This window comes from Lacerta agilis, chromosome 2 (genome assembly GCF_009819535.1).
Source record: "Lacerta agilis isolate rLacAgi1 chromosome 2, rLacAgi1.pri, whole genome shotgun sequence".
Classification (NCBI taxonomy): Eukaryota; Metazoa; Chordata; class Lepidosauria; order Squamata; family Lacertidae; genus Lacerta; species Lacerta agilis.
The window spans coordinates 76,754,294-77,016,552 of NC_046313.1; the positions used below are offsets into that span (position 1 = coordinate 76,754,294).

Sequence of the window (262,259 nt, forward strand, 5' to 3'; positions counted from 1 at the left end):
TGAGGATTTGCCAAACGTGCCTTCCTTTTTAGCTCATTTCTCCCTTTTGTCCCGAGTTTGTGCTTCTTCAAAATCCATGATGCCTTTGGCAGAGGCTATTCTCCAACTGGAGCGCTCGCAGGCCAGTGTTTCCCAATTATCTGTGCATTTTTTAAAGATTTGCTTTCACAGCGTCTTTAAACCTCTTTGGTTGTCCACCAGGATAGTGTTCATGCTAAGAGTGTCATACTAGGAGCTGGGAGACCAGGGTTAAAATCCCCACTCACCCATAAAGTTCATTGGGTGGCCTTGGGGCCAGCCACTGCCTCTCAGCCTAACCTACCTCACAGGTACAGGTGTTGGTCTGCCATAGTCAAAACAAAATAAAAAATATTTTTTTATTTTGTTTTGACTACCTCACAGGGTTCTTGTAGGAATTGAACGGTGTGCGGAGAACCGTGCTTACCACCTTGAGCTGTTGGGAGAAAAATGTGGTATATGAATGTGTCATGGACTGACCGGATGCAGAGGAGTAGTGGGAGGCACCAGCAGGAGAATCAACCAAGGAAATCCCCATCAGAAGAATGCACAGAGCCAGGTGATTGGTGGTACAGTGCATGGTCATAGAGAGAAGAGGGAGCAGACTAAGAGGGGGAGGTGGCAGAAGCTGAAGAGACAACAGGTTTAGTGAGAAGGAAGAGGTGGTGGCAGAGAGCAGTCCAGAATCAGAGGCAGGAGAGAAAGGGGGCCAGGAGACAGAGAGGAGGCAGGCTGAAGGTGGGGACCTTCAGTCCTCGCAACTGCCTCATTAGGTAGACCTACTGGGAAGAGTTGCTGTGATCTCTAGGCCTGAGCTGTTTGGTTTCTTTGAATAAAGAGTTAACTTCACTGACACTCGGGCTCCTGACAATATGTGATAGATGATGATGATGATGATAGATAGATAGATAGATAGATAGATAGATAGATAGATAGATACTAGGATACTAAAGGGTATTCATATCCAAATGTTGTATATGTTAATGGTATTAAGATTTTTGTTTAAAAGGCTTGGAAGGATAACTACAGTGGTACCTTGGGTTACAAACAGGAGGTTATTGGGAGCAGATGGCAATTGTCAACTGGACAATAATGTTAAAGAAGTACAGAAATCGCAGACAGATTAAACATTTGGAAAATGGATGAGTAATATCTAAAAAGAGAACACGGGATAGCTAGAAGCACAGTAGATTACATGTAAGTAAATGTAAGAAAGGATAAAATGAATTTATTACATATTTTTAACCTCTTTATTACCTATGTAGATTTGGCCATTCATTTCAGTGGGACCTTATTAGGAGGTAGTCTAGAATCAGCAGCTTTATAGGCCTAAGTGGAACCCTATTGGTCCCTTTAGTCACCTGACCCCTGCTGAATGTGTAGCTAGCTACAGCATCGCTCTCTGACCATCTGTCTTGCTGGCACAGAAGAAAAGCAGAGAGCAGGTTAGCAGCTCCCTCCTCTGGCTAGCTACCATTGTAGCACAGAAAGTAAAGCACCTGAGTCCCAGTGCTGGATTTCCTATGGGGCCTTGGACTCTTTGGACAGTTGTATAGTTTTACATGTACATTTCAAAGTGTAGCTGCTATGCACAGCTGCTAGGATCCAGTGCATCAGTGCTATAGCTGCTCCCCCCCCCCCCCATTTCTGCTATCAATTTAGATGAGCCATCAGATTTGAGCTGGTTGGGTGTGGTGATCTTTAGATGCTAACAAAAAAGCACGTGCAGGTTATTGAGTTTTGCAGAATCTAGCAGAATAGAAATATGGCTAATTTTCATATGTATGTAAAAAGAGATCAAAGCTTCCTGCAAACGCACGTAACTCAGCCACTTTCGAGTGATACTGGCTTAGTCACAATATTGTAGGATTTAAAACCCATGAAAGGAATATAGACTCTTGCAACGACTTAAATATCCGAGATCTTTGTTTAGGGCTGCATACGCATCATACATTCAAAGCACATTTAAAGGATATTTAAAGCACACGACTTCCCCAAAGAATCTTGAGAACTGTAGATAACTCCTCACAGAACTATAATTCCAACACACTTAGCGAACATTTCCAAAGAGTCTTTAGGGAAAGCCTGTGCTTTAAATGTTTGGTGTGCATGCAGCCCAAGTCATTGGTTGTTTTTGTTTGTTGCTTGTTTTGTAGTAAGCAAGATTTAGCAATAGGGTGAAAATGTCTCTTGCATTTTTTTCCTGGCTATCCTTTATCAATTTATGAGAAAAGATACTGCATTGGAAAATTAGCAAAAGAGGAAATGAAATTAAGTGAAATTCTCATGAGCAAGATGCAAGGTTTTAGAGGAACTTACCTTACTTTCAAAGAGGCCAAAGAGTGCTTGTGAGTGTCCTTTCTTTCTTTCTTTCTTTCTTTCTTTCTTTCTTTCTTTCTTTCCACCAATCATTTTTCCATTTAAAGAAATCAGTGTAGAATTTTTTTTAAGGTAAAAGGAAGAACTTCTCTTGAAAACAAAATCAGTGACTGCACTGATTTCAGGTGCTTGGTAGCCAGCATCTCTGGACCTGGTAGCCAGCATCTCTGGGTTTCCATGCTTGAATTAAAAGATCATGAGGTAATTTCTCCTAAGGCACTGTTTTGTGATCAGGAAACACAAGTGACTGGGGAGACTGTGCAGCATTAGGAAAATATTTAATGGAAGGAAGTACACCCACACAACTCACAACAATAAGGTAAGCTCCAGTCCACACCCACTGAAATTCTGAAGTGCCCTCGAAAGGTTGATCCTAGCCAGTTAGGAATGTGATGCCTATCCAGGGCACTACTTCCAGCTTAAGTAAATGTGCATTTCAGGCCTTCCCAGAAAGTCTACCAAAAGGAGAGGATGCCTTTTTATTCTGATTAAAATCCTTTTGCCTTTTGCCTCAGCTCGACTGGATACTCTTCCTATTGCCATTATAGATCATGCACTGCAGAGGAGACTCTTAAGTACATGAGACTACCATAATCTTATTTCAAACACTGGTATATTTATCTTTCTTATACATGAGGAGATCATTGTTTGGACTAGGATTAGAAATACAGTACAGTTGACATTCCCCACACTGTCTTCAAAGTAAGTGAAGGTTTGCTAATCTTAGGTGAGAGGCAGAATCCAGCCGGCTGTCTATGAAGAAGCAAGAAAGGGTTTGCCCCTCCATGTGAGTTCAAGATGAGGGCACAGTGTTGGTTTACGGGTTACGGTCTTCAACAATTCTCACAAAAAGAAGCATAAATCATCCGTTTATCAGTGAAAGGACAGGAAAGAAAGATGAATAAACGAGTCCTCAAATGCATGTTTGGATTAAAAGTGGGTCCTGGGTCTAACGATTGAATACTACTGCTCTAACAGTACTGTGTGAGAAATTGTTGCTCCAGAAATAAACACTCTCTTATGGCATCCATAGGGTGCTGGAGAGTTGGTACTAGGAATGTGAGTGGATGTAAAGATTCTTTGAAGTTGGTGATTTATGGAAGTGTAGGGAGGAAGTGGGGAACTTATTCCAGCTTGATAGCCATTCCCCATCCCCCTACTGAAGGAGATGGTATGTTATTCATGGGATTTGCATGACTGAAGCGAAGTGTTTGTGAAGGAACACCTGGTTAAGATTTTGGCAGCTATTATGATTTCATTCCAGCCCCAGATGGAATGGCCATCTGCCAGAAGAACCTCTGTTCCAATGTTCTCAACTTGCTCTTGCGTCAGGCATCACCAAAGATTAGGGCTGCTGGCTTTTTGGGAGGAGGAAAACACAGCCAGTTAATATAAATAGTGGTTGTAATGGATGAATTGTAACTGCCTTGCACTGAGTACAACCACCATTCAAAGAAACAGTGAACATCAATGGCCCACCCACACCCCTGTAGTGATAACTGCCTAGTGCCTTTGCCAAACTACTTTGAAAACCTAATAGCTGGTGAGTTACATTAGACCAGGCATCCCCAACCTTCATCCCTCCAGATGTTTTGGACTACAATTCCCATCATCCCTGACCACTGGTCCCGTTAGCTAGGGATCATGGGAGTTGTAGGCCAAAACATCTGGTTGGGGGTGCCTGCATTAGACCCTTAGTGCTACACAATCTTAACTGGAAGTGAAATTGAAATCCTGTGCAGCCTTCCCTGGCAATAAGTCACATAAGACCCACCGTGCAATCTGTGTTTGACTAAGCATACATTGGATGCCTCCAGAGATGATACTGCAGAGCTGGAAAAGGGCTAATAGCATGCTCAGTACGAAGGAAAGTTACAAAATTTGGGGCTTTTTTTTAAAGGCAAGTAAAGGGGAATAAACACAACTGAGCTTAATAAAACAATGCATTGAATGAGAAAAAGGAAGCACAGTATTTCCTGCAATACCCAGTTAAATAATGGAAATCATGGCCATCAGCTTAAATGGTTCCCACATCTAATCTCTCAATATATCTATATACACTTCTCTCCCCCCCCCCCATGCCTTTTTATTTCTTATCATCTAGTCTGGTGATGAGTTCTGGAGTAGTTAAAAATGTACACACAATTCTGCAACATTTTGCTTGGCCAAATAAAGGTATTGTGCAACTACGTGGATTTTTGAATTGCTCCTTTGAGTTAGCATGACTCTCTTTGCTCTTCAGTCAGTTCTGGATGGCTGATGTTGCTCAGAATTAGCCGAAGTCATTTGTTCGATGAGTACCGTAGGTGAGTTATCTGTATGCAGTGCTAAGCTCACTTCTTGTATGCTTTAGTTTACTCATTCACTGTTAATTTCTGGAATGTAGTAATGGTTATGATATTGTGGTTTTATTGTCTGACAGCATATAGTATTTGGAATGTTACTGTCAATTGTTTACCACCCCGGGCAACTTTTACTGAAGGGTGGCATACAAATGCTGTCATCACCATCTGTTAGGTGCTGTGCAAAAGGACAGTCCTTGCAAAGAGACTTCATAAGACTAAGATATTATGTGGCATCCCCGCCTCGCTCCAAACACAGCGGTTATATTAAGGCCCAGCTAAAGTTTCTCAAGGACAATTGTGTTTTTCCTCTGTTGTTGTGTACACTTGTGCCTAAAAAACATTTTCTTTGAAATAAGTCCTCAAGTCATTACTAAAATAAAAATTCAATGGACTGGGATATATTTCTAAGCAAGCATGTTTTGGATTGCGGCCTTAGATGTTAAGAGAGTTTAAAATATTAATATCCACATGCATAAATACATGGCTAGTTTCCTTCATCGGTAATTCTCTAGCTAACTGCTCTTCTTCCACTTAAAAAAATGAAAACACCAGAAGCCTGGTGAGGTATACATACCTAGTGTGTAAAGGAAATAATACACTGGATAGATGGACAGTGTTTTTTCCTTGATTGTTTATGCACTGTGAGAGGTGAGGTTACAGGGAACCAGACAGAGGGCCTTTTTGGTAGTGGCGCCCACCCTGTGGAACACCCTTCCATCAGATGTCAAGGAAATAAGCAGCTATCCTATTTTTAAGAGACACCTGAAGGCAGCCCTGTTTAGGGACATTTTTAATATTTAATGCTGTATTGTTTTAACATTCGTTTGGGAGCCACCCAGAGTGGCTGGGGAAGCTCAGCCAGATGGGCAGGGTACATAAAATAAATTGTTGTTGTTGTTGTTGTTGTTAGGATCATTTATCTCCATATATTTTTCTCTTTGCCTTTGAGAGTTGTTAAAGAGAAACAATAGGTACATTTTTAAAACACGAAGATGATCCAATACAGAGAGATCAGAAAAAAGAGAATAAATTTGTTGGCACACATCAATCATTATGTCCTTCAGGTACCAATCTAGCACCTGAACACTTCTGATTCAGACAGCACACACAGAGAGAGAATTGGGTGCCATTCACATATTGGTGACACTTCATGCCAAATCTCCTGATGACCTCTCTCAACAGCTTCATATAAATGCTAAATAGAAAGAGGGGGAGGGCTATATACTTGCAGCAATGGGAGTTGTCCTGTTGTGTCCTGCAAGGATCCAACTTGTCCGTCCCCCTTCATGCTGTTCTTTGAAAGCAGCTCTGGAAATGGAGCTGAACCACAGAAAAATAGTTCCCTGTGATTAACAGGAGCAAAAGCTACAGAGAGGTCAAATTGAATGAGTGGATTATACCACCACTAACTTGATCCCACCAAAGCCACAAACCAAGGCGGTTTTGTTACCATGACCAGGCCTGAAGTCTGACTGAAATAGATCTAGATCAATGTTTCCCAACTGGGGGCCCAAGAAGGCATCAATCACCCCCTGGCCCAGCCAGCTGTCCCCTTCCCATTAGTTTTTTATCTGCCAAGAAGGGCAAGGGCCCAGAGTGCAAGTGGTTGCCCGACAGACCCAAGCACCTTGTCCACATCCTCGAGCCTTACCTACTGAAACTCATCCAACACAACAGGACTAGACAGTGCTGTAGACACTCCTTGAGATTCATCAGCTGTAACAGTGGAGCAGGAGTGCCAGCTTGGCCCCGTGACTGTGGGTGCCATGCAGCATGCATGGCCCTGGCGCTGAAACTTGTGGGTTTCTTCATGGGGAATTTTGTGGGTGCTTGTGCACCCAGCGCCCCAGGGAGCTGGCACCTATGTAGAGGAGGCAGGCAAGATCCTGACGGATGCAAGCAATTTTGTTGTCAAATGCTGTGCAAACAACCCACAGTGAGCTACCATCAGTTCTGCCATCTTTTTTGGGCCAGCCTTTAAGAGGCCCCACACTACCCAGAAAAGCTCTGCTGGACGGTACAGTGAGGATGCAACGGTGGCAGTAAAGTATGGCTTTTTTGCTGCCTTCAGTGCCACTAGGTAGGCATGATGATGAGGCCTCACCAATGTTCGATATTTGATAAGGCCCCCCCCCCCCACCATCCCAGTGCCAGGCTGGTCCTGGAAATATAATATGTGGAGACATTATATCAATTTGACATTTGAAGATATTTAGGTGAATCTCTCTACAGTATTCCCCTTGTTTTTTTCAGAGGACGACAAAGTAACAATGTAGCTGTTACTGGAGTTTGGACTCTAATAAGCTATTAAGAATCAAAATGTTCTAGGTAATTTACCTTTGAACTACTTGGTAACAGGGCCTAATTAGAAGGGAAGCTGCAAGAAGAGCCAGTTACTATATATTTATGCGGGATTGAATCATGCCGTTAGAGCAAAATTGTAGGGGTTATATTTATGCAGAAGAATCAGGGTCCAGAATATACAAAGCACTTTGTTTTCCACTGCCTAAAATTGCTAGATACAGCAATGCTGCTTAGCAAAGCACTGCCTTCTGCTGTGTGTAGATATGAGCTACAGGTACCAAAACACATGTTATCCAAGACAATGACATTCTCCAAGAAACTCCTCTGATCCTGTGCTCATTTAGACAAAGCTATTTGTATCTTTGGGTGGCAATCCCAATGTGATATAAGTAGCAGTGGATACGGGTTACCCTCCCCACATTCAACAGGCCCTTCTTTCTGCTGTTTTTGGCATTTTTTGTGCCACTTTTCAGCTGAAAAAAACAAAGTTTGGTTATGAGAATAATGAGTCCTTGCCTTCAGGATCACAATCTAAGATAAGACAACACAAAAGGAAAGGGGGGACTGATTCTTGCAGTGAACAGCAGAAATGGGGGAAAAAATGAAGGCAAGTGAAAAGTTCCTGGTCTTTCAGCAGAGTCAATGAAAATGCCCTGCACTCCAATACTCCCCCCTCCCTCCCTCCCTCCCTCCCTCTCTCCTCTTGCAGCCTGGCAAAATGGTTGCTCTAGATGACGGACACCGCTAATTTGCTACCCACTTTCCCAACATCTGCCTTGTTGCATGGAACATTTTATATGAAGAGTTCCCTGGAGGTAGCTGTGTGATCAAATTTCACAAAGGCCAACTGCATATTCAGTGTGCAGCCGCTCCCCCTCTGAGCCCGGATATATCTATGATAAGAGTATTCATGATTGCTTTTCAAAAGGCAGTTCTCAAATGCTTAAAAGAAATGCAAAAGCATACGCCATGTATTTTGACAATGCTTTGAATATGCAAAAGGGCAGGGGGGGGGGAATCAAACAGTGGTCCCTTCACCTTTTATTATCTCATGTACCTGTATATTTGTGAAATGTAGGCACTGAATTGAGGGGTGTGCATAGTTGCATTCATGCCGTGAATCATGAAATATGGGTCTTGAGGAGGTCCCAAAGAACTGAAAACCAGGAAGTCTGAATGAGAATTGCATAGGTTCCTCTCCAGTATTCACTTCCAGACACTATTTTGCATTCCATAGCTGAGTTCTTGATCAATTAAAGTAATAAATATATATTATGGATAACCTTATTGCACAGGGACTGATTATGGTTAAGACTTTCCTTTTCCAAATTCAACACTGTTTCCAGTTCTCTATAAACTGGATTCTTTGTATTAATATAAGAGTGTAATAATATACAATTTGCATTAATTTAAAATTAATGTACAGGGCAACAGTGGAAGATTTTGCTCTGTAGCAGAGAACCACACAAGTTGATATTTGGATTATAACTATTTCTTTTAAAGATGTTTTTATTTTTCTTACTCAAGGATATACAAGACATTATTCTGTGTGAGATGAATATTTTTGTATGGAGGATCATCCAGTCATTTGAGTCCCCTATACAGCTTGAATTGGTGCAGTGCAGACAGAGAGAGGGATGGAGAAGAAATTGCATTCAGTTCACATTTAAAGGCAACATACCTAATCCACACTTTCTGAAGCAGTACAGGAACTGAACCACAGCCATCCTTTTGACACTTGCACTTCCTCCAAATTTTGCAATGCAGGTGTCCAAGAGAAACCGAATCAACAGATTCACCCATCCGATCTACCACCTCATCTCATGTTTAACAGAACTAGACAGTAATGCCTTGATATGAATAGTAATAGCTAGTTCCATTACTTAATATGATCCATTTGTCCAGTGAAATAAATACCTTTGCATTATTCCATTAATCTGCTGCAAAGGGTGGTGTCTCAGATAAATGTATGGAACCCTCTCCACAAGCGTTCTTCCACAATTTTCCAAAGGGAAGACAGCTTGCATATTTGCAAGTCTGCATATCCAAGAGCTCTGTATGTGCATCAGAGCACATGTTTGACCCAAGAATAGGACAAATTGGGCTGGATTCAACTAAGTAGTTCTCAAGGGCTCCCACCATCAGGACTTTCCCCTACTTCTCCCCTTGCACACCCCTCCCAAATCAGTTGGGAGAAATCCTAGAATGGAAGAGAAGGGAAATTGTTCTGTTGGGCAAGCAGAAATACTCGTGTCGACAGAAGATTTGTTTTAACACAACACTGAATTCATCCTATTACTCTCCCCACTGTAGAATGGCTGTACCTGGTTTTAAACATCCAATAAAATAGGACTTTATCCAAGTAGAGAGGTATTATTCAGCATTTTATACAATACTAATGGTTCTTAGAGTATGGATGCTACTGGGAAAGGAAATACGGTAGTTGGCTCTGATGCATTTGTCATTCACCAAATATAAAATTTTAACACCAGCAGAGATTGGAATAGGCCAACGGTACATTTGTTCATCTAATAGGGATGGAAAGGTGGGCAGCTTTCCTAGATAAAAGCTATTACTGGAGCTATTACTGTTCAATGTCTTAATAATTTTCTTGTCTAGAGGGACCTGATTTATGGAGAAAGGAGGAGGAATGTTTTACGGGGAAGACTTATAATAGAACATGATAGGACATGTCATTTGTTGTATTAATTCACACTTTACACATTGGCTGAGTGCTACCACACTGCCACTGTTAGAAATTAATACGGTTCTCAGAGTCTTGTTGTGAGTGATTTTGAATACATATTACATAAATTGCTCAGAATAATTTCAATCCTAATTGTATTTTGTTGCCCTGTCTTTACAGTCAAAATTGTTACAGAGCCAGTCAGTGTGACCTTAGTTCATGTCCAATCCAAGTTTCTTGTCTAGAGTGTCATTTGCAAATATATACACAAAAAGCCACTGGAACCAATATAAAAAACTATTAAACAATGTGACAGAAAAGGGCTTAAAATCATCACACATCACTCAAACAGCAAAAGCAGCCTTAAAGAACCAGGGAATAACCCCACACTAAACCCTACAAAAATACGAGAATTTAAAGCAGGAAATTTAAAAGATTATTTTTAAAGGCTTGAGAGAACAAAATGGATTTTGCCTGGTGACAAAAAACAAAAACAGTGGTGCCAGGTGGGACTCTCTGAGGAGGACATTCCACAGTCATGGTACCCCCACTGAGAAAACTTTGTTGTTGCCACCTACCATAACTCAGCTGGCAGGGGCCCTCAAATAAGGGGAGCCATTGATAACTTTGGCACATAGACAGGAACTGTCAGGAGCTGGAGTCACGAGTAGGTCAGCAATAAAACACCCAGCGTCAAGTGAAGTTAACTCTTCATTCAAAGAAACCAAACACCCATGCCTAGTGATCACAGCAACAATCTTGCCCCAAAGAGGCAGTTGTGAGGACTGAAGGTCCTCACCTTCCCACTGCTACCTAAGACTCCTCTCCTGGGTCCTTCCCCAGCAACTTGAGGCTCCTCTATCTTGTCTCTCTTTGCTCCACCCTCTTCATTCCTCTTCATGTTCTGGGAGACCGGGGCGAGCCTGCCTGATCTCTGCCTCTCAGAGCCTCTCCAGCCTCTGATTCTGGACTGCTCTCTGCCACTGCTTCTTCCTGCTCACCAAACCCTGTTGCCCCTTCAGCTTCTGCCACCTACTCCTCCCAGTCTGCTCCCTCTCATGACCCATCGTCATCCCATCACCAGTCCCCTGGCTCTGTGCCTTCTTCCCCGAGGGATTCCCTTGGGGGGTTCCTCAGCTGGTGCCTCCCACCATTCTTCTGCATGCAGCCAGTCCATGGCAGGTACATACTGGTAAGAGGCTGTGGCTTCAGATCCTGTGGCCCCAAGCCATTTTTGAAGGGCTTTCAAGGTCAAAATCAGCCCTTTGAACTGGCCCTAGAAATGGAACGGAAGCCAATGAAGATTATATAGTTCAAGCATTACTTCAGGGCAGCAAGTAACGAATTGCCAAAAGAACAAGATCCACACTGCAGGGGACATCAAAAAGAGAACAGGGGACATCAATCAGTATAAAATTTGCATATGGTAATTTATATGCATGGATGCAAATTTAGAAAGAATTTCCTGTAATGGAAATAGAAGTGCATCTCACTATAGTGTGGAAGATGCCAGGTGATGTGTGTGCCTGCCTCAGCCTGCTATTCAGGAGCTGCCAACGCTTGCTGGGCAGCCTCAAGGCTCCTGTTCTCCCTTTTTATGGTTCCTGTCTTTAAACCAGACTTAGACTGGACAGCCATCAAAAAGAGGACACCTTCAAATAGAGAGCTGCCCCCTGACAGCCCTTCAAAATAGAAAACTGTCCTCTGTAAAGTAGAATGTGGAGATGCCAGGGTTTGAACCAAGGCTGCTGTACATGCTATGCCATTGAGCTGTGGGGATGATTAGGGAGGCAGGAGAGGATATATTATTTAATGATATCCTTCCTAACTTGCGTTAGCAAGTTCCATATTCTAGCCGAGTTCCAAACATCCCCCTTTTAAAATTACGCAGCGATCAGCTTGTTGCTGACTCATCTGAGTCTTACTATTAAAGATTCCTTCCTGGTAAAAATCCCTTCTAATCCCTCTTAAAAAGAATAAACACAAGAATCTGATTAACGTTAATATAAAAGTAGTTTACTCACAGATTCATTCAGGTTCACAGACATATCCCTGAAGGCAGGCTTAGGTTACATAACAACTAGAACTATTCCATAGAGAAGTTAGTCCCAAGTGACTGCAACTAAGCAGTCACTTCTCCAAACACACAGAAAACATACAAAATGGAGAACACACACCGATCAGAACATGGAGGCCATGTGCTCCTCCATGCTAGTACAACAGACCACACCCTCTTCAAGTCACATGTAGTGGAAGTCTGTCCCAGCTCAGGAGGAAACAGGAAGTTTTCTCCTGAGTGGTACAAAACATCCCCCAACATGTCCACTGTAGGAATGTTGTAAGCCTACTTGACTGCAGTTTTACATCCCACATGAGCTTCAGTCCTTATCTTAGTGAAAACTGTATTTTTCCTGGCGTGAATATTGCTGAGTGAGAGCTTGCAATATTACTGAGAATGATTATTGACCAGTTATGATGGTGGCCTTTTGCTCTTCCCATTTTACTCAACGTAAATCCATGAATGGGCTCAAAACAGAAGAACGCAGTTTGTGTAGAGCCATGGGAATGCAGGTAGGAAAGAGACATACCACGTGACACAAACCCAATCAATTCTAGTATATATAGAGCAAAAATCGTGAAGCCTCTCAGTCTTGGACAAACTGATCTCAAATAATCTACAGATTGAAAAACTGTCAAATATTTCCAAACAAATCTGTTCAAGGAAACCAATCTGTTTAGTGACATATACTGGATGGAGAAAAATCACATCGTGAATTTTAATATTAAGCAGTGACATTTTTCAGTAGGCTACTCTTGTTTGTTTTTTTTTAAGCCATGTTGTGTGGTGGTAAAGAACAATTAATATGCTTTGCTGTGGTAATATTTTCCGTATTCAGTATCAAATACCAAAATTTGAAGATCTTGGCTTTTTCTAACTCCCCACCCGTGTGTGTGTGTGTGTGTTGTGTGTGTGTGTGTGTGAGAGAGAGAGAGGAACCTGCCTTACACCAAGTCAGACCTTTGCTACAACTCACTCAGTACAGTATTGTCTACACCAGGGGTCAGCAACCTTTTTCAGCTGTGGGCCGGTCCACCATCCCTCAGACCATGTAGTGGGCCAGACTATATTTTGAAAAAAATAATGAATGAATTCCTATGCCCCACAAATAACCCAGAGATGCATTTTAAATAAAAGGACACATTCTACTCATGTAAAAACGCACTGATTCCTGGACTGTCCGCAGGCCGGATCGAGAAGGCGATTGGGCCGCATCCAGCCCATGGTCCTTAGGTTTTCTACCCCTGGTCTACATTGACTGGCAGTAGCTCTCTAGGGGTCCACACAGGGCCTTCACCTGTATGAAGTTACTTCATATTTGTTTTGAGAAATCTTCCTTCATCTGCTTGTTGGACCTCCCTGACTTCTTTGGGTTTCCAGGTCCAGACGTTCAGAGGACCTCTGTCCTTGTAAGAGCTGCATAGATGCCAGGGATTTATCAGCGAAGTGACATTTCTCTTCAGAGTCTTACAATGACACAAAAAGCTGCAGCTGGAGCACATTCCCTTTTATGCATTTCTTAATGGTGTGGGAGCACCCTCATTGGTGTAGGCTGAAGGCATGGAGACAGGAACAGAAAAAGGATGGTGACCCTCCTTATCTGTATACAACTCCCAGTCCCTCCTGTTCCTGAGACATTTTTCTGATTATATTGCTTCAATGACATATCTGGCATAAATTTTCCTCCTATGCTGGAGGCATGGCAAATCAGAGGTTTAAAATCCTCAGTTTCTTTTATAGTTGTTTGCAAAACCCCTCCTGCCATAAGCCACTGTGAAATTGTTTCCTTCCTTTTCTCCACCTTTCTTCACCAAACCTTTATTAGACATTACAAGTATAGGCCATCATAAAACATCCATATATAAATTTTTAAAATATATATAAATAAACAGACATGTAAAATATGTAATAAAGAGGATTTCCATTTGAATTTATTCCCGCTAAATAGTGCCATTCACCACTCTAAGAGATACTGTTGACAAAAACTCAGCCATAAAATTGTTTCCTCTAACCTTTCACTTCAACTCACAGAAATGGAATGTCAATAACATTCTAACTCTTTTGGCTTCACAAGCTGATTCCCCCCGCCCCATGAAAATTCCATGATATCACAAAGGCACTGTCACCAAAAAGTCCCTTTGCAGAACATTGTATAGATTCATTGTGTGATGGCCTGGGATTCAGACTCGGATGCTGAACCTGAGAGATCCCAGCCTGCACAGAATTCCCTGCCTCCAGAACCAGCAGAGCCAGGCTAGGGCTTGAGTCTGAAGGGTCCTCACCTGTGCTAGATCCTCAGGTGCAGGCATCTGCCAAGTCTGCTATGGCTCCTGATGGGATCGAGGACCCATTGCCTGCAGGTGCTCCACTCCCAGCCTTGTCAGAGGAAGCTGAGGCTGCCCCTGGGTCCGGTAACCCACCAGCCTCTCTTGAGCTGTAAAGGCTCAGGGCAGAGAGGCGAAGGGAACTAAGTTCCTGCAGGAGGAGTGCTTGCTCCAGGCCAGAAGGAGAGGCTAGTCACCAGAGGATCGTGGCCGCCCTATGCCTTGGGGCAGATAAAAGCCAGCCAGCCCCAGCCCCAAGTTGCACGAGCAACACAGTTACTACTGTGTGCCTGCCTGTGTTCTCGTACCTGATCCCGACATGTACTTTGCCCTGCTTCCTGCCTTGCTTTTTGCTGGACTAACCCCCTGTTGGACTGCTGGCCACGCCCCGTTCTGCCCCGGGTGAGTTTCTGGTTATCCCACCCGGTCATCCTCAGGGCTGGGCACCCCTGGGGCCAGCACACATTGTCCCAGAACCTTTGAAACTTCCTAATTTGTCCACACAGATTTCTTTGCAGACTTCCCTTGGGAGCCAGACATATGGCTATATAATCCCTACTCAATTACTTTTAAATGGAGTAACAAGCCTGGTTCAGTGCTATTGCTATTATATATTGCCTGTTTTATTATTGTTACTGTGGACTTCCTCCTGCCTCCAGCAATACTAGATTAACAGCAATAATGAACAAACAATGATGAAATAGTAGATTGAAGATTGCCTTATCTGGCAGGCTTGTGTTGCTGTTTCCGATTCCTTCATATTTCTAGTTCATTTCTTCTCTGATAATATGAATGCCAGGTGATATTTTTGGAAGGAACTGAAAATGCATTTCCTTCCTTCCTTCCTTCCTTCCTTCCTTCCTTCCTTCCTTCCTTCCTAGTGCTGCAATACAGTTGCATAGGAGGGCTGGTCCTCTGCTGGCTCCCACAAGCCCTTCTGTTCATGGCAGGCTGGCAGCCCACACACTGGGCTTCATTTGTGCTCAACCCTGGAACATGTGAGGTAAGTGTTATGTATTCATCAAATGACTGTAAATGCAAGCGTGCACTTCCTCATGTACAGTGGAACCTCGGTTCTCAAACGTCTCCGTTGACGAACATTTCGGAACCCGAACACTGAAAACCTGGAAGTAAATGCTTCTGTTTTCAAGTGCGCCTCGGAAGTTGAACGGCTTCCGCTGCGTGTTTTTCAATTTTCTCAAATGAATTTGCTGGCAGCCCTTTGTGCTTCGGTTTTCGAACGTTTCGGAAGTTGAACAGTCTCCTGGAACGGATTACATTTGAAAACCGAGGTTCCACTGTATAAGAAATTAAGGAGACATCAGGGCTTGTGGTGGTATTTTGGGGTCAGACTTATGAGAGCCAATGTCACTTTATTAGGGTAACCATCTGTCTACTTCACAGAGGCCCACCCTCTATTTCAAGGAACCTTCTGTATGAAGGGCTGCATGGTCCAAATCTGGTTTAAAGATAAAGAACGCTAAGAAAAGAGAGCACGTGCCTTGAAGTGGCTCCTCAGCATAGGCCTCAGTCTCTCCCACTGCATTGTTTTTCTGTTTACACTTTAGGGGTGTAGCCAATGAAGTTATTCCACTTGACCTTCTCTCACCTCTCCCCATCCACTCCAGCACTTCACCTAAACCTCCTTTACAGATTTGAGGACACAGAGGAGGAAAAGGAAGGGAAGTTCTGTTGCACGATTGGAAGTCATTCTTCAACCACCTTATTGCGACTGGGTGCAACCCATAGTAACGATTTCTAAATTTGCACGAACACATGCAAATTAGCATATGTAAATCATATGCAAATCAGTGTCCTCTTTTGCCCTCTTTTTATTATACATTACCCCCTTTTTTGGCAGCGCATCAGCAGCCATTGTACTCTTTATCTAGAAATGAACTGCTGCCCATGCCCCACAGCTGGATCAGCCAGGAACAGCTCCAGCCCTATGCTAGCACAATCTGCTCTTTCATTTTCAAATGAAGTGAAAGTGGTATATTCTCCTCCATGCTTCCTGCCTCATGCTAAGGAACAACAGAAGAAGAAGAAGAGAAAACACACACAAGAGTGGCTGTCTAAGTGTGCCCTCAGGTATCTATTTCTGCTGGGCTGGCAATAAAATCAGAAGTTGAAATTATTCATTTCCAGGCTGCTGGTCCAGCCCACCTACATCTGCTGCGACTAAAGAGCCAGAGAGCAGTCACTTTCAGTCTTGCATTATATACTGCATTTGTAGGGGAGATCAGCCAAGAAACCCAGGAATGCTTCCTTCACTGGAAGCGAACTGAGGATCACAGGGAAGGGAAGAAATGTAGGCCTGCAGCTCTCTTCCACCTACAGTTTTCTTAGTGTCAAGGCCACCTGAAGGAAAGAATGACTTTGGTTTTATTTTCCAGCCAGCAGGCCAGCCACCACAATAAGTTTAAACAGGCATGGGGTACTTCCAAAAACCTTACAACACTCAATGGTGCTGTAAATGTGATCCAGCACTGGCAGTGGGTTCCACTGTACAAAGAGCAGCCAGAAGGGTATATTTAAAGCATTCCAGTACTGTTCAGATTGATCTTTTTAAAGCGAAAGGTGCAGTCTGTCTAAGAGGATGATGGGCAGGAAAAGAAGGAGAAGATGCAGAAGATGCAGAGAATGGCTGTCTGAGTGTGCCCTCAGGTGGGAAGAGCAATACAGCGCTATGTTTAACTGAGGGCTCTGTGGTTTTTTAAAAAGGTGCAGCAAGAGGCTGTGGAATCATAGCTAAACAGTTGAGCATAATGCTGCTTTAATGTAATCCCACACACTTCTGTGTGTTGAATGGAAGCTATTTCCTTTTGCCAGATGTATTCTGTGCCTGCAATCCCCATTCAAGCTAATGGGAACTCCATATAGCTGGCCCATTAAATATCAGGCTACCTTCTCATTCATTTGTAATTCAGATGGCGACTGTTGTCATACAACTCATTTACTCAGCTGCCTCAGAGAGCAGGAAGGCTCCTAGCAAGGCTGCCACAAAAATAGGTTAGGAAATTGATTTGTGGTCAAGTTTAAATAATGGGAGCCATTTCCCAGAGAAATAAAATGTGCTTTCTCTGTCTCATTAGGCTGCCAATAGCTGGATATTAAACGGCTTCACCCGAGTTTTCATAAACACCCCAAGGAAGGAAAATGTTGTCTTATGTACTTGTGTTTTAATGATCACTTTGTATTCCCAGACATTTCATGAGGACAAATGAGTTGTGTTAGCAGGAGACAGTCTCTCGTTGTCATTATTGCTATGTATAGGCTTTCACTGTGGTGTCTGTGAGGGGCATTGACAGTGCAAGTCCTTACTCAGTGTATGTAGGAGCATAAAACAACAATACCACCACTATCAGCGCAGCTTATTGCTGAGAGTGGCTGAGATGCTTTAGTATGCACAATCTTGCTCATGCATACTTTCAGTTCCATTGGCATGTGTGTATCGTACAATGCGTACATTTATAGAGAAATACGAAGACATTTCATAGGGATGGTGGCTGGTGCTTTAGCATAGTAAATATGAAATCTTTGGTCCAACACACACAATCTCTTTTCCTTCAGCCTAGAGTGATCCTTTTTAAAACCGTAATTTGGAGGGGGGAAATGTTTGTTAGCTAGGATATCATATAGCTGTAGCGGGTGGCACTGTTGTCTAATCTAAATGACTGAGCCTCTTGGGCTTGCCAGTTGGAAGGTTGGCAGTTCAGATCTGCCTGATGGGGTGAGCTCCCGTTGCTTTGTCTGAGCTCCTACAAACCTAGCAGTTCGAAAGCATACCAGCATGTGTAGATAAATAGGTACTGCTTCGGTGGGAAGGTAAACGACGTTTCCGTGCACGCTGGTTTCCATCATGGTGTTCCATTGTGCCAGAAACGGTTTAGTCATGCTGACCACATGACTCAGAAAGCTGTCTGTGGACAAACGCCGGCTGACTCGGCCTGAAAGTGAGATGAGCGCTGCACCCCATAGTCGCCTTTGACTGGACTTAACCATCCAGGGGTCCTTTCCCTTACCTTACCCTTATGGCTGCTTGTGTTGCCCCACTGCTGGTTCCTATATATGTACCCAGCTCAGACCACACTAACATTTCTTCACCCTAGTTTCAAGCCTGTAGATGGCCAACAATGGACTTGGGGTAGTCCCATGTAGGAGAAAAGGACTGCAATCTCATGCTACACTTGCTTCTTCATCAGACCCATCCCCTTTGAGTGTCAGCAAGGGCCATTTGCCCCTTTTATGAAGGTGGTCTTATTTATTTGTTGTTGTTTAGTCGTTTAGTCGTGTCCGACTTTCCGTGACCCCATGGACCAGAGCACGCCAGGCACTCCTGTCTTCCACTGCCTCCCACAGTTTGGTCAGACTCATGTTGGTAGCTTCGAGAACACTGTCCAACCATCTCGTCCTCTGCCGTCCCCTTCTCCTTTTGCCCTCACCTCTCATACTGGTCTAGAGGCTCTCTCAACTCTTTGGAACAGATCGTGGGTGGGCACAAGAGTTTGTAGGGGGATTCAATTAAAGTTACTTACATTTTCTGCTGGTTGGAGCATTGCGTGAATGACACTCCACTCAGGGGACTCTCCTGCTAATGGAAGCCAAGTCAGGATCCAAGCCAAAGTCTATTCTAGTTTCTGTACAGTAACAAGACCAAGGTTAGATCAAGTCGTGAAGGTTAGTTGAGTAACGGCACTGTTCCCCTTCTGAATAGGTGATAGTCAGTGTCAGCTCCCATCATCCATTAGCCACATTGGCTGGGGCTGATAGAAATTGGAATTCAAAAACATCTGGAGGGGACCACATAGACTACCCCTAGATCTCAAGTTGTTCAGGGCTTTGCAATGCAATTTATGTGCAAATATTATTTATGTAAGGGTCATAGCTGTCGACCTTCCCCTTTTTTGCGGGAAATTCCCCTATCAGTACTATAGTCTGTAGTATAGTACTGATAGGGGAATTTCCCACAAAAAAGGGAAGGTTGACAGCCCAGGTAAGAGTACTGAATAAGTTTCAAAGACCATGGTGCTAATTATACAGATGAAACAAAAAAAAGAAATTCCTTCCAGTAGTTGGTCTCTAAGGTGCTACTGGAAGGATTTTATTATTATTATTATTATTTTTGTTTTGACTATGGCAGACCAACACGGCTACCTACCTGTATACAGATGAAGTTCAGGTAGAGTGACTCAGCTTAAAAACTGGTATAAAACAGCATGAAATATTGCAGAATGTATAATATTTGGCATTCACAACAGGTTACGAAATACCAGAACCTCCACATAGTCCTTTGCACGAAATATGGAACAGCATCAACAAATAAGTATTCACCCACCATCAAGCACAGTATCTTGCTGCTGTGTAGACAGGCCACGAGTTGACTATTTAGAGGAGACTGAATGGTAGTCTTGACGTTAAAAATGTAACAGCGGGCTGGAAAGGCTCTGCCAGAAGCATGATATGTGGAGTTCCCCTCATCATGCTGCTTCACTCCTATGCTTAGAAAGGCAGTATTAAAATAGAACAAGTTGCCTTTGGAAAAATGAATTTAAGTCAAGCCTGGACCTACTGGGTTGCCTTTGAATTCATCATACTATTTTTCAACTTGCATCAGCTGGGAGGTACTACAGATATATCCAGATACAACATTAATGGTAGAACTACATGTTAGATCAGGGGTGCGGGAATCTGTGGACATCCAGGTGTTGACAGAATTATAGAGTTAGAAGGGATTCTGAGGGTCATCTAGTCCAACCCCCTGCAATGCAGGAATCTCAGCTAAAGCATGCATGCTTGGGCTCCAACTACCGTCACTCCCAGCCGGCATGGCCCATGGCCAAGGATGATGGGAGCTGTAGTCCAACAACATCTGGAGGGCCACACACACCTGTCCATCTATTTCAAAAAGTCAAGGGATTTTCAGGAGTGACTTACGATAGAGAAGAAATTGAGGGTACATAGACAGAAATGTTTTCACATGGTCATGGGTATAATTAGATCTCAGCCACCAATAATGGGCTGCATCAAACACAGGACTGCAGCTTCCCATGTTGGGCAACATTCCTCACATCCGGATTACATGATGAATTTATCCAGCCAGGTTCCACACTATAAGGTGCTGCAGCATTGGAGATTGGGGAAAATGTGGAGGAGCAGAGTTTTCAGTTTCTAAGGTGCAGTTCTACCCTCCATGCATTTTTGAAAAGGAATTTTTTCTGTTAAGGAGGAAGCTGATGATGGCATGTACAATGCTCACAATGGATAGAGTTGCTATTCGTGTGATCCCTGAGCAATGTCACAGAAGCATTAGCCAGTCTACAAGGGAAACGCTACTCATAAATTGGCAAAAAGCTATTCAGTATGTATACTGGGGGTAGGGGGACCACCCACAAATTTAATGCCAGATATCTTTTCTTTGAGGGCTCTAAGGAGAAATCTAGAAAAGGTTCTGATTTGCAGAAATTCTCCGATGTTCAGTATTGGTTGCAGACAATCTGAACGGCACTATTTACAGGGGATTTCTGAATGGGGTGGAATATTAAAAAGGAGGCCAATGTACCATTACTGGGCATCCTGTTGCTGAAGCGTGTGATGTCAGCATTGATTAGTACTCGGCAGCACCCAGGCATTCACGCACAGCCACATCGTGCATTCAGATCACCACCCTCAGAACAACAAAAGCTTTTCATGTCCGATTCCCAATGTGGCAGTTCCCAGTTTCCATGTGCAGTCTGGGATGCTGCAGAAGCCAGGTGCAGGAGGGAGAGAACATGGCTCATATTTATATTTGGAGTGTTTGCATGAATCTTAAGTTTTTTGGGTGGAACTAACAACCCCATTTTCATTCTACATCTGCTGAGGAATCTGCCAAGCACATTTACCTTAGCTTGTTAGGGAGAAAATTAAAGAGGCAGGAAATGGTTTTCTTTCTTTCTTTTTTAATTCACAGGCTGCAAGCAGCAGGGATCCTTAGGGAGACACAGTGAGCTTTCAGCATTGCCTCTGAGGGCAGCTCATCCAATTCAAAATAAGTTAGTGAGATCTAGACGCTGTCACTTCCTTCCACCTCAAAAAAAAAAAAAAAAAAAAAATGCTAGGCCAATGCCAATCAGCAGATTCTCCCATCAGCTTCCAAACACAACGTTGACTCGAGATACTTAGGACAAGGACTTCTGAAGAACGTGTCCCTGTTTCAGCACTAAAACAAATGTTGATTTTTCAGAGATCTGAAGATAGAAAATCAAAACGAAGCATCTTCATCCTTTCATAAGGTTTTGCTCTAACAGATTTCTTAAACAAAATTTACGTACTGCTTGATTGTAGTAAAAATTCTTAATGCTTTACAGATCTATGGGATGGCCTTAGAACTGATTCTTGTTGGACATGCAACAACAAGTCATATATACAACTTGTTAATCACTGATATAGAGGATGGAGCTGGAATCCTGAAAGGATGGAAGATCACAGCGTTGCCTGCAAGGCAGTTGCATGGATCATTCATTTGGGCAAAAGGTGCTCATACCACAGTACAAGCCCAGGGATGGCCTTGTTGGCCCAGGGATGCTCATTGTTGTTTTGACTACAGAATAACATAGATCTTCTTCTGATGTGTTTTTGAATCAAGGCATCAAGGCAGACAAATATTTTCTTGTTTGTAACATGATCATAAGCACTTTGCCTGAATGCCAGTTCAACAACAGCTGTGTACACACCAGGGGCACAAAGATCCCCTTTCTCCATGTGTGCTTTTGTGCACATTTGTCCACACAGCAGCACTTTCAATTGAACTCTGTCTCAGTGTTCCCCATCCACATTAGTGGATGGGATGTATTTGCACTGTGCCTTATTGCCCCCTCCACTCAATTATGCATTCCCCATCTTCACTTAGTTCTGGAAACCTGAGGACCATTGTGGACAGATAGATAGATAGATAGATGATAGATAGATTTGTGATTTCCCATTCTTGAACAAAACTGCAGGTTAACACATTCTCTCCCCACAAAAAAGTGTGCCACACTTGTTCCCACCGGTAGCCCATCTTCCTTGAGTTCCAGAATCCTAAGGTCTATTGTGGACAGACACAGGTGTTTGTTTACCTATGTGTGCAGCCTGCTGTTGTTTTGTGTGTGTGTTATTTTGAAGATAACAAGTTTCCTCACATACTAGACCAGCACAAACCAAAATCAGTGCTATTTTTCTAGAAAAAGGTACCAGAACTCACAACGAACCCTTGTTCTCTTATAATGGCAATGCTGCGAGGTGCCAGAAACAAGTTCTGGTGAGTTTCAGCTGAAAAAAAGCCCTGGTTAATATATTTTTAGTGCATACGTGTTGCACCTGGTCCCACCACAGCTTGCCAAGGAGTGCCTTACCAGCAGAAATACAGGGTAGGGTGATAGAATGGACCCCACAAACATTACCACACACATTAAAACACCAACTATGCTCAAACAGTGTACTTCAGTATGTCTGCAGTCAGGTAATATGCGGTTTTATGTTGGATTTTTTTCCCTTGCTGCATTAGCTGTGGTTTGGGTATATCTGAAAAAAGGAGAGGTGGAATGTAAGCTGTCACTTGGATGAGGACAAAGTTGTGGATGATGCAAAAACCACTCACCCATGGCCCGTATCAAATCCACTTTCATGTACCATGCGTAAACAGGCAGCATTACAACTATGGAAACCATGGCATTTGCACTGAATGTTCTTTCAGGGCAACCATCTGTAATTAAAAATCCAAATCTTAACGTGTGGTTATTTAGGACCAATTCAGATAAAATGTGCTCATCTTTAGTTGACAACAGCATGAAATGATGACTTGCATGTATGAATCAGCTGTCACTACAGATAGCACTTCATGCTGCCTGGGGCCAGTCCAAATACAATACTTTCAATGGACATACATTCACATGATAGTTATCAAGTGATAAGTTATCTAGTGATTAATACCGTATACATGTATCATCCTCTGACCTCGGTATCATAACTCTGACCTCTTTGACCACAGAAGTGCCAGAGTTTCAGTGGTGTTCTTTCATGAATTGACAATGAACCTCAAAATAGCAACAAGTTCTAACTGCAGGCTGCTTAACCATGAGAAAAGTTATCAGGATGGGGGGGGGTAGGGAAATGAGTCTGTGCTCAGACTAACCTGTGTCCTGGTTAACACTACAATCCATTTATTAAGGGTGGGTAACACACAGTGGTCCCTTTTGGATGTGACATTCCAGGCTTGCTAGGCAACTGTAGTACAATGTTGGTTTACTAAACAGGATCTTGGAAGATTCTGGCTGGTAAACTGACATAAAACCACAGTGCACTATTTAGGATGTGACTGGTTTAAACTAACTGGGACAAGCACGTGGATAAATGAACGTAGTAACGGGATGAATGACCTTACAGGCTTCATGCTTACTTTCCACTTCGCGCTCATGTTCAAACCAGGCCTATATGATCGCAGAATCATAGAATTTGAAACCCCCTGCAATGCAGGAATCTCAACTAAAGCACCCCTGGCAGATGGCCATCCAACCTCTGTTAAAAACCTCCAAGGAAGGAGAGTGAACCACCTTCCCAGGGACTCTGCTCCATTGTCAAATAGCTCTTACAGAATTATAGAGTTGGAAGGGACCACAATGGTAATCCTTTGCCCAATGTGAGGCTTGAAACCATGACCCTGGGATTAAGAGTCTTATGCTGTACTGTCAGAAAGTTCTTTCTGATGTTTAGTTGGCATCTCCTTTCTTGCAACTTGAAGCCACTGGTCCAGATCCTACCCTCCGGAGCAGGAGAAAACAACCTTGCTCCATCTTCCATGTGACAGCCCTTTAGATATTTGAAGATGGCCATCATATCTCCACTCAGTCTCCTTAGTCTTCTCTGTGAAGAGGGATTGATTATTAAAGCACTCTGGGAATTGTAGTTGTCTAAGGAGGACAAGAGTCTCCTAACAATTCCCAGCATACCCTTAAAGGTAAAGGTACCCCTGACCATTAGGTCCAGTCACGGATGACTCTGGGGTTGCACGCTCATCTCACTCTATAGGCCAAGGGAGCCAGCGTTTGTCCGCAGACAGCTCATGTCCACAGACAGGTCATGTGGCCAGCATGACTAAGCCGCTTCTGGCGAACCAGAGCAGCGCATGGAAACACCGTTTACCTTCCCGCCGGAGCAGTACCTATTTAGCTACTTGCACTTTTTGGCGTGCTTTCGAACTGCTAGGTTGGCAGGAGCAGGGACCGAGCAATGGGAGCTCACCCCGTCGCGGGGATATGAACTGCCGACCTTCTGATCAGCAAGCCCTAGGCTCTGTGGTTTAGACCACAGCGCCACCCGCATCCCCCAGCATACCCTTAAAAGACCACAGTTCTCCAGATTCTTGGGTTGGAAACCATAAATTAGCTAGCTTCAAATGCATAGTGCAGATGGGGCCTCTTTTATCAACGTTCTGACTATTAATATCTGTACGCTTTGTTTTGAAAGGTCATAAAATTTGCTCTTTGCTCTGGAATAGTTTCAGGAAAAATTTATTTAAAATGACCTCCAGTGCTGATCCAATGTGGAGCCTTGTTCTGTCCATTTAGTCTCATGTTTCTTATGGGGTGGTTTCTCTCCTAGGCTAACAAAATGGCATGTTAAGAATAACTCACCCAGCATATTTTGTGGGCAAAATTTTCCAAAGCAAAGTATGAACTCAGAAACCAAACATTTTGATTGGGTGTCTGCCACGGAACAATGATAAGGAATGCAACTTGTTTGAAAAGTATAGCCTTTCTTTCCAGCTCTTCAAAAGAGGGTTTTTCATTCTGTTTTTGTTAAGGTTTTTTTTAAAAGACAGTCTTTGGCATTCCAGGAGTAGTATATTTTGAGGGGCAATGAAATGCTTGGGAACTCTAGCCACAGTTACTACCACCTAGGATTATCAAGAGGAAGAAGAAAACACTTGCAGGGTTTTGTCATGTTTTCCTTGAAGGCTCATAAAAAGTAGAAGAGTGAATCTGAAACTAGGTACTGGAATAACAAGGGCCTGGAAATAGATCATGGCTGCTTTCAGTCTTATACACTCAAACTATGAATAAGAAAGCTTTGCAAACTTGCTGGCTCCAGAAAGAACTCCGCCGCCATGACAACAGGAAAGCATTACTGAATCACCATGACAAAGAGCTTTAGACAACTGCTGCGGCAATGAAAAAGCCAGATTTAGGAAATCAAAGTTTGGCACAAATAGAAAAACACAACCAGCAAAAAATAAAAAAAAACCTTCGCACTTTATTTATTATACTACTGGCTGTTGGTATGTTGATCACGATCAGCTAAAACAGCATGAAAATAACAGGATATTCTTATGACTGGATTACATCTCTTTAGAGTGGAAGGAGGAAGCTGAATCTGTATTTTCCTGGGGTCTTGTAAAGAACAATAATTTCCAGTAAGCTACAAGCCGGTATATAAAACAACGGCAGTTTTATTATATGGGCATCTACTACTTTACAACTGTGCATCACTGCACTAGTCATGCTCAACTTATTTGCCATTTTTCTGCATGTTTTTTTTGTATGGAAGGGGGCATTTACTTCTATAGGAGGGTAGTTTTATTGCTGGAAATGCTGTGCTGCTGTTCTCCTTCCCCATGGGTATGGGACTGGTTTGGGAATTGTGGTGTCTTTAGGATATACAGGGTGTATATGATAATATACAGTCAAGTTTCTTGACACGTATCCTGGGGCTCCCAAGTTCAATCAACTATGAGGTGATGTGTGCAGAACTAGGTATACACATGATGGACTTTTGGGTGTGGGCTAGCACTATAAAATACTGGTTGCATTGCCGTTTGCATTGCCAGCCTTCAAGTCTGCTCTGAGTTACTTAAGGACTGCTATAAATCCAGAGGGTTCCAACTCTTACATAGCAAAATCAGGTCTATTTGCATTGACTTGGAACTCTTGTATAATTCAAGTTAGCAATTGGTGTAGTGGAAACTCGCGGAAGATCTTTGTAATCACGAGGAGTCAGGTTACATGTCCTATTCCCTTTTCCTCCTCTAATTAGCAAAGTAAGGTTGCTTGTGAGGAGGATGCAATTAGTCGAGAACACCTTCAGCTGCCAATGACCTTGGCCAAGCCACACTCAGGTGCCTGATTCCCTGACCATTCGGGAATGGTGCATGATGGCCAGGTGAAAACAATCAAACTTAAGTCGGCTATATAAGCAAGGGAATGGAGGGGACAGATTGGGGGCTTCGCCACAGACTAGGTCTTGGGTGCTGTGGGGTTTCTGGTGTGAGGGATCTCTCCCGCTGCTCTCTTGAAGCCCCGGGCGGCAGAAGAGGAGGAGATTTGTGTTTGGGCGTTGGTCAGGTACGCTACGTTTGTCTGATTGTATCTAGAAAATTAAAGCATACTTTTTTTTGTGTTCTTCTTCCATCTGTGTGTTTTATTGGATCCAGATTCAAAAAAAGGAGAACCCTGCCCCTTGGCAGAACATTTGGCGCTGTGAGCAGGATCTGGAGACAATGCCCTGGTGGAAGAAGAAAAGCCCTAGGCAGGAGGATGGCCAGAGCCATATCCCTGGTTGGCCCAGCACTAGTGCTTGGGCACCAGTGGCTCAAATTTTGAACCAGTTGACCCCACCAGTGTCATGGGATGCTGAGATGGCTGGGTTTGGAGGTGCTACCCCTATGGCTGTGTCTAAGTGTTTGCAGCTAATGGGGATAGAGAAAGGTGCGGGGCAGAAGACAGTGGGGGGGCTTGGATGGGTCCTACTCACTGCGCTCCGGAGTGTTTGGGAGCAATTAGAAGCCTCTCAGAGGAAGGTACAGCAGCAATTAGAGGACATCGCTGCTTTAAAGGACCAGCAGGCAATTCTTAAGGAGGTGCTAGAAAGCGCTCGGGGGAGGGAAGAACTGGCTAAGGAGCGGGCTGCCACTATGGCTATTCGCTTCGCTAAAATGAAACACCCAAAGCGGGTAAGAAAGAAGTGTATCCCTAACCCTCGGAAGGTTAGAGCCCTCATTGCTTCCCGGGAATGGGACCCCAAGACATGGAGTGGGGACATTTGGGATTCTAGTGATGAGGAGTCAGAATGGACAGAGGGAGAAGATGAGGGGAATGAAGAGGAATGGGTTGCTGAGGCACGTCCTCTAGTGACCAACAAGAGTAAGGGACCGCCAGGTAACCCACAAGCGGCCCAGGCCACCCGGATAGTACGGGATTACACTCAGCAGGAGTTGGCGGAAATGGCAAAGACAAACAGGCAAAAACCCGGGGAGGGGTTGAGCCAATGGCTGGTTAGGTTGTGGGACCAGGGAACTACCAGTCTTTACTTGACGGGGGAGGAGTTGGTAAAATTGGGGACCCTATCTCGTGATACATTGGTTAATCAGTTTTTGCGCATGCCTAATTTGGGTGCAACAGGTTCCCTATTTCAGTGGTGTGTAGAGGCTGTATACGCCAGATACCCCGCCCCAATGGATTGGGAAGAACAGCCAGGCCCCTGGCAAACCATTGAGGAAGCCATAGAACAGCTGCGTGGCATGGCTTTGCAGGCTGGGATCTATCAGCAAGGGTTCCAGGGACCAGAGAGTCAGCGTCTCACTGCCGGCATGAGGGCGCGGCTGTTAAAGGGCGCACCTTCACATATGCGTGGCCCATTGTTAGCGCTGCTGGGCCCCGCCCAAGGGAGACCTGTTGGTGAAGTTGCTCTCTTGATAGGACAATTAGGGGAGGCAGAGAGAGAAAATGTCGCTAAACCCCGCGCCCGAATAGCACAGGAGAAGGGAAAGTCAGGGACTGATAAGAAGTCCTTCACCAGGACAGATAAAACATCCTCCACCCCTAAGGTGACGAGGAAGCAGATGTTTTTGGAATTATTGGAAGCAGGGGTTCGCAAGGAAGATATAGATGGCATTCCCACTGCAGAAATGTACAACTTGTGGAAGCAAAAATGTGCAGGGAAAATTAAAAAGGAGGGGACTGGCCCCCGGGTCAGGGGCACGGTTACGCCGACTGCCCCACCCCCAGAGTCACTGTACCCCTCTTTGTCAGAACATAGGTGGGAAATACCCCAACCTACTGAATAGGGGTGTGGCAGGGCTCCAGCGGTGAGGCCAATAAAGACGGCTATCCCTGGGGACCCGCGCCCACACATTCCCTTAACCATTCATTGGTCCAAAGCAAATGTGCAGCGAGTGTTAGCTCTCATGGATACTGGAGCTGAGGTCACTCTGATACATGGTAATCCGGCAAAACATAAGGGAGAGATTGTATATATTAACGCGTATGGGGATGGGGAAGAACTCACCACCCGAGTAAGACTGCGTGTGGCTTTGGGGGATTCGCTCCCCTTTTGGGCAAGAGTCTACATATCCCATGTACCAGAGTACATCATTGGGATAGACCTGTTGCAAGGTCGGGAGTTTTATACCCCGCTAGGAAGATACGTTTTTGGGGTCAGAGCAATCACAGTAGGTAGGGCCAAGTGGACCCCACTCAAGATACCACCACCTGCCAAGCCTGTAAATGTTAAACAATATCGGCTTCCAGGTGGCCATGAAGAAATATCTCGTACAATCCAAGGGCTCCTTGAGGTGGGGATATTAAGGCCGGCTGCATCTCCCTTTAACGCCCCCGTGTGGCCAGTGAAAAAGCCTGACGGTACATGGAGGATGACGGTAGATTATCGTCAACTGAACAAACATGCCCCGCCCCTGGCCGTAGCTGTACCTGATATGGTAACTTTGTTAGAACATATTGAGAAGAACGCCGGGGTGTGGCATGCGGTAATTGACTTAGCAAATGCCTTCTTCTCTATCCCAATTGATGCAGAATCGCAAGATCAGTTTGCTTTTACATGGGAGGGAAGACAGTATACTTTCCAAGTCTTACCGCAAGGGTATCTGCATAGTCCCACCTTATGTCATGGGCTAGTGGCTAGGGACCTGCAGCAGATTACACTGAGCCTAGCCCTGTTTTTAGCCCACTACATTGATGATGTCTTTATGTCGGGACCCACGGAAGAAGATGTGCAGCAAGGGTTAATAACAGTGATTGACCATATGCGGTCCCGAGGGTGGGAGATCAACCCCAAGAAAATTCAGGGCCCTGCTCAGCAGGTACAATTCCTAGGGGTGGTGTGGGCTGGACCAGTGAGGCATATCCCTGAAAAAGTTCTGAATGTAATCGCTACCCTCCAGGCTCCTACGTCCAAAACCGAAGCCCAGCGGCTGGTAGGACTGATGGGGTACTGGAGACAGCATATACCACATCTAGCCCAGATACTAAGACCCGTGTATAACGTGACACGAAAGAAGGCTCAGTTTGAATGGGGGGAGCTGCAGGAGAAAGCTCTGTCTGATGCCAAAGCGGCCGTGGCAGCTGCTATGCCTTTAGGTCCTTACCTTAAAGGGCAACCATTTGAGTTACAAGTCTCTGCAAATAAGGAAGTTGCAGTCTGGAGCTTGTGGCAGAAAAGCCTGCAGGGGAAGCGCGTCCCCCTAGGATTTTGGTCTCGTAAATTGCCCACGGTTCAGTACACCCCTTTTGAAAAGCAGCTTTTAGCATGCTATTGGGCCTTGGTTGAAACTGCTAGGCTAACTGGATCCGACCCTGTTGTATTACGACCAGCCATTCCTATCATGGCTTGGGTGAATGATAATTCTACCAGTCCCAGGGTAGGGAGAGCTCAACAATCTTCCCTTATAAAGTGGAAGTGGTATATTGCAGAAAGAGCTAGACCTGGTTCTCATGGGGTGAGCGCACTGCAGGAGCAAGTGTTGGCTGTGACTCCTACAGGGGAAGAAATCCAAGAAATTCCTAGCTTAGAACTTAAAGATCCCCCAGCACAGGAAGCTCCCCCGTATGAGCAGGTTACTCATGACGAAGTCTGGTTCACCGATGGCTCCGCCCGTTACCAGGGAAATGAGCGAGTCTGGCGTGCCGCCGCTTTAAATCCTCGAAAACAAATTACTCTGACCAGAGGAGGAAAAGGGAAGTCCAGCCAATATGCTGAGTTAATGGCTGTATTAATGGTCATGGAACATGCAATTGAGCAAGGAGGGGATGTTGTATATATCTATACTGATTCTTGGGCTGTGTTTAAAGGGCTGACTGTATGGTTTCCAAAGTGGAAACAGGATGGCTTTTGCATCCACAACCGACCATTGTGGGGGCAGGACCTCTGGATAAAACTGGATCAAATGCTCTCAAAAGTACAAATGCACATTGGACATGTAGATGGACATACAACAGGGACACCTGTTGCCCTGTACAATCAGGCTGCTGATCGGTTAGCAAGAGTACGGACAGCTACTCCAGAAGACGAAGACGAAGAGTTATTGGTATTAGCACGCTGGGCGCATGTCAAGGCAGGGCATCTGGGGGCCAAAGCCACCAAAGAATGGGCCATCAAGAGAGGCATTCCATGTTCAGTGAGTGCCGCTGCCACAGTGGTTGCTAATTGTCAAGTGTGCTCCCAGGTGAGACAGATGCCTCTGTCTAAGACACCCATGGGAAAATTACATCGGGGAAGTGGTCCTGGGCAAATATGGCAGATTGATTATATGGGACCCTTACCCAAATGTGAACGTTGGCAGTATGCATTAACCATGGTAGACACCTTTTCAGGGTATCTTTTGACTTACCCCTGCGCACGAGCGAACCAGCAGAACACCATAAAGGGGTTGGAGATGTTAATACGGAGGTATGGAGCGCCCCTTCAGGTACAGAGTGACAATGGGAGTCATTTTGCAGGGGGAGAGGTAAAAGATTGGGCAAATGAATGGAATATCCAGTGGATATATCATATTCCTCACCACCCACAGGCTTCTGGGTTGGTAGAACGGCTAAATGGGTTACTAAAGCAAAAGCTTAAACAGTTGACCCCCACCCATACCCTGAAGGGGTGGGGTAAAGTTCTAGATCAGGCGGAATTTGAACTAAATAGCCGTCCAATATGCGCTGGCCAAACGCCATTGCAACGAATGATAAGTTTGCCAGCGCCAGCACCAGTGGAGTACCTAAAGGTTTGGAAACTCCAACCTTATGGCCAGCCACCCCTCCGAGCGACGCCCGATAGTGCTGGGGCTGACCTCATAACCCCTAAGGATGTGGTGGTACCAGCCGGAGGGCAGGTACTAGTACCCTTGGGGATTGGGGTCACCGTTCCCCATGGAACCTATGGGCGCATCGCACCTCGATCCAGCCTAGCCTTAAAAGGCTTGCAGGTTTTAGGAGGGGTGGTGGACGCCGACTACCAAGGAGAAGTAAAGGTGCTCCTCCATAATGTCAGCACTCAAGATGCATCTCTGCTAACAGGACAACGAATAGCGCAACTCATTTGCGAGCGTATCAGTGTACCCGATATTCAGGAAGCACCAGGTCCACCTCCATCTACTGTCAGGAGGAGAGGAGAGTTTGGATCTACAGATACCACTCTCACCTCTGGACAGAAGGTATGGGTGGTATACCCCGATCAGCCAAACAGACCTGGAGAGATTGTTAGTAAGGGACCTGGGGCCACCTACTGGGTGCTTTTGGCAAATGCTACTGCACCCATATGTTTAGATGCAGCCAAGCTGAAGCGGCGAGAATAATGACTCTTCTATTTCTTTGTAATACGCCATAATAATTTTCTTATTATATGCTTCTAGGACACCATGAATTGGTGGTGGTGGGTAATAGTCTGCCTCTGTGCGCACATCTATGATCAATCGAATCCTCCTGAGTTGAACACGACTACGCTGCTGCTGTGTGAACAACCAGCTCTGTCTCAAAGGCGATGGCTCCCCGGCATCCATGGCAGATGTATGAATGTGACTGGACAGGGGACATGGATGATGTCTGGCAAACGACTGTACTTCTCCATCCCATGGACATATGATAATTTTATGCTGTCATGGTCCATTACATGGAATACAACGGATAACGCAGGGGAGTTGGCGGGATAAAGATTCCGGAGGACAGATTGAGGGGGGATCATATAGATAGCCATGAGTATAGTTTTTTCTTTGTAAATTTGATTAAAGGAATGATGTTAAAAATTAAACATGAGGGAGCAGAGTTAGTGCGGGTGATGCGAGATGTTGGGGATCTCACTGTGCATCATTGGTGGGACATATTCTCCGGATGGAGTCCCACCATGACCAATATTTTGAACCTGGCCTTGCATCCGGTTATCATTGTTTTGGTGATTATATGTATTTCCATGATCTTCACTTGTTTTTTGTTTGTTAAAATTAAGCAGCTGTATGCAAAGGTGCAACCTATGTGGGCTATACTCAATCAAATGACACCGAGGATGAAAAGGAAATAGGATATGTTAAGGGGTGGAGTGTAGTGGAAACTCGCGGAAGATCTTTGTAATCACGAGGAGTCAGGTTACATGTCCTATTCCCTTTTCCTCCTCTAATTAGCAAAGTAAGGTTGCTTGTGAGGAGGATGCAATTAGTCGAGAACACCTTCAGCTGCCAATGACCTTGGCCAAGCCACACTCAGGTGCCTGATTCCCTGACCATTCGGGAATGGTGCATGATGGCCAGGTGAAAACAATCAAACTTAAGTCGGCTATATAAGCAAGGGAATGGAGGGGACAGATTGGGGGCTTCGCCACAGACTAGGTCTTGGGTGCTGTGGGGTTTCTGGTGTGAGGGATCTCTCCCGCTGCTCTCTTGAAGCCCCGGGCGGCAGAAGAGGAGGAGATTTGTGTTTGGGCGTTGGTCAGGTACGCTACGTTTGTCTGATTGTATCTAGAAAATTAAAGCATACTTTTTTTTGTGTTCTTCTTCCATCTGTGTGTTTTATTGGATCCAGATTCAAAAAAAGGAGAACCCTGCCCCTTGGCAGAACAATTGGCCAAACTGCAGGAGGCAGTGGAGGATAGGGGTGCCTGGCGTGCTCTGGTTCATGGGGTCACGAAGAGTCGGACATGACTGAACGACTGAACAACAACAACAAATATTAAAACCAGATCAAAAAACAAAACATTGAGTCAGCTGTAAATAAAATTTGCTCCCCCAAGTTCCATGGTTTAAATACAATAGATAACAGGGGCACTCACATTTCAAAATTAATAATTCTTTTACGTTAGCCCAATTGAACGTTTTTTCCTCAGCTTTTGTCATCGCACACAGAGCTCCTTTCCTTTGTTCCCCATAATGGCCCATCACCCAGGCAATTGCCTCACCAGGAAGCAAGCCTGGCTTATATTTTAACACTTGCTAAATCCAGGGCTGAGGAGAATCCAGGAGTTAGAATGGTCTTGGCATACAGCCCACTCCCCACCCCAACTCATAATTTACACTTTAATGTTCCTCATTTTGCCCCTAAAGTATCCTTTTGGTATCCCTCACTTTGCTTCCGTTGTCCACAGTGATACAATTGTTCACCTAGTCTGCACTGGGTGATATTTATCTCAAATACAAACAGACTTACAAAAAGCTTCCCCCCACTCAACCTGAACAAGCAAATAGTTATTAAAAAATATAGTTGTCATGGGTTACAAATGTCTACAGTGATCTTTCGTTCCTCAGAATTGAATTAAAAAGAAAGATAAAAACCATAAATCTGAGCTGGATTTCTTTCTATAGGTTACATGTGAATAAAACTTGTGATGGTATCTGTTATTCATAGCCATGTAAATGACTCAATGGAATGGGTGAAAACCTCCTACATAATCTACACTGATGTCTAAAGTTCACTAAATGCGTCTGACTATCTTTGGGGTTAAAGTTAGGCCTGAGTTAGCAGCCCCAAAACTGCTCAAAGAGACAAAAACGTCAGTTTTTTCTACTCCCTCCCAAATATTTCACAAAGATGTTATTTCACAATACAGAAAAGCTTGATTCTGGTAGCATTCTCTGTCAGTCACAGACAAGATTTCTGATTTATGGAAAGAGAATAGTGCTCTTATACAGTGTACCAACTGACTAAACAACAGATTGTGAATCAGGTAATTTTATGCATCTACTGATTTTTCATTTTAGCTAGGCAATTACCTACCATTTGTCTTAGTCATTCAAGTTGAAAATAATAGGCTAAAGCAGATTCTTTTTGAAAAATAGGTGTCATGAACAATTTTCTTACATGAAAACAAAATTTATGGATCTATCATAAATTGTACAACTGTAAAAGAAACCCATTATGCTAGATTCTAGGATGCAGCAATCAATCTTCTCTTGTTATGGATAGACTACTTACAGTACATTTCTATATATATTTGCTCAGAGGAAGGTCTAATTTTCAATGGAGTTTCATCTCATAGGATTGTAGCCTTAACTTCTTTACATATTGCAATTAACTATCTAGAATTGATGTTTTTGAATTATGGTGCTGGAGGAGACTCTTGAGAGTCCCATGGACTGCAAAAAGATCAAACTTATCCATCCTTAAGTGAAGGATAGGCGTGCCTGGCGTGCTCTGGTCCATGGGGTCACGAAGAGTCGGACACGACTGAATGACTGAACAACAACAATCCATCCTTAAAGAAATCAGCCCTGAGTGCTCACTGGAAGGGCAGATCCTGAAGCTGAGGCTCCAGTACTTTGGCCACCTCATGAGAAGAGAAGACTCCCTGGAAAAGACCCTGATGTTGGGAAAGATGGAGGGCACAAGGAGAAGGGGATGAGATGGTTGGACAGTGTTCTCGAAGCGACTGGCATGAATTTGGCCAAACTGTGGGAGGCAGTGGAGGATAGGGGTGCCTGGCGTGCTCTGGGCCATGGGGTCACGAAGAGTCAGACATGACTGAACAACAACAATCTAGATTTCTCATGCACTGTGTGCAGGAGGGAGGAACCACTTTCTCTTGGAGATCTAGTTATGGTAATTGGTTCATGGGAACAATTTAGTTTGATGAAGTAATTTGATTAGCTACCACATGGAGAGCTGTTACCTTTGCTTGATCTAAGCCCTTATGTGCAGGGAAAGTGACATAAGGTGTCTATGTGAAAAGTCTTGAGGTAAGCAAACTAGTGTGTCTGGAGTTCATTGGATATTTTATTTTTGCTGGGAACTCTCTCAATGCCGTCCTTGCTTGCTGCTTCGTACTAACACATTTTAAAAAGGAATTTGCTTCCCTTCCTGCGGTTTTGTGGGGAACAATTATAATGTGTTTTTTTTAAAGCATACATTATATTTGCTCTATGTAACCTCCAATATTTCAGAAAGGTAGTTGAAGGGGTTAGAGAATTATGCTGAATGAAAGTATATATATAGCTTCAGGCCTGTTTTCTCCTCAGTTGGTACCCAAATCACAGAAACAAAGTGCAAAGCTGATTTGATAGGAGGAGAACTGTGGGCATGTGGTGGAGGCAGAAGAATCTGAATGTCCAGCATTTTCCAAGCAAGCACTAGAACTAACAAAGAGCATGGAACAGACAAGAACAAGGTGATATATACTGCAGCACCCCTCCCCTAAAGTATTTTGACTACAGAGCCAACAAATCTCAGGTAAAATCCTTCTCTTAGCTTAGAACCTACACCTGTCACTCAAAAAGAAAGAAAGAAAAAAAAGAGCTCAACCTCTTCCTTCTCATCACCTTGGCATTTTCTTCAAATGTTTCATTTTTTGCAGACGCACTGAAGTTGTTTTTTTTTAATTTCCAGATCACACTGAATAGCTAGTGAGCTTGATTCAATTTGGGGTGATTTGGAGCAATTTGCTTTGGCTAAAAATTGATGCACCTCCTTGCCTCCCATGCTCCATTCTACAACAATTTTGTGGCACCCCTGCAGCTGCACCAGTTGCGCGACCCTAAAACAGACGCCCTAAAAGCGTTACTGTGATTGACAGATGGGAAGCTCCACCCACGAGTCAAACACGGTCTGTGGATGGTTGCCCACTTTTTTACCTAGCCTGTCAGGTGCAGGTGGCTCCCCAGGTGTAAGCTTAGTGTCCAAAAGGACCCTTCCCTAAATATTCAGGCACTCATTTAGACCTCCAATTTAGCCAGAGGCAGTTTTGAAGAATAATTCCCGTTGCTGCATCTTTCATGTAACTGTCAGCACTAGTTCACTTGCAGAGAGGTAAATTCACAGCATGAAGATTAGTCATGACCACATCAACATATGCAAATATAACCTTCAGGTTATATCCTTATTTCCTGTTTTTCCTTGTTTAAATAGAAGACCCATCACAACACAGAATTTTGGCATCTTTGCCACATCACCACAATCTCAAAATGGCTATATGAGCCTGACTTTTAAATATATTTTAACCAAATGTGACGGATCAAGGAATGGTTTGCAACTCAGTTTACTGAGAATAGATCCATTGTAATTAATGGACCTTTCTTAGTCATGTTCATTAATTTCAGTGGGTCTACTCTTGAGTGAAATTTTGTTGAATACCACCCAAGTGGAGTATCATTTGTATCCTAAAAGGAACAAGAGAGTTTGTCAGCCAAAGTAGAATTTGAATGTGGCTGATTTGGCAAAGTAAAATAATTGCATGGGTTTTCATATGAATTAAATCTTATACCATAAGAAAAAAAAAGATAATTTCCCACTCAAAAATGGATCAAGCCTTTTCCTCAAAATAATTATAGTTTATTTATTTTTGCATAATGTTTGAATTTCCAACTATAAATAAAAAAGGTTTAGAAAGAAGTTACAAAATTGAATTTAATGGACAAGAATAGTTTCTCACATGTGACATCAATTCCCAGCTTTTCTTCCCCTCCCTTAGTTGAAGTAAGATCTTGACGTTGACCCTATATCCAAGCTTGGACATGCGTCACTTGTGGGTGTCCTCTTCCTCAGAATCTAAAATAAAAATAAAAATATCAAAATCATGTATGATTAGAATTAGAGGCACAAACACATTAAACATCGTATTATATACATAACCTTGGATATTTCAAGTGCCTTGCAGAAACAGCAAGCCAAACTCATGACAATTGCAGACACTAATGCCATGCTTAAAGCTCAATGGTTTACCTTTTATTTTATTTTTCTTCTAATCCAACAAAACCCTTGCCAAGCCATTCAGTTTGGGCACAACGGTCATTATGCAACCTGAGCTGCATTTTCTATCCATATGGAACCCAAAAGATGGATAGATGGAAAGCAGCTACAATTAATGTATTTGATGGGATGTACAAAGAGAAAAACAGATTATTATTTTTAAAAACGAAAACAATAATAAAATAAAATAAAGAGAAGCCATGCACGAGCTACTCCATGGGCCAGGGAATCCTACATATAAAGCCATAGAATTCTTAAGAAGCACCACAATGTCTGAATAGCTCCATCGTCCTTAATAAGGCACATAGAAGCAGTGGGCTTAGCAGTGCTGATGTTTCCACCACGCCAGTTCCTCCCTGGACAAAGCCCATCCTTTTATGGGAAGTGTTAAGCAAGACCACCAACATAAATGGTGAGATTGGGGGGTGGGAAGGATCTCATTTCATTGGCCCCTGTTGTACAAGGAAATAATTAAGAAATCAAGGATCAGGAAAGCCATTATTAATAGGTGGTGGTGGAGATGGGGAACTCTGCTCCTCCACATGCTGCTGGATTCCAGCCCCCATCTGCCCCCCAGTCAGTATGGTCAATGGTCAGGGATGATGGGAGTTATTGTACAACAAATCTGGAGGGCTGTGGCTCCTTCTATGCCTGCCTTTCTATGAGGTAAGTAATATCCTTAGCACTATACTTGAATTAACCCCAGCCCAACACCAATAACACAATATTATATTCTTATTTATGTGTGTTTGTGTGTAGGGGGAGAAGACATAGCAGAGGTACATAGGGCTCCTGTTTGAGGTAGTCATATGTGATCTTGTCAAGCGCACTCAGCTGCTGCTCAGCCTCCAAACAATTTTAAATGCAATAATGATCTCTTAAATCCTTATGTTGTTTCTGTTTGTTTAGTTTCTTATTATTTGATTATTACTGTGTATATTGTGGGGTTTTTTTTAATTGTAACCCACTTCAAACATACAATAGCCTAGAAATAAGGTGACAGAAATCACACAAATGACCATAATCACAAAGTGTTGGCATGGGAAGGGATGGTGTGTGCCTTGATACAAATGATGTCTCAGGAGAATCCTGTAACTCTTCACCCAACCACTCACAGTAGCAATGGCTTTTCTATTGAGAGGTGGAGATGTGGAAATTACATTTTCCCAGTAAATAAATATTGCGTTTTGGAGTGCTGGAGAAATGCAATATCTCCAGCATGCCAAAAGGAGTAACAATTGCAAATTGATGGTGTGTTTTGTGTGTGTGTGTGTGTGTGTGTGTGTGTGTAAACTAACAATATTGTCTGGAAACACCCAATGTGTGAAGGCTCAAGCGTGATGTTTAATCAACATGAATAATAATTTAGGTGATCTAAAACTTTTTCATGTGATTGTATCAACCAACCTTTCTCATGACTGAACACAGCAGGGAATATAGGGCCCAGAGCCCATTGGACATTAATTGCTGTTGTCAAAATCCACTGACATCATGCAGTCCCAGTCAAAGAATGGATTAGTACATAAGAAAACTACACCGTTTTCCCACTGTCAGATCATGCTTGAATAAGTTACAGGCACAGATTAGAAATTATTAGGGTGCAATGGTATGCACACTTAATTGGGAAGTAAGCCCTGTTGACTGCAGTGCAACTGATGTTTGAGTAGACGTGCATAGGATTGTGCTGTTAGTTAACTAAAGCAAAGAGAGATACATTTTCTCAGCTTACATTGTTGAGGCATGCATTTTCTATAATCAAATTGGGAAGCATGTACACACTAGTCACTACGTATTTTAGCAGACAGGGAATTGCCTTCTGCACTGGAGGGATTTCAAGGCTTATCTTCCAAAGGGGAACTGAAACTATTGGTGCCATGTACTTACATGACCACCATGTTTCCTAAAATGTGACTGCTGCTCCTAAGCATGACGTTTGTGACAACTGCATTCTTTCTTGTGGTCATGGCAAATGTTCATCTTGGGGGTGGGAAAAACAAACTGGAAACCACCCATACAAAAGGGGCTGCCAGAAGTAGAATAGCAGTGTAGGGCTGAGCAATACATTAATATATCATCCAAAACCAGTTTGAAGTCCATATCAGTGGTTTTTGACCTGGCAATATATCATGAATCATGATGTGTGTGCTATGCTAAAATCACAATGTGCGGAAAACCATGAAGCCATCCAATGACTTTACATAGCTCCATCCTTATTTCAGACATTGTGATATATCAGTGTACTGCGATGTTGAGCTGGTGATATATCATGAAGTTGAAACCCATATATCACCCAGCCCTTCTGGGTTGCAACCTTCTAAATTGAACACTCCAGTCCTCAAACCTGCTTTCTCAACATCTCTAGATGGTGCTGAGTATCACATGGCTTTTCAAGCAGCAAGCCTCACCATAGACTCTTCTGAATTCTAGCCAGTCTCCTCTTTCTGACATAACATTCACAGGCCGCACTCACACCTGTTCCGTGTTGTGAGATGGATTGTCACCAACTACAGGTATAGCTCACACATCTCATCAGGTGTAGAGAGAGGAAGATACAAGGTTCCCTATTCAGACATTAACAGCTAATAATCAAGTCCCTTTCACTTTCGTGGTTTCCCACACCTTCAATTCTACTTGGAAACATTATTATCTCTTAACTATAAAGTGGAGCATTGTTAAGACATTCTAGGCACATGCAGGGCAGAAAATATCCCTGCATAGAGTTACTTGCAGTACAGATATAGAACAAATAGTTGTAAGTTAAAAATGAGCATGCCCAGCATTTTAAAAAAGCAAAATTTAAAAACATCACTTTTTTTTTGGCGTAGACAACACATGACATACAGGCCAGTTAAAATTTCCAAAGTATTTTTGTGTCATGTAGGTTATTTTCATAATTGACAGAATCACAGCTTTCCTTCTGAATACATTTTTTTTTACCCCTAATTGATGCAATGACAAACGTAGTGGCACAAAATGTTCCAAGAAATAAAAAAAATTCTTTGTTCAGTTGTGCATTCTAAGCCAATGCATTATAAATTTTCCAGCCATCAGCTCATGTGTTTACCATATTCAATTTCAGCATATCCACCAAGCCATTTTTGTATCCATCAGGCTGGTGTAATAGCAGGGGGCAAATTGCTAAATTCTACGCAGCAGTGCTAACTTTATTGCATATAATTCAAAAGCTTGCACCTGTGCACCCACAAACACAGAAGAGAGAGAGAGAGAGATTCGGTGCTTCCATTGTTGTCACTACAAGATGAAGGGCAGGCAATCAGTATTTAAAATAAATTAAATAAATGAGGGTTGAATAAAACGCCTCCAAATACCAGGTGCTGAAAGCATAACTGGAAATACTGTTGTCTTCATTCCCTGCTTGTGAACTTTCTGGAGTCGTCATTGGAAATAAGATGTTAAACTAGATGAGCCTTTGGACTCATTCAGTAGGGCTCTTCCTGTTTTCTTATGCATGGTTCATATCCTGCAAATCCTTAGTATTCAAGTGGCCTCAGCATAATGTATGACTTTTCCTATATGCATGCAGCCCCATTTTGAAAGGTCCACGAAATGTGCTGTGAAGTTTGTGTACTTTCAGTAGAAACCTGAATGCTTAAGTGTTATTGTTCCAGGTTTGTTTTGAAAGTTAAGATTTAACAGTGGCCATTTCAAATTTCACAATCTAGTGCTGCATCAAGAAGCCTGTGCTCTTTCTATACAGTCAGTTCTTCTGCAACTTCATGATCTCTAACGATCCAGGAACAAAATACCAGCTGCACCCAGTAGCTAAACTGAGATGTGTCACAAAACTTCCACACTGCGTTGTATCTTGAGTCACAAGTGACTCAAGTTTACCTAATGGAAAACATTCCTTTATCTATTAGTTTTTGCCATTAAAGACCTACCCATATTTTTTGCTCCATAAGACACACTTTTTTTCTCCTAAAACATAAGGGGAAATGTCTGTGCGTCTTATGGAGCAAATGCATGGCCCCTGGAGCCGAATTGCCTAGGGACCAAAAGCAGATCGTGCTCTTTTTTTTACAAAGAGAGAAGGGTGTGTGGAAAGGAAGCCGCTGAACAGCTGTTCAGCAAGTGATCGAGAGAGATAAGGCTCCATTTCCAGCCCCACCCCCTTGCCCAGGCCTCCATTGTTGAATGCAGAGGGAGGCTGTTTGTTTCCCCAGCGACATGTGACTGGCTAATTAGATTATCTGTCTGGAAACTGTAGAAATGGCTGTAGGACTAGAAGCTGCAGAACTGTGAGTTGAACCCCATAAAAATGGGGCTTTTCCTCTTTGAAAAAGAAGCTGCACCACTTTGAGATGATCCTCAAAAAAGCAGGGCTTGTCCCTTTGCCAAAAAAGCTGCACCACTTTGAGCTGATCCTCAAAAAAACAGGGCTTTCCCCCTTTCCTCCTCTAAAAACTAGGTGCGTCTTATGGAGAGAAAAATACGGTAATTCCTGATGGTTCCTCAAGAAGAAGTGCAAGTTGGAAAGCTGATAAGATGTTATTTGTTTCGTTCTCATTCGTTTCTGCTTCTTCTTCCGCCCCTCCACCTGTATATTTAGAACCTCCTATTTGCTTCCTATAAGTTCTCCAAAATTTGTCTGCATCGTCCCATGATGTAAACCTTCGTCTCTTTCCTTTGAAGAAAAAGGAAATGCCCTCTGGAAATTCCCACTTATGTGTTATTGATTTCGCCCTTAACGCCTCCACCAATGGTTTATAAATGTCTCTTTTTCTAAGAAACGAATGAGGAGTCTGAGGGAACCTAGGAACGGAATTGTGTTAAAGCACTGATCTTTTCCTCATCTGAATACCTTTCCAGTGCTCTTTTATTTAATTTCCCCCCCTTTTTCTAATTGGGGCAATTTTTATCTGGAATACCAACTTCTTAAATTTGAAACAGATTACTGAATTGAAAATTAATAAAGGTCAAAATGAATCTAAAAATATTAACCTGGAATGTGAATGGGCTTAACGATAATGCTAAGAGAAACAGAACGGAACATATCTTACTAAGGCAAAAACTAGACTTGATCTGCTTGCAGGAAACACATGTTACGCAAAAGCATACAAGGGTCCTTGTTAACAGAAAGTTAGGATCGGAATTTATATCCTCTGATAAAGTTAAAAAAAGAGGCGTAGTAATTTATGCGAGACCCCAATTAGAACCAAAATTAAGGTATAAAGATTCTGATGGAAGAATAGTGATAATAGAAATAAACGTACAGGGTGAAAAGATAATTGTGGCAGGCATTTATGCTCCAAATACGAAAAAGAAAGAATTCTATCAATCTCTACTTATGAGATTGGTAGATTATGTGGGAGAGAAAATAATTTTGATGGGGGATTTGAACGGTGTGACTACACCGGAAATCGATAGAACAAAAAAATCCTTAGGAAATAAACAAGCGAAATTACCAACGCCCTTTTTTGAACTAATTGAGATGTTGAATCTCAATGATGCCTGGAGAGTGCGGCACCCCAATGAGAGAGAATATACTTACTTTTCGGATCCTAATAGTTCTGCGGGAAGAATAGATGCAATATGGTTATCTAAAGAATTAACGCTAAAAATATCAAAAGCTGAGATCCACTCTAAAACTATATCGGACCATAACGCAGTGTATGTTTGGCTTCAAGGGAAGGATAAAAGACAGGTAAGGTGGAGACTAAATGAAACTCTTTTAAACGATGAAAAAATAACTGAAAGAGCTAAAAAGACATTGAAAGAATTTTTTGAATTCAATTTAGACAAAGGAACGGATATCAGGACAGTATGGGATGCAAGTAAGGCAGTCCTTAGAGGCTTTTTCATAAAAGAAAATATAATTCAGAAAAGACAAAAGGAAAAGAAGAAACAGGAAATTCTAAACGAAATCAGTTTGAAGGAAAGAGAACTTTATAATAAGCCAGAGGACAGGGATATCAAAAGAAATATTAAATTGCTCCAATCCCAGTATACTATGATTATAAATGAAGAGATTGAATGGAAAATAAAATTAATGAAGCAGAAAAATTTTGAATTTGCTAATAAACCGGGTAGACTTCTAGCATGGAAACTAAAAAAACAACAGAGTGAAAGGATAATCAATAAGATAAAAATAGACGATAAGATAATAACTAATCCTAAAGAAATTGAAGATAGCTTTGTAGCATTTTTTGCGAAACTCTATAAAGAGGGAGGGGAAACTCTAGATGAGATTAATAATTATTTGAACTCATGCAACCTCCCCAAAATTACTAGTGAACAAAATAAAGGGTTAAATGACCCGATCTCAGCTTTTGAAGTTCAAACGGCAATTAAGAGATCCAAGCTGGGGAAAACGCCTGGACCAGACGGGCTTCCGGCAATTTATTATAAGAAATTGGAAGATATTCTGTCTGATCCTTTGAAAATATTGATGAATAGTATTTTGGAAGAGGGTAATATGCCGGAATCCTGGAAGGAAAGCTTCATAACTCTGATCCCTAAGCAAGGCGCAGACCAGTTGATGATAACCAACTATAGACCCATCTCGTTGTTAAACAATGACTATAAACTATATGCACATATTCTAGCGGAGAGAATGAAAAGAGTCCTTCAAGCTATAATTCATGAAGATCAAACAGGTTTTCTCCCAGGCCGCCTTATGCAGAGTAATATCAGAAGAGTAATTAATATCTTGGAATACTTAGAAGGGCATATTGATAAGCCATCGATAATAATGGCGGTGGACGCCGAAAAGGCGTTTGACAACGTGTCATGGGGATTTATGAAGGAGCTGTTGAAAAGAATGGAATTTGGCGAAGCAATCTGTAAAGGAATCCAAGCAATTTATAGCAAGCAGAGGGCTAAAATTATAATTAATGGGAACATTTCGGAGACTTGCGAGATTAATAAAGGGACAAGACAGGGGTGTCCGCTCTCCCCACTGATTTTCATTTTAGTTATGGAGGTTCTAAATAAGAAAATTAGAGAAGAAAAAGAGATTAAGGGTATAACTCTGGGAAAGAATATCTATAAAATACGAGCGTTTGCGGACGACCTCATAATAACATCTCAAAACCCTAAAGAAAGTCTACTCAAAATACTGGAAATAATGGATAAATTTGGAAAGGCTGCGGGCTATAAACTGAATATAAATAAAACCAAACTTATGGTTAAAAACATCTTACCTGAAGAAAAAGAAGAAATTGAGAAAACAACAAAGCTTAAAATATGCCAGAAGTTTAAGTACCTGGGAATATGGATAACCACCAAAAATATAAACCTATACGAGGATAATTATACTAAAACATGGGCGGAGATGAAAAAGAAATTGGCGATATGGAGCAAACTGAAAATATCCTTTTGGGGGCGTATTTCGGTGATTAAGCTTAATATCTTACCCAAACTACTGTTTCTGTTCCAATCAATCCCAATCATAGGGAAAACAGACTGTATTGAAGCCTGGCAGAAAGAGATCTCAAAATTTATTTGGTTAGGAAATAGACCAAGAATTAAACATGTATTGCATATAGATCTCAAAGAAAGAGGTGGATTTGGTCTACCAGACCTGAAACTATACTACGAAGCAGCCTGCCTTTCCTGGGTCAAAGACTGGTGCCAACTTAAAAACACGGACCTGTTGGACTTGGAAGGGCATGACAACCGCTTTGGTTGGCATGCATACCTTCACTACGGGAAAGCAAGAATCCATAAAGGCTTTACGAATCATATTATCAGGAATGCCTTATTCAGAGTCTGGGAAAGGTATAAAGGGCTGCTAGCGCCAAAAACACCTAAGTGGATCTCCCCAGAAGAGGCCAAGGCACTTAAAAAGAGGAATATGAAAGGGAGCTGGTTAACATATAATTCTTTACTGTTAGAAGAGGATAACCAATTGACACTTAGGAAGTATGAAGAGGTTAAAGAGCAATTAACAAGCTGGTTGGACTATCACCAATTGCACGAAACTTTCAAGCAGGATAGGAAAAATGGATTTACAAGGGAACCGTCCAAATTTGAAACAGAGATACTAAATAATAATACCAAGATAATATCAAAATTGTACCAAATCCGCCTTGAATGGAAAGTCAAGGAGGAGGAGGTCAAGGAAGTTATGATCAGATGGGCGCAGGATATCGGCCACCCTATTATGTTAGACCAATGGGAAAAACTTTGGAAGGTTACAATGAGGTTCACAGCATGTTATAACATCAAAGAAAATATGCTCAAAATGCAGTACCGATGGTACCTAACTCCATCAAGGCTCTCCAAAATGTACAAAAACCTAGCTAATAATTGTTGGAGATGTGGAGAAAGCAATGGTAATATGTTTCATATGTGGTGGACCTGTAAAAAAATCAAAGTTTTCTGGAATCTAGTATATGAAGAACTTAAAAAAATTTTGGGCTTGACATTTTGTATAAAACCAGAGGCCTTCCTACTTAGCATCATAGGTAACGAAATCCCAGAGAAATTAAAAGATATTTTTTTATACGCGTCTGCGGCTGCGCGAAGTTTGATAGCGCAGAACTGGAAGGGAGAGAACGCGCCGGACATAAAAGAGTGGCAAATCAAATTACAGGAATACGCGGAGATGGCCCATCTGACCAACTCCTTAAGAGGACACAACAGACAAGCCTTTGTGTTAAAATGGGAGAAATATAGAAGGTATCTTCAAAGCATCAACAACGGTATTAAGTCTATGGCGGCCTTTGAGTGACTCTGGAGTTGTAATGGGAGTGTAATATATGATATGGCTAAAAGTAGAAATTGAAATGTTCTGAAATGGAGGTAAAAGATAATATAGCAATGTTGAGCACATTCATAATGAGGAAAAGACTGTTCATAGGGAAAGGATGGGAAGTTTAACTAAAGAGATTAATTTTTGTATGTTGCTGGTTTTTTTCTTTTTCTTTTTCTTTTTCTTTTCTTTTCTTTTCTTCTTCTTTTCCTTCTCTCCTCTCCCCCCCTTTTTTTTCTCCTTTTCCTTTTTCTTCTCTTTTTTCTTTTTTTTAGCTTTATGTTATTTTACGTTGTTGTTTTTCCTCCTTCTTTCTTTCTTTTTCTCTTCTTTCTTTCTTTCCTTCTTTCTTCCTTTTTCTTTCTTTCTTTTTCTTTTTTTCTTTTTTCATTTAGCATGTTTTTGTTTAAGGATAAAAAAAAAGAAGATAATATGTGTAGTCATATATTTCCATGGTATCTACTATTGGTAGTATTTCCTTTCTATTATGGGGTGTAAGACGAAGTAAGGAGAAAGAGATAACCAAAAAGGGAATACTTTTGATTCTTGTATTTTATTAATTTATATAGTGGAATTTAACCTGTAAATATGTACAAATGGAAAGTACAAATGGAAAATATGTACAGAATGTTCGAGATATTGGTGGATGTAAGAATTGAAATTCAATAAAGTATTTAATTTTCAAAAAAAAAAAAAAAGGAAAGCTGATAAGATGTTATATATTTATATTTGTCTCATAAACAAGTAAGGCATAATTTGGATCTGCTTATTCTGCTTGTGTGATCTAACGGCACAGTTACCCAAATTCTTGTGAACTGTTTTTGGACTAACTTAAGAGTATTGGGCCCTCCATCAACCTATCACGTGTAATCATTTGGTTGGCAAAATAGACATACTCAGCACCATTTTTAGAACATGAAACTAGATGAACTGAAATCTTTTAGGCCCTGAAGCTAAAACACCATCCACAAAACACATACAGGGCAGATATCCTTCCATTCCTATCATCATCACCCTTTACCCAAAAGGCTGTTGAAGATGGCCCTCATCACCTGTGGACAGAGGAACTCGTTATTTTGCAGCTTCCTCTAGATATGGCTGGTTGTGTTTTGTGTGTGGGGTTTTTTAATACCTCTGCCAGTCTGGCTTTTTCTGGACCTACAGTTCTGCACTTTTGCTTGCCAATTGTATCTACCATTTTTAGCTAATAGATTGATACTACTACTACTACTACTATTATTATTATTATATGACCCATTATAGTTTTTTTTTGAGATAGTTGAGACAAGTACTGATAGGAGCATCTTTGGGTGTTTTGGTTCAGTGCATCAACATTTCAGAAAGCAACTTTTTGAAATCTCCCCAGAGCATTCCCCATGAGATCCCAGCCAGTTACTTCTCCATTTCAATTTGCATAGAGGCAGTGGGACAACATCACGAGAAAGATGAGAGTGAAATATTATGCTGGCTGCAGGGCCTTATCTGTCCAACTGACTGCTTATTTGGTATTTGGTGATGGAGGGAGAATGGATACCAGTAACTTGATTGCAGTAGAATTCAGCATGAGACAAAAAACTAAAGAAGTAATAGCTGACAAATCTTCTGCTCTGGGAGGGCAGAGGGACATTCATCACTGATGCTCTGGAATTGTGTCAGCGCTGTAGTGATCTTCTTCAAGTAATAAAGCAGCGATCCCTTATTTTAGATTCAGACATGAAGTTCATTACCACCATCAGTTCAAGACTGGAATTACTAATATATGCTATCTGAAGCTATCATTTATGAGTGTTCAGATACAGGTTCTTTTGCTTGGAACACACCAATGCACTTCTACTGACTCCCTTTAGGATTGAATTCAAACTCTTGATTTTGACTTAAATACACAACTGAAATGTACTGTATAAGAATGCTGTGGCCCATATACCCTGTCCATGATCTCTTGCTGAGCTCCATGCCATATTCATTTATCCATATATGTGAAAGGGCAAATCATAACATACTTTTTAAAAAAATTGCAGGGTGGGGAAGCAAATACATTTAGAATTCTAAAATACAATTCAAGAGCCGCCTTCCAGATCTCTGGTGGTTCAGGCTACACATCCAGTAGGCCACCTCTCCCATCAGCAAAATGTAACAGGATTCAGGTTACATTAATATGGGCAGATGTCTTTTTCGCTTAAAATGGGAATGAGCTCATTTTCTTAACATCAAGCAAGACTCACTGGGCTCAAAAGTACCAGCTGCAGAAGGCAGGATCAGGACTTTGAGCATGAATGGCATCCTCATTCATAGTAACTGAGTCTATTTTACTCAGTGATCATGAGCCCAGTCAAGGCTGCTCCTTTGCTATTAAATAAGATACAAGAAGCAACACTACTGAGAAATTTAGATAAGATGCTGAATTGTAGTCAGTGTCTGAACCTACAGTGTTTTCTCCAGTCCAATATACTTTTATTGTGTTGGAATTTTTGTGTCATGAATCTTGCCACCACTGTTACCGTTTAACCATTCCTGTCCCAAGTTGAGTTTATTCCACCCCAAACATATACACAAAGTTCTGTGCCTAGAATTATCAAGCAAGCCCATTGCTGTCCTTAACATTTATTTATTTAGATTTCCTTCCCATCCTTTACCATAAGATTCAAAGGTGTGAAATGGATCAACAGAATGGTGCACTAAATTTTTAGACTAAAAATAATAATAGTAAAGTCCAATTCATTGAGGACAATGTGGCAAAAAACATGAGATCTGCCAAGGGTACCCACTGAAGGATTTTCTTATTGGACTTGGTGGAGACAGCAAGGGGACACAGAGAAATAGTTTTAGTGCTCCCAGTTAAGGATACCTGGTCACAGATGATTCCTTAAGTCAGTGTATGAAGCTGTAGGGAATGGAATTAAAGAGCGGTGCTATCTTGTGACATTCTTAGAATTTTAGCAACACACTGGGTTTTCCACAAATTTTTCAAGCACAAAAATGTTTTATTTTGTCTTCTCTTGAATATATACAATCTCTTGGGAGTGAGGAGTTAGTGCCACTGACTTGTCAGCTTACAAGGGGCATGGCTATACAACAGGCAATACCAACAAACCGAAGGCTTCAGTGCAAGCCAATGGGGTAGGAATAGTGAGAACAAGATTTTCCATATTTTGCTCATAAAGCATACAGACATGAATCTAAAATAAAGTCTCAAACAAATGAAATATACATGTTACAGAGAGCAGAAATCTCTTACTACAGCATGTATTTTGCCCAGGCAGATGACTCTGCACCATGTTCTACAAAATTCAATTCTAACTGAATTGATGGAGTAATATAAACTAAATGGATCCAACGAAACGTTTCAGATAGTTTTTAATGCTCAAAGTACAATAGAACTATACAATTCACGGATCGGCAGCGCAAAACAGCTCCGACTCTTCAGCAGGTAGTTCAAAAATGTCATTGCCATAAAGAGAGAATGTGAGTGCAGTGTGCCTTCAACTTTTCTGTTGCAATGCTTTTTATTTTAAAATGTGTGCCATTATGCTTGTCCTAGTTTAGTTTTGTTTTAATTTCAAGTAAATAGAGACTTACCAATCTGCAAATCAATCTTAGTAGTTACCTTGTGCCTTTACATTGAGAGGTGAAGGTGCAAAGTCTATGTACAGTTAAGTGAACCCAATGAAAAAAAAGCACAAGTCAAAAGAGGAAAGAGGTGCCCATTCTATCTACAGTGCAAACTGAGTGAAAAATGACGAAATAAATTCAAATGTGGTCAAACAACAACACTACTAAATAAGTAGGGTGGATAATAATCAAGAAAGCTTCACATTTAGTTCCACTTCAGTGAGAATACTGTAAGCGCTTCAAATATGGTTCTGAACTACGACTGCTGTTGGAATAAAGGCAATGGCATGCAAGTAAAGTTCTGTACTTACATACGGGTTTTTAAATAGTAACTTTGGGGTGGGCTCTCCTATAACCAATATTTTGATTAGTTTATTTCACAAATGAAACATGCACGGATTGAATTTAAATTACATAATTTGTTCAGAATAGTTTTTGTTTATTGTTTTTTGCGGCTAAATGAGAAAGAGAGGGAGGGAAGGAGAGAAAAGGGGGAGGGAGAGAAAAGCATCTTAAACTGATTGCCAAATTTGCTATTTCATATTAAAGCAGAAGTTTTTGCTTGCAACAGCTTTTCCAGAAAGATTGCATAACAAAGTGAATGGCACTGCCCAAAGCTATTATCTGCACACATATATACAACTTAATTTCAAGCTCTTGTAAATGCTCCTATTGCAAAAGAAAGCTACTCATGTTATTAGTCTTCATTAAAATGAAAAGCCTTCCATCAGTAACTCTCTCTGTAAACATTTAAGCCACCCTTTTTCTTTTTTAAACTCACCCTTTAACCACCAGTTAAAATAAAAGCATTTACAGGAGAAAAATGGAACAAAACTGGGCAAGAGTTTCAAATGTAAACCTTCAACATTTTCCCCCAATATATTTATATTTATATATATATTTTCACAAATTAAAAAAAAATTAACCTCACACAAGCAGATTGTAAATAAAATACACTTTTCAATTATTCTTATTATTTACATCTTTCCAGCGAGAACTGAAAAGCTTGAATTCAAGGCACTAATACTCCTGCAGGATTAATACAGTTGTCTTAACCATCAATTCAAGTACATTAACGCTGAAGTTTGCGGTTTCAAACACCAGAGCACAAAATAAAGTGATCTTCGGCAAGGAAGGAGAAGCAAATATTGCCATAACCACAAACGAATCGGTGTGAAAACATTTCACAGTGATTGCTTGATTCGGTGTATGGATGGTGTGCACGCTAGCAGGCCTGAACCGAATGCCGGCAGGTCAACATACCCCGTACATAGGCTCAAACAGGCCGCCCTGGCGATGTGGGAAAGCACCTTCAGCTATCGAAAGGCGGCAGAGCTAGGTTATTCTCATGTTAGAGCCTGGTGGGCTGACCACAGTTTGCTGCAGCGGCACTGGAAACAGCTGCAAGCCATTTTTGCCCAGAGTTGGGAATGGCGCAACGCTCTGGCCTCCTGCAATCCCAGGCTGTGTGGCTGGGCCCAACCACTGCACTCCAAAAACGGATGTAGGGAAAACTCCTCCATATTGACAAAGAGGCATCACATAAGGTTTTACTGTGCCAGAAAGGGTAGTACCTGGCATAGGCACTGGCAGGGATGGTGAAACTCCAGGAGTTAATGCAGCTGGCACTGGGCAAGAGACTGGAACAATTGTCTTTTCCCCCACTCCTGTTCTTACTGAATTAACCTACAAAAACAAACATAAAAAGCAACAGCTATTACGCTTGTACCCTTCTAGCTGAGCAGTGAGACATCATCGCTTTATGGCAGTTTATCATTTCAAACTCAACAGTTGCATCACACTCGGCTACTCTGTTCTGAGGGGACATCCTGGTTCAGCCCCCTCCAGTGGAGGAAGTTGTAGATTGTGAATGAGGCAATAAATGCAGAAACTCGGCCAGTTGCTTTAATACACACACACACACCCTCTAGGTTTTCATAGACATAATGACTTCAGGGGGAATCCTCTGAACTGTCTACATTCCACATGAAATTTAGGCAATGTGGCGGTCTGCAAAATACCTGCATTATTTCTCCGTCAGTATATAAGAGCTGATAATCAATCATTGCTTTCCTTAAAACAATAACAACCCATCCACCCACCAAAGTCCCACACCTATCTCCTTTCAACACAACCTGGAGAGCAGTGTCGTAGTATTGGCTGTAAGCAGCATATAGCCAAATCTGGGGGGACGGGGACTGTTGTCCACAATATATTCATGTGTAGGTAGAAAAAAATATGTACCAGTTAGCTCCCTTCCCTGCTTTCAGCCACCCCATAACATCTTTTCACTGGCTCTCCAGAGAATTCTTTGAACACATACACACAGAGCTCTTGGGACTATATAGCTCAGCTCCACAGTTCTGAAAATATCTAGACAATGCAGAACTGGATGAGAGAAAGGGCTTTCTTTTCTAAACACTGAGAACAGCTGACTTCCTGAGAATTATGAGCTTAAATATAGTCCAAATGCCACAAAAGCAATTATTGTACAAGAGATCTGTCTGGTTCCCCCATGGATTTGATTAGCAGGTTTTAATTTCACATATAATTTACAACTTCTGGCAGTGATTTCATTAAGTCAGCACCTACTCCTGAATGATGGTTCTTTCAGGCAATCCCTTTGTCTATAATATCAGGGTCAAATTGATAATTATACCCAGGAGATGGAGTGAGAATTTTAAGGCAGAAAATGAGCATGAACTGAAGTGAAAACTTGTTAATAGAGAGAAAGCATTTTGGGGGAGTTTTGGTTGCAATATCTAGATTGAAACGTCAACAATGTGCTCAGACCTTCAACTTTTTTTGAAAGTCATAAAATCCAAATGGCACTGTGTACAGTATACTCATGAGCTTTCTACTAAGGCCAGTCCCTGGGTGGATACAGCTTATTTAGGATTCTCTTCCCTCAATATGTTTTGCTCATCTGTCACTTTGCTGTTCAGTCAACCAGCTTGAAGACATCCTTTTGTAGATCTTTGGATGAGCCAAACTACACATTACGTTGGTTGCATGTTTGCCTTTTGCATGGATATTTTATTTGCAAATAGCCAGCCCAGTATGCACTTCAACCCTCCTGGCACATATACACACAACTCCCTCACTAATAGAAGCAGTGGAAACTATTTTACTACCACGCAACGCAAGGCCCTTTCAAACCGATTTTCATTATGTGCTCACAAATTTAACCCACAGCATCCATGCTAATTTATATAAGAGACCCATACCCCCATAGTTGGGCATTTGTGGATTCTTCTGATATTTGGCATATGATCAAGTCCACCAGGCTGGCTATTGAATGAAAAATCTTGCACACAAATGACAAAACATGTGATTAATGTGATGTGCTAATTGGTCCATAGGCTGAATGGGATTTTTAGTGTTAGTTGTTATAATTTTTAACAATTTGCTCTTCAAATTTCAGTTTTACATTTGCTTTGTCAGTTTTACTATTTTGCTTTCTTCATTTGCTTCCCCTCCAACATCCAATAATGTTGACCTCCTTTTGTGCTTCTCCCCCTGCCTTTTGTAATTAAAGGTAAGCATTTTATTTGAGCTCTTTTAATTTCTTTTAATAAACTCCAACATTCCCAAAGGAAAACGATGCTTGTAATTGAACATTTTAGCTTTCTATCAACATCTCACCATATTCTCGTATTGAAACAGCATGTAAGTTCATTTTGGGCCTTTGTCATACATACTCCATGGCAACCACAGCCATGATTCTGCTTTCCAGAGAGAATAAGAAAATTGTTTCTCCCTATTAAGGTCCCTGTTTTTTAAATGTTAATATGAATCACACTCAAGTCCTTTCTTGTTTGAACATTCATCTTTTCTTTCTTCATGTTTCTTTCAAAAACCACTTTCCCCTTCTTACAAGTTAGTAGAGTTCTGTATAAGTCAAGGCTGCAATCCTATGAACACTCACTTGTAAATTTCCATTAATAGCACAGCGACTTACTTCTGGAATTGTGCTGCAAGTCTGCTCAAATCTTGTTGAAATCAGTGGAGCATAAGCATACTGATCTTCCTGTGGATTATGTCCAATATCGCCTTAGATTAAATTACCATTGTCCAAATCTAGCAAGAAAACTCTGCCTATGCTAACCATTCCTTTTAGCTTGAATTCCCAGTTTTTCTCCATTTCAATCATGGTTCTACCACTAAGGCAACTTCCTAGCATGTTTGTAATGTGGATTTAGATGTGCACCTGCATGCACACTTCTGTCCACAATACCCGTGGGCCCTATAGAATTGACTGCATGTGTCTTTCATTACAAATGAAGGTGTACAGCCACACCAGGGACCACCAGTTGTGATATGTGAACAGGGATCAAGCCTAGTTTTAACAGAACTAAACCTCAGCAGCTCTACACAATCTCTTTATCTGGATTCCTTCTAGTATTTTTGATAGGTTACTATATTCTCTTTCCTATATTAGGGAAGATAATGGTGAATTGCAAATGCTACTCAAACTTATCCGCAAGGCAATAGATACAAAAACACTGAGGACTTTACCCCCTCCTAGTTTTAATTCTCCATTCTTCACCCACACAAGAATTCTTGCTTCCTTGCCAGCTAGCATCAAGCTCAAACAGATGTAAAATCCTGCTGTTTCCAGTTTGTTTAACATATCACCTACCAGCCACTGAAACAAGAACTGCACTCTTTAGGTTCCTTCAGCATTTCTTCCCGTCTCACAGCTTCCCCACCCCCACCCCATCTTCATCCCTTCGGAGTCCTGGTCTGACACATTTATTATCATGCAAAAGAAAACACATATTGTTTTGTACAACCTCCTGTTAAGATAATTTCTTCCAGTTCAAGGAATTCTATATGCAGTACAGCTCAAGATGCTATTTTTAGCCCGTAGCTCTCACAACCAATGAAGTTGTTGAACATGGGTTACAGTAGCATTAATGAAAAGCTCGTGGATGATGGGCTGCCACCAATACATACTACTTATCTCTCTTACTGTTTGAAAATTATATTCCATGCACATTTCATGATGTTTAAAAAAACTAACAGCCGGCATGGCCACCCTTGCATATCAGTGGCTTTGAAAACAAATGAACAAATTTGTGCTGGCCATTCATGCTTCATTGCCAAATTTATTTGATGTACTTTATTGTAGGAGTTCTTACTGCAACAGAAGCAAAGAGAAGTGAGTTTCTTTTTATCCAAGAAAGAAAATGTAAAGATGTGGGTTACACCGTCTATCGTGCTTTTGATAAGCAAATAAAACAGGACAAGCAAATTCTTATAAGCTTTTATGCAACCGATCCAAGAAGAACCAACCCCCCCAAAAAAAATATACAAAGTTTTGTCTTAGAGAAAAGATGATGCTCAAAGCAATAGTACCATTCGTTGAATAAAAAAATATCACAGGGCGAGTACTCTGTATAGCAGGGCAATGAGATAGATAAATAGGAAATCTGTATTTAAAACAGCATGCATGCAACTCTCATTATCTGTAGAGACTTGCCCATAGAACCATCATGTACGAATGTAAGAATGTACAAAATATGGTAGAAGAAGTTACGTATTCTTCTTCCAATGCAGTGCTTCTCAGCCCTTTTCTTCTCTTAGGACTGGATACAAAAGTATGAACACATTATTTGCAGAAGCTTAGCACCAGCTTTATCAAAGCCCTGACTGCAGCAGCTGAGCAAACCTGGTATGTTTGCTCCACTGCAACTGCTGTTCCCAACTGGACAGACCATTAGGGAAGCGCAAGCCTACTTTCTGCATTTATTTGTATCACTGGAAGGGGGAGAGAGAAAAATATATAGAGGTTGCTGGGCAAGGAGGCTTCGCTGCTTCAAGACCGCTTTATATTTTCATCGTGCTTCTTGCCTCGATTAACCCTGTAGCATGTCTTGGTGCTCTAGTGCTGCAACACAAGCATAATTGCATCACATGCTACTTCCTCAAGTAATGGAAGCTGTGCAAGTGTCTGAGAAAATATTTCAGTGAGCGCTGACAGGCAATCAAACGGATCTCAGTTACCGAAGGTATATAGGAAGCGTGTTGTTGTAGACACCACAGCTTGTAACCATTTGCAGCTAACAAGGCCAAAAGCCCTCTTAAGAAACAAGACCTGAGATTGTGAGAACTTTCCACCTTGCTAAGACAGCCTCTTTATACCAAGTTCCTTTATTTTTTGCTATTCTCCCTTAACAATGTGATCTGTTGGGAAGCTGCTACCGCTAAAATGAAGTATTTAATTAAAAAAAAAAAACTCTACTAGAGAAAGCCAGCTCAAACATTAATGTTGTTGTTGTTTTTTAAAAAGATGGTTTTTCCCCATCAGTATTGGATAACTGATAAGAGCACATAGCTCTTCCTCTTACTCATTCCCTTCTCACTTCTAGGTTTTCTCCTGTTACCTTTCTGGTCGGGTTCACGTATCACGCTAAGCCAAACCATGCATGGATGCACTGTCTTACCACAGAGTAGCTCACAGCTGCTTTGCTCCTGCTGCTGTGCTGCACTGCTTGAAGTCAAAGCTTGGCTTCGCATGTCATTCAAAATCAAATTCATGTTCGAGCTCTCTTCCTGAAAAAGCTAGGCGCTGTATCCACTTAAGCCGTTGGGTGCACAGCCATTGGGTGCATAGCAAAACTCCCCCTCCCTCTCCTTTAATGTGTGTGCCACCAGTAATCCTCCAACCCCAAATCTGCTCTAAGGGTTCCACCAACCCTCTGCTTGTACAGCTTCACCTTTTGCCTTGGCCTGTATGACATGCTAAACTGAACTTGGCTCAGCTTAGTGTGGCAGCAAAAGGGATCAGGGAGGAGAAAATGTGGCCTCCTCTCTGGGAACATGATGTGTGAGCCAGGCTTCTGAGTTTTGACTCTGGCATAAATCTGACACTGACACTGACACACACACACACACACACACACACACACACACACACAGGCTCCCTCAAGTTCTTTGATTTCCATCTGCTGGATTTAGGTATGTATTTGTGTTTCCCATCACTATGTTTTATGGTTACAGATTTCCAGCTCTAAACAGCAGCAATTTGTCAGGGAAGTCCAAGAAATGTATGTAACCTAAGCAGTTTTGTAAATTGCATTTGCCAGATACTGCCTCTGTCCCATAAGTGTTGTATACCTTTGTGAATAGAAGAACTCCTTCCATCAATTCATTCTCTGTGTCACCCCTCCTTTCCCAGTCTGCAGCCCCCTGGTATCTTCCATGTCATTCTGTCAGTCCCCGCAACCCTCTGGAATAATTTTTGGTGGGTGCAGGGAGCCACAGAGGGGATAAATGTACAGTGGTACCTCGGGTTACATACACTTCAGGTTACATACTCCGCTAACCCAGAAATAACGCTTCAGGTTAAGAACTTTGCTTCAGGATAAGAACAGAAATCGTGCTCTGGCAGCACAGCAGCAGCAGCGAGAGGTCCCATTAGCTAAAGTGGTGCTTCAGGTTAAGAACAGTTTCAGGTTAAGAACAGACCTCCAGAACGAATTAAGTTCTTAACCCAAGGTACCACTGTATGGGCAAAAAATAATCTCCCTTTCTCTTCTATCAGTGGAAGCATCTGCTTGATCAAAAGCCCTTTTACAAATAGAAGGGCACAACTGGATTCAATACACAGCATATTAAGTTCCTGGTCTGCATGCATCTCCTCTAATGACATGTGCCCTAGTTCAGTGGTTCCAATGTGTTTTTTGGGACTTGGAGTGTGCACAAACAGTCACACACACACACACACACACACACACACACACACACACGTCTGTGAAGAGGACCTGCCGCAGTCTCTTCAAATAGAGTGGATTCACCAAATTTACCTTAAAAAAGGGAATGGGGACATTCCTTGATTGCAGTATCTGTGTGTGTACACTATAGGGGAGTGGAGCACTGGTGTTATGATTTAGTACTAGCCTTTTTAACAACAACAACATGCAGTTAGAAACATGTGGCAGTTGGGAATAATCAGTTGTAGCATTGGAATGGGTGGCAGTGATGAAAGTGGCGTGGTGAGGAGATGACAGTGTGTCCATCTTTCACTTTAAACCACATTCACATAATTAAATACTTCTACAAAGTATTATCAATGAAATGTAAAAAAAGAACACTAAAGCTGCAATCCTATACCAAATTACCTGGGAGTAAGTCCCATTGAAATCAACGGGTTTCATGTCTGAGCAGACATGCCTAGGATTTTGCTGTGACTGCTCTCAATGGGACTTAACTTCTGAAAAGACCTCCATAGGATCGCAGTACCAGTTGCCATCCTCCCCTTTAAAAGGCGAAAGTACTGGCACAGTCTCTTGCAGAAGAACAGCCTACAAACTGCTACCAGCAAGCTATTCCAGCAAACCAACAACTGGAAGATTAATGACACAGTTGGAAAAGGAAATAAAAAAAAACAAAAAAACTTCAGCAACCATTGTTTAAATTTGTTTTAAGACAAGCAACATTTGATTACCAGTAAATGTATTGCTGTGTATCAACTATTCTCCATTCGTATTCTTCATTTTGTCACAATTCTCCATTTGTAAAAAGTTATATACTGAACCAAACAGTGTCAAGATGAAGTCCAAGTAGATAAAAATTCTTAAGCTATTTTTAATAGTTAATGAAGTGAAATGGATATTTATATGGAATATGCTCCTTAAGCTTATGTCCTCCAAACACCAGCTCTGCAATCTCTTTCAGACACAAAGTAAAAGGTAACGCTCTTCAAGGAGCGCCACTTACTCCACACGTCTCATTCAGTGTCTGCATGGGGTTAGCCTTTGGCTCCATGTCTTGCCGCTTTTGGTTCTGCTTAAGTTGATTTAAGGATGGTTTCGCCTGCACAGCTCCCACGGTTTTGCTTGTCCATTGATCCACCAGTTTGTGGAGATCGTCTGTGAAAGTTCCTTTCTTGTTGTTGCTGTTGTTGGCTTGTACTTGCACCTGTAGCGTTGTTTGTGGTAGAGGGTCCGGATATGCTGCAAGGCTGTTTGTCGAGGATCCTAAGATGCCACAGAAAGATAAGAATCAGCTGCACGCATCAACAAAGCCGTACTACTTTCCACTTTTGCTTTTGTTTACTTCATCGCACAACATTTCTACAACCACACAACTATCTGGTTTTCACCCAGCTGCTTCTCCTGAAGAACTTTTTTTGCTTCAAAAATGGTTTAAGAAATGATATGCATTTCACCAGTTAGGTGCAGCTTTCGAAATGGCACTGTAAATAATTTTTTCATCCAAAAAAATTAAATATTGGTGATTATGTCTTTATGCAAATCCACTGGAATTGATAGAGGGGAGGAGAACAGAAAAGGAAATAAGGATAACCTAAAGATGACACAGATATCAGGGATATATTACTCATGCTCTGCACAATCATAATTGGCTCCACTTTAATAACCAACACCATGATTGGTTTTGGATTTACAGATTTCCTATCCAGGACCCCAATTACCCTCCTAAAAAAGCTGATAAGAAGGATTCGTTTTCTTTATTTCCAGTCTGGGCCAGTGAAATCCCATCCTTCATGTACATAATTCTGATTCTGCAGAAACCCTAAATGACTCAAGGAAAGAGTATATCTGCCATCCAAGAGCCATCCAAACCTTCTTGCTTCCACAAAACTCCCATGTTTCTCTTTCCATTTCTCTTTCCAAGTTTACAAAGCAGTTTAAATATTTTACATGACAAACTTTTAAAGATAAATGTGCTGTACCTATAGGCATCACCAGTGGTAATAAATTACACATAGTAACAGTCAGATGTCATGTTACCGATTCATCAAACCAATACCCAATATATAGTAATGTAATGTAGCTTGGCTGTGGAAAATTTTATCCCACTTACATCCTTAAACTCGGATACCTAATGATGAACTAATTTATACACAGCAAGATGATAAAACCAATATCTAACATAAAGTGAAACGGTCTCTACTATTGTTTGGTAGGTGAATCTAAAATGAATGCCTTTTTTAATTTTTTGAAAAATATTTGAATTCTAATTCCTAAAAATACCAATTTGAAGCAAAAAAGTTCAAAGCTGTATTGAAATGACATTATTTATGATAAGCCAATGTGCTATAATCTTATTTCTGCTGCCATGAAGACTGTGATGTGTGCTATAAGTAAATCTATTAGTGATTTGTTCGAATGAACACTCGCACCTTCCTTTAAAAATAATTGTGCTCCAAACTTTTGTGAATTCTTAGGATCTTTTGAAAAAAACGAACCCGTGAAAAGGTAAGTTCTTTTTTCAAGGATTGAATCTCAGCAACTATTCAGTACTTCAAGCATCTCAATAGGTGTGAGGAAGTGTTAGGTTGCATTAGCCAACCAGCAGCAAAACAGCATTGTAAAGAAGCAGTGTTAATTGATATATTAGATGAGCACACTACCCAGCTTTGTCTCATATACACACATGTACATACTGAGATTAAGATCATCTTGCAACATGCAGGCATCCCAAAGCATCACCAGCATGCAAAGCTACCAAAAGGATACCTGCACTTAATTCAGATGCAGCCTAACTTAATACGATCATGAATGCAATGCCTGTTGTTTAAATAAACCACTAGATTACATTTATATAAAGCAGCTCATGCTCAGAAAGAAATAACAAAAACCCAAAAAACAAAAGAGAGAGGGATAGTTACTACTACTGTGATCTTTGCCTAGACATAGTCGTTTCAGGGTGGACCCTACAAGGTAAAATGATACAAGACATACAGAGTTAGGCAAGACTAAAAAAGGGGGGAAAGAAAAAAGTCTGATGGAAAATCTTCTGCATTTTTAAACAACGAAAAAGTAACCATTATGCAAGAAGGAACAGACAGAAAGTCAGCAGTTCAGGTGTGAAAAGAAGAAATAACTGGGCAGCTCAAAACCTACAGAAATTTGATGCTATCCAAACATATGCTATGCAGTTTTTATTTGGACGTGCATAAATCTGAAGGTGAATTTTAAAAATCACATTAAAAAAAATATGTTGATGCCTGTTTTAATTGTGCTTCAAAACTATATTCACCTGATTAATCAATGAATAATAAATATTAAGAAAAAGGCAAAACTAGGCTGGTCATATATTGTTTTTACAAGACCACAAAGTTCTGCAGAGCTGAGGACCATCCAATTCAAATTATGTTTCCAAATACAAAATACTGAGCCCTCTAATCTCTATAATATGTTCAAAATGCATCTGGATTCTAACAGATCTATTGGGGGTATTCCAATTCATCAGTTTCAAAAGCTTGGTGAGATGCTATGATACATTCAGTGATGTACTGCTCATTTTCCAAATGTATAGTTACTTCTAAGGAAGAACCCTGACAAGAGCATCATTTGCTGTTTATTTAATTACTAGATTCCTTAAATTATTTTTTAAAACTCAATATTAAGCCAACCTTTAGCTTAGTGCCAATGCAGGGGCTCCCAGATAGATTGTTGTTGTTGTTCGAGTCGTTCTGCTGCTGTACTGCATTGAACTAAGCCATGGTCTGGTTGGTGGGTTGTTCCAACCAGGGCTCAAGGTTTCACTTCCCCAGACAAATCACGAGCTACAACTCTAGGACAAAGCTTGGTTACAGTTCATGGTTTGCCTGGAGAGAACTAAACCACCAGCCCAGGTTTGGATGACATGCTAAACAAAAGCATGCCTTGCCAAACAGTCCTGCCTGCTTTACCTACAGCATTATGCTACTGTAAACTAGGGAGAGGCCCTTACTGCACATTTCTCTTAGCCATATGAAAAATGTAATTAGCATTTTGCTAAATGTCATTAAGTATTCCAAGCAGACTCCACATGCTACTGTACACAAGTAAGAAATTGTGTTTTGTGCCTGAAAAATAAAACCAGGCTAGATTACTCCACATCTGTTCATCTGTTGATACTGCATGTAAAATGGGACAAGGAATGCACTGGGTAAGAAAGCCAACAATAGTATTTTTACTTCAGGAATGATGACCAATATTGAATTTAAGTGTAATAAGAAAAGAATAGAACTTCCACACCAGATGTATCCCTCACACCTCCACAACCCATCCCTGTAAAGAAGAGGGACTTTCAGTTATGATGTGAGAGAGATATTTTGTCCAAATAAACATGGTAGAGCTGGACCAGCTATTACTTTCTTGAGTTGGGGGATTCTTTTCTCTTTAGGAAGTAACATTAGCTGCTTGATTCGGCTAAAACTCTTTCAAACAGCACCAACAGGATGATATCTTTAATCAAACAAACTGAAAGTATTTTTTTCATTCATATTAACTGTTAAGACATCCCTTTCTTTGGGAATGTTCCCATTTTCCCTCAGTGACTGTATGCAAAGTTATGTTATGTTATTTCCAGGACAAGAGGAATCAAAATTCACATCAACTGCATGATAAGAATTCTTCTTGCCATGCATCAACTTAACTGAATAACAATGTAAATAGAAAGGTACATTAGATACACATTTTAAAAATATCTGTCATCTTTTAAAAGAAATAAATAAAATTCTACTGCTACACAAACTACCATCAAAATTAGGTATTTTTCTAGACATGATTTCAATGTACCACTTTAGTCCCACTAAAAGGCAGTATATGGAGTTTCTGTCATGCCCTTCAGATGTGTATATAATCAAGGAGGAGGGTACAAGTCAACCTTTTTGACGGTTGCTGAATTATCAACCAATATATCATCCCAGCAAAATGCAAGGAAAGAGTTTGCACTACAGAAAAGCAACACTTCATCCCACATCAGGGAGGGGAATCTGGAAAGTACTCAGTACTTCCGAGGACTTTCTTCTTATGGAGATTAAAATTCAGATAGTGGCCATACTAGTCTTGCTCAAGGGAAGGGAGCACGAGGAGAATGGATAAGTTGTCACTGGAGAAGGGGCTTAAATGCTATGAAAGTTCAGAAGACTTAGCCCACCATGCCCAAGTATTTCTCCACAATGGGAGGGACAAGACAGTTACTTTTTATTTTAATAGAAGTTGACGTTCATTATCTGATATGATGCTTGCTCAACGATGTTTATGCATGTGTAGACGGAGGTGAGGACCAGCTAAAATGAGAAGCATTTGGGTCTAGACTATGAAGTCAACTGCTTTAATGCATTGGCGTTTTAATGTTTTTGTTTTGTTTTGGTTTTAACTTTTGTTAACTGCTCTGGGAACTGATGAGGTATAAAGCTCTAAAATAAAAAATAAAATAGAAATCAGGCAACCAATTCATTGTGTTGGACAACTAAAAGGTGTCAGATATTGTGGTGGTCACATTATCCTCTTGTGTGTCCTGGGCATCAAAATCAAGGTTGTTTTTTGCTACACTAGCCAGATAACTTGAAACGGATGATGTCAAATTATATGTGAGATACAGTCTAACAACATCTAACTATGGGCAAAAGATTTATTAAAAATGGCAAAGTTCACCCAACAGATCACATCCACTCTCTGCTTTCAAACCAGATAACATCTGATTGCATATTCAATTAATTGATCCCCCCCTTTAGAATGCTTTGCTAAAGAATTGCATCACCAATAAATCACCTAATAAATACATGCTAAAAAATTGAGGGCTCATATGAGTAGTTAAAATGACTAGTTTAAGAATGTAAGTTGTGTGTTATCTTTGTCATTACTGTCATGGAACTAAATGCTAAGAACATTTAATGTTTAAAATTAGAATGGATTGTGTACAGCAAAAGTGTAGAAGACAAATGGAACTATTCTGACTACCTGTGACTATATAAAAAATTACAACCACATCCAGATTGTTAACAAGAATAATTATATACAGAAAATTTCAGTAACACTGAGCAATATCCAGTATTGATCATACTTGTAAATGACCCATTGAAATCAACTATTATGTGTATAACTTAGTTGGATATTATCCATTAGTTCTAGATCTTGAAAGCACTGTTAAAGTTTAAGGTGACTCGCTTCATACGCTAATCTCTATATGTATCAGTTCTCACCAGCCCTTTATAATTAAATATTAATGAAGTTTCAAAATAAAAAAATATAATTATTTGGGAATCAAGGAGGATGCATTTTGAGTAGTCTTGTGCCTTTGATCTGCATCACCTCAATAATGATAAAAAATGCATAGTTCCAATGGTAAAAGTTTGATACAAATGGAAATGAACACTAAATTAATTGGATGTTTAGTTACCAAAACGCTGTCCCTGTTTTTTGGCACGACATGTACATAACAAAGGTCTAGATCACCTTATCAGTGCAATGTATCTTGACTGCACAATAAAAAAGTGTATTTGCCTTATAATTAATACCTGCTTTAAAAAAAATTAAATATATGTGAGAGTTGATTGAACTGCCAATTAGTATACTCGTACAATTAAGGAAACGTCTACTTGCTTTTAGTTGTACAGCTATTTGAAATCAACCCAGACATTGTATCAGCAAGAGATTCTAGAGTGCCATTAGAACTTTAATTTTTCTTTAAAAAAATATTCTGTGCTTTGATGAACTGCTTATTGACTTCATCTCTGAGGTCACGTAAGGTCATAGTAAAAATCAACCGAGTAAAGTGCTCCAGCTAGGTGAGTTAACAATAAAAGCCATACTGCACTTTGTAGCAGAATAACTCGACAGTTGCATTTAACAAAATTCACTTAAAGAAACCCAAAGTATACATTGTGTGTGGGGGGAGGAAATACTGCTCGTAAAAGATGATGTTAAAAAACAACAACTAGCAGGAGCATTTCTCAGCATTTCCACATGCAAGGGATAGAACAAATAAAATAATAATAATAATAATAATAATAATAATAATAATAATAATAATAACAGTAATAAAAGGGTGGATATAAACAGTACTGTGTATTGTTTGAATACAGCCCTTGTGCAGAAGTTATACCCTTCAGTGACCTTCTAGTATTGTGTCAGCTTGCTACATGCATGTCTTCATAGTCCAAACATGTGTGAAAGAGACCATTCGTCTACAGAACGTTGGGTTTCTTTTTGGTATCGCTGGAACTGGGACAGCAGACATTTATAACTGCCACATTGGAAATTAAAAGTTACTTAAACGTAAAATCACATAAAGATATGTCCAGGGTAAGATATTGCCATAAGGCTATATAATAAATTATGAGATCTTCCACACATGCTTTTGGTACCCAGGCATGAGCCAAAAGCAGTGCACAAAAGCTTTCCACATGAAATAAATAAATAAATATTAAATAAATAAATATAAATTAAAAATAGTGTCAATGATGATTAACTTTTAAAGAAGGAAACCAAAGAGAGTGTCTGCGGGGGTGGGGGTGAAATGGACACCCCATCAAACGTTTTAGATATATATATATATGAAAATGAGTTTTGGAAAAAGGGGGGACAAAAGAAAGATGGGCTATGATAAAATACAAAAGAACAAATACAAACAGATGGACAAAGACACAGGTCCACTGAGGAATCTGGTACGAGGTTTGCTACTAGATTTATAGGTCACTCTCTCAGACGTTTGGTGGAAAACCGTCCAGCCTGCAAATGAATATAAAGGGAAGAAAACAAAGACACTTATAAAGTACAAATAGCTGAGATCAGTTGTCACCATCAGTCATATCAGCTTTGTTAGTTTATCATCCACATCTCCATTTTAGCCTTGCCAAAGAGGAGTAAGTTCATTGGCTATATGCAAAAGGATGCAAAAAATAACAGCAGAAGAAAATAGATACTTTGTAGGATTAGTTTGGCAGGACATGCAGAACTGAGTAAAGTATTGTGTTTTTTTTAATCATCATTACACTTTGCAACAAATATTGCTACACATATCATGACTAATCTATGGAACTGTGCACTGCAAGATACAAATACTACAATTATATGAAGCTGTGTCTCAAATGAAATAGAGATCTTCTAGTGAAGCCAGAAACCCATGAGATAAGCGAAACTAACTTGCAAGGTGGTAAAAGCTTAATTGCTCCCATGCTATATTTGCATAGACCAATATGAAAGAATGTCTTAGGAACAAAATTCTGCACCAGATTTGGATCTAAGAATATGGACCAAAAAAAAAGTAAGCCAGCCTTTCCCTCCTACCAAATTGTTTAAATGTACAAAGGACCATTTCCTTATTTTTTTAAAAGAAGATGTACAATTCCTTGAAAACTGGCAATTCTTCTATAATGTGAATCTAAGACATGTGATACCTTCATTTTTCACCCACTACTAACCTTTCAAACATTACTCATAATCAAAAGATGCATTAATGACTTGGACATCTACAATTTCACGATAATTGAAGACCCATTATAATAATGTTATCATCATTATAGGACCCTTTCTGTTCTTATCACATTTATCCTATTAACCGCTCTATAAAGTAGATTAGACTGCGAGACGGTAACTTGCCCAAGTCAGTGCGCTGAGCAGCTATTTGAACCTGCAACTCCCAACGTCATACAAATTCACTTTTAATGTTGAAATAATTGCTAATTTCAGTATAGAAGGAATGATGACCCCAAGTATATAGAATCACCTTGGGCAGAATTTTCATGGGCATCGCCTCCCTCGGTAGCTAATCCAGAGCAGATGTCAGTGGACAAGGAAGCCTTGACAGAGCAGGGTTGCTGTGTCTGAACTGACTTTCCAAGTATGGCTGATGTGGACGAAGTTAGCGCTGCTGCTTCAGTAGAACCAGTCTGAGCTTTAGCATTTTCTTTAGCCAGAGTGTCTTTGCAGTCTGATACACTACCTAAAAAAGGATACATGCAAAAATCACCAAACGCCAAGAAATAAGATTTGCTGCAGCTAGCAGGTCATAACTGAAGAACGCTTCAAATATTTTGAAGCAGTGCAAGAAATCTACAGCTGCATGAAGCTGCACAGTTGAAACACTTCCAACTGCAGGCAACCAACCTGCTGTTCAGTTTGCAAGTGTTGATGCCAATATAATATGAAACCTAACACTGACAGCAGCTTTACAATAGAAGTAGCTTTAAAACAGTAGCTTTACAATAGGTGCATAGCTAAGCTAAGCTATGGGCCTTTAGCTAAGCTATGGGCCTACAGATATCCTTGGACTACAATTCCTATTATCCCTGACCAGTAGTGGGTGGCATAGTGGTGTGGTGGTACTCACCTGATCTCCCAACAGCTGAATCACTTCTCCTTACTAAGAAGGAGAAGGTGAGGAGGTGGGAAGTTTGGCGCAATGCAAACACACCAGCAAAACCAATCTAGTGTTTGCACTGTGCTGACCTTCCTACCACCTCACCCTGGCACCTTCTAGTAAACAGCAATGATTAAGCTGTCAATGGGTAGGGCAAGTGCAGCTGCTCCACCATGCTGTCTACCAATGTCTCTGACCTGTGGTCATGCTGGCTGGAAACAATAGAAGTTGGTCCAACAAAATCTGCAGAGCCACCCCATTTTACATTTTTTGGACATAAGCTATGTTTGTATGCTGACTAACCCCACTGAATGCAGTGAGATTTTATATCTGAATAGACCTACATAAGATTATTGATGGATGCAATGACTGAGAGAGATACATTAGGTGATGGCAAAGGTTTTACAGGACTTTTCCATTGCCATATCCAAACTATTTTCAAAAAAGTGTATTTTAGAAATCTGGTGTATGTATGTGTTTGTGAAAGACTACTGTTTGGGAAAGACAAGATGAAAACCCCAATGGGCACACAAAATGGGGACACAAAACAGTTTTGTTATTGTCTGGATTCTTTAAGAGACATGAAAGAGTTACTCACAGCCTCATCCTACACATGATTACTCAGAAATACCTAAAAGTTAATGCAATGGGATTCACTCATACATAAAGGATTAAAGTCTTAGTCCATCCACAGTCTGGGTGGAATGCACTCCACCCCCCAGCCACCCAAACTTAAAACCCATTTTCACAGAAACTCATCTAAAGGTAAGGGTAAAGGGACCCCTGACCATTAGGTCCAGTTGTGTCTGACTGGGGGGTTGAGGCGCTCATCTCGCGTTACTGGCTGAGGGAGCCGTCGTACAGCTTCCGGGTCATATGGCCAACATGACTAAGCCGCTTCGGGCGAACCAGAGCACCACACGGAAACGCCGTTTACCTTCCCGCCAGAGCGGTACCTATTTATCTACTTGTACTTTTGACGTGCTTTCGAATTGCTAGGTGGGCAGGAGCTGAGACCGAGCAACGGGAGCTCACCCCATCGCGAGGATATGAACCGCCAACCTTCTGATCGGCAAGCCCTAGGCTTATCTGGCCTTCCCTTAAAATGATCTCCAGGGAAAGGAGAGGCCATCACTTCCCTGAAGAAGCTTGCTTCATTTCCCAACATCCTAGGAATGAATAACCAAAGAAGAAGAAGAAGAAGAAGAAGAAGAAACTGGATAAAGGGCAGAGGTGAAACTGCACTCCTGCATTGTGAGAAAAAAGCAATACTGCTCAACTGCTGAACCGTGTGAGGTGTGGAGGACTGCATTCCATCAGCAATCTCCTTAGCTCTACATTGAGTTCCAAGTCCACTCACCCTTTCAGTGTGGCAGCGTTGTGGGACGGCAGAGGCTCCACTGGGCTCCCCGATGAGAGAATCCTAACACCAGTGCCCCTTCCTGATAGGCGGAGTGGGCATAAGCCCACACCACCTATCAGGAGCCAGATCCTGGCCTGCATCCCGGTTTGGTGAATGGGGATGCAGGTCAGGACATGGGCTTGGCGAGGGGGTGGAGCCGGCGGAGCAGGAAGACACGCACCTGGGGCCCTACCTGCTTTTCCCTCATTGGGTTCCCCACCCTTGGTTCAAGTTGATAGTCAAGGACTTTGCTGTGGTTGCCATTTTATGGGGCTGGGTAGGAATTTGTCCACTGGGTGAATTGGCTCCACCCTGGTGGTTCTGCCTACCTCACAGCAATCATCGCAACTGAGTTGGGCATTGGGGCAATCCTTTGTCTTGGATGGAAAGGAGGTTGTAGTTTCCGCCTGCTGCTCCAAACACTGGGGTATCCCATTAAAGTGATTTGGGGGGTCACCCTATTTGATTTAAGTCTTAGCAACCCCCGCCTGGATTGACCTATGTGTCACTTCCAGTGGGCAGGCTGGAAGTATTTTGATTGTCTCATGCCCAAGCCAAACCTCTTTCATCTGTATTCAATAAAGTTGTGGCCTGTTTAGATCCAAACCCAGTCTAAGTGGTCTTTTATTTATCTGAGGTTGGGAACCGGGGAGCACAATGCCTGGACCCACAACTACTGAAATTGATGCACATAATGTGGTCACGTTCAATCATATCTGTGGGTCTATTCTGTGTAAAAATTCGTTGAATACAACACAACAGAAACAAAAAGCAACAAAATCATAAAACAGTCTGTGGGGTTTTTAAGTGCATTATGAGAATTAGGGTGGTCCCCCCATACAAACTTTACAAAAAAAATGTGTTTTGCTATTACTGATGTTAATATAAATATATATTATATAGGTACAGCCACATGTGGAGGAACTTGAATGTCATGCTTCTTCCTGCCTCAGTAAATGATGGGGTATTACCAGGAACAAGAGGCGTCCATGCCACCCTCCCCATGCCTACTAATGGCTTGGTGTGCCAAGGGGAAGAAAGACATAAGCAGAACTCTATTGGGCCTGGTGCTTCCCCAATACTGAGTTGGATCATGCTCAGACCATGAAGATTAAGCTGCAACCAGGCAGAAGAATACCATTTTCTAATCAAGACACAGTCTTATACCTAGAAATAAGGTTTTACAAATGTTTCCGTATGCTGTTGCTGCGGTGGTGTTTAATGTTGCTTCAGTGCTGGATTTATGTGTTAATTTACTCAACAGGAAAATGTGCTAAAGGTCAATCTAAGTAAATCCACTTTAACAGGCCTTCGTTTGTTCCGGGGTCAAACAGTGCAAGCGTTAAAAAAAAAAACTGCCTTAGAAAACAGTCCTCCATTTGAAATCTTGAGTCTGTCTGCGAGAACAATGCAAATGTAAAACTGACACAGATGCTTTTCACTACACATCATGTGCACTTCATAAACACGTGGCAGCAAAAGGGTAGCACTAGTAAAGTTACTCATAGGAGAAAGTTATCTGATGTACGTACTTGTACTGGATGTTGTTGTTTTGAGCTGTTGAAGAACAGGATTTATTAATTTCCCGGTTTTTAATTTGCTCTTGCTGGTTCTTCGTCGGCGGCCAGTTGGCGGGGCAGAATGAAGGAACCCGATATTTGGTGGTAAAGGCTTCCCCAGCCGGATGTACAGGGCTTCTATTTCTTTCTTCTGCTGAGTCTGCAGCTCAGTAATTTCTTTCATGTGTCTGAAGAATAGAAACAGGTTGTTACATCAAATTCAAAGTGCTGCTTAAATGTGTGTGTGTGTGTGTGTTGGAAAAGGTTCAGAATAGGGCAATGAAAATAATCAAGGGGATGGAACAACTCCCCTATGAAGAAAGGTTGCAGTGCTTGGGAACTTTTTAGTTTAGAGAAAAGGTGAGTAAGAGGCGACCTGATAGACGTTTATAAAATTATGCAGAAAGCACATAGAGAAAAGTTTTCCTCCCTCTCTCATAACACTAGACCTCATGGACCACTGATGAAGCTGAATGTTGGAAGATTCAGGACAGAGAAAATAAATGACTTCTTCACAAAGCGCACAGCTGAACTATGGAACTCACTCCAACAGGAGGCAGTGATGGTCACCAACCTGGATGGTTTTGAAAGAGGATTAGACAGATTTAAGTAGGAGAAGGCTATGGGATGCTACTAGCCATGATGGCTATGCTCTGCCTCCACAGATGGAGGCAGCAATGCTTTTGAATACTTGTTGCTGGAAGCCACAGGAGGGGTGAGTGCTTGGATCCTGCCTGCAGGTTTCCCACAGTTGGGCAGCTGTAATAACAGGATTCTGCACTAGATGGGTCATTTGCCTGATCCAGAAGGCTGTGTGTGTGTGTGTGTACGTGTGTAAAAGACACACACACACACAGAGAGAGAGAGAGCGCATATGTCTAATATATAATTTGTACATAGTATCCACATTAGGATCACAGGCAGTCTTTTTTCACGCACGCTGCATGAGATATATCCCAAACCCCGAGTTAAGCAAATATTTCAATAGAAATATGATACCACCTGGGACACACACAAAAAAATACTGTGTAGGAAAAGGAAAGGAGGCATGGCCATGAAGGCTATTAAAAGTTAAGGATGAAAAGCTTGTGCAGGATGCAGGAGTGGACAGGAAGCCAGTGCAGAGCTTTAAAAAAGGAATGACACATGAGAAGAGCAATGAAAAGGGTGAATTATTTTGAAAGAGTGTGGAATAGAGGCGAGGGGACCAAGTTAAGAAAACCAAACAGGAGAAGGTTGCAGTAGTCATGGTAAGAAATGGCAATGGATTGGCTGGAGGTGCACTGGTCCAGGATGCCAGGATTTAACAACTAATTGAATCATTCTGGTTGCTCCTCTTTTTCTGGGGCTGTAGGCGACCAAAACAGGGTGGTAGTGGTAGCAACTACAGAATAGTAAAACCCAGCTGGCAGCACTTCAGGGCTGTTGGGCAGCTGTTGGACAAGAAATAGGTGTGCAAGGCTTTCCTGAGCACCCTCCCTTTCTCCACAAGGAAATTACTGGTGATTTGGGTGAAAGTAGCATTAGTGAAATGCTGAAGGTGGCCACCGTTGGGAGAAAGGGTGGTGTAGAAATTAAGTAATTAAATAAATGTAATATGATGTGATGTTATCAACAGCAGAGTTGGAGGAAACAAAGTAAGAAGGCAGCTGAAATATGCAAAATGTACCAGGAGGAGTTAAAGGGCAGGAGAGAAATTGGAGAGGGGGACTGGGCTAAGAAATAGGGTGAATAGTGGCATATATGAATACAGAAGGGGAGGAGTTAGATGAAAGGCGTAGGTTGATACTGTGATGGAAAGGAGGATAAATGACAGGAAGATGGCTATGTGGTTTTAGAAGAGGACAGGACCACAGCTTCACATGAAGTTAGATGATGACAACAGAATAGTGAGAGAAAGAGGAACAGTTTTAGGGACATGTAGAAGGAGGGAGAGCTGGAAGACACGTCCTGTTAATGGACAGAAAAACTGTTAAGCTGTCATCCACAAGTGTCATGGGTCATGGTGACCTTGTTGCTTCTCAGATGTTCTGACATAGGCCTAGTTCTTACTGTGTCGGGACTCTACCACTTCAGACTAAGTGTGAGGTTCATGTAACAATTCTATCTTCAACAATGGAAAACATCTATAAAATAAAGAGAAGGGGAATAAGCTGCTCCAACTGAAGAACATATACCAGAGCCTGCTAGACCAGCCACTGGGTCCACTCTCCATTTCTCACAGTCGCCAACCAGATGCCCATGGGAAGTCTGCAAGCAGGACCTGAGCACAACAGCACTCACCCCTCCTGAATTCTAGCAACTGGTATGCAGAGGCATGCTGCCTCTTAACAATGGAGGTGGAACATAGGCATCAGTGTTAGCAGCCACTGACAGCCTCCATGTGTTTGTCTAATCCTCCTTTGAAGCCATCCTTCAGCCTCAGTTCTTCACCTTTAACCTTACGTGATGCCGTCCAGATACTTGACTGCCAGCTCAGGAGAACTAGGCCAAAGGAAGGAAGTTGATTTACTTGGAATATCAAGCTACTCCAACTTGTAATAAACGCACAGGAAAGAAATAGAAACGGATTAAATGCTGTAAAAATATCACAAACGCACAAAATGACACCAGACATTCTGATGGAAATGAAACATACTTTTCCCTCAGGTGCTGCAATTCTTTCTTCATGTCTGCATCTTCAAACTCTGAGTCATTGTCACTGCTCACATATGATGATTGTGAATGGAAAGAAGTTATGTTGATGGTTGGGATTTTTGATCCGTGACCATTAGGAGAATCAAGGCCTTGTGAACTGGATTTTCCAGACTTTTGCAGAAAAGATGAGGTCTTTTTCACGTAGTCATTTCCTGCACTACTGCTCTGTGGTGATGGTGGAGCTGCAGCTGGTTTCCTTTGAAGAGATTCATCGCCAGAATCACTAGAATCCTGACCACAAAGTACATCGATAGAGGATGCTGTCTGCACACGCCGCAAAGAAGTCTTCATATCAGGGCTAGAAGGTTGATCATCTAGATAAACATCTGGTGGCGCAGAGTATCTCAAGGAATGCACAGGTGGTAAAGTTAATTCATCCTGTGTACTGATCACTGAAAATCTGCCAATAGTTTTTGCTGGTGTGCTGTCGTGTGTTTCAGCTTGTTTCTCACTACAGCTTGAGTCCACAGAGTCATCCTTTTCAGATTTACTTTTCTCTTCAAGTAACGGCGCAGTATTTTCCTTTTCACTCCTCTTAGAAGCATCTTTCTGAGCAACCTGAAGTAACATACAAGAACATGGTCTAATTGGAGAACATGGGTTGTATCTAATGCTGCTGTTACACTTGTGTAACGGACTTTCACTTATGCAACGGAACTTCACTTTCCTCTTCCCCCGCCAGCCTACCACACACCCTTAAAATCTGCTCAATGATTGGGGACCCTCTGAGTCAGATCTGTGGGTGCAGAGAAAGGGTAAGTGGCAGAGAAAGGGTGAGTGGCTTGTGCAGCACTGGACATAACCCTATGTCACCAGCCCTAGTTTTGATTACTACACCAGAACATGGAAAGCTGCCTTGTGTTGTGCCAGATCATTTGTCAATTTCTGTATACTGACTGGCAGCAACTCAGGGTATCTAGCAAGAGTCTTTTCCAACCCTATCTTGATATGGGAGAGATTGAATTTGGGACTTCCTGTACGTAAAGCAGGTGCTCTAACACCAAGTGCTGTAAGAATGAGATGACAATGTAGAAAGGAAAACAGTACACCAGTAAATTGTAAGTTCAGGATACCTGAGGGAGTCCTGATGGTGTGCCAACAGAAGCGGATCCAATGTTTGCAGCTTGTCCTGTTTAATAAATTGGAAACAAAAATGGACACACACATGAGCAGACAGATTTTAAAACAAAGCACACACAACACATACATATCTTAATGGTATCGTGCATAGATGCTGCACAAGGCTGAAATCCCAGTGTCAATGGGTCATAGCAATGTGCAAGATTACAGCTCATGTCTATAGAACACAATGTAAATTATGATGGCAGATGCAAGTTTTGAAACCATCCCAACGTTCATGATGTAAGACTCTAGGAAGAGCCTGCTGGCCCATCTGATCTAGCATTCTGTTCTCACAAGTGACCAACCAGATGCCCATTGGAAATCTGCAAGCAAGACCCAAGCACAGGAGCTCTCCCTGCCACCTTTGAATATTCTGACACAAATTCAGTGTAATGAACTGGGCATTTCCACATTTCTCTGTAGAATTGAATGAAAAAGATTAAGAAGGCTTTAATGGAAAGAATTGGATGTTTATCTGCACACAATGGATATGCTTAACAGCTCTGATAAGCCTTTCCCTTATAAAATCTTTTTACACCCTATATTTTGGCCCTTAAAAGGGCTCCCTGGGCAGCTCAATTGAATATATGTGATAAAGGAATGAGATCACAGCTGCTTGCCCCACCCACAGTGAGCACATCCTCAGTGTCTGATCTGTGGGTGTTTGATTTGCACTAGAGCTTACACGCAAAAACATCCAACATGTGTAAGCTTGAATTGTAGGCTTGATTCCAATATTATATGTGCGATAATTGTCCTTGATTTTTTTCATGCATTAGACCTTTGGAAGCAAGGTCTAAAGGAAGGAGATGTGCCCATGGTGGGTGAGGTTAATACGTGTAGCTCCTCAGCAGATCAGGCTGTGTCTACACATTTCACCTCCTCCCAGTCCATGACAAATTAGTTTCAGTATTCTAGATTTTAAAAAACAAGGGTGGGCTGACTTTGAACACAACAGGTTCAAACCTCCACCTTTTGCACCTACGCTATAGCATCCAGTTCATACTGGGAAAGTTATGCAGCTCACAGATGATCATGCAGTCTGCACATGCCACATTAAGACTCCTTAGAACACAGGTCAGGTAATTTGGCAACCGGAAATCTCAATCATATTCTGTATAAAGATGTCTATGATTTTTTTTCTTAAATCTTTTCTTTGGTATTGTGACAGGTTGATACCGGCTGTTGTTGTTGTTGATGATGATTTTTTTGCCCTGGATTAATAACACTTGTATAATGCTTCCCTCTTTTTAAAACATAATTATATTTGAAAGAATAACGGTGCAATCTTAATCCTCAATCCATGATACTTGAAGGGATTAGGAGCTAGTGGATGTTTCATCAGAAGGCAGAGGGTAGGATCTCTGCCTCTGCAGAGGCCTGAGCTACAGCTGCAGAATGCATGGAAGAGTCAACACTACCACTGATGGTGTTTCCACCAGCAATAGCTGATACAGGGGACCAAACAGCAGAGAGTTGGGGGCAGAGTTGGTATGGCCAAGAATCTGCTGGATCCTAGGGGCTCCAGCTGCCAGAGAGCTGGCACAGCAAAAAAAAGGGGGGGGGTGAAGTTCCCCTCTATCTTCTGCCTTGACCTGTGCAAGTGGCAAGGTTTCTAATGTGCCAGTAGTTCTGTTGTTCTGTTCACCCTGTTGCTCCCAGAAAGGAGTTATGATGCTCAAGAATGCATTTCAGTTAATAGCAAGAAAAACATTTCTCCATTTGCTTGAGATTCTGCATGGCGAAATATCAGTCAATATCTTTCAGATTCTAAGTGGTACTAAAACAAAACCCTTTTAAAGGCACTCAGTATCCTACAAAAACACCCTATGTGAATTTTTATTAAAAGCCATGACTTCCTTCTAAATAAATAAATGGGGGTGGGGATGTGTCCACTCCTTAGTATATTTGGAAATACTTTCCCCTGCCTTCTGTCTATGTGTAGAACAAGACTTGTACAGCAGCTAGATCTATGCCAAATTTGAATAGGGTGTATATACATATAAAATATGTTTATTGGCCCAGGCCATGTTGTCAAATTAATGCGATCTCATTCACCCATTACATGTAGGGGCAAGTATTATCCAAACTGGGTTTAAATGTACCATATTTTCTATCAAATGTTAAAAATTTAGATACACCTGTATTATAACATATCCTTATGCATAACTAGTAAGTAGTTACATATGAATTAAGGCAAATATTTAAGTTTCTGATGTAGTTGCTGAAGCTATATTTGAAGGAACATTCCCAACTGCACATAATTTTATTCCTTGAATTATTGCCAGTCATTGACATTAGTTGGTCTGAAAGGTATCTATCAGGAAGAATAGACACTGAATTCATTGAGGCTACCTGCTCTGCTTGTTGATCCATGGGTTATTTCTGAGGGCTGGATGCTGGTAGAAGTAACTTCTCCTTCTCTCACCTTTAATAAAAGGACCAAAATACAAATTAACCTTTCAAAAGAAAGCAGAATGTTTGATTTATATAGAAATATGTATGCATCATCTCTCAAGCTTATTTCATATTTATCCTAAAACAGGTATGTCACACACCAGTAACCTGCTTTCTTCCATTTTCTAGGCTCCATGTTAGTCTTTCTTAGATAGCTGAAGTTGACAAACACCAATTCATTAAATTCTAGTGTTCGAGTCATAAGCATGACATAATACGTGTGGAGTGTTTAGGTGTATATTGCAATTTACAGTAAATTCTGGGGGAATCTAGTTACGATTATGAAATCATCCATACGCCAAGGATAATCAATTGAATTTGTTATTCACCTTTGACGCACCCTGATTAACACCTTATAAAGAAGGTAGGCATTTCATGTGATTATGGCACCCAGGAGGTGGCAGACTGCACTAATAGGGCACTATCAGCCAAAGTTGGTAGTGCGCCAAATCCTGGTTAAAGAATTGTGACTAGAGTGTAGGGACTAGCAAATGGCCAAAGCACACTTCTCTCATGCTTTCCAGTCCCTGGAACTAGGGCCTTTACCCTTAGCTGAATGAACCCATACAATGGAGAAAAGTTTCATAGGGTGGGGTTCAACTAAGTATGCAGTAGTGTGGATGTAATAATGAATTCACAGAGCTAATATTCAACATGTGTTCATGGTGCTGTCCAAAATAATGTCACAACAACTGATATTAGGGTGGGCCCTATTAGGCTTTTCGCAGTTCAGGATCCCAACATGTACTGGATTCTTCTGAGAACTCAGCTCCATGTAGCTTTCATTTTTTTTAAAAAAAAAATCTGTTCACTTGTTACTTTGCCCCAAATTCTTCCCAGGGCGAGATTAGGAGCAGATGTCAGATTTGTGCATGCCTCTCCTCACTTCTATCACTACAGGAAGAAGTCAATAAATGTACTGATACATGTTTTTATCAGAACATGAAATCTTCCTTGGGAAATAGAACACACTAGAAAGGGGCAAAAGATATTGCAGAGTCAATATCTACATACAGACTTCTTCATTAGACTTGGGAGGGAGGGAGAGCACAGAATTCCTACCTTGATCTCACCTTTGGCAAAATCCTATACATCAAATAATGAGCAGCCAGCCAAATGAGAGAAATAAGGCTATGAATGCAGTATACCTTATTTTCATTCTCATGTTCCAATAAACAATCTCTTAGTTGAAAAAAAATGTTAAGTTTAAAATAATGCTTAGTATCACCAATGTTCAGAAAGTAAGGGCAAATGGGAACAACACATTAGAATTTATTTTGACCATGGGCACCAGATTTTTCTCTCTGTGCATAGAACCTCTGAGTGGAGGAGGAAGCAAAATTTACTTTAAAAAAATATTAAGAGGACTTTGTACTATCTTGGTAGTTAGACCTCAAATAGCCTGAAACACAATGCACCCATCTTAAATGACAAGTTTGGTTTTTGTCTCTTAAGGATAACGACTATGAGTTATTGTTATCTTCTTGTTTACAATGTTTGATGAAGGCATATATTGTATGCCACAAAGAAAGACTATTTTTAAATTTGCACCAATAACTGGGAACCATGTATTTGCTTTGTGAAGCAGACCACACAGCATAACAAGTGTAATAGTTTGAAAAAGGCTACCATCGGCTCTTCGTTTCTGAATTCTGGTTTACAAAGCCCATAAACTGCAGCACTCTTAGCAGAGGTTTGCATGATTTCTGTGCCAGTGGTACCACAGGAACCACAGATACAGGTTGACTTGCCGGAACGGGAGCTGTGTTGAGTGCAGGTTGATCCTCAGCTGACTTAACATCCATGCCAGCTGCAGGAACTTTCAGGTCCAACACAAGCGCAGGCAAAGGTGCCAAGTTAAATTCACCATCTCCTTGGTCTATAGGTACAAAGCTGTCTGGTGTTGCTGCAGATGCAGAAGATGTTGGGACATATTCCTGGTAGAGCAAGTTGCGCAGCTTCTCATCCAGACTCTTTATTGTGTTGTCAGCAAAATCAACTCTCGGTGGTCCTTCACCATCTGATTCTACAGCACAAGGCGGCTGAGGCGCGCTAACTGCAAGGCCAGTGGATGATGTGGGCTGGGACTGGGATGACATTGTTTGTAACTGGGATGTAGCTGCTGATGAGTGAGGGGGACTTGAAAGCTGAGGTGCTGCTAGAATCAGAGGATCAGGGACGGCAGACACAGGAAGTGCCTGGCTTGCAAAAGAATGAGGCATCTGACTAGGCTGACTGTTGTCTGGCAAGTTGAGGATTTGTGTTGGAGGCTGTTGTTCCAAAATAGTCTCATCAGAGACAGCAGGGAGCGGGCAGGCTTCTGCTGCCCGTGCAGGAACAGTCTGGATCGGATCTGGCAGCCCAGCAGTGCCCTGTTCAGCCTCTGTCTCAGGGACACAAGGGTTTTCATCTATTCGTTGGAGTGCCTGCAACGGGGGATTTAGAGGAAGCTGAGCCTCAGGACGTTCTTCAAGTGAAGTTGCACTGGGGGCAGCAGGTGTACCAGGCTGACTGGATGCAACAGGCTGTTGTTGCGGAGGGTACTCTGGTTGGCCTGTGTGGTCAGCAACCTGTTCTGGAGCACATGGAGCCGTCACTGGGGGTGTTGCAGTGGATGTTTCTGGCTGGACCTGTGGAAGGGAGGTTGGTGCTGCAGTGGAGACTTGTGTCAGAGGAGCAGGAGGAGGAGTTGCCCTGGGGCTGTCCATGGCGCTCCTTTGACCTGAAAGCTGCTGATGGGCTGTGTTTGTGAGTTTGTCTGTTGCTGTAGAGCTCTGCTGCTGATCGTCCGACTGTTCCACATCTGCAAATAACAGAAAAGGAAACCCTGAGTTCGGAGAATGGCACTTCCATTTGTAGCCTCAAATATATGACCAGAAATATAAGAGCAGAATGATAAAACGCTTTAAACAGCTGAAGTGCTCTCCTTGTCTTAAAGCAGTTTTTAAATAGATTGTTTTCTGTACGTAAACAAGAATATTGTGTACATTTTGTTTTACATCTACAGCTAAAACGTGATAATAAAGACAGGCTACTCTCGCTTACTATAACAGCTATATATAGCAATTTTTCTAATGCAAGATGTATTGCCCTTTATTGGCTATTAGTAGTAATGATGCACTGCCCTATTTCAACCAACTGGAAAATTGAGATTAATAACAAGGTGGTGCATGCATTACAGAGTCTTTAAAATTCATTTATGTGACAGGAACTTCAATTACATCTACGCATGTAAAACAAAAAGGATCAAGTTCAATGTTCATAAATGCGTACTCTTTTGTAGCAAGGTTTTGACACTAATTTGCCTCTAACTTGTTCCGCTTGCCCTTGGCTATTCCAATTCTCTCAAGTAATGAATGATTGAAATAAATGCCTTTTCCAGGGAAAGCTAATTGCTACTTTAAAGCTATGGGACCCACACATTTGTGGATGGCTTCTCCATGCAACTGCTTCTGCATTATTGATTGTGGTCCATCAAGCCCCAGTGACAAAAGAAATGAAAATCCTGAAGATGGGATCTTGAATAAATCCAAATATATTTTTTATTGGCCACGTAGTTAGTTTTAAATGCTTTCCTGCTATATCTTTTCATTTTCCCCATGTGTTTCCTTTTTGAAAAATATTAAATGAGTTTTTAAAAGGTAGCGAGTTTTCTATCTTATGCTATGATTTTTGTGTAAGTGCCTGGAAGGACAGGAACATATAGGAATTCTATGATTTGTTCTTAAATCTTTAAAGTTCTCAAGTACCTGGAGCGTCGGCCTGTTTTGCACTTTGAGGAGCAGGTGAAGTGAATTCTGGTGCTTCAGCAGCTGGATTTTCCACAACAGGACAAATGATAAACCACCGCTTTCCTGTATGCAGAACTAATCACAAAAGGAGGGTTGGAATGGTCACTATTTTTATATCAGACATGGGCAAGAGGCTGATATTGCTCAAATGAAATCAGCACACAATGCAAAAGATATACTGTCTTTAATTTCAAGAAGAAATTCAAAAAAACAATAATGCAGGACTACCACATTTATCGATGATGCTTCCACAAGGTTGATGGAAATAATGAAGTCTAAAGCAATGGCTACTGTCATGCTTGCAGCCTAATTCTAGACATGTTTCTTCAAGAACAGGGATGAGCAAACATGCCAATATCAGTTTCTCCCAATTTCTTAAATCCAGTTCTCCACATTTCCATAGGAGTTTGATTTTTTTTTCTTTTAAAAAAACTCATCATGAAAATTCATTAGTAAGTTTATCCTAATATACACCTTTTTGTGCACAGTTCTGTGGAATATACACATTCCTGCAAAGCAATTTCCCCTGATATATTGCATTTTTATGCACATTTCATTGTAGTATGTGCATTATTGTAAACATTATCGGGCTGGAGAACTGCATTGCAAAATTTGGAAAAGTCTGAATTTTGATGGATGGCAGTGTTTCGGTTCATATATTTTTTTTAAGAAAGTCTGAGCAAGATAGGTCCACTTTTAAATGCAAACAGAATTGAATTTCCCTGCCATCCCTACTCAGAAATAAATCTCACCGTGTGCAGGTAATTGTGCACAGAAACACAGTGTTGCATTCAGAACATGACAAAATTGGGTTCATTAATTTCAACAGGCCTACTCTGAATAAAATTTAGAATAGAACCCATAGTAAGTGAATTGAAAGCTAGAAGCAATCTTTGCAGGATTTTGAGGCTTAGGATATGTGTACATATCTAAGTTATGTTTTAGATTTCATCTTCCGCCAAAACCTGTAGACTACCAGAAAGCTACAATTAATATTGTCTTTTATATCTGCAGTACTGCATATATGCACATACAGAGACAAACCTCTTTTGAGGTGGAAAGGTATCCTAAAAAGGATGAAAGTGTCACCAGCACAGCGCTACTATGATATTCATAACTGATTTGCCAACGTAAGTAAGAGTCAGGGAGAGCAATCAGTCAGTGCTCATTTCCCTTTAATGTGATGGTGCCATTTAGGAAGACTAATAGCAGTTGGAAGACTGTTCCCCCGTGACACTCATCAAACTTAAGCTTGGGGCTTGCTCTGTAGAATGTTTAGTGGCTGGGCTGATGAACTCTAAAAATAGATAATTGTCAGTGATATCCAATATAGATTAATTGCTTTACAGGGTTTTTTTTTGGGGGGGGGGGGTTGACACTTATATAATCATGGAAACACTTTTACCATTCTGTTGGTACACTGGCATTCTTGCCTGGGATTGCCGATTCACCTATTTAAAATGAAAAAAGACCATTAGTAGTCTGCAGGCATTTATCTGTGGTTGAAAGTTCTGCTTAATGAAATAAGCAAAAAAATTATACTATTACATATTTCTTTTAGTGGAAGCTGTTGAAGACAATTAGAGTGGACTTGCATCTACTTTTGGTAGGTTTCATTCATTCATTCATTCATTTTAGCAATACCTCATTGTTTTCCAGCCTGCAAGTGTCTTGCTGAGGGCTTGCTCCCTGATCAGAACTTCGTTCCCCTTCTGTATCTTCACTAAGCATATCTTCAGCTTTGTCAATGATTTCTTTCAGTTGCTCTATAAATATCTCTTTCTCAGTAGGCAATATAAATTCGTTTTCCACCTATAGGGATACACAGATATATATATTTATTTTTTAAAACTGCATTTTCTCTAGTGCTTGCTCTGTAGTAGCTTCATAACAGCAAGTAACTGTATGGCCAATTTAAATCTTTTAAAAATAGCATGCAGTGGAAAGAAGTTCCACATACTGTATATGGAACTTGGGTGTGTATGACCCGTAGTTTATGCTTTATATTTGAAATGAACAAATATTTTCCCTGGCCAACAGAGTTGAGCAAAGCTACAGAAATTATTCATTGCTCTTATGTAACTGACCTATCTTAATTAAGCAGTAAATGAATGCATTACCGCATGAGAGGCATTTCAAAATATGCACAAGCTTCAAGGACTAGTGGATGGGTCACTGGGAACTTTCAACTTGCTCTGCTTATGCCACAGCAATTAAGGATAGCATATTGAATATCTCTGAGCCAGATTAGCAGCAGTATTCATGAGCACCTGTTGCACATATGCAACACCAATAAATTGTGACTAGCATGTATGAAGGCCAGAGTAGTACCTCTCATCACACATGGCACACTGACTTCCCAAGCAGAAAAGAGAAGAGTGCAAAAGTGGGGTCACTCATAGGGAGATAAGATAACATCCCCTCTTACTATTAGTCTCTGTGTATAGACTAAGTCTAGCTTCCCCTCCCTGCTAACCAGGCATCAACACAGATACCCCTTTTTCTTTTATTCTTCTTCTGGGAGGATGAGCACACTGCAGAGCAAAGCATCAGCTTTCAGCCATCGGCCATCTTCACTTTCTAGGAATTCCTCTGGGTCCATATGGGTCCCAGGGTCAATTTGAAGAGGCCAGCCCTTTGCTTTCACGTAATCTCAGCCAACTCAGAAGGTTTAAAAAAGAAGAAGTTAAAAATAATTAAAAATAGGAGGGGTAGGGATCCTTGGCATGTGGTTTCCATGGTTGCCAGGGTGTCCACCAGCACCATACTGGGCACCAAACACAAATCCAGAAATGGGATGCTAAACAGAAATCAATAGCTCCCTTCTGAATGATCAGAAATACTTTTCTGTGGCCGTACTAAGAAGGCTGTGGCATCAATTCAGCTAATGAATCTAAAGCAAGATCTTACCATGTAAGTAGCAATTTCTTCTGGTGCATCACCGTCTAAATCAAACTTAAATGTAACCATTTTGTGATTGTGTGTTTCTAGCTGGCATTCCACCATCTTATCCCCTGTGTTGCATACCTATAAAAAGAATCAATAATTATATCTAACACTCCCAAAGGAGCCCAGGGTGGCAAAAACATCTCATTCATAAATATTGCGTCATCAAAGTAATTCTCCCCACCAGAAATTTCAGGGTTGCCAGAATAGTATCTTTTACACCCATCAAATGCGTGGGTAGAACAGGAATATAAATATGTAAGTAAGTCTTAAGCAAATGTAGCTGACTTACATTTAAAATTGTCAGTTTGGGCCTGTTGGATTTTTCCTGGCGTGAACGAGTACGTGTTGATTTCTTATGCTTTTTGGAAGATTTTCCTTCTTGTTTACTACTTCCACTTGTTCCTTCAAAACTGTCACTCATCTCTTTACCAGAAGCCACATCAGGACTCATGTAACTTTGCAATAGGGAGTAAAATGAAGACAGAAGACAAATAGTATGAACATGCAGCATTCTTTTAAAAGCTCCCCCTCAAAATCAGCACAAACTCTTTAGAACATGCCTTTTTGCAAGAGATCAAAGGTCCACCTCATTAGGTATTCCGTCTCTAATGCTGCCAGCAAGATTTTTACTATGAATTTTAACTGCCATGTTCACTGACAGATCTATCCATCAATGTGTCTAAATTTAGTATTTCTTTTTATTTGTCCAGAACCTACTGAGAAGCAGTACTCACTTGGTGACCTACTGGCAAACTACCGGTACATTTAGCTTGGAGGGTCCCAAGCTATGAATTGGTAGAAGAGGATATTTATAAAATAAATAAATAAATAAATAAGATTCTGTGCTTCCTTTTTCATCCAGGCTTTGATTGCACATAATTTGCTCAAATCAAACAGTCCCTCATATCAAATTAGGAAACAGACATCAGATAGACAACTATTTCCTTCAGCTGTTTAAATGCATTAACATTTTTAATTAAAAATATCCTCATGCTCTTCTCACAGTGTACCTTGGGAAACATAATGACTAACAACAACAACAACAAAACTGAAGATTTTGGGGGGTCTGGAACAGTGTTTTTAAAATGATGTTCTGATGAGATGATCAATAGCGGAAGACAAGTTGTCCAAAATACAATTTCTCCATTATTAGTAAATGTTTCTGTGGTACACATCAGCACAGTCTTGGGAACTGCAGCAGCAGGGGTGTTGCTAGCCCCATGCTTGGTGTTTTGCAGTGGTTCTTTGGCTTCCTGTGCCTGTTTCCCTGCTGTAACAAGAATACACAAACCAAGCATGTAAACTGCAGGCTTCTTTCTCCCCCAGCCCCAGAGAGAGGGGAGAAATAAGTGCTTTCCCAGCCCTAGGCTCCTTGCTAGCCCCTGTCGTTTGGGAACAGCTAAGCATAGGGCCAGCAAAATGCTTCTTTCTCTAACCGGAGTGGGGGGGTGGGGGGGGAGAAAGAAGCCTGCATTTTAAATATTCGCTTCGGCTGCACGTGCCTGTTCCCAGCAGGATTTAACCCCAGCTGTTGAGTAGAGGTTAATTCCTGCTTAGTTTGGCTGTGTGCACCTTCTGGAAACAGGCACCCACACCCAATGCAGAACTGAACCCTCATCCTCCCACCTATCAGTTGACATCACAAGCGATGTAGGATGATTGACAGGCTTGGGGAAATTGCCTTGTGGGCCAAACTGGACTCCTGAGTGGACAAAGATTGGCCCGCAAGCCGGAGGTTCTCCACCCCTGCCCTAGAAAACATTTCAAATCCTCTTCACCTCTGCAGAAATTTGTGTAGACATGATAATAGTAAACTATTGGTATGCCACTGTACTAGACAAATGGTGGGGATACCTTTCACAGCTCTGTGATAGTGACTGCTGCTTTTCCATCATTCCATGCTCCTAAAATGGAAAGAAAAAAACAGTTATTTCACCAGAGGCATGATGCAAAATTAATATTTGTGTGCAAATCAAGCCACAGCCTAGTACTTGTAATTCCCATTGATTTCAATGGCCAAATTTGTGCCAGCGTAGCAAACAATCTTTGAGGACACCCTCTCTTTGAGGAAATTACTAGTCATCATGCCTTTGAAGCTGTTCCCCCTATGGAGCAGCATCATGTGCTAGCACTGATATCAGATGAATCAGCTGGTAATATCCGCAGTGGCAAGTTTCAGCCAAAGACTAACAAAAGACCAATCTTTAAAATGCAGGTCACTTTATATTATTATCACTATCCTATTGTGGTGGGAAACTGAATAAAGAAGCATTAGTTTATGGAAAGGAAGGTACTCAGAAAGCTGTGGAATGAATATAAATATGAAGAACTAAGATTTTGAATTATTTCAAAGAACTTATAAATGTCATTGAGAGGAGGATCATAAAAAATTCACAGGAGGTGAATTGGTTTTAGGAGACTCTACCCAGGCAATTGAGAAAACAGCTCATTCAACTAGACCAATGAATTTTCTGATAGCTAACAGCACTAAGGATTCATTAGCAAAAAAAAAAAAGCAAAAAAAGCAAAACCAAAAAACCAAAAACCACAATTACTACCTCTTGAGAAGATTCTGTAGCCAGTGGCATAACAGGGCATGAAGTTTGGACCTGCTGGCCCAGAGGCTGGTGATTATCTGGCTGAGGTGGCAGATAACCAGTAGACTGGAGAGGCAGCCCATGATCTATAGGCATTGCTGCATTTGATGGAGCAATGGTGCTTTGTGGAAGACCTTCTGGACCAATGCAGGGATGCAATGCTTCAGGCTGCAATTGCAATGGTGGTGACATAACTGCAGAAGGCTGCACTGGCAACGCAGGCATCTGGGTCCCAATATCCACAGTATACTGAGGGTGTCCAATAATCTGTTGCAACATAGCACACACCTGTTAGTAACATCAATTCCATTTAGGATATAAATAATTCACATAGCTAAACTCATAATTTTTTTAAAATAAAAAACCTTTTTAATACAAATCATTGCACTGTAGCGTGATGAAACCATACTTAAGTGCTTTTTGTTTTGAAAAACAAAGGAAGGAAGGAAGGAAGGAAGGAAGGAAGGAAGGAAGGAAGGCCCATTCAGACAAACAATGACTTTTCATATGCAGCAACTCACCACTCAGATCCGAACATTTTCAGCACATCATTGCAGATAACTAAAGCAAGTTGTGAGTTAAATCACCAGATCTGCGTGGCAAGTTGCTGCACATGAATGCTTTGTTTTATGAAGCAGCTTCTAAGAGCCCATACACATGTGTATTTCACCACATAGCTAAACCTCAGATCCATTATCACCTTCCTTACAATTTGTCAGGATGATAAAGATTACCAACTTATCCCACGGTGAGAGAGCTCACATCAGGGAAGTTTAGTTGTATGTACAAGATGAGAGTGGTTGCATTTCAGACAATCACAACATCGTTATTTTTGTGAAATGGGTCTCAGTTCAAGAATTAGGAACTGGATCAAATCATAATGTCTAAATGCTGGATGTAGATTTTTTAAATATAAAACTAGGGTTCCCCCCCTCCCCGCAATCAACAAAATAAGCATAATGTCACATCTTTACACATTGCTCACACTATACCTTTGTTTGCAAGTAACACTAAGCCAAATCACGCCTCAGAATGAGTGAGCAAACTGCAGGCTTCCAGAGAGAAGTTATTTAGCAAAGCGCAGCAATAAAATTGCTAGAGAGGAGAGAATTGGGACACAATCTCTGCTCCAGGAGCCCACACATTTCCTCATTTGCACTAAACCATGGTTTAGCACAGGGTGGTGGGAAAACCAGACTTTTCTTTCCTTGCACATATTAATTTGGTTACTGCATTTGAAAACCACTTCAAATGTTTGGGGCAGAAAACAGAAACATAATGCCACTTATTCCACAAATCCCCCGTGTGGAATATATGATGGTCTTTAGAGCAGCTTCAGGTAAAATGGATTTTTCCAAGTTCTAAATCTAAAGGATGAGTTCTGCTAATGCTTGTGCTATGCAACAGGTCTTCTGCGCCAATTCCAGTCATTTTGTCATGAAAATCATGTGTTCAGGCCTTATATTACTGAATCCCACATAGTTAAAGAAGCAAACGACTCAAAGTGTTCGTGCTAAGGAGACTCACTGAAATGAGTGTTTAAGATTGGGCCGCAAGCCCTTTCTTTGTGTACAAATGACCTATGATTTACAGAATCATAGAATTGTAGGGTTGGAAGGGACCCCCAGGGTCATCTAGTCCAACCCCTTGCAATGCAGTAACAAAAGGGAAGTTCTCCATAACAGCACTGAGTATGGGTACATCATTATGCATATATTTCTCCTTGGTACAAGAAGCTAGAACTGTGCAAGTTTCAAATGACTGAATCAAGCTTTACCTGAGCAGGAAGCTGAAGCAGGGATGGGATACAGAAGACAGACAGATAGAAGAGGCAGCAGCAGCAAAGGAAAGCACAGAAGACAGAGAAAGTCACTTTTAGTACTATTAATGTGCCTTATAATTGATGTTCGTGTGCGTTGTATATGTAGTGTGTGTTGTGACGCCAAGACAGAAAAAAATATATATAGCCTGCATTCCTAGCATTCACTGCACATAGTTTTAAAGTAGTTTACATTTAATATAAAGGGATGTTGTCAAGTTTACATAATTGTTTCATTTTGGGTGAAAATGAACAATGGTTCCTTGAAAGGAACATGTGGACACAACAGTCCAGTGCAGCAGTTCTTTCACAATTTCCATGCACTGGGGAAAGATGAGGAAAGCCTATTTTGTTCTTTAAATTAATAAATCTAAACGTCTTAAAAAAGAAAAGAAAAGACCGGGTTCTAGGCAATGCTAGCCCTGCTTGGAGTAGGCCTGCTGAAATCAATGGACTTGTCTTGTCTGTGGCTCTACTCTGAGTAGGACGAGTTATTGGCTACAACTCATTACAGTTAAATTACAGCCAAGGGAGTTCCAAGATTTCTAAATCTGAAGACAGTAACTAACTTAGTGATCAGTGCAAGTGAAATAGAGGCAATCTGGGGTGCCATTTTTTTCCACATTCCCATGGCAAGACATAAAATGCCAATGTATGTTTTTAAACATCTTCTGGTCAAGGCTCCTCATGTACCACAAGTCTCCTTTGAGAACAAATAATGAATCATGAATCTAAGTCAAAACTGATAGACGTTTATCAGTATGTGACAGGCAATGCTTAGAGAGCTACAAGGCCTGGTGCAACTATTATGGAATCCAATGGGAGTAATGCCATTGGTTCAGTGGAGGGTAGGTGGGAATCACAAGAACTTAAGTTCTTCACAAACAATCTATGTGTACCAAATATATGGCTGAAGACAGAAACTTAGATACAGTAAAGCTGAAGATACAGAACAATAGGTTGAGATGAAATGTTATGAATTTTAAGAAGGTGGACGATAATGATAAAATGCAATGGCTTCTTATAAAATTCCCATTTTTATCATTCTTAAGCAGTCTTCATTCTCATTATAATCTCATTTCTGCTCAAATTGTGGTTAATATTCTTTAATTCTATATTCTGCTATAAACTTCTTTTATTAAGAGACTCCTATTTTCGTCTCCTGTAAATGCTAGTATTGATTGCTAATGCCATAGGTTGCACTTCAGTGACCATAAAAATCTGCAGTTGCAACAATGCAGAATAATATTTGTTACTATTATATATAAATATCCTCAAAATAATATTTCTGAAATGAGTCCCCAGTAAAAAAAAAACCCTTTGTTGAAGAACAGTCTGCTTTTAAAGCAATTCTGGTGGTATATAAGCAAAATTATAAATGAATTAAATACCAGTAAATATTCTGATATGACATTGTGTAGATCACCTACTTATTTATTTCTTAATTGCAAAAGCAAAATTTTCTCCACTGTTGATAAGATATTACACCATCTCCTGCGACAGGAGATAGAAGATGGGACACTTGATGCATGCCCATCAACTATCATTTGCCAGCCACTTGCTATATTCTACTTTTCATTGTCCTAAGACTTTTATTAAACAAATTCCTTTTCCAAAGTGACTGGTTTTCTGGTTCTACCTCCACAGGGCAAATTCCCCTATTGGCTTTTATAGTGAAACAGGCTACAGAACTGTTACTTAAGAGTGATACTCCTATGTTCTAGTACCGAGAAAGTCCAATGTCAAACAGATTACCTGATTACCAGCCCCAGATGCAGACATAGTCTGTTCTGAAGGATGAATTATGCTTGGTTGAAGTGACTGAGGAAGTGGAGGCAGCTGCTGCTGCTGCTGCTGTTGTGAAACTGCTTGCATGTTCTGGGTGTGATGGGGAGAGGGAAGAACTTCATTCTGAATTATCTGCTGGAGGGTAGCCTGGTACATCTGCTGCTGAGAGAGCTGGGCTACTGCATGATGTGCTGGCAAAGCTGACACTCCTGGTGGAGCTACAGCGAGTAATGGTACTGGAGCAGCCGACATATTTGGCACAATTGTTTGGCAGGGCAAGACCAAGGAAGCCACAGAAGTATGAGGAAGGTTGACCGCTTGCATGGGCAGGGCAGGGGAATTTGATGTCAGTGGCAGAGCAGGGTTCATGGGGAAGCTTGGTAAAATCACAGCTGGAGGAAAATACTGAGAAGGAGCAGGTATAGGGGGCGCATTTGCAGCAGGTATATCAGACAAGTTTGGAGGGTGGCTATCAAGTCCTGCCAGAGGAGTAACTGCGGGAATGACGGGAAACTGAGGAATCTGAAAAAAAATATAATATTACGTGAATTGCAAAGAGCGTTCCAGGCTGGCACATTTGCCTTACTAATATGATAAGTACGATGAATAGTGATTTCCGCCCGTTTCCTTGGGTCTACGCAGAGAGCAAGCGAGATTGGTTTTAGAACAAATAGAGGAGAAGACTTGAAAGCAACTGTGTGTTAATCTGAGCAGTTCAAAGCGACTGCAAAAGGAAACTTACTAATCATGCAGCAATCTATTAATAATCTCTTGTTCTATGTACCTGCACTAGAAACATCTTTGGGCAGGTGTTTTGCACATCTCCCACACACAGGCTCTAAATACCACTGCCCTGATTCAGAGTTTTTCTATATGCATGTATAAAGTATATATACACTACACATTTAGTATATATGCATAATATATACATACTATAGTGTATATGTAAATATGTATACTATACATACAGTATACATGGAGCTCCTATTTTGAACAGGCTTTCTTGTTCAGTTCAGCAGAGTGCCATGCTATGCAGAGAGACTCTTGTAACTTGAAGTGAAGGGAGAATTTCCTGACTCGAGCCAGCAGGGTGAGGCCTCACCACCTCCACCAGCAGTGAAGCACCATAACCACCAGCACTAATTTCAGGCAAGATCACATCCATTTGGGGCAATATCTCACCCAAAATAGGTGATCGTGCCTGAAATCAGGGTTGATGGCAGTGATGCTTTTCTGCCAGCAGGGAGACACTTCCAGTTTTGCCTCAAGCAGTGAAAAAGGACACACCACCCCTGATTCTGCCCATATTGAAGTTGCTGCAAGTCACTGCAAAGTTACAGCTAAGTCAGGGCAAACTTATTTTCTTCTGCATGCAGCTTAATGTTTTCCACAAACTGAAATATTGCAGTGTTTCTCAAACTAGAAGTCTGGGCAAGGGTTTGCATGCTGTATTGGTAGAAGACCTGCAAGTGTTAAAATTCAGCATTTTCCAAAGTGAGGATTGGAAATCCACTAGAATCCTTGATAAGGAAGTTGGGGGTGTTGAAAGGTCCCAACTGCTGTAGGTTCTTTTATTCCAACTGGAGATGATGTGGGTGTGGGGAAAGCAGGAATGCAAAGGATGGGGAGATAGAATATTGCAGTTTGTGTGGGTGGAAGCAATGCAGGAGATATAAGAGCTGGGAAAGCATCCTTAAGGAAGTTCAGGATGGGCAAAGCATGTTAGACTGAACACAATTAGAAGCTGGGACGCAATTACATATAGTTTGAGAAACACTTAACTTGCATAATAAGCCTCCAGTGCATGCCATTCAAGGTACTACATTTTATACATTTATTATACATTTTTAAAAACTGGGTGGTAACTATATACATATGATTAATCCTAATCATTACTAGCAGATATGCACAAAAGTGTTCAGCACTGAACAATTAAAAAATGAACCTCATTTAATGCATCTATATATATGTACCACAGGATAGCATCTACTGAAGATATTAATCCTCGGCGTTACAGGGATGCAAAGTGACATGCATTTGAATTTTCAGCACTAAACCATTTTTGGAAGCTCCTGCTTCCCTCATTTAATGCACATTTAAGTATTATTGCACACTAGCTTGTGTTCTAAAGATACCGAGGTACAATTTTTTTAATAAAAAAAATAATGCACGTATGTTTTAAAATAGTTTGCATTGTTGAATAAAGGCATGATCCCTTGGTTGTGTAAATTTTTGGAAATGTTAAAATTGATTATACAAGGATACAAATTGCACTTCTTTCATCACTTATGGTGACTAACTGTTGTATCTAGGTATAGAATTCATTTCTACTCCCATATTTGCTTCCATCTTGAATGCTCTAGGATTCAGCACTTGACAGAGATGAAGCTATTTACTGCCCACTCTTATCTCCCTTTGATAATCTTTCTCTCCTCTATCTCTGAATAGCCAATCGCTGCAGGTAAACACCAGAACTCTGAAAGCAATTAGTGTTGGCCAGCACAAACTCTCTCATAGTATATGTACTATCTGAGGAGGCCTCGATTGATAGAAGGAGAATTTAATTTGGCTATGGGATACAGACCGAGCTACAAGAAACTCAGCCTCTGAAAAAGAGCAGGACAAGTCTCTCCTCAAGTGGAGAAAAGGCAGGAGGGAATCTGAGAAGAAATCCAGAAGATAAGTGAGCCATTTTCCTTTGAGTAAGGAACAAAACCACTCTCTTCTTCTCTCTCTACCCCTCAATTATATGTCCATTCTTATATATTAAGCTAAGCATTTAGGGGGGAAACAACCAATTTCCTGGAATCCTAATTTTAATTTGATGTGGGCTTTAAGAGCAGCTGAAATTTCCCACTTTGTGGGGAAAAACAGAGGGAATCAGAGTGTGAAGGGACTTCTGAAAATATTGTCTGGGCAATGTGTTCTGCCATTTTTTTCTTTTCTCGTTCTTTAGTTTTAAAAATATGGTGAGTGGCTTGATATTGCCAGTCCTACTATTACTGACCTAAAAAATTTATTTGCCACCTCTTTATCCACACTCACCAGTACAGACAATCACATTCTTTCTGGTGGACTGAGATCACAAAGACATGTGTGTGTGTGTGTGTGTGTGTGTGTGTTTGCGCACGCGAGCATGCATGTGCAGTATGCACAGTGCCCAAAGTGCTTCTTTGTGGACATGGATTTGTCGATATTTTCCTTCTTGTGCACACTTTGTGTGTCATGGCTTTTGAGGAAAGGAAGGGGATAGTGACGGGAAGCTGAAAAGCTAGTATTTGTGTGCAATATATTGTACACAACCATTGTTCTGAAGCAGAAAGTTTCCTTCACAAATACTGGTGGAGCAATTAAACTAAATGCTCAAAACTTAAAAAGTTTGTTGCACCAACAAAATAAATGGACATAACAACTGGTGTACCTGTTCAGAAATATTTTGCAGAGATATTGGAAAAATAATAATAGAGAGATTCACCCACACAATTTTTTAGACTCAAGAAAAAAATATGAAAATGTAAATGCTTTCAAAATATGTGAGGCACCTTCTCTCTCTCTCTCATGTAAGAGGCAAATGCATTTGAACCCAACATAAGGCGGTGTCAGCTATTACTTAACAGAAAAATCTAATCAGGCTAGGGACCTTGCCTTCAATAGGTATCTTCTGTTCTGAAACAAAGCATTGTGGGTTCCCTCTCCCCCATTTTGATACAGTCAGAAAAAGAGTAAAGGTACTTGTTCACCTTCAACTTATTGTTCAGAAAATCTATTATAACCCACTGAAAAGGATCTATATTTCTGCTACTGCTAAAGGAAATAACAACCTGAGCACTACAATTAAGAAACAAAGGTAGGGGAGATGATGAAGGTAAGTGAGAGCTATGGGGGGGGTGGAGTCATATTTTGTCCCTCATGCAGAATTTTCAGTATCTATGGCCTGTCTACCCTACTACTAATTACATTTTCAACAAAACAATTCAGAAAAATTAAGACCAAATGGAGGACAAGGAATGTAAATAACCCAATTTATTCAAAGAAGCACAAACATTATCTTTATTGCTATCTATTTTGGTTCATTGGTTCATTGGTCTTTGTTTTTGCTGTTCTTTGGTAATCCCTTTGTATCAGCTGTTTTGTTGTTTTCACTGTCCTGCTTTGCTTTTCCTATGGCTGGAAGTCTCTTTCCACTGTTCCCTTCCTCAGTTGTTTTTGCATACATTCAGAAAATGCAAAGCAATAACAACAAATGGAGTCTGAGGAACATTAAAATACTAACTGGCTTATTATGGCACAGAACTTTTTGTGGGCTGGAGCCCACGCCATCAGATCATAGAATCGTAGAGTTGGAAAGGAGCTTCAGGATCATCTAGTCCAACCCCCCTGCAAGGCAGGAATATGCAGCTGTCCCATATGGGGATCAAAACTGCAACCTTGGCATTATCAGCACCTTCTTCTTATTCGGCGATCACTCGTGGTCGAGTAAGATTGTCTTCCGTAAACACGGATTTAATAATGAGTCTGTAAGTGACTGTGGAGGCCAATTCTGGACCCACACATCCTTCTACAGTGGGGACATTGGTTCCCGGGCAGGGGTTGATCACGGTGTGGATTTGCCAAGCGTGCCTTCCTCTTAGCACGTTTCTCCCTTGCGTTCTGAGTACGAGTGTCTTCAAAGTCTATGACACCTTTAGTAAAGGCTGCTCTCCAGCTGGAGCACTCACAGGCCAGTGTTTCCCAGTTGTCGGTGTTTATACATATTTTTAGATTTGCCTTGAGACAGTCTTTAAACCTCTTTTGTTGACCACCAGCATTACGCTTTCCATTTTTAAGTTCGGAATAGAGTAGTTGCTTTGGAAGACGATAATCAGGCATCCCACACTCTAACCAACTGAGCTATCCAGGCTGATGCACAAAGTGTTGTTCTTTGCACATAACACAAAGCCAGTAAACCATGCCTTACTTCAACAGAACAGACAGTGTAAAGTGTGCCTCTGGAATTTTTCAGTAACAGTGGCCATGTCTGGGCTGGTTTCAACAACTGGAAGACCAGCTCCAGATACTGGTACTTAAGAGGCTACTCCTCAGCCCCACAGCATTTTTGGTATCGCATCCTAGACGTTTCCATTTTATCTCCCATGCTTTTAAACATCTATATGAATTGACTGCACTAGGTTATCCAGGGGTTTGGAACAACGCCTCATTTGTATGCAGATGACGCCCAGCTCAATTTCTCCTTTATATCTGAGGCAACGGAAGTGCTAAATCAGTGACTGAGACCAATGATGGATGAGGTTCAATAAGCCAGTGTTCCCCAACCTTGGGCCTCTAGCTGTTTTTGGCCTACAACATCCCTGACCACTGGCCTTGCTAGCTAGGGATTATGGGAGCTGTAGTCCAAAAACAGCTGGAGGCCCAAGGTTGGGGAACACTGCAATAAGCTGAAGTACAATCCTGACAAGCCACAGTTTTGGTTCAAATACATTCTCTTTCTTCCCTTATAGTTATATCCTAGCATTTTTGTTTGCTTTTCCTACTTTTATATTTTTCTTGAGAGAGAAACAATTTGCTGTGCTTTATAAATGATACCGTTTGTGTATTATAACCACCCCTTCTCTCTTGTGTCAATATTTAGATTGAAAGTCTTCAGGTAATGATGTATCTCCTTTAACTTTTTTGGATGTGCTCGATTGATTTTATGCACCATACAATTAAGTAATAAAAATAAATTTCCTAAACAAGATGCAAATGCACAGAAGCCACACACTAATTGCGAAGCCGGCCATACCAACTATAAGCTGTGATGTTCTACCAAAAATTAATTACTTGTAACAAAATGAATGCTTATTGAATTTGAAGGTCAGCTTACCTGGCCAGGTGGGACTGTTGGAAGTTGCTGCACAGGGGGAATCTGCAGAGGTGTGAGAGAAGCATTGCTAGCTGCCACCTGAGAACTGGGAGTTTGATACTGGGGCAATAGGTGAGGTGCAGGTTGCTGCACTGGGCAAATGGGCTGGTTGGCTAGAACATGCTGTAGAGGAGCTGGAGGTGGGATGGACTGGTGGTAGAGAGAAAAAGGGAGTACACAGTAAGTTCCCAAAGTGCTCTGGCCATGGGGGATAACTTATCTGTCATAGGCACTATCTGATACCTCAACATAGGTGCCAACAACAACAACAACAACCATTCCATCCTCCTCTCTGTACCAGCTAAAAAGTGCTAAGAAAATAATAAATTAACACTTTTAAGAGAAAAGTTGAGGGGGGAAATCCATGTAGTCTAGGAAAAGAGATCTCCTACCACCTGCAGACTGGCTGAATCATGCCATAGTGATGTAGCATCATTCCATTGTGCATTCTGTCCCAGGACTGCACCGGAGGAGGAGCATTTTCAGATTCCACATCCCCCACAGAAAATCACAAACTACCTCCCCATTTTTTTGCGCGAAATGAAGGGACCTGGGAAACTGCAGAGGCGCTATCTGGGTCAGTACTAGGTAGGTCACCCAAAGTTATGATGAACGACAAGGTTATTTTCCATCTCCAAAAGAATGAAATGTATCCTCTCCTCCTGGTCATGGAAGAAAATTGAGGAGATGAACTGCGGAAAGGACCGCAGGTAGGGATGGAGGCTTAAAGATTCAGCTGTCTTTCTTTCATATTAAATGGATGCAGCATAATTATAATAACTCATTTTAAAATTTGAGCACTGCATTTGAAGATTACACCGCACTTGTAACAATGCACAAGCAGGCTTGAGATAAAGGGCAATAAAACACTCCTATGTTTATTCAGTGTCTTCACTTAAAAGCAAAACAACAACTAACTACTTACCTGCTGGCTGGCTAACACAGGCTGTGATTGTCTCATCTGGACAGGAGCAACGGAGGTGGGATGGACGAGAGGGAACGGGATTGCTGGTTCTTGATAATGTTGTGGTCGCTGAGAGACAACAGCAGGTGGAGCCTGAACCACTGGAAGTCCAGGCTGAAGGGAAGAAAGGGGGGGGGAAACTACTTTAGAAAACTACAACCTACAAAAATTATTGGCTGTCAGGACAGCCAAGCTGTGTTGTGAACCACTCCTTAAAGGCAATCTTCAAGAGGCGAGGCCCATAAAACTGAAGTGGACCTTTTCCTATGGTAAGCAGTGACGACAAAACTCAACACCCAAGTTTTGTAATCCATACTTGGTAGAAAATACAGAAAAAAAGACACAGGAGTTGAAAGGATGAAAGGATGGAACGAAGCTGCTGGAACCTCAATTCCAGTGCTGTGATCCTATGAATACCTTGAATATACTCAAAATGTGTCCACAAGAAACAATAACAAAGTATGCATACATGCCAAGAACATAGCCTGCAGGTGCAGTAAATGTTTACTGGAGATCTCCCTGCTTCCCTTGTAAGTGGGCAAAGAGATTTCTTTCTTTTTCTTTTTCTAAAAAAAATCTTTAATAAGTATGAGCATTGGAGCAGAAAGTCACAGATGGCTTTCTGTTTTTTACATCCTTCATTTACACTGTTCTCTGCCTTTACAATGCCCAATCTGGCTGGTGTCATGGTGTCCACTGTTTCCGCCAAGGCATGCAAACTTGCTACTTGAGCAATTAGCACTAAACAGAGGCAATTATCTTATGCCTGTGAGACAAGGCAACAATGGGATGGGGCCTTATTTATTTATTTTACAACTGATGCAATCTGCCTTTTAGCCCATTATGGCTCACTAGAGAAGTATATTAAAATATGAATGTCCAAACAAACAAATATTCACACTAAGGCAACTAGCAATAAAAGCAAGGTTGTAAAACCCGAGCATATTGCGTGATGCCTATACTTCCCTTTTCCCTATGGCTCAGAAGACAGGTGTGGGAAAATCCTGGAAACGTGATTATGGTACTGATAAACGGTAGGAGGACTGAAGGGTAGGGTGATGGAGAGTGGAGAGGAAGCTGAGGCATGCTGACCTGCACTGAATCTCCAAGTCGCCACCAACAGCTCCTAGCAGTTCCACAGTGAAGGCAAGTAATGTATTTACAGTGCAGTAGTGACCATTTATTTCTTGGGATTGTCAGAATGGGTCAACCCAGATGTGGGACAGGAGATTTGCCATTAGGTCTCCTGACCTTTTGACTGTGTACATTACTGGCTTAAAACACAGAAAGGCTCATACTTGTTTTCAATTCAGACTGAAGCTGGTTTTGGGGTTGAAATGCATCAGAACACAGTGTTTCAGAATAAATGACAGGACAGATATGGATTGTGGCTAACTGCTTTCTCAAACCAGAAGTGGATGCAATATAAATGGGAGTGTGTACACAGCCTTAAACCAACAAAAACAAGCAAGGTGTGTGGGTATGTGCGCGCACGCACCAATTTGAGCAGGACCAGTTACAGGGGTAAGGGAGATTAACTTCACCTATGCCAAAATTTCCCTCCCTGCAGAAGCTAATGTTTTCCCCCTACATGAGGTTTAAACATACAGCCTACTTTTAAACTATCTTCCTTCCGTGGGTGGTGTTTTTTTGTTTTTTTAAGGAAATGCTGGAACATCCCATTATGGCTCTCTTGCATCCCGTCTAGTTGGACTCTAAGATGTTATGGGAGGGCGGGGAAGAAGATGATAAAGCAGAGAGCAGGCACACTAGGGTGTTCATGTACCAGTCAGATAACAGCAAAATATTTAGTTTTTAAAAGGAGAGGTGTCAAAGGCTCAACCCTTTCTGAGAACAGTTTCACTATTTCCAGAATGTGTGGCAGAGTGTGGACTGGTTGTGGTGAGGGGAAATCATTCCATTCAGCCTCTCCAGGTAATCAAATGAATAGCCCCATGAGCTGATGCCTGCCCACAGCATATTTCCTACCCCCGACTGTAACTTCAGCAGTTGGGCACTGATGCCTTAGAGAAGTCTTGTTTATTCACTAGACTCCACTACCTGAACAGCTTATGCAAACATGAAAAATGCATAAACAAAAATGATTTTAAAAAAAGAAAAGAATTGAAACACATAAAGTACACTTTAAATTTTCGTGGAAGGCAGGCAAGTGATTAAAAACAGCTGATAAACTTTGGGGAAGGAGGGGGTTTGCAACTAAAAGCATGCTGTAACACATTAGGAAAGGGAGAAGTTACTACATATGTGAGTTGCTTTATATTTTTATGAATGAATAAAAAACAGCCATGCTAGCACTAAGTAGTCTACGAGTCGATAAAGAGCAGCGTTTTTTTTTTCAGAAATAAAAATGGCTAGCCAAAAACAAATAATGGCTTGTTAAAAAACCAAAAAATAGCATTTTATTTTTTTTTACAGAAAGGCAGGGACGCTATACAAAATGTCAGAAAGTATGTGGCTGGATGCTGAATGAAAACTTGACGAGTTAAAAGCCATATTACAAAGGATGACTTCTGGCACTTTTCTTTGTAAGTGATGAATAGGAATATGTTATACGTCAAAAAGATCTCATTAAGACATAATGTCATCTACTTGAAGTCTTACTCTGATGTTGAAGGGGGAAAAATGAAACAAAACTGATCAAACATAAATAATTGTTGTGATGGCTAAAATTAAGCAAGGTGCATCTTTATGAAAAAGTATTTTACTTTTTAAGAGTTTTAATTTAGATAAAAAGGCAATAACCAATGTTTCTCACAAATGTCAAGTTAAAATATTTTACTTTTTAAAACTATCAGGAGTGTCACATCCATACTTCACAACTGAAAATCAAATGATGGATGGGAATTGGGGCACCCAGCTACATTGTTGAATTTTGCAATTGCACAAAGTTGCAGGCCTTTTGCTTTATATAATAAAGCAGCAAGGTAAGATTTCAACTTACAAGGTAGGCAGTACATTTATCTGAGGAACCGTTGCAACAACAAAGGAAGGCTGGTACAGTCACCAAAGCTATTCCCCTCCCCCGGGTTAAGAAAGTGATGCTGTCATGGAATTCATGGGATCGTACAAACTAAGTACACCTTAGGTTATATTACAGGAATTTTGGAGAGAGAAAAGGGAAAAGTAGGGCAAGCATGACTTTTCTAATTGATTGATAAAGTCATTCCGGGTCAAACAGGATGCATTCAGTATCATTCTTGGAATTGTTCAGTCTTCTAAGTCAAGCGAGGAAGCAATGAGGCATTCCACCTACCACAGCTCTGGCATCTTTTTTACAAGTTAGGCTGCTCCCAATGTTTGGTAGGCCTTGAGTCAGGTAGTCATTCTGCATCACTGACATCTGATCTGGACCAAGGTTGTGACAACACTGGGTACATTCTGCCTTGCTGGCTTGTTCAGAAATAAATTCCGAACGTGGGGTTTTCGTAGGGGTGCTTGCTGTTTTTACTGAGGCAGAGCTGTTTTGTGGGTTAATTAGATGCTGCACAGATTCATTTAATAAAGACAGGTCTAAACCTTTGCCATAAAGCTTACTAGTTTCATGATGTGGGCGAGATGCAGAGCTGGTTTTTAGACTATTGCAGAGGACGGAAGGAATATGCGTAGCACATTTAAGAGGCATTAATAATTCAGTTTTGTTCAGATCCGCTCCAGAATGCAGCAGACGAGCCAAGCACTCGTGGCAGGTTGGTTTAATGAGCATAAACTCGGCAGAATTTGAAGACTTCCACAATCCCGGTAGCTGTGATTCACTGGTTTCATTTTCCTTCTCCTGCAATGGTTTTAGGCTTGATCCCAGCAGTTCTGCTGTGAGAGGCATTGCATTTGGTGTCAAAGCCACCACTGAATCACTATGGCGACGGCAGCTGGAGGAACTGCTGTGCAACGCAGGTAGCAAATACTGTTGAGTACAGAAGCACTGTGTCCCAGTGGTCTCTGAGGAGGAGCACACAAGGCATGTGCCAGCTTTGTCATTGAATAAGACTGAAGGTTCGTGTTCGGCTTTTCGCTGCTCTTCTTGCAGTAACAGTTCCATTAATTTTTGCTGGTTGTTGAAACAGGAGCATGAGAGCAAGTGTGAATGACTTCCTGGGTACTGGTTGTTAGATTTAGGAGCTTCTACAACAGAAGTGCTTCTTCGCCTCTCTGAAATATTCAGTCCAACGAAAGAGCTACACAGGTACTGAACAGATGCCTGGCCTTTAGAACAGCTGGAAGAAATAACTGACCCGAAAGATTCTTGAGAAAATGAAGGAACAATAATATGTGGCTATAGAGACAGCGAGAAAACACAACAAATGAGAGAATGCTTAAAACAATAATGTTTAGGGGTTCTAATTTGGTTACAGTTAAACTAATAAACACATTTGGGTTGAATTAAATGTATTGCACCTGCTTAGTTTCAGTTACACGTAGGTAGAGTACACTAGCTAAAGCAAACATACATACTGAGTAGATAAGCATATGTGTTTTTAAGGCACCAAATCATATAAATGGGGGAGCTTCATATATTTATGTGAGGAAACTGGACAGTCTAGAATCTGAAAAAGAATTTGTTCTTAAAGGTTATATGTGGGGATCCATAAATACAACGTATTTTAAGGAAAACATTACGCTTACCACTGAAGGCTGCTGGTAGGGTCCCAGCTGCTGAAGACCATGGGGTAAAGTCTGGCTTTCGCTGAGAGGTGGGCTATAGACCCGCTGAATTGCAGGAGGTATTGCATCAGGCATAGATGAGTAGATGACACTTTGCTGGCTGCTCTGGGAGTCTGAATACACGGTTGATCCCTGCCCACTGTCGAATGTGCTATCAGCTGAAGGATGATTGGGGGGGGGGAAATAAGGGTGTATTAAAAATCAAAGGAACTTAGTTCTGATCCCCAACTCACTGATGTCCCAGCTAAATCGCTGTTGGGTTACTTTCTCTGCCAATTTTCTCATTGCCATCTTTTATCTGGATAGAGCCATACTGAAAAATTCATGTCAAGGCTAGCATGTCTTGCTCGTTTATGTCTACTAGACACTATTACAGACCCATACATAACACAGTGGATTTGATTATGATTTCAACTTGACATGAGTTAGCTGAACACCTTGCTGGAATATTTTTTTTCTCCTGGATTTTTAATTCTTTTTCATTCAATGATGATATTACAAATTCCAAGGGGCCAAATATACAGGACTGAAGAAGTCAAGTGTGCTAGAATTTTGTTATTGCAAATTTCCTCTAAAGTAGGTGTGGAATTAGGGGGAAATATTAAATGAAGGAGTGGGACGGGCAGACGGATGAAAGGAAGGAACTGGTCAGCAGCCTGCTTGCATACTCCCCTGCTTTGAACCTTAAAACAGCCTTTACGCTTTGACTTTACAGGAAATCATCATGGCCATAGCATGTCATTCAAGTTAATGATAATGTGGAGCATTCAATAGATATTTATTGGAGCAGTCCAAAGCCCTGGTCATGCTGACACTACAATCTCTTTTCTATACAGCTCAGCGCTTTGAATGAGAATGGATGTTGGTGATTCTGTGTTATATTTCCTCTGCTCATAGAAGGGAGCAAAGAAGCATAGAATATGGGCTGCATGCAAAAGAAGTGTGAGCAGACTTTGGCTTACTAATGCCCATCAGCAAAATAATTTATATTTTATATACTTTTAGTAAAGCTGAAGGACATGTAGTAGGGGAAAAACGCAAGTAATTTGGGTGCATTACTTTCTGAGTGATAGAAATACAAAGATTGCTTTGTTCTATTATTATTTATTGCTGGAAGAAAAAAAAGAATTAAAGTTCAAGTGCTACTTGCTCTGCAATGATACATGGTAAAGAACAGAGAATTTTCTAGTGAAAGAGTGAGTTCAGTTAACTTTATATCAGGGTGGAGAACCTCCAACCCAGGGGTCAGATCTGGTAAGGTTCCAATTTGGCCCACACCACCTCCCCCCCCCAAAACTATGCACACCTGCCCCACACCTGACACCATATGTGATAATATGTGTGGGGCTGTACAGACACGGCTGGATTGGCTGCCCTACCAAGTTCCCTGCAAGGAGCAAAACCACATAGCAAATCCTTCCAGAAAGCAGTTTTGCTAGCCCTGTGTTTGATGCTTTTTCCAAGTATAGGGCTGGCAAAGCCCCAAGTACTACGGTCCCCAAGCACCCAACAGCCAGCTGGCTGTCAAGCACTTGGGAAGCACCGTGGAAGAGATTTTGACAAGTGGGCAAGAGAATCTGCCTGTTAATGTCATAAGAACATCAGGTGACTGACAGGTCACTTGCCCAAGCTGGCCTGCAGAGTTGGGGGAGATTTTGGGCAAAGAAGTTCCCCTACCCTGCCCTAGTTTCTGCATTTACAACAAGAACACTAGCTTACTTAACCATAACCCTAAAGCAATTTTATCCCAGCCAACCAAGCAATTTTTTTTCTGCCCCAATGGCTCTTGGCAGTGGCAGGAAAAAGAGGGGGTGGGGAATCGAAGCAGACACAGCACTGGGGAGGGCAGAGCCCAGGAACCCGGCTATCAGATTGATCAGTTGATGAGCAGAGAATGGGCAACAGCCCCCCTTCTCAGCTGATGTGCTTTAAATATGTCTTTGGAGTGTTTAAACACTATGCTGTATTATTGCATAGCTGATATCAACAATCCAGCATCTCCAAATTCGATAGGGTACTATACTATTAAAATAGTTTCTCTTTACAAAGCAGAAAAAGGAACATATGCCACGCAATTCCTAACTGGAGCCAAAAATCAAGATAAAGCACAGGCTTAACAAAAGTATTTGGGAAGTTACATTTCTTCTGATTTTAGGGGATTCAGTTCTAGCTCTCATAGGTTTGGGCCAAATCGAACCATTAGCTATAAAAATTCATCATGGTCTAATAAATCTTCCTTCAACATTTAGTTGGGGTGGGGGAAGCCACTTCAAGTTTTGCTCATGTATTTGTTTATAAGCAAGACTCCATGTATTTTATAATGTTGAGATGTTTACAGCATAGATATTTTAATCTATTACAAACCACAAATGGGGAGGGGGGAGTATAGCTATACAGAGCTGAAGTAGCAGTAGGAAGCCAAGTCTGGATTTTTATGGCTCATCATGTTGTACAGAGACGATAAATTATTTATCTTCATTTCTGCCTTCTTTGAGTATCACAGGCAGCGTAAAGGAAATTATTTATAGGGCTTTTAGACACAAAAGCACTATGCTACCATCCAAATAGCATATGATACTGGTGCTTTAAAGTACAGCCAAAAAAAGAAAAGAAAAAAGGAAGTGGTGGGATTAAACGGCATCTTATTTTGAAACATATTTATGTTTTGTAAGCAGGTCTCATTGAATAATTATTTTACAGCTAGGTGTTTTAAATAATTTAGTTTAAATGTATGTTGTTATTTGAGGTGTAGTTCTCATATTAGGAAATTCAACCTGTTTTACTGAAACAGAAAATTATAGTTGCCCATTATGATATTATTTCAGTTATTTCTGTAGTCAAAAATATTTTGTCTCATCTTTGAATATAGTGGCCTACAAGCTTCAGCACTGAAGAATAATTCTATTGTGCTGGTAAGCAGATCCAATCCTGACCCAATCCATTGTGCTTGGACAGAACAGTTTCAGAATTGTAATTCTCTAGATAAGCTTTTGTAGGGGTCCCACATGACTCCTGCTCCTCCCCATTCTATTAATGTTTAATTGCTTTTTAATGGTTTCTCCCCTGTGTTTTAGCTGTTCTTATTTTATCTGTAAGCCACGTTGAGACCCTACCAGGGAAAAGGTTGGGGAATAATAATAATAATAATAATAATAATAATAATAATAATAATAATAGAACTATCTATAGTGGCTGCTTGCCATATATTAGTCCTTCACTCTAGCAGGCAACACCACCTGGGATGAAAATAATAGGTGTGGAATATATAATCTCAACAGTAAGTAAGTCCCAAGAACAAGAGTTAGTTGAAGCTCTAAGCAAGGATATGCAGAGAGTGCTACCAAGCTCCAGGGGTCATGTCTGACTAACATCCCCAGGAACAAGAAGGATGTCAGCTTTCTTTGAACTGTTTAATGAAATCTTTAGCCCTCACCCCATTTACATGTTCACTGTGTTCCAGATTCAAAGGGAACCTCTGGCCCCTGGCGGAACACTACTTCCTTCCATTTCTCTTCTCAACTGGTTGTCATTTTTTTTCGTCTTTCAAGTCAAATATTCCATGCCATTGTGAGATTATGGGGCTGGTTGTTTCCCCCCCCCACCCTACTTTAGGATATTTTTTTCCTGAAGATATTCTGAGCATCTGCAAGCCTCAGAGATACTTTAAGCCTGCCAGCGCCTCCCTCTTGTACATGGGTAGTGCTGTTTTGGCTACAGCTCTATGAACATAGGAAGATTTGAACAAGAAATACAGGTCATGATGGCTAACTGCTGACCCTTGAGAAAACGTTTCTTTATGGATGGCTTATTTATTTTAATCACAAATACGTGGAGCTTTTGGAACCATGCATCCCAGTCGTTTTTCTTCCCCTGCCATCTTTCCAGCATAATTTACCTGTTGCACACTCTACAAATTTGCTGGCATGGTAACTGTGCCTATATGATTCTGTATTAGACTTTAATTAGTTTACATGCAGTGCTTTTTTCTTTAAAAAAGAAGTTTAGTGGTACTTTCATTTTGACTCAAGAAAATCACCATTTTATTGTTCAATCAGGAAAAATAAATACAGTGGTTATGTACTTAATTCGTTCCAGAGGTCCGTTCTTAACCTGAATCTGTTCTTAACCTGAGATACCACTTTAGCTAATGGGACCTCCCACTGCTGCCGTACCGCTGGTGCGCAATTTCTGTTCTCATCCTGAGGTAAAGTTCTTAACCCGAGGTACTACTTCCGGGTTAGCGGAGTCTGTAACCCGAAGTGTTTGTAACCCGAGGTACCACTGTACAGTAAATGGACAAAAGTACAGAGATTCACAAAATGTTTAGAAGTATGCGTTACCCCTACGTCCCCCCAGAAAAAAGCACTGTTTACATGTATTATTCACCACCAGTGACTTGTTATATACAGTGGTACCTCGGGTTACATACACTTCAGGTTACAAACTCCACTAACCCAGAAATAATGCTTCAGGTTAAGAACTTTGCTTCAGGATAAGAACAGAAATCATGCTGTGGTGGCGCAGCGGCAGCGGGAGGCCCCATTAGCTAAAGTGGTGCTTCAGGTTAAGAACAGTTTCAGGTTAAGAACGGAACTCCTGAACGAATTAAGTTCTTAACTAGAGGTACCACTGTATATAACTTGGGTTTTCTAGGAGTACTGAAACCAAGCAACTTACATGCAAGTGAAGTGACGCTTGTGGGAAGATTCTGCTGAGAAAGATTCTGGTCAGCTTCAGGCTCTTCTGGTTCTGACAGGATGTGATGACCAGTGTGAGAAAGGTACATAACCTGAACTGGTTGTGCTTGTGGAATCTTCATTTTTTCTAAACTCTCCGGATCCCGTTGTTCTTCTGATTGCAGGAGAGGCCAAATCCTCTCTCTTCTCCACTGTATTAATGCTACTCTGTCACGTATTGACTTTGCAACAATTTTGACATCGCTCTCATGAAAAAATCCAGCATCTACCTGAAATAAAGCCATGATTGTTCAGCTGTGAATCAACTTACATGTAGGTGTTCATCCAGCAGAGTATTTTCGAAGAAGTGTGATATAATGCATGCCATAATTTTTCATAAAATAGTGACGTAGCTGCAAAACCAGCACCAGATCAAGCAACTATTATTCTATTTAAACATATGTCTGTCAATCATTCTAATTTGAAGATCACTGGAGCTCCGTATAAAATCAGTTGTTGGCGAGTGTTACTTTTTCAGTCAAAGCATAACAGATGGCTGACAGGAAGGGGGCATTTATAGGAATAATTAAACCCAGTACACACTGCCATCATATTTGGCATAATCTCAGATGTCTGCTTCATGAATAACCTACAATTTTTCCAAACTGCATTGCAGCTTAAGACTACAGCTTTTCAGGAACAAAATCTTACAGACGCTACCTCTGTTTCAAGTTTTTCAGTAAGACAGCTTTGCATCAATGATATTTTCAAAATGGAACTAGGCACCTAGGCCAGATATTCATGTTACAATTTTTAAGACAATCACTCATTTTATGCTGTCTTGCATATGAAATCTACCGGTACTTTACAATTTCATCTACATGTATTAATCTCTGTATTTGAAACAGAATGCATATCATAATGGAGAAAACATAGAACACATAACTAGAGCCAGTGTGGTGTAGTGGTTAGCGTGTTGGGCTAGGACCTGGGAGACCAGGGTTCAAATCTTCACTTGGACATGAAGCTCACTGGGTGACCTTTCACCAGTCACTGCCTCTCAGCCTAACCTACCTCAGAGGGTTGCTGTGGGGATTAACTGAGGAGGGGAGGGAGAACCATGAGCTCATTGGAGAAAAATGTGGGATAAATAAATGCCTTTCCTATTGTGAATATGTCATTTGTGCAGCAGCTCCTGCAAACGTAGGCTCACCAAGCCATGTACCAATCTTTAGGTACTATGTAAAAAAGTCATCTCGTGTCACATTAACTACAATATAAGCATATTCAGCTGATACCATTTCAAAAGCCCACTTGGCACTGATACTTTTAATTTTACCTCTTGGGTTAAGTCCTTTCTTTCACCCAATCAGAAATGTATACCTATATTTCCATATTTATGTTAGGGTCTAAGATGTGGTATGAAACAAACAAATTCACCCCATGAATTTTAAAATGAAACATCTAAAATATTTGAACCAAAAGGACTCAGGTGTAAGTGATTTGTGTAGTCTAATTAAGCATTTTAAAATATGTGCATGATGATTTAAAAACTGGCATATCAGCAGTAGCTTGCTGCATGGAAAAGAAATGGAGTTTACTGCAAAAATCTCATTTATTACTCAAGCAAACAAATAGATTTGGGCCCAGCTGATACTGCCTAGCTTATTGGAGCCAACCTGCTTTTCATTAAAGGCATCTTGATGGAAGAGACAGAATAGTACAGAACACTTTTGGCTAAGCAAGGCTGCAGAGCTTCCTTGTCCCTTCAGGAGTACTTCCCATGAAGAACTGAATTCTTGCATAACTTCCACTGGCAACTTCACCAATGTATTTGCTAACACAGCAACTTTGTGCTTCACACAAGAGCTCTTGGTATACCAAGCAAATTTATTCTATGTTGGTGAATCACAGTATGATGGACCCTATGGCAAACAATCTGGAAATTACTATACTGGAACCTGTGAGAAAAGTTTTTTGGGGGGAAAGCTTTCTTGTGAACAAACTATAATTATTATTCACAGATGCATCTGAATGAAGCCGAAGTAACTAGAACTGTTCTGTTGGGAAACTGAGGGCCAACAGTATTGTCCTGAGAAGACCCCAGAGGCTTTCTAGCAGCATTTGGCCAAAGGCTCAAACACACTTTCTCTGATCAGCCCCTCATATTACATATCATCTGAATGTCCACAAAAGTACACCATGCTCTTCCATATGTATGTGGGAAGAATGTAAATGTAAAGAACCAACTTGCTTTTGCTGTAACCATCAGAAGCTACACATAATTGTACTGAACAATGTGCATATAGGATTGCAACCCAAGAAATGCAGGACTAATGGTTATTTAATCATGGTTTCTTCATTTCTGACTCCCCATCTTCTACTTGGGTAGCCATTTTTATGCATTGGCTACTCAGTCCTTACACCTAAAGCAGAAAACAGATCCACAGTGCCTTCCTGATATTACAAAGAAATCTGTTCTCCTGGCACTGTGATTAATCTATATATTAAAAAGGAGCATTTGTATTGCCATTAGACTTTCCTTTGTTTTATGTCCCTTCTTAATCAGCCATTGAAGTGCCACATCTGTTTTGTTGCTGTTGTTGAATCATAGATGGAGGGGGAGGGAAGTGGGGGGAGCAATATATATTCACCCAACGACAATAGGTATCTATCTATTCAGTATATAAAACAACTCAGCAGCAAACTTGACAAAGTTTATCCTAAAGGTATCAGTATTAAACCTTGAATAGCCCTTGATCTTTGTTTCTGCAGTTTTTACCAAGAAATTAATTTGGACACATCTTATCTTACTGGAGAAAAAGTTAGAAATGGTGCAGACTCTATTCAGTACTCCCATTCAGGAACTTTTATTCTCCTAATTTCTTACCCAAGCCTTCTAAATCTCTCTGAGCTGAATCTTTGGAATGGAATTTACTTTACCAGATTTGCTCCTGGTGTCCTTTGAGATTAATGTACTACTTATATATATATTTTTGTCAGGAGAAGTTTATTTTACCATTTCTTGTGCAACATCATCAGGAGTTTCCTTCTCCAGATCAAAAGTAAACTCAATGGCTCCATTATCTTTGGGTTTTCCTTTCAGTTTCTTAGGATCTTCTACCCAGAGTCTTAAGGCAATAGAGGATTTCCTACCATCATCTTCTTCTGCAAGTTCCACTCTTACCCCAGTATCTTCAGCAAAAAAGGCATGGCTTAGTAAATCTTTAATTTCATATCTGGAACAAGGACAAATTGCAAAAAACATATTCAGGCACTACAGATTTTAATACATTTAAAAACCAAACACATAAAAACCAGCAGAGGGGCCTTCAGTAATTAAAACAAAAACTGAAGGAGCTTAACCAATAACAAAGGAAACAATGGATATATTTTAGGAAAGAAGCCTGGAGCAAAAGTCTGTCTAATGTTTTCAGGCTCTAACAAAGTTTGTAGATGTACATTAAACATTTGGGACAACATTTTTAGAATGTAAGAACAGTGATGCTAGATCAGTACAAGGAATGCAACTTCTTTTCAGCAGTGACCATCCAACAAGTTCACAAGCATAATGTGAAATCCTCTGGCCTTTTCCTCAGTAACAGATATTCAAAGGTAATGTGAAATCCTCTGGCCTTTTCCTCAGTAACAGATATTCAAAGGTATACTTTATCTGAACGTGGAGGCTCCATTTTGCTACCATGGCTGATAGAACAGAATTGTGCTCCATTAAATTTGTCTACTTTTAACACAATCTGATTATTTAATTATTTTATTCATTTCTTTAAGTGGATTTTATTCATTTCTATTTTATAGAGGCATCATGTCAAATAGGCACTAATTGCTTTGCCTGGATTACTCTTTTGTTTCTTTGACCACATCCAGTCCTTCCATGATCACAAGCAATGGTTTAGAACCTCCACCTCCCTCTTGAGCCTGATGGGAAAGAAAGGTGGAGCTGTGTATCATCAGCATAGTGATGGCAAAAAACTCCAAATCCCCTGGTGATCTCGCCAGTGGTTTCATGTAGATGTTGAACAGTATAGGGGGTAGGATAAAACCCTGTGAAATACTGTATGCCAATGGCTACTGTGCCAAGCAAATATCCCCCAAAACTATTCCCCAGGAAGAATCCAAACTACTGCAATCTGGTGCCCCTCAAATTAATCTTGTATAGGCAATCCAGTAGGATTGGTCTAGCAAAACCACCAGGAAAACACTCGCCCTGTCTAGCTACCAAGGGAACAAAACTGGGCCAGAACCAAACAGAAAAGAATCCAGATCACATGTTTTATCTAAGAAAACTTGTAGGAAAACCCTAAGCCTTAGAGTTGCAGCAGCTGGAACTTTATATTCTCCTGTTGTCCTCTCTCTGCCACAAACACAAAAGTCAGTTTAATATCTACTCAGTGGTGAAAAAAATTGAAACGCACCTCTCTTCTTTATTTTTGCAAATGCATTCTCCAATTATCTCCTTAATTTCAGGGTCGGTAACTTTATCAAAACTTGCTGGTTTGACACCCTGCAAGGAAAAACAAGTCAGCCTTAGGTCTACTCAGAATAGATTCGGTTCAATAGTATTGAATTACTAGCAAACTTACTTAGGGTAACTATTTGGTCTAATGCAAAACAATAGTATAGTATCTTCCGTAATCATGGTAAAGCAAAGATCAAACTAATCTGAAACTTAAATGGTAGAATTCTTTTCTATGGCATCTTCTGAAATCAACATATGTGCATACAGAACAGCTTGGATCCATAGCAGAGGATTTGCATTCAAAGTGTCCTTTCGCTCACAGAAGGTATCTTCCACAAGCAGAAGGGCAGCCTGGGATCCAAGCTAATATTAAGAAAACACATCAAATTGAGGAAATTAATGAAGATACTGAGAAGGACAACAGTTCTATTTTCCATTTTAGAATGTTACCAGTCCTCTAGTTATGAGGCTCAACACAGATGTACAACGTAACCAGATTTCAAGTATCAGAATCAGATTTGTAGGATCATACACAACCTCCACTCACACAACCCAGTTTGAACATTGTGAATCTATAGTCCCAAAACATCACTATGTTGTGATTTCTAAGATTGTTGTGAATCAATTGTACATTACACAGTATTATTTGAGATTAAATTCCATTGAGGTAGGGAAACAGAAAGTTCTAGTGCATTTCTTACCTCATCAAGCTGAGGAGATTAACACGAACCAATTATTTATTCATGTAACAAAGGCACTGTTGCCTTTTCTTTTCTGTTAATGAAAATTAGCTTTGGGCTCTATGGTTCTGATTACAGGGTAGGTGGAAATGGGAATGGGTGGGTGTGAAAATAGAACCTATTAAACCACTGTCTTAACAGTTATTATCCCCACCCCCCAAATTTTCCGCATCCTTTACTTGTCCTCCCTGTAGGGTTCCAGATGTGTATTGATCCTAATAAACACTCATATTTATTTTGAACACAAAACAGCTAGTAGGGATAGATTAAGTGCCTATCCTAATGAAATAGTCATTATGGAGAGGCCACTTGACATAAACAGAGGGGGCTGCTCCACATAGCGAGATACTAATTTTAGCAAATCCTCATATGGGTTTGTTGCCACCTCTGTGTGAGAACTGCTCCACAACAAACTGTATCAATAGAAATGGTTGGCTCAGGCCCAGAAACCAACAGCGTGGCTGTTGCACATGAGAGAGGCTCCTCAACTGAAACAGTCACCACTTTGTGCGACGACCATCTTATGTTAATCTTTCCTTATGCTATTAAAAGGAAAGCAGTTCTTCATTATACTTTTGAACATTCTCCCCACCTCCCCACCCCGCTAATGCTTTATTCATCCCCCACCCCATTGAAGCCTTATTCATCTTTAAAAGAACTGGATCAAAAATATATGAGGGATATGGAATCCTCCTTAATCCTAGAACAGAAGACTAAATGTTTCATGTATCATATAAGACACAATTTCAATATGGTGACATGAATGGGGGAGTATTGGCGAGAGGGGTTAAAATTCTAGAAAAAAACTGGCAGACTAATGGACAGTTCTGCTCAACCTGCTATAAAACACAACTCTAGAGAGCAATCAATTTGTTTCAAAAATAGCAGCATGGCAGGCCTACAGAGATGTTTTATGGCCTACAGAAAAACTCCTGAAGAGTGGGTGTTGTTGATTTTAGGAAACAGCAACTTGTTTCTACCATCTTAGCATTCTAAACCATTTGTCTGTTGATCAGTTTAGTTATCAAATATCACAAGATCACCCCCTTTCTGCCTAATGTATCAACAACCAAAATTGATCTGTAAAAATGTTACATGGAAAAATGCGCGAGACATTGTACACTTGTAAACCAAGAAAATCTCTAATAAAAAAAAAAATCACAAGATCACTTACGACTGGAGGGGAGAGGATTCTGTCAGAACTTGAAAATAAAAGTTGCCCAGTAAGCAGCAAAACAAAGCAAAAGCTATACCCTTAACACAATGCCCACCCAAGCCTATATATACCAGATGGATATACAAGCTGCTTCATTAAGCCACTCCTGATTCCTGTCTAAGAAATGCCAATTTTGTATTATTTTTAAATGTTGTAAGTGCTTCATCCAGTGTTCATCCAGTGCTTCATGAATTTCAGCAGCTCATGATCTTTTGAGGTATTGGAATTTCAAATAGGGATGATTTTACCAATCCATTTAACTGGTAGTATGTTCAACTAGACCTTTAGTGGAGATGAGGGGAAGAAATTTTAATTAGCAATGATAAAAGATAAGGTCATGCTTTTTGGAAGTTGTTTTGATCCCTATGTTTTACTTAAAGAGGTTTTGAAGAATAAAAATGAGGTTGTATCCATTGCTAGTCAGTAGTCCATAGCTGTCAACCCTCCCTGCTGTTTCCCAATGCTATAATAAGGGAATTTCCCACAAAAAAGGGAAAGGTTGACAGCTATGCAGTAGTCCCATTAAAATTAATAAATTAAGTTAGGCATGCCTAACTTATGTATGGCTAACATATGGCTAACCAATGTATGGCTAACATTGATGCCAACCGTTAGTTTCCTGCTAACAATGAGCAAGAGTAAGTTTAATGAGTGAATTTAATAATTTCTCCACTATAAAGCACCTATCCTGAGCTTTATGCGACATGCTAATTTATTTAAATTTAATCGTTCAATCAGTTAAAAGGCAGGAAATTAAGCAGCTAAGCTAAGATTTTTAACTGGCCACCAGCCTAATTCGCATACATATATTAGCTTGCCCATTAAATTTCATAACCATTCTCTATCTTTGTTTATAGCATTTGGGTTCAGATAAATGTTGTATCCACATTTTAAGTTTGTGCATTTTAGGGGCCTAATACGGTACATGTCTATTAAACAGTAGTGCCTTGTGAAAATGGCAACTGTGCATCTACAACATGCTTAGTGGGAAGAATAAGCTGTTGCCTTGTGCATTCTGCCTATAGTCCAGGGGTCAGCAACCTTTTTCAGCCATGGGCCAGTCCACCATCCCTCATACCATGTGGTGGGCCGGACTTTATTTTTTGAGGGGGAAATGAACGAATTCCTATGCCCCACAAATAACCCAGAGATGCATTTTAAATAAAAGCACACATTCTACTCATGTAAAAACACTAGGCAGGTCCCACAAATAACCCAGGGATGCATTTTAAATAAAAGGACACATTCTACTCATGTAAAAACAGGCTGATTCCCAGATTGTCCGTGGGCCGGATTGAGAAGGCGAATGGGCCGCATCCGGCCCACGGACCTTAGGTTGCCTACCCCTGCTATAGTCCTATATGCAAGCAAGGCATGTATCGACACAAAGAGCGATACATATCATGTCACATGTCTTTTTTCTAGGCAGGATATCTTTTTCAAACATCTACATTTCTTCATCCAAAGAACATTCAATTCTACATTCAGAGTTTGGAGCATTGCATTTCCCACTGTGGACAGACTTAGGACAGTTATTTCAAGCTTTGAAAGCATACTTTGTATCATGGAGATTTAATCATTTTATGAAAGAGATCCATTCTAGGCTATTTACAAAGGGCATTAACAAGAATCTGGCATAATGGTAACTAAATTATGTTGACAAAATGTACCCAACTAGGCAAAGATTTTGTCACATGAAAGAGAAGCACTAATAATTATGACTGGAATGTACATTGTTCTGTTTTCCTAAGACCTAAAATCACATTACTTTGACTCAATAATCATCACAACAGCTCTGTAAGGTAGGCAACTATTATTAGCACCATGTTACAGACAGAAGCTCAGACTAAATATCAAAGGAAGGAAGGAAGGAAGGAAGGAAGGAAGGAAGGAAGGAAGGAAAAGCAGTTGCCAAGGGCTATAGATTTGATCAGCAGAGTTATGGAGAATTAAGGACTACTTGATCTGTTTCCCAAGGGCCTTTTCTGAACAAGGTGCTGTTCCACTAAGGGGAAATTATATACATATTTATGCCACTTCCCCCCCCCCCCCAAAAAAAACCATGGCAGTGAACTGCAGACAATCAACCATAAAATTACCTTCATAAAACAGGTACAAAATGCATTGCAATGCATTTTATTACATTGTATTGTAACTTCCAGCAGCCCCTGTATACTTGCATTTCTCTAGTGCCAAACCAATAAATAATGTTTGTTTGTTTTTACTTTGATTGCTTCTTCACCAAGATAAAACTAAAAGATAGCCTATTTCCCTGGCTCTACATGTCAATAAATATGGAAACATGAAGAAGACGCTGAAAATTTCAGCAGTAACAGGACATTATGATCACTTTTATTTGAGCCGTATGTCTTCTTAATTATGCAAAAATGTGACTCAACAATAAAAAATACACCACAAGTTAAGAGAGGAAATGCCCATAGTATGAAGTCACTTACACAGGTTACTTTCCTGTAAATTTGAGCAGCATTCTGGCATTCTGAATATGGGTATTCTGAGGTAGCCATTTCCAACATACACATTCCAAAAGCATATACATCCACGGATTCATCATAGTGTTCTTCATACATCTCTGGAGCCATAAATTCTGGAGTACCTGAACATAAAGAAAAAGCATTTGACTTAGAACACTTGTCTCTTTGTGCATTTAGAAATAAGTGAATTGATCAAACCCAGAGCTATTGAGAGTTTGCTGTTTGGGATGTCAAGGTGTTTGAATGACTTTAATGTTCAGTTTTATCGTGATAGTGTTGTGTATATCGCTTTGGTATTCGTTGTGTAGTTATTGTATGCCAGTCTGGTATCACTGCTGATAAAGGGCAGCCAGTAAATCCAACCAATTGATCAATGAATACACTAACTAATGCATTACATTGGCTGTGTGATAGCAACCATGCTACGCTATTTAACACTTTACTTTATAAAATAGTTCTGCCACTATGATCTGACACTATGAAGAAGCACTTCCTACATCCATCTAATGTGAACCCAAGGATTACTACAGAAACTATATTTTACTGACAGAATTCTGAGCCCATGTGAAAGCCTGAATAAATAGCTTAATTACTGTTTCAAAACTTGGAGATGACTTTTATAAATAGGTGATTTACAAGCCTTGCATAATTTTCATTTAGGTAATAATAATAATAATAATAGAACAGAAACCACATCAGTATAGAACAAAATCCACTCAGAGAGTTAACAGGGGCTTGGTAATTAAGATATGTTATATTAGAACAGTCTTGTCAAACAGGTAACAAACAGAACAATCTCTTCTTCCTTGGAGGCATGCAGCTCACCAACAATAGTGGGATACCCATAAGGAAATGTCCAGAACATTGTAACACAAAGCAATTAGGCATATTGTAAAACATGATGTATAGTATAACTAGAACATAAAAAGATCTGGGTGAGTAGAACATTTGGTTAATGATGCAGTAAACGAAAGCGGCTGTGCAGAACAACAGAAGAACATGTGTGCATGCCTATAAAATGTGTTTTCCAATATGTTTATGCATCAATTCTTTTTCTGTAATTCACTAGGAAAAAGGAGAGAAATGCTATGAATTCAGTAATGTGAAAGTGGTTTAAATAAAGAAGACTTTATCCAAGGAATGCTAGGGAGAATAAAACAGGTAGTATTATTCCATAAATTAACAGTGGAACACAGTGTTTGTCTACTCAAATATTGAGCTCAATTGGACTAACTTCCAGATAAGTGTGTATAGCAGAATATCCTTAGGAAACCTCTCCAGGTCCTGACACTGTTCATTGCTTGCTGCCAAAACTGGGCTCCACAGATTAAAGCTCCTCAGCACCTTCTCCTTACATACTGGACTGCTTGTTCAGAGTTTCGGCGGAGAGGCCAGAGCATTTCTCTGCCAATTTGCCTGATGCTGGCAGAGTGCTCTCAATACCTTACTTGCCCTATGACAAGGGGAGAAAGCTGCGACAAGATCCAGCATTATCAGCTGCCTCATTGTTCTTGTTGCCAAGATGCTCATGACTGGCACTGGCACCTATAATCACAGAGCCAGGAAGTACTGTAAAACTGCAGATTTCCTTCTGTGCTCTGACATAGACCCGACCCAGCCCACAGAGATAGAGAAGGGGTGGCTTTGAAGAGAGGCTGTCCAGAGAGAGAGAGAGAGAGAGAGAGAGAGAGAGAGAGAGAGAGAGAGAAACTCTATGTGAATCCCTACGGACCCTGCTTGCATATTCTGGGGAGATGTGTCATTCCAAGGATAAATAGTGCCCTCAGGAGAACAATCTGCTACCACACACAAACAGAACTCCACTGCAATGTCCTATCAGATTTCAGCCCTGCACAGACCTGGAACCTGGGGTTTCCTTTGACTCCTCAGAGGAGTAGTCGTGGAGCAGAACAATCCCACAGATCTCCATGCTCTTAGAAACCCTGTGAAGCTGTCAGATCCATGCATCCTCATACTAAGATCAAAGCTGTAAGAACTCATACCTAATAGGAAAAGTTATGGGCCACAACAGGGGCCCTCCTCAAGCAGCAGCAGGAACCAGGATGCTCACCACTGTTTTTTGATGGGGTTGATATCATACCAGCTGTGGACTGGCATCTACAATGTTGCATGCCCTGTGGCTGGCAGCTATGCACCTGGTGAAGGTATTCTTAGCATGAAGCTGGAGCCTAAGGGACACTATACCTGTTACCCTGCTGCCTGCCCTGATGCATAACAGCCCTGACTGACAACTGCATGTATGTGTCTTCCTCTTTCAGGATCAGCTCAATCCCAGATGCTGATCAGTGAAGTTTATGACTTTGTTATATATGTTGTTGTGGACTGTACACAGTTTCTTGGGCAAGTTGCTCGTTTCCAGATCTCACCACTTTGCCTTCTATTAAATGGGTTTTGGGAACAGCAGCAAATACCATTAGTTTTACCTATTGCTAAGCTTGGCTCTGCCTACCATTATTGGCCATGCCCTTCACTGCACCAGGCCCAATGGGCACAAGCTACATTGTTTAAAAAAAACAGGCTCATCACAAATCTGGGCATTTTTGAACCTAATGGACTCAACTTGACCAGTTCCAGAAACATCACAAAATGAAATGCAAAGTAAAAAAAACCATAAAAACCTAGCTGCCAGTATGCTAGGGCTAAGATCAAGGTGCTGGGTTTGGTATGCACAACCTTATACAGTTTGGGACCAGGAAATCTAAAAGATTCCCTCACCCTGCTGCATAGCCAACATATCCATGCTTTCCGCAGAAGAGAGCCTCCTGCAGATGCCATCTTATCAGGAGGTTCGTTACACATGATGTCAGAATCAGGCCTTCAGTGTGGTGTTATTTGTCCTTTGCAATTCCTTCCCAATGCATATCGGACAGATGTGTTCTCAATTGTCAATTCAGCACCTGTGAAAGGCATTCCTCTTTCAACAAACCTCCTAAAATCTTTGTCCCAATTGGTATCTGTCATGGAATTGTTTATGTATGTGCTAGTGCCTTAAACCATGTTTGTTTTTCTGATAATAAAAAACTATTTGAAATTTGTACACACACACACACACACACACAAATTTCAAATCGATAATAATTGAAGATTGCATATGTGTGTGTGTGTGTGTGTGTGTGTGTGTGTGTGTAATCTTCAAATATTATCTATTTGAAATTTGTATATATGCAATTCTTCTATCCTTTTTTAATGTACCAACTGTTTTATCTATGTCATTATATAATAAGTTGCTTTGGGATACCTCATGGAAAGAGATTCATAAATGAAATAAATAAACAAGCAAACAAAGCAGATAAAACATCAATATAACAGTTAAAATAAAACAGCCAGCTAAAATACGGTAGATTACAATAAATTACAGATTATCTTGAGCGCTGAAGTCCCAATTTATATTTTTATTTTAAAAATTATTTTTAATCCTGCCAATATACAGTCATCGGAGATGAAGCTAGCCAGGCCTCCCTTGGCACTGAGTTCCTGAGTCAGTTGAATCAGCCCCCCCCCCATGTAATTATTACTGGTATGCTGGCTCCAGTAAAAAAAGACAAAGTAATATGATGATACCATATACTGAATCAAACTATTAGGGGGACATTAGTTAGCTCTTTGAAGAGCTCAAAGAACCAAAATCTTACTACAAATGCTAGGCTGAGAAAAGCCACAATCGTCCCATCATTGCAGCTAAATTGCACAGAAGATGCACTTTGATTTGATTACAATTACATTAAGACTAAAATCCTTTACTCACTTGGCTGTTAGTAAGTCTCACTCTGTGCAGCTGACGACTGAGCAGGCATGTCTAGGTTTGCAGCATAAAGCAATTATGGTAATTTAAAAAACACCATAATTTTAACAAGATGATGGCTAAGTGAAGCCTACACAAAGTCCGAGCTTCTTTTATAACAAAGGAAATTATTTGTTTGGTTTTTTTAAGGAAATCCAACAGGATGAAAAATTATGAGTTAGGAAAACCTACCGCTCCAGAAACTGCCATAGGAAGAAAATTTTATAGCGGCTGTAAGGCACTTCAACGTAGTTTCCACAAAAATTATACAAAGGGATTTTTTTTTTTTTGAGGGTCTGTTATCACTTATCCATGTTATAATAATTTACAGATTTGTAGATGGAAATACCTTGCTTATAAGACTGGAGGAGACAATTGCTAAGGAAAAATGTCTTACCTATTACACTTTTGGCAAATGAAGCTCTTTTGAGAGTTGCCAGACCTAAATCTCCTATCTTCACAGATCCAGTTGGTCCAGTTATAAAAATATTGTCACATTTTAAGTCTCTGTGAATGATTGGTGGAGTTCTAGTGTGCAGAAAATGGAGACCCTTCAGGATTTGCCGGCACCAGCTACGAAGGACTTTTGGTTTCATCACTTTAAATCTCTTCAAATAACTGGAATAAAAACATATCAGACAGAGAGAAAAAATCAATGCTACAATGAGAATTTAAGACCGCACAACAGTGACATTGCATTAATATGTATTTTAGATAACTGCATTTGGTAAAAGTTAATATCTGTGTCTACTTTTAGATACTAGATGGAGGTCTTACCATGGATGATCAATATTAACTAAGTCCACTCAGAGCCTAAAACATTAAAGACCATACATTCAAATGATATGAGGGATCATGTATAATTTGAAACTGCTGTATGAATACCTGCATTCTGCTCTGCTCAGGGGAGGGGGGGTCACTTTGCTGGAAAGTGCTTGCAAAACTACATATTTGGTGCTAATATGTGGCCGAAGTCTCTGCTATAAATTTACTGACATCTATCAACTCAAATCTAAGTAAAAGTAGTGCTGTGGCCTTGAAATATTGAGTGATGTGTTCATATGTTCATATACCGGGGGTAGGGGAAGAATATACAGCGTATTCTCATGAGCAGCGGAACATTTATTCTTCTGATGCCATCATCGAGCTGAACATGATCATCAGCACCATAAACCATTAATTAGCATGATTCAGATTAACAAAACAAAATTAACAGTTTGGTTTCAATGAGCCAAGTGCTTCTTTTCCACCTCTCTCATCAGCAGAGGATTGGTTTATTGTGGCTTAATAATAAATTGTGTTGACGCTCTGAGTCTCCACATTCATCTTTCATGTATAAAACAGAGGGGAAGAGGAAATAACAGGGCAGAACAGCTAGTGGTTACATAACAAAACAGACTAGGACAGAAAGGCAGTGAAACTCTGCCTTCAGCTCAGTTAAGATCAAAGACAGATAAGCTACTAGAAGGAAAGATGCCTTCGATTCATGATAATGGAATATTTTCAAATGAAACGAGTGATTTGCCCAAATACCTCATTTGGTAAACTATGTACTGCTCGATTTGTCCAATGCTTACGTTTTCAGGGTTCCAGATGTCATCAGTTCTGTAACCAGCACAATACACCTCTTTCCTTTTAAACACGATTCCCAAAAGTCATAAAACCTAACAATGTTCGGATGCTGAAGGCCTTTCAACATTTCTGCTTCCTCTTTAAATCTCTGCCGTTCCACTTTCGTCAGCTTTCGGTCCTGTGTTTCAGAAGAAATTGCTTATTAGTAGCCGGCTTAAGAAGACTAGCTTGGATCTAAGGATCCCGTTGGGCTAGCAAAAAAACACACATTTTTGCTCACAGGATTTTACCCATGCCTCTAGAAAAGCTGCTCTGGAGCACCTGTTTGACCCTCTGGAGTTGGATTTTAGATTGCTTTCAAAAAGACACAGGTGGGAAGAAAAATCAACAGCAGCACATGTGAAGATGAGGTGCCTACACAGTAAGATCTTTGAACCTAAGCCATTATCTTCACTATCAGTTAAATAGGAGTTACTGCAAATATATCTATAAAGGTCAACTATGACTACAAATCTTTCTGGTTTAACATAAGAGCAGAGACTTAAATAATATGAATCAAAAGGTTTATCAAAAGGATTTTTATCCTAATTTTGCCGTAACTAGAATAGCATGCCTTCATTTAATTAAATTCAAAGGCAAAGATGTATAATGAAGCAAGCATCTGATTATCTTAACATATTACAGTTTCTAACCAACATAATAATGTATGATTAGCAGAAGTGATACTCGCTTTATGATTCTAGCTTCAAAGAACTCTCATTACAGGCCATTTTTCTCTATGACCTTGTGCAGTCATTCACAGCTGTGATTTCCCCTGATATTGCAGCATATGACCATCAACCCCATGGGTAGGCAAACTAAGGCCCAGGGGTCGAATCCGGCTCAATTGCCTTCTAAATCCGCCCCACGGACCGTCCGGAAATCAGCATGTTCTTACATGAGTAGAATGTGTGCTTTTATTTAAAATGCATCTCTGGGTTATTTGTGGGGCATAAGAATTCGTTCTCCCCCCCAAAAAAAAATATAGTCCGCCCCCCCCCACAAGGTCTGAGGGACAGTGCACAGGCCCCCTGCTGAAAAGGTTTGCTGACCCCTGATCAACCCTAAGGGGGAAACAGCAGCCCAAAAAGTAGTAGTGAATTGGTGAAGGCAGAATTTAAGGTAATTTGTGCCAACCTATCAATTATTTGGCTACAGTCTTCTAGTGTTTACTAATGCTTCTTTTATCCATTATATATAAAGGTAAAGGGTAAAGGGGCACCTGACCATTAGGTCCAGACACGGACGACTCTGAGGTTGCGGCGCTCATCTCTCTTAACTGGCCGAGGGAGCCAGCGTACAGCTTCCGGGTCATGTGGCCAGCATGACTAAGCTACTTCTGGCAAACCAGAGCAGCACACGGAAGTGCTGTTTACCTTCTTGCTGGAGCGGTACCTATTTATCTACTTGCATTTTGATGTGCTTTCGAACTGCTAGGTTGGCGGGAGCTGGGACCAAGCAACAGGAGCTCACCCTATCGCGAGGATTCGAACCGCCAACCGTCCAATCGGCAAGCCCTAGGCTCAGTGGTTTAGACCACAGCACCACCCACATCCTATCCATTATATACAGGCTCTGTTAAATAGGTTTCAGTCAAGTTTGAATCAAGTGTGAAGGCTGTTTGACCCAGAATCTCAATTCTCATTACAGAAATGATCTTATACCAAAATCCTGGATTAAAGAGGAGCTTTATCTAAAAAACAAAACAAAAAAAAACTAGAAAGATACCTTAAAATAGCCCTTTATCCAATTAATAAGTACTGGGCAGAATAAAGATGGACTTTTGTTTGAAAAGTATTTGGCAGTACCTACATGGGTGGGCCATTTGACTCAACAAAGTATAGCTCGCTATATTACAAGCACAATTACCACCTACCCACATAATTTATTCAGTGCAGCAATACCTCAATATGCCACCTTCAATTTAAAAAAAAAATCCTGTTAAGAGATATGGTTGTTCAAAATATATTTAAAGTAATTTGACAGATGAATAAGAAACACTAAAAAGCTAGCCCTTATTATCTTAGCAACAATATATTTTACTTTCTTTAGAATGCCAAGATACAAAAATATCTACATGGTGAATTTTTATTGCCTTGTATTTCAGACTGGGATGCCGATTTCAGAGCACCTTCTATCACCTGTAAGTGCAAAGTATTTATAAACTAACACAGGGGTAGAAAATCTGTGACCCTCCAGGTGTTACTGGACTCCAACTCCTATCAGCCCTAGCCAGCCTGTTCAGGGATAATGTGAGCTGTAGTCCAATAACACCTGGAGCTCCACATTCCTCTATCCTTGACCTAAAGATTCTTCACATTGATCAAAGTGTTCTATCAATATGTAATCTGAAATATACTCAGAGTCAAGTGTGAATTTCATGCTCTTTATTCAGCTCATAGTAGTGAGGAATCCAGTTCCCCCAAAACGTCTGCTTTATATACACTATTTACACAATGGGCCCCATGTGATTGGCTAATTCTGGGATACTCCTGTATGCCAATCGGGTTGCAGATTCACTTCCACCTGGAGCTGGATTGGGTGGCTCCTGCGGACCAATCAGACTGCTGCATTCTGAATCCTATTGTTCTAGGACCAATCAGACTGCTGCATTTTGGATCCTATTCAACTCAGTACATAACATAATCCAAAGGTTTCTTTGAAACACTCAGTTGAAATTTAGTACATGCTATAATTTTAGGAGTGTATGCCTGTGCATTTCTCAAAGGCAACACAGTATCACAGTGCTTCCATTCTCCCTAAGTGATGGTCCAAAATGTGGCACTGCTGTTGCTGTGCACTGCTTGGTTTTCTGTAGCTTTCATCAAGCAGAGTTAGAAGAGTGATTTGATCCAGGGTTGCCTGGAGCAACAGTAGCAATCTATTCAATCAGGGCAGCTGTTTGCATCTTGGGGGGCATATCTGTTGTAATGAGTCAAAGCTAGATTGATGCAGTTGGCGCTGGCAGCATCATTACTCCTGACAGGATGTCATCAACCACAGTGATCCACCATCAGTAACAAGGCACCCTCATAGCTTCTTTTCTACATAACAAAAGATTCTGACAATGGAATGAAATCCCATGCAAGCCAGAAAGGATGGCAGAACCCTTCTGCCCTTCTCTCTTCCCAATTTAAGCCAAGTTGATTACCGTAAGTCACTTCCCCGCTTTAAAAAAGAAGCTGCAGCAATTCCACGCGTGAAAAGGAAAGATACGGTGGAGGTAAGCAACACTCTGATGATGAACAATAAGAAAGGCATTCTATATACTTGAAACCATACCTTTTACCACTGATTTATCTTAAAAGTCAGTGCGTGACAGGCAAAAAATCATGGCAGGATATACTGAAATGCCCAGTGAGTTATAATACTATTCCAAAGTTATAATCATAAAATAATTAATAATACTTCAAGGCCAGTAGAGCAGAATGCACCTTGATCTTGTGTGTGTGATTGTATAATACAGCTAGGGTCTTTGCCTGTGAATTTACAAATGATAAACACAATGTCAGCTCATAAAGGATAGGAACATTCTGAGAACCACAAAAGCCCATTTGAGAAGCGCAGGGGAAGGAGTAAATAAAATGCTGTTTCAGACTATGATGTCCCAGTCATACAAAGAGTATTTATAGATCACTTCTGGCCTAATGCCCTTGCCGAAGTTCATATTCAGATTGTATAAACACCACAAGGGTGAACATGACACTGAAAGCAAGCCAAAGCTCTCTGTAAGAGGCTTAAAAGTTCAGCTTCTATGTGACACAAAGGAACTCCACCTAGTTGTGGTTTTCAGCTGAGTGCTTCACCCGGAGCAAGCCAAAACAACCACAAAGTATAAGCCAACATCACCACAAATGATAACCTTTATGTTTTCACAAACCATGCACGCCACATAAAGCAAATACTTATGAGATGATATTAAGAGGTTTTAATTTTAAATGCATAGCCCAGTAAATTTTGTGCTGGGGGTGGGTGGATGGGGACAGACCCCAAGCTACAGCAAACCTCCTTAAGGATATTCAGTGACTCACCTACTGAGGGAAGGAGCAGGAAACTGACAACTCTGCACAAAAGCTGTGTGTGGTAAAACATTGGGAATATTTCCAGGGAAATGCTCAATAGGATGCTAAGCAAAAATATGGTTTGGGAACAAGGGAATGGCCTGGGGACATTGAGGTGCAGAGAGAAATGGAAAATGTGGGATTGAGAGGCAGCTGTAGTTTAAGAGGGTGGGGTATGTATGCAACTGTAACAAAATAGACTATACAGAACTGGGTCCTTACTGAAGGTGACCTGAACATAGACACGGCTACACACCCACCCAATATATTGATTTATTCCCCTTTAGTTCAGGCTAAACAGATTCACATTTCCAATCCATTTGTGACAGAAATAAGTTGTGGTTAAAAATAGCCTGCTCAAGTCAATTTAACTGAAGTTTCTTGCAGTTCTGTCATCCATTTGAATACACAGTATTTCATCTAGAATATTATTAGATAAATAATTTGCCCATTAATTACTCTAACCAGCTGATTAAGATAGAACAGATGGACAAAGATAAAGATAAATCCATTTATAAATCCTTCAGGCAGCTGCAGCCGTGGGTGCTGCCAGATTTCAGGGAGGAAGATACGCTCTGGAGCCATCACCACCCAATGTGCTCCCACCATTCTGGTAAGAAGTGGGGGGGAAGGGGGTCCTTTTTTGCTTTCCCCCCTCAGAAACTTGAGTCTAAGGTGGTGCATTAATACTGCACTCACAGTAAAAACAAATGGATATGCCCTCAATGGAAGAGGAAAGGCAGGTCAACTGGGAGAAACTTTTTACTCAAGTGGGAATATGTGTATTTTCAGATCCCACAGAACATGCTCTTCAGCTTGCTCTATTCCCTGCCACACATATTATATTCCCACTGCCTGTTCCAACAATAACTGTGGTTTGTATACCGCCTAGAAGAAATTCCTTGGTTTCTTGTTTTCATGTCAAAGTGTACTAACGCAAGGAGGTTCCCCACCTAGGATAAACAAATGGATATATACCCTTCAAGAGTGAGGGTAGGACAACTGGGAGGGATGTTTTACTTATTTAACTCAAGCAGGTATATGTCTATTTCAGATGCCACAGAACCTGCCCTTCACCTTGTGCCATACACAGTCATGCATAATATAGTCCCACTACCTGTTCCAAGTGTTGACTGTAGTTTGTGTACTGCCTAGAAGAAATTCACTGATTGATGGTATACCAGGAAACAGCGCTTCTTGTTCTCTTGTCAAAGTGTATGAATAAAAGGAGGTTCTTCATATCAGATAAACTGACAACAATAAATAAACAAACTACCTTAGCTTCCTTGTGTTAGAGCTGGCCTTGACCAGAGGTCATTTCATCAATATTATATAATCCAAACTACCAAACAAATTTATAGTGTTACATACACTAGGAATTACATTTGGAAATTGCTTCAGAGCGGGGGGATACCTTATTCAGAACAAATATACTTCTACTAAGGTAGTTTCTTTGATCATCAATTGTATTCATTCATAATTCTACATCAGGCTGTTCTTTTGACCTGGGAAGCAGTGCTGGGGAAGAGTTTATTAAACTTTTCCTCCTGTGCTATTACCCTGATTGAAATGGTTCCTTCCTAGAAGCTGCTATCGTACCTGTGTGCTTTTTCCTCCCAACATTGCTAACGGGCTCTGGGCAAACTTAAGGAGCTGAAAGCATTAGACTAGTCGTGCTTTCCCAATTTAGCATTTCTGTTTGGCAAAGTCCCACATGAAATCCTGATCGTGGATTTCTCACATCACAGGGTGCAGTCTTATACACAATTTTCTGGGGAATAGGCCCATTGAAATCAATGCGGCTTATTTTAAAGAAGGCATGTAAAGGACTGCACTGCTACTTGAGCCCTGAGTTAGTGGCTCACGCTGGCAAAACCAAGTACTGGACCCCTAATTATAATCCAAGATGAGGTGCATAGTGCATCAGCTGTTTGAAAGCATGTTCCAGGACACATCCCAAAACAAGCAGCTGAAGCAGGCATACTGTTTATTAAACATGCTATGGAGGTTTATATAATGTACTTTCCACCAGTTTTGCACGCGTTTTACAAGATGTGGAAATGAATCCTGCACAAGTGACTGGTGATTCTCTAAAAGCCAGAATGAGCACTGTACCTACCAGCACTTGAAACAGAGACATGAAACCTAAACTTCAACGTTTTAGTGCCACATAATGTTCCCCACCTATCTTGTGTGATTGTTGGTAGTTAGTAAGCCAAATAGCAGCACACCCTTATTTGGCTTAACTCTCCCATCTGCCTTCATGGATAAAGAGACAATTAAAGCTGACGCTGACAGCAAATTATCCTCCAGAGAAATATAGTGTGGGAATGATTTATGCATTTGCTAAAGACAACCACACTCATTCTCCGATTACACAAGAGGCACAGAAGCCCATTTTTGGTTAAAGAAACGCCGTCAAGGTTCGGTGGTCTAAGTTTGTCCTATCTTGACAGGCAAGCATACTGCAGTGTTTCATTTTGAACTGGCATCTTACCAAGCATATGTTTTTGAAATCAAAAGCATTTAGAAGAAAAATCAGGAAGGACATATAAGGCTGAAATCTGTACACAAAGTGTGCAACGTGCTCTTCCCCCACCCACCCCCACCCCACCCCCCACCGATACTTGATTCACTGTTTTTCATATTTTGAATACATTACACATTTCTGAAACCATGTGGTCATTTTAGACTGTGGTTTCATGTGTGAATGTGCACGTGTATCGTTACATGCATCATCAACAAAGCTATCAACCTCACAAAACGATATATCAACTTCCCACAGGCAATGGGTTTTTGTTGCTGTTGTTGCTGCTTTAGCTGGGAGCAGTTCCTACAGTTCCGTTCCGAACTGGTACAGTCCCCAGGGGAAGCTGCCATATATTCTTTCCTGAGCATTTAGATCAGCTCAGAAAAGCGTACACACCGAGAAGAGATGGCAACGCCGCTGGTTTTGATGGAGCTGAGCCAGAGGAAGATAGGGTGTAAAGTGCAGGCACTGTTAACCATACTCATTAACAGGGCAAGCGAAGGACCCATTCTACAATTCCTTTGATATATGTTACGGTTGATTCTTGGTTTATACCATGAATGGCATCCTGCATGTCAACGGGCACAGAAACCAAGGCTGTGCGAACCCCAAGCTGCTAGACGTACAGCAGCAAACATGTTGATGCCCTCCCTCCCACACCTCTTAGCTCTAGGGATTTAGCTTTTTTCGCCACTAGGTCCTCCAGACAGGGGCAGGGCAGGGCAGGGCACCAGCATACAAAGAAGCCCAAGTCTACCCTAAGTTTTGTAGTGAAGTACACATGAAGTCTCTAAATCCAAAATCCAGAAAATAGCACGATCTGTTATGCTAATCTTTGATTGAAACAAATAATCAATATGCTGTTTAACCAGCATTCCTGCTTTATTAAAATAAAGAAGAGGAATATGGCACACCCAGGTAGCTCAACTATTTGATCCATAACTGACCCTAAAAGAAACTGCAGCTTATTCTGAGGGTTCCCATGGACCAATCTCTGTAATTAGAGGTTCGGATAACCTCCCTGGATTAGGACAGATGCAGCTGGGATAGTCTGGCCACTATCATCCATGCACTGTTGACTTCCAGACTGCAATGCTGAAATGTGCTCCTTGTGGGCCCACCCCTAAGGTTAGCCCAGAAGTTGCAGCTACTACAAAAAGCAACGCTCACCAAGGCAGAATACTGCTATTATACTGCAAGGCTTGACTGGCTGCCAACTGGCTACCAGGCAAAGTTCAAGGTGCTGATACTCGTGTACAAATGGCTTGGGACCAAGATACCTAAGATTGTCTCACATCTCATATACCCACTTAATCACTGCTCTCTGCAAGAGAGGGCTTCCGTTCCTACAGATATCACATCTTATCACATTTCAGAAAGAAAAGCAAGCAGGATCAGATGTTACTATTCTAAGAAGAACCATAGACTAGCAAGGAAGAAATCCGAAGAAGAATCGGAGCTATGCAAAACCAGACCCAGGATGCAAGTTATACAGGCACACGTTGTGGTTAAACACAACAGTTCAGGATCAAATCCATGAGGAAATGGGTAGTCAGGCACAGAAATCATATAAAATACAAGGTGAAAAAGTGTTAGTAAGACCAAAAAACAAGAGAGTTGGGCAAATGTTTGCCAGAGGACATAAGGTCTGAGACATAAGTATGAAGGTCATGAAACATTCAGAATTAAATAATAGCTCAACTATCAAATCTTAGTTAATGGTAGGGTAGCTGGCACTTATGGATGCTTACTGGGAAGTCTTGTATATTCTGGACAACTATGGAAATCCAGAGAAGTGCCCGTGAATCAAGGCTAAATGTTAGTGTATGGCTAGATTTTTTCAAACTATTTCCCTTTTTCGCAGATTATACCTTTTAAATAATAGATGTACGGTAGTAGATTTAAGTCACAGAAACACAGAAACTCCTATGTTTGATTTCTAAAAAAGAAGAAAAGGTTCTGAAGCTCAGAACTGCCTAGAAGCCATGTTGAAAAAATATGTAACCGGTTCTAGGTGTTTGTGTTTGCCTGTTGGTGGAGGGCCAACAGCTTATGTGAAGCAGAGTTCTTTATTTATTATTACATGATATAAACAAGGGCTCAGCTATGAAAAGCCTTGCAAGAGATGGAGATCTCATTTTGAAAGTGGTTTAGTGTAAGGTTACTAGATTTTTTTCAATGAATGCAGGGACACTTTTCAACTTCAGTAGGAATGATAGGATTTTGTCAGGGGACTGATTTGTAAATCCGGGGACTATCCCCGAGAAATGGGGATGTCTAGTAACCTTAGCTTAAGGTGCACCTTGAATTATGGTTCAGGACTAAAGTCATCAAGGCAATCTACTTAGGAGTTTCAGATGCCTTAAGGTTTGAACAGTCTACAAGAATTTGTCCCTGCATGAAGGTGAAACCTTGACTCAGCCAAAGCATTTGGCAGAAATGAAAGACAATTGGAAGGCAACATATGGAAACAGGTTTTGTTTTTCAGTCACTTGGCTGCTAAAGACAATATTTTGCTGTTGCTCTGCAAGGTTACCAGTAGGGATTAGGAAAACACTGCATTAAGAAGTGACAGGTTTTAATCCTTTATTTGACAGGTTCAGTATTGTGATTGTTGCTTGCACACTGTGATTTCATATCTTGCTATCCTCCTACAAAAGCTGTATTTTCTTTTAATACAAGTCCTTAACCTTGACTTATGGAGTCAGTGTTTTAATTTAGAAGATTTTATATTAGATTTTACAGGATACTAATATTTGGCGTTGATCATTACTTTTATGCATTGGCCACAGAAGCAAAAAAAAAAAGATAAAAGGATTAACCATTATCTCCATTTGGTCAGGATCCAAAATTAAAAGCTTCACAATAACCTTATGTTCCCTGTAGAGTTTTTAAAGTCCTATTAACTATATTAAGATGATGGTTTGGTTGCCTGCACTGTATCAGGAGGGGAAAATAATTTATTAGGCATTATTATATATTTTAAAATTTAGACAATAATAATAATAATGTGGACATCAATATTTAACATTAGCAAAATCAGCTTTGGCAATACAGTAGAAGCTAAGTACTTAGGAGGCTCATATAGCTAAGTGGTGATGAGTTTTTAAGAGATATTCATTGAATAAAAGCCTACTGGACATCAGAGTATTGCAAGTTGTGACATACACAGATGTATGTAAAGTCTCATGAAACTTACTGCATGATACCAGTAATTTATATAGTCCCACATCGGGAATTTGGCAGCTCCACCCCATCATGAGAAATGTGAGCAGTTTAAAACGTGCTCAGAATAAAAGGTAAATTGTGTATGCTCCTTTCACAGCATATGTTTTCTGTGCTACACCACAAATCAAACTTTCAACGCGGTGTTTATTTACTATACATTCCACTTATTAGCTAACCCAGTGCAGATTATATGTTTGCTTTATCTTACTGTAAACTTCAAAGTTGTAAGGTTCGCATGAAGGTGCTTCGCGAGTAACGGAGCAGGAGCCCAAACAGTCTTTTGCAGTTTTATTGTGCAAACTATTTACAGTGCAGAGCTACAAAAAAGCATGTCTGTCTCAGTCGCTGGCAGAATCTGGGAGTGGCCCCTTCTGGCTTCTCCCCCAGCATAATAACTTCGGCACCCCAAGTCTCCTCCTACCCTCCTTGCATTTCACCCCTCTGTGCAACTGGGGTGCCAGAAATGGCGTGTCTCCCTCCTGACCAGCCGGGTGAGGTGAGCGCAGGGTCTCTGCAACATCCCCAAGCCCTCTCCCCACCAGGCTCCCTGTTTGTGGCTCATGGCTAGAAGAGGCTCTGGGGCTCTCAGTGGCATCCCTAAGCCCTATCCCCGCCAGGCAGATTCCTTCCCTCTCCTCCCCACTGGAGGTGTGGTGGCTTTCCCCGCTGGAAGAGGGGCTGCTGCTGAATTGGCGTTGGGGCTCTCTGTATGCTAACGAACCCTCCATTCCCTTCAGCGGGCCAGGTGGCAGTTCCCTGCCAAAAGTATTTGGTGATGGAATTTAAGAGCACTTAACAGAGGTTGCATTGACATTGGTAGTTTCTATTGTAATAGTATGGAGTGGAAGAATTGTGCTGGCATTTGGACTCAGACGGATTGGTGTTTGGCCACTGCCAAAGCTGAAGGGCAAAATTGTGGTTTGGCTGATCATCTGGTGCTAGCCAAATAATTGAGTGTGTGACAGACATCTAGTCTTGCCCAAATGAAGAGGGTGGGTTTTAGGACTCTTGTGGGCTTTTAATAGGGAAACAATTAAACTAAAGGGGAACCACCTCGGCCAAGGAAGAAGGCTGGTGACCTCATCCTACAAAAAACATAATAAAAACATTATTTAAACTAGGGTATCCAGATTTTTAAAAGAAGCCTGCACCTCTAATACTTGCGAAGAAAAGGAATAGTCAGCAGGCGTACCTTGCATGACAAGCTAATGTCACGGTGAGCCTAAGTTATACTAATGTTGGTTTTTGTGAATTGCAAAATACATATTTATATTTCACAAAACAAGAAGAAGTAAAGTAACAATACACTATCAGCTGAAACTTATCTATGCACAAAAAATAGAATTTTTAACACGCACAGAATTTTCCAGAACATCTTCTGTAAGTATGAGGACACAAACACAAGGACACAGCATTTCAGCTTTATTCTCTTGCAAGTCTAGCATAGCTTCGGCTTCAGATCTTACAATGCAGCTGTTAAATGGAGTAGACAATAATAAGCTAGATGGTCTGATGGTTTGACTGGGTCATACCATTGTTTTATAATCCAAAAGGGAGAACTGTCCTTCAGCAAAGAACATGAAGTAGAATGAACTGTTCTGAGCCAGAACTTAAAAGCAAAGTTCAAGAGCAGTTCTGTTCAGACTACATCCTTTCCTCCAACAACCTTGGGTATACAGAAACATTACAGCAGTAATGACAAACTTTTATTCCTCTCCTTTTAGCTTGCTGCACACATGTGTGTCACCATGCCCAGGCTAAGGCAAACTGTGGTGACGTGTTTCCACCTGTTTGAGGAAACTATGATTCTGCAATGAGGAAACTAACAAAACAAGTGTAGATAAGGCTTGAGGGTATATGAGTAGGACGCTGGACCTTTGTATACATGAGTGTGTCAATAAGAGAATCAGGTAAATAATGTCTTTCAGTACAAAGGCGACAAGCTCAAAACTCATTCATTTCAGTGTCCAGTAAAGAATTTCAGAAAGATATAGTCACAAAGGATTTAGGTTTCTCATATTAGCTCAGGAAAAAAAATGTGCCAATTGTAGCTTCAAGGATCCATTAAGCAGTTGCTTCATTCTGGGCAGCTATCCTCCACTCCAAAACACAGTTTTCTGTTGCCCAGGCAAAAAAAAAGAAAAAGAAAGCTGTTTCTGTGTATTCTCTGTATTTTGCAAAGTATAGGCACAGATTCAAGCATGGGTCACTGGAGGATTGCAATGCCAGGTTGTAAGTAGAGCTATTTGCTATTTGCTACTCCATGGCAGGCCATAAAGGCTTCAAGTGTGTCCTGAGACCAAAAACGGTTTCAATCAGTGTTTTAGTTGCTGGCCCCAATGACACTGAAACACACTGCCTTTGTGTAATTGTAATCAAAGATGTGGCATGCATGAAAAGGCCTCTCCAGGGTTTGGAGGCCCTACACTGGTATGTAACCAGCTAACTGTGAAATAATTATAGCAAAGGCACCGTGGATTAACCGAAAAGGAGACTTTCCTTTGTTACTTGGGCTCCTCCTACATACATTGACTGTACCTGTGTAAGACTTTTTATTGTTCTTATTATTAATTGATTTATACACTGTTTACTTACCGAAATGTCTTCCAACTGGCAAAATTAACTCCTGAAGCAGTATAACAGAATGGCAGAGTGAGGACGCAACTGGACACAAACAGGTAGGTGTCAGAAATTCCTGGCCCCTCACACTACCATTAACACCCCTGCACAAAGTAGGTGCATATGCATGGACTGTGGAAGACGATGGGGAGATCTTCTGGCCTAAGGATCCAATGTGGCTGGGGAGATGCAGATTAGTATCTTCACCATATACCGGTAGTTTTCTCTGCTGTCTTCCTGAACCTGACACAGGTTCCTCAGAGTTTATGTTGTATTCACTATCTCGGAACCATCCCTTCCAACTCAGAAACCCAGGAAACCTCATTGAAGCTGCATGTCATTTCTAGACTTCAGGATCTGATCTTTCTCTTTCTCTTTCACTCCTACAAACACCCCTTGTTACTTTCAGGCTGGGATGGAACTACAGTGGTACCTCGGGTTATGGACCCGATCCGTTCTGGGGTGCCGTTCGCACCCTGAAAAGTCTGTAACCCAGGCGGTGATATCTCGCATGCGTGAAAGCGCGATATTGCGCTTCTGCCCATCCGCGATATTGTGCTTCTGCGCATCCGCGATATCGCGCTTCTGCGCACCCATGAACTGCAGAGAACACTTCTGCACATGCGCAAACCACGTAGAACGCTTCTGCACATGCGGCGAAACCCAGAAGTATACACTTCCGGGTTTGCCGTGTTTGCAACCCGAAAAAACGCAACCCGAAGTGAATGCAGCCCGAGGTATCCTCAATGCCCTTCTGCCACTTTCACTGCTGCTCTTGGGTCCCATATCCTCTCTACCACTATCCTGGCAGTTGCAAAGGAGAAGAGTAGAAGTACAGTGGTACCTCTGGATGTGAATGGGATCCGTTCTGGAGCCCCGTTCTCATCATGAGCAGAATGCACCATGAAGTGTCGCATCTGCGCATGTGCGCGACACGATTTGGTGCTTCTGCGCATGCCGTCCTTTCACGCGTCTGCGCATGCGCGAACCGCCGAACCCGAAAGTAACCCGCAGCGGCTGTAACACAAGGTATGTCTGTACAAATGCACTCACTCCCTTCACAACCTTGTAGCAATATAGATGGACTCTTCCTTCTACTAAACCCTAGTCTGCAGTGCATAAGCTCTGTGTTGGGATAGGACACAATGAAACTAGTGTGAACATTAAACTTTAGACTTCTTTTTGCATGTAAATAGCACCCAACATTGTAAATCAGAAAAAGAAGCACAAAGAACCTCATTCTATTTTTGACATTTCACCCTCCCACATATACTACCATTTTATTTAGAAATTTAAATCTTTATCCCACAATTGCCTAAAGCGCCATTCACAAGGCATTTTAGTAACAGCTGTTGAATTATTATCCAGCTCTAACTTCATGGCAATAACAAAACTAACAAGGGACATGTTTAATCCTAAACAGTTTCACAATATTCTGTAATTCCTTTCTGAAAGAATTCTTATAAGAGTTCTGATAAACACAGATAAGCGTAGTCCAGTCAATACTTCATTACAGATAGGAGTAAATGTATATTTTATTTTAGTACTGTAGCCACTAGATCTAAAATTGATGGCTAGCACTGGGATGGGAGTATTGATTTTCATCTTCTGAACTAAGAGGAGCGTTTATAAAAATAAACAAGACATATACTACTTAATGTGTACACATCTTCTGAGTATATTTTCAGCTTGCATTAACTCTGTTGATCTGTTGAAAAACTGGCTTAAAATAGTCAGAGAAGACAATTTTAAAAGAAAACTAATATTGTAAAAAAAAATCCAGTTTTCACCTGCTTAACAAAAAGAGTAGCAGTGCATTTCGAATATGGTGAGTAGATCAGCCTTTTCTGGAATGAGAAATAAATATCACTCCCAAAGATGTGAAGTTACTTTTCTATACTTGCAACTATATCCATTCCTAAATAATTCCACTATTTCAGAATCTCATGCATGTATATACATACACTCAAATATCCCAGATTTCTACTTGCTGAAGCCAACCTTTAGAGCCAGTTTCCATGTGCATATTACATAGACTTTGGCTATTAAACCTACAAGTCAACCAGAAGGTAAATCTTACCAGAGTGATTTAACTTTGCCATTTCTTGTAAGGGAAGCTTTTTCTTTTGTCCAAGAATATAAAGGGCCTGGAGACTGAGCATGTGATACTGAAAATCAAGTCAGTTTCTTCCATCATTGTACACAAATAGCTCCATATACTACATTTAGCATGCAAGCCTTATTATTGCTATAAGACCCAATCCGGTGTTCCATCGAAATGGCAAATTAATGTTTAGGGTCAGCTGCAGCAACTACTTTGCCAGTTAGAGCCAGGTTGTGTGCTCTTAATGTTGGCAGTACAATTCATGGCATGGGTCAGAAGGAATAACAGGGATAAACTGGCTTATCCACTGAAAATTTGCAGGAGGTAGCAATAATTCCATATTGTGCATATAAACTGCCTAAGCATTTCATGAGAATGTGTTTCTCTATTAATGTGTCAATGGCGAGAAAGAAAATAAAACGTTCTAAACAGACTGAAAGCCCTTTATTAAGTATTTACTGACTTGCAGTGAACACCAAAATGAAAGGAAATACTCAGCTTGCTACTCCTAAGCTCTTGTACAATTGCCAATTTGTACGCTATGTTTGTCCAAATAACATAAATTAATGCTTGTTGTATAAATATGTGCTCTAATTCTGTCATTACCTAACCTTAGTTAAATGTGTATCAGGCAGTTGAATCATGATAGTTATTAAGCAGACTTTTAAATACCACTTGTGATTATATTTATAACAAGTCCACACGGCACCAGCAACCTTCAGCTTGAGCTACATCACTGGGTTCTTTCATTTATACTTTTTCTTCATGCCAATGCTCTCTCGTAATTTGCAGAAATAACATACAATCATGATCAGAGCTCTACACAAGAAAATATATTAATTGCATTACAACCGATCAATACTTAGAGGCACCATGCCATGAGTGACATGTCAATGCCTTTCCTCTTATTACAATATTCAGTATACGGTTAGGTAATTTTCCCCAATTTACATCCTGTTTTATAATCCCCATTGACCATCAAGTTTTTAAAATACAACACCATATCAAAGTCTGCCCTAACCTATGTAAAGTGATGTTGGGTTTAAATGATACATCGAAGCACAAATTTTATTACTGTTTGTCTCAATACTGATAAGCATGAAGACAATAAAAACTATTTGCTGCAGTTTAAGAGTTTCGAAAACTAGCATATTTCCAACTCTAATTTTTATAAAAGTTAAATTAATACTTTATTCATAATGACAACAAACTGTAGTATTTTATAGGCTGTTGACTATATTCCAGCCATATTGTTGTAGTAAAAAAAGTTTAGATTTTATACTTAAACTAACAAATGTTGCATATTTCAATTTTGCCCCAAACTTTAAAAGTGTCCACCTTCCTCCTAATGTAAGATGAAGTAAAAATTTCTCCAGGATGCCTCTCTCTATAAAAATGTTAATATCTAGTTAAACTAATGTTTAATTCTATATATTGAAATCAGTAGGACTTTAAATTACATTATTCTGACTAGTAATGCTTATATCAAAGCAGAAAGGCCCATGCTTCATCTCATGCTGATCAAAAGATCTAGTCTCACTGCTCAGAGTTTGAAAGCCTAACAGAGAGAATTATGCAGCAACTAACCCTGAGGATGAGGATTGGTCTGCCTGCCCTATTCCCAAATGTTTTAATGCTATACAGATTTTATTCTTCACATTACTCACCTGGCATCTGCTACTTGCCATTAAGTTTATTAACCCCCTACATTTCACTAAAAACAACATACCCACACTTGGTTACATTGCTGAAACTGTGTTGCATATATTTACAAGTCAAAGTTGCGACAACAGAACATGTGTTTAGTGATGACGTTCTAAACATTTTAGAAGTAATGAATGTATCGCTAACTTAAGTCCTACCATCAAGAAATGGTCTTCGGGATTTGGGTGACTGATCATCCAATTGATTGACCTCCCAACTGCATGAAAAACCAACCTTATAGAGATGTTGTAACAAAAGGAGTTGGGCAGGATGGCCATGTGCCCTACTTTACAGAAGACAGTCTTCTCTAGTCCAAGTCCAGTTTGAAGGCAATGAATCATAAAAGGGGAGAGCATGGGCCTTGAAGCCACACATCAACAGCAGACCAAGCAGGCACACAGGTGAGTAGTTTGCCCATATGGTGAGTAGTACAGTATTCCAGTAATTAAAATGTGTTAATTGGCATATGCATCTTTTTTGATGATGCATTTCCTCCTCTCTTTTTCAAGAGCAGCCAGTGCCATAGTGATGGCACACCACTATCCTCCTGCTAATACTTACTAGGACGGTGAGGGGGGAAGTGCTGTAGCTATGGGGGGTGGGCTAGCTGGGGTTTTTTGCTCCAGGGGAAGCCTCCAGAGGGGCACCATTGAGGCTCCCAGCCTGCGTGTTTGTTTGTGTGTGTGTGTATATACACAAATGTGCATGAGTGGTGCCAAACTATGTCTTTGACCCGAGTAAAATAAAGCCTAGTTTCACCCCTGGGGGGGGCAGTGCTGGACAAGGTCAGGGTTGCAGCGGAGCACCAGCTGGAGTGCTGAATTGTTTTTGCTCATGCATCATTGCAACCCTACAACACCCGTCCTGGAACAACAGGAACGCTGCTATTGAGAGGGCGGGCAGTGCAGTACTGACTCCTGGCCCCTCCTGCAGTAGCCTAATTCCTGTTTTTTGACAATGGGCAATTGGGACACTCCAAAGATAAAGAGCATGAGAAGCCAACAACAGAGGAATGATGCAAATTAGAAATAACAGATAAGTTTTTGGATTTGACAAGAACTGAAGTGCAATTTGAAGATGGGCAGAAGGGTAAGTATCATAAAGACGTTTATATAACTTTGGATAAAACGTACCGTAACAAACAAGTTCAAAAGAACAAATAAAATCAGCCTGGAAAATGCAGACAGAAACAAATCAGACCGGCAGGATGAGAGAGCATGAAAAACATTATAGCCAGACACTGGAGAGACCTGTCAGAAGTAAGCATGGGCCATTGGTATCAAATAGTATGGGAAACAGCCTTATTAGAAAAACTACCGGTAACCAATAAAATGAAACTGACACGGGGACAAATAAAGGAAGCCTTCACCCCGGTACGGCTCCCCTTTATCACATACACAGCTCAACAAGACAACGACAAGAATCCACCAAAAGCATCCGAATCAATATGGCTAACCTGATACAAAAACACCCACCCACCCCACTCACACATGAAAACAAAGTTCACCATAGCCAACCACAAACAAACAACCACCTACACTCTGAGTCTAGGCTAACCCCAACCTCTCTCACCACCAAAGAAACACAAGCGAATATTAAAGAGATCCAGCACAAGCAATGCTGACACAAAACTGCACACATACATTAAGTAGAATAGAAGCATCGCCACCCGGCCCCACCCCAACTCCCCATGCCCCCCCTCCACCTCTTTCCCCCTTTTTCCCTAATGTAACACTAATGTCTCAACAAATGAAACTAATCTGTAGAAAATGTAACTTGAAAAAAGAGACATTACACATACTTTTGTAAACCAATGCATCTTTAATTAAAAATATGTTAAAAACCAAAACAACAACAACAACTAAGAGTCTGCCCATCTCAATAAGATTCCCTGAAGCTATAAACCTGTTACAAGTTCTGTTGTGCTTCAGTTTTAAGATCAAGTGTGGTTGGACTCCCTGCAATTAAGGCATCTATTAAGTCAGTGCAAGAGTTATTTAACATTACATCTCAGAAAATCCTATTAGGAAAAAGTTGACATTTTGACCTTCCTCCATCTTGTTTCCAATACCTGCTCACCATTAGCTTAAACCTCTTATAGAATTAGTTTACTTCGATAAAAGAGTTGTTTCATTATTTCGAGACCCTATTAACTAAACTAATCAAAGCATGTATGAGTTTCCATTAAAAAAAAACAGATGCAGAAAATAATCACTCTAGGTAGACCAAAACTAGAGAGCGCTATATTAGATTCTGTCCTTAACAGCTGCACAGAATCCTTGAAAAGTGTTTTATGTCCTATTATAGCAAAAACCACTGACCAGCAAATGGGACTAAAGATCATATTACTCTCTGGCTGTTTACCTTCCCAACAATGGCTTTTCATTACTCATCCAGGATTATGACATTTTATTTAAGCACAGCTCATGCAGCTGACACATTGCTACAGTATATCGGTTCATAACAGTTCTGGACCAAGACATTTTGCTGCCTGAAGCAGAAACCAAATGGCACACCGATACCCTCTATGCTACACATTTTAAAACATCTTGCAGCACCATTCAGACATCAGTTGCTGCCTTCATCTGCTACCACCCACAACCAGCTCTAAACAAGGTGAGGTGACTACCGCAGGTGGCAGCCGCTGAGAGGGAATGCTTCCAGACATTCCTGTCCATTAGAGTACAGAGCTGTGTATGTCTCCATCGCTTCATTGGTACAGAAGTAAGATTCAGTTGCCAGTCCAGTCAACTTTTGTATTAGGACTGGGAAAGAAACCCCATCTTGTTCTTTGCCTCAGGCAGCAAACTTTCTTGGGCCAACTCTGCCAAAACCTGAAGAAATCAGTTTCAGCTTACTGCACAGTAGGGCCTCCTGGTTCACATCATAACTACCCTACTTTTTAAGCATATACTCATCACTTTCCAAAACATGGTTGTAGCATTCAACATACTTCTTTACAACTAATTATACAGTTTCTACATCCTCGTACTTCCTAAAAAGATGCATTGGAATTATATACATCTGAGCAATTGCACAGCTTTACATTTTAAGCTTTAGATTCCTCCTAACGGTTATGTTATGGGGATGCATGCTGTGCTTAGGAAACAGCATGATCATGGCTGTATGTACAGTACTTGTAATTCTGATAGGAAAAACACTCCTGACTAGGCATTTTCTGTGTACTATATTATTTTAGGTACAGTATTTACTGTGCTTCTACCTCCACTCCCCCAACAAAAAAACAAATATCTGGCAAATAAAGTAGTCATAAAGCTTTAGGAATGGGTCAAGAAAGGTACCCTAGATGCACCTATCCCTGGCATCTATCATGAAATCAATAGCTGAAATTCTAGTGCAGGTCCTTGATAAAAAGTTTTTTCTGCAACCAAGCACTCTCCTTTCATTACAAAAATTTTAAAGGGCCTCGTTCCTGTAGTTCATTCCCATCCCCACATCCTCAAAGCTCCATGCTCACATAAACACCAGAATTTCTTATCTATCTCATTAGTAATGGAAGGTTTGGCTATTTAAGCATTTTGCAAACATTGTAGCATCTCCAAAATGGACCACTGAATGGTCATATGCTAGAATGTAGGGTAGCAGTCATTGACCTGCCCCCCCCCCCGACATAAAGAAACTTTGATTAAATTTGTACCAACTTATAGAGATCATCTTCCGGTGTTATTACAAACAAACAAACAATCTGATGACGATACGAAGGACTAACCCCAAATCAATCTACCTTAAGTATCACTCAGCGCCGTGCCATGACAGTTTAAAAGTTTAAAATAATATAGTACACAGTTGGCATTCCTATCTGAGCTAAAGCTCTTGATTGAAGGGGATTAGTGCTCTTTGCTTCTACAGCTAACTGGTTTTAGGTAGGGATGGTGGAACACCTACTCCTATTCCTCTGTGAGGTCACTGAAGGTGTGACAAGTGAAGGAGGGAAGCAGAGAATGTTGAGGAAGAGGAAGAGGGGGAGAAAGAGGGGGTAAATATCAATCATGGATTTGCTCAAACCAAAGATGGAGCTCCCATGAACATGTTTAAGGAGAAGCAAATAGGAGCACTATGCCAGCCAATGGATTTTGAACTGAGCTGCACACAGTTAGCCTCTACTGTGTAACCCACAGGACCATGGATGCAGAACTAAAAGCCACAAGTGCATGCCCAAATAGTTTGATGGGGATCAACCACCTGCATTTGTTGAAGCTATCATGTAAGTTGATTAAAATATTTAAATTCAATGCTGTGCAGATTATTACATGTGGATGAAGAAAATGATGACCCTGACCCAGATGCATAGGAAGGTCAGGTGGTACCCAGTGCGGAAAATTTCTTGTCAAAACCCCCCATTGATCTCCCCCCCCCCCCGCAAAAATGGTTTTACGTTATTTCATATTTTATTACAAAGGAATAATAACAAGTAATAATAATAATAATAATAATAATAATAATAATAATAATAATAAACTTTTATTTATATCCTGCCCTCCCCGGCCAAAGTCGGGCTCAGGGTGGCTAACATCAGATACATAACACTGGTATAAAATCAAACAATAATTAAATTACCTCCTTTTTTTTTTTTTTTTTTTTTTATTTTTTTTTTTCCCTTTTTTTTTTTTTTTTCTTTTCCAAAAATATTTTATTTATAGGCTGTTCAACAAAGATATACAACAAGCAATCCAACTTCAAATCATAATAAAAATGTTTCCAAAAAAGAAGAAACATTGTCACTTATTGTTGTCAGTTTGTTAAGTTACTGTTCCTTTCGTTTCTAGTTACAAAAAACAAAATTGCACTAATTTAAATGATGTTAGCCATACATATCCTTTCATCAATCCATATATACATAACACCCAAAGGGAGAAAGAACACAAAAACCAAAGAAAAAATAAAGAGAGAAACAAATCAAACACCCTCATCCCCCTCCCTCCCCCAAATACAACCTAAAAAAATAAAACAACAAGCATATTAGACCTGAAAAAAAAACCATGTCAACCACAAAACTCAACCCTCTCGACTTCCTGTCAATCCCAAACGTAAAATTCTCTCTTACTCATGAGTGTGTACCAACATATCTCCTTATCTTTCTAAAACACTTTACTTCACTACCATCTCGACCAGTGCCCCCATTTCCCTTCAATCTCTTATTTTCTTTCACCAAGGCTATTGAAAAGCTGGCATAGCCATCCTTCCCTTAGTGTACTTTTCAACATATATTTTATATCTCATCCAATTATCTAAAAATTTTTGCTTTGATCCCCCTCTTAAACTGTTAGTTATCTGGGCCATCTCGGCGAACTCTTGCAGTTTGTTATGCCACTCTATTAATGTAGGTGGCTCTTGTTCTTTCCACCTCTTTGCGATTATAATTCGGGCAGCCGCTGTAGCATACAGGAAGACCTCCCTTAATTTGACTGGGATTTCCTTATCTAAAATGCTCAATAGGAGAGAATCAGGCTTCTTAGGGAATGTGATCCCTAACATTTTCTTAATTTCCTCATAAATCTGATTCCAGAATGTTTTTATCTTCTGGCAAGCCCACCACATATGGAACAGATCTCCGTTAGTCCCCCCACATCTCCAGCACACATTAGTTGTTCCTTTATAAATTTTTGACAATTTTGAGGGTGTGAGGTACCACCTGTGTTGGATTTTCATCATGTTCTCTTTTATATTTGAAGAAGTCGTAAAGTTCATACTGACCCTCCAGAGGTGCTCCCACTCCCTCATCATTATCGGTCTTCCAATGTCTTGCGCCCATTTCACCATAGAGGACTTCACAGTTTCTTCCATTACTTCCCATTCCAATAATAGTTGGTACATTTTTGCAATTACTTTATGATTATTCTTTATTAAATCTGTTTCCAACCTTGTTGTCTCTTTAACAAACCCTGTTTTTTTATCTTTCTGGAACACTCCATGTAATTGATGGTAATCCAACCATCCTCCCAACTGATCTTTTATCTCATCGTACTTTCTCAATTTAAGTTCTCCTTCATCCTCTATTAATAACATATTGTACGTAGGCCAATTAGTTCTCATATTTCTTCTTTTGAGTGCCTTTGCTTCTACAGGGGATAACCATTTTGGTGTTTTTGGTTCCAATAATCTTTTAAATTTTTCCCAGGTTTTAAATAGGGCGTTTCTGATTATGTGGCTTGTGAAGTCTTTATGAACGGCGTATTTTCCATAGTGTAGATATGCGTGCCATCCGTATCGAAGATCGAATCCTTCTAGATCTAACAATTCATTATCTCGGAGTAGAAACCAATCTTTCAACCACGCAAAGCATGCGGCTTCGTAATAAATTTTGAGATCGGGGAGTCCAAATCCACCCCTTTCTTTTTTATCTATAAGCACTTTATGTTTTATTCTTGACCTCTTACCTGCCCATACAAATTTTGTTATCTCCTTATTCCACTCCTCTATTGGTGTTGTTTTCCCTATTATTGGGATGGTCTGATACAAAAAGAGCAATTTAGGTAATACATTTAATTTAATTGCTGCTATCCGTCCCAGAAAAGAGAATTTTAGTTTGTTCCAAAATATGAGGTCTCTTTTGATTCCTTCCCAGCATCTTTTGTAATTATCCTCAAAGAGGTTTATGTTTTTATTTGATAGCCAAATGCCCAGATATTTAATTTTAGCGTATATTTTAAGTCGCGTTATCTTTTCAATTTTGTTTTTGTCCTCCACCGAGACATTTTTAACTAATAGTTTAGTCTTATTGTAGTTCAGTTTAAATCCGGAGACTCTGCCGAAGTCTTGCATAATTTCTAAAACTTTTACCAGGCTCCCTATTGGTTCTTCTGTAGTCACAATTAAATCATCCGCAAAGGCCTTTAACTTGTAGATGTTCTCCCCCAATCGGATACCTTTGATACCTTCTTCTTTTCTAAGTTGGTTGTTTAGTATTTCCATAGTCAGAATAAAGATCAATGGGGACATCGGACATCCTTGTCTCGTCCCCTTGTTAATCTCACACTCTTGTGATATATCTCCGTTTATAATAATTTTAGCTTTCTGTCTCTTGTAGATTGCATTAATACTATTGCAGAATTTATCCCCCATTGCCAATTGTTGTATCGTTGATGTCATAAATTTCCATGATAAGTTATCGAAAGCTTTCTCTGCATCCACTGCCATGAATGCAGCTGGTTTGTCAATTCTGGCATCTAAATATTCTAACAAATTTATTATTATTCTCATATTGTTTTGAATTTGTCTCCCGGGGAGAAACCCTGCTTGGTCCCTATGAATAATGCTCTGTAGTACTTTTTTTGTTCTTTCTGCTAAAATGGAAGCAAATAGCTTATAATCGTTGTTGAGGAGTGATATCGGTCTAAAGTTTGATATATTCAAATGATCCATTCCTTGCTTTGGGATTAGGGTGATATAACTTTCCCTCCAGGTTTCCGGAATATTTCCTCCATTCATGATGTTATTCATAATATCTTTAAGCGGTATCGCCACTATAGCTTCAAATTACCTCCTAAAAACATATCAAAATCAAATTAAAGTCTAATTAGATGGCTTTCCACAGGGTTAGGGTTGGGAACAGTAAGTGCTCCACTGAACTGAAATTTCAGCCTTCACAACATAGGAAAACAGCCAAGTAAACACCTATTTTGGTGGAGGAGGGTCAAGATATTAACCGATATGCATGAAATTTCATATATAGCTATATAATCCCTAGTATAGTAAGCTAAGACCTTTGGAGCAGGCATTTTCACAAAAAAAGTTTTTTTTATGAACCACCCTAGTAGGGCAGTAATTGTTCCTTGAATTGTTCCTGAAGAAATGTGTGTGCACACGAAAGCTCATATGAAGAGCAAACTTAGTTGGTCTCTAAGGTGCTACTGGAAGGATTTTTTTTTTTTACTATGGCAGACCAACACGGCTACCTATCTGTAACTGTAACTTGATAATTTGTCGCCCCCTCCATTATGGAACATGGGTCAGAACGCCCCCTACGCCCCCCCTTGCTACGCCCCTGCCCTGACCCTATAATGATAGCTGATTCTATTTTCTTCATCCACAAGGAGGTTTTCTTCTGCAGTATTATATGGCATGCAACTAAAATCTCTTCATTAGTATAAAATGTAAAGGTAAAGGGACCCCTGACGGTTAGGTCTAGTCGTGGATGACTCTGGGGTTGCGGCACTGATCTCGCTTTACTGGCCGAGGGAGCCAGCGTACAGCTTCCGCATCATGTGGCCAGCATGACTAAGCCGCTTCTGGCGAACCAGATTAGCGCAAGGAAGCGCCATTTACCTTCCCACCGGAGCGGTACCTATTTATCTACTTGCACTTTGACGTGCTTTCGAACAGCTAGGTTGGCAGGAGCAGGGACTAAGCAATGGGAGCTCACCCCATCGCAGGGATTCGAACTGCCAACCTTCTGATCAGCAAGCCCTAGGGTCTGTGGTTTAACCCACAGCGATGGCTAATAGCACTTCATCTCTATCAAACCATGCAGGCATGCGTGTGTTGTTTTTATGACTCTGCATGTTGCACAACAGAGGATCACTTTCTGTAGCTCAGTTCCAAATCCCACAACCAATATTTGTCCATGGGTATCTTCTTCTGGATATTCAGTGTCACCAGCCTCCCGTTACTCTTTTGCTCATGTTTAGAAGAGAACCATGTTATGCCAGTCCTTCACTAAACCACCACCTACCAGGCCTTTCTCCCTTAGCGTTCCTGGCTTCTTTGCCTCAGTACATAAATTATTCCTTGGACCACAACTCTTAACTTCCCTTGCCTCACTCTGAATCAGATACTGCATAGATCCCACAGATCTAACCCTGTTGCCCTAAATCACAACGGAGTAGATCCCTGCCAGCTAGCCTAGTTCCTGAAAGCTTGCAATGTGCTGAACAACTCTTATCATTCACCCCCAGTTTAACAGAATTAGAAATATTTGCTAATTCTTTCATTGTATCCCATCCTGCCTCCAAGGAGGAGGTGCAGAAATATTAAGAGCAGCAACATAAAACAGATTTCTGTAATAATGTTTTTTATTCTTAAATAAATTAAATAGGTTTATTTGTATAACCGAATGCAAGACAGCAAGAGTATCCCCCCACACACTATCTTTCATTTTTTTATTACTGAGAACATGGAGTGTTCCTCCACCAGAAAAAGCTACAGCAGTTTGCAAGATATACATAGAAACATTCCAACTATTCTAAATAAAGACGATAGAAATGCCAGCCAAAGAAAGAGTACAGCTCTGTCCTTTTACAATCATGGTTTTGAACATGCCCTTAAAAGATTACATAACCCAACTATACACAAAACCCCATCTAAATGGAGGTTCTTGGCTATTTGCTTCTTTCAAACAAATAGCTGGAGATATATTCTGACATGGTGAGTTCAAGCCAAGATACACAGTCATCACATGCCTTCTTTTGTTTCAACCGTTTCATTTGTCAACAGAAATCTGAACGCTGTTTCACACATTACATTTCTTCAGCTACATGAAAAAAATATTTCACACAATTCTGTAACATTGCAATATGTTCATGCAAATGTATTATTTCCAGCCATGTGCATTACACAGAGAGATACAGACAGACAGGACTGTGAACTTCAGGTTTTATTAAGATACCATGGGGAATAATAATAATATTAATTTATTATTTATACCCTGCCCATCCAGCTGGGTTTTCCCAGCCACTCTGGGCGGCTCCTAACAGATTAAAAACAGAATAAAACATCAAATATTAAAATCATCCCTAAACAGGCTGCCTTCAGACTTCTAAATGTCAGATAGCTGTTTATTTCTTTGACATCTAATGGGAGGGTGTTCCACAGGGCGGGCGCCACTACTGAGAAGGCCCTCTGCCTGTTTCCCTGTAACCTCACATCTTGCAGTGAGGGAACCGGCAGAAGGCCCTCGGAGCTGGGCCGAGGCCGTTTAGGGCTTTAAAGGTCAGCACCAACACTTTGAATTGTGCTCGGAAACGTACTTTAGACACTGTATTTTGCTGGACCTAACATGACAGCCACTCACCAAAGATCAGAATCAGGAGGTAGCTCAGTTCTCATGCAAAATGCCACTACCTGGTAGGTCAGCATGTCGGGGGGGGGGGGAGAGTCACTGAGTAAAATGAATGGCAGCAGTGCCACTAGGAGTGTGTGAGAGAAAGACTGTGGTGGGGATAGCAGAAGTGCCTAGCAGGGGTCTCGTGGCACCATGCTGAGGGCCTGTTAAAGCCTGGTGCTGGCCCCAGACAGAGGGATAGACATTTGATACATGCTGATGATCTATCACTGACTTTGCTAAGGGTCTTTCCATCCTCCTACATGAGTTCAGTAATATTATTCAACTTTCTAGTATGTAGAGGGATTGTTCAGCTTACTGAATTATAACCACTTAACTTGTTTTTCAAAAAATTGTAAAAGTACTCTGACTGGTAAACACAGAAATAAAATCCTTTTAAAGAGTTTTGGTTGTAGCCAACTAAGATATACTCTCAGTAGAAACCCCCTGAAATTAACAGAACTAAGTTAGCAATCACCATTAATTTCAAAGGGTCTGCTCAATGTAGGGCTAACATTGGATACAATCCTGTAACTGTCACTCCTCTGCATTATTGGAACTTCACTTATCAGGCTCTAAGACTTGCATTCGGACACAACACTAAACCACTGTTTAGCACTACTACAGGAATGAGCACAGGAGCTCAAGTGCTGTATTCTCAACTTCCAGAGCTGCCAACTTCAAACCATGATTTACAAAATCATTGGCATTGCCAGGTAGGTCTGGGCTGAACCCAAGAGTAACCTAGGCTCATTCCTATCACACCAAACTATGGTTTAGCATGATATTATTTATTGTTATTACCATTATTACTGTTGTTTAAATTTATACACCACTCTTCATCTGAAGATCTCAGACGCATCCACAAGATTAAAGACACAGGACAGAAGCACAAAATAAACAGCTAAAACAAAACAACAACAGCTCTTGCACAAACACATAAAATACCAAAGAACAGGGTTCTTGGATCTCCGGCTGTTTTTGGACTGCAGTTCCCATCATCCCTGACCACTGGTCCTGGTAGCCAGGAATGATGGAAATGATAGGGATGTGGTGCTACAACAGCTGGAGACCCAAGTTTGGGGAACCCTGCCACAGAATATTAACCAGCCAAAGGCCTGGTTGAAGAGGAATGTTTTCACCTGGCACCTAAAGATGTATAATGAATGTGCCAGGTGAACCTCCCTGGTGAGAGTATTCCACAGATGGGGAGCTGCTGCAGAAAAGGCCTATTCTCATGTTGCCACGATCTGGACCTTTTGTGGATGAGGCACACCAAGAAGGGCCCCAGATGCTGGCTGCAGAATCCTGGTCGGTTTATATTTATATCTGACATCCAATCAAAGTGAAGAAACTCTTAGTACATTCACAATTCAATACACAACACAGGATAGATAGCATTTCCCAACACTGAGTGATTTCTCTCTGTTTCATACATCCATCCTAAAATATATACCTTTTTTAAATTAAAAAAGAGGATGCTTTGAACAATAGTTGTAAGGCAATCCCAGTGGGTACTTGGCAGTCTGAGGGCAGTTGGTAATTGCAACTTGTTGGGGTTTATATATACGGTATCTTTATAAAAATACATATATACTGCTAGATCATTTTTATAAAAAAAAAAAACCAAAGCAGTTTACAACAAAAACTATATACAATTTAAAAAGTTGTGTTGTTTTTTTACAATGTAATTTTTTTAAACAAAATATCATTAAACAACCATTGCAGAAATGTGTTTTCGTAATTGCTTACATAAGCTTGGCAGCATAGAGAAGTGTTCAGCAGGCATTTAAAGTTTAAAACAGAAGGTGCCAGCTGAATCTCTAGTGGCATGCCACAGGACTGCACCGATGACACTAAAGACTCAGTTTCTTGTTTTCAGATGAGCTTCGCCAACTCATCTTTTCAAAATGCGGACAACACACCTTACTAGAGCAGTATAAGAAAGGGTTCATCTGCTGCAAAAGGAACTCCTGGTGACTGGGATCAGGGATATACTAAGCAGGGGCAGGGAAGGTAGAGTGCCTGGGGGGTGGATTTAACCCCTAAAGATGTCATTTGCCTAACAGAAAGAAGGTACAGAAAGGGCGACCAAAATGATTAGGGGTATTGATCCATCCTATTTACATAGGAAATCTTAAGATAGGGCTTTTTAATACAGGAGGGGGGAATTACTTGTGATAACATAGAAGTTATGAATAATGTGATTAGAAAGTGAACAAACAAAGAGATGGGTTTTCCTCTCTCTTTTTTTAACACTGCAACTTTGTTGCACTCTATTAAACTGGATGGCCATAGGTTTTAATATTTGCACATGCATAAGCTGCTATTATGGAATATTTTTAAACAGATGATTTTATAAAACTACCAAAGTCATGACTGACTCCAGACAAGCTACATTATAGCACTCGTATTTGTAACTGGAACGATTAAATGCTAAACTGGATTGGATAATGCTTCCTCCCTCTCTTATAAACCTAAAATGGATACAGGATGCTGCCTTAAGACTTTGGTGATTAAAGCAGAACCAACAATACATGGGTTGGTAACCAATGCTAGTCCTACTCAGAGTAGATCAGTTGCAGTTAATTGGCAAGACTTAGGTTCAGTCATTCCAGTGGGTCTAGAACTCAGTTGGATACAACCCTATGAATATAGTGTACATAGCTTTCTTTCAACAATGGCATCTACTTCTGTTACTAATTTATGTGCTTGCTCTCCTACTAGTCTCCAGTTGCACAAAAGCTTCAACATTATTGCAATTTGTTCTATTATAAGTAGCTCAACCAAGTCTAATGTTGCAGGACATAACACTTTAGATTCAGTTCACAATCTGACCCCTGCAAACAGCAGGATAATTCAGGACCAAGGGTCTTTAAAAGGGGGGGGTCTCATTCTGATACTCATACACAAGCTTGTCAGCATCAATTTTGTAATTCAACATTACAGGTCTGCTGCATGAAAGATCACAGAATACAGAATATCGTAAGTGACTAGAAAGAGGTAACAACCAGTCATCACCCTATCATAGTTTATTGAAAAGTATGCATTCCTTGTTGGTTGCAACTTTGCAAAAGCTATTTGAAGCAGCTATTTTGTCCTATTAATCAACCATTGTTCCAAGACCCCACGAAGACTACTTCTGCAAAACAGCTTCACAAACAAAACAAAAATGTGAATTATGACCAATTCCCACAGCCTCATCATAAATATAATATGCAACAAAAATAGAGAAGGGAAAAGAGAAGTGGGTCACAGAAGCTTTTTCTCACTTGAGCATGTGTGGTAGAGAAGGTCTTCTATTATGAATAAAGACATAAAGCAAAAAGGGGAAAGTCTATTCTGTTTTAGAAAGGGAAGTGAGGTTCAAAAAGTCGTTTAAGTATCCTGCCATATAATTGACGTAACCTTTGACAAATAAATGTTAGCCACAGTTATGATTCCCTTTTTAAGTTAAACAAGAAAGCCTTCTTTAGAAGGAGAGAGCAGATGACACTACTGTGTTTACAGAAAAATAACAAATCAGTTCCTTCAGTTAGATAAATGCTCATATTGAGCCAAAGTAACATTAATATTTCCATTTTCCAATTCATTCAGGACATTTAAAAGATCTTCATAATAAACAGTACAATCCTATGGTGATCAGGGATTACTCCCACCATAAGTAATCACCTATGCAAACTTCCTTCAGAGTAAAACCTGTTGGACCCAATGGAATTTGCTTCTTATTTAAACTCCATAGAATAACCCTGCCTGTGGTATTTTCTACAACTCAAATAAGACAAAGGCTGCCACTGTAAAACAAAAAAAAATAGTCCTGTGGTGCCTTTAACACTCACACAAGCATTGTAACACAACTGCTTCAAGCAGTTACATTCTTCCAAGATAAATTTAAAGTGTTTTGCTGAGATTAACTGCTACATTTTGTGGAATATTTAGTTCAGACCCATTCTTGAGTAGCCTACAATGCAGCTGGTCCAGGCACATTTTAACCCCTTGGAGGCCCTTCTTGACATTTGCATAGCAGCTTTTTTTTTTAATTCTAGTTTACACTAGAGGCAGGCACCTTGCCCTTGGCAAATCACAGGGCTGAGAGAGTTAAACCTGGGAGGAGTGTGTGTGCCTATGATGTGGGGGAAGGGCCGGAACCAATGAAAACACGGGAGCTATAGTTAGCCCAGGAACAAGATAAGCTGTAGAGACGATTCCAACAAAGCTTTTTTAGATGACACTCTTCTGCACCTTGTCCTCAGCTTACAGGGCATTTAAGCACACACCTCCCCCCAAAAGTCATTCAGATAGTTCCTGCCACTTACCTGGAGTTCGCACCAAGCCACTTCCACCCAGGTCTCCGTGTCCAGCCCCTTGTAGACTGTTTTGAAAGACCCTCTTCCGAGCTCGATATCAAACTTTAGAAACCTGCCATCGGGGGAGGTGGCCACCGCCTTCATGTCGTCCTCTTCCTCCTCATCCTCCGCCTCCTCTTTCTTGGACTTGCTCTGCTCCTTGAGAGATTCCGGCGCCTCTTTCTTCTCCGCATCCTCCTTGCAGCTCCTCTCCTTCGGCTCCTCGGCTGCTGCTGCTGCCGGTACTACTGCTGCTGCTGAACTAAGAAGACCCTCCGGGGCGGCCGCCGCTTTCGCCGGCTCGGCGGGCTGTTCCCCGGGCTGCGCCTCTTCCACCACCGGCCTCTGCCCTGCTTTCACCCTCTCGGCGATTATCCTCCTGGTTTTGGAGAAGAGGATGATTTTCTTCTGCTGCGGCTGCTGCGGCTCGGGCGGCTCGAAGGTGGGCTCCTCCTGGTCGGAGTCCACCACGCTCCTCCGCAGGAAGCGCTGGTGGGCTGCTTTGGGATCCTTGGCGTAAGGCACTCGCAGGAAAGGGGCGGGGGCCGCGGGTCGGCCTCCTCTCGGCACTGCAGCAGGGTCCATGCCTGACGCGCTGCTGCTGCTGTCGCCGCCGCCGCCGCCTGCTCCATCAATATTCATACCCTTTCCACCCGCAGGAGCGAAAGCAGCAGCCGCGGCAGCCGCTGGGAAGCCGGCGCGTTCTGCAGCCACAGCAGCTCCAACCTCGCCGCCGCCGCCGCCGCCGCCGCCTGGTCCTGCGCCTGCCCGCCGCGGAGGTGCTGTCCTGGCATCGCCCCCAGTTTCCATTACAGCTGAGCTCTCGGCAGCTGCCGCTAGAGGAGAAGGAGGTGGCGGGGCCGCCGCGGCCGTCGACGGTACTCGTGCCGCCGCTCGGTGGGAGTCATCACGGTGCATCTTTCCAGGGAAGCTCAGCCCAGCCACCTGCCAGGCGAAAGAGAGAAAGAGCGCGGTGAGGAGGCTGCTGCGGGCCCCACCTGGCGAGGGAAGAGGAGGAGGAGGCGGCGGACACCTGCAAGAGGGGATTCGCCGCCGCCGCCCCCCCCCCCCCCCAGCGAGACACGCAGAGCGCAACTCCGGAGGGGATCTCCTGCTAGCCTCTCTCCACGCTCGAGGGCGTGAGCAGCGCTGGAAGGAGCATCAAATGCAAAAGCTCCCGAGAGGCAGAATGATGGAGAGACAGGGACTCTCCGAGGAATTTTGCTAGTGGTTGTCTCCAACTGCAGGTCCCTCCCAGGCAACTCGAATCAATGGCTCTCCCCTTTCCTTAGCCAGGATCCCGGTTCCAACCTCGCTTCCCCCGCCCCCAAATCCTAGCCAGTGCCTTCCAGCCACAAGCCGCTTCTGCAACTCCACGTTATCCGTCCATTTAAAGAGCAGAGCGCAGTCTCCGTCGCCCAGCTCCCCCCCCCCAACATCCCCGCCCCCCTCTGCTAAAAGTCTCCAGCCGGGCTTCCCCTCTCGCCTCTCCCTCTCCCGCGACGCGCCCACGCAGAGCCTTCGAGACCCCCCCTGGGCCACTCACGCGCTCTCACCTCACCCCACTTCCAGCCGCCCCGGGCTTCCGCCTCCCCCGCCCCCTTTTGCCCACTTCAGTCATACTGCAGCTCCTCGGTGGAAAGCCATATTGAGGCTGGAAATGGGAGAGGAGGGTGGGATGCGAGAAGCCAAGGCGAAGCTGACCGGCGGGAAGCCCCGACCGGACCTGTGCTGCTCCCCGACACCCCCCTCGCTGCAAGTTTCGAGCGTTAAAAAGACAGGCAGCGTCGCCGTCGTTAAATGAGCACGAGGACGGGGCTGGTCTTTTGCCCTGCCCAGCTTTGCGAGAGAAGCAGAAGCTTAGATAAAAGCGCGCAGCAGCAGCGCGGGCAGGGCGCACAATCAAGGCAGCCGCAGCGAGCCGGGTGGGCTGAGGGGGAGGCGAGAGGCTGCGGCGGCGGCGGCGTCCCTCGTAAAGCAGGCGGCGGCCGACGTCAAGTACCACCACCGGGGCGCCCGCAAACCACGCCAAAGAAGAGGGTGGCGGCGGCGGGCGGCTGGAGGAAGCAGGTGCCTCCGCTGCACAATGGAGCCGCTCACCTGCGCACCCCGGGAAGTCGGCAAGCAGGCAGGCAGGGAGGGAGGGAGATCTAATAATACAGGTTCCTCGCGCGGACGGGGTGACTTACGAGGAGGAGAGGGGGGGCCCATCTTCACTGCCGCCCACGGAGGTTGGGGGCGGGAGGCTGGCAGAGGGACGGCTCGATTCTTCCGTTCCCAGTCATGGAGCCCCCGCAAGACGCGCGCCCGCCGCCGCCCTCACAGGCCGGGCTCTGCAGCCCCCGCCTCTCCTCCGTCGGGCAGCCTCGTCCTCTCGCAGCCCCCTCCGCCGGGGATCCTCTTGGCTTCGCGGCGACGTCCAAACGTCGTCTCAGGGGAGAGCTCCGCCCGGCGAGCCACCGGCCAGGCGCTGAGAAGAAATAAGAATAATCCAGCTCAGGCGAAAGAGCGCGCCTGCTCTCTCCCTTGCTGCTGCTGCTGCCGCCGCTGCTGCCTCCGCCTCCCCGAAGCCAGCGTGCAGGAAGCCTGCCTCGGCCCGCGCTTGCCCATGCGCCCCTCGAGCGCGTCCTCTTTTCCTCTTTCCACCCAGCGCGCTTCCCCCCCCCCCTCGGCGCTTTTGTCAATGGAAACTGCTCTCTAATGAGCGTCCCATTTAACGGACGGGCCGGGAGCCACGGGCATCGCCGAGCAGCCAATGAGAAGGACTGGGAGGAGGTGGTCCCCTGCTAGACCCGCCTCGTGTCAGCGGGGAATGAGGAGAGCGCCGGCTCGGCTCCCCCTCCTCAGTGGCGGAGAGCACGTCCCGACGGCACACACACACACACCCCGCCTCCCTCTCCCCACAGAGCTGTTGCCTGTTTCACTCCTTCTCCTTCTTATAAAATAGCCTTCTTGTTGCTTTGCTTCCAGTTCGCTGGTGGCAACTGTTTGCGCATGCCTTCTGCCCGAGCCGCAGCCCGTGCTGACCCTTGCCCTCCCGTGGGGCTGTAAAAGGATGGGGGCGATGTGGGGGTGAGGGCGTGCGTGCGTGTGTGCGCGCGCGCACGCGTCTGGGCTGAAGCGGCCACTGCGCGGAGCTGAGGGAGGCCTGGAGAGGGCGGGCCGTGACGAGCAGGCGATGCCAAGGCGCCGGTTTAGCCCTGCGAGTGGAATGGCAACAGGGGGTGGGGGGAATGGGGACAGACTGAAAAAAATGGCGGGGTGAGGTCGGGAGGAGGAGGAGGAGGCGGCGGGATGTTTCCATAGAATTGTTGTGCTCTTCGCGGCGTGGTTTCCACTGCCTGATGCAAGCTCTCTCCTCTGGGGACTTGGTTAGGCACAGCCCTATTTGCGATTTCCTCGGTGGGAGCTTTTTCCTTCCTAATAAATTTTTAGAAAACCACCTGCAGCTTCTCCGGGCCAGTTATTTATTTGTTTGTTTGTTTCACGTCGCGCTTCATTCCGTGCACATGACGCGAGAAATGAATAAGCAAGAGAGAGAAACGAGTCGCGTATCCCAAGCTATAGGAACAAGCCATGACTTCTGCTGGATTGCGCTGCTCTGCCGCCTGCAGGGAGGGAAGGAGGGAGAAGCTGCTCGGATACGGCTGTGGTTTTCACACCCCGAGGGAGACCTCCTCTTTCCCTTCAGTCAGTTATTTAACATAAACGCTGCGAATCAAAAGGGAGTGGTGTCCGCACCCCCGTGGGCCGCCGCTTGCTGCGCTTCAGCCAGAATGAGGGCACTGCCTCTGGCTGCTAATTTGGCGTGTCATGAAAGGACAGTAAATTGAGATTTATTATTGCATTCTTATTGCTTGTGGGATTAATTTATGGGATTTGGGGCATCAGGTGCTGAAATATCTTGGCCAGCCTTGGTTGCTATGCACCTTGACTGGGGGATGGGGAGCACCGTTTGCTCTTTTGCCTCAGTGTCTTGGGCTGGTCCCTACCCCGACCTGCCATTTGTTCGATCCCCCTTCTACCTTCACTGCCAAATACAATATCCCTCAGAATATCAGGTGCTGCTCATCATAGGTGGGCGGAGTTGTTGTTGCACTCAGGTCCTGCTTGTGGGCTTGCCACATCAGCACCTGGATAGCTCAGTTGGTTAGAGCATGGTCCTGATAATGCCAAGGTAACAGGAACATATTCCTGCATTGTGGGGGGTTGGATTAGATGATCCTCAGGGTACCTTCCAATTTATCCTGAAAACAGGATTCTGGACTAGATGGGCTTTTGAACTGATCCAGCAGGGCCCTTCTTGTCCATATTACCTATTTACCTATCTGTCTATTAGTAGTGGAAAAGATCTTGGGTGACCTGGCAGCTGAATCACTTACTGGGCAGAAGAGAGGGAATGAAGCAGCATGATAGTTGGCACAGTACAAACACACCAATGGGACCAATCCAGCTGCCCTGCTGGTGTGTTTGCACCACTACAAATTTCCCATTGCTTCACCCCACCTGCTAAAGAGCAGCAACTCAGCTGTCAGGAGGGTAGGTGATTGCCACTGCCCCACCTCGCCATCCATTGCTTAGATGTAGATGGGCAGGTGCACGTGCTTCTAAGGAACCTGGACATTTACGCAATGATACTGATTGATTCCCCCCACTCACCCTTAACCATAGTACCTAACTATAGCTTGATTGTGACTTGGGTTGGAAAAGAGAAGTGCCCCCTTCCCATATGCCATGATCTCGAGTAACAATTCAACCCCCTGTACCTGTAATTAATTCAGGAAAGAAAATATAGTAGTAGTAGCTGCTCACTACACATAAGAGTAACATGCAGTTTAGCCTCAGGGCAAAATTTGCAACCCAATTCTCCTTATGTGTTTTCTCTAGAGAGAGAAGCTGAAGGGCACAATGCACAATACACACATTCCAGAGTGGGACTCCCTTCTAACTGGTAGCTGGAAAGCCTCATTACGGTAGTCCATAGCATCTCAGACTGGCTGCAATGAAATTATATCTCCCACTCTCAGTTCCTCATCTGCAAAATGCCTTCCTTGCAAACAAAAGTTAGGAATCAGGAAAAGACGTAACATAATGCCCAGAGATTTTTAAACACTATATATATCTAAATAAAACAATTGGCCAACTAAGCATTCTTTGAACATGATCATTAGTTTTAATATCTGAACTGTTGTTATTGCTGCTGATTGTACACTGCTACACGTGTCACCTGTTTGTCAAGGGGTATGGTGTAAAAGGTTTGAAATAAATAAAGGTAAATGAATAATGGTAGCGAACAATATCTGGGCCAATCTGTTTGAAATGAGGACTGAGACTGGGAGTGACAACAAGGATATTCATTCTCCGTGTAAAAGAAAAAAGAAAAAGAAATGTAACAATCCACGGAACATATTTTCTGATTATTATTTTTAAAAAACCATTACCTAGGCAACCACAGCTTTATTTTTCAAAATATACAACTAATTCTTCTTTTTAAATGAAAAACTTGAAGTTTAATCTGACAGATGGCTATTTTAAACTTTGTGAAAATTCTTGTGATTTCTTTGTTAAGAAATATAATTGATGCATTTGATAATGCGGTGTTAATTGGTGCACTGAAACTTGTTAAGGACCTAATGATTTATCATTATTATTTATAATCTAATATGAACCTTTTTAAAAATTGTTTAGGCTGCTCCAGAATCCTATAGATTTTTGATAGCTAAAGTTCACTAAATGAGAAAATTAAATGCTTGGAAGTCATAGGCTGCCTTTCTCAATCCACTTATATGTGGGTGCTTTCATCCAACTTATATAGTGTGCACTGTAGCAAAAAGAGTCATAAATAACCTGCAAACATTCCCTTTCCCTTGGGACTATTTCCATCAGATTAGATATGCACAGGATTGCACTGTCAATCTTTATTTTTCAATGATATATGCTATCCTTGTCTAAAATGGCAGCTCCCAACTTCAGCCTCACTGGGCATAGGGTCACACACATGCCTAAGCATCTACTGGTATTTTCCAAGCAACTATTTTCCAGGAAACAAATAAATTTGTCAATTATTGAATAACATGCCTGTTCCTAGTGGGCAAACATTCTGGTGGGCATTTCTGTATCGTATCCTGCAAAATTTAGCCAACTTTCTGTAATTTTGCTGAATGGCAATATAGCATTTTATTTTTGCATTGGCTGGAATATTTTCTGGCCTTGGTTTTCACAAGGAAATAAAATGTACATTTATTCACCTGCATTATCAGTGCCTTTTCTTTGTCTGCCTGAAAACCCACATGGATGTTTTCATACTTACCTAGGGTTTCGTGTGTGGTTGGCTGCAATTTTGTGTCCATTCTCAGCACTGCTGCTCTCAGAAAGTGATGACTGTTTCTGATTCTAGTTCTGAGCCTCTAATTCCAAAGTTCATTGTGTCTATTTCTGTTTTATACAGAAACTCGAAAAACTTTTGCATAAGATGCTAAAAATAGCAAAAAGCTTATAATATTCATTGCTAAAATTAATTTCAGTCTGATGTATGAATCATAGGACTTTACATACATAACTCATTCAACCAATATGTTGGATGGGCTGTTATAACTAATCGGAACCCAAAGGGCTCCTCAAGAGATGCCAAGCGAGTGGATTACATATTGAGGTCATATACGTATATTCATTATCCAGCCTAAAAAACTGCCTTCATGTGCTTTCTTATGTTGCTCTCCTTTGAGAGACATTTTAAATGTTATAGCTTACATGTGGAAGCAACCAAACATATAGCACTTCCATATGGTGGTGTCAACATCTGAAAACCCATCACATACGTGGTCACTGCCATTGCAAATGGTATCTCCATGCCAGTGATGCACAGGCAACAAGTGCCTTCATGGGGTCCACCGTCCACTGCATGTGTCTGGGGAGCAAAATGATACATTACAAATGAAACACGGGGGTTTCTAACCACCATGTTTCCTCTGTAATGCTCGTGTGGGTGTAGGTGGCATTTGCAATGGCTACTTTCCGGTTCATGCTTTCCAATGAAACACCGTTTTTTTTTAAAATAAAATGAATCCAGTGAGGATCTGGGAAATCACAGGCTGGTTAACCTAACACCTGCCCCAGGAAAACCTGTGAAAAGTATGGTTAAGGAGAAATAACCAAGGCATACGGAAGGGCCTTGCAAAAGCAGAGCTAGCCTGTCTCATGCTGAGAGTGTCAACAAGCCTATAGATAGTGATGATCCAGTTGACATGGTGAATTCAGACTTTCAAAAAGCTTTTGACAACGTACGTCATGGCAGACCCCTGAGTAAGCTTAGCGGTCATGGAATAAGAGGAGAAGTCCTCTTGTGGATCAGGAATAGGCTAAGGAGCAGGAAGCAGAAACTAGGAATAAATGGACAATTCTCTGAATGGAGAGATGTATGAAGTGCGGTCCCCCAAGGACTGGTTTGGGACCTGGGACATCCAATGAGACTGAATGTGGAAGATTCAGGACAATTAAAAGAAAGTACGTATTTACATAGTGCATAGTTAAACTATGGCATGTGCTCCCACAAAAGACAGTGATGGTCATCAGTCTTGAAAGTAAACTCAGCTAGGGTAGAAAATGGCCTTGAGGATATTTGTTAAGGATAATTTTTTCAATTTATTGCAATTGTATAATGCCCTTCTTCCAAGCGGTTCAGGGAGGCATACATAGTCTCCTACCTCAGCACTCCCATTTTATCCTTGCATCAGCACTGTAGGGTAATACAAACTGAATGACTGACCCGGTTCTCTTGAGCTTTGTGGCTGAGTGTAGATTTGAACCAGGGTCTCCCTCAGTCCTAGTCCAATAGTCTAACCACAGCAGCATACTGGCTCTCTATTGCTGAGTACTTACAGGGTTAAGTAGCCCTCTCTCTCACCTGCTGATCCTCTCCTGCATTATATCAGGAAATGTGCATTTGCGAAGGGATATTTACCAAGATACAGTATAGTTCTGTCCTGTGGCGTGCATCTATTAGGTACTATCAGAAACACTGACCATCCCGAGATGCTGTCATTTTCAGTATCTATCACAGGAGAGGCTACAACATTCGCCCCTAGAAGATCACCTCAATTGGAGATGGAAATGTGTTTGAAATATTTTCCCCTCCCCAGGATTATTATGTATTGTTAGCCTTGCTGGGAATTTATTTGAAGGGCAGGGTATAAATTTATCTAATTAATGAATCAAGATCATTCATTGATCACTTAAATGCAAGCTTTATTTGTGTTTTCAATCTGGAGGCCAATTTTGTTTTGACTTCTAACCTTTAAAGTGGTCTTATCAGTCATCACATATCAGATGTTCGGCATGCTCTTAGGCAATTTTGTGAGGGTGGGGCATATGTCTCTTGTGTATCAGAGTTAACCGAAGTATATCCCTGGTGTGCATCCCAGTGAAGTTTAAATCCCATATGCTTATTAAACACAAATAATAGATCATTTAATAGATGAGTGACAAAAACTGCAATTCATATGCCACTTAGCTGGGAATAGACTCAGAGAGATGTATCCATAAGACAGTTGTGACTTGGAACCAATTTATTAGGCAGAAGCAATATTTCTTATCATGTATTGATTGGATGCAGAGTTCTGGCTGTTACGTTTCCTAAATAAAATAGCATAGCAGGTTTAAATATTTGATGTCTTCTACACTAGGTGGATTTCAAAGTAAAAATATTTCATCCCATATTCAAAGACATTTCCAGAGACTCCTGCTGTTCGGTAGGTGGCATTTGAAGCAGTGGTTCATTTGGGATAAATTTTATTCATTAATTCATTTAAAATAATTTTTTTTAACCTGCCCTTCACCATAAGGTCCTCTGGGCAGGTTTCAAATGGAATAGAACCAAAGCCAAACAGGTGGGTCGCCTAAGGAAAATACTTTAATTGTTAAATGCCTTTATGGTGAATAACTATGAAAACACCTAGTGATTCTGGCTTACTCAGTGACCTCTAGTGGTCAGGGCCTTGAGCAGGACTCCAAAGACGTCATATGCAGCAGAGCGAGCCACATTGCTCATCCCTCCAGCCCAGTTCCGCTTGCTCTGAATGGTAACAGTTCTCAGTGGTTAGAGACAAGAGATGTTTTGAGTCCTGGTGCCCAACATCCATTGTAACTGAAACTAATCACTAATCTAGGGACTTTGTGTAAACAAAGTATCTAGCGCTAAGTTATATGGTCCTTCCAGTTCTGTCTGCTTCAATGGATTTTACAGAAAAAACTATTCTTTTGAGCAGGGTAAGGATAAAGTTATTTCATGTAGCTGTGCATTATCCACAGGTGAACAGCCACATTGCCTTCACATGAAACGGGTAGTTCTTCATGCTCAGAGGGATATGTACCCTCCATTGAAATGAACAGAAAGCTCTGGTGGGCTTTGTGTGCTTAGGGAAGAGCACTAGAGTATTATCCTTAAACTACCGTATGTGCTAGGTTGAATAAAACTGACTATATTGTGTAATGCACCCTTCAACTGGTCTCCCATATTTTAAAAGATTATACAAATGGAAATTGTATAGCACATGCTATTTATGAAGCTACAAACAAGGACAAAGCTCTACACCACTTTTTTTTACTTCCCTTGGTCCCTTAGGAAATAAAAACTAGCTTTGAAAAAGAGGTGACCCAGGGATCATCAGGCACCTGGTTCCTTCTCCATGGCAGGGCACATGCTGCGCCATATGCCTAGATAATGCCCCAGGTATATCATAGTAGAAGGAAATCAGGAAGCTGGGCTTGGAAAGACCTTTAGCTGAGAGCTTTTGGGAGCTGAAATAGACCATTAAGATCAATTTTGGGCTGTTTTCCATTGCATTGCAATTACATAATTTCATACAAACACACACACACACACACACACACACACACCTCCTACTCTGGGCGACTCCCAACAGAATATTATTAATAATGATGATGTTTGATAAAACATCAAACATTAAAACTTCCCTAAACAGGGCTTCCTTCAGTTCAGATGTCTTCTAAAAGTCAGATTGTTGTTTATTTCCTTGACATCTGATGGGAGGGCATTCCACAGGGCAGGCGCCACTACCAAGAAGGCCCTCTGCCTGGTTCCCCGTAACCTCACTTCTCACAAGGAGGGAATCGCCAGAAGGCCCTTGGTGCTGGATCTCAGTGTCCAGGCAGAATGATGGGGGTGGAGACGCTCCTTCAGGTATACTGGGCTGAGGCCATTTAGGGATTTAAAGGTCAGCACCAACACTTTGAATTGTGCTTGGAAACGTAGTGGGAGCCAATGTAGGTCTTTCAGAACTGGTGTTATATGGTCTCGGCGGCAACTCCCAATCACCAGTCTAGTTGCTGCATTCTGGATTACTATTCATGCTGCCAATATCATACTTAAAACCAATAGTTTTGACAATATCTTTACATTGGTATCATCAAAAATATTCAGTAGCATTAATTTTGGACCACAAACACTAGTTTCTTTACTAATATTTATCTATCAAAATTAATTCCACAAACCTTGCATCAACTGACATTTCTACCATCAATGATGCACCAAGTTTATTGCAAGATACAGCAACCTTGAGTGAGTTTGCAGGTGGTTTCATTTTGTTCTCTTCCCAGTGCCCTGCTGAGTTCATGAATGGCTGTGCATCCTTGAGGGTCTGCGAGAGATTCACAGGTGTGAGTCACTATGACAACCAGGTACAGAAGACAGTGGTGGCCTTGTCCCATCATGCGCACCTGATTGGGCTCCTCTTCAGACAACTTGCCATCGTCTGAAGGTAATCAGGCCAGAGGAGCCTAAGCATGTTTGTAAACAGGACTTGCTCTCAAAGAAATGTGCCTGATATTCCAGCCATGCAGCGTGTTCCTGTTCACTGTGGGGAAACTATCCTGGGTCTAATGGGATGTACTCCCCAAATAAGTGTGAGAAATAGATATTTCTTGGAAAATATTTCTTGGGAAATAGATAGGTTATTCTGCATTTCATAAGACAGCTTTCTTACTGAAGCACTAAGGAACTATATTAAGGGAATAGCTTATTCTCACAATAAGGGAATAGTTTCTCACAAAACCTCATTTGAAATATTGGGGTTGAACTGAAGCCAGTGACACACATGCACACAGGTTCCATCATGACAGAACTAGTATCATTGAACACTAGGATTTTGGTATGTTACTGTAAACATAACAGGATGATCCTGTGAAATATCAGACTTGCTATTTACAGGCAAACCCAGAGGCTCAAATATTCTTTTAGTTACACTAAGAAAGCCATCTGGAAGTTACAGATTTTTTCTCATGACACAGAGTCGCTGAGCAACCAAAGTGTTATTTTTTCTCATTCATCTGTGGACTGACCAGACAAAATTACTATGAAGCAAAGTTAAACCCATAACAAAAGGCAACGTGTTATGCTCAGCTTTTAATCGCTGTAGAGGACAATGCAGGGCTGTTTTTCCACCCTCTCCACACACACACACACCCATGGATATGTCACTGTGGATAATGACAAAAACATCACCACCTCAGGAAACTAAAGCTGTTTTCATGTTCTGAAGAATAAAAATTGTGGGGAGAAATGCTTTTCAATATAAAATTCCCATGGCAACGCATGCTCTCCACTTCCATTTTACGCCAGCTTTTTCCGCAATGGTGTCAGTATTGCGTCAACATACCTCAGTGGCAGAGTGCATGCTTTCCATGCAGGAGAAGTCCCAGGCTCCATCCCTAGCAGTTCCAGTCAAAAATATCAGGTGAAGTGAAAGACCCAAGGCTAGCAGAGTGGACAATATTGGCTTGGACTAACAGTATGGACCTTGCATAAGGCAGCTGCCTGCAAACAATTTTAAGGGACAGCCAGTATGATTTACTTCTTTTGCAGACTGATCTTCTCTTGCAGACACCTCTTTCCATATGAACCTACCCGGTCCCTGAGATCATCTTCTGAGGCCCTTCTTCGTGCGCCTCCTCCTCCAGAGGTCCGGAGGGTGGCAACACGAGAACAGGCCTTCTCTGCAGTGGCTCCCCGTCTGTGGAATGCTCTCCCCTGGGAACTTTGCCTGGCGCCTTCATTATACACCTTTAGGAGCTAGGCAAAAACATTCCATTTTAACCAGGCCTTTGGTTGATCCGATCTACATCCTATGCTCTTTCAAAATGTTTTTTTTTGGGGGGGGGGCTATTGGGTTGTTTTTATTTTTATTAAGCATTTTGTGGTTTTATATCTTGATTTTATTCTGTGAACCACCCTGAGACCCCCAGGTATAGGGCGGAATATAAATTCAATTAATAATTATAATATCCATGTTTACTAAGAAGTAAATGCCACTGTTTTCATTGGGTTGGCTTTCATGTGGTTAGTTAGGATCACAGCCTTCTTCTTCAGTGGTCCTTCACACACTTTTAAAACTTGTGTCATTCTAGTCTGATTCTAGGAAATCAAACACTAGCCACACTTTTCTTAGCAAGTATATGTATATGCTTGCAGACAGTTTTTGCTTGCTTAATCCATAATACCTGGTTTTGGGGGGGGGGGGTTGGCCCACCAGATGTTGCTGGACTTCAGCTCCCATTATCCCAAACCAGCATGGCCAATGGTCAGGGCTGATGGAAGTTGTAACCTGTCAACTTCTGGAAAGCCACAGTCCCTACTCCTGCCATAATATTTCTCTGAAAAGAAGGCATTTTTTTTTTGCTCAGGGTGCTACAAAGCCAGTGTGCTTGGTAGTTTAGTTCCATTACGCTTGCTTAGCCCAAATATTTGCAGATAAATAAGTAGTTGCCAAAATATCCTGAGTCTCCCATGCTCTGTGTCCCAAAGGAACCTCACTCATTGTAAGCTGATCTGCTCACTCTTAGGGGAAGGGGAAACATGACAGAATATTGAAATGTTATGAGTTCAATGATGCACTCCTATTTTTAGTAATGCATAAAATGTGAAAAGTGCATAAAGGAGCAATAGAAAATAGAAGAGATAGGAAATATGGTGCTTTACAGAATGACCCTTTATACACTTCTTCCTAAATCTGAAACGTGTCAGAATCGGATATAAGTGTGAGATAGTTAGGATCAAATTAATTGTGAAGAGAACTGATCTTGCACTCAGAAAACAGTGAGGGGTCCCTTTGCAAAATGTATGTTTCCTGCAGAGGGAAGTTTGCAATTCTCGTAACCTAGCTGGTGTGAGGAGCAGTTCTGATCTTTGCACTTTAGAACAGGCACCCCCAAACTCGGCCCTCCAGATGTTTTGGGACTGCAGTTCCCATTATCCCTGACCACTGGTCCTGTTAGAGGTAGTAGAAGAAGAGTTTGGATTTGATATCCGCTTTATCACTACCCGAAGGAGTCTCAAAGCGGCTAACATTCTCCTTTCCCTTCCTCCCCCACAACAAACACTCTGTGAGGTGAGTGGGGCTGAGAGACTTCAAAGAAGTGTGACTAGCCCAAGGTCAACCAGCAGCTGCATGTGGAGGAGCGGGGAAGCGAACCCGGTTCACCAGATTATGAGTCTACCACTCTTAACCACTACACCACACTAGCTAGGGATGATGGAAGTTGTAGTTCCAAAACATCTGGAGGGCAGAGTTTGAGGTGCCTGCTTTAGAAGATTTCAAGCATAGAGCAGTATGGAGTAACCAGGACTGAGTATCAACTATGTATGTGAATGCTGGGAGACTAGAATGATGTTTAACTCCTGGCAAATAGAAGAAATGGAGGCAGTGAGAGATTTTACTTTCTTGGGTTCCATGATCACTGCAGATAGTGACAGCAGTCCTGAAATTAAAAGACGCCTGCTTCTTGGGAGAAAAGCAAGGACAAACCTAGACAGCATCTTAAAAAGCAGAGACATCACCTTGCCGACAAAGGTCTGTATAGTCAAAGCTATGGTTTTCCCAGTAGTGATGTATGGAAGTGAGAGCTGGACCATAAAGAAAGCTGATCACCGAAGAATTGATGCTTTTGAATTATGGTGCTGGAGGAGACTCTTGAGAGTCCCATGGACTGCAAGATCAAACCTATCCATTCTTAAGGAAATCAGCCCTGAGTGCTCACTGGAAGGACAGATCCTGAAGCTGAGGCTCCAATACTCTGGCCACCTCATGAGAAGAGAAGACTCCCTGGAAAAGACCCTGATGTTGGGAAAGATTGAGGGCACAAGGAGAAGGGGATGACAGAGCACGAGATGGTTGGACAGTGTTCTCGAAGCTACTAACATGAGTCTGACCAAACTGCGGGAGGCAGTGGTAGACAGGAGTGCCTGGCGTGCTCTGGTCCATGGGGTCACGAAGAGTCAGACACAACTAAACAACAACAAGATGACCTCAAGAAAGGCAAATTGTATGCATGCATGTGCTAGTCATGATGTCTATGCTCTCCTACCTCTGCCACCACTTGCTGGGCAACCAGAGCAGGAGAGTGCTATTGTCCTCATGTCCCACTTCTGGGGATTAACATAGACATTTGGTTGGCCACTCTGGGACTAGAAAGGTTTCTGGTCAGATCCAGCAAGATTCTTGTCAGCTTCTTGCATTCTTATGTTCACATATCTGCAGCAATGTGAGCATTGTTTATAATAATATCATTACAGAATCAGTCCTGTCCAATAGGCCTTGTAATGAACAATGGGAGCATTTATGGGGTTTGTTATGGAAAATGAATAAGCCTGGGCATTCCATGAAACAAAAGCGACAGAAACCTTTTCAAGCTGGTTTCCTCCTGGCTTAGGGATAGGACTAAAGAAGATACAGAAAGGACCGATGGAATTTCTTGAAATTGTTGGTGTCACATGCCAATTAAGTATGAAAGGCCCTGCTTGCATTATCAAGGAAGTCCCAGGGGGAAAACACAAATAGGAATGAAAGGAACATTATGAGTTTTTCCTCTGGTAGCCTCTTTTATGAGAATGTACAACAGCAGATCCACAAAGTCTCCTTCTTAGCTCTATGGAAAGGGGCTTGGCCTGGTAAATGTTACTTGAGGGATTCTCAAACTATTTTTAAGCAATGACAATTCCTATAAACAGAACACATGTTTGCCTATGTTTTCCTGACAATGTCCATTATTCTCTGTCTCTTATACACTGCCTCTTCTGTGATGTCCCTCCTATAGGGCTCTTGCCTCAGATTTAGCCTTTTTCAATAATAAAATAATCCTCATGATGCATTTCTTTGCATAAAAAGCTATGGTTTGTATAGAAAACATCTATTTGCATGGAAAACTACATGGAATATAGGTTAAAGTATTTTTTTATTGCTGAAAACAAAGCAAATGTAACTGCCTCCCAGCACATCTCAGCATGCAGCACCTTTTCCAATGGTCACAGTTGATAGTCGGTGTGGCTGCCAGAGAGGAGGAACATTCAAGGGCTTGGGACTGAAGATGCACCTGCTTCATGCAGAGCTCAGGACAAATCATCTTCCATCCCACTTAATTTCGCAGCATCTCCACAATGACAGAAAAGCCACCAATAAACTTACTTTTCCTGGGATGGTATACAAATACCTGATAGGTCAGAACACAACTCATTTAGGTGCATTTGGCTGAAGGGGTGTTCATGTGTGGTTCATGATGATGGGTTACGCCAAAATGCCAAAGATGACCGTGAAGATCAGACACCAAGATGATTAAAAATTTAGTCAAGAGTGGAAAAAAATTATAGAATACCTTAAAGACCACTGTAGATATTTTTTTAAAAAATAAATATTAGCAGGATTGTTTTAACACTTATAATGTAATATGACTTCAGGTTTTAAAAAAAGGAGACAAAATGGATTAGAAAAATGTAATTAGATGTAATAGAAGGATTTTTTTTTTTTAAGGAAACCAGGGGGGGGGGGAGTCCCGGGATCTAAGTAATCCCAGATGTGTAGAAACTGAAAATGATTTGAATGTAAAAGAATATTGTAGAAAAAAAATGAAAATATTATATATAGGGTGTTCATGTGTGGTCTAAGGGGAAAGTTTCCTGTGGACCACCAAGTGTCAAACCAATATAGGACATACTTAAAGGTAAAGGTAAAGGGACTCCTGACCATTAGGTCCTGTTGCAGGAGAAAACAAGCTTGCTCCATCTTCCATGTGACAGCCCTTTAGGTGTTTGAAGGTGGCCATCATATCTCCACTCCTTAGTCTTCTCTGTGAAGAGGGATTGATTATTAAAGCACACTCTGGGAATTGTAGCTGACTAAGGATGGCAAGAGTCTCCTAACAGCATACCCTTAAAGGTAAAGGTAAAGGGACCCCTGACTGTTAGGTCCAGTCACAGACGACTCTGGGGTTGTGGCGCTCATCTCGCTTTACTGGCTGAGGGAGCTGGCGTACAGCTTCCAGGTCATGTGGCCAGCATGACTAAGCCACTTCTGGCAGTGGCGGAGTAAGGCTCCGCGGTACCCGGGGCGGCAAACGAAACGCCCCGGGGGCGGGGCGTCGTGACATCACATTGTGACGTCATGACGCTCCGCCCCCAGGGCGTTTCCGGGGGTGCCGGCGCCGCTTCTGCAGCCCTCTTTTAAGCCGAAGAGCTCGCTTTTAAGCTCTCCGGCTCAAAAGGAGGCTGTGGAAGCGGTGATCCGATGACAGAGTGCGCCTGCGCGCGCAGGCGCACTCCGTCGTCGGGCCGTGCGCTGCCGCTCCCAGGGTGACGGAGGGAGCGGCAGCGCGTGGGAATGGTGGGAGGGGCTGCCTCCTGCCACCCCCACGTGCCACCGTTCGCTCCGTTGCCCCAGGAGCAGCAGCACCGCACACACCGTGCGCTGCTGCTCCCGGGGGGGACGGAGCCAGCGGCAGCGCGTGGGGCTGACAAGCGCCGGCCCCTCCTGCCACTCCCCACGCTGCCGGTCACCCCGGGAGCAGCAGCGCTGCACGGACGGGGTGCTCCCTCGGCCGTGCGCTGTTGCTCCTGGGGTGACGGAGGGAGCGGCAGCGCTTGGGAATGGCGGGAGGGGCTGCCGCTTGTCACCCCCATGCGCCGCCGCTCGCTCCGGTCGCCCCAGGAGCAACAGCGCACGGCCGAGGGAGCACCCCATCCGTGCAGCGCTGCTGCTCCCGGGGTGACCGGCGTTGCCTGGGGAGTGGCGGGAGGGGCGCCGCTTGTCGCCCCCACCCGCCGCTTGTCGCCCCCACCCGCCGCTTGTGGCCCCTGTCGCCCGGGGGCGTACCGCCCCCAGCGCCCCCCCCTAGCGACGCCCCTGACTTCTGGCGAACCAGAGCAGTGCATGGAAATGCCATTTACCTTCCTGCCGGAGTGGTACCTATTTATCTACTTGCACTTTTGAACTGCTAGGTTGGCAGGAGCAGCAACGGGAGCTCACCCCGTCGCGGGAATTCGAACCGCCAACCTTCTGATCAACAAGCCCTAAGCTCTGTGGTTTAACCCACAGTGCCACCCACGTCCCTAGGACAAACTTACTACACGCCAAATATTTAGGGAAGATCAACATATTGACTATGCAGTGTAGTGCAGTGTAGTTACCGGTATTTACATTTAAGTTGCATACACTGATAAAACACTTCAAGGTCATGTTGCTGCAATGAATTCTAACAGAGGTGCTTTAAAAAAATAATGCAGGTCAGAGTGCACACGATGTAGCTGAATGGATGCAGCTGTGAAAGCAAAGCTTTTAAGTCTCCCGACTCTTCAATATAATAGCTTAGTTGCTATGCAGAAACATTATATTTTCCCGCCTTGACTGTCCTTGATAAATAGATTGGATTAAAAGAAAGTGCATTTGATTGTGCCATTCAATGGCAATCACATATTTAGCTATAGGACTGCTTGCATGTGGATTATTCAGTGACAGAGCTCCAACCAGTGTCATTCTATTCTGCTCCAAATTTCATTAAGCTCAGTGGAACGTGCAAACATTTGCATCAGGGATATGGAATCTGTGCCTCCTCCCCTGCCAAGATGTTGTTGAACTCCAGCTCCCATAATCCGCTGGCTATGGTGGCTGGGGCTGATGAGAGTTGGTTTCCAACAACATCTGAAAGGCCAAAAGTTCCCCACCTCTTTTCTAAATCATTAAGAGCTGAGCAGTGCTGATACTAACACACACCACCGAAACAGCCTGATGTCATTGCAGAAGATACTTCAAGGCAGGGAAGGGTAAGACATGCCAGTACGTAGTTAAAAGCAAAAACAACAGTGGATGACATGCAACTATAAAAGGAAGAGACTGTGTTGCCATTGTTGCAGGGTTTTAGATGTTGTCGTATTCCCAAGCACAATTAATAACTGCAGCCCAGTTAGACGGTGTACTTTGAAAGATGTCACTGTGAATGAGGCGGTTGTCTGCAGGGAAAACAATCAGGAGGTATAAACCCACTCAACAATTTTTGAGAACATGTAATTCCTGACAAGAGGCAATTTGTTCACTACACTCCTTAATTGTGCTACATTGTCTTCCCTTCTGGTAGAAGATAGTGGCTTTTCATTAGGTTTCCTTTCTCTTCTTAGTATTATGAAGCAAAGATAGGAAAACTACCTATTCCCTCTCCTTCAAGTGCAAAGTAAAAAAAATGAAATTTGTTGGATAGATCTGCACAATTATCTAGAAAATTAACTAGTTTTCATTAGTGCCTCCCGTCCTCCTTCTCCCTTGAAGTTTGGGAAATGTTGGGTAGTTGTGGGAAGATGCATGTCAAGTGCCTCTAATTCATGAGTTCTACCTATGGTTAGCCCCAAAAGTGTCCAAAAAAGGCCAGGAAACCCAGATTTGCTCAAAGACAGCATTCGTTAGGGCAGTGTTTTTCAACCACTGTTCCGCGGCACACTAGTGTGCCGCGAGATGTTGCCTGGTGTGCCGTGGGAAAAATTGAAAAATTACTTTATATATAGTCAATATAGGCACAGAGTTAATTTTTTTAACATTTTCTAATGGTGGTGTGCCTCGTGATTTTTTTCATGAAACAAGTGTGCCTTTGCCCAAAAAAGGTTGAAAAACACTGCGTTAGGGTACTGTTGCAGCACACAAGCTCCAAAGTTCCCAAGGGATTGCTATCTTGAGCAGAACAGGATTGGAATGAAAAGAAATTGAGATAAATCAAGCATCCATTGTAGTTAGGTCATGTAGTGGTATTGGATCTGCTTCTCCTTCAGTTCTAACCGCTCTTCTTCCCACAGAGTCAGAAGCATTTCCAAGTGAGGGATGAACAATGGTGGCCTCACTGGATCAAGCTAAGAATGTCTCAAGGCTTGGGACGTTGCGGGCTGGCTCCCACTAGTGGACAACATGGTGTCTGAATGCCTTTCTGTTTGGAGTCCATCCAGTCCCGTCCCCTGGGACTGTGTAAGAATTGACCCTTCTAGCTGGGGGTCCAGCTTGAGATTGCATTGGAAAGTGTTAAGACTTGGATAAGGTAAAGCCTTTCCTCAGCTCTGCTAGGGAAGACCCTAGCTGGATGGTCTTTCTGGGAGGAAACCCCTGTTTCCAATCCTGGTCCCTGTCCCCCCCAGGCTGCAGTCTCCAACCAAAGCCTTCCCCCACCTTAGCCAACACTGGAGTATTTTACCCCACTTCCTAGTTCTTGCAGTTGTCTTCACTCATTGGCACCAGCTGGACTTCTTCCTACCCACTGGGCTGTCATGCACAGGACAGCCTTGCCCCTCTTGTTGTTTTGTCATGGGCAGGGCCTCTGTGGTGAGACTGCATTGGCTACCTAAAGGGCCAATCATAGTCTTTTAAAAGATGCATTTCACATGTGCAGAAGGGGCCAAACCTGGCTGTCCTCCACAGACAGCCACTCAGAAAATGGGAATCATTGACACAAATCCTCCCACTTTGGAAAATGGTTGCCAGCATCCAAATTGTTGTTGTTCAGTCATTCAGTTTTGTCTGACTCTTCGTGACCCCATGGGCCAGAGCACGCCAGGCACGCCCGCAGTTTGGCCAGACTCATGCTAGTCACTTCGAGAATACTGTCCAACCATCTCATCCTGTGTCGTCCCCTTCTCCTTGTGCCCTCCATCTTTCCCAACATCAGGGTTTTTTCTAGGGAGTCTTCTCTTCCCATGAGGTGGCCAAAGTACTGGAGCATCCAAATGCTTTCTCATTATTTTTACATAAAAATGAGTGATAATGGATGCGCCTCTAAGTGCAAGGCGTGCTTCTGGATTTTTTGTTTTCAATTCCACCAAGAGAAAGGGGTTGATACAAGTGCTGTGGAAATTTCTCATTCCCTTAGTTAACTTGAAATCTGTAACTTGTCTGGTAGCATCATTTGTACATCATTAGAAAAACAGCTCATTATTTTCTCATTATGTATGGAAGGAAATTGCTGCAAATGACACTAAGGAACCTCTTGTAGTGAAAAACCCAGCATTCATTTGGAGTGAGAAACAATCTGGCCACATCCTTGCATGCTTCATACCTTCTATTTTTCTTATTTTTGAAAGACTGCCAAAAAAAAAAAAGGCTTGCACAATGACTTGACTTCATTACAAGTATGCCAGCCTTAAACCTGGCAAACAATAGATGACTCTTTTAGTCTCCTTTTTTTACTTGTGTGTGTGGACTACTTTAGCTAGTTATGATGCGATGTATATCCTTCGCATCCACATTTGGTGGCTTGAACAAATCAGGAGAATTTAAAAAATGCTTGCAATGATCTTGTGCTTCAGTTTCTACACGTTTGTAGCATTAGTGGCAATATAGCAATATCCCCAGTTACGGTAGAGGTGGAGGAATGGGGGGTGGGGGGAAGAGTGCAGCAAGCAAGAAAGGCATGGAAGCATTAGTAAGAGTGTTTAGTTGAATTGCTTAGTTTGTGAACGAGTCATTAGAATATTGCAAACAGGATGTTTGTTTTTTACTTATTGGATTTCCCACGGAAAAGGGTAAATCTGGATTAAAGGAGGTGATACGGCCTGGCATTGCATGGGCACAGCGCAAACAGCAGTAACCCCGGTCAAAAAATGAGCCTGAAAGTTGCTGCCTCAGCCAGACATTCTTTCACCTCAGAGCTTTTAGCATTTGGGATAGAGTTCATGGCCTCTTTTTCAGAATTAAATTGGCCACATTTTGTTTTTTTTCTTTCTTTCTTTGGTCGCATAGTTTTTATTCCTTTTCATCCCTCCAGCTGCAATTCTATGATTCTGTGATCTTTAAACTGTTTGACATGGTTGCATGGAGATGTAGTTTTGTTTACATCAGAGCATATGGCATGCAACAATTTCATAAAATTAAAATCAAAATAACAATAAACACTCAGATAAACCATTCCGAATATGTTATCAAAGTTGTGCCAAAGTGTATATACCAAAATTATTGCATTTGTTGCGGATATGAAATGACATATAGTAAAGTGTATTGCTCAGACTGGTCACTATAAGCAGTGATTTTTTTTTCTGGGGGTATGCAGGGGTAAGCATACCCCTAAACATTTTGTGAATCTTTGTACTTTCGTCCATGTACTGTATTTATTTTTCCCAATTTGAACTATAAAATTATGATATTCTTGAGTCAAAATGAGAGTACCCCTAAACATTTTTTAAAAGAAAAAAAGCACTAACCATAAGTAAAAAGTAATTTGTATCAATAACAATTAGAATTTGTAGGAAGCAGGGAGGGAGGGTAGAAGGAGAACAAAAATACAAGTACTTCATGCACGCCACACTGTGCTGCAAACTATGGGTACTATTCTACCCCTATGCCTCATTATTTGCAGAATGAGCATTCCCCACATCAAATGGGGTGCGCATGTTGCGAGGTTGCGGGGAGACCCGTTGAATCACGGTGGCAGCTCCTGGAAGTTGGTTTGGCTTTGCCTTCCCAGGTTGGGATACCTGTGGACTCCACCTACTCTAGCAGCCGCCCAATCCCGGCTGGGGAGGTGTTGCCAGGGGCATTGGCCAGGTAGAAGGAGGGATTATACAGTACACACAATAGAACTTGAGTCATACCTGGGAAGCGCCCGTTGGATTCAGAGCTTCCCCACCCTCCACTCCCTCAATTGACGCTTACTTTGCAGGTTTAACCACCTTTTTCCACAGCCACACAGCCACGCAGGCGCTGCTATGACAAGGTTGCTGTTGAAGGGCTGGAAAGGAATTTCCCTGCATTGGCAGGTTTCGCCTTTCCCGTAGCAATTCGTCACAACTTTGGCGGTTGCAGGCCTTGGGTGGAATCCTTTAGTCATTTACAGGATTGGGGGGGCGTGGGGCAGTGACCCCCGCCCCCATTGCGGTGGCGATAACAGGGTTCCCGTTAAAGGGGTCTCAGGGGGAGGCATTGACCAAACGCCCAGGGTCATCACTGCCCTCCCCTTCCAGCGGCAGCGAACATAGAGGGGTGGGCTATCTGCTTGAACATATGTTCTCCAGACTAGCCCACTTCCCAATCATGCTGGATAACCCTGAAGTTACCCAGAACCCCAGCTGGGAACGATAAACGCCCAATGCCTGAGCCAAGGTCTTCCTACATCTGAAATATTAATAAAGTTGTGGCCAATTTAATCCCATAGAACATTGTCATGAGTCATTATTTCCCTCAGGGGCTGCCCCGGGGTACGGGGGAACTTCGCCTGGCCGCGCAATCAACAAACTCACACTAGACTACATAAAAATTGTCGTGCTTCATTTGGCATCTTGCTACTTTTAATTTTTGTGTGTTTTTCCAACAGTGCTGTTTGCCAAATGGCATTATCCCATTGGTCCATACCTAATAATCATAATGGTTTTGGCACATTTTGTTTCTATTTAAAACAACAGTCAAGATCTGTAGGGAGGAAACTCCCTAAACTTGACATGAGTCAACAGTGTGATGCAGCAGCTAAAAAAGCCAATGCAATTCTGGGCTGCATCAATAGGAGTATAGATCAAGGGAAGTAATAGTACCACTGTATTCCACTCTGGTCAGACCTCACCTGGAATACTGTGTCCAGTTCTGGGCACCACAGTTCAAGAAGGATACTGACAAGCTGGAACGTGTCCAGAGGAGGGCAACCAAAATGATCAAAGGCCTGGAAACAATGCCTTATGAGGAACGGCTTAGGGAGCTGGGTATGTTTAGCCTGGAGAAGAGAAGGTTAAGGGGTGATATGATAGCCATGTTCAAATATATAAAAGGATGTCATATATAAAAAGATGTCATATAGAGGAGGGAGAAAGGTTGTTTTCTGCTGCTCCAGAGCAGCGGACACGGAGCAATGGATTCAGACTACAAGAAAGAAGATTCCACCTAAACATTAGGAAGAACTTCCTGACAGTAACAGCTGTTCAACAGTGGAATTTGCTGCCAAGGTGTGTGGTGGAGTCTCCTTCTTTGGAGGTCTTTAAGTGGAGGCTTGAATGCTTTGATGGTGTTTCCTGCTTGGACTGGATGGCCCTTGTGGTCTCTTCCAACTCTATGATTCTATGATTCTATGAAACGAAATTGTAATTGATGCTACTATAATCCTATTGACTCCAATGGTATGGCATGAAGGTCAGCACGCCAGCAGCTTGCTGGTGCTCTGCACATGGGCTTGTGCAGTATATACAGCTGGTGCTATAGCTGTTCAAACAATAAAAACCTGCAGCCATAAGGCTATTCCTAACACTTTCCAAATCCCTTTTCAAACAACACTTGGTTATTTCTAAACACTTTTCAGATAACACCTGGTTATTTCAAAACATTTCTCAAATAACACTTGGTTCTTTGCAACACTTTTCAAAGCCTATGAGAAACTCACCCCAGGCATTCCACAACCTCTCACATCATTTGGGAAGAATGCTCCCCAATGGTCCCAGACTTTAAAAGAACAGATATTTAAGTTCCCTGCATATTAAGGCTGCATTTCTTATCACCCGGCCTGCATAGAGTATTTGATATTTCCCATTCTAGTTATATGCATATAAGCAATTCATGCAAAACACCCAGTCACTTTAGACTCAAACGCTCTTTTCTGTTGAGAGACTAAAATAATGGTCACATCGCAAGGAGATTATTTCCATTTGCAATTTTCACCCAGCATGAAGCATTTAGATTTTAAATTGGAGTCGAGAGTAATAGGAAATCCTAATCAAAAATCCTAATTAAAATACCTGGAGTATTTTATTGATCCAACCTGGGTATAATTTCTTATATACAAAACCCTCTGCTTTCATTTCACTCCTAAATGAAGCCGTTTCTGCAACACTATAGGCAGTGCAGTTTATATACGTTTTTGAAAGCTAGGTCAAAAGTAGCACGGTTTTCTCTCTTGGCTAATTTTTACATTTCACTTCGTACTCTGGCACTGACAATTAAGTACAAAATCCACACATCTCTCCCCAAGTCTGAAAGGTGTGGGCGAGTTGGAGGGGGGGTAGCTGGGGGGAATAGCTGGTACCTTTTCAATGATTAGAAGTGGTGAATAGGGAAAAATAGGACCTGACCCCTTTTTACTTTATCTTGAGCCATATCTTTGATATACTCTCATTTTCTAGCTGTAAGATTCTTACCACGAAGTTGAGTTCATGCCTTTCCTTCAACCCTCATTTTCCTGAGGATCTCTTGCCCTCAAAGGCTTTCTGCAGCTTCAGCACATATTGAATGTTTGGCACCGATGCCTGATCTACCTGGCATAGCCAAGTAGTCCATCCACACAGAAGCAGCATATTGGAAAAGCCCGTATATTTTGCATAACAATGGTTTACAGCACTAAACAGCACCTCCCAAATGATCCAAAGACTCTCCCCAACCACATGGAACTATGCCCTACAAATCTGGTCAAAAATTAGGAAGCAATTTTTGGAATGCAGAGCTGCACATGTGCACAAACGTGTGCTCTTGCATACGCAAACACGGAAGATACAGACAAGATGCACAAGTCCTGGTGAATGTGAGGCTTCATTATTCTGGACCCTAAACGTGGAAGGGGAGAGCTTGGACATGGGCTGAAACAACTATCGTGCTTTATACTGTTGCCTTTGTTTATTAACCAATGTGTGTGGACTAGTTCATTATTGCTAACCAATGTGTGTGGACTAGTTCATTATTGCTAACCAATGTGTGTGGACTAGTTCATTATTGCTAAGATGGATACCTATGAACTTTCTTCTATTACAGCAGACAGTCATACCTTGGTTCTCCAAATTTAATCCATTCCAGGAGTCCGTTCGACTCCCAAAACGGATCGGAAGCCGTGGAAGCCACATCGGACGTTTGGCTTCCAAAAAACGTTTGCAAACCGGAACATCCACTTCCAGGTTTGTGACATTTGGGAGCCGATTTGTTCGACAACTAAGGCGTTCGACTACCAAGGTACGACTGTACTGAGGATTCTCTGGCAGCCTCTTCTCTAGGCACTGACCAGATGCAGACTTGTTTAGCAAGCAATATTTTTTACACCATTGGTCCTCAACAGGTGGGCTGAGAAGCATTATTGGGTCACAGCACTACCACTATACAAATCTATGATAAAAAAACAACAACAGAAGAAGTTGTTCCCAATACATGTTTGGTCTAAAGAAGGGGTCAGCAAACTTTTTCAGCAGGGGGCCAGTCCACTGTCCCTCAGACCTTGTGGGGGGCCGGACTATATTTTGGAAAAAAAAATGAATGAATTCCTATGCCCCACAAATAACCCAGAGATGCATTTTAAATAAAAGCACACATTCTACTCATGTAAAAACACCAGGCAGGCCCCACAAATAACCCAGAGATGCATTTTAAATAAAAGGATACATTCTACTCATGTAAAAACACACTGATTCCCAGACCATCCGTGGGCCGCATTTAGAAGGCGATTGGACTGCATCCGGCCCCTGGGCCTTAGTTTGGGGACCCCTGGTCTAAAGAAACAAGAGAGGTCTTGAGAAGACAGAAGTCTACTGCTTTAGGCCTTGTCCTGTTATGGCTATTTTGGCCTATATGGAGCTATTATGGTTCCTTTCATAATGGGATCATAGTTTCATCTTTTGTATTAATTCAAATAAATATATATTTTCAGCTAATCAAGCACTGCATAGTTATCTGAGTAAGAACTTCAGAGTTTGGACTCATATTTTGCTTCCTAGACAGGGCATTATGACCTTTGGGCGAGTGCCCTATAGTGGGTAACACTGAGAAAGAGAACAGAATTCATTTCTTCAGTTTCATATTCTTATCATGGGTATTTCCACAACAGTCCTGCAATATTTCGCTTCACAAAGTCTCGCTTTGTTTGTCTTTGCTCACTGTCAGTGGCCAGAAAGATGGCACAGTATCCTTTCACTTTATTTTGAGAAGGGCTGAATGATACACTACCTAACATGCACAAACTTTCCATTATTCAGTATGGCATTTGATACACAGATAAGGAGGCCCGTAAAAAAAAAAGGTGGGTGCTCTTCATTCTTTTTTTGAAGGGAAGGATGAATGCATCCTTTCTGGAGCTGCAGAATATCTGAGTTTTAGGTGGCAGGCTTTCAGTAATAGGCTGAAGCATGTCTGCTTGATTAGAAGAGCAACGCAACAGCTGCATCACAAGCAATGTTCTCTCCAGCACCCCTTATTCCTTGTCACTCTGTAAAAGCAAAAAGTTTAATCCTAGTTCATCCCAGTGTTGTAAATCTGTTGCAGCAAAGGCAGAACCCCTTGTGCTGCTGTTGATTCTCTCCCACAGTGCATTGGTTTACTTTTGCTGACATTTATACAAAAGAAGGAAGAAAATGGCCGCATACACTACCACTCTAAACACAAAAGCCATCTGTTGATTTTATGTCTCTCCCTTACTGAGCCTTTATATACAGCATTTTAGGCTGTTGAAACCAATTTGTGTATACCACTAATGGGAAGGTTCAGTCCCAGAGGCCAAATGCCTGCTGGACGGACTCAAAGGCTCTTCCCCAGGTCACAACCTAGGCCACACACCCCACCAACCCTGCACTATGCACTTCTTGAATGCTTTTGCCTGGCTGGAATGTGTTGTTGAGCTGTGATAATGTTTCTTGCTTGCCTGAATGGAAGATGGAGATTATATGCGTGTGTTTGTGCAGAAACCTCCAACTGGCTGGCATGGAGCCTATTGCACAAAAGTTTTGCCTCTGGCCCCACCCACCACAGGCTTGGAAGGTTGCCCATGAGGAGACACATCCCCTGGGCTGCTAAAAGGGCTCCACATCCCTTTGAACACCCCTGTAAGGTGTTATCATACTATATTAATCATCACCATCTCATTTTATTACAATGAAATTTGAGTTAGGAACTTCCCAGCTCACACTCATAGTCACTTTGATGCAACAGCACCAAAGGAGGCCACTAATATGTCGAGGTAGCCATGTAAAAGTATGCTGACAGAGTATGCGGTCTTCTAAACTGGGGGTTGGGTATCTGTGGTTCTGCAGATGTTATTAAAAGCCAAATCCTATCAGCCCCAGCCAGCATAGCCAATGGCCACTGTTGATGAAAGCAGCAGTCCAGTAACTTCTGGAGGGGCAAAGGTTCTGTTATAGACCATCAGTGCTAAAATTCATAAACACTGCAACAAGCAGAACTGGGTGTGGTCATTTCAGAGTTGGTTGGATTTTATTGACCCTGGAGTACCGGTAGGTGATTTTAAAGGAGGCAGGGAGTGACATTCCTACGATGCCATCATAGAATTTCTGCAAGCAAGAGCAACCTTAGTCTTCCAAGCCACACCTTGACTACACCACCTGGAAATTCCTCTATTCCTTTTTATAGGCTTATCACAGAATGATAGACCAGATTGTAATTATCAGAACTACAGATTTAGAGGGAATGTTCTCAGAGGAAAATGTGAAATGTTCCCAAAGGAAAATATGCTGTATCGGTATGGTTGACTTAAATTAATTCACAATCTTTAAAACAAACAGAATCCCCCCCCCCTTCCCAGAAAAAGCAGTGTGCAAAGTTCAGTCTGGATTTGGTAAGCAACAGGTGGCTTTTACATCTACAATTTGACCTTTTGTAGTTATTTTCTTTTTTTCTTTTATTTTAAAGAACGCGGTTCCCAGATTGATCTATATTCTGAGAGGAATTCCAGTTCATATTCCCAGAAAATATTTCCAAAAAGAGAACTTCTTATTAAGGAAATGCCTATGGGCTTCTTCAACTCCAAGATATATGTATATATGTATATATGTATATATACATTTATCCTAGGGCTGCCATATCGAGCAAGTCAATTGAGCTTTAAAAAGCTCAACAGTTTTGGTGTATCCTTTATTTAAATGGATAGCATTGGGAGCAAAATCCATTAAAACCCAGGGTTCACCTGAAACAGTTTCATCAGTTAGAAAGATATGGAACATTATGTCTTATAAAATTGTATTTGACCATATTTCCCATGCTAAACTGGGGGAATCCTACTTTAAAAGTTGGCAGCAGATGTAATATGGAAGAATTGGATGGATATACTAACTTTAGACCAATTGATAGAAGAGAATGATTAATTCTATACTATAGTAAAAGAAAAACACCAGTTATCACATTTGACCCAGTGGCAATATTTACGGCTGCAACGTATGTTAACACCTTTATTTGGACCAGCAGCTTTTAGCAGTGATATTAGAACAATTGGCTAAATCCACTGAGACTAAAAAGCCAGTGATTGTTTATTATAGATATCTGGTTTCAATTAATCAATTTGATGTACAAAACCTAAGAAATGAATGGAATAGAGAAACTGGAGATTCCTATTTTACCCATTCAGTGGGACAATGTTTTAACTTTGGTAGGTAATGTGTCGTTAGATTGTAAACTACGTATTATACAACAAAAATAATATTTATAATACACTGGACTCTACTACGCTTGTACAAAAAGAGACTATCTAAGACAACATGCTGCTGGTGATGTAATAAGGAAAATGCTTTTTTGAAACATGCTTATGCAATGTCTGATGCTTACAATTTTTTGGAGAAAAGTATTAAGATGTATAAATAATACTCTGGGGGAAATTAAAATTGTCAGATATAATGGACTCTCCACACCCATAATTCTGCTAAAGGACCATTGATGCATTGGAAAGATAATACCACCACAGCCTCCTTTGAGCGATGGATAGAAGATACAACTACTCTTGCAACTATGAACAGATTGCTTTTAGACATAGATTGTGTGTGGACAAATATAATGATATTTGGAATGCACTTATAATTCTAATATATGGTCCCTTAAACAAAATAAGTTAATTAATATTTAAGCCATGAATTTTTTTGGGGGGGGATGACAGAAAATTGTGTTAGCATTTAAACCATTGTGTTTAAATTGTTGTGTTATTTAGCTTGTCTATTATATCATGTGGAATTGTTTCTTGGTGGTGGTGTTTTGTAAAATAAGCTGCATCAAGCAGTTCCTGAGTCAATTCTTGATGGGGGCTGCCAATGCAATGCCCTCCAGGATGTTGCTGGACTCCAGCTCCCATCAGCCCCTGTCGTTGTGGTCAATGTTCAGGGATGATGGGAGCAGCATTTTCCTGATTATACAATTCCACTGATAGGAATTGGACTTCCTATACTATTTTTTCTCCCCTAATGCACATGCTGATGCAAAGCCAAGACCCTGGAAATTTGTCAAATTATATCTACCTATTTTCCAGTTTGAAAAAAAAGCTCAGGATTAAGTCTCCTAGTTTATGTGAAATCAAGCTATCAATATTAATCATGGATATGACCCTAGGGCTGAAGAAGGAAAGGGAAACTTTTTTATTGCATATTGAATGAGAGATCAATCGTTTGCGAATACATCCTCCTCCTCAGACAAGCTGGGCTGCAGCCATTGATTATGTCAAATGATGGACACAGAATTTATTATTCACTGAGTGTGTAGGTGACCCTCTTCCAAGAGAGACAGAGAAAACATTCACCACCCTTCGTTGCTGGTCGAAGGGCAGGGGTAAGCAACCTTTCAAAATTGTCATGGAGATAGCTTGAGAGAAAACCTGCCCAGGCTTCTCTTCTGCAAACACAACACAGGCTTAACTCTATGTCAATGAGGTTGTCCACAGCCTGAAGTTGAAAATGTCTGTGTTGGCAGATTCAGAACCCAAGAGAACAAATCATATAGGTGTCATTATTATTAAACAATCATGGCAAAATGTATTCCTGGACTGGGCTAGGGTAGATGGCTTATTTCTAGATGAATCTTACACACAACTCTGTGTGTTTGTTAATGAACTGGGTCCCAAGGACAGACCATACACGAATTGTTACACAATGATATAACAAGTGACTTCCTAGCTTTTATTAGGATAACATTTGCAAAAAAAACCCACCATCTATGTCTCACTGAAAATTCATGAGAAGCTGGTGGGATTTAATGTATACATGTACAGTACTTGTGTTTTAAATGACATAGCCCAAACCTGCATGTGAATCGTCAGGAAGAATTGACATATTGCATAGTTGCTAAAATGTGCTGGCATTGTGAAATTAACCGGGCAGTCAACAGTTAACAAGTGTCACAATGCTTCAGCTGCATTTTAAGCACCGGAAAGAAAGTGGTTTAATTAGTCATTATTGAGATAAGTGGCCTTGAACTCGAGATTAAAGGGATCATTCTGTTTTTAAATGAAGGGTGGTAGTACTGGTTAAAGAAAAGCACCTCAAGCTACAAAATAGGACTGGATGTATTCACAGAACTAAAAATTTGCTTCCTACCGCAAAGTGAGTTCTTGTGTTTACCTTGACTGCATAGTTGCAAGTACCAGGTTCTTGTGAATGGTTCAACATGTGTTGCTGGAGTGGGATAGACTTGGGTATTTGTATCCAGAGTCTCAAGTTGTCAGGGTTCGAGGAACAGAAATGTTGGCACTGTGCTCAAGTTTCCTCTAGTGCGTATGGTTGGGGAAGAACTGGAGCTCTGTGATACAGCATCTGTCTTGCATGCAGAAGGTCCCAGATTCAAGCCCTAGCACAGGCTTCCTCAACCTCAGCCCTCCAGATGTGTTGAGACTACAATTCCCATCATCCCTGACCACTGGTCCTGCTAGCTAGGGATCATGGGAGTTGTAGGCCAAAAACATCTGGAGGGCCGAGGTTTAGGAAGCCTGCCCTAGCATCTCCAGATATGCCTGCAACACTGAAGAGCCACTGCAAGTCAATGTAGGCAATACTGAGCCAAGTGGACCAATGGCCTGACTCAGCATAAGGCAGCTTCTTATGTTCCTATGTGTTCTGAAGGAGAGCTGGCCCAAGGCATTTTGTTGTCTGAGGTGAGGCAGCAAATGCCTCCCTGCACACACACACACACGTACGCATCATGGTGCATGGTACCTAACGCTGGTCAAGTTATTTTGACACCTGACACAAAATTTCACAACTCCTGGGAATAAAAATGCAACAGTAATGAAAAGCGAACAAGTTCATGGCACCCAAAATCTGCTGCCTGAGGCAGCTTCCTCACTCTGCCTAATGGTGGTCCTGTTCTGAAGACAGGCTTATTTTCAAAGGTTGCTCCCTTTTTGTGCACTGAGCAGCCTGTCCCCATAGTTCATAGCTCAGCACAGTTCTCTATTGGGAACACTAGGGCACGTGAAATGAAGTCAGAGTGATATACCACTGCGTGGTGCATGCTCTATCGTTAAGCGGTGGTCTCTCTGTGTGGGGTTTTATACACTGGCAGTAGTGTGCTGTGATTGGCTGCTGGGCTAAACTGTATACTTCTACTGTGGTGATATCGAAGAGTAGCTTGTTGACTTGTTGGCAGCTATTTTAAAATTTCCCTCCCACTATTGAAGTTAATGAGGACTGAAATTCTTTGTTCCCATATCTAGAGCTGGTGTAGAGTTACATGACGCTGGTGGCATTTCACTGGCATAGTCGGGCTTCCACCAAATCCAATAGACCCTCAGCTTGTGAATCTGGAATGTGAGATTGGACCCCAAGTTACTGATAGCTAAAGCCTTTATCCCAGCCAAACATGCTTACATTATCAATATTGTAATGAACAGCAACAAATGTATTATACTGAAATTGACACAGTGCAGTAGAAGGAAACTTGATTTCCCATTCACTCTGACCCCAGGTTCATTTTCCTCATACAACAGATGGGCATTTATTTACATATTTACATTTTTAGATACATGCATGCATGCATGCATACATACATACATACATACATACATACATCAAGTCTTGCAGTTTAACCAGAGAAAGAAAAATTATTAGCAATCATGTGCGGTTCTTAAGCGCTCCAAATGAACTGATTTTGTACTTTCTGAATACCTCCCTTTGTTTTCTTCAGCTGGAACTTTCTGTAAAGGACTGCCCTAAATAAAGGCACATTGCAAATGTATCAAATCCCTCATTATACACTGAAAAGTAGTTAAGTCCACCAGGGCCATAAATCAGTGCATAGCAGAAAGAACTGACCTTTTATTCCCCCCCCCCTCCCTTTTGGCAGACTATGATAACAAGGCAGGGACCATTCATGGCTGCATTTCCAAACAGGGCTTCCATGCAACCAAAAACACTTTAAAACATATTTTTAATCGTGGGGTTTTACATGTGAAAAAATGTCAGGATAACAAACACTGAGAAGCTGTACAGATTTTCAACTGCAAAAAAAGAAATCTGTTGCCAGTTGCAAAATAATAAATAGCTGAGAGCACAATTCTTTCATTTTTATCAGAGACAGCAAGGCTTTTCAGGATCATATGCATTTCCATTATGACGCTCAGATAATTCTGTAAACTGTGGTTTGAAGGAGTATGTTGATCTGCAGGCCTGTGCACTACCGCCTCCCTTCTCTTCCATGGCTTTCTTCTCGATCACGTGTTTAGTGCTAACCACAGTTTGTCAGCCATTACAGAGCTGACCAATTGTGGTTCAGAAGCCCTTGCTCTCTTAACTAGAAGCTGAACCCCACTTCCAAACCATGGTTTCTACTTCTGACTGGTGCAGGGCCAGCACAGGCTCTATCTAGCTAACCACTTTTGGCAAATTCAGAGAAAAGCCAGGCACCAAAGGGGTGGAAGGAGAAAGCAGGGATCTCCATTTTTGATCTCCAGAACTGAATCTTATTGCAGACTTAAAAAACAAATACCCCTAAAATAATAATGAAAACTAAAATTTTCTAAGAATTGCTCTAATAGCAACTGTAAACCCAGTTAACCAATTTTATCTATCTATTTACTGAGCTATAAACACTATAATTATCTAATAGATACATGATATAGAAATATTCCTGGTTGTTCTGTCTGAAAATATCTCCAGGAAAGGGTGTGCAATTTTTTTATGGCTGGTTTGCTGGCTTAGATAACATGTTTACATAGAAGTAGGTTGGGTCTGTATTGCTTTTCCAGCTTGACAATATATTTCTAGGATAGCTCTTTATTATAACACACACACTCCCAAACTCCAGCTGTAAAGACAAAGCCTTTGCTGCAGTAGAAACCATCTGTATGACAAACCACAATTGCTCTCCTACTGTGGACACTCAAATTCATAATAAAGCCTTTCTTTGTGTCTCTTTCTTTATGTTTTATTGAAGAGAATGAGGATACCTCAGGGGACATCCATTCCAGAGATGCCACTTGGGACAGAAAGTGTGCATGGAAACTTGCTCACTTATGTAAGAAGAGTCCAGATATCAATTAAGAATTCAACGTTCTCTTCAGCAGAGAGTCAACGGGGCCAGACTCAGAGAGGATTTAGGGAAAGAAAGGAGAACTTGGGTCTATTTTTATCCATTCACATGCGTAAATGCAATTATTAATTAATTAATTGGATTTTATATACCACCCTTCATCAAAAGATCTCAGGGTGGCTCACAAGATAAAATCACAAATAAATAGTTAAAAGAGGGAAAAAATCCAAAACAATAACCCCTTCTCCCACAAGCACATTAAAAAAGTTAGAGAATGTTAATCAGCCAAATGCACCTATGACAGGGGTAGGCAACCTAAGGCCCGTGGGCCAGATGCGGCCCAATCGCCTTCTCAATCCGGCCCACAGACGGTCCAGGAATCAGCATGTTTTTACATGAGTAGAATGTGTCCTCTTATTCAAAATGCATCTCTGGGTTATTTGTGGGCCCTCCCTGGTGTTTTTACATGAGCAGAATGTGTGCTTTTATTTAAAATGCATCTCTGGGTTATTTGTGGGGCATAGGAATTCATTCATTTCCCCCCCACCCAAAAAAATATAGTCCGGCCCACCACGTGGTCTGAGGGACAGTGGACCAGCCCACGGCTGAAAAAGGTTGCTGACCCCTTACCTATAACCTAGCAAAACAACAGAGCTTGATTTCTAAAGCATAGCATGGAAGTACTTAAAAAATTGTCTCACCTATTATATACCCAACCAATCACTGTAGGCTACTTTTGCAGATGCCATGCCACCAGGACGTCCATTCAGTGCAATGCCAGAACGGGGCCTTTAAAATGGTGGCACCAATCCTTTAGCACTCCTTCCTGTTACATTTCAAGACAAGGACAACATCTGTTCTTGTTTTTCAATGCCTATTGAAGACCTTCCTTTTTTCAACAAACCTTTTAAAGTGGAGGATCTTATCTGTAGCTGTGCAGGATTGGAAATTGTTTTCATATAAGTTTTTATTGTTAATATTTATACGGCTGGGTTTTTTATTGTTGGTCACTGAAGAATGCTTCAAGGGAAGCAATTCTGGCGGCTATTTGGAAGCAGTAGGGGCAGCTTTCCTCTGTTGCTGGAGCAAATGTTCCTTCTTCCCAATGGGTGATCCAGCCCCCCTGGCTCCGAAGCTGGTTGGCTAGGCAGCTTGTCTAGGAATTCTACCTTTTGTTACGGTGCCAACCAGGCTTCTTTGCCTTTCTGCACATGAAAGGGAATTGAACTGAATTGGGTGGGGTGGAGGGGAGGGGAGAATGTTCCTACCGCTGCTGCTGACACAGTCAAACATCAAAGGGAGAAGAGCACAGTGTTTTGTTTGTGTGTCCAGAATAAAGAGAAATTGGCACTGAGAAGCTGGGGTAAACATAGACACCTACAAGGGCTTCTTCTTTTTTTTGTTCCAAGACTGAAATCTGTTGTTGTTCTTAGCAGAAGAATGCTGGACAACAGGTAGTAAGTTTGCAATGGGAGCAATAGCTTCAGGACTCATTAACTTATTGTGTGCATGGCTGACTAATGTTATACGCAGTATTTTAAGCATTGCGATATGGAGATACAAGTGTTATGAAGGATTAACACAACTGAGTCAGGGTTAATCCTAAACGTGAAGTTATACCCCATAGGAATGGAACTGAAAAGTACGCATAGGATTGTGGTCTTCTGAAAAGTTTGCATGCATTTCGCTTCTCTGATGGATCTATAGTGTACAAAATCCTCCAGTTAAAAAAATATACACTGTGGTAAATCTCATTGGAATTAGTGGAACTTACTTATAACTAAACATAACATAGGATGTTACAAATTACGTTCACCATTAAATGGATTTATATTTTTTTATCTCAATTCTGACTATAGTAGTCTCTGTTCACTTTTTTTCTACAGTGCTTTGGTATTATATGTCATCACAAAGAGTCTAGAGAAGTTTCCATCTGGTCAGTTTTTTAAATGTAGGGATAGAAATATGATTATATATCACTTCTACGGCAGGCTTTTCCTCCCACAAAAGCTAAGGAACCCTTGGAGATTCATTTCATGGTAACTGATGTGGAATACAAGTAGGCGTCTCAGACATTAATGAGCTCCATAAATTAATTATACATTTTGCAAGAGTTTCTCCTTTCAGTGGTTTTAAATATGATACTCTGCAGTTTCACTGTCTATGGGTCTTCATACCATGAGCAAATAATTTAAGGTGTGCCTGTTCTGCCATATTCATCACAATTTCCATGTTAAAGTAATCTCACTTTTATGCTAAAAGTCTTAAAGCCTGAATCTATACATATTTTCTCAGACATAATTCCAACTGAATTTAATGAGCTTACTCCTAAGTAACAGTACAGTTATGGTTGCCATATTCTGAAGAGCAAAAAAGAGGACGCTATGACAACTCTCAGTTTGAATACCCCTACTGTATGTAGGCTATAGAAGCTGTGATATATTGCTGAGGGGAGCAGGAGAAGAGAAGAGAGCAAGTCTTCAGCCACCAGTTATGTCTATGTCTGATCCAGAAAGTATAGCCAGAGACATTCTGGCAAATTTAAAAGATCTACCTGGACAGAAATTTTACCCCTGAAAAAGAGAACATGTACATTATGACCTTTATAATTTCATTTTTTTATGTCATACCTTCTACAGAGTTGGTGTTTTCTGAATTGTTTTTACATGTATTTTCTGATGCACCTCATGGCTCTTTGGAGAAAATACAACTTACACAGAATATCAAATAACTAATTCCAAAGTTTAGCAACTGTTTTCTTAAATAAGATGATTTTCAAGTACTGCTCAGTTTCAAAAGTGGCAGCATGTGGCATGGAGAACAAAAGGTCAAAGCACCCTTCTGCATGGAAGAAAGAGAGCATCACAGTCCTCCAGATCACAGATAAATTACCGGTAAGTCCCATTCCAATGACTCATACCATTGGTGGAGAACCTTCAGCCAGGGAGCCCAACTGGGCCCACAAGACCTTTTATTTGGATTACCAAGTCATTTTGGCCAACAGACCTGCCCTGTCATCATAACATCAGGTGATTGACAGGTGATGGCCCATGGGAGTTGGGGGACCTAAGAATTTGGCTCACCAGCTGAAGCTGGTTCCTGACACATACAATGGCAGCAAACTTTTAATTAATACCTTGTGTTTCATGGGAATAAACTTAACAATACAAAAATATTTTACCTTGGTGCTTAGTTTAGAATGACACAATCTAGTTCTTCTCACTATGTGAGTGTGTCTATATTTACACAATACTTTACCACTCCATGTATGCTGATCTGACTTGAAAGATAGATAAACAGACACTCACATTCTTATTACATAGGCTCATGAATAAACACTGCTGTGCCAAACTGTCTGTCAGATAACTATATGTTTAAGATTATCAAACCTTCTATTGGATTATGCCTACCACTGAGGTGGCCATAAAGAGGAGAGAATTTTCTAAAGAGAAGGAAGAACCGGTTCAAGCAGTTCCAGAACAGTATATGCACAGGAGCCTCCTGGACAGCTGGAAAGGGGACAAGAGCTGTTCATATGCAACCTGCTTCTTCCTTCTCCTCAATTGCCTTTTTTCTTATCTTGATTAACACCAGGGAAATGTTCTGCAGAGACAGTTCTTCAAGAAAATGGGTTTCTGAGATGGGTAAGAAAGTAGACACACAATTCTTTAGATGCCACCATATTCTTTCTCTACAGTAGCTATCACCCTAAACAGTACTTAAGTTCCATGAATAGCCTCTTTTGAGGGACTTTAATTTTACCCAACAGAAAAGCTGCTATCAAAATATCCTGGTTCTTAATAAAGCCCACCCTGTTCAATGCACAGTCAGAGTTGTGGGAGCCCATAAACAATGAAATGTGCCTTCAACCATAGGCTAATATCTTCAAGAGGTCTAAAAGAAGTATGATGTTCCTCTCCAAGCTAAAGTTCATTTAAAAAAGAGCCAATCTGAAAAGCTCTAATTTCCTTGCCTTTATCTATATTTCTGCAGCTGCTTTTGTTCTGTTTGTGAGGTTAATTAGTAACTAGTCTCTAAAGGCAGTTTATAATTTGAAACACACTATCATTGCTATAAAACATGCCCAGACTTTTATTACATTTGGGAGGAGTGTGAATCTATTTATGGTTAAGCAAAATGATATGGAGGGTATATCCAGCAATCCAAACCTTCCTTTAAAATTAATGTTTTGTTTTAACATTATTTGACACACAACTAGTACTTGTATGTCTGACATATGACATATACACGCCCCCTCTCTCAGCAACAAAATGGAACATTTCCTTACTAACACAGGCTGATATAAATGCTTTTATAAGGATAACTGAAATAATAGTAAAATACCACTAATATGGGCAGTATTTGGCACTGATGTACCGAAAAGAGAGAAATATAATTTCCACTTCTGCCTCCAGTACTGCATAGTTCTTCAGAAACTATGGCCACCTCCAAATCATCAGGACTTTGTGGAAGGGATTCAAGCACATGCTGGCAAATATAGTTTCCTGCATTTAAAGTGGATTAAAGTGCTTTGTCACCCTAGTGCAACACCCTAGTGCAACAAACCATGTTTTAGAAAAAGAAAGACTTTTTGCAGTTAGGAAAGTGATGGGGAAATGCTCTGGAAAGTGTAGAATGAACAAATGCTTGACAGAAATACATAAACACCCCACAAACAAATCAGGATGAATATTCATAGTCAAATAATCTCCCTGGTAACATATCAGAAGGAATGTTCAAGAAACAATGGATTTAATCTAAGCTCTGCATCGGCTTTGGGACAACAAAATCAGGATGAATGTGCAATATATTGGCTGTCCGGAGAAGCCCTATTCCACTCTGTGCATTCTAGCCATACAAAAGTCAGAGGGTTTTACTCTTGTCATGCACACATTCTCCTGTTTTAGTTTAGCAACATTCCCACCATGATTCCTTATTTATACCTCTACTTTGGAGCTTTGATGGGGTTTAACAATACTGGAGGGTTGTGGTGGCACATGCAATAACTTAGCTGGATACAACCTAGTATATTGTTATCATTGTGGTTATTATTAATGATAGAACTTACTTTCTTCTTCTTCTTCTTCTTCTTCTTCTTCTTCTTCTTCTTCTTCTTATTATTATTATTATTATTATTATTATTATTATTATTATTTTACCTACCCTTCACCCTAAGGTCCCAGGGCAGGTTACAACAATTTAAAATTTAAAATCCTAAAACAATTTAGAACACATTACAATCATAGAAATAGGACAGGTCCTGAAAACATCTATTTGATGCATCAAAGGCCAGGGCTTTTCATGTTCTTTATTTGTTAAGCTTCCTTTTCCAAGTGGTTTTATAGGCAAAAACAAACAAACAAACAAAAACCCCACACACACAAAGTGTAGCCATAACCTGCTAAAGATATGGCCTCCTGGGTTGTTTTGCAGCTTAATAATATCCGTCATGTGGCAATCTGGGAGAGGGCTTGTACTAGTCCCCTGTCCTTGGAGTGCCCTTCCCTCCAACAAACAGTTGGTGAACCTTTGCTAAACTAGCCAAAGAAACATCGTTACACCCAGACTTGTGGTCGAGGCCTGCATTTGATTTGTTTTCTCTGGTCAGTTTTTCTATGCACTGTTGTCTGAACTGTGAATAAGTTCTGTTCGTTTTAATGGACCTCGCCCTGTTATCGTTTACATGATGGAGAACGGGTGATAAATCCTTTTTAATAAATAAGAGGAAATAAATAGCTTGAGCACGGTGCAGGAGTTCACATAGTCCTTTGATCAGCTTCTAATAATGAGAGGGATAATTTAGAAGTTCACGCTAGAGGTATTTGCTGCTGGCAAAATGGCATTTGCCAAGGTGGAATGAAGTGGTTCTTTTAAAACACATGATTGCAGTAGGCGAGATGTATTCTCCTTTTTACGGACTATTAAAGTCGCTGGCCTATGACACTGAGGGCCTGAGAATTAGGAAACCCTTTGAAAACCAGCATTCCAGTCAGCCGAAGTCACCTGACCGTTGAAGACAGCCACTGTGTGGGACACGGTGACCAGACTGCCAGCCTTGAATGTGGCTGAAACCACTGCTTCTCACAGGCACAAACCTCAGTGGGTGGCCTTTGGCTAAAGCGGCCTCCTGCGTTAATTGGGAAGGCAAAATGAGGGAACTCTGTGTACACCAGAGGAGGAAGGGAAGGATATGAATGCGAGAGATGAAAGAGAAGCCCTCATTCCGCATATAGCTAAAGGCTGCAGTCTAAAAGATCATATGCACACCATCTGCTGCTCCACCAAACACCTCTGCTCGGAGCAGCTGCCTCCCCCAGAACCACCCAAATGAGGCTTCCTTCTATTTGGACTCATTTCAATAATTTGGATTCATTTCAATAATAAATACATGTCTGTGCTGGCTGCAAGAGAGATTTTGGGTTGTATATTGCAAAAAAAAAAGGTAAAAGAAAAAGTTCTCTTTCTTTTAAGCATCTGAACTAATAAAAGAAACTCCAGCCCACGATATGTTTTAAAAAGCAGCTTGGAGATAAAGTGTGAGAGTTGCGAAGAGCCATCTTCGCTTTAAGTTTGGGGGAGTTAAAAAAACCAACAACAACTGTTGGGTGTTGTTCCTGGGAGGCAAATGCGGGGGAAACTTTCAGAGAGAGAAAAAAACTCCCGTTACTTATGCAGATGGAACATACATGCCTCCCTGGATTGCAGCCAACCAAGGCAGCTCTGGTAAAAACATAATTCTAAATTTAGCTTCGGTTGTAAAGAATTAGAACAAGGATCAAAGGAAACAGCAGTTAAATTTGGTCCCTATTCCTTCCTTCTCAGGCCATATGATCTGTGCTTTCCATCACTGGTTACATGGGAATGGGGCATCGTGGGTGACTTTTGAGGGCAAAATGGCTACCTCTGGGCTTGCCCCCTCAAATATTTTATTGGGAGTTGGCTCCTATGTCCAAGCCCTATTTCCCAGGGCCCCTTTCCTGCAACCCAGCACTAATGGAATAAACAAGAGAAAGAAGCTTTGGGTTTTTTGTTTCCAAAACCCAGTGGACACAGAACTTATAAAACCTTGTAAAACATTCCTCCTCACATCTCAAGGGATAGCATTAACGACCATGCAGTCAGTACATGGGTAAAGTTTTTAGCGAGAAATCCCGGGAAATTGCCTTTGAAAACCAAAGAAGCGAAATGTCAAAACATAAATAATTTTATTAGGGGAAAGAGGGCAAAGGAAAGGCAACCATTCCTTTCACACACTTGGGTTTGCAAATAAAACCAGTCTAGCCTAGCTTGCTACATTGTTAGCTGCTTGGGTAGAATCTTGGGTTCCAGAGCATGTGCAGAGTTCCTTGCAGAAGAGAGATGCAGAAAGAAAAAGAACATCTTTGGGTCCCTTGTCAGTTGTTTGTTTGTTTGTTTGTTTAACAATACCTAAGGTTGTATCCAGTTCTGCCATTCTGCTCATGCAATGGACTTCCCACCTGCTCAGCTGCCTCTGCCACCGGTAGAGAAGCAATGCCAGTTTCTTGTGAGATCTTGCAGAAATCTCATGAGATCTCACCAGAACCCACTGCCGCCGCTACTTTGCAGGTGCTGCTGCACAACCCAGGTAAGGTAGGCTTCACAGGGGGCGGGACAGGGTAGTGGCATTTCCCTATTTTGCCTCAGGTGGCAAAACAGGACATTTCCCCCACCCCACCCAACAGATTGTAGCACATCAGGCCTCCTGGATCTTCACTTCCCCGCGGTTTCTTGTTCTCACAAGATACAAGAGCCATGAAGGGAGAGTGGTGTGTGGAATGAGAATTGAGTGAGAAATCTTACCAGCAGTTTCCCCCTGGGATGTTAAATGCATGTGAAATAATTCTGCATACTTTAAGAATATAACAGAAGACAACAGTACACTGTGTGTGTTTGAGGGGGGGAGGGAAAGAGAGATTTGGAGTGGCAAAATGTTGATTGAAGACAAGGCCATGCCCTCCGCCACTCACTTTTTGATTGTCTCCAGTAGGCACAGCCTTTCCCAATCTACATTGGCTGTTTCGTTACATGTCCTTACATGTAATGTGTAATACAGACATTAGGTTTGGTAAAAAATAAAAAATAAAAAAGCAATGCTTGCCCCCATTTTCCTTCTCTGAAGCAAAAAGGCTGAAATGTTGCTTTTGCTGCCTCAGGGCTGCCATTGCTTCCCTCAGCAGCAACATTTGCCAAGTATTGTGTCACGAGCGAATTAAGCTGTGCTAAAGGTTATTGATTTTAAACCGGTTGTCTTTTTTAAAAAATAAAATAAAATAAAAAGGACGATGGCAACGCGTTGGTTTTTAATAAGGCTTCCTGCCCCCCTTCTCTGCTCAAACCAACAAGGCCAGATTAGTTAAATAAATGGTGAGATGAATTGTTGCCTAGTTCCATTTCATTCCTTGCTATTTAATGAATTATTAATCTTAATAACAGGGCGATGCAAAGGACTGTTGGCAGCTTTCGCTGGAAGGTGTCGCAGTTCTCAGCTATCCCTAGTCTAATAATTAAATGGTAGCTTCTGGCACTAACTTGTACTTGAAGTAGAAAGTCCCAAGTTCAAAATGCAGCAGTATAAAAAGCGGGGGGGGGGGGGGTTTGCACAAAATTGACGGCTTTCATTCAGACCGGGAGTCCCATTCACAGGTATGAGCACGTGAAAATACTCAAGCACACAACCACACAGTCCTGATTCTGGAACTGTAAGTGGGTTTTTAAAACCTCTCATAGGTTACCACTTGTGCTTAAGGCTCATGGATTTCAACTGGTTCACTCTTAGGCCTGTGCAATGTACTGATACATCACCCAGGACTGGTTTGAAGGCCAGAGCACAATGGCGCCTTCTCACTCGACGGTATATTGAGAGTGGGGTTTGCCTGGGCCTGATTCCCTCTGCTGCCAGTGCCCAGTATGTGGAGGGAAGAACAAGCTGCATTGGCCCCGGCCCTGCGAGGCATCAGGATCAAATTGCCCCCACTCCCACTGAAGGAGCTATAGTTCGCTATGGGTGCTGAGAGGTGTCAGAAGACCCCTATTTCCTTCCCACGGTTACAATTTCCAGAGTGGTTTAACAGCCAGTTCCTCTTCACGGGAAACTCTGGGAACTGTAGGTCTGTGAGGGGAATAGGGGTTTCCTAACAAGTCTCAGGGCCTATAGCAAACTACCGCTCCCATAATTATTTGGGGGAAGCCAGGACTGTTTAAAGTGGCACCAGAATCAGCGGCGGAGCAAGCCGCTTGGCTGCCCGGGGCGACAAATGCGGAGGTACCCCCTGGGGGCGGGGCGTTGCTCCACATGTGCACACATCCTGACGCACGTCAGTACGGACTGCACATGCGCGGAAAAGCCGCACATGCGCACTCCGTCCGGGCCTGCGCTGCTGCTCCTACGGCGACCTTGCGAGCTGCCGAGCGAGTGGAAACTCGCAAGGCCGCTGTGTGCAAAAAGCAGCATGGACGGGGCAGCCCCACAAGCCACCGCTTGCGCTTGGCGGCTCACAAGGTTGCCACGGGAGCAGCAGCACAGGCCCAGACGGAGTGCGCATGTGCAATATTCTGCGCATGTGCACTCCATCCAGGGCTGCCGCACATGTACAGTCTGTATGGGCTGTATGGATGGGGTGCCAGGCTGTGGGGCTTGGCTTGGGAGTCACGGGGCGGGGCGGAGGACACGCCGAGTGTCACCCCCTCCAGGCTGGAACCCGGGCGCACCGCCCCCATCGCCCCTGCCTTCCTATGCCACTGACCAGAATGCATGTTGTGAAAGTGTCCTAGGACTGACGAGAAGCAGGTTCAAAGCTCCATTCACTGCAAAGCTCACAGTGCATGTGACCTTGGATAAATCACACAAGATTGTTACGAGGATAGGAAGCGGTGGGTGGAGGACCTTGTGTGCTGCCTTCAGCTCCTCAGAAGAAAGTGGGCAGTAAATAAACAATGAGATTTCTCACCCCACCCCTGACTTTGGATTGATGCAGTATTTGCCTTCTTACCATGCTGTATTTGTTTGTGCTGTCTTGTCTAAATACAGCCTAGCTGTCATATGAACCATGTCTGGCATATGAACCGTGATGATGGGGTCGGGAGAGTGGGGCTGCATAGGAAAGAGCAAGCTTCTTTTCTCCACTGTTTGCTGACTTGAACTGCGGCCAGATGAACGGATCTGACCAAACCCCTTCCCTCATTCTTCTCGGTTTATTCAGGAAGCAATAATTTGTCAGCAATAATTTGTCACTGGCAAAATGACATAATTGAGGACCGTGCCAGCAAATTCTCTCCGCTTGTGAAAGCTGCAGACTGTGCTCTCTGTGTTACAGCAGCTTCTCAGGGTTCAGAGCGTTAGCATAAAGGGAGAGTCCATCTTATGAACACATGAGGTTTCCATTTAAGCTCTAATGATCTAACGAAGGATTATCTGGAAGAAAATCCGATTGTCTCAAGCCCTTCAGTGTGGTAGGCGTTGAGCCAATTAATCTAGTTTATGTGTATCCTCTTATTTCTTCCTTCACAGACTGGCTTCTTTTTTTAGTAATTGTGCAAAAGAGTGTTGGTTTTGACAACACTTGTGGTCTGAAATGTGCTCAGGGTATCGCAAATGCCGCTGCGTCGCTCCTCTTGTGCATGAGATAAAAATGAAATAATATAACATGAACAGGTACTTACTAAACTAAAGCTCTGTCCTCCCTCTGTTCTCTGTGTTAATCCATATCATGTGGGGATGTATATGCAATCCTTTATTATGCTTATTCAGAAAAAAAGTATTGCTATGCTCAGTGGAACTTATTCCTGGGTATGTTATTTTATTTATTTATTTATCCTAGGAGCTCAAGGAGGCATACGTGGTCCCTCCCCCCATTTAATCTCCACAACAAGCCTGTGATCTAATAATAAGGTGAGAGGCAGTGACTGGCCCAAGGTCAACCAGTGAGCCTCATGGCCAAAGTGGAGATTTGAACCCCAGTCTCTCAGGTCCTAGTCTAACCCTCTAACCACACTGGCTCACACAAATGTACATATAAAAATCACCCCAGCCTGAACATATTCTGAGGTAACAGTGGTACCCATTGGACATTCTCCAAACCTTATTGGTACCCTGCTCCTGCAATATATACTGTAGCATGCAGAGATAAGCACCTGTGATTATTATTTCTTGGAAATTTATTTATTTAAAATATTTACTACCTGCTCTTCCTTGCTAAGGCAATCCTAGAGAAAGGCATGTTAAAATAGTAGGCTTGTGTCCAAATCCACCCTAAATATTTAATTCCAGGCTCAGGCCTAGCCCAATGCAGTTTGCTGGCTGGCAACATTATTTTGGCACCTAAAACCAACACAATCAACCAACCAACCAAAAAACCTACAAGCATCACAACCTGGCAAGAAACTTACAATAATAAGTAACAGGCAATCTGCAGCCCTTTCATGACACCCCAGATCAGCTGCTTCACTCTTCCTAGTGGCAGGCCTGAACCTGATTTCAGTTTATTTCTTTACAATTCTGGACGGAGGATGCCAAGTTTGTTAGGCCCTGGGAAAGTTGCCCTCTCCAGTCACACACATCCCAAGCTTTCCAAAGGAGAAAGAGAAAGAGGTGTGTGGGTGTGAGTGTGCCAGACAACAGGACGGATGAGCAGTGATGACTGTGTGGTCTTCTCCTAGCTTGGTGCTGTAAAGAAAAGTAAATGGGCAAGGCACACACCACCACCCCTATCTACAGCATAGACGCCCTTCCAAGGATGCTGGACTCCAGCTCCCAGCATCCCTCACCATTGGTCATGCTGGCTGAGACTGATGGGACTTGGGATTCCAACAAGATCTGGAGGGCCAGAGGGTTCCCATCTACATTACCCACAATGCCTCTGGAAGCTGACTCCAAAAACCAGCAGGGCCCAGATAGATTGATGATAATGGCAGCTGCATCCAGCTGGCCCATAACTTCCCTTTATTGTAGTGTTTTTCTAAAAGGAAGTCAGCATTAGCCATGGCAAGTCAGACCCTCCAACATTTCTCCAGTGAATATAGGGCCGTACTATTTATTATTATTATTATTATTAATAATAATAATAATAATAATACCCCACCCATCTGAATAGGGTGCCCCCAGCCACTCTGGGCAGCTTCCAACATTTATTAAAATATTAAACTTTTTTTTTAAAAAAAAAAACTTCCCTATACAGAGCTGCCTTCAGATGTCTTCTAAAGGTTGTATAGTTACTTATCTCCTTGCCTTTGGGGGGGGGGTCACATAACTCCATACCCTCCAACATTTCTCTGATGAAAATAGGTATGTCCTAAAGAAAAGTGGGACATTCCAGGATCAAATCAGAAACTGGGGCGGCTTCAGGACTGTTCCTGGAAAATAGGGAGATTTGGAGGGTTCGAGGTCTTGACATTTGCCTCTACATTCTGGATGCTGATGGAAGGCCTGTTAGAAGCACTGCAGATTGCTAAAATTCACAGAGAAAGAAAACTGGCTATTTTTCTTTTCCATGTTAATATATTTCAATGCGCACAATTTTATACACTGCCCTTCAACTAACATTGAAGCTAATCTAAAAATAAAATGGCTGAGTGACAGAGAGGAGTGGGGGAGGAAACTGGTTTGGCTGGTTAAAAGCCGGACAGACGAGCCTTGCAACATCCCCTTTCATAGCCTTCCTCTGACAATCAACTTGGTCATGATTTCGTTCTAGTGGGAAAAGCCAGTTTTATTATTTGTTTTACAACAAATTAAAATATACACTGTGGCTATACAATGAAACCGATTATGCAACAGAGCACAGCAGTAAAAAATTAAATGCATCCTTAAACTGAGACCAACACAGAGATCCACAGAGCATTCTCCGAAACCAACAGCCAACCTATAACACAAACAGAGGACTCCCAAAGCCCTTGGAGACAAAGCAGCCATTGTCAGGCATCGAAACACCACCGGGGGTGGGGGGTGGGGGGGCGACACATCACTATTAGAGGAGTCGCAAAGTTTTGGTACCACCATTGAAAAGGCCCTGTCTGCAGTAGTCATTCATTTCACTGCTAGACAATTTAGCCAAATGTATAGCATAAAGCTGTTTCATTCCCTCCCCGCCCCCCCCCCAAAGAAATACAGCCACAGGAGTTGGACATTTTGTGCAGATGAATGTTGTATGTTCCCCACTGGTTACTTTTCTTGTAAAATCACGACGTCTGTTTTCTACTCACCATGGTTTCCCATGCCAGACTTCTGAACTAGGCAGGGGAGCTCTCCAGACATGTCAGCAGTCCAAGAGTCTAGTGCTGAGCAAGAGAGGAGCTGTCCAGACAACCGCTTGGCTAAGAGCAGGTCTATGAATGCTGTTGTATTAGCAGCTCCCAGGAAGTCATATAGGATGTCATATAGAGGAGGGAGAAAGGTTGTTTTCTGCTGCTCCAGAGAAGCGGACACGGAGCAATGGATTCAAACTACAAGAAAGAAGATTCCACCTAAACATTAGGAAGAACTTCCTGAAAGTGAGAGCTGTTCGTCAGTGGAATTTGCTACCAAGGAGTGTGGTGGAGTCTCCTTCTTTGGAGGTCTTTAAGCAGAGGTTTGACAGCCATCTGTCAGGAGTGCTTTGATGGTGTTTCCTGCTTGGCAGGGGGTTGGACTGGATGGCCCTTGTGGTCTCTTCCAACTCTATGATTCTATGATTCTGAGTAACTGAGGAAACGCTGCCCTGTCCTCCCTGGTTCCTCCTCCCAAGCAAGATACTAACAAGGGGGTGCCTTATATTGCCAAGTGAGTGCTGACTGAGGCTCATTGTTGTTGCTGTTCTTCATGATCCATTAGTGGCTGTGGAGCATCTAGAGTTGGGGAATGAGCCCCATTGGGGCGTATAAAGTCCTTTAATTTGTCAGCTTCCCTGTGTTTTATTCTCTTATGGTATTGTCTTAGAGGTTCGCTTTGGGTCCTCTACTTTCCCCTGCTCCTGGTTTATGCTAGGGACCCCCAGTGATGTCCTTCTGGGTAGAATCATAGAATCATAGAAAGTTTTACATACTCAACATCAATCCTAAACACACTGATTAGAGTGGGGCGTACTTCTAAAAACACACACACAGGGCGGCAAAGTAAGGAAACCAAGGAAGTGGTTAGATTGAAAAGAATGGTACACAGCATAAAAAGCATTAGTTCCAGTAAAACAGGTCATTCAAAGCTTTCTGAAAAATTCTTAATCAGCCTAAACAGCTGATCCTCACCCAGCAAGATGTTCCAGAGATGTGTTCAAAATGATTCATTTGCACTGCCTGAGAACTGTTGTGTGGGATACACACTATATTGCCATTTCCATGTAGCTGCTGGGAGACTGCGGCTGGCTGAAGGATAATGGCTTTGCTGAGATCACATAGCTGAGATAGATGAGCAGATAACATCTAGACAAATATATCACACAGTCTGTTCAAACATCCCACAGTCAGGAATGGAGGCAGGATTTCTGTTGTGGTGAATTATTCATCAGTTCCCTCTCCTAAGTCCATACCACCTGCCTAGACACATAGGGCATAAAAAGACAACTCTGACTTGCTTCGTTAGTATTAAAATATAATTCTTTTGCAAAGGAGGGAGCTTTGCATCCGGCTTAACACCACCGCCACAAAGCGGAAACTCTGGGTGAAAAATTACACCCATTCTTACTTCTCACTTGTCCAGGGCGTACACACAGGCCGAATTAATAATTGTGCTAATTATGTTACAGAGAAGGAATTGCCTGCCAATGCTTATATATTGTTCTGTATTGTTCTGCAAACAGTGTATGTTCAGTGATCACATAAGCAAAGCTGTGCTCATATTCCTACATGTTGAAAAATTTCAAGTAGCCAGTTCATGAAGGATTCTGTTCAGTGTGGCCCTTCTGCACAGCCTGTGCCACCACAAATTTCTTGTTTGAAAATTGCCCCCAAGGTTCCTAAACTGATGTTTTATTTCATTTTATTTCAAAAAAGCAGATTGGGGGAAAGCCACCCAAAGTAAGACTGACATGAAATGAGGGCACCACTCATTAACTCCCTAATACCCATCCCAATTTGTTCACCCCAGTTTTGGTGGATTGGTGAGATTTAAAAAACAGCAATAGTTTATGTCACTTTCTGAATTGGCTTCATGATGTCTCTACATAGCCAGATCTGATTGGCTACATGGTGTCATCACAAAGGCAATTCAGAATGCTGGCAAGGAACCTTGCCCTCAGTGGGTCTGTCTTTTTTATGCTAGACAGACACAAAAGAAGGCTATGCAAATCCAAGCCTGCAAAATTAGACAGCTCCAGGTCTTGTTTTTGCTGACTTTATAGAGCTTCTCCATCTTTGGCTGCAGAGAATATAATCAATCTGATTTCAATGCTGCCCATCTGGTGATGTCCATGTGTAGAGTCGTCTCTTGTGTTGTTGGGAAAGAGTGTTTGTGATGACCAGCTTGTTCTCTTGACAGAACTCTATTAGCCTTTGCCCTGCTTCGTTTTGAACTCAAAGGCCAAACTTGCCAGTTGTTCCTTTTATCTCTTGACTCCCTACTTTAGCATTCCAATCCCCTATAATGAGAACATCCTTCTTTGGTGTCATTTCTATAAGGTGTTGTAAGTCTTCATAGAATTGGTCAATTTCACTTTCTTCAGCACCGGTAGTTGGTGCATAAACTTGGATTACTGTAATGTTAAAAGGTCTGCCTTGGATTTGTATCGAGATCATGCTATCATTTTTGAGATTGCATCCCAGTACAGCTTTTGCCACTCTTTTGTTGACTATGAGGGCCACTCCATTTCTTTTACAGGATTCTTGCCCACAGTAGTAGATATGATGGTCATCCAAACTGAATTCGCCCATTCCTGTCCATTTTAGTTCACTGATGCCCAGGATGTCAAGATTTATTCTTGCCGTCTCATTTTTTGCCACATCCAGCTTACCAAGGTTCATGGTTCTTATATATAAGAATGCATATAAGTGCTAAATGCATATAAGTGCTAAAATGTATACAAGAATAAAATGCAACATTCATCCCACAAAAGGTCTGAACATATAATAAAGATATGGATAAAGTTACTAAAATACAATACAATTGTTCACACCCCCCAACACACTTTAAACAATGTGATAAAAGCATTTAAAATGAATGTTTACTGCCAAATTCCCTGTTTTCCAATTGTAAATTCCATTACCTGCTTTACTGCAGCAATTTGTGTGTGTTTTTTTTAAAAAAAATCTCATCATCTTTTAGTGCAGATTTTTCCTGAAAAACACATTTATGTATGTAGTTTTGACTAATGTACACATTTTTGCAAGCAATTTCACCTAATATAATGCATTTTTGTATTTAATTTTCATGAATATATATTCCTTTTTATGCACACTTTCCCCAAATATATTCAGTTTTTTAAAAAAATAGTTGTGGAACTGACATGCAAAATTCAAATAAGTTCAAATTTTGAAGGATGTCTGTGTTTTGGTTATCATGGTTTTCAGATTGTTTTGGAAAATGTGAATTTGATAGACTGATAATTCCCCACCCCCACAGCTGCAAGACAAGCTTTTTCTACTGTGAAAAAGATCCTCCTGCAATTTAAATGTTTAAAAACACCAGGAAAAGTTTAGTGCTGTCATCGATCAGGGTTTTAAATACTGACAGCTGGGTGATAGATAAGCATCTTTAAAGAGGTTCTGATTACAGCTATCTAGACAAGAGATGAATAAAATACAAAGTCAGATTATTGGCAGACCATCTTTTCTAGCGTGGCTGTGTTGACCATTGCAGCAGGAGTTTGATGGCTCAAGTAAGGCTTAACTGTTGCAGGAATGACAAGTACCTCCAAGCTACAAACCTGAACCTTCATGAGGAAATGAGACCCCATCCAGATCTGGTCCTATTTCCAGAACAGAAATTCTATTTTACAGAAATGCTATTTTGAGAGGGATTTTCCTTGCTCTTTGTTGCCATTGCTAGAAAAACAGGTCGTGATTACCAATCTGATATCTTCTTCAATTCTTTGAACAAATAAATAAAGGGGGGCGATGCTTTTAAGAACTGTTGTCTCTTTGGCATTCCAATCCCTGTTCTCTTCCTTCTAAGAAAAATTATATCACGCCTGCTTTGCCAATGCCAATATTTACTTCTAAAGGCCCAAGAAACTCAAACGGTTTATCCCGACTCTGTTTATTTGGGCAGCATACCCTTCTGCTGCATAATCCACCTCTCTGCAAATTCTTGGAATAGACAGCAGATTTTAATTTTGTCTTCAAAGCCTGAGCCTCCTTCAGTTCCTTGTTCAATAAAAACAATGCTCTTTGCATTCATTTCAAGATGAAATGTTGTGTCACCTGGAGCACCTAATCAGTTCCTCTGATGTTAGACCAGGCTTCCTCAACCTCGGCCTTCCAGATGTTTTTGGCCTACAACTCCCATGATCCCTAGCTAGCAGGACCAGTGGTGAGGGATGATGGGAATTGTAGTCTCAAAACATCTGGAGGGCCGAGGTTGAGGAAGCCTGTGTTAAGACTTTCTGAGAATACATCATGAAAAGACAAAAGCAGCTCCTAAACTATGTAAATATATTTTTTAAAACCCATTGTTGCTTAAAACATCCGGGAGAGAGAGCGAGAGAGAGCTAGAGCACTGCTGCCAGGTATGCACATATTTCTAGAATGTAGCGTTTTCCAGATGTACGGTGACTTCCCCACAAATAATATAATACTGACTGAAATATGTCAGATGCAAATGCAGCATTTGTAATAAAGGCGTTTTGTGAATGTGTGCATTGTACTTAGCTGTGTGTGCTTTTTCTAGGACAAGGGATGCCAATGCCAGATGGTCACAGAAGCCTTCTCTGGCTCCCGCAGTGTCTTCTCTCATCTCCAAAATAAGGCTCAAAGGATGCATTCTGTTTGGCCAATAGAATAGGTTGTGGTGTGAACTTGGTTGTGGGGTGCACACTACAGTTTCTCTGACTTGCAAGTGAGTGCCCAAAAGTTTGGCAACCTGTGTTCTAAAGCTGCTGCTGTTGGCATCCATCTGTCTTGAGAGACAGTGGAGTGGGTCTCTGCAGGTGAAGTCAAACCACTGTGTTAGCAACACCGAAATGGCCTCCCTGGGGCACAAGCCTGGGCAGTGCGTATGGAGGTCCTGGGCTGCCCAGATGACAAGTCCCCACTCTCGCCCTTGTAGATGTGGTCCAAAGGAAAGCAGAAGAATACATTTGGCACCAGCTTGGCTGCAGGAGTTGACAGAAGGTGACATACAAGGCGCTATTCAACCATCTTAGGGGCTCCACTCCAGATTTGTGCAGGGTTTACTCCTTAACCTTTTCTTCTCCTGAAGATTTTCTGCAAGGCAGCGGAGGTTAAGGACCAGAGTTTTCCTTCTCCTAGATGGGCTACCTTCCCAGGTTGATGAGCCCCATCTGCCCCATAATTCCAGCATGTGCAGAAATCGCCTTCTTTACTGCTGTACCTACTACTGCTTTCATCTGCTCAATCTGCCAGAGCCTGTCTTTGCACGCGAAGGAAGTCCCTAACTTACCGAGGGTTTGAGACCCATCGGCTACCTTCACCCGGTTTAGCTGGCCAACTAAGCCATTCCAAGGGTGTGGCCGCTGCCACATGCTGACAGCTTCTAGGAGCCGCAGGTGCGAGCTGAGTGCAGGGTGGGGATCAAAAGCAGACAGACTACCCCAGAAAGAGCACGACGTGTCCCCCACCAGAGGTACTACTCCTCCCCTAAGACCCCATACACCCTGATTATTCTTATAGGATTAAAACTGTCCCCTGGTTATTATAGAAAGGATACAGTGTCATCACTTGACTCCTATTGAAAGCAACAGGTCAACATACTGATAAGCAATTTAGGTCCCATTAATTTCCATAGGAAGGGGATGCTACCAATATTCTGTGGATTGGAGTCACACTCCCCAAAAACCTAAGAGCCAATTCAAATATGTGATGGAACTGTAGGTCTGCTTCTTTGAAAACATACATATGTGAAAATTGCACCCCTCATTAAACCTTTCTCCTCTCAGGAAGAATGCTTTTAGCCAACTGTCGCTGAACCTTTCTGTTGGTTCTAAGCAACTTAACATGAGAAATCCGTTCATGAAATTGTCTGGAGATGATGGCATGCCTGTCTTTCCTCCTTTGGTTACATTTTTATTCCTCTTTCAATTCATCTTCAGTGATCCCAATTCAATACGGCCCTGCAGGCCACTGCAGACATTCTTTTGTATGGAATAAAGGATAAGCCACAAAGCTCATTTCCATTTCCTCATTATCCTATTGTACTAAAGTCAGCTGGTATCAGCTATGGATTGAAGTGATTTTTTTTTAATTTAGTTTATTAGTAACATGTTTTGGACTGCTTAGGAATGAAAAGGAAAAGAAAGCCAAAGAAGCATACAGGTTGCAGTTTAAAAAAACACACAAAAGCACCTCTGTAAGCAAAATGAGAACAAGATTAAAAAACCGGAAGTGGAGGCAGGAGAAAAACAACACAAAACTTTTCAGAATAATCCTATGATTTAACAAAAAATGCATGGACTCTTTCTTGGTGTTATGTATTGAAGTTCTCACCCTAGGCCACTAGGGGTGTGTGTATATAGTTCATTCTGCTGCAGTTTTCACTCAGGTCCGCATATGCAAAAGAAGGATTGTAAAGTGACTTTCAGGGATTGGTTAACTGCGGAAAGTTATTACTGTTGCTTTGTAGCTGAGTTCTATATAAGCAGGCTGCTGAGGCCTTCAGCTCACTTCTGTTCCAGCCTGAGAATAAACAAGAGCTGTTTGGAAATCACTGTGTCGTGTGCTGTGTCCACCCACAACTTAACACTTTGTTTATTATTTCAAATGTGTAACCTGTTCGACCTTCCCAAAGTGGTTCATAATAATAAAATTACATTAAAATAATTCAGAGCAACACTATACTACAGGCAACAGCTGAAACCTACAGTGTAAAAAAAAACTCCATAAAACTGCCTGCCACAAATAAATAAAAAGACCTTTAGATGTTTCCTGAATGCAGGTGTAGAGTGGAACTGCCCGATTTCCTTTGGGGTGGAGTTCCCATAGCTGGGGTTTGGTCAAATGAGCAGATTGCAATGCCAAAGAACAGGCCCAGCCCTACCATTAGCCAAAGTAGTGAGGTGACTGACTTGGCTTAGCAGGTGCTGGGAGTCAGGCCCTGGGTTTTCCTTCTGAGTCCCCAAACCATACCTGTCTGTTGCCACTTGGCCTGTACTGAGCCTGGTAAACTGGGGCTAAAAAGGTAATGAGGCATTTCATTCCTTTTTCATCAGAACAAAAAGCAGTTTCTGGTTGAAACATAGATATTGTTGATCCAACTGAAAAATAAGGTATTGTAAAACCTGGAAATAATGGCCATTGTTGGCTGTACAATTGAGTTTCCAACAGGGAACGTTGCCTAGATACTTGTTGAACCAAAATGTAATTGTTTTGCAGAAAACTACAGATCTGGAAATACTCAAGAGCGACCAGTCTTCGTAGCTTTCCATATAATGGTATAATTGGACTCAACTTCGCTCTGGACAGAAATCATTTTTCAGACATTCTTCCTATTTCAGCTCACACTTTTTGCTCTACTTTTGCTTCAACAAATGTCAGGGCCAGAAAAAACTAGGTCTTTTTTTGCTGAAGTGCCCCATGAGAATAGAATTGCACGGTGGTGGCAAACCACTAAGCATGAGTAGGCAAGAGGCATCAGAAAATAATAAAATAGTTTAATAGTTTAAATCAGCAGTTCCCAAACGTTTTGGGGCCACCACCTTTTTGGTTCCATAAACTCATCCCCAATACCCCTTCTCTGTGAAAAGCCTTATTCAGAACAGTGGTTTGCATGACCCACTGGGGAAAATAATAACACAATAAAATTGAAAACAGAAATAATTAATTGCACATTTATTCCAAATCCCATTAAAGCTATTTCATTTAATCAGCAAAACTGATGAATTTGATCAGTGATACTAGCTTCCCCCCCCCCCCCCAATAATCCTGCCATCCCCCAAAGTGTCGAGAATCGCTGGTTTAAGTGTAAACCTAAATTAGTGGCCACAAATCAAATCCATGCAAGGACTTCCGGGACAAGTTTTGGCACACAAGTTTAGTGAACATAGGGCAAAGTATCACTTGCTAGTAGTGAGATAGTTAGCTCCACTCTGCAAACATCCAGAACCAACCTGTTAGCTTCTCAACTGCCCTCTTGCCGAGTATTTATTGAATTAATTCCCATGCTTCCTAAGCACTTCATGCTCTGGTGATCGACAGTCAGTTTCCTGACTAAAGCACTTGACGCATCAAGGACCTGAACATAATAAGTTTCATCTCGCAATACCCAGTTATAGAGATGGGCAAATCCACCAATTTCAGTTTCTCTCGTTTCTCATTTTCCCAATCTTAAAATCGGTTCCTCATATTTCCGCAGCTATTTATTTATTTAAATTTAAATTCTCATAGAATTCATCAGCATTTAATGTGGATTTCTTGTAATATACACATTTTGTTTGCCGTTTTGACTAATAGAAACTTTTGTTTTCCAAAATAATAAAACTTTTAACAACAGTAACTGTGTACAAGTCTACACAAAAAAGAAGCAATCTTTCATAATATTATTCTATTTGATTTTTCACTAATGTATGCAATTTTATGCATGTTTTCCCTTAATACATGCACATTGTTTGGCTGGGAAATACTGCATCACAACATTCTGAGAAGTGTGAATTAGGTAGTTTCTCATTAAAATGCAAACAAAATCAAATTTATGCTCCATCCTTAGTTACTTACCATATCTGTATCTCTTCTAAAAAGCTCAGCATATATCAGATTGTTTCCTTTTTATGCTAGCAGGAGCTGGACATTTCCCCCAACACTGAACATAGTACAGTCATACCTCGGCTTACAGACGCTTCAGGTTGTGTGTTTCCGGGTTGCGCACTGCGCCGAACCTGGAAATACCAGAACAGGTTACTTCCGGGTTTTGGCACTTGCACATGCGCAGAAGCGCTGAATCGCGACCCGCCCGTGTGCAGACGCAGCGCTGTGGGTTGCGAACGCGCCTCCTGCACGGATCACGTCTGCAACCCGAGCATCCACTGTACAGTCGTACCTTGGATCCCAAAGGCCCTGCGAGTTGAACGTCTTGACTTCTGAACACCGCAATCCCGGAAGTGAGTGTTCCAGTTTGCGAATGTTCTTTGGAACCCAAATGTCTGATGGGGCTTCCACGGCTTCTGATTGGCTGCAGGAGCTTTCTGCAGCCAATCAGAAGCGGTGCTTTGGTTTCCAAATGTTTTGGAAGTCGAACAGACTTCCGAAACGGATTCTGTTCGACTTCCAAGGTACGACAGTAGTCATAAAGCGGTTGTCTGCATGCTCTACAATGGGTTCACGTCCCTAATTTAGCTATTCACAATCCTAATCACTTATCTTTGGGAAGGTTTTGCAACACTGTGATACGTTTTTGGGTTGGGGGGTGGCTTTGTAGTAGTTCTGATGAGCACTTTGGTATCTAAACCTTCAATCTATATTATAGGATAAAACTATGCTTGAAAGAGAAGGCTAAGGAGTTCCTGTTATGGAATTATGTGCAAACCATAAAATGTATATCCAAACTGATATCATGATCATTCAATGGCACTGTCTGGGGACTTATTACCCCATAAAAACAGAGCAACGTCAATGAAATAGCAAATGAGCAAATACTTTTAAATATCAAGGGCAACATCCAGCAAAGCCTATTCATTAATCAACTAAAACCCCAATTGCCTCGCTCTATTTGGAAATGTTCCATTCCCCACCCCCTGGAAAAAATGCTTCTGATTGCTTGCTCAACACAAATTGAGGACTGAGGGCACAAGAAGAAGGAGACAACAGAGGACGAGATGGTTGGACAGTGTTTTCGAAGCTACCAACATGAGTCTGACCAAACTGCGGGAGGCAGTGGAAGACAGGAGTGCCTGGCGTGCTCTGGTCCATGGGGTCATGAAGAGTCAGACACCACTAAACGACTAAACAACAACAATTTGGAAGCCATGCCTACACAAGGAAGCCTACAAGTATGGGGGCAGGATCCTCTCTCTCTCCAAACCTTCCACCCAATGTCTGGATGTGTGTGGGGACAGTGGGAGGGAGATTTGACAATGGGGCTGGCAGGCTCAGCCCGGTAATTAGAACCACATGAGGAGATAATAACCAATTAAGGCTTCATGTTTCCTGGACTCTGTCCTTCCACCCCCCCCCCCCCCCAAAAAAAAGTTAAAATAAAATACAATGTCAACATTTGCAGTATGTGTTGTAAAAAAAAAAAAAAGCATTATATCTGGCTTTCTAATGTAAACACACATCTCCTATTTAATTCACAGGCTTTCTTCAGTTCAAATTTACAGAGTCATGCCGGAAACACATCCGTACAGTTAATTTGTGCCTTTGCCTAGCAACCAGTCTTCTCGGTGCTCAATCCTCTGAAGAATGACAGTTTCATTAACAACTAGGATTACAGTTCCTTTAAAAGGAAAAAAAAAATCACCACCACTGATGACAGTAGAGAAAATGGAGTAAATGTTCACAGGGAAGGTCATATGAAGTTTATAATGTATTTTAATTGCTGCTGTGTGAACTAAATCACCATGCCGTACTAATGACCTAATCCTCGGTGACATCACCAACTTTTTTTAAAAAACGTGTTCCATAGTGCACTATTTTTTTATTGCTCTGCATTAGGTCAGAATGAAAGTCTATAATACCAAGTATCCAGAGAAAGTCATATTTTAAATGATTTGCATTTAGAAATAATGAGAGGTATTCAGAGTCACGTTCTTCTGATTGTTCCATGAGCAAAAACATTTCAGCTTGCCTGTTGGGATCATACACACACATTCTCCACCCATGCGGTGTTCTGTGAGTTCACACATTCCCCCCAGAGCCAATTCTTTTTTGGGGGGGGGAAGAGGGGAAGAATTCCTGTTGCACAAGCAGAGGTCCATTTTTGTAGCTTGAGGTATACCTTTAAGTGCCAATACCTAGCAGTTCAAAAGCACATCAAAGTGCAAGTAGATAAATAGGTACCTCTCCAGCGGGAAGGTAAATGGCAGTTCTGTGCACTGCTCTGGTGCACCAGAAGCAGCTTAGTCATGCTGGCCACATGACCCAGAAGCTGTCTGCGGACAAACACCGGCTCCCTTGGACAGTAAAGCGAGATGAGCGCCGCAACCCCAGAGTCGATCGCAACTGGACCTAATGGTCAGGGGTACCTTTGGTGTCCCACTACTTTCCCTGGGGAAACCTGCTCATTTGCTCCAATTCAGAGTTAAAGAGCAAGTTTACTCAGGGAAAAGCAGTGAAACAATTGCCAGTCTGGATAAGGCCCCAGTCATGTTCATTCATTTCAGTGGGTCTAACTCTAAATAAAACTTAGTTGCACCCCAGAACTGGTCTTACTAAACATCTTCCAAGAACAACAATGCCCATTTACACCATAAAGAACTCATAACCCATCTACTCTCAGCAGCCAGAAACATCATAACCAGACACTGGAGAGACCTGTCAGGAGTAAGCATGGACCAATGGTACCAAGTAATATGGGAAACAGCCCTACTAGAAAAACTAACCAGTAAGCTGAAACTGACACGGGGACAAATAAAAGAAGACGCCTTCACCCCGATATGGCTCCCCTTCATCACACACACAGCCCAACAAGACAATGACAAAAATCTACCGACAGCGTACAAATCAATATGGCTAACCTGATCGAAAACACTCACCCACCCCACTCACACAGGAAACCAAAGACCACCACAGCCAACCACAAATGAACAATCACATCCTACACCAACCCCGACCTCTCTCACCGCCAATGGAGCACAAGCGAACAACAGAGAACCTACACAAACAACGCTGACACCAAACCCTACTCATATTAAGTAAAATAGAAACATCGTCACCCCACCCCACCCCACCCACCTCCCCATCCCGCCCACCTCCCCATCCCGCCCACCTCTTTCCCCTTTTCTTCCTAATGTCTCAACAAACAAAACTGATTTGTAAAAATGTTACATGGGGGAAAAATATGAGAGAGACATTGCACATACCTTTGTAAATCAAGAAAGTCTTTAATAAAAAATACTTTAAAAATAAATAAATTACACCCTGCTAATAGAAAGCTAGTACATCAAGGAGGAAAAGTTCTACTTGTGGAGAGTTGTTTATTATGAAATATATTGTTATGCTTAATAAATTAAAGAAGGCAAAAACACTTAGTTGAATGCCATCCTCTTTTAGATATAGATAGATATATATACTGTAAATATCAATGACACACACACAATGTCCTTTTTCATAGCTCATTTGAAAATACAACTATCGATGGTGCAATTATTGATGTTGTTATTAAAAACAATCAGGCTTGTGATGTGCTGTTTGGCATTTTCTTTTTACGGATCTATTGTTTAGGAACTGTGGTGATCCAAAGACCTACAAAAGCTATCAATATGAAAAATTGCCCTTTTTTGCATTTTTATTCATGGGTTATTAACCTTAAAGGAAGGTACATTTGTAAGCAACAGAGGAATCTGTTTTCCTCTATTAACAAAGCATGCGCACACACCAAGTTGTGACAAAAACATGTCCACAGACTGCAACAGCATTGTTCAGTCTCCACAGATAACACAGCTGCGGAATAAGCTTGAAAGGATTATGGACTTGTTAGCACATTGGAGACAAAAATTGATGGAACAATGGAGCAGCCAAAACAATGATAAGCAGAGGCGCATTCACAGGCAGCTAGAAAGAATCAATTCACACACATGATCATATTGCCATAAAAACAGAATAATGAAGCAGAGGATTTGCTTCCCTTCCCTACTTTTCCTAATGCCAAAGGAATCTTGTGTTTGTGTACAGTGAAGTAGAGTAGACTTCACTGTTAGGATTGACAGCACTTCCTCAGCAACCTGCTAGAAGGAAGAGGAGGTTTGTACATTTGAGGGGAAAGTTGTTGTTGTTAATATTACGTTTACTTGTGTTAGAGCTGGAATGTTAGTTGATTCATTAGTCAATTAATGAATCGGAATAATCAAGCAAAACGTTTTGAGTAAAATGGTGCCCCCAATTAATGGATTCAGGACTCTTGAGTTTTTGGTTCCCCTGAAGGAGATATGGATGCAGGCTTCTCTTTTCAGCACAGCGGAAGTCTCTTCACCAGAGCAGTGGTGTCCAAGTGTATCAGATAACCCCTGCCTCAAAGCAGCTCTTTGTGCTTGTTACTACAGTCCATCTGAAGTCAGCACACAATAGGCCCTGTGGTAAGGCTAGCTCTGTATGATGCCTTGTTCTTTGTTTTGCCTCCTTCAAGGCATAGTTTCAGGGTTTTGTTTTGGAACTTGATCCTGTAGCACCCGCAGCACTTGTATAAGACACAAGTAAGGCATCCAGAAAACAGTCCCTTAGTCTATAGAAAATTATTGCTTGGGGGCGAGGGATGAAATCAAAAATTAAAGAATCCAAGAACTCTGGCCAGGCAGGAGATCAATTTTAAAGTCTTCAAACAGTTTTATTAATATAGAAGCAAATTCCAGTCAAAATACATTCCAGGACAAGGCCCTGTTTTGCTAATTCTTCCTCAACTAGATTTTCTCTGTATGCCTCCTTGGTACTTCTATATTAATAAAACTGTTTGAAGACTTTAAAATTGATCTCTCGCCTGGCCAGAGTTCTTGGATTCTTTAATTTTTGACTTCTGGGGGCGAGGGATGGGCAAATCTGTCATTGTTGGTTTCTCTCGGTTTCTCATTTTTCCAGTCTTAAATTTGATTCTCTGCATTTCCACAACATTTTGATTTTTTTAAAGTCCTCATGAAAATTCATCACATTGTCGAATGCACTTTCCCCTAATATACACATTTCGTGCAAAGTGTTTTTTTCCTTATGTAAAGTGTTTTTGTATGTTATTTTCACTAATATATACATTCACATGAACATTTCACCCTGGTTTATGCATTTTTGTGTACGTTACTTGGCTGGAGAATTGCATTGCAAAATTTGAAGAAATGTGACTCTGGAATGATGGCTGTGTTCCAGTCGGTGTACTGTTTCAGAAAGTGCAAATTCACTAAGTTCACCTGTGAACTAGTTTTTCCACCATCCCTGTTGGGGCACACTCCACCAGCACAGGTCCCATTAAAATACATGTGCAAGAGGACCACCATGAAGCCTTTGGGGACATAACCTACCCTGACATTCTGTAGCGCAAGATGCAGTGCAGTAAATGGGACCTGTACGAAAAGTCAGTTCATGGAGCAACTTTAAGTTTTTGCATGTATTTGCATGTTTATTGAATAGTATGTATAGTCCGCTTTTCAGTTTAAATACATTCTTGCAACCAAAGACAAATCCTTAAAATATACTGAAGGCAATAAATAACAATACACCAGCCTTCGCCAACCCAGTGCCCTTCAACTGTTGGCTGGGGCTGATGGGAGTTGCAGTCCTAAATATATGGAAGGCATCAGCTTGGCAAAGGGTACAATACTCAAGAGGAAGAAATGCAAACATTACATGTAAGCTTTCCAGTAGCTTAAAAAAAAACCTTTACAAAAAATTATTCCTCTCTCTCTCTCTCTCTCTCTCTCTCTACACACACACACACACACACACACACATGAGAGAGAGAAATTGGAAAGATAAAGTTGTTGTTGGCGGCGGCATCCCTCTGTCTTGAGAGACAATGGACTGTGCCTCCAAGGGCTAAGTCAAACCGCTGTGTTAGCAGCACTGAAGTGACCTCCCTGGGGTGCAAGCCTGGGCAGTGGGTATGGAGGTCCTGAGCTGCCCAGATAGCAAGGCCCCCCTCTTGTCCTCACTGAGATGGTCCAAAGGAAAGCAGACCAAAATATTTGGCACCAGCTTGGCTGCAGGAGTTGCCAGAAGGAGGCATATAAGGCACCATCCAACCATCTCAGGGACTCCACTCTGGATTTGTGTAGAGTTCATCCCTTAGCCTAAGTACACAAATGAAGAGAGTAAAGAAAATAGAATTATCAGGCGGAAGACCCATACCAGCAATGTAATGAACATTATTCATGGGATTAATCACACTGTTTGCCTTTGAGTGCAAGATTTTTCTTTCACAAATAGAGCCAGAGTCCCTTCCAGATCAGGACCTTGGGGTGAGAAGTATCACCATCATTTTCACTCAGTGTATTTCTAGACTGCCCTTCAGGATCACAGCATGATTTTCAATCTTCATATTACAACAATAAAAACATCCATAAGCTAATAACTAAACCGTTCAACAGTTTAAAACACTTGTATCAAATGCAAAGCAGAAAACAGCGTTTCAGTTTCATCGAACAACTCAACTCAACATGCCCCCCAGAGGCCTAAGTGAAAAGGCAGGTGTTAAGGCTGTTACAAAACCATGCTAACTATGGTATATCCAATGTAGGCTGATGACTCAAGCTGTTGTGGAGAGTAAGTGGAGGATGAAAGGGATACAAGACAAGAACATAATGTGCACATTTTGCAGCTTCATGGAATAAAAATGCCATTTATAACTTACCAGAGTTGCCCACTTAAGTTTCCATGAGATCAAAGGACCTGGCATGTGAATGGAAGAGGGGAAGATGAAGAGTGTCGGGTGTGATGTCTTTGTCTGAGTACTGCCCGGTCCCCTGCACAGGCAATGGTTCACTTGGCTGCAGTCCTCAGTGAGTGAGTGGCCACTGCCAAATAAAACACAAATGTCCACATGGGAATAAATCTATTTTCCTGCTGCAGACAGTCTTGGGTGCAGGTTTGCTCCATCTGCCCAGTGCCAGCTTTTCTCAGTCACGCTGTGCATCAAAGCAATCCATTAATTTTCAGGTATGCACCAGCAGTTCTGTATGGCGAAGCATTTTGGGGTCTGCAATAAGCAGGAGTTCAACTTGCTATTGCAACGTAGAAAGGTTTCAACCTTTTGCCCCTCCTGCAGTCCTGGTCCAGATCAGGCCACTCTCACCTGCTGCTTGCATTGGAGAAGGTGAGGGCAGTTCGCAATGGGCAATGTTTTCCCATGCAAACAGCAGGCATGAGGGATCAGGATCTGGAACAGGATCACAATTGGTGCAGGGTCTAGTAGAGGGTCTCGGACCAGATCAGAGGCCCTGTGCTGGCTGCTTGTGGGAAAGAAAAATCTTGCAGTAAAAAACAAGCCGCATAATTCATGTGGCATGGAGTTTGGTCCTGAGTAAGGCTACATCAAACCTAAGAGTAAGAGTAAGGCTGACAAACCTAGACAGCATCTTAAAAAGCAGAGACATCACCTTGCCAACAAAGGTCCATATAGTTAAAGCTATGGATTTCCCAGTAGTGATGTATGGAAGTGAGAGCTGGACCATAAAGAAGGCTGATCGCCAAAGAATTGATGCTTTTGAATTATGGTGCTGGAGGAGACTCTTGAGAGTCCCATGGACTGCAAGAAGATCAAACCTATCCATTCTTAAGGAAATCAGCCCTGAGTGCTCACTGGGAGGACAGATCCTGAAGCTGAGGCGCCAATACTTTGGCCACCTCGTGAGAAGAGAAGACTCCCTGGAAAAGACCCTGATGTTGGGAAAGGTGGAGGGCACAAGGAGAAGGGGACGACAGAGGATGAGATGGTTGGACAGTGTTCTCGAAGCTACCAACATGAGTCTGACCAAACTGCGGGAGGCAGTGGAAGACAGGAGTGCCTGGCATGCTCTGGTCCATGGGGTCACGAAGAGTCAGACATGACTAAATGACTAAACAACAAGGCTACATCCACACCATGCATTCAATGCACACTTATGCCTCTTTAACAATCATGGCTTCCTCCAAAGAATCCTCCAGCCAGATGTGCGGGGTATAAATAATAATAAATTATTATTATTATTATTATTATTATTATTATTATTATTATTATTATTGAGCTACAGTTACCAGCACCCTTAACAAACGGCAATTCTCATGATTCTTGGGTGGGGGAAACCATGACTGTTAACCTGATTTATATCAGTGCTTTGGATGTACAGTCGTACCTTGGAAGTCGAACTGAATCCGTTTCCGAAGTCCGTTCGACTTCCAAAACGTTCAGAAACCAAAGCGCAGCTTCTGATTGGCTACAGGAAGCTCCTGCACCCAATCAGAAGCCGCGGAAGCCCCATCGGGTGTTCGGCTTCCAATTCGCAAACCAACAGTCACTTCCGGGTTTGCGGCATTCAGGAGCCAAAACATTCGGGAACTAAGCTGTTTGAAAACCAAGGTACAGTACGACTGTATATGATTCAGGACACTCTCTCGGGGGATGCTGTGGCATAGCTTCACCAGTTGCCCACAACTGTGTATACAGGATCTGACAGCTGCCCCAGGCTGCATCCTTAGCAGCACTGCTATGGATGCTGGACTGCCCTTCACAGATGCCACATGACTTCGCTGGCACCCTTAAACATACTGTCCCCTCCTCATGGAGTTGCCAAGGCCTGGCTTTTGTTTTGCGCCCTCCTCTCCTGAGGTTTGTGCCCTTTCATTTCCGCTGCCTCACAAAAGCTGCTTTTTAATCCACCAGTTTAATCCACTTTGGCCCAAGTTATTTATTTTCTTAAAGCTCTTCTGAAGGAAACTGTAGAAACCTTTCTGAACGCCTAATTAAATTACTCACACCAAGTACCTTTTTATCAGCTGATTGGAAATCCTACCCAAAAATGTTAATATACTCAAAGAGCATGCTATGCTCCCTGTTATGCTACTTTGTCACCCTCCTCTTAGGTTTATTATGCAGCTATTCGAGCCTCATGTTAATCTCTTCTATATTACACGTTTAATCAATTTCACAAGTGGAGCTAAACAAACTGCCCTGACAAGCAGGAATCTTAACTGTACCCAGTGCAAGCCCAGGACCCTTAAGCTAGTTTTATGACACATCATGGTGAGTCTTTGGCGGCAGGAGAGACTATTTCGGTACCAAAGAAAGTTGTGATATTATGAATGGAGGGCGGTTCTTTCCTTCTTCCCATCAGTGAGAAAATGCCTCATTTTATTTTTATTTATCAGGGATAGAGCCATGGGTATGAGCCTCCCCAGCCTTCAGTCAAGTGGTGTATAATTTTTATGAGACAAACAAACAAACAAACAAACCTGATGCCCTCCAGATTTTGACTGAGGCTAATGGAAGTTTTAGATCAAAATATCTGGAGGGCACCTGGCTGTCAAAGGCCACCATTCACGGAGGTTTGGTTTACATTACCACTCAATACACATCCGGTGCATAACTTCCAAGTGTCCCGATTTTCCAGGGACAGTCCTGGAATTACAAAAAACCATTCCGGCTTCTGATTTAATCCTGGAAAGTCTGCTTTTAAGGACTGAACGCCAGGTGACATCTAACAGTTATCCTGACCTCTTTTCCTTTTGCTAAGAGGTGCTGTGGGGTGTGCATGTGTGCATGTATCTGATCTGGATTGGGGCTGTGGTGCTGGGAGAGAAAGAGTCCAGCATTGTCTCTTGATGCAAATTACTCCCTGAAGTTACTGTTAACATGCAGACACAATAAGAGTATTTGCATCTGTCCTGAAACTACTGTCATTCACTTTCATCCGTGCTATCGTCCTATGCACCATGCATCATTTTATAAGCCTTTATCACATTATTTATTTATTTTCTAAACTGAAACGCCCCTGGTGCTTTAGCCTTTCCCCATGAACGTAAGGGAAACATGAGCTGCTCTGACCTAATCTAAAACAGGTGCAGTGTTACACTGACACTGCATAGCATAGGGCAGCCAGGACTGTGTATGTGAGGCCTATTGCAAGTGCTGTCTTCCTTGCTGCTGCAAGTTTATTCCATCAGTGCTATCACTGGTGCTGTGAAACGCTTCTGTGGCATTATTTTCGCTCGTTATGTTAATTGCACATTAGACGGGCTAGAGGGCGCTATGTTCTTTAAGCTGTTTTGCTAGCACTGCAGAAGACCTTTACAAAACCGGGGAAAGAAAAAGAAAATGTTTTAAAAGAAATGAAAAGCATGCTTTTAACTTCCTCTTTCTAGGGGGCCAGCTGCACAGTTGCAGGCTATCTACTTTTCATCATGAAACACAAAGGCAATATTCAACCTAATAGTTTGTCAATAAAATTGGCAAAGCTCAGTCTTCAGAGACACAGAAAAGAACAGCCAGCTTTTTCTAAATGGGTTCCCACTCCTGAAACACCTCTAGAATTACATGACTTTTTGGGTGATAAACACAAAGTGCTGTTTGGGACTCCAAATACTTAAGCGCCAATTTTAAACCTTATAAATAGGATTGACTAAAACCCACAGTGAAGGAGATATCTTAGTTGCACACCCTCCAACATTTCTCTGATGAAAATAGGGACGTCCCATTCCATAATGACAATTTTACTATTTATACCCCACACATCTTACTGGGTTGCCCCTGCATTCTGGGCAGGTTCCAACATATATAAAAACATAATAAAACATTAAACATTTAAAAAACTTCCCTATACAGGATTGCCTTCAGAAGGCTTGAGGGTCAGATAACTCCATACCCTCCAACGTTTCTCCAATGAAAATAGGGACATCCTAAGGAAAAGCGGGACATTCCAGGATAAAAACAGAAACCGGGACAGCTACTTTAAATTAGGTATGTCCCTGGAAAATAGGGACACTTGGAGGGTCTGTAGTTGTAAGGGACAGCTAGAATGTCACACAGGAGTGGAAAAGATTTTGAGGTCTCCAGAACATTTCTTCAGCTGAATGTGAAGCCAAACAAGTAGGCTGTGAGAGTGAAAAGCCTGAGGAGAAACCTCCACACTTTGCTGTTTTGTAAGAGTCCTAAGATGGTGGGTTGAGAAGCTGAATCCATTTCACATTTAAGGGAGAATCAAATTTAACACTTTCTGAAATAATATGGAAACCAAAACACTGCTGTCCTTCAAAATTCATGCTGCTGTGCATTTTTCAATTTGGTTCTCCAGCCAAGTAATGTTGACAAAAATTCATATAGGAGAGTAACATGTGCATTAAAATGCTCATATTAGTAAAAATAATATTCAAATGCATTAAATTAGGGGAAACTGCCTTGCAAAAAATAGATGTATTTGGCAAAAATGCACACAAGCCTTCGAAGGCATTTGCTGGTGACTTTTCATGAGGACTATTTTAAAAGCAAAAGGCAAAAACCCAAACTGATGTGAGCAACCCCAAGGCTCTGCGCCCAGTGCAACTGAACCAGTCGCGCTCCCCTAAATCTGCCTCTGAAACTATGCAGAGATGGGCTGGCTGTCAATAGACTGCAGTTTTGGTCCAGGGTAGGGGATGAGACAAAAACATGCCCCTGTTCCAGCTACTAGTGGCTCACATACTCTTACATGCACCCTTTGCGTACATGTCTATGCTGCCGCCATTTGTTGTAGTAAAGTACTGCACTTGAACACAGGGCTGAAACCATGCTGCTGCCCACAAAGACACCGACAAGGACCCGGCAGGGTGGGGGTGCATTGTATCGCTGTGTGCTGAGTGCTCAGGCCACCCTCAGGGACTCCCCCAAAATATATCTCGCTGCACATCACCTGCCCCTTACAATGCTGGTTTGTAAACAAAGAGCCTGGCTAGCAGAACACTTTCGCCAGCACTGCACAAACGCCCTTGTTTGCCACTGCCCTCTGACCGAGCATTTTCCATCTCCACCCCCCCCCCTTTCCCATTTTGTTGACGTGAAGTGGCTGTTGGCAGGCAGCTGAAAGAGACCTTTTCTTTGAAACTAATGAAGGCTTGGATGAGCAGGCACTCTTCCCCCTCTCCTTTCAAAGTGCGACTTGAGTCCAGCTGATGATTTCTCCCTGAAATCCTCAAAGTGCTTGGTGGCGGCGGAGCTGTCTGTAGCATTGTCAAGTGCCTTCTTTTCACAGGCATGTCTTCATCCTTAAAAATGTGGAGCAGTCAAAAGGCTGCAGTAGACGGATGCTATTTATATATAGATATGCACTATCAACATGATGACCCACACAGAAACATGCTGCTGATTAAAAGAGAGCAGGCCCGGGGGAAAGAGACCGGCAAGGCAAGCACTAATGTTTGCAGGAATGCAAGTTCATGCAAGGACAACTTTCCCGGGGCAATGGCTGCTTTTTTGCTCGGAGAACAGGCTGCGTTATATTGTCCTGTTAAATAAATCAAAAAGGCAGTGCCGTGAAGATAAAACCCCTTTCATTCGTCAGCTTTGCCACAGATGGGTCTTCTCTATATACCTGGACAGTTCAATCTGATGGGCTGCTTCTGGTTTATAAAACATGTAGCATGGTTCATTCGCTTCCTGCATGGCTGTGTAGATAATGGCATTGATCCAACACAAGCTGAAAGACTAACGTTGCTGGAGGCAGTGATGGGAAAGAGAAGAAGCAGAATCGCGACCCCTGTGGGTATGTTTCATTTGTATCACCCATCCTCAGAGGAGGGGAAAGAAAAGACTCAGTCCTCCTGATTATTATTTTTTTTAATAACAACAAATGAATAGTTATATAACAAAATATTTGGGTATTGTTGGAATGTAGGAGAGCTGATCCTTTGTCCATTAGTCTGCTTTTCACAGGGCCAGCAGTTTGAAAAATAGACAGGGAAGAGTCCATTTTATGAGATCGAGACTTTGTCTCCAACATTTAAGCACCGCACTCATGCCAGTTTGAAGCTGTAACTTTCATTTTATGTTCACAACACAATTTGATGTGATGCTAAACAGAACATGAGAGAGAGTTTGCGGGAACTTGTCCCAGTAGCAAGTCATAGAAATGTATTTTGTGGATTTGTGTCCTATTTAGTGATCTCCTGATAATTCTGTCCACACCACTTCAATTATATGAAATTTTTTCATTTACTGTTCCAACTGCAAAAAAAGAGAGGAGGAAATAAGATCTGGCTTTACGTTTTAAGCAACAGCAGGAAACCCCAGTCAAGCCGACAGAAAGGAAGGAAAGGTTTGTTGACCAACATAGCTTGGCTTTTGCTACGGAGTGTCACAATGCATTTCTATGGAGGAGAAAGAAAGTACTCGCAAAAATCCCAAACTAGGAAAGCACACAGAGAGGCATGACAGGAAATCCATTAAAGCAATTTGTATTCATACTCTTACAGCCCCAAGGATATATAAAGTGAACTGCAATAAGTGCAATAAATTTCAGGAAAAAGGTGAAAGCCCTGAAGGAACAGCAACTGTTACTGACATCAAGCGTTGGATTTGTAATCTCTGTTCCCATGTGAATCAATGCCCCCCTCAACTTTCTTTGTATATCTATTGCTTTGTTTCTGTTGTGCATGAATGGGTGACATCCGTTTTTCCATGTGAGAGAGAGTACTGTATCACATCAAGTTTGTTTAAACTTGTGCACTTGCTTGGAATCGCCAACTTATGTAACAAGCTTTTATAATGGCCACCTAGGTCAACTTTCAACAATGTTCTTTTCACTTTGGGAATCTCTTTAGACGCTTTCTCCAGCCACAGACAATTACGATTTAAAGATTATTAAAAATATGGAACTTGAGTTTTCAAAAAGAATAACTGGAGAACTATTTTTTACTATAGCACCATTTTCTTCCCACTAAATAACCTGTCCTTTCATAAGAACTGTTTTCTTCATTGGAACCCCTTCCTCCCCAAACCACTTTTTGTACAAGACAAGCAGATGTGGGGAGAAGAAAAATGATGGTTTTAAACAAAAGTAGATGTTTGAGTAAAGCAGGGATGGAAGACCACAAGTCATAGGCTTTGGCCCCCACAATAAAATATTTTAGGGAGCTGCCCCCCCAAAGTTGATGGGCATTCCCATTCAAATAGAGTGTGTGCACTGCATCATGCAAGGCAGGGCTTACCTGGGCCCCCACAATATTTTATTCAAGTTGGCCTGCGCCAAGGTGTTTTTTTTTTTTTTAAAGAAAACAAAGAAACCAGTTTTAACAAGGAGAGCTAGAATAGATGGGCATAGCATAGAAGATAACACAACAGAGCCTTTCCAAACTCCCTTCTGGGTGTACTCAAATCTTGTTTAAAACTGCCACTTCCCCCCTCAGTGTCACCCTGGCTTGCTCTATGCAAACCTCTGCAATTGTTTAAAATCACCACTTCCCCCTGTCAGTATCTCTCCATTCCTGCTTTACTCAAACCTCTGCTGTTGTTTAAAAATGCCATTTTCCTCTCAGTGTCACTCTACCCCTGCTCTTCTCAAACTTCTGCCTTTGTTTTAAACAGTTATTCCCCCCCCCCTTTAAGTATTTGTCCCTTCTCGCTGTACTCAGATTTCTCTGTCATCCATTCCTCAGCTGCCAAATGTGAGGGAGATAATAGATGCAAAGCCCTCAGTATTTCATAGTGCTTTACTCAAACAGCTGCTGTTGTTTAAAAGCATCCTTTTCCTCTCAGTTCTTTCCATCCCTGCTTTACTCAGATATCTGCCATTGCTTTTAACTACAATTCCCGCCCCCTCTTAGGGTTTCTCCTTTTTTGGTCCCATGCCATGGCCACCGCTGCTGTGCCTTCACCCTTGCTTTCCTGCCCTGCCCTGATTTCATGCAAATCCAGGATTGTGACATGACACTACATATACTCCAATGTGGGGTGCACAGTGACATTGCTTCACTTTTATTATATACTAGCTGGCCCGGCCATGCGTTGCGGTGGCTTTTTTGTGAAATGGAAAAGGAAGATATATATATGTGTGTGTGTGTGTGTGTGTGTACATATATATATATATATATATATATATATATATATATATATATATATATATATTTGTAAACTGTCTTTCTCTTCTGTGTTAAAGTATCTTCAAGAATCTATTAGCAATCAATCTTTCATGTTTATACATGCTTTTTTTCAGGATCCCAGCTTGTTTATGTTTCCTTACAGACTTTGTCTGGCTCTGTGATCTGTCCACTTTAAGATTTAAAATGCCATTCACATCTCCTGCTAATAGGTTTTCATGTAATGCAAACTTTTACAATTTAGTTTGTTCATTATTCAGAGCACAAATTCTGCAGTAATCATACCTAGTGATCCAGAGACAGGCAGTATAACATAAATCTCCCTTCTGCATTCTACTTTCCATTCACTATTTTCCAAATATATAAAATAAAGTCTCTTGCTTCATTTGTACAATAGGCTTTGAATTCTGTTCCAGGTATTCTATTTTAAAGTAAATGGTCCTTTCATTTTCTTACGTCTGTCTCCTGGATAGCTGTATTTTTTAATTTCAATTTAGAGTATACTTGCTTCCTTTTAATCATATCATTAATACCTCTGTTGGCAAAACAACAACAACGATATTTTATACACTTTCCCTTTGAAACAGCTTCAGTGACAGAAATTCCTAATGTTAGATATCATTCAGTCAATTAGATATTAGATTAGATATAAAAGAAGAAAAAGCAGCCTTAAATTAATTAGATGCTTTTTGTTGGCTAGAATGGTACTTTTATAGAATTGACCTAGAAAGGCAGGGTAACAATAAGAGAATGTGCTTTGCCTTGTGTTACGCTGACCTACTAAATAGTTCATTCTCTCCTTACTTGGTGGGTTGGTATGCATCCATGAGTAGAAAACATTGCAAAGAGTGTGTGCATGCAATGCTAGATTTGTGCTTCTTCAGAAACCCAGATATTATTGTACCAACATCCTGGATTTTTGTTTTTAACAAAACCAAAAACTCAGATCATTTTTGAGGTTTTAAAGAAAATACACCCAGTCTTTCATGTATAAATCTTTAACATTTGATGGACCGCACAGATTGTTTGTACTAAAGAAAATTTACCCAAGCACAAGAAGTGAGAATTGGCTCTATGACTTCATTTAAAGACTGGTGCCTTTAACCTTTTTAGTAAACCATCTAAAACTGCAAGTTAATACTCATAGATAAATATTTAGTTTTAGCAATAGTTGGAAAGTGGAAACTATATTTAACCCTATTTTCAAGCAGCCCTGTCTCTATGTAACCAAAATCCTAGCAAATTCACCTGCAAGAAAATTTGAGAAGAATCCACTTGCAAGGTGCAGAGAGTAGCTGTTTATTTGTTTATGTGTGTGCTTTGGGAAAGATTTGTGTGATCTTAATGATGTCAGAGTGTTAAATGTCAAGGTTGGAGACCTTCTGCTGTTACCATGTTGTAACCTTGGTAGCTGCTTGTTCTGAAAGGCACTCTCTTTTAGTATACTGTAGTACAGGTAATAAGAGCAGAAGCAATCCCCATCAGCCACTGGGTGGTGCTGTTCTATATTCCTAATGCCTAAGGTACTATACCTTCTTGGTGTGTTGTCTTAGAAATGCTCCCCTAAGGATCAGTGCTGTGCTAGAAGTCCGTGTTGTCAGTTTATCTGCCAGATATGTAATAAAGTCAGAGCTGTTAACCTTCCTTTTTTTTTTGCATTGGGAAACGGCCATAGCTGTCAACTTTCCTTTTTTGCAATGGGAAACAGCACTGGAATAAGGGAATTTCCCACAAAAAAGGGAAAGTTGACAGCTATGAATAAAGTGTTTTGTTCAAAGCCAATATTACAGTATTTATCAGGACCGCATTTAGGTTTGATGAGGCCCTAAGCTACTGAAGGTAATGGGGCCCTTTATATGTCCAGCTGTCCTTTGTCAGCAACAAATTGTTGCTGTTTTTGTGTTGAATATATGCTATAGGGTAATTTATGGACCTAATAGGTATCTAAGCCATCTGCACATAACAAAATACAGTATGCATTTTAATATTAGATAACAGGTACAACAGCTTGACCTGCATTCAACTGTGCTGTACTGCAGTCTGCAGCTGTATGCTACATGTTGCAACTAGTCCATGCAGAATGTAGGCACCCTATATATAAAAATGAGCAAACCAGTGATACTTTAGGGAGCAGGCTAGCAGGCGGGGCCCATTACTAGGAGCCTGCACAACACAAAACACTGTTGCTGTATGTAGGTTTTATTTTATTTGTTCTTTATCTTATATTTTGGAAATGTACATCCAGTTTTTCCCCTTTAATTTTTTGGGGGGCACCAAGAGAGTGGGGCCCTAAGCTAAATAGCTTGTTTAGCTTATCCATAAATCGGGCACCATGAGGGCGTGGTGGACTCATTGTTATTGGTCTGGGAAACAAGATTCTGGCTGGCTGGAGATTCTGCTACTACATGAACAAAGAACAGTAAACTCAGCTGAAGTCAGCTACGGGTCACATGCAAGCCTATTAGTAACTCCAGATATGGACCATTTACCCAAAACTTCATCACCATCCTAAAATGAAGGACGAGTCCCCTAAAGTTTGGCATCCCTTTATTAAATACATTTAAGTAAAGGAACATGATTGGATTCCTTTGGGAAAACATTTGTGCTTGTGAAGGCAAACTTTCTGGAACTATAATGCTACTTTGGGAATACGATCACACCCTTCCTTTCTTCCATTGATCTTTTATCTTTATTGTTGTTATTATTGCTTTTTGTGTTTTAGAAATGAAAACAATTACAGAAAGAAAGAACAGCAAGTGGAGGTAAAAACAAACAAAAACCCCTTCAATTTGTTGAAGATGGAGGTGTGAGATAAAGACCAGGGAAGTGAAAGTGGGTAGCTGACGCCTGAATATTAAGTTTAGGGTCACCATTCGTCTGGGATTTGGCTGTCGTAAACTGTGTCTGGGTGGAAATAGCTGAAATGTCCACTCTTGGAGGCAGCTGTGGGATGACAATGACGACGACAGGGACTTTGATGTATCGCAAGCCATGTCTGTAGTGCACTTTTTCTGTGAATTTGCTTTAAAATAGCTCAAAAACTTCATTATAGATTTTTGAGATTTCACAAAAAAGCTCAACAACTTTGGACAAATACCCAAAGAAACTTTTTTGTCCTGATTTTTGCTTTTGGAAATATGTGAACCCTATTTAAGCTATTCCTTCCCGGCGTGATAATCATACTTTGTTGCTGGTGATCAGAAGGGGTAGGTGTGTTAGGCTAAGAGGCTTTCTTACCAGAAGAGTGCACTTATTTATCTTCTGATTTTGTATTATTATTTCTATGTTTAGTTTGACAAGTGTATGTTTATGTGTTGTAAATAAATTCAATTAAAAAAAGAAGAAAAAGAGTGCACAAGCAGGCTTTTAAATGCAGGCAAACGGATAGGCCTTTCCCTTCCTGCCATTTGCCCACTCAAAATCACCTTGCCCAAGCTACTTTTCTCCCTGCAAAGACAAAGATATTGAGCTCCAATTATTTCTAGGATGCTGCAGTGCCTCACATCTCTGATATGCTAAGCGAGCTGCAATTCAATAGACTCCCATCACTCATGTGTTTAGGAAAGCCCAGAAGACCTGCTGATCTCTGCCTTCTGCTGATGGCTTTCATTATTGCATACTGTAGTTTGGTAACTTTTGGGGGTACAGGATGTTCGTGGTTTAACTAGCTTTTCGTGTTTCTGTTGTTGTGGAATTGCATTGTATTTTAATTATACGCCACCTTGGGAGTGTTTTTTTCTCTTTAACAATGTCATTTTAAAATTTCAACTAACAATTAAAATACATAAATACATTTCCCCCCATGCCAAGCAAGCAAATTGGCAAAATGTAGGTACTTTTGACTGGACAAAGGGCAAGAAGGGGTTCGGCTAAGATCACCCCACTGCTATTTCATCTGCTCCCTTATCAACCTCTGAGGCTGCTTCTCAAGTAAAATAAAAGGTGGGAGGAACTGCGTGTAAACATGTAGCTAGGCACTATCAAGAAATATCCAGACAAGAATAAGCAACATGTCAGGTTGTGTGTGTGGATTTCTTCTAGAAGATCTAGTCCAGGGGTCAGCAAACTTTTTCAGACCTTGTGGGGGGGGGACTATTTTTGGGGGGGGGGGGATGAACGAATTCCTAAGCCTCACAAATAACTCAAGAGATGCTTTTAAAATAAAAACACACATTCTACTCTTGTAAAAACACCAGGCAGGCCCCACAAATAACTCAGAGGTGCATTAAAAAAAGAAGCACACATTCTACTCATGTAAAAACAGGCTGATTCCGGGACCGTCCATGGGCCAGATTTAGAAGGCGATTAGGCTGGATCCGGCCCCCGGGCCTTAGTTTGCCTTCCCATGATCTAGTCTGAAGAAGAGCCCTGTGTAAGCTTAAAGCTGCCTTAATGCATTGTGACGAAGAGTCGGGTCACGAAGAGTCGAACACGACTGAACGACTGAATAACAACAAATGCATTGTGAAACGTGAATGGCTACTTAGGGAAAGAATATACTTTGATCTACTGTCAGGGTGTCTTCCATTTCGCCATGTGGACTGCAGCATTGTTAAATCCACTAGGATGATTAGGGAGCAAGCTGTCGTCTCCCGCCTTTGTTAGATGTCGAAGGGCTTAGCCGTCATCCTCTGGCAGTGACAAGGAGGGCGGGCCGCTTTCCTGGAAAATAGGTATCGCGCCGGGCCGCCGGCTTAAGTCATTCCCTGGCAAGGAGAGCCCGACACGCGCCAGGCCCAGGTTGCACCAACAGCAGCAGCAGCAGAAGAAGAAACTGCCCTTTGCAAACAGTAGCAGCGCGCCATCGGCGCCGCCCCAGCAGGCGAAAGGGAAGTACCGCTGACCGCTCACCATCTGCAGCATCGCCCGGCCCTCAGAGGCGGGACGGGGCTTCCCCCCCTGCAAGGCTGCGAGGCGGGAAGGAAACCCGGCGCTCCGCTTTCTCGCTTCCTCCCTCCTCGCGCTCTCCAAAGTGCCCGTAGCCCTCAGCGCGAGCGGAGCTCCCGGGCCTAGCAAGGCGGAGGCGACGTCCCGGAGTGGCGACTCCCATTCCCGGCTGGCCAGGAAGGAAGGAAGGAAGGCGGAGAGGGCAGCTCCCGCAGCAGCAGCAGCAGCAGCAGCGACATGGGCTCCCCCACGAACACCCACGAGATGAATGGGCTGACCGCGGAGAACGGCGACGCGACGCCACTCGAGCAAGTAAGGAACGCCCCGGGGGAAAGGGAGAGTGAGTGCGCGCGCGCGCGCGCGGGGAACAGCTTTGCAGTCGCCGCGGGCTATTGAGCGCGCTTGCCGCTAGTCCGCGAGAGGAAGGCGGGCGAAGCAGCAGGAGACGGGGAGCTGGCGTTTCAGACGCCGTGCACCCTGAGGGGCCTTGTTTATTTCCAGGGCGGCAAAACGGGCAAAAGTCCGCTCTGGGGGGCAGCTGGGGGAAAGGGGGACTTAGAGGGAACCTGTCTTGCCTTGCCGAAAGGCCTTTAGGAAAAGCGGTGAGGTCAGTGCCAGCCTGGCTGCTGCTTGGCAGGGATTTCCCGCGAATCTCAGCCAGCCTCCCACAAATCTCGGCCTCCGGGGAAGGGCAGGGTGTAAACAGCGAGGGCGGCTTCTGGGCGACGGAGGAGGGAGGCTTTGAGTTCCCTAGTTCTGCTGCGGGTGGGGTACAAATTATTATTATTATTATTATTATTATTATTATTATTATTATTATTATTATTATTATTACCCATCACTGTCACTGTGAAGAGTGTTGGAAATGAAAATAGCCCACAAGATGAGGAGCCAGAAGATAGCTTTCTTCTACTCATCTACAAAATAATGTAAACAAGTGATCAGGTGACATGTAGACTTCAGAATGAGCAGGGAACTGCATCAGGCCCAGGTGGAATTCATGTCCTTAAGCTGAGGGCTTGCCAACTGGAGTTTACTTGTGTCTCTTCCATGACCCACCCAGTTACCACCTTAGAGACAAAAGAGGTGTGGAGCAGTATCCGTAGCAACAGAACCTGATTTCACTGGAAGTCTGTTTTGAAGCACTGGCCCATCCACCTAGATGTTCTTCTTAAAGCAACCCTGTGGCAAATACTAGTTTCCTAAGGTCTTGATTTGGTTTGATCATTTAAGAAATGGATGTTCTGTCTTTTACCGACTTCAAAAAGAGAGCACGTCCAAATTCCTTGAAATTACATTGATGAAAATTGTTGAAGGAAGTGCCACAGTTTGCAGTGCCTGTATTTCATAGAATCGTAGAAACTTGGAGTTGGAAGGGATCCCAAGGGTCATCTAGTCCAACCCTCTGCAATGCAGGAATCTCAGCTAAAGCATCCATGATAGGTGGCCATCCAACCTCTGTTTAAAAACCTCCCAAGGAAGGAGAGTCCACCACCTCTTGTGGGAGTCTGTTCCACTGTCAAACAGCTATTACTGTGAGAAAGCTTTTCTGAATGTTTAGTCAGAATCTTCTTTCTTGCAATTTGAAGCTATTGGTTCGAGTCCTACCCTCCGGAGCAGGAGAAAACAAGCATGCGCTCCCTCCTGCATGTGACAGCTCTTAAGTTATTTGAAGATGGCTATCATATCGCCTCTCGGTTTCCTCTTTTCCAGGCTAAACATACACAGCTCCTTCAAGCGCTCTTCATAAGGCTTAGTTTCCAGACCCTTGGGTCATCTTGGTTGCCCTCCTCTGCAAACGTTCCAGCTTGTCAACAGATTTTATTATATTGCATTGGTACTGTTTGCCCTGCCCTGCCCATTTTGTTTTGAATTTCATACAAACAGCCTCTTGTCAAATTTCCTTAGATCCAATTTCATTTCCCTTTTCCCTCTGATGTGTGAGATATTGCTGGATGGGGAGCTGGCATCCACTTGCTCATTGGAGCTGTTTGTCCTGTCTGAAAATGGCAGAAGGTCCTTTGTGCTAGGGTGCACCAAGGCTCAGCCCTGGCATTTATATTCAGTGCCACAGCTCAAAACAACACACAACAATGGCGGAACAGATTCAAAACCATAAAGGCCAAGGCTTTGGCTTCCTAGTCAGCTCCTGTTCCCACCACCAACTTCATCCCCTCACCCAGTTCCTCTGGCAAGTGCAGAAGACTTGGGAGAGGGAGGTGAGGATTTCTCTCATTCGTATTGGATGTTCTCTTGTCCAAATCTTATAAATAAACCCCCGTTTCTCTCTCAGGTTGTCTGCTTTTGCCCTAGTTTGGAAGAGATTTTTTTTTGGGGGGGGGTGTTCTCGTGTTGTTAGAATAGGGTAAGAATACTCCCAGGAGGGGATATGTGCTGCTGGGTTCTCCTCTTAAGAAGATTAGAAGCATTTGTTACTGGTGATTTGTTGAATAGATTTGTGGACACTTGAAAATGCCTCTTAAGACACAGAATGCATTTCAGTTACTACTGACCAACTACTGAACACACACCCCCCCCCCCCCCGCATATCATAGATTCAAGAGAAGGGCCTTCAGTTCATGAGCGTGGTGTTTCAAGACAGTCTCCTCTTTGTCTAAGAAAATTTAAGCATAAGCCTGATATTGTCAGAGTGGGAGTTCTCATCATAACCGCCTTGAAAATGGATTATTGGCTGGTGGCAAATCCTCAAATTTTTGATTTGTTTCTTAGTTCACCTTTTTGGGGGGAAACATGATTGAACTTGTAGCTTATTTTGCAACTTTAAGCAACTTTGGGTGGTAGACATTTTTTTGATATGCTTTAGTCTGGTTTCTGGTTTGGCCCTCAGACTGAGATTGGTTTATTTGCCATGGGGAATGAGCGGTGCCTGGAGGCTGAGAAGTAGTAAAATCTTTTTTTGATTTTACTGGACCTGTCAACAGCTTTTGATCTAGAAGACCATGGCATTCCACTTGAGTACCTGATCGACCTGCCAAGAGTTAGGGGACTGCTTTTAAGTGGTTCCACTTCTCCCTGTTGGGACAGTTTCTGAAATAGCCACCGGCAGACTGTTATTTTTAGTTCTCTACAACTATCTGCACTTAAATGGTTTTATCCCAGCCGTTTTAAACATCTGTATGAAACTGTTTGTAGAGAGAGCCTGAAGTTTTGGAGTGCAATGTTAGCAGCATACTGTTGACACTCAGATCTATACTGTATTCTTCACATCCAAGAACACCAATCTTAGGGCATAACATGAGATTTGGTGGTCATGGAAAATTGAATGAAAGCAAATAAGCTGACACTGCAAAGAAGAACTAGAAGTTGTGATGGTTAGAAATTTCTAGAATCTGTGGAGATCCACTGGTGATCACTAGAGCCGTAGCCCTGGTAGTGATGAAGTACAAATCACCTGATCACCTGAACCCTTATATCAGGGATCACCTGAACCCTTATATCCCAGCTGTCGCTTAGATCACTGTTGATTGTGTCCTGAGTTGGGGAGGCTCATCTGATGTCGACAAGAAACCAAGTCTTCGTGTTATCAATCATCCCAGTCCTGTGGAACACTCTTCCAGTAGATATTCGGCAGGCACCTTCTGCATTAACTTTTAAATGTCTGCTGAAAACTTGGTTATGCTGCCAGGCTTATGCAGGCAATTAGGAACAATATTTTTTTGGAATAGCTAGCTAGTAATTTGTGATTTTAATTTGTGAGGGGATTATGTGATTTTATTTACAACAGTCTGTTTAACAGTTGAAAACTGCTTTTTAAAATTAAATTGTGGCATTATAAGTATTTTTTTTAAATAAACAAACTAATTCAAACGCAACTGGGTCAAACTGGCAAGTGGTAGCCCACATATCTCCAAGCACCCTATTCATACCCTCAAGCTCATTTTTCTTTCCCTGCCCCACATGAGTGTTTTGAGTAACTTCTGACCAGGTGTGAAAGTAAAGAATGGACAGAGTGAGTTAAATATATAACAATTACAATAAATAAATAACATATTTATGGAAGGTTTAGTTTTGCATTACACCCGCTTCCCCCCCGCCCCACCCAATACAGTATGTTCTGAAGGCCAGTGGTAATATTAGTTGGGCCAGAAATGCATACTTGCATACCAAATTTATCATGCAGAGTTAAACAATTAGGCTTGCTAGCTAACCATTTTTATTATATATACATTTTCATAAGGGAGCTGCACACAGTTCAGTGGTTCTCATTTGTATAAAAGCAATCACTAGCAGTACAGAACTGCTAGTCTGGTCGAATTTGACTTTCAGCTAATTACTCCATGCGTGAAGGCATTAGAAAATGCCTGTGTGTCATAACATTAATCCTATGACTCAGATCCCTGTTTATATTCTCATCTTATCCAAATGTAGGTCCATGTGCAGGCATGAATACTTCTGCAACATAATAGTATGCCTACAAGCCACAGCAAGATTCTGCTGGATATGATTTTTTTTTTGGAACATCTTCCAAGAGAATATTCCTGAGTAAATTAAGACCTTGATATATAGACAGGATATAAAACATAAAGGCCATATTTTGAGAAACTGCCATTCATCTCAGGAAGTCTGACCCACAGATGAGAATGTTTTCACATGTGGATCTACTATAATGCAAGGACACAACTTCACTGCTGTGAGTGAGTGTGAAATGCAGACATACAGCAATTTCTCTGCAAACCTTTCCCTATTTCTTGGTACAAGAGCTTCAGGAGTCCTGTTTCTGGAGTTTGCATAATCAGGGTCCAAATCTCCGAATGCTTTTAAAAAAATGTATTTGCTTGAAATTTGTTTCAAAAAGGAAATTTTTTAATATATATTTTTAACTGAATGGCGCAAGTCCTCGCTATATTGAATCAAATGTTTGTTATAACAGGGTGGGGTTATTCATTGAAAACCACTGAGCTTTGCATTTGAAGGCCAGGTTTAGCCTTGGCCATAGCTGTCAACTTTTCCCTTTTCTTGGGAGGAATCCTATTCGGAATAAGGGAATTTCCCTTAAAAAAAGGAAAAAGTTGACAGCTATGGCCTTGGCATAAGCCAGTCTGCAGCTTACACTTTCTCCCATGAGGTCACAGATGCAGGATTTGGGGGTGAGACTGTCTACATGTTACATTCCTTATAAAACAGAAGCTGGAAATGGTCTCCATGTGATGGGAGTCTTCATGTACTTTGTGCCATCATCCATCGTATAATTATTCTGTGGAGAGTTCCTGTCTCAGCACTGGCCATAATAATGTGCTGCTGGCATAAAAACTCTCTGTGTAATGTGAAAGAATCAAAGATAGGTACTGGTGTAGGGTTACCAGACATCCCCGTTTCCTGGGGACAGTCCCCGGATTTGCGAATAAGTCCCCCAACAAATTCCATCCCGGGAATGTGCCCGGATTTCATCTAATGTCCCCAGGAAATGCAGCAGCAACAGCAGTCTCTCAGCAGCCCAGAGCAGTTGGCTCTGACTGGCTTCAGGAGCTGCTCGGAGGTCCCCATATGATGGTGGTGCAGGGGCTCTAAGATGCAGCTTCCGGGCTGCCTCCACCTTCCCTGACCCCAGCAAATAAGCTGTGAAGGGAGGCTTCATGCTGCCTATCAGAGCAGCCTCCCAACTCCTACTTGCGTGCAAGCAGGAGCAGGGTGGGGATCTCTCAGGCAATGGGAAGCCTCCCTTCCCAGCTGAGGGATCCCCGCCCCCTCCTGCTTGCACGCAGGTAGGAATGGGATTGGGGCTGCTCCAATGGGAAGGGAGGCATTGCGCTGCCCGAGCTTCGCCACCGCCACTCTCGGCCCTCCTTCTCTGCCTTCCATGCCTGACTCACCTCGCACTGCTTCCCCACCACCACCAAAGAACCAACCACTCAGGGGCTGTCCAGGCTCATGGAGAAAGGAGATAAAAGCCTTGGAGGAAGGGGAAACGTGGTGGTTGAGGTCAAGGCGGTGGCCACCCCTCTGCCACCACCATCGCTGCAGCATCAACTCCCGAACGTGTAGTATTCATTCATTCATTCATTCATTCATTCATTCATTTAAAGTGTCCCCGGATTCATTGAAAAAAATCTGATAACCTTATACTGGTGTGAATGGTCCATTGTGTCAAGGCTGCTCTTATGTATCTTCTTTGTGATGAAGCTATTTTGTAGACAAGCCCTCTAGTGTGGTTTTGCACGATTTTAAGGGCCTGACTATCTGTTACTTTAAATCTATGGTTTGGCACAGCATCAGTGTTACAACCATTAAACGTGGAAGTCTCTAGTTCGCATGGGGACCATGTAGAGAAGCAGGGAAGTGGGGAATGGTCCACATTTCTTCTAGATTCTAGTCAAATATTTTAACAGGCTTTATTTATAAATGAAAATGTTCTCTCGTTGTAGTATTTAAATCATACTTTACCACAGGCCTAATAGCTTCCCTAATGCAAATTCCTATCAAGAGTCTTACGCATTACTGAAGAATACAAAAAGATCTAAATAGAATATGGATGTTGAATGACTTGTATTCTGGGAAGCAGTTTATTGTGGTAATTAAATGTTTGAGGTTTCCAATTTAATTCTAATAAATTTGTCTTATATTTTCTTTTGGCATTTGCTACAAGTGATCTGTACTATGTTTTTCAGACATGCTTTTGGAAAAAGTCACTGATTTCTGAAGAGGCAAAGAAAGACATAGGTAGAGTTTAACTGGACATCTTAAAAGCAGTTCAGGTCTTGATTCTGTTTAAGCCAGGGCTTAACTTATAGATGACAAATGTTACACAATTCTTACTTAGGGCAGTGCTACCTTGAAGAGCCATGTCACATCCCAATAATATAGTCCTGCCTTAGTTGGGAAAGTGAATAAGAAGCAGCAGATGAGCATGATAGCAAGAAAAAGCTGCATTCCTCTTTGTTTTCCAGCGTGGAATGGCAGTATTAAAGAGGGAGTCCCCTTCCCCCTTTTGCTTCTTTACCTACATTTAAACAAATTTCTTGGTAGAGTTATCAAGCAAAGACTGTGGAATTTTGAAAATACTAGAAAGTAGTGGAACAAGGGGGAGGAAGGTGGGAAAATTCCTCCTTGGCCCCTCTCCATCCCCCCTCCCTTCCAATCCAATGCATGCTTATATTTTTCAAAATGGGAAAGCTATTTTCAACTCATGGAACGATTAAGATTTTTATCGTAGAAACGATCTTGTGAATTACCGTAACTGCACATATTCCTGCGAGTGGTTCAAATTAACGCATTTCATTTAGGTTTTTGAAGGATCAGATGCTAATTTTATTAGATTAAATGTTTTTAATTCTATCCTCTTAGAAAACATATGCTTGATGGGAACAGAGTGTAAGATGCTAACCAGAACAATACCCACCCACATGCCAAGTGCTTAACAGATGTAAAGCTTCTAAAAGAAAAAGCAAGTTAAAAAGAGAACAAAGAAGAACCAAACAACACAGTTTCAAAACTAATAAAACAATTCTGTACATCTCATGGTTCCAAAAACTTTATAAGTAAACATGATGTCTAATCCACCAGAAAAACAGTTAGTATTAAAATGTATGTTTGCTAATCATAGGTTTATAATTGTGAAGACCAAGATAGAGCCCCAAAATAAGGAGTGGGAAATTATTTTCTTTCAGGTTGAAATGGGCTGCTGCATTGGAGCTGCAGGGAGGCAGCTCCTCCCTGTAATATCTTCCCTCAAACAAAAGTCTCAGTTCTTCCCCCCCCCCCCCACTACCCCGCCGTTTCAGCAGTTTTGATGCAAGCAATCAGAAACGAAAACATTTTCCTGTTCTGGGAATTAGGCAGGAGGGAGATGCCCAGCTCTGCCTCACTTCCTAAAAAAAAAATAGAGTATCTCAGTGCCGGACTGTGTTGTTTGTGGCACTTCTTGTACAACAGTTAATATTTGTGTGTTTTCTTCATGTATGCACTTGTTTATCACAAAAAGATGTCAGAAATGTATATTCCTGATAGAAACCTGGATAAATACTATGAAGGGTAATTTACAAATCTCTTTAAAAAATGCAGGGCAGATTGTGTTCATGGGGGCAGGGGGGAAAGTCAGTGTGGTGCAGTGGTTAGAGTTAGACTAGGGGGACCCATATTCAATGGAGACCTACTTTGCCATGTAGCTTAATGGGTGACCTCGGTCCGGGCTGAGCCATCTCACAGACTGTTATCAGGATAAAGTGGATGGTGTATGTATGCTATCTTGAGCTGCTTGGACAATGTATAAATATACTAACAAATCAAGACCCCTGACTTCACTTTAACAACAAGGAGATGGAGGGCACTGCCCCAACAAGGAGATGGAGGACAAAAGGAGAAGGGGACGACAGGATGAGATGGTTGGACAGTGTTCTCGAAGCGACTAGCATGAGTTTGGCCAAACTGCGGGAGGCAGTAGAGGATAGGGGTGCCTGGCGTGCTCTGGTCCATGGGGTCACGAAGAGTCAGACACAACTGAACAACTGAACAACAACATGCCCCACCCTACACCATCCCGCATGCACAGATGTGCAAAAAGATGGTATTCAAAATTAGGGGAATAAAAAGTGGGCGTATTTGCACAAAAACCAATGTAACTTGAAAAATAAAGTTCTAATAACAGGGGGCCAGTAGCAGGGAGGTGTGAAAACACATGCATTTAGTTTATACAGGGGTCAGCAAACTTTTTCAGCAGGGGGTCAGTCCACTGTCCCTCAGACTTGGGGGGGGTATATTTTTTTTGGGGGGGTGAACAAATTCCTATACCCCACAAATAACCCAGAGATACATTTTAAATAAAAGGGCATATTCTGCTCATGTAAAAACACACTGATTCTCGGACTGTCCGCGGGCCTGATTTAGAAGGCGATTGGACCAGGTCCGGCCCCCGGGCCTTAGTTTGCCTACCCATGATTTATATTAACAAGAGGATTTGTACCTCTTTAGTGAGGCAAGAAAGCAAAAATGAAGTGGAATGCGAATGGCTGGAAAAAGAAAATATATTTATTTTCCAGATGGCATCATAGAAGCCTTGTTGCCTTCTGTGTTGTGTCACCCTCATCCACTGCTGTCACTGTTCACAGATATTAATGTTTCTGTAATGCTTCAAAACTCTACAAAATCTGTTTCACCAGAGTCAATAATGGAACAAGAGAATTTCTGCATCCTGTTCCTATGAAACAAGATAACATCTGATGTTGTCCAGCTCCCAAAACTCAACCATAAAACAATATTCTTCCCCCCCCCCCACAAGTTCTTCGTAGGCTTGAAATGTTTGATGAGTTTTTGCTGATCCAGGGCCAGTGTTTACCAGATGACAGTAGGGTGAAAGTACATGCCGCACATGTGTGTATCTTGAAAATATATGAGAAAGTTTTCTGGGTCCGGATATTGGGGTCCCCTCTTAGCCTTAGATATTTTGATTGCAGGCAAGGTCTGCCCAAGTGTGTATATTCTGCAAAAAGGTCAGAAACCTGTTTATTAAGTAAATGTTGGGAAATGCTTACCAAAATATTGCACATTGAAGTTCCACTTCCCCCACAACTCAGAGCTTCCTTGCTGGAGTAGGACCAAAAGTTCACATGGCACAGTATCCTGGTACCAGCAGTGACCAGTCTCTGCTTCAGAGACGCCCACAAGGTTCACCACCCCAGCTCTGTTCCTTTGGCATTTAGCTCTCCCAACCCTCCTTTCTGCAGAGCCAATGCAGCTTTTGCGTCCTGCTCTTATAACTGCTTCTAATCATTTCCTGTCTCCTCTCCTAGCCCCGTCTCACCCTATCCTATTCCATTCCACCCATCAGGAGGTGTGTTGGGCAGGAAGAAGTGCAAAAAAAGAGCTGTAATAACCAGAGAGCTGTTGCTTCTTTTCCACCCAGTGGCTCGCATGGGTCAGGGGAGCTACATGTGTACTCCTTCTCCTACCGTATACCACTCCTGTTTTCCTGAAGCCTCTGCCTGCCCAGAGAAAGATGCACTATCTGTGCATGCCTTTAAGCATGTTGCTGTCCTCATTCATGGAGGTCCCTATGGAACTGACCCTGGTTTAATGGCAAAAAGATCCACTGGCAGCAGATAGGCTCCCCTCAGGATAACTTGGCTCCCATGGTCCCCTCTCCTCCCACACAAAAATGCCAAAGTTGTTCCCTCTTTGGCCAGCTGCGCATGTGCACAAGAGTGCTAGCGTGATGACAGTCATACATTTTTATGTATATAGGAAGATACTCTGAAATTAGGGGAAATTTACCCTATTAAATCATCTTTTTTCCCATTAGTGTGAAACACTGACTTCTTTTATGTTTTGCAACTAGTCATATAACTTCTTTCTGCACAGAAAGTATGTTCTTGTAAACTGAAAAGCATGAGTCATACTGGGAAATTTCCAAAACAAACAAACAAACAAAAAACCCCACTCCACATTACATTGCATTGCAGCAATACTGAAGTGTCATACTTCTCAAGGAGAGTTCCTTACCCCCAATTTAGAGCTCAAATAAAAGTGACAAGAAAGGAGAAGGGCATGTTGGAAGTCAGCAGAAAAACCCCCCCATCAAGCTTGATTTATGCTGTTAGGAAATATCTCCAACTACATTTTACTTCAAATCTATGCATGATCTGTGGTTCCATATCCAGTTCTAACTGTAGCTTCTTGTCCCACATAGAGATTTCTCAGGAGACAAATGAGGTGATCCGGCACTCCCATTTCTTTAAGCACCTGAACAGGTGTAGGAGAGACAAAATAGAAAATTCTTTCCAGTAGCACCTTATAGACCAGCTGAGTTTGTTCTTGGTATGAGCTTTCGTGTGCATGCACACTTCTTCAGATGCACACGAAAGCTCATACCAAGAACAAACTCAGTTGGTCTATAAGGTGCTACTGGAAAGAATTTTCTATTTTATTTCGACTATGACAGATCAACACGGCTACCCACCTGTAAGGGGTAGGAAAGCAATGATTTGTGAGCAGAAGCTTTTGACCAGCCATTGTCATTTGCCAGGAAGTCTCTCATTCAACCTGATTTTAATTCCACCCTGTTAATTATTAGAACAGAAATGAGTTTCTTCCAAGCAAATGTCAAGACATTGGGACAGAAATGAGTTTCTTCCAAGCAAATGTCAAGACATTGGGATAGGGAAAGGATGCCAACATGGCTGGTTATAGGAAGCGGCAAGGTGGCATAGATGCTGGGGCACAGAAGCACATGAGAGACGGAGGGGCTGGTGCTGTAGCCCGACACAGACGTGGAGTGGGCACTCTTCCCTTTGGAATAGGCAAAGTGAGGGGACAGTGAAGGAAGGACCACCTGTCTTGGCAGGCGGGATAGCGAGAGCTGACCAAGGCAAAAGTGAAACCACTTTGGAAGTACATGGGGGTGGCTGGGCTCACCACAGATTGGCTGGCAGGCTGAGGGCATCAGTGGCACCATGTTTGACTCTTTAGAAACCTAAGGTCTGGTGAAATGTATAACTTACAGAAGATTTCATCAAATATCTGAAAGCACAAAGCTCACCACTGCTAGGGTTGCCACACATCCTATTTGGAATACTGTAGTGTCTGGGCTGAAATCGGCAAAAATGTCCGGGAAAATCTGGCCATATGGCAGCCCATTAAAATTGCTTTTAAAATGGCTTTTTTTGCGATTTTGCCAGAAAAGCTTGACAACTTTGCCCCCCCCCCCAAAAAAAAGCGCCACAACTTTTCTGTCTGGATTTTCACTGTTTGGAATATGGCAACCCTAACTGAACTTGTTAATGTAAACCAAATCATGGTAATAAACTTCATTCTGCAATTGTGATGGGGCATGTTTGGTGATTTAAAAAACAGCTACAGACAGCATAGTATAAAACTTATCTTTGACAAACAGTGCAACTTTCTCCAAGTAGTTCTGAAGCTCTTACTTCCTACAGTTTAACCAGAACTTTAAACGAATATCCATCTTACTCACTTTTCCCTAGAACATAACTTTTCAAATGGCGAAGGAGCGCTGCCTGAGACAACCATGACCAGTTGGTGTTCTGTATTTATTTCACACTGTCCTGCCACAGAACATAGAAGGGAAACCCCATCTCAGCACTGCTCAAAGCCAGCCCCTCTTTGTTTGCTTAGTTGAAATGTATTCTTTGCAACGGACTTCCTGCGGCGACGCCATCGCGGGCGGTCGTGGGTTGCCTCGGCTGTGAGGTGACCCAGTCCGTCCCGGGGGTTGGAGCCCCGCTACCGCAAAGCGGGGCTCCGGTGGGGTGCGGGAAGAGCGTCCCGCACCCCGGGCTCCCCGGCGGGCCCATTATGGCTCTGAACCCTTCCCTCGTTCCCCCTGTAAAGGGGGAGTGGGGGTGAAGGGACAACAGAGCCGGGCTATAGGGGACATGCCCCAACCGGGACGCGGAGCGGCGGTCGCCGCCCGCGATGAGCGTCAATGTTCTACCTGTCAAGACTGGAACTAAAGAAACCCGGTGGTTGTGAGTATTTGATTGGACTTGTTTTTCGTTCTTTTTTAACGATCCGGGAGGTATTTGGAAAGGAAGCCTGCCTCCCTCCCCTCGGTGGATAGAAAGTAACCAGCTTAAGTGACTGCTGTTACAGTGATGGCTACAAAGTATTTGAATTTTGATAAGTGAGACTCTTTTTGATCTCCCTCTGGGGAGCAAGTTTGTGGAAAATATCTCTTTTTAAAATCTGTGGTTCTTGCGCCCTGGTTACAGGGAAAATGGCTGCGAAAGACTGTGACTGAGTGGAAAGTTACTGGCACTAAGATGGAGAAGTTTAGAAGTCGAAACTGTAATTTGACACCTATGCCCGCTTCTGCCATGCTGGGTTCCGTGTTTGAGTTGGTTATGAACTATGAGTTAAGTGATGATCAAAGGATTACTTTCTTGAGACTGGAACTGCTCAATCAAAAATTGGTGATATTGAACCGGGACATGTCAGAAAAGATATACCCCACAGAGGAGACTTTTCAGGAAATGGCTGCATTGGAAGAGAGCCTTGGCAAAGAGCTGAAAGGGATGATTGAAGAACAGGACAAAATGGTCTGGCGACTCTGGGAAAATGAAACGTCCTTCGGGGGTGGCAGACCCAGGACGGGGAGAATTGTTGTATCTAACTCTCGAGGTGAGAGCTCGGGAGTGTTGGTGAAAAAACTATTATGTCTACAAATAAAAGAAGAATGGGATTGTGAACCGGAGAAGCTGGAAGAAGAGGATGCGTGTACCCCGATGCTCTATGCAAGGAGTGTTTTGGACTTTGTCTGGATCTGTGGACTTGTAAGGAAAAAGGATATTTCGAGGAGCGGCTCTGAAGTAAGACGAGTAAAGAAAATGGACAGAAGGGGGATAGGGTGAACTGTATTAAGGGTAAAGAAAAAATGATATATTATGGTACCCTGAAACCGGTGTGTCAAGACTTTAAGCTTTTGAATAAGAAAAGGGATATTTAAATTTTTGTTATTAACAGCAGTTTTAGGGAAGGAGGATATTTGTATTTATATGATTTATTTTGAGAATAATGTGTTAAGAATTAGAATCTTGTGTGGAATGAATATGAATTAGAATATGATTTGACTTTTGTCAAGTTAAGAACGGGAGAAATATTGTATATTAGAAAACAAGATTTTTTAAGAAGAATGTTTAGATGTGAACTTTTTAAAATGAACTTGAATTTTTTTAGTATATGGTGTTATTAAAGTAATATTTGGAATTAGAACCGAAGGTGAAAAGGCAGGGGAAGTCTGTGCCAAGATTCGAACAAGATTTTTTTTTTTAATGGTATAAGAAGAAGAATTATTGGTGTATTTGTATTTGTCTATTTTCAGTTAGGTGTTGGGTTAATGTTGGTGTTGTATTTGTTTGTTATGGAAAATTAATAAATTCGTATTAAAAAAAAAAAGAAATGTATTCTTTGCAACTTGCTTCCCGTACAATGTACTTTTAAACACAGTTGTAATTGATAGGAAACAGGGCATTGATTATCACACTCTGACTATGCTTCTAATGCTGCCTGAATCATTACTCTTTGAAATATTGTGTCTTTCAGCCTCGAACACAATGGCTGCAAGGAAACAGACAAATTAACATCAACCATTATGCCAATAAGAAGAGTGCGGCAGAAAGTATGTTGGACATCGCTTTGCTTATGGCGAATGCATCCCAGCTCAAAGCAGTTGTGGACCAAGGACCTACCTTTCCAACCTATGTTCCACTTGTTGTCCTCATTGGCCTCTCGCTCTCACTTCAGATCATAGTAGGCGTGCTTCTCATATTCCTTGGTATGTATAGTCACATGAATTTCTTCTCATTTTGTGCCATTTATAGTATTCATTTCTCTGTTTTTAAAAGAGGCATGCTAATACAGTGGTACCTCTGGATACGAACGCTTCTGGTTGTACACATGTTGGGTTACGAGCTGAGCTAACCCAGAAGTAGTTGCTCCCAGATGCGAACTTTGCCCTGGGATGCGAGCGGAAATCGTGTGCCAGAGGCACGAGTACGCAGCAGGAGGCACGCTTTCACTAATGGCGCCTCATGTTAAGAACAGTTTCAGGATAAGAACAGACCTCCGGAATGAATTAAGTTCGTAACCAGAGGTACCGCTGTATTTTACAAAAATAATTGTTACAATCTTAGTGTTCATTTTTCTATTTTAAAATGGGCATGTTAAAAAAAAACCTTCCTTAAAAAATAGCTATATCCTACTCTTATAACAAAGTTCCTTTAAATAGTTACATATTAGTGGGTGGGTATATTATTATATTTTATTATTATTATGTTCTTATCAGATTCTGTACACTGCATGAGAGACACAATGAATACATTTAATACATTAATAAATACAATACAGGACCAGTTCTCTTTGAAGAAGAATATTATTGATTAGCCCCTCTCAGATAGTCCCCTTGATGTTATTGCAATTGTGTCAGTGGGGAAGGTGGAGCCAACCGCTAGCCTAATCCATAGGTCCCTCACAAGTCGTATCCCCACACTTTGCGAGGGACATCAACCAAGGGAAAGCAGACTGTATGCCCTGTGTGATCGGGGTTCCAATTCATGAAGAAAATAGACTTCCATCAGACTACGAACATGTGCAGGTTAGGAAATACATGTCCAAATGCTACTGTAACTTTTTGTTGGGTTATTTTGCAAGGCTGACATGGAATTACTTACATGAAATATTTGCTGAAATAAGATACTAAATATATTCTTTTCTGAAAGCTTTCCTGAAATTTTATCATTCATGTTGTGGAAAAAAAGTATCAAAAGACTACAGTTATGGCATTTGTTTCTGAGGAGTAATTTTTAGGTCAAGAAGTATATAGGAACTGTCCTTCCAAACCCTGAATTTATGTAGCATGAACTATACTTTTCTTCCCTCTGAACTATACTCTTCTTCCATGCTGAGGAAGTCATACTCAGTATTTTAATTACTCTGTCATTTTCTCAACTCTATAAATAGTTTTATTTTGGCTTATAGCATTACAACACTGTAGTCTCACTAGGAAATAAAAGTACAGTAATCGCTTCAAAAGCAAGCCCTCCAAGGTTTTGAAAAGGAAAGTGGTAAATATGGTTTGGAAGCCAAGGACTTGTGACTGGATAACTCCAAAGCTAGCATAGCCTTTCACCACAATGGGTTTATTATATACGGTTCCCTTGGGCATCTTATCAACATCACAATAGTTTTCTATTACAGAATGTTCCGAGGTACTTACGAAAGTAGCTAAATGACATTTCTGCTTCTGCAACAGGAGATAATCAGTCACTCACCACATTTTGCTTTTACTTTTTAAAGAATATTTATAAACCACCAGCTCATAATAAATATCATGGTGGTATACAATTAAATCATTATAAAACCATTAAATGCACAACAAGTGACCAACACTGAATAAAATCCATTCTCTAATGAGGAAAATGAAAATGTTTCAAACAGGCAACAAACTATCAGGATTGTAGATGCTTGTCTGATTGCAATAGGAACATTGTTCCAAGTTACTAGTGCTACTATGCTTGGTTCAAGCAGAAATGAAACAAATGTTCATCTGTTTAGAAAGTGTAAACCTGAGGTCAATTTATAAGGAAGAAAAGCAGCTTAGGATGCTGTCCCTCTCCATGTCAGCTGGTCAGGAAGGGGATAACGTTTCTCAGACACCTTGTGGAACATTGAGTTAGATCCAAATTTGCTCAGAGCAGATGTCTCTGAACTAAGTGCTCCCAAGAGCAAAAGCAGAGAAGGCAGTTTTTGCCAATTCCTTTTTCTCCACACAGCCACCTATCCTCTCTAATTGACCCCCTGCCAAAAATCCACTTTTCACAGAAGAGTGAGTCTGTACCCAACCAGAGGTTTTCATTAAATGCAGTGATTTTATGTTTTGTTTGTATGAAATGAAGGCACGTTGTGAGGGCTTGGCTTTAAAAGGCACTTTTACGCTTTATTAAAAATATATATCTTAAATACATAACAAATAATGTTGGTAGAGCATGAGATTCTTAATCTCAGCGTTGTGGGTTCAAGCCCCACGTTGGGCAAAAAGATTCCTGCATAACCATCCAGTACAAAGGGCAGGGTTGAAAACATTGGTTTATTGGCAGCCTCAGTTTCACCTCGAACTTTGCCTTCAGTAATCATTTTTCTTGATTCAGGGTAGAACCGGGTAGTCCAAATGTTGGGCTACTTTCCCCCCTACCCACACAGTGATATTGAGAGATTTATAGGAGCAGCTCATTTTGCTTGTTTGGCCTGTTCATTTTAGGGCAGAAAGGGAAGGAAGGAATTGGTCAGATCCGTAGCCAGAGAGATGTTTTGTACCAAATGTGGCCTGGCAGCTTCTCTTGCCAGATACCAAGCCCATATTTTAGCAGTAGGACTCTTCCCCTCCCCCTTTATCTGTCTTTTAAATTGCAAGAGCCCAGAGAAGTTGAAATCCTTTACCCCTGTGTCCTGTATTGCCATGCTGCAAATGAGAGCATAAATTTACTTCCCTTGCTGCAAGTTGAATTGGGAATTGAGCTAAAGCGAACTATTAACCTGTTTTAAAATGCCAAGATTACCTGCCCAGATCACACTTTAAAAGAAACAGAGAGCAAACGCTCTGTATGTGGAATGTCTCCTTTTGGTGGCACTGAAGTTCAAATTTATTCATAAGGCAACCAAATACAGCCTTTCATCCCATAGATTCTGTAGTACCAAAAACCCTGTAATAATTGTAAGACCATTTTCATTTCTTGGCAGGGGGATGAAATAGATTAGGCAACGTGAGATGACAGTGGGATTGGATTACTATAATAAAATGCTTAACAATACCTGTACTTAAGAACGGTTTCAAGTTTAGCTCTATTGTGTAGTACTACAATAATGAAATAAGATTACTGCAATTCCCTCTGAAAGCTCTGAGCCTGGCTTTGTTAATAGACAATGTTGCATTTTTTTTTAAAAAAAAAAAACCAAACCCATACTTTACATCCCCAGTGCTGGTGAATCATCTGAAACTGGGTGATGTCTGAATGCATAAACCAGAGAGTTACATCCTAAGCTCACTGGTTCCTTTCCTGCCAGTAGCCTACCTCATTGATTAGAGCATTATGGTATTTTTTTCCTAACAGCTATGTCAGCTCTCGAAAACCATGTTGTGTAATAGCGGTCACTCTGGACTGCTTGCATTTCTTGGAATCACATTATTGTGATTTTAGAAGAAAGAGGATAGCATCCACATGATTGAGTCTGTACACCAAAGTTAATTTTAGGGCACACATTTCCCACAGAGTGCAGCAATACAAGATACTGCTTTTGAAATTTTTGGGAGTTTCCAAAGCTGATAGTAATGTAATATGGGAAGTCTTCTGTTCAAATAAAGAAAAAGAGATTTCGCTGAACCTGCATATGCTTTAGTCTGGCATTTCTCAACAGGTTCTTTGAGTCGTGGTTCATATCAGCTGCAAACTTTATTTTGAAAAGTCTGAATTTAAAATTAAGCATTTTTGGATCATTTCCAGTCACTTCATGGTGCTTTTCTCTGTCTCAGTAGGACGCTAAGTTACCCATCCTGCCTAATGCTTTTGAAAAAAGTATATTGCTCTTCGATGATTGAACTTTGTTACTAATATATTTTTTTCATAGTACTCTGCTCTGTAATACTGTAGATTGATCGTGCTGTATCAGCAGCTTATCACATTTGAATACTGAAATAACTGAGCCTAGTTTCTCCCTTATTACTCCTAATTCCTCATAGAATGCAATTAGGAGAGCCTGGTCTGTTGCATTGTTAGGAATTTGCTTGTGGAGAAACATGGCCGGGTTTAATTTTGGAGGAACAGGAAGTTTACATCATATAGCACCATGGGTCACTGATTCTTTAGACTCTGCCTCATGTCTGTGCAAACTTTATTTTTAAAACTCTGAATTAAATATTAAGCAATTTTACATTATTTCTAGACAAGTGAGAGCATTTTGAAAAGCAATATTTATAAAACATAAGGAATCTGTGTAGTTGGAACTTTTACTGTGCTTCTTATTTTGTACAAGCCACTTTAAACAATTCAAAATAAGAGGAGACTTTGGTGCTAAGTCTTTGCTAATGCCAATTTCTCCCATCCATATTCTCACAATAGTTTCCGTCTCACACATTTCCGTGGTAGGAAAAACAAGACAAAACCATCACTGCTCAAGTTGCCCTAGTCATCTCCTGCCTTATGGAAAATCTGCTCATGGAAGATCGTCTGAGGAGAGCCTTCACTCTCTCCAAATGTGGAGCAGTTCCTTCAGACTTCATGCAGTTCCATACAAGAGCATGCATATTTAATACGGCCCATTTATACATTTTTCAAAACCTGGAAGTAAAAATAACACGATGCAGATTCCATCTCTCTTTTCATCCTGCTCTCTTTCCACCTCATCCACTCAGGTAAAGAGAAAATGGAAGAAAACAGGAGGTAATGGTGTTTCACACAACTGAAGCCCATCAATTGCAAGTCCATGACATTTAGTTGAGCAGGTGTAGATGTTTTCTTTAGTAAAAAAATAAAGCAGTAGGAAGTGAGCAGTGAGCTCATTTAGAATTCAAAGGTAGGAGAGACCAGGAAGAAACCTGTGGTAGTGGCTTTTAAATAATCTTAAGCAGCACTGCCTCTGGTAACAAGGTAGCAAGAAACAGATAAAGCAAAGCAAATGACAAAATGTCACATAAAATTAGGGAAACTCTAGAAACATTCTAGCTTGGGGTTGAAGACCTCAGGCCGGGAGGGAGCGTTCTTTCATATGTGGTGGACCTGTAAAAAACAACAACCCAGTCCTTTTTGTTGGAGATAACTCAGATGGAAATTCCCAGGTGTCAAAAAAGGTCATTTATGTATGCCACTGCTGCAGCCCGTGTTTTGTTAGCCCCACAATTGAAAACGAGCGTGGTCCCAACTAAAGAAGAGTGGCAACTTAAAACTCTCGGAATATTCTTTCCAGTAGCACTTTAGAAACCAACTAAGTTTGTGCTTGGTATGAGCTTTCGTGTGCATGCACACTTCTTCAGATACCTTCAAGTGTGCATGCACACGAAAGCTCATACCAAGAACAAACTTAGTTGGTCTCTAAGGTGCTACTGGAAAGAATTTTTTATTTTGTTTTGACTATGGGAGACCAACACGGCTACCCACCTGTAACTGGAACTCATGGAATATGTTCAGCTTGGTGACTTAACATATAGAATGAGAGGACAAGAAGAACGTACATTTAAAGAAGATTGGAAAATGTTTATTGAGTATATGGGGAGGAATTGTGTACACTTGAAATCGTTGGCAGCATTAAGATAAATTCAGCAGTGGAGACAAGTTTCGAGGGATGTAATAATGGAATACTGAACGGTTTGGCTTATGTAAAATATGCGGGGATTTATGATCCGTGGAAAGAGAAGGGAAGTTACCGATATTTTAAGGTTGTTTAAATGAATATTTTAAATTGTAAAACATTTGGTGTTCTCTTCAGGCCATGTCCTATCAAGCCGTGCCCCCTCACCAGGCCTGCTCCAAGCCACCCTCAAGAGCTTGAATGTGTCCTTGAACTGTGGCAATGCTTGCCTTGATGGAGAACAGGGACAGGTGCATGCGTGTGAGTGTGTATGTGGCTTTTGTGACTGGAATGTAGTCCACTTATGCAATGAAAATTGCTCCAGCAATTGCTCCACCCACATTGCCTCTGGCTTGTGGCCTCCAAAGATTGCCGATGAAAAAATATGTCCCTCAGGCTGAAAAAGGTTCCCTGGCTGTTACAGTTGATAACGTCTAGTTTGTATGGATGATTAAAGCAATCATTTCCTTAATAAAAAAAAGCATTTCATTTCATCTACTACTTCAAATATTGGCCTGTGGTTGCGAATTCTTTGTCAAGACAGCTACCGAAAAGCATCCAAGAATAATGTTGTTGTTTTTTGCTTTTTTATTATTCAAATAGTTGGCACACATATCTCTCTTGAGATCTGTTGTTGTCCAGTCGTTCAGTCGTGTCCGACTCTTCGTGACCCCATGGACCAGAGCACGCCAGGCACGCCTATCCTTCACTGCCTCTCGCAGTTTGGCCAAACTCATGTTGGTAGCTTCAAGAACACTGTCCAGCCATCTCGTCCTCTGTCGTCCCCTTCTCCTTGTGCCCTCCATCTTTCCCAACATCAGGATCTTTTCTAGGGAGTCTTCTCTTCTAATGAGGTGGCCAAAGTACTGGCACACAAATTTTGTTACCTTCCCTTGCTGATATCTTTTCCCCCCTCTAACAGATTTCAAATAATAACAACAACAAATATCTCATATTTTCTCATTGGTAATATTTTTTTTGTTATTCCCCCCCCCCCTTGCAGTCAAATATGACCTTAATAATCCTGCAAAACATGGCAAGCTGGATTTCATCAATAATCTGACAACTGGACTGGTGTTTATTATAGTAGTTGTGAATATCTTCATTACGGCCTTTGGAGTTCAGAAGCCAATGGACTCAAAAGTATAGGTCAAAGAAAGGTGAGTTCCTACCCATAATATCGTTTCCATATTATTTTTCATCTGTGATGTGGGTCTCTGTGTCTGAGGAACATGGAAGAGTCCCCAGAGCTGAGGCACTGAGGGAGCCCCTCCCTTGAATGGAGCAGCCTGTATTTCTTCCTCATCTGTATTTTCCTCATGATTTTCCTGACACAGTTGTGGCAGGCATGTAGTTTAGCATTCCATGCACAAACCTGAGGCTTCTGGACTTTCTTTTCCCACGATGAGACTGGTGTTGTCTGGGTTCACCCATAACAACAAACTGCAGTTAGTTGAAAATGGAAGCAAAAGCTTCTGAACTTTTCACATTCCCACCAAGTTATAAGTCTGAGGTTCGTTTGTGTAATGTTAAGCTATGGTTTAGCATTGTGTTCGAATGCAGCCACTGAATCAGGATGTGAATAAAGATTTAGAATGCAAAAAGAAAGAATAACTAGTGGTCTTTTAGCCCCTCTTTTTCCTCCCCTTGTCATAAATGACATTCTCACAGAAGCAGAAATGTTTTCTCTTCACTGTTGCCCATGAGTAAAAGCACAGTAAAATTAGTGTCCTCTGTCATTATATTATAATAAATAACCTTTTAATGCAGTCATGAATTTGCATTAAACCACATCTGTAAGCATTAAATATATGAAAGACTAATTCTGACGTAACCTAAATACGCAGTTTTAGACTGGACAGTGTTTCCCCCTGTTCAATACACTTCACCTCGTCTCTACAGGAAACCCAGCCTAGGAAATTCTGAACCACAGTTTGAACCACATATTTGTGGAAATTTAGAACTGTTTGGGATTTTTCCTCACTAGATCACTTTAAGAAAACCAATATGCCTCAAAGCACCACCCTGATTCCCTCCCCCCTCCCCCTGCCTGTAAAGGGTCAAAGTCAGTGCCTAGTTAATATAAGAAATCATTATGGAAATTCACACCTTCCACAAATACTCGTTTACTACTGGTGCTGCACATTTAGCCCTTCCAAAGGCAGCAGAAAGGCAGAAGTGCGGAGCAAGCAGTGAGCTGATCAAGTATGAGAATGCTAAAGGAATAGAGTCAGCAAATTGTTAGAAAAGCAGAACCCAGCACTGTTCCACTGTGAAGGAGGAAGTGGGACAAGAGGGTGGCGGGGATGTAAACAGACACTCAGAGAGATAGGGCAGCAGTGAGAAAGACAGACCGACCACTGGAAATGGGTGGCTCCTTGCTTACACAGTCTTCTCATTTACAGGGAGCTGGTAAAATTCCCTTGAGCGACTGTGAAAGGTGTCTCCACACCCCTCACCCTTGTTGACACAAACGCCAACAAGTTCAGGTTATTTTGGACCAAGATGGAATTTCTAGGCCCTCTGACAGTACACCTACTCTAAAATGTCACATTGCCTTGTCAAAACACTAGCACCAATATTTGCTGATACCATCTATCAAAGTGACAGGAGGAGAAACCGTATTTCAGGCAGCATGTTATCTAGGAAGTGTTAGCTTATAAATAAATATATTAAGGCAAATGAGTTGTAAGGAGCTACTGGGGCACTTGGAGAGCTCTGCCTTCTGGGGTGTCCCAGAAAGGGCAAGGCTGTGGCATGCAGCAGAAAAGAAAGGCATGCAGTCACCAGCAAAACTGGCAACTGCCTGAGGCAAAAAAACTAGATATGGAAGCCTGGTCATGAGATGGTATCCTCATCTGAGGCAGCAGACTAATTTAGAGGGATAGGCCATCTGCATGCCCAATATTAGAACATAAGAACAGCCTGTTGGATCAGGCCAATGACCCATCTAGTCCAGCATCTTGTCCTCCCTGTGGCCAACTGATGCTTGTGAGAAGCATGAAAGCAAGACCTGAGCTCAACAACACTCTGTCCACCTGTGGTATTCACACTTCCCCTGACAGTGATGGAACATCACGGCCAGTAGCCATTGACAGCCTTATCCTCCGTGAATTTGTCTAATCTCCTTTTAAAGCCATCTAGGTTGATGGCCATTACTGCTTCCTGTGGGAGCGAGTTCCATAGTTCCATTACATGGAGAAGTAATGTATTTTATCCCATCTTGAATTGTCAAACATTCAGTCACATTTGGATGTCCATGAGGTCCAGTGTAATGAGACAGAGAATAACTTTTCTCCAACTACTTTCCTCATAGGGGAGTTGTTCCATCCCCTTGATTATTTTGATTAGTTGACAAAAAGACGAATGGCTGGGGAGGAACAGCTGGAGGCTGTTGCCATTACTCCCAACACCTGTTGCCTGGGGTGGTTGCTTACTCTGTCTAATGGCAGGTCCAGGCCCAACAATTCAGATTGGAAGCTCCTCATGTAGAGACGTGTTCTCTTACACTTTGTAAAATGGCATGCCCATTTCTAGTTTAAGGAAAGTGGTGGTGTCGCTGGTGCAATCTACTGGGGGGCACAGCGTGACCCAGTTGTGCGCCATGACTCACCAACTGAAGATCAATAGTTTTATATGCTTATCCTCGTATTTAGGATACACCACAGAACAGTAGGAATCAAAAAGGACTGGAAGGTCATATGGGAATTCTGGGGTGAAATGGTAAAGTGACTTCAAAAGGGAGTGTCTGTTTTACAAAATACCGCGTAGTCACCATTCTGCTTGCATCCTTTTAACTACTCTCTTCTCTTCTCTTCTCTTCTCTTCTCTTCTCTTCTAGAGACCCAAGATCTTAAATGTTGGAGATAAACGTTACGAACTTGAGCCAGTATCTCTTAAATGGAAAACATGAAGAATCTGAAGCAATTCAAAAAAGCATTATTCTCTTTCAATTGAACTTCTTCTCTAGAAACTGTTAGCCCATGCCTCCACTGGCAGCTCGGAATTCCTTGCTCTCTGTGCCTTATATGTTGAACAGAGAAAGGAGGTGATTTCTACACTTGAAAGTATGGGCTTCACAGGAGTAGAAAGACAGCTGAAAATTCTGCACTAAAGGAAGGCAAGTTCATCTTGCAAAACTCAACTTTCTGATCCCAATATTTAACAAAAAAATGAACTATTTTTTGAAAAAAAAAATCTTTACATAACAGTAATCCTAGCTGCAAAATGTCTCATATTTGGAGCTTTTTCTCTTCTGCAAAGGCCATTATACCTCATGCTGCTTCAGAATCCAAGTGTTCCAGAGAAACAAGGCTTCAGCCCCAGAGTTATTTTTAGAATTAATTTGTTGTACTTTTTTCTGAGTTTGCTGGGTCCTTACAGAAGTGTTGGCGTAAACTCTACTGCAGGGGTCCCCAAACTAAGGCCCAGGGGCCGGATGCGGCCCAATCGCCTTCTAAATGCGGCCTGCGGACGGCCCAGGAATCAGCATGTTTTTACATGAGTAGAATGTGTGCTTTTATTTAAAATGCATCTCTGGGTTATTTGTGGGGCATAGGAATTCGTTCTCCCCCCCCCCTTCAAAATATAGTCCGGCCCCCCACAAGGTCTGGGAGACAGTGGACCAGCCCCCTGCTGAAAAAGTTTGCTGACCCCTGCTCCATATTTACTCTAAGGATTGCACACATTACATTTATAAAGACATGTATGAGGGGAAATGTGTACCCTATCGCTCTGTTGTATGTGAATATGGCACATGGTTGTAGACTCATGCTCACTATGGACATGGCTTCGTGGGTTTTTTTACAGCAATGTGGGGGGATATATATTTGGATTTATAGTTTATCATACTTGAGGGCTCAGGTGGCCAGTAGTTTCAGTTCTGTAAAAGAATGACTATAAAAACAAATGATATAAGGAGATCCAGGAGAGAAAATTAAAAAGGGGGGTGGGGGACAATATTCCCAAACCCTCTCTAAATATATACAAATATCATATGTGAAATAACCCTAATTGGGGAGGAGAAAAGGCTGAAGAGTAAAGCCTACACACAAATCCAAAGTGGTCCCAAAGGCAGTTGGATGGTGTCTTTTATGCTCCCTTCTGGCAACTCCTGCAGCCAAGCTGGTGCCAAATGTATTGCTTTGCTTTGGACCACATCAGCAAGGCCAAGAGGGGGGTCTTGTTGTCTGGGCAGCCCAGGCCCTCCATGCAAACAGCCCAGACTTGCACCCCAGAGAGGTTTCCTTTCAGTTCTTTATTATAATAGCCCAAAAGTTTCTGATTCAGACTGTGATTCTAACAATGCCGACTCATTGAAGACTTACTGAACTCAATGGGGCTTACTTCCAGGTAAGTGGAGTTAGGATTGCAGCATTAGTCAACATTAACTCTCCACTGAAAGGTCCTCTGTCTTTTGATAGCACTTCTCGTATGATCCTTCTTGTACAAAGATTTTCGCAGATAACTTTTTAGGGGAAAGTCTTAAAGCTTTCCTCATTTTTAGTCCTTCAGGGGGGAAAGGCCAGAGACTTTTCATTCCCAGACTCTGTTCAGACCTCTCCGATTCTGCAGTGATGTACTTGAGACATCTACTTTTACTTGAGTTAACTCTCAGGTTCACTCTACGAAAGCCATGGTGCATTTATTCCAGATTTCCAAAGGTAACTCTCAAATTGTAAGCAAAGGTCATCTTCAGTCGGAAAGACAGGTATGCATGCTTACCCATCAAAATGGGCTTTAGGGCTTCTAACTCTCTGCTGTACTATCACCATTTCCCCCCCCCCAATGTGATTTCTTATTTTCAACGCTTTCTTTAGTAATTCTGCATGAGCACAAGAAACAAAACTATTCTTGAATATATACTGTTGCTGGCAATTGTATGCATCACACATATTTTCTGTAAGGAAATATACTCAATACTTTCCTTAATGCATTGTATGTTAGAACCTGCTCCTAAGATATAGCTATGTAATTATTGTATTCCATTATTGTTTTCATTTATTATATGTATAAATATTTAAATGTACATAGAACATAAGGTATTTAGTCAGAAAGTGTGGCATTTTCATTTACCATTTCAGTTGCTATTTCCCCCCACTGATTGTAAGAATAGCAGATTATTAGGGACAAATTTTTGGAGTAATATTCAATGGTAGGCACCCTCAGAGTAGACCCACTGAAATTTGTATACTTACTTAAGGTTATCGATTTCAGTGTGTCTACTTTGAGGATGACTGAAGTTGGCTATCACCAAAAGAATTTATTATTTTTCTGTTTTGCCAGTAGGAAAATAGAGAATAAGAAGAGCACAGATGTCCCTTGAGATGAGGTGGTTCTATTTAAGTGAAAATGGTTGGATTTTTCTAAAACTGTATGTTAGTGAGAAGAAGAATGTGTCGTGTTAGAATATAAATGTTACTTAAAGGGCTGCAGAATTAAGGACTGGTTTGGCTAACATGTATTGTGCTTTCTCATCCATTTCAGCTGCTTAAATAATGCAGCACAATATTCAACCCTTTGGCACAGTGAATGGTGCAATAAAATAAGATTTCTCATTTATAGAAGAAGTGCAATGCTTTTTTATGATCTAGAGGTAGTGCAGTTTTTTTGTGAACTTTTTCAAGAACAGAACGTATAGCACTGATTTTACAGATTTTTAAAGAAAGCTTTAGAAATATAGTTACTTAAACTTTTGTGGCATTAAGGATGCAATCTTAAAGAATACTTACTTGGAAGAGACTTTTAAGCAGATACGCTTAGGATTTGCCTTTGTCTTCCATGCTCCTGGTTGGTTGCAATTCATGTGGAGTGGAGTGCACTTTTGCACATTTATTCCTGTAAGCTTAAACATGCTTTTTAACTCAATATTGTGTTAAGGCTGTAAGTCCTATACACAGTCACCTGGAAGAAAGGCCTATTAAACTCAATGGGACTTTCTTCTGAGTAGACATATAGAGGATAGCACTGTACAGCATAAAACATATAGATGCAATTTTTTTTAAAATGGGAGAAATGTGCAGGGGAGGAAGGAGAATGCTAATGACTTCCAAGCCATTAGAGGACCAGATTTTTCTATCCTGAGTGCCTCATCCCAAAGCCTGTAAATGCCCACTGCTGGAGGCAGGAACTGCAATGCTTCCGATCCTTCTACTCAGGTTGGGATCTTTATTTTTTTACTGCCGCTGAAAAAATGTTTTCCAGTGATGAAGATGAATTTTCTTTCTCTGATAAATAAAGCATTTTTTTTCATTGTGTATATCATTTGTTTCATTTCATATACACAGACCATCTGATCCATTTGCAGTACTTAAAACATGAATCTGGTGTGAACGAGGACCCCTGTGAATGCAGGGGGAACCTCAGTTGAGTCCTCCACCTGGTATCTCTCTGTCCCTTGCAACTCTCCCCCGGCAAGACACCCTCACTGACCCTGCTCTGCGCCCTCCTTAAGTGTTTTTGCCTGGCCAGAACGTGCCATTGAACACTGACAGTGCTTCTTGCTTACTTGGATGAAGAGTGTGGGGTGGTTGAGTGGGTAGAAATTAGCCTACTGTACAAATAAAATGGAATGTACTGCTCTGCCCACATTAGCCTCTAGCCCTGCCCACCACAAGCATGTCACCCCACCCCACCCCCCAGAAAATTTGGCCCTTGATTTGAGAAGGGTTCATCATGCCTGGAGTCCAGTTTTATTAACCTCCCTATTAACCTAATCAGGTATTCAGGGAATGGCTCTTTCCGATCGACATTCTCCACAAAGTATGGTCTGGTGAGATAGAAACACATTTGGTGAGGAGAACAAAGCTTTAAAATGCTCTCATTTGTTTCCCATTCAAGGAATTATTGCCTTTACCCTTTAACTTCTCCGTTCCCCCCACCCCCATGCCAGAAACTGTGTGCTAATATGGACCACTGAAGCATACCCCTGTTCTTTTCTGTAATCCCTTCTCAGCTGACCTTGCTGACTTTACTCATGATCACAGAGTTCGAAGGGACTTCAGATGTCATCCAAGCTACCCTTGCTTGATGAAGCCTGCACCGGCTACAGCATCCCCGAAAGGCTGTTATCCAGCCTCTGCCTAAACCTAAATACTTCCAGTTACAGGTAGGTAGACGTGTTGGTCTGCCATAGTCAAAACAAAATAAAATAAAAAAATTCCTTCCAGTAGCACCTTAGAGACCAACTAAGTTTGTTCTTGGTATGAGCTTTTGTGTGCATGCACACTTCTTCAGATACTTCCGTTTCAGTGTATCTGAAGAAGTGTGCATGCACACGAAAGCTCATACCAAGAACAAACTTATTTGGTCTCTAAGGTGCTACTGGAAGGGATTTTTTATTTTATTTCCAGTGAGAGAAATCCCAGCACCTCCCAAGACAGCCTGTTCCACAGTCCAACTGTCTCCTAATGCTTCGTTGAGATCTGCCTCTGTGTAATTTCTGCCCTTTTAACGTGCCCTGTGGCTGAGCCTTCGACAGCAGGTTGATATAGGATATACAACAGTTAAGCAAGTCGCTCTGTGGTTGTGGTTTTCTTTTTTTATCTTCCTATTATGAAAAGCCTCATTGCCTGGTGGCTGCAGTCTGTCACAGGCTGCTCCCAGCTCCCACCTCTTAGTGATGCCATAATATGCAGTTGTGAATGTTTCCTACACAAAGACCACTGGCCCCGTACAATCCCCAAACTTACCTTTATTTAAGCCAGCAAATGACTGGGCCCTGGGGCTGGCACAGAGCAGCTGCTAAACATGCTGTGGTGCTTACCTCCTTCCCCCTATGCACACCTGGGAGAAGAACACAGACAGGCGCCTGCATACACCTGGAACCACTGAAGCAAGAATTGGGAAATCTCTTGTTACCAAGCTGGCAGTTGGACTAGATCAGGTATGGGGCTCCTGTGTCCCTCCAGATGTTGCTGGCAGCTGTCATCATCCCTGGCCCTTGGCCGTGATGGCTGGGGCTGATGGGGGTTGTAATTCAGCAACATCTGGAGGCCCAAAGATTCCACACCCCAGGGCTGACAAAGCCCCTCTAGCCCTTATGATTTTATATGGTTTCATAATCCCCACTTCCCGAATGAGCACTAAAGCAGCCGCAATAAGCTGCTGTTAACACTGCTAAGAAACCTCTCGTTTTACGGGAATCTGCATAGCAAGTGACTTAAGGGTTGCATTGTTTTGCTTCCCTTTACAACTTTTTGTTTTGTTTTGTTTAATCTGCTCTCTACATTATCAGAGTTTCCACCTTTGCTCCATTCCTGCTCACTATGCCTATCTCTCATGTTCCGTTTCCTTATATCTCCCCAGAATATCCCATTCAACGCCTCCCATTTCCTTTGCGTGGTCGTTTGAGCCTCATAAAACAAAATTCAGACTATGAAGAAACATTATTGCCCAAAAGGAAGCACGTTTATCTTGTCAGCACTTCCTGCCTCAGGGGTCAATGTCCTGGTTTATGGGAGACACCATTTAGCACTATCTCTTGTCAACACGTACACAAAAGTCACCATACATTTTCTTATAATTAGTGCCAAGCTAAAACTGGCCTCCTAAATTCTGCACACACACCCCAGAAACATACATTTGTAAATTGGGGACAGGGAGGGAGGTGCTGTGGCATACTGCAATTTAGGAGCAAAATCTACACATCTTTTTAATGCTGTAAATTGTTTTAATTTTTTTATTGATAATTTTAATATTTCTTGCAAACCGCTTACGGTTTTACCACAATTAGGCAGCATACATTACTTTGGTTAAATGCAATAAACATTTTTTGTTTAGGCAAGCCTTCTCAGTAGTGGCGCCTGCCCTGTGGAACGCCCTCCTGTCAGATGTCAAGGAAACAAACAACTATCGTGACTTTTAGAAGTCATCTGAAGGCAACCCTGTTTAGGGAAGTTTTTAATGTCTAATGTTTTTTCCATTTTTTATGTGCTGTAAGCCACCCAGAGTGGCTGGGGAAACCCAGTCAGATGGGTGGGGTATAAATATTATTATTATTATTATTCAGAAAGAGAGATGTTTACCGGTCTCACTGTTAATTTTATTTATTTTCAAATGTTTTTAAAAACAATTCTAGCATTTCTTGTAAACTGCTTAGAGGTTTTGTGACAATCAAGTTGTATATAATTGTGTTAAATCACTAAATAAAAATATTAGATTACACTTATACAGTATCCCATTTAAAGCCTGCATAAATAGGCGTTTTTAGTTGGCATTTCAACACCACCAAAGAGAGCATTTTGGTGAATAGACTTTTTTGTGGGGTGAGGGGTGGAATGCCACAGACAACGTAACACAAGTGAAATGGCACCGCCCCTTACTGCCAGCCACCTCAATTCAAGGGTGGATGAGAGCTTTAATAGTAAGGCATTTTCAAATGGGAACAGATACCCCAATCTCAAGCGATTTAGGGCTTCACTGGTCAAAGTTGCCACACTGAATTGTGCCTGGACATAAAATGGAGGTCAGCGAAGCTCATTTAAGTACTGGCAAGATACAAGCCCTGTTGCCAATACTACTTAACAGCTTTGCTACTGTGTCCTGAACTAAATGAAGTTTTGAAAACAAGTCTTCAGGGACAGTGACTTGCAATAATTTAGTCTAGATGTGGTGAGATCCTGTCTTGAAAGAAACAGGAAGCAGGGGTGCCCAAATTTTTTTCAAAGAGGGCGGGATTTGATGAAGTGAACATGCGTGAGGGCCGACCAAAGTTGTTGAGCTTTTTTTCAGGATTGAAGTTGCTGAGTTTTTTTCAGGATTTTACACCAGGACATATACTGCTATGGGGGCTGGATTAGGCCCCCGAAACAAACTTTGGACATGCCTGGCCTAGAGGTATTACAGACCGTGGAGAATACGCCGGAACCCATCTATAAGGCTGGTGATTACCTAAGATGACTGGGTGAAGCATCCTTGTTCTTCTCAGTGAAATGTTGGAGCCCACTCTGATGCTCGCTCCAATGCCTCTTACTTGCCTCCACTTCCTCCATTCAGCACATACGGTATGTGCTTCCAACCCCTGAGGTTGTTATCCTGCCACAATTCAACCACCCGCACCTTTGCCTGTCCCCCCCTCCTTTTTATTCCCTTCAAACGGACTAGGCTTTATTGTCATTCCAACAGTGGAGAATTACAGCTTGCATCCATTCTGTCAGATCTCCAGTTTAAACCCGACTCCCCAAACCCAAGCCCTAGTAACCTTTAAATAAATACATAAATAAAATAGTCAGTGCTGTATGAAAAAGCCTGCTATCCAGCAATGCTAATAAATACAACATACTAGAAAGCAGATTCCAAAGAGAGATTATTTTCAAGATTTAATTGAGACATTTTTATTTTGCTTTTAACACAAATGTTCTTAAAGCCACACAACCGTGTACAGTCAACATTGCTTTTTTAAAAAAAGAAATAAGCATTTTATAGTGCATTTTATAGTTTTCTTTCACTCATACTGGCCATACACTTAAGAATGTCATTATCAGAAATAAGTAAAAATTCCCAAGTGTCAAATGCTTAGATTTTTTGGGAAATTTGTACACAGAGAGACCCAAAAAGTTGTATATACAAGTGATATTTATATCTAATGTTTCTTTTATAAAAAAGACATAACCTTGGGATTCATTTTATGAAATGGAATCTGAGCCCCAAATCAAGTCAAATACTGTAGGAGCTGCAGCAGATACCTGAGAGAATCAGAATCTGAGAGTGAAGATACTCATAACTCGTAACAGTGAGGCTTCCCCTGAAAACTACATCACTGCATTCACTTAATTTATACTCAGTCCTCCTTAGGGTCCAGCTCAGGGGTGGATGGGGGAGCGGCTCTGCAAATTCCAATCAGATGAGCCTGTGATGTCATACAATCAGAATTTTTGGGTTGGAACGGATCCTGAGGGTCATCTAGCCCAAACCCGCTGCAATGCAGGAATCTCAACTAGATCATACTTGATCACCTTCCCCAATAACACTCCCCAATCCTTATATTAAACATGAACAAATAATAGGTACAGGAAGGTTCACATGGTACTTTAATAATAAATAAAAAGTGAATAGCCTAGTTGGAGAAAAATAAGAGGATCGAATATAAAGGCTGTGCCAGCATTTGATTTGCTGCCATGCACACCTATCATTTCGCTGCGAAGACATCCTTGCAGAGCAACTGGAGAACCTGCTGTGAATTCTGTTTTTATGTTATGACTATCTACACCGCTAGCGTATTTATTGATAGCAAAGACATGTTTACACCAGCGTAGTGCCCTTATTCAACCTGAATTGGTGCAAATCCAACTGCAGACCTGCCATTTAAACATCATTCCCTTTGCATGTTCATTGTGCCAAACCATCTTATTCATAACAAAATAGAAAATTCTTTCCAGTAGCACCTTAGAGACCAACTGAGTTTGTTCCTGGTATGAGCTTTCGTGTGCATGCACACTTCTTCAAATACACTGAAACAGCATGCACACGAAAGCTCGTACCAGGAACAAACTCAGTTGGTCTCTAAGGTGCTACTGGAAAGAATTTTCTATTTTGTTTTGACTATGGCAGACCAACACGGCTACCCACCTGTAACTCATCTTATTCATATGAGCTTCTCCAATATACAACCAGTATGTGCTGAGAATGTGAGTTGAACAGCCCTTTGGGGAAGTTCAGCCAGGGCTGGTCTGAAAACGCCGTAGGCCAACAATGAAGAGTCTATACATGATTGATTCAGTTGAGCAGGCATAGGCAAACTTGGCCCTCCAGATGTTTTGGGACTACAATGCCCATAATCCCTGACCACTGGGTCCTGTTAGCTAAGGATGATGGGAGCTGTAGTCCCAAAACATCTGGAAGGCCAAGTTTGCCTATGCCTGCAGTTGAGTAACATTTACCACACCCACTTCCAATGCAATTAAAGAGAAGCTTTAGAACAAAGTGGCAAATATGAGCGGAGCTATAAGCAGGTAAACAAATACTCCATGGTGAAGGGATGGTGTGCAAGGCTTCCTGAGATTATTTAAACCTGCCACCTTAACACACCAATTTGGTTGTGTGAATTCATCTTCTAAAGCTCTTTACTGTCCTCTAAAGGATTTTGGTTAGAAGTTGTTCTTCTTTTCCTTTGGAAACAAGTCCATCGGGAAAACAATAGTCCAGCTCTAAAGCATTGTGAGGCACTTTGATTGTTACATTAATAACAACACACAACATTTTGAACAGAGCACCGCTAGTGGTCAAATCACGACAGTAATCTAAAATTTAACCAGGGACAATGCGATAAACAAAACGAGTTGGTTTGGATCCTGCCTTCATCCTGCTTGAATGCACACAAACAAAAATCAGTGGCAGTGCTCCTCCAGCAGCAACATGCAAGACACGGAAATTGTGCCAAGAACACAGAGCTGTCAAGCACTGCTGAGCAGCTATTCCACTGAGTTTCGTCTTTGAAAGCAAAGGGTAACCATATTCCAGGAGTACAAACCACAAACTGAGCAGAATAGCAACTTTGCAATGGATGGAATAAATTAAGAAAGCATTCGCCAAAATCAGTATTAGTCCATAAGGTAAAGGTAAAGAACCCCTGACAGTTAAGTCCAGTCGCAAACAACTGTGGGGTTGCAGCGCTCATCTTGATTTACAGGCTGAGGGCTGAGCTGGCGTTTGTGCACAGACAGCTTCCGGGTCATGTGGCCAGCATGACTAAGCCGCTTCTGGAGAAACCACAGCAGCGCACGGAAAAGCCGTTTACCTTCCCGCCCGAGTGGTAGCTATTTATCTACTTGCGCTTTGATGTGCTTTCAAACTGCAAGGTGGGCAGGAGCTGGGACCGAGCAACAGGAGCTCACCCCATCGCGGGGATTTGAACCGCTGACCTTCTGATCGGCAAGCCCTAGGCTCAGTGGTTTAGACCACAGTTATCCATAGTTATGACAAAACTACACAATCAGTGCATTTTAAGGTTGTCACTTACATCAGTGAGGCTTTTTGTTGTCATCTGGGCAACCCAGGAGCTCCATACCTACTGCCCAGGCTTGAACCTGGGAGAGGTCACTTCTGAGCTGCAAATGCAGTGGTTTGACTTCATGCACAGAGGTGCGCTCCATTGTCTCGAGAGAGAGAGATACCAACAACAACAAGCTTTTATGGAGCACAGTCCACTTCATCAGATGCAAATGTTATCCTGAGTTACAGGAATATATAATTGGGGCTGGTGGGGGGAAGATTGAGGAAATGAAATCCAGAAAGTATGGACCTTGATGCTAGGTGTCATTTCACCCAAAGATTGAACCATGAATTTTGGCATCTTACTTGCAAGTAGGCTACAGAAACAACATGTTAAGTGAGCCTCTGCTTGTCACAATGCATAAAAGACCCAGGCATTTCTATGTACATATACAACACCAAAATGATTTATTCCCTGTCCCTGCAAGTAGTAAGAGAGAGAGAAATCTAGAATTCTACCTGCTCTTTAACACTTCTCGGTATTGCTCAGAGAGAGAAAATGCAATTTCTCTTTCTAGATGCTTCTAGCATCCATGGCGTGAGTTGTTTACTTTGGAGCCGGTTGATATATTGGCCACATAGCCAGTGTGACACTTTAAAACTACTTTCAATCCTCGCTGGAGCCATAGCTTAACTTTCGAACCTGATTTATTTGTCTTTAACTTTGATACTAAAAGTAAACTTTGAAGCTGCTTGATATTTCTAAGAATTCTTAGGTACACACTGCCCTGTCACAGCCTCCATTACAGCATGTTCTGAAACGTAAGTTAAGTAACACCCTTTTTCTAAATAAATCCCCTGACTTAACTCCTAAGGTTCCACTGGTGGAAGAGTCCTGTAAGCAGCCGTCTGCTCACAGAATAATCCTATTAATTGAATGGGTTTCAAATATGATCTTCCTTTTCAACTGCAGCTCTTTTGTCCCTCAAATCTTCTGGGTCTCTTGGGAGCGACATGAGAAATGGAACAGGGAAGTTAAGTGAAAAATGCCATTATGCCCCAGGAGCCTCCACAAGACACACACACACACCCTTTTCCCCATGGCTGCAAGAAGCTCTTAAGTTTCCAGACGGTCAAAATCTTTATTTCCAAAAGGTTAAGTGGACAATATCCTTTCCACACTAGAATTAGATACTCCTATTGCAAAACTCCCCTTCATGGATCACTGCCTTGTCGTGGCGAAGGGGCTTGAATTACTCAGGGAAGCTATGGACAGGTCAAGATGGACAGGTCATAGTGGAGAGTTTGGACCAAACGTGATCCACCTGGAGGAGGAACTGGCAAACCACTCCAGTATCCCTGCCAAGAAAACTCAAACCTATCCATTCTCAAGGAAATTGGCCCTGAGTGCTCACTAGAAGGACAGATCCTGAAGTTGAGGCTCCAGTACTTTGGCCACCTCATGAGAAGAGAAGACTCCCTAGAAAAGACCCTGATGTTGGGAAAGATGGAGGGCACAAGGAGAAGGGGAAGACAGAGGGCAAGATGGTTGGACAGTGTTCTTGAAGGTGCTAATATGAGTTTGGCCAAACTGCGGGAGGCAGTGAAGGATAGGCGTGCCTGGCGTGCTCTGGTCCATGGGTTCACGAAGAGTCGGACACGACTGAACGACTGAACAACAACAATCACAAAACTATCGATTGTCTTTAAAATGACTAACGGCTAAGCCCTTGACTCCTACTGCTGTGTAGAATATAAGTGGCTGACGCCTCGATTTAAAAGACATTATTTTGTAACTAAGACTCATTTATTTAATTGGAAAATCCAAGTAGCAATCAGAAACACAGCTCAGTTGACAGGTCTAATTCTTACTTTATAACATGTTCCTACACATGGGGAGTATAGGAAGATAATTTTTTTTTAACTCTTCCATACAGAGTGCCTAAATCCTAAGCGGTAATTGAACTGATGTTTCATTTTAAATTATATTTGCTAACATTAAATCCAAGTGCCTCTCTGTTGGCATATCTGAAATCTCAAGTGTTCTTTTCAAACCACACAGGAAATCCTAGGAAGGAAATCTGATGAAAGCAACATGTCTAACTAGAATTCCCCAGCACAGACACAACGGTGCTTCTCTTAGCCAAGCTAAGAACAAGACTGAGTTAACAATCTAGTATTTCTATACTGGCCTCTCTGCGTGTAGTTTATTGCAAAGTAATTCACATACAGGTTATGGTGCTCCTTCTCCCTCTCGTGGTGATTCTAGGAAATGTATGTAGATGAAGCTGCTGCTGGGTGTGGTCTCAGCTGTTTTTGCTCAGTCTCTTTAGGTGATGGTGACACCTTAAATCTGATATATCTGTAAGGCAAACCGTGAAAAGAGGCTAAAGCTATACCCATAAAGTCAAATGCCTATTCAAGTTACACAACAGTGCAGGTATCTCAAATTAAATAAAACAACACAAGTGAGGCTAAATTTAAAAAACAAACAAACCCATCCATCCATCCATCATAACCTTGATGATGTCATTTTAACTTTAACGTCTGCCCAAACAATAGTGAAAACTGGTAAGTACAAAGTTTTTTTTGCACCTATGAATGGTGTTCTGATTTAATTTATACCCCACAGCCCCAGAGCTTCCTATGGCCATTTTCCAGCTGCCCCTCACATTATGGCCTCCATAATAACTCATCAGCTCCCCACAGCCAGGGGCGTCGCTGGGGAGGGGCGGTGGGGGCGGTACGCCCCCAGTGACAGGGTGAGCAGCGGCGGGTCGGGGTGACAAGCGGCGGCCCCTCCCGCTACTCCCACGCGCCGCCGCTCCCTCCGTCACCCCGGGAGCAGCAGCACACGGATGGGGTGCTTCTGCCGCTTTTTTTCGGCGGGGGGGGGCCGACCAGCGAGGTGGGGGTCATGCTTGTCACCCCCTCCTCGCTGGTCACCACCCACCGCCGAAAAAACCGCGGGGGGCGGGGGCGGGGAAAGCCTGGAAAGGAAGCAGAGCAGGCGCGTTTAAGCGCCGCTCTGCTTCTTTTTCCGCTTTCCGAAGCTTTTTTCGGCGGGGGGGGGGGGGGGCCGACCAGCGAGGTGGGGGTCACGCTTGTCACCCCCTCCCCGCTGGTCACCACCCCCCCACCGAAAAAACCGCGGGGGGGGGGGGCGGGGAAAGCCTGGAAAGGAAGCAGAGCAGGCGCGTTTAAGCGCCGCTCTGCTTCTTTTTCCGCTTTCCGCCGCTTTTTTTCGGTGGGGGGGGCCGACCAGCGGGGTGGGGTCACGCTTGTCACCCCCTCCTCGCTGGTCACCACCCCCCGCCGAAAAAAAGCCTCGGAAAGGGGGAAATCCCCCTTTCTGTATACACATGCGTCGTGACGTCATGATGACGTCACGGCGCGCGCGTCGTGCCCCTCCCCCAGGGGGTGCCTCTGCGCTGCCGCCACCCCCAGCAGCGCAGAGGCTAGCGACGCCACTGCCCACAGCTCCCCTTGCACACCC

General features: G+C 41.9%; 2 protein-coding genes across 8 annotated transcripts; one reads left to right on the top strand and one right to left on the bottom strand.

Annotated features, from left to right (window-relative positions):
- Positions 1 to 36,745: 36,745 nt before the first annotated feature.
- On the bottom strand, positions 36,746 to 152,376 carry WNK2 (WNK lysine deficient protein kinase 2). Of its 7 annotated transcripts, XM_033140873.1 has the most exons (30): positions 152,084 to 152,375; positions 149,865 to 150,839; positions 119,209 to 119,381; positions 118,029 to 118,249; positions 113,794 to 113,951; positions 109,338 to 109,426; positions 107,924 to 108,143; positions 104,906 to 105,194; positions 100,190 to 100,386; positions 95,510 to 95,662; positions 94,546 to 94,734; positions 88,650 to 89,204; positions 85,037 to 85,342; positions 84,333 to 84,382; positions 82,768 to 82,933; positions 82,440 to 82,556; positions 81,174 to 81,341; positions 80,935 to 80,980; positions 79,488 to 79,604; positions 77,490 to 78,541; positions 75,637 to 75,709; positions 73,233 to 73,288; positions 72,101 to 72,717; positions 69,436 to 69,650; positions 65,869 to 66,084; positions 64,773 to 64,871; positions 60,038 to 60,082; positions 58,123 to 58,382; positions 50,973 to 51,084; positions 36,751 to 36,872 (listed from the first exon to the last, which is right to left on the bottom strand). In XM_033140873.1, the coding sequence occupies exons 2-30, from the start codon at positions 150,810 to 150,812 to the stop codon at positions 36,844 to 36,846; spliced, it is 6,936 nt and encodes a 2,311-aa protein (XP_032996764.1). In that variant the 5' UTR covers positions 150,813 to 150,839; positions 152,084 to 152,375; the 3' UTR covers positions 36,751 to 36,843. The 7 variants fall into 7 exon arrangements, with proteins under 7 accessions (XP_032996765.1, XP_032996764.1, XP_032996761.1 ...); XM_033140874.1 differs by lacking the exon at positions 50,973 to 51,084 and having other exon boundaries at positions 36,746 to 36,872; XM_033140870.1 differs by lacking the exon at positions 36,751 to 36,872 and having other exon boundaries at positions 48,750 to 51,084; positions 152,084 to 152,376.
- Positions 152,377 to 238,999: 86,623 nt separating this feature from the next.
- On the top strand, positions 239,000 to 249,032 carry NINJ1 (ninjurin 1; the record flags this gene model as incomplete). Its single annotated transcript, XM_033141870.1, has 3 exons — positions 239,000 to 239,273; positions 245,838 to 245,991; positions 248,674 to 249,032. Coding segments are annotated over 2 exons (420 nt in total), but the record flags the coding sequence as incomplete, so codon positions are not given.
- Positions 249,033 to 262,259: the final 13,227 nt, after the last annotated feature.

Excerpts from the sequence above, each read along its gene's own strand:
- WNK2 (XM_033140870.1), bottom strand. The coding sequence starts at position 150,812 with ATGCACCGTGATGACTCCCACCGAGCGGCGGCACGAGTACCGTCGACG. Across the intron at positions 84,383-85,036 it reads CTACAGAATCTTCTCAAGAG|GAGCATGGAATGATGGAAAA; the intron begins GTAGTAATTGTG and ends TTTCCATTTTAG. Across the intron at positions 73,289-75,636 it reads TGGATCAACAAGCAGAGCAG|GACAAGCTGCAAACATTGGA; the intron begins GTAGCCTCAATG and ends TTTATTAAACAG.